Source organism: Fistularia commersonii, chromosome 23, assembly GCF_037954325.1.
Source record: "Fistularia commersonii isolate RoL2024-O1a breed Wild chromosome 23, RoL_Fcom_v1.0, whole genome shotgun sequence".
NCBI classification, from domain to species: Eukaryota; Metazoa; Chordata; class Actinopteri; order Syngnathiformes; family Fistulariidae; genus Fistularia; species Fistularia commersonii.
The window spans coordinates 7,410,933-7,632,279 of NC_141306.1; the positions used below are offsets into that span (position 1 = coordinate 7,410,933).

General features: G+C 44.7%; 12 protein-coding genes and 2 long non-coding RNA genes across 18 annotated transcripts; 7 read left to right on the plus strand and 7 right to left on the minus strand.

The window, feature by feature from the left end:
• The first annotated feature begins 21,047 nt into the window (after positions 1-21,047).
• Positions 21,048-24,943, plus strand: actb2 (actin, beta 2). The gene is made up of 6 exons (XM_086170554.1): positions 21,048-21,204; positions 22,485-22,614; positions 22,723-22,962; positions 23,320-23,758; positions 23,880-24,061; positions 24,146-24,943. Exons 2-6 carry the CDS (start codon positions 22,492-22,494, stop codon positions 24,287-24,289), a joined length of 1,128 nt encoding a protein of 375 aa, XP_086026680.1. The 5' UTR covers positions 21,048-21,204; positions 22,485-22,491; the 3' UTR covers positions 24,290-24,943.
• A 7,556-nt stretch (positions 24,944-32,499) lies between these two features.
• tnrc18 (trinucleotide repeat containing 18) lies at positions 32,500-81,657 on the plus strand. 2 transcript variants are annotated; one of them, XM_086170555.1, is made up of 30 exons: positions 32,500-32,820; positions 34,441-34,787; positions 47,052-47,192; positions 49,930-50,034; positions 50,650-52,485; positions 56,405-56,489; positions 56,640-56,854; positions 57,744-57,890; positions 58,000-58,184; positions 61,041-61,449; positions 61,542-62,492; positions 62,645-62,778; positions 62,860-62,993; positions 63,125-63,238; positions 63,364-63,544; positions 63,623-63,914; positions 64,284-64,493; positions 67,092-67,259; positions 68,065-68,513; positions 68,881-69,009; positions 69,541-69,682; positions 69,769-69,886; positions 70,847-70,922; positions 71,363-71,471; positions 71,722-71,838; positions 72,641-72,793; positions 75,293-77,103; positions 77,222-77,458; positions 78,031-78,105; positions 79,004-81,657. In XM_086170555.1, the coding sequence occupies exons 2-30, from the start codon at positions 34,580-34,582 to the stop codon at positions 79,208-79,210; spliced, it is 9,138 nt and encodes a 3,045-aa protein (XP_086026681.1). In that variant the 5' UTR covers positions 32,500-32,820; positions 34,441-34,579; the 3' UTR covers positions 79,211-81,657. The 2 variants fall into 2 exon arrangements, with proteins under 2 accessions (XP_086026681.1, XP_086026682.1); XM_086170556.1 differs by having other exon boundaries at positions 63,626-63,914.
• Positions 81,658-83,620: 1,963 nt separating this feature from the next.
• LOC147220883 (uncharacterized) lies at positions 83,621-85,975 on the plus strand. Its single transcript, XR_015107939.1, has 3 exons — positions 83,621-84,137; positions 84,222-84,313; positions 85,175-85,975. It is a non-coding gene; the product is annotated as an uncharacterized LOC147220883 (long non-coding RNA).
• Positions 85,976-87,783: 1,808 nt separating this feature from the next.
• On the minus strand, positions 87,784-103,379 carry slc29a4a (solute carrier family 29 member 4a). Of its 2 annotated transcripts, none has more exons than XM_086170558.1 (11): positions 103,295-103,379; positions 100,817-101,211; positions 97,568-97,699; positions 97,317-97,430; positions 96,807-96,935; positions 95,826-95,900; positions 95,477-95,745; positions 93,579-93,699; positions 93,106-93,293; positions 91,840-92,080; positions 87,784-91,593 (listed from the first exon to the last, which is right to left on the minus strand). In XM_086170558.1, exons 2-11 carry the CDS (start codon positions 101,049-101,051, stop codon positions 91,439-91,441), a joined length of 1,659 nt encoding a protein of 552 aa, XP_086026684.1. In that variant the 5' UTR covers positions 101,052-101,211; positions 103,295-103,379; the 3' UTR covers positions 87,784-91,438. The 2 variants fall into 2 exon arrangements, with proteins under 2 accessions (XP_086026684.1, XP_086026683.1); XM_086170557.1 differs by lacking the exon at positions 103,295-103,379 and adding an exon at positions 102,814-103,146.
• Positions 103,380-111,753: 8,374 nt separating this feature from the next.
• atp5mf (ATP synthase membrane subunit f) lies at positions 111,754-114,026 on the plus strand. The gene is made up of 4 exons (XM_086170564.1): positions 111,754-111,799; positions 113,117-113,224; positions 113,662-113,778; positions 113,886-114,026. Exons 1-4 carry the CDS (start codon positions 111,784-111,786, stop codon positions 113,912-113,914), a joined length of 270 nt encoding a protein of 89 aa, XP_086026690.1. The 5' UTR covers positions 111,754-111,783; the 3' UTR covers positions 113,915-114,026.
• Positions 113,454-118,121, minus strand: cpsf4 (cleavage and polyadenylation specific factor 4). Its single transcript, XM_086170562.1, has 8 exons — positions 117,702-118,121; positions 117,528-117,578; positions 116,318-116,470; positions 115,870-115,965; positions 115,623-115,716; positions 115,449-115,521; positions 115,081-115,245; positions 113,454-114,683 (listed from the first exon to the last, which is right to left on the minus strand). The coding sequence occupies exons 1-8, from the start codon at positions 117,802-117,804 to the stop codon at positions 114,615-114,617; spliced, it is 804 nt and encodes a 267-aa protein (XP_086026688.1). The 5' UTR covers positions 117,805-118,121; the 3' UTR covers positions 113,454-114,614.
• A 613-nt stretch (positions 118,122-118,734) lies between these two features.
• Positions 118,735-126,774, minus strand: shmt1 (serine hydroxymethyltransferase 1 (soluble)). 2 transcript variants are annotated; one of them, XM_086170559.1, is made up of 12 exons: positions 126,660-126,774; positions 124,513-124,638; positions 124,022-124,167; positions 123,448-123,563; positions 123,163-123,323; positions 122,052-122,133; positions 121,365-121,577; positions 121,147-121,260; positions 120,943-121,065; positions 120,618-120,734; positions 120,149-120,259; positions 118,735-119,856 (listed from the first exon to the last, which is right to left on the minus strand). In XM_086170559.1, the coding sequence occupies exons 2-12, from the start codon at positions 124,603-124,605 to the stop codon at positions 119,684-119,686; spliced, it is 1,449 nt and encodes a 482-aa protein (XP_086026685.1). In that variant the 5' UTR covers positions 124,606-124,638; positions 126,660-126,774; the 3' UTR covers positions 118,735-119,683. The 2 variants fall into 2 exon arrangements, with proteins under 2 accessions (XP_086026685.1, XP_086026686.1); XM_086170560.1 differs by lacking the exon at positions 126,660-126,774 and adding an exon at positions 126,212-126,596.
• Positions 126,775-127,382: 608 nt separating this feature from the next.
• Positions 127,383-131,080, minus strand: pdap1b (pdgfa associated protein 1b). Its single transcript, XM_086170563.1, has 6 exons — positions 130,942-131,080; positions 130,528-130,619; positions 129,786-129,860; positions 128,979-129,100; positions 128,318-128,469; positions 127,383-127,793 (listed from the first exon to the last, which is right to left on the minus strand). Exons 1-6 carry the CDS (start codon positions 130,952-130,954, stop codon positions 127,738-127,740), a joined length of 510 nt encoding a protein of 169 aa, XP_086026689.1. The 5' UTR covers positions 130,955-131,080; the 3' UTR covers positions 127,383-127,737.
• Positions 131,081-131,521: 441 nt separating this feature from the next.
• Positions 131,522-133,971, plus strand: bud31 (BUD31 spliceosome associated protein). The gene is made up of 4 exons (XM_086170566.1): positions 131,522-131,724; positions 132,487-132,609; positions 133,521-133,687; positions 133,823-133,971. Exons 1-4 carry the CDS (start codon positions 131,631-131,633, stop codon positions 133,871-133,873), a joined length of 435 nt encoding a protein of 144 aa, XP_086026692.1. The 5' UTR covers positions 131,522-131,630; the 3' UTR covers positions 133,874-133,971.
• Positions 133,972-135,668: 1,697 nt separating this feature from the next.
• smcr8a (Smith-Magenis syndrome chromosome region, candidate 8a) lies at positions 135,669-144,110 on the minus strand. Its single transcript, XM_086170565.1, has 3 exons — positions 143,196-144,110; positions 141,275-143,050; positions 135,669-139,840 (listed from the first exon to the last, which is right to left on the minus strand). Exons 1-3 carry the CDS (start codon positions 143,795-143,797, stop codon positions 139,381-139,383), a joined length of 2,838 nt encoding a protein of 945 aa, XP_086026691.1. The 5' UTR covers positions 143,798-144,110; the 3' UTR covers positions 135,669-139,380.
• Positions 144,111-144,927: 817 nt separating this feature from the next.
• On the plus strand, positions 144,928-160,155 carry top3a (DNA topoisomerase III alpha). The gene is made up of 19 exons (XM_086170567.1): positions 144,928-145,425; positions 145,756-145,815; positions 145,941-146,014; positions 146,282-146,357; positions 146,566-146,674; positions 146,838-146,981; positions 147,376-147,546; positions 147,625-147,725; positions 149,194-149,268; positions 150,332-150,414; positions 150,579-150,789; positions 151,132-151,317; positions 151,418-151,547; positions 152,123-152,236; positions 152,362-152,527; positions 152,670-152,816; positions 154,685-154,807; positions 157,476-158,143; positions 159,233-160,155. Exons 1-19 carry the CDS (start codon positions 145,198-145,200, stop codon positions 159,382-159,384), a joined length of 3,018 nt encoding a protein of 1,005 aa, XP_086026693.1. The 5' UTR covers positions 144,928-145,197; the 3' UTR covers positions 159,385-160,155.
• LOC147220892 (uncharacterized) lies at positions 146,832-169,998 on the minus strand. The gene is made up of 7 exons (XR_015107940.1): positions 169,797-169,998; positions 166,644-166,744; positions 151,388-151,525; positions 150,552-150,718; positions 149,052-149,133; positions 147,569-147,715; positions 146,832-146,971 (listed from the first exon to the last, which is right to left on the minus strand). It is a non-coding gene; the product is annotated as an uncharacterized LOC147220892 (long non-coding RNA).
• cbx7a (chromobox homolog 7a) lies at positions 168,839-174,186 on the plus strand. The gene is made up of 6 exons (XM_086170568.1): positions 168,839-169,162; positions 170,233-170,276; positions 170,388-170,453; positions 170,581-170,647; positions 171,888-172,194; positions 172,281-174,186. The coding sequence occupies exons 1-6, from the start codon at positions 168,842-168,844 to the stop codon at positions 172,811-172,813; spliced, it is 1,338 nt and encodes a 445-aa protein (XP_086026694.1). The 5' UTR covers positions 168,839-168,841; the 3' UTR covers positions 172,814-174,186.
• Positions 174,187-176,803: 2,617 nt separating this feature from the next.
• ep300b (EP300 lysine acetyltransferase b) lies at positions 176,804-219,793 on the minus strand. 2 transcript variants are annotated; one of them, XM_086170570.1, is made up of 30 exons: positions 217,370-219,793; positions 213,893-214,491; positions 212,054-212,230; positions 210,000-210,303; positions 206,429-206,542; positions 205,999-206,241; positions 205,397-205,502; positions 205,158-205,286; positions 203,973-204,090; positions 203,667-203,850; positions 203,326-203,403; positions 200,896-200,981; positions 200,595-200,747; positions 199,170-199,652; positions 197,109-197,363; positions 196,825-197,020; positions 194,722-194,840; positions 192,016-192,255; positions 191,068-191,156; positions 189,949-190,029; positions 188,112-188,168; positions 187,777-187,854; positions 187,425-187,492; positions 187,186-187,336; positions 185,351-185,611; positions 185,022-185,187; positions 184,568-184,735; positions 184,290-184,451; positions 182,311-182,592; positions 176,804-181,267 (listed from the first exon to the last, which is right to left on the minus strand). In XM_086170570.1, exons 1-30 carry the CDS (start codon positions 217,461-217,463, stop codon positions 178,142-178,144), a joined length of 8,367 nt encoding a protein of 2,788 aa, XP_086026696.1. In that variant the 5' UTR covers positions 217,464-219,793; the 3' UTR covers positions 176,804-178,141. The 2 variants fall into 2 exon arrangements, with proteins under 2 accessions (XP_086026696.1, XP_086026695.1); XM_086170569.1 differs by having other exon boundaries at positions 189,949-190,059.
• Positions 219,794-221,347: the final 1,554 nt, after the last annotated feature.

Genomic DNA, 221,347 nt, shown 5'->3' on the forward strand with positions numbered 1-221,347 from the left:
GTCGTCATTTGATCTTGGAACCAGGCTAGCATTCTGTGCCAAAAATCACATTAATTCAGGATTTATTGACTGTGTATGACGCAGCAGCAGCTATCAGCTTTTCCTCCAGAGAACCAGCTCCTCCCATCCTGCGGAGCCAACTGCAGCTCAAATTAACTAAGAGGACTCTGTTGAATAAATGTTTTTTTAAACAAGAGGTGTGTAAGTTGCAGTATCAACAGTATCGTAAAGCCAGTAAAAGCCCCAATGTTTCATTGCAATGAAGATCGAGTCAACAGACTTCAAACGTTTACTTCCTGATGTTAATGCTGAAGTGCTACCTAAACAGTCGTGACAGGTTAAGCCTCGTGCTGTGCCTTTCTGAAGTGGCCCAGACAAGGATACCTATGAGACCAATTGATGATAAACATTGGCTAAGTGTTTTCTATTTATTCACTATCTACACAGTTTAACCCTCGCAGACTGTAGAATTTGGCCTCGGATCAGTCGGGGTTTGGTTGCCAGTCTATCACAGGGCCACATACAAACAAATTGTATGAATCGACGGTTTGTTTTTTTTGTGAATTACTTGGGTTGTAATGTCATTGTGAACACACGATGAAATAGTGTGAAATAATGTCAACTGGTATCATCATAACACATTAAGCTATTTTTTTCCAAATCAGAAAAACCTCCAAACTGACGGAATGGCAAACTGATCCACATATTATTAACATAAACTGCATTAAATGTTTGTTTATTTTTGAGGAACAGGTCAGACAAGTAGTGAGGAGGTATATCAGCAACATTTTTGTGCTCACACAAACACCAACATCTGGAGAGGATGCCCTGTTGTAATGGGAGAGGAAGCAACACTATCTAAGGTGGGAAGGAGTCTGAAGGCTGTTGATAAAGGTTGGTAAATCTCCACCAGCAAGCTTTACAGACAATCACACTGGTCTGCTTGCTCTGATCTCAACACATGCAGGGGGCCCCAGCACAGCAGTGCAGCATCAGAAGACACAAAGACCACCAACCAGCATCCCTTTTTTGGCACACACCCCTGAACGCGAGCCAATCAGAGCCTGATGTTCACCACTGTATCACAGTGTCTGCCAATCACAAAGCATCTTTCCAAATGTGCTTGGACAATAAGGTAAGCTGCTGGTCGCGTTGTGTGATTAATTCAGTGGCGTTACAGTCCTCAGTCTTGCATTGAAAAGCGTGTGAGAGACAATGACATGGCAGCACCAAGTGTGTACCGTACCTCCTCCAGGAGGGAGGGATTTAGCCCAAAAGGCAGAGGAAAGAAGGGAGGGCAAATATGTGAATTGGTGGTAGAGAGAAAAGGTAAATGTCTCTCCTTTAACCTATAGTTTTTATAGGTCATGAGTAATGCAGGCCCTAAATGTAAATTATGTTGTAAATATGTGCTTACAGCGCTCTGTATGTGAAAGAACCCTACCCAGCAGTGGTCAGACAAAGAATCCACAGCAGCAAATACTGAATGCAGTTTTAATCCCCATGCAATTTGTTTGTTTTCTGTCTTTATCGGCATCTCAGGTGGCAATTTTATACCCAACAGTTTCTTTCTAACTCAGGTTCTCAAAAGATTTTTACTTGTGTCTGTTTTAGATTTGTATGGAAGTTGCTTTAAAAGTGAAAAGGCTATTTCATGTACTGTGTTTTGGGTCTTTTTGTGACCACGAATACGTAAATGGATATTGAGTTCCCCCATAAGATGGGATAGATTTGGTGATTTGCACACCAGTCTGTGCAGCGTGTCCTTGATCAGTATGTAAGGTCATCTGGGATTGAGTCAGATTGAAGTCAACAAGTTCAGGTCCCATCTGAGCTTTGGGTCAACGAAGCTGTTGATGCACAGATGATTATGACAGAATGTGAGATTTGTGTCCCTTTAATGCATTAACCTACATTTCCAGCAACCGGTCTGACCTGTAACAGCAGTGTGTGCACTTTGCTGATGAGAGCCAGACGCCATGACGTTCCAGTCTCTCTGGCGCTGCAGTCATGCTGTCAGTCATGTGGTCTTGGTTCAGGTAGACATAACAGCTCTGCAGCAACGTCTTGGTCGAAGAGATTTATCATGAAATTTGCTGCTCGCATGTAACTGTTATCATGTATTGTCTGGTGCAGAAAGGGATCTTGTGAACCCAGGGGTAACTTTTTAGAGCTCTTTCTCAAACCCTATGTCTCAAAAGAGACAGCATATAAATTGCCTTAATTCCATGGTATCTTAGCACATTAAATTATTCTACCTATTTTACAAAAAAGCCATACATTTCAAACATCTTGGAATCTCACCCTTACCTTTTTGAAAATGACAAACTGCTTGTGTAAAACCTTTGAAGCTTCACTTCATCGGACTGGCTGTTTATCAACCCAGCTTATTAATGAGATAAATATAAAATGCTTGCCCTCAATCCAACATCATTCACAATTGAAATGTGAAATTGATTGAAATTTTCTAGATGTTGACATGCAATATCACACAAAATTGCGGTTTAAATAATTTAATAAGTAGTTCTGTTTCTATAAACAAGGGACGGAAAAGTGGAACAGATTGACTGAAAAGTAGCACAAAGCCCGCCTTTAGCTGGTCATGTGATTGCTAGGACAGAGTGCGCTGTTGGGATGGTGTGACAGCTATATTCAGAATATGACTGCTCATTTCGAACAGAAACTACAATACTGGATCTTAGCTATACCTACTGACAAGTCCTCACTCGTTTACATACAATTTCCTGATCGATTTAATGATGATCGCTTGTGTTTCTCTTTGGTGAGCACTATGTTATTTAGCAGGGCTTTTATGCCAGGGCTGCAAACTCAGGATTGTCTGAATCGTGTTAAGTTTGTTGGTTTGGTCCCCGCAGAGACCTGCAGTCTTATGTGTGGAACAGACACAAAGTACAGCTTGAAAGGTCTCCATGCATATCTATCTTTTGTAGTTTGGCCTAAAAAGTCTCACTTGAGACTTGAAAAACTGATGAGGCAGCTCTTTTTTAATTCACTAATATCCCACTACTGTTGAGACTTGTGTCCAGCTTTCCTTTCTGCTTGACAGTGATAGCAGTGTCAGATTCTACAAAATCAACAGTAATCTTGGAAACCGTTGTTTGACTCTCTACAACATATATCAACAAAAGAACCCTCTTATTATTGTATTTAAACTGATACTGGTGCATTGCTGGTGGAGCATAAATATTTTTCGAAAAGAGTCGGATTAACGTAAGCTGTGGTATTTCTTTTCATTAGATTCAGTAACTGATCTAAGCAAATACGTATTTTTTTCTACTCTCATTTTGCAACTCTTTTATTTTGAGTAGACCGATCATTGTCTAAGTCACTGTCTTTATTGAGCACAAAGACAAAATGTTCCATGAAAGTGAACAGAATGTGACAAAGAAGATGCCAGAAAGCTTAACTAAAGTGGAAGAAAGTGAATGTGAGTTGGTGAATTCAGGTGTGTGTGTGTGTGTGTGTGTGTGTGTGTGTGTGTGTGTGTGCGTGTGTGTGTTTGTATTTGAGTGTTTGCAGCCAAAGCCCTGCCATAGGCCTCCTCTTAGCCAACAAAGAGCTGGAGGCTGAAGCAACTGGGTAACCCCTCTTACTCCCCCCTTTCATTTCCACTCCGTTGACAATGGCAGAGGGGGTCAGAGTTCAGAATGTGTCCATATGTGTGTGTGCTTTGGCAGCGCTTCCAGCTCCTCCAGCCGCTAACTGTCATGGCAACAGTGAAACAGCTGAGCCAAGATCAGCACATCGACTTCCTAGCTTTTCCCTCTGTTTTAAACATTATAGTGTGTGTGTGTGTGTGTGTGTGTGTGTGTGTGTGTGTGTGTGTGTGTGTGTGTGTGTGTGTGTGTCTTAATCCAAAGGACACATCTGTATCATTCCAGAAGTAAATCTTGATAGGATGCTGTATTTTTTACTCTTGAAAAGTAAGACTTGTGTGTGGGGCTCACAGCATCTTGGTTGGATTCTGACAGGGACCTTTACTTCGGATTATCGAGTTTTCTCCCATAGTTTATAAACATGCCGTAGGCAAATTGAGACCCTAAATAGCCCAGATGTGTGAATGAGTGAAGAATTAACGGTTGCGTGAATGGTTGTTTGACTCCGCGATCAACTGCCGACCAGTCCAGGACGTACCCAGCCTCTCGCCCAAAGATGGCTGGAACAGCCTCCTGAACCCCTGTAACCCCGAGTGAAGGACAAGCAAATGAGATCAAGAAGGGATGAGAAACTTGTATTGGAAAAAGCCCTATGCATGTCAGTCCCATTCACTTTGTTTCCAGCTCAGCCAGTCTCTGTTCAGCTAAACTAGGCTCATATTAAAATTAAACTGGCTTCCCATTCGTTATCTTTCCCCCGTGTGAGGTGTTAGCTGTTAAAGTAACCTAGACAGCTGCGGATGAATCTAACCATGCATATGAAGGGCATCAGTGCGTGTTTAACTCACCGCCAGGCCACCATGTTCACTGCTGCTATGGCCGGCTCTCTCAGCCAAGACTCAGGTGAGCAGTTGGCTGGTTGGCTAGTTGGGCTCAGAGGTGTTTTGGGACACTGAATCATAGATGAGCAGGGAGGGGAATGTGTTTGCCCCATCCTTACATGTCTTGAGCCTCGCCCACATAGTCTCCAGCGTGGCAGCGCAAAAACCAAATCAAGCTGGGAAGTATTTTTCTGACACCAAAGGAATTACAACAACAAGTGCGATCTCTCCTTTTCAGTCCAACGTACACTAAATATTTGTAATTTTTATTGTACTGCCTCGACCAGACAGAAAAATATACTGAAGTTACTTCCTATATACAGGAAGTTATCTGTAATCACAGCTGCTGTGTACAGATTACTTTTATTAACACAGTGGACTGCAGTAGCTTTACTGTTGGTGATCAAACAAAGTGATTATATTCAGACAGAAATTATTTGTTGCTTTCATAGTCATTTTCATTGCACTCTCTGACTTTCTTCTTTTAAGTAATGTCTTGTTTTTGAGAAATATATTATTTATTTTTTTACAAGTTGATAAAATAATCAATGCTGATAAAATCTCACCTGCAAATGAGTGTAAAATCACTGCATTATTCAAGAACTGGAAAAAAAACTCAGTTTCTTTCCTTCTTTTTTGCTCATTTTATTGATGAATACTCCTTACTAACATCATTAAGTTATTTAGTTATTATTAAGTATAAAAAGTGACTGTGGTACAAGTGACCCCAGTTTGTCCCAGTACGTACAGGTATACAGTATATGCAGTTGCCAGGCCTGTGGCTCAACTTTGCAAATGTGGTGTGAGTTCCAGCACCCTCCAGTGGCCATGCCTCACTCAACAGTCACTCATGCCTGCAGGGAGTTAAAAAAAAATGCAGATTTTGCTTCTTATGAGAAATTCCTCCTTGTGTTGAGCTTGAGACATTTGTGGCTTCTGAATAGAGCCTCTGGCTTTGTCCACCAGGAAACCTTATCACCGCCCCGCTAAAAATACTTCTTCCTTGACATCACATCACATCCTGTCCGCTATGAATGAACAATTTAAACCAGTGGCCACAATGTTGAGAACCTGTACTCCCTTTTCTTATTGTCTAACTTTTTTTCTGGGATAGCAAACACAAGTTTCTTCATTAATTACATAAACATAAATTATGAAGAATTGTATCACGTGTGCTACATTTATATGGAGGAAAAGTCACATGTGTTCTTGCAAGACCTTGAAAAAAGGGAGAAGAATAAAACCCTAATATGAGCTGATGAAAAGGCTTTAAAATGCTGGATGGAGCTGAGAGATTGAACATTTGGCAGCCACTTGTCCCCATCGTGAAGGTTCTGCTGCACTAGTCATAGCCTCGTCCATTATCTCCTCCACCTACGGAGACAGTTTAAGGCACTCCCAACACCTCAGACCACCTTAGTTAACTGGTATCATCCTTTAAATAACAGTAGGTGGATGTGCAAGTCTCATGCAGATCATGGACCTAAGAACTCCTCTGTGCCCCCTGGAGGACCAGCAGTGTCATCCAGGAGAGAAGGAGCTCCTGGATGTCACTCAGGTGACTGTCCTCCAGGTAACCCGATTAAAAAAAGATTATCAGATGCATGGCTTTATTAATAACTGGAAGGATGTGTCCCTCAATACTGACTGAAAAACACATTCAACATATGAAATAAGGCATGCTCATTAAAAATTACACAAGAGATCAATGTTTTATTGCTAATTAACATTTTGATATTCATAAAGTCTTTCACCTGTAAGAGATGCATCGTGACTATTGCAAACATTTAAAAGTTTGTGGACCTTGATATATAATGTGTCAATTGCATGGATTACATGTATTTCAGGATAAAATTAATCTGTCCTGTCTGTAAAGTAATACTAATTTGATCTAAATGGTAAGAAATACTTTTTAGCCTGATAAGGAATGATGTAATTTCCCACAATTTCCCACAAGTTAAAAAGTGAATGAAAATAAGGCATTTGAAAGTCTGCTCTTATTTGTCCTGAATTTAATGAAATGTAATCATAGAATAATCCGACTTTAAGAGAAAATATTAATCCCGCTCAAGTAGTACAAAAGACCTTTTGAGGGAAAAAATGAAATATTTTCAAATAATTCAAATAATAATTTAGCAGAATTTTTGGTAAATAGAAAGGCGGTGATAAATAAAATGTATTATTATTATTCTAAATGTATTATAATAAGGGGAGTCTGAAGGAGCTCCTGTGCCCCACCTACTGGCAGGAGCAGCGAAGTGTAACACTTGGAGGACACGCCTATTTTCTCATGGAGACAGACATACTTGCACCAGATAGACAGACAGTCACACACACACACACACACACACACACACACACACACACACACACACACACACACACACACACACACACACACACACACTCACTCACAAATTACGACTGCTCCAAGTCATCGTTGCTTCCTTTCCTGCTGTATTTTATGTGTCTCCTCCTTACTCCTTCCACCTCCTCCTCTGCGTCCTTTCCCTCCTTTTTTTATAATATACTGTCTTTAAACCCGTGCCAGTGCACGGCCTGTTACGCAGACCTGGGAGACGGTGCTACGCTGTCTCTTTATACCTTCACACACACACGTTGTAGATGTATGTTGGAATTGAAATTGTATGAATAATTGATAATTGATAACTAAAAATTGGAAGGAGAAAGTGCGTGGCAGCCACAGCCCATCTGCTGCTGCACACACGTCAGCAACACATCTGTTAGAAGCTCTGTAAGTGAAAAACGATGACAAATCCCTCACATATAAATATTGATCTTTAATCCCCTAAAAAATCTGCTGCTGAAGCTGAATATCCCTGACATAAATCTACTATGAGATATTTCAACATGGATTTGTTCCTTGAAAGTGCATGGCTCTCTTCACACCCTGTTAGGGTGTGTGTGCGTGCGTGCGTGCGTGCGTGCGTGCGTGCGTGTGTGTGTGCAGTGTAGAGAGCATCAGTTACTCAACACAAACATGTATTAGGGTTAATAATTATGGCCTCTGGAGTAAATTTAGACTTGGACGTTTTCTCTTATGTTAAAACTGAAAGTTTGAACAAAGGTTTTATATTATTAACCTTGTTGGATCTGTTTAGTTTTCATTTCTTTTCACATTTTTTACAAAATACCATGACACACATTTCTTCATTGGCTCCCTGTAACGTTAGGAATTGGCTGCAGTTCTGCGCCGGCCCTCCAGACACACAAGTGTATTTCAGAATTTGTTTGGCAGCTTAAGAGCTGTAACCTTCTGTCCTGAATATTGACTCTGCTGCCCCTCCCAGTCCAGGCTGAGGAGAAGATCTCTGGAAAAAAACAAAACAAAAAAAAACCTTCCCTGAGGAGATCAGGCAGCCCAGCTCCCCATCCTCTGTTAAATCCTGGTAAAAATGACTTAATAAAACATTATTAATGGGTTTATAATGGCTTCAGGGTTGGAACGCTCCTTATGAACCTCTTAAATTGTTTTTATTTGAAAGGACTCTTACTTATTACTATAATTTTTGATTTTCACTTGCTTTATTTCCTCTTTTTGTTTTACTACACCTGTATACTTTATAAAATGTACTGTTTTCCAAATTACTGTGATCAGTAACTTCTTATTTTGCCTCAAAATACATTGTAAAGTACTATGAAGAGTCAGTCACAAACAGCTTTACGGGCCCAGTCTGAAGAAACATCCAAGGATGTTTAATCTAGTTTCTCATGTGTCTCAAGCAGCAGTATAAATAGACAGACACCTAAAAACAGTGATAAAAGGCCGGACAATTTTGAAACATATAAAACCATAAGAGTCATAAAACATCGATCTGCTAAATGAATCATCAAGGAATAAAATTAAGGTCTTTTACAGTATCAGAACCCAGATACTGAAAGGCTTGACTGCACTATAAATAACCTCCACAATAAGAGCCTTCCGTCCTCAATTGTAAAAGACAGTATGTCAGATAAAAGCTAAATTAAAATGCAAAGAGGCGCCACTTAGTTGGAAACTAAGTGAATGGGACTGACGTGCATTTGGCTTTTGCCCTATACAAGTTTTACTTTCAATAATTTAACCAAACAGCATCCCAGCAGGATCTACTCCTGAAATTAAACAGATTTGTATATAGGATTAGAAGACAAAGATACACACACACACACACACACATACACACACTCTCTCTTACACACACTCACACACACACACACACACACATGCAATCCGTTTTCTATTGATAGCTGTGTGGGGACAGGAGCCCTTTTGCGTCGTTGCATTCGGACAAACACGAACACACACATAACCGTGCACGATGTCTCTCAGGGTGTCTCCTCTCCTTATGTCCTCAGATAACAGCCTGGTTATCAGCTTACAATCAGATGAGCCAAACTCCCTGCTCCCTCGCTCAATCCACTCTCTCCTTTTGTCCTCCACACTCCTCCTCCAACCTCTCCTCCCTCTATCGTTCTGTCGATGTCATAACGTCAGGACAGATGGAAAGAGACGTCTAGAGGAAGTAACAGTTGGTGCAGATGAGGAGGGAGAGGAGCTCCCAGGCGGGGTGATAATGGCTGTCAAAAACTATGATCAGAGTGCTAAAGAGTGAATCTGAATATTCTGACTCAATCGTACATTTTCACAATCCTTTCCTTACAGTTAATTTCCTGGGTCTTGCCTTTGGCTGCAAACGTTACCTGCCAAATATCAATATCTTACTGCATCACATCATCATATTTTCTAATATACACTCAAGTGAGCTGATTATATTAAAATTCCACACCGCGCACAAATTCATTACAAAAATAAAATGACATTTACCGCCCGTGCTGCTGAAAATCAGACCAGCACTGCCCTTGAAATGTTTGAGACATCAAAAAAATCCCGACAAATTTTATTTTCTCTGTAAATATCGGCACCTTGATCTTTGAATCTGAAATCAGAGCCGGACGTTCGTCACCCTGCACGTTGAGCTGGAAAATTTTACTGTTGCAGCAAGAGAAGAAGGACTTATTTGACCTTGACGTGTTTGAAATAAAAACTCCTCGTGTTGTCGAGCCTGAATAACAGAGTGTTTATTCACAGCTTGAAGGCTTAATGGCACAATGACAAAAAGACTCACAAGGATGAAGACAGAGCTGATGTGCTTATGACAGCTAAAACACTTCCTGTCCTCATGACTCACACTCACGCTGACGGCGCACCAGATAAGAGGAACGGTGGCACAGAGTGCCTCCGCCTGCCGGTGTTCACTACTACCGGTGTCCATACCTGCTGACATTTAACCTTATATGGTGCGCTGTCACAGAGAGGAAGTACCTCTCTGAGAGGGGAAAATATCAACCTTTACGGTTCCACATTCACAGTAGGAGGCGGCACTAAGCAGCATCAGCCCACAAACCGGCAGGGGCTTTTTCTTTTTCATTTCTGCTTTGTTCATGCATAAACATACTTAGAAGTATGTGAAAGCATTCTTTCCATTGCAATCAGATCATTTTATCACATAGGATGCAGTTTTTTTTTACACAAACATGAAACACAATATGAAGTCAATGTTAGTTTTCCTCCCAAATGTCTCTTTTTGCCTTTGGTATAGAAATTCAATGCAACGTACTAACTTCTAATGCTGCTGACCTCGAACGCTCTTTGAGACGGACGACAGCAGTTGAGAGTTGCGCTGCTTTTCTTCGACTTCTCAAAGACCAGCATGTCATTATGTTGCAGATCTGCCTTTGAACTGTGAAAGTTTCAATCTGGTGAACTTTGTATCTCAGTGACTAAAGCTCATTAGCTCAGGCAGCTTTGATACACACACACACACACACACACACACACACACACACACACACACACATATCTTCTGACTGATAAGGAAATTTGAACATCCTCATCTGCAGTTTCCAATGACAAAAAAAAAACTGAAAGAGAAGTGAAATCACTTGAGCTGTGAATCCCCTGTAATCAGACGCCTCCGAATACATACTCTCACTTGCACTCACACACACACACGCACACACACACACACTCATTTTTGTATTCTTAAAGGTTACATTGCTGATTTTTTTACAAACAGACAAAGAGATGGTGCTTGCAGATAGGAACATAAATGTGTGCAACGAAATGTGTATACACACATACACAATGACACACACTCAATTTCATAGTCCTTGGGGGTGAAGCTGATTTCCTTGAGACTCCATCCCATATGACCAGGACTGCATTCCTCAGATTGTTGTCATGTGACAATTTTAAAGAGCTCCTTATATGGATGTCAGAGTGTAAGAAGTGGGCGTGGCTTTGCTCACCCACATCTATCATATACTGTACATAAAAAACAAAAAAACTAAGATCATAGGAGCTCTCACACACACAAAAACACACACTTTCAGCACTTACACGTCAACGCTGCTTCATAGATACGACAAGACTGTCATACGAGCTGTTGCCGGATCCGGAAACTCTATCCTCTGCACCACGAATATCATCGAACGACTTGCACCCGATTTGTTATACCTCAATGTGGTCACGTAGATATTTGGTTCTGGTAGGAGATGGCAGGCCGAGGATCTGAAGGAATGAGCCAGATTGGAGCAGAGTGGGTCCAGATGTGAGGCTGACCTGATGGCTAAGTCTAGGTACCCACATTTACCATAAGTCAGTACTTTCATTCATGGGCCTTGTCACAAAGGAGGGAAGAAGCGGACAGTGGTGTCATTCCAACACATGTGGTTGACACATTTTGCCTTCCAAAGTTAACGTTTGGTTCATTAACACATCAGCGGGTTGGATACACACGGATCAGGACCTTGGATTCTGATCCAATCAAGATTCCCTAAATGACACACTTGCCATAATACTCTCAGATCTTTACCTTTGGTCAGGAGGGCACTTCAACTTTTTGAAATATATGTGTTTACACCAGCACATATTTTGCAACGCTTCGAATTTGTTTACTTCATAGGTGACAGTTGTGTCGAAAACGTGACCGTGACTCGCTCCTGTTCCAAAGGTTCTAGAAGTGCTTGATTGTAATCATAATCCATTTATTGTTTTAAACCCGATTTGAACTGGGCCTGTATCCATGGGAAATCAAAATGACAGGAGCAGTCCCTCGCTTTGGCTTTGCACAAGATCCCTTTATCAGTCAACCAATCAGTCAAATTTTTCAGGGACAGAATATGTTATACAAAGCCTTTGTAATGAAAGGAATTTTACAAAATGAAATATACGTAAAAGTTGTTCCTCCTGCCTCTGACACAGCCCATGCTATAGTTGTTTGTATTCCAGGATACTCCTTACAGGAACAGAAGAAATGCTATCAGATGTCTCATGGATTTTCATTGAGGATTTTCACTTTATAAACAAACAATAGTTGTAACCTTAAGAAAAAGATAAGATGTGATTAATGGAATAAATCAAGAAATGACAGACAATTAAATACTTAAAGAGACATGTTTTTTTTAAGGATTATATATATAAGTACAAACTGAATACAAATGCGGATGAAATACTGGTAAGAAAAGATTTATGATAAAATACTTTGTGTATTGAGTTGAATAAAATTTAGAGGATGTAGTTTGTCAGGTTGAACCACTGATAAATGATAAGGTACTGGGTGGATAATGTTTCAAGCTAAATTATAGGAATATAATGTTATGACTTTTAAATAAATAGACCTTCATGGAGGGAGGGGAACTTTGGTTCTCCCTTTATGTTGAACTCAAATAGCATGCTGATGGCTTTAGCTTCATATCGACCAAACAAATGGGCTCCTTTCTGGCACGTTCTTTTTTCAGTTCGGCACTTTTTTTTTGTCCATGGATCTGTCTCTCCCTGCATTTCACTCGGCGCCGGAGCTGAACTATGACAGTCTCCTCCCTCCGTGTCCATGTCTCACCCTGACACATGACATCACGCTCACATAACAACGTCCCTCCTGCACATTTCAACCTGGTGCCGGTGCCTTCAGAGCCGCGAGTGGACTTTGTCCAAACCTCAGCTGTTGAGTAAAGCTAGTGTGTTGCGTTAAGCTAAAACTCAGTGCCAGCGGTGATTAGGAGGCACCCCGCTGCACGCTTACAGCAGGTAAATCCTACAAGCAACAAACATCTCTCTACTTTTGTTCCCTAAGGAATTCTGACCCGTGTCACATTTGCAAGCCCGCTATTAACAATTGCAGAAACTTTGGACGTTCCTCTGAGAGTTTCTAAACACCAATTGGACTCACCGGAACCACATTCATGTTTTTCCACTAGAAAAACTCAATCAAAACATTATTTGTTCTCTAAATTCGACGACCTCTCACCCACTCAGGCACATACTTGCATGGGATCATTTCTATCAACAGTGCTCACCAAGCAGAAAGTCATTGAACCAATAGCAAGGCTGTATGATTGATAAGGTCCAAGGCCAACCCCCCCCCCAACTCACTAATGCACAACACTGTCACATTATAACATTGATTTTCCAGAACAACACAAACTACCTGACGGTTGCATATCACTTCCAGACCCAAAACAATAACGTCCTGATAATACTGCTCTTCTTTGGCCGGATATAGGGCAGGGTCATGTGATTGGATCCGGCACACACTTGTACCATTTCTTTCTTCCAGATTATTCTGGTCCGATCTTTTTTTTTTTTTTTTTCAGAAAGAAAATCTGGAATAGAGCAGTAGCTTGCATTCATTGAAAACCCCCGAATACAGGAAATCTCTTGTAAAATCATACTCATTTCATCTTGGGCTTATATATAAGAGGCTGTTCAGTGCAGTAGAAACAACTCTGAAACTATGAAACTCACTAGAATATAAATATGTATAGAACCAGAAAGACGTTACAAGCCTGCAAAGATTCATATCTTCACAACAATGGCAACAGATGCAGTCAAAAAACAAGTGTTGTGGAAAGCAGTCATACTGAGTATGTAACACATGAGATGCCCTTCGCAGAAACGTAACAATGAGACTAATAAAATAAAAGGATAAATTGATTTGAAAATCTTCCAAGAGAAATACAAGAGAGAAGAAAGAAGCCCAACCACCGCATGGTCAGACATTGTCTGTAGCCTTTTTTATACATTTGGATTTTGCCTTTATTTGTTGTTGTGTTTCTCTCCTGTGACGGTTTGTAGGGCCTTGTGTGCGCCAGGACCAGGAATGTAGAAAGACAATGCAGCCTCAAATATTCAGTAAGAAACTCTTATCAATGAAAATGTTACTTTGAATATTTCCGGAGCAGTGAAGTGAATTAAAGTGAATGTTTTGAATGTGCTTATCAGGAGAGTGTGACTCAGAAGAGGGTGATATGTGAGTCACGGTGATAGGAGAGGAGCACCATCATCAACCCGACAGAAAAGATGGAGAAGGATCGAAGGAAAGGTGTGGCAGTTTCTCAGAAACTCTACAGGCTGCGAATTCAGCTTAGAGCCTGCTCTCTGCTTCCTCTTTACCCCACTTCCTGCCTCAGCTGCTGGGCCCCTGCCCTTATATGGCAGGCACCGCCAGCCAATCAGCACGGAGCAGCCACTTCATTCAAACAGCAAGTGTGAGAGAAGAGAAGGGTGGGAACTGCAAATAGAAATGAATAGCGTTGCAAAACAATATGAGCTGCCACCGCATGCACAAATCTGCCTGCTTGCTTTAAACAAACAAGAGGTGTGACAATGCAACAAAGTGTGGCAACGCACACACAGACACACGAAAAGTGTAACGGAGGGGAGAGGGCAGGAAGTGACTGGAGAGGAGAGGAGCTGTTACATAAGGAACATCCACACACAGCTGATAGCCAAGACTAGAGGCCAAAGTGTATGGGTGTGTGTAGGTGGCTAAATTCTCTTGACGCGGTCATGCCACAGCTCGGGGAGAAGGAGGTGGAGGAGGAGGAGGAGGAGGATGTGTGTGTGTGTGTGTGTGTGTGTGACGGAAGAAATAAGGAAGATCAGGGAGAATGTGGTTAGGGCCAGTCAGAGACTCACAAATCCAAAACAAGCCAATGGAAAGGCAGAAATGTTGTAAAATGAGCCAATCTAGACAGAGGAGCCCTCCCACCTGACAGAGACAGATGGCGGAGGACAGATAAGCCTCTCTGGGTTCATCACCATGCAGGGGGTGAGCATGTGTGTCAGTGGGAGAGAGAATTACACACAGAGATAGTTAAGTCTGTCTTGGCCCAGCAGGGATTAAGGTTTCTCTGGATTCTGCACCAGACCAAACATATATGCTGTCCAAAAATGTCCTCAAGGAGGTGACAAAGCAGCCGCCCAGTATTCTGCCCACATTGATGAGCTGCAAAATACTACTGACAAAATGTGTCATACTCCTGACCAGATAATATTGTCTGTCCTCAAAATTGCATGGATTTAAAAAAAACGGTTTAGTTGTTTTTGTTCTGGTGCTCAACTTGCAGAGAGCATCCATTTCATAAGGACCTTGTTTTCTGGAAGCTTCACCAGCTGAATGATACATTGGACCGAACCCAGTCTGTGTACAGATGTCTGCGCTACAGTTGTATTGTATTTACAAAAATGTGTGTGTGTGTGTGTGTGTGTGTGTGTGTACATCCTATCTCCATTAATAGTTGATCTGCTGGAAGCTGCTCGGTCATCTGGTTTGCATGCCGCCTGAATCAAACGCCACAGCCTCTGCTTTTTTTGACCAGAGATACAGGACAAACTGCCTGGAGGAAGTGGGGAGGGAGTAGAAAAACAGAAAGAGGACACCAGGGCACAGAGGGCCTGCTGCAAGCGTACAAGGAACAGAAAAAAACATTTAGGGAAGCAACACAACCTTTACCGCTGAGTGTGGTTATTTCATTAGTTTTCCTTTTAAAGAGAGGGTTCCTTTGTCTGACTAAAATCTGAAAAACTGGGTTACATTTGTAACTCGTGATCACATTCACTCATAACAATCATATTTGGCCCAAATTCCCAAAGACAGGGAGATTTTCCTGTTCAGCCTCAGGCTTTTACTGATGATCAGCTGAGGATGTTTGGCAAAATGAACAGGCAGCAGCTCGAACCAACCACAAAGGGCCATGCCAGGAATTGCAGATGAAGTGCCAAGCCTGGAAGTCAATGAAAACATGAGCAGATCCAACTTCATAGTCTGTGCAACTTGTTGCTCTGCAGTGGCTGACCTCTTGTGGGCACAAACTCAGGCGTGGATTACGAAAGTATCACGGCCCCCCGGGAGCAAAATCACCGAAACCTCGTGGTCACGTGGCTTTCGTAAGAATTCCAATACAAGAAAACTGAGGCAGCATCAGTGAGCATTTACTATTCTTACGTTGTGCAACTGTGCACACAATTATATAAATGTTGGCTTAAAATATTTATTTTATTTGAATATAATATATATATATGATATTTTATATATTATATATAATATTTTAAATATTTATTTTATTTCATTTTTGTTAGACTAATAATTTTTCAAATTTAGTTTAAATTTATTAGTTTCACTTATTCATGGAGAAAGGTATATATATATTTTAAAAAGGGAATTAAATGACTATTTCTCTGAAAAAAAAGTTGAAATGATTAAGAAAATTCTTAATAAAAGACAGATAAAAATAGGATATAGCAAACAATCATACAACAGAGGGGGATTTGAAATAATTATGAAAAAACATTACTGATGATCAGAATCATGTGTTTACATGTCAGATCAGTTAAAATGAGTTGGAAAAGGCAGTGCAACTGGTGTTACTAAGGACATACACAGCAGATTTTGAGAGAAAGGGTCAATTTGGGTGGATAAAAAAAGAGCACCTCAGTTGAAGGAATTTTGCCTCCCTGGCAGAACTGAAGGCCACAAGCATCCGGTTGATTTCATCTAACACTATACACAACTCAGCAGAGTTATGAGAATTTTCATACTTACTACAGCCTGACGAATGGAAACAGATACCAGTAGGATGCTTGGAGGCATGTGACCTGAGTGTGTGTGTGTGTGTTTTGGGGGAGGACGAGGGCTGGAAGGGTTAAGGATCCATTTGGGCTGTATATGGGAATCTAATCCAATAGAGTATAAAGAGCCAGCTGGCAGGCACACACACACACACACACACACACACACACACAGCTGGTAACTGGCCTGTGCCGTGGAGTCAGACTGTCACCATAGTGACCCACAGATCAATGACGCTGCAGACGGCCAATCTATTGGCTTGATCATGCAAGGAGAAGAATGAAGAGGAGGATTTGGAGAGGAAGGGTGGGTGAAGCAGGAAAGAGTGAGGGAGGAATGGTGAATAGGGTTTCCCTGTGATCAGTCACAGATGGCAAATAATGGGTCAACCAGTTTCTCTTCGACGAGCTGCGAAGGCGAGACAAAGCGAGGCGAGGGAGGGAGTGTTCTCACTTGTAGAAAATTCCAAGTTGTCTTCATTTTCAAACGTCACCTACTTTTGAAAATAGTGACGCATGGCTCTCATTCCTGGATGAAGAGCGCGATTCTTCACGTCACCCTCCATACATTTCCTCATTTTTTTATATTTCATAACTTGTTGTTCGACTCGCCCTCGAGAAGAGCTTGATTTAAAAAAATAGATCAAGAATCAGTATTACACATATGCAGGTGTGTGTGTGTGTGTGTGTGTCAATAAAAGATGGACCTTCTTTCAAATAGGAGAAATGTTTTTTTTTTAAGTCATTTGCCAATGTGATCAAATTGCTTTATCTGAATCCAACATTCTGGGAAAGTGCATCTGACATTTTTAAATTCAAAATTAATCCGATCACTGTGAATCATCCCGGCTTGAAGTCTTTCCTCAATGTTCCCGAAAGGTTCGGTTCACGAAAGGGGTTGTTGTCTCACTGTCGGGATTGCAAGTGTTCAAATGTTTACCATTTGTACTCCATTCAGATCCCATCCTGTGCTTTTATCTCGCGTCTCACACCCAGCATTCACCACGTTTCCAGGCCCTAACTCTCAGCCTCACTCACAGCTAAATGCACTTGATGTGCTTTGTATTGAACTGTCTTCATCCCTCTTCAACTCGGGGCAGCAGATGTTTAGTGTGTGTGTGTGTGTGTGTGTGTGGGATATAGGTTTCACGTCCACCCCCTACAGCTAGGTTTAGCCATTAGCAACAGGCCTTTTATGGACCCTCTCCCCTCCCCCATGTAAGCAAACACCAATACAAACACTAAAATGTTGAAAGCCTCCAAAAGCCGGTGTAAGAGTAGGAATTTAGACAGGGTGAGCATGGCACGGTGTGACATGGTGCATTGCAAAACATTTTCAGAGATCAGAAAAACCTGTCCTGTGGGATGGGTGTAGTCTTATAGGGAGTGACAGCGCTGCAGAATAGACAACCCAAATAAGCGACCAAGTTACTCGGGCGGAAAAACTTGAACTGATGATGTCGCGCAAGTGGTAAGCATTTGATACTGCCTGGCACATGAGTATGAATACTTGTAAAGGTGTGTGTGTGTGTGTGTCTAGGGGAGAGGCTCTGAAATCTCACTTGAAAGCATTTATGGTTCTGCTTCTAAGACACAGATTTGTGAGCTCTTTCTGGTTCATGATTAGCAGCTCCAAATTAAAGTCCTTTGCCCTTTGACTCATGTAAATAAAAGGAAAAAGATACACGCAACATCGGTCACCATGTTACTGATTGACTCGCCGTGCTGATAATGACAGGATGATACACTTTTATACACAAACAATTTATACACAGTCACAACTTACTGAAGCAACTTACATCAGAGTAATAAGAGTAATAAAAAATCAGATCTGTTCAAATATTAGCAAGAAAAAAAGAGGTGACATAACCTGAAACATGGTTTCAGCAACTTCACTCCCCAATCTTTAGCTATATACTATGCAGATTCTGTGTTGAACCGTCAATCAGTTACTGAACTCCTGCCAAGAAGGCGAGTGAGTGTGTTTTCCACTTCAAAGTATTACCTTTAGGGCCTGGAAACAGAACAATTTGTTTGGTACAAATCAGAAAATTTGACAAGTTTGGGCCAGTGATTGGCAAGCAAGTTAGGCTCAGTTTATTTAGCACCTCCGTGCAGCAGCTCTGCCACTGCCAGGTATGATTTAAGGCCAAAAGAAACATTTTCACTCCTAACAATTGTTGAAATGTGTGACTTATGCCCGAGATCCTGTGAAGAAATGTTGCGTTAACTTTCTTTTTTTAGGAGAACTGGCCTCATGTCAGCTGCCAACGACGAGCACAAGGTCAACCTGCTCCAGTTGAAATGGTGTTTGGCAGGTGTTTGGCTAAAGGTTTGCATATCACTAATTATGGTGATTCTCAGCTGCAGTAACCCTGTCTATCCCTGACTCTCCCAGACATTCACTAACACCTTTCCACTTGTTGCTCCATTAAAATGTCACTAAATTTGACAAGTGGTCTGTTTAGATGTCCACTTTTCCCCCTGGCTCTCATTAAACACAGGAGACTGTGCTATGTCTGCATAAAATAATCCTAAAAATTACATTTATTGCTTCCGGTTACTGAGGACTGCAACAGCAGGTTATTGGAGCTCTTGTGCTGGCAGTAAACACACTCACACACGGTGTTATGACACACGAGAGGACACTTCCTTGGATAGTATTCCAAGCATTTGGCTCATAGAACTTCAACGAGGAGTGTTGACAACACGCCATTTAACCAGATACCTCTCACTTACTACCAGGAAGTCACACACACACACACATGCAAAGTCCCACTGTTATAGAGGGTTGGTGTCTCAATCTTTTAGCGGTAATCATAAAGTATTGTATAATTGAAACAACCCTGGATCACTAATCATTCATGTTCTGAACGCGCACAGCGCCCATGAGATTCAAAAGTGAAAGCTGCGAGGCAGATTAAATGTTTCACATCCAATCCCCATTTATGCCATTGCAACACAAGGCACAGGAGGAACTGCCGCTAAACTCGCTCCATCGCTCTTTTGAGGCGCAAGAAAATCCTGTCCGTTCACTGATGAGTAAATAGATTAAAATGAAATAGTCTAGGCGGGATAAATCAGTACTGAAACTGAGCCCTTGGCAATATAATCTAAGACCTGTAAATCAATAAGTGGGGCCTCAAGACCTTTACTCACCTTGAACACCTTGCCTTTGGTCCTAAACACCAAAAGCAGCCATGTTTATTGTACAGTTGGTCACATGACACAGGTTTCATTCTGTATGTACAAATTATTCTGTAATATTTATTCCTGATTTATTGTTTCGCCCTGCGGCGCAGGGAAACCCGAAGAATCGAAATGAGCTGCTTAACCAGAAACTTGAGCGCTACAGGGAAGTTACACAAGGTACTGTCATTTATGTACATATTGAAGGTTCGAGTTCGTCCGCGTGGCTCATGTCGTAAGTCGGAGGGGGCAGGTCACTAAAGGAGTCACGATAATAATGCCCATTTAAAGCCAATTCAGCACAGCTTGAAGAGGCAAGAGACAAGGAAGTGGATGCACTCACACACACACACACACACACACACACACACATGCACAAAAAAACAACAGTATTGCAGTGTAGCTGTTGCAGCGGAGTAAGGGGGAAGAGGAAGTGGTGAGGCAGGAAGAGATGTGTGAAGGGCCTTAGATATAACTTTAAATGGCTTTGACTCTGCCAAGCAATTCTGCGAGCCCATGTTCTGTAAAATGAATGGAACGTGGGGGAAATTCAGTAGAAGACACACGAGACGTCTTTACCGAGCTACTGACATCAAAATGCCAACCGAGTGGATTGTAAAACCGTACAAATATGAGTATTTATTGATGAGCAGAAACGACAACGTAAACCCTCGGGATTAGTACCCCATTGTGTGGATTCTAGTCGTTCTCTTTAGCCTTGTTTCCATAGGGTATGCTGTATCAAATAACACATCGGCCGCCGCAGCAACATATGAGCCTGACAGTGCAAATAAAATCACCTCTGGCTGTATATTAGTGGGAAGTCTAAGACCATGTGGTCAGAAAATACTTTAATGATGAATTACCGGCAACATGGTGAAGGGGTGGCCTACATAATTCCCTGGTTTGAGTGTGTGTGTGTGTGTGTGTGTGTGTTATGCATGTCATGTGTTTGACCCAGTGATGCAGTGTGTCTGTCTCCCACCGGGCCCACAGCTGAGTTTCAAAGAGGACAGCAACATCAGCATCACCTCTGCACTATTGTCGCGTCTGGAGTGTCAAACATTGCAGTGGGATCCGGAGAGGGGAGAATGTGCAGGAGAGCCTTTGGAAAAAAAAAAAAGAGAAAAAAAAAAAAAAAAGCAGGAGCAGGGGGCCTTTGCAGCCATGCTAGGGAGGAGTCCAACCCTGCTGCTGGCCCCTTTAATTATCATTTAAATACGTTCCCCGCTGAAAAGAACAGGTGCATGAAGAACATATCGCTCTTATAGAAGTTTTTACATCGTAAAAAATGAAACAGTGTATGACATACATTATAAAGAGAAGGGGTTTACAGAGCTCATGACATCAGTCCCTTTCCCCTTCTCCTAGCGCCCAGTGCGCCACTCTGTGCACGCGACGTGCCCGGTGGATGACGCCGGACCAATCAGCGAGCGCCTTTCCGAAAGTTTACCTTTTATGGCTCGAGCCGGGCAGCTGACGTGTTATAAAAGTCTTGCGCCCACAGCTAACGGATTCACTTTGAGCGCCGTCACACACGCAGCCTGTGCGGGATATCATTTGCCTGAAACCGGTTCCCTTAAAGCGAAAAACCCCCCACCCAAAGGTAAGACGACAAGTAATAGTTTTAATGTTTCGATTTTTTGAGTGGAATTTGACAAGGCGGCGTCGAATGTGTCTGCTTTTGTTTTTTCTTTTTTTAACCGAAAAAATCCTATATGACATGTAGGTTTTTAACGTTTAAGATGGCGGGCACCACGCGGTTCTTTGTCGTGGCGATTTACAAACCAAGATGTGTCAAACTTTGTCTCAGTAAAGCCAATTTCAAATAATGTCGCGTTTAATACACGATGTCGACGCCAGAGACCGCTGAACTTGAGGCACGGCAAAGGACAGGTGCTTTTGTACTTGAAACCGGTTTCTAGTTGCGCCCACGCCGTCTTTTAAATTGAAGCTCGTCATTTTCGTCCCCTTCCCACTTTCAGTCGATATTAATGCCGGTAAAGTCTTGACATGCCTTCTCAACGCCGGGGAGTCTTAAGACCTCTGCCGGTCTGGAACCCGGCTGGTCCCTTTGTGCGCCTGATGCGGCGGGGTGTGACCTACTTTAGCATACTAGCTTAGCTACAGCGGACTATCTGCTCTTTATTCACTGGCCGGGCGCGATATAATCCACGCAGCCTGCCCTTTCACCAGGGCGTGGCAAGTTTGAATTTATCATCGAAATAAAAAAATGAATAAAAGGCATAAAATGAAATGCCTTCAGACCGGTAACGTGTGCATTTGACCGCCTCGTATAACCGGAGTAACGGAATCTACATGTGGCGACTAACGGTTCTCTAAAGGCGTGGCTTTCAGGAAACGATCATCAGTCAAGGACAAAGTGAAGCGTTCAGGGACCTAAAGCCGACCTACGGCGCCTCCCAAACGCACAAATCTCCCCATTTGAAAAGTGTCGCATCATCGTTTTTAAAAGTTGCAAAAGAGCAGTCTTATATAACGCAAATCGGAGTGACGCAGTCATTAATAGGGGGCGATTCGCCGATCTGAATGGTGAGCAGTGAGGGGAACAATAAAGGGGCGAAATTGAGGAAGGAACTATGGTGAATTGGAGGGAGTGGTCGTTCGACACCGGCTCTTTATAAATCGGTGTGTTCTGGCAGTACGCCATGGCGCCGGTAGCTGCAAAGCTGCTCAAAACCGAACATGTCCTTATATGGTAATAACAGAATGCAGCGCCACTTCCTTTTGTCTGCGAGGTCGGAATTTGGCGCCACGGCTCCACCTAGCGGCTTATCTGTGGAACTGCAACTTAGCTCAAGGAAGCGTTGGGGCAGTTGCTATCAGGTGACATGACCGATTGTACTACTACTCCCTCTGTCGTAGTTCAGCCATGGAAGATGAAATTGCCGCACTGGTTGTTGACAACGGATCCGGAATGTGCAAAGCCGGATTCGCCGGAGACGACGCCCCTCGTGCTGTCTTCCCCTCCATCGTTGGTCGCCCCAGGCATCAGGTGAGCATCAACCCAAATGTTAACTCTTATGTTTGTGGCCGTCAAATCATTTTTAAAACATTTTTGAAAATGTTTTAACCGGGGAACTTTTTCTTCCCGTTCAATTAGGGAGTGATGGTGGGCATGGGCCAGAAAGACAGCTACGTCGGTGATGAAGCCCAGAGCAAGAGGGGTATCCTGACCCTGAAGTACCCCATTGAGCACGGTATTGTGACCAACTGGGATGACATGGAGAAGATCTGGCATCACACCTTCTACAATGAGCTGAGAGTTGCCCCTGAGGAGCACCCTGTCCTGCTCACAGAGGCCCCTCTGAATCCCAAAGCCAACAGGGAGAAGATGACCCAGGTATACACATGTCTACTTGCATTCTCAGGGTTCCCTGTGTACACTTTTCTCAATTTAGTCCCATTTTCTCACTTGCGCCTCCCTCTTCTTCCAGGCCTTCTCTCCTATAAGATGATCTTTCATCAACAGGTCTCTTGACTGTGTGCCTCTGCACTTGTGTTCATTTTGTGTAGCTGAGTAGATCAGCACATTTGAACACCTGACATTCACAAGTGTGAAGGAATGACTTTCTGCACATGTTTTACTAACCGGAATCTCAGGTTCACTGTAATGCATGGAGGGAGTGCAGTGGCAACCGAAGCTCAGGATATCCTCGCAATGATCACTTCCTAATGTGGCTTCCCATTTCTTTTTCAGATCATGTTTGAGACCTTCAACACCCCTGCCATGTACGTTGCCATCCAGGCCGTGCTGTCCCTGTATGCCTCTGGTCGTACCACCGGTATTGTCATGGACTCCGGTGATGGTGTGACCCACACAGTGCCCATCTATGAGGGCTACGCCCTGCCCCATGCCATCCTGCGTCTGGACTTGGCCGGTCGCGACCTCACAGACTACCTCATGAAGATCCTGACAGAGCGTGGCTACTCCTTCACCACCACAGCTGAGAGGGAAATCGTGCGTGACATCAAGGAGAAGCTTTGCTACGTCGCCCTGGACTTCGAGCAGGAGATGGGCACCGCTGCCTCTTCTTCCTCCCTCGAGAAGAGCTACGAGCTGCCTGACGGACAGGTCATCACCATCGGCAACGAGAGGTTCCGCTGCCCAGAAGCCCTTTTCCAGCCTTCTTTCCTTGGTACGTCTTTTACCAATTCCGCATCCTGTAGTGCACAAATGTCAGACTTGGATGCTGTACCCATGTCACCGATCCTCCACTTAATGGCAAGTTTAATTTTTTTTCCCTTCTTTGCCCTCAGGTATGGAATCCTGCGGAATCCATGAGACCACCTACAACAGCATCATGAAGTGTGACGTCGACATCCGTAAGGACCTGTACGCCAACACTGTGCTGTCTGGAGGTACCACCATGTACCCTGGTATCGCTGACAGGATGCAGAAGGAGATCACTGCCCTCGCCCCATCCACCATGAAGATCAAGGTGAGTTGACGTCCCGGAAATCAAGACTGACACACGCAGCTGTCACCTCAGTGTTGTGAACTGCATGTGGTCTTCTCTTTGCAGATCATTGCCCCACCTGAGCGTAAATACTCTGTCTGGATCGGAGGCTCCATCCTGGCCTCCCTGTCCACCTTCCAGCAGATGTGGATCAGCAAGCAGGAGTACGATGAATCCGGCCCCTCCATCGTCCACCGCAAATGCTTCTAAAGAGACTGTTCCTCCTCCCCTTCTCCAACCAAACGCCCAACAACTTCAGCTCTGTGCAAAACAACCACACCACACATTTCTCATACACACTCAGGCGCAGAGCCTTGATGACCAACTCATTGGCATGGCTTCAGTTATTTTTGGCGCTTGACTCAGGATTTTAAAAAAAAAAAACTGGAACAATGAAGGAGACCGTAATGTTTGGCAAGGTTTAGAGAGCACCCCAGGGTTCTGCAGTTGCATCTGGGGACTTCAATGTACATTCTTTTTCTTTGAGTCATTCCAAATGTTTGTTAACTGCATACAACACATGGTTCCAAATGTTAACTGCATTGTTCAGACACGTATTCGCCTCTGTGAAGGCTGCCCAGTGGTTGGCGCATACTTAAACATGGTTGTAGTATCGCTTGTATGTAAATTATGTCTGGGTTTTTTGTACTTTCAGCCTTAAAAATATCTTGGTCCTGTTAATTTTTTTTGTTTTTATTATGCAAAACCCAATTGTGACCTCTTCCCCCTGTTTGTGGTTTCATCCCCAGGGTGGTGGGGTAAGGGGTCTTGAAGTAATGGGGTAACATGGGGTGCCAGACTGGTGGGGCCAACCTGTACACTGACTAAACTATCCCAATAAAGTGCACATGTGTTCCAACATGATGGCTGTCTCCTGGTTTTCTTAATCCTTACTGAAACTGCTTTCACTTGAAGTCCTGCTGGAATGGCATTTTGTCCATAAGTCAAGGATGATAATGTGCTATTATGTTGAAAGATTCCAGAATTGGTTAATGTTTGTCTACCATGTTAAGATAAATCTCCTGTCCTATCAGGGAAGTAGTGCAGCTAAGAAGTTCATCTAGCGAGAAGGCCACCACGCAATGCCAGTCTATTCTAAATGGCACCAGTGAAGTAGTGCCTCTTAATGCATTGGCCGTTGATTTTAGTAACTAATTAAATGAACCTTATTATTGCAATGGGGGAGAAATCCGCATTCCATAAAAATTAAGCCACGTGTAAGGTTATGCAAGATCTTTGCATCCAAATTTTAATTGCTTAAAAATACCACTAGATCTCAGACACTGAAGTAAGAGTGTTGGCAGCTCAAAACCCTTTCAAATAGGCAAGTCTGAAGGTGGGATTTCATCTTTGACAGAAATGTCCTCTAATGAGGGCATTCTAGCTGTCTTGTGATTAAAAAGATAGATCAATGCTGATCCTTTGATTTCAAACCAAATGTGAAATCATTGCACTATAAAAGTATCAAGTTCAATACTTGAGCATAAGAACTTTTACCCACTGATCTATCCCTAGTTGTCATTATACACTGATTTCCTGACTAAAGCAGCCAAGTGAACCTGAAGGTGTTTTCTGCTGCCACAGCAGGTCTCCCATCTCCTCTGCTGCTGATGCCGTGTGGCATTCACCGCCTCCAGCTCCGTGGGCCGACCTCCACGCCCGCGGCCTCCAGCCTCACCTGACGTGCAGCCAGTGAAGTAGAAAAGTCAAGAAGGCAGCCGCCCCAGGAGGCCGGTCCCGCTGAGGGACGAAAGATCAGGTGAGTCATGGATGAAGTGATCCATCTTTCAGACTTCACTCCAGGCTCGATCTCACAGGATCCCCGCTTTGCACACCCGGACCACGACTTTAAGAATCTCCACACTGATGTCAAAGTTCTAAGTGGCTTTCATTTTAGGAAAGTATATTCTCATATTCAAACAAGGGGGGATGTCATAATTGATAAAATGATATTTACAGCATTAATGATAGAGATTTGGTTTGCATGGAAATGAACCTAAAGTAGACAAAGTACACATTTTACAGTAATAATGAGGAGCAAGTGGGTGTTTGCTCGTCCTTCAGTTCCCCGAGGACTGGATTCAATCCCGGGCAGTTGCACGATTTATCCGCTTGGTGGCAGTGAAACTTCATTTATCTCCTGCCTTAAAAAAAACCCGAGGCGTGACTGAGCCATCGCTCCCTGCGTGTCTTCGCGCTTAAGAAAAACCTCACGTTGAAACTTCGCAAAAAATCATCAGTCATCGTGTTTCAGTGAGTAAACATGTGTTTCCGCCATCGAATGAGGGGGGGATTTCTCTGTTTTCTAGATGTGGATCATGAGCGGGTCTGATGTAACCGCAGCAGGAAATGGTGGAGCTCTTCTTCACCGATGCGAGGAGCTGCAGAAAAGAAGGGGGGTCGGGGTGTGTGTGTGTGTGTGTGTGTGTGTGGGGGGGGGGGGGGTGATCTGCTGATGCAGGCGGAGTTCCAGTCCACATCTAAAGAGACATTTTTACTCTGCAGAACCACCAAAGAGGACAAGATGGACGGCGCCCCTCATGTTGTGTGCATCATATCCTGAGCGACACCACAAATCCAGTGATAGCCGAAGTCACACTGATTCCATTAGTCAGGCTGTCCCAGTTTCATGCAGCACTCCGGGCATGCGTGGAGTACCGACCCCCCCAAAAAACACACACACCACCACCACCACCACCACCATCCTACTGCTGAGACTGCTTACCTCTCATATCCATTTACTGCCATGCCAGCAAAACACACACTAACCGGGAAACTGCTTAGGTTGGGCGGTGCGGGTTTATTGGTATGTGTGTGTGTGATGTTTATAGATGTTCAGAAATGTGTTTTAGCATATTCACTACTCCTGAAAGGTGTATATGTGTGTGTATGCATTTTGTCTAAGTTGACTTACCTCCCACTCCAGCCATCTACTGCAGCCGCTCGCCGTGCTGAGGTCAGGAAGCGGCTGACACTTGCAGTACCCGCTTTGGACGAGAGGGGGCGCTGTTGCACAAGGCGACCGTCCAAGCAAATAAAGCAGGTGAAAGGCGAAGGGGGCGAGCGAAGCGGACAGATGGAGGCAGAGAATAATACATCATATTCACTGTTTGTGGAAGCCTCGGTGAAATGGACTCTCTGTTTGGGGAGGGGGGGGTGACGCCCCCCGCGGTTCTTCTTCTGACTGCTGACTGACAGCAGATGGGAAGCCTTATCTCCGTCGGCGGTGACGAATACTGGTCCGTGGGCTCGTCTCTAATTTGGCCGGCGTGTTGATTTCTCTCATTACGACGTAATCGAGATCACCTTCACGCTTGCGTTCGAGCCTGCCAACTACTAATATTTGCCGTCTGCAAAATATAATTAACGAATTAAATGCTCAGGATGGCCGCCGTTCGCTCCCGCATGAAAAATCACACGGAGGCATGAATTTTTCAGGTCGCCGGTCGGACTGATGGGGATAAGATGTCTTGCGCCTCCCCAGCACGTACACCGGGAGTGTCCGTGACCTCCGGGCCTTCGAGTTTACACATCACACTTGTGTATCGGACATGATTGACCAATGTGCGAAAACGGCTTTCTGGTGTGAAACTGCCCACGTTAGATCTGTTTCCAGCGGCGGTGGTGGAGCGGGAACGACTACCGGCCCTCCTTCGGCGTGCAGATACGGAGCAGCTCCGGTTCTGTCGGCGCCATTCTGGATCAGAGCATGTCTCGCCGCGGCAGTGCGGCCCTAAAACGAACACACGTTAGAGATACACCACGAAAAGTCTCTCACCGAAGGGTTATCTTCAGCGTGCTCTCCGATTTATTTTGTAAGTCATTAAGACCACGGCGTTCCAGGATGATAAAAAGGATTGTCTTTTCCTTTTGTTACCGCTGTTATTGAAATCTTTCAGATCAGCTGTTCATCAATCGAACACATTATCTGTTTGCCGCGTGTCGTCTGCATACACTCAGTACTAACCCGTAGTATTCTAAAGAATTCCAACTAGCCGGAACATGTCAAGGTTTAATAATAGAGCTCTTAGAATCCTCCCCCCGCTCACACAAGGAGCCACAGTGATATATATCGCCATGGATGGACGCATCTCACATCTCAAACGTGAACCAGACTGTTTGTCTGTTGATATATAAGCAGCCGCATCAATGGCAGCGGTAAGATGTGTTACTGATTCGTCAGCTGACAACTTCACTCATTTTATTGATTTATAAGCCTTCATGTGTTTAGCACTAATACATCCAGATTATCTTTTTTTTTTTTTAAGCGTCTTCATTACCGCAGTTCTCTGGGCTTTGCTAGTTGCCAAGCAACTAAAAAGCTTAACAAAAATCTGAGGGCAGCAAATCAAAGCGGCACATGGAGGATGATTTTTCTTTTTTAATGAGACACACACATACGCACAGACAGAAAAGGAAGAATGAGAGGGATGTAAACACACGAGCGGTTTTAAAATGGAGAAAGGCAGTGTCAGGGGTGCCAAGAGGTGTGAAGGCCCCGGAGGCTCTTTATTTTTTTTTTCCCGAGCTTCCAGTGACCCTGACACGTCACCGCTGCACATTTTCTCAGCGGCAGCAGTCTGCCTGCTCAGTGCTTTCTTCTTCACGATTTCGCTGAAGTCGAGCACAGTTTTCTTGAGAAAATACCCTGTGATTTCTCAGAGCTTGAACCGCAGAGCTCAGCCATGGGAACAACAGGCGCCTAAAATACCCGCCATGAAGACTGCAAGCTCGCTCATCCAGCCTGCGTGCATGGTGACCCCCCCCCCATGCATGCACACATGCACACACACACCTCGCAGCATGGTTTGCAGCAGTGTCAGATAGATATCACTTTGCTTGTGGCTTTTGCACCCATCCTTATCTTTGCAGCGTTTCTCCGCAAATTAGAATTAGCACTGTGATTTCATGGAAGCTGTATTTAAGTTGTGTTTTTTTTTTTTCTATTTTTTAATCTAAAATCTGCAACGGCACAAATGGTGTCATGTGGAAACAGTAGATCATGGGAGATGTGAGGAAAGAACACTTTGCTCTGTGGAGAACGTTTCATGCCGGTGACACGCTGGAAGTAGTAGGCAAACAAAACAGCGATTCTACCATCGTGGAATATTTGTGGCGACAGATGTCAAGCGTCTCTTTATGTACTCCTGTCATCTGATGGCCTTACAGCCAGTTGCATGCCTGTCGGGGTGGAGTGTGTGGCGGCTCTCTGTTTGTCCTCCAGCAGTGAGCTCTTACCCCCCCCCCCCCCCCCCCACACACACACACCGTCTACACGCTTCCAACCCCCAACACCTCCAGTAAAACCAGGCGAAGCACAATCTGATGATTGACAGATACCCCACGAGACCTGCATATATGTATGCGCCTGTGCGTGTTTGGGAATCACATGGATGGGGGGGGGCGTGTGTGGTGATGTCATTCATCCCCATCCTCTGCTGTGTTTATTGCATTCTGTTTGTGAGTGCATGCGTGCGTGTGTGTGTTCTGTTTTGTGTGTGTTTTTTTTTTTTTTTTTTTAACAGCGCTCATTCCAGTGCGTCGGGCCCTGCCATGCTACAATTAGCCTCCTTCAAGCTCGCGTCCGGATTTGTCCTGCTGCAATGCAGCAGCAGCAGTTGCCGGACTCACACTACAGCACTCCTGCAGAGCAATGGATGATGAATGGCTTAGCCCCGTGGGCATGCAGGCTATGCATGTGTGTGTGTGTGTGTGTGTGTGTGTGTGTGTGTGTGTGTGTGTGTGTGAAGGAGCAGTTTGGGGCGGGGTGTCCCGCTATCTGTAATTTATTGATGCATCTCATTGGCTCATTCATGGATGTTTGTAGATAATAAGTGTAACTGGGAACCAGCAGTTCTTTATGAGCGACGAGGCCTTACGGGAGGGGAAGTTCAAGGGTGTGAGTTTATACAAGCAAACGTCACGCTGAATTTATTTATATATTTATACATTTCTTTTTGAGGGAGCAATGACCGAATTCATAGAAGAGGCCTCCCTGTGCGCAGCCACGTGCGCGGGGATTAAAAACACAAAGTCAAGACCGTCACCAACATCGAATAAATCACCCGACGAGGCAGAACCGACTCAAAAACACGACGGTGACATTTGGATGTCGGACAGGACAGGAAACCCGGGTCGGGGGTCGGCGCAAAGCAACCAGAGGGTCAAAAAAAAAGGTGATCATGTGATCTCTGGCAGCGGATCAATGGCGACAGAGTGAATAAAACAAGCGCTGCGGTTATTCATATTGACTCAGCAGCGTTTGAGGCTGTAAATCATTATTATTTTAGTACTTTTCCACTGCAGCTCCCCAGACAGCACATGTTGGACCATCCTCCAAGAGCAGCCCTGTGTGTGTGTGTGTGTTTGAGAGAGATATTAATCTACCGAACTGTCCCATCTGCAGTGGGAGGACGCTGAACCTATAAATGAAGATGCATCTGGAGTTTCACATGTAATGAGTTCTAAAGCTTCACCCAGGGCTTTCCTCTGCATGGGAAGTCTCCCTTACGGTGAGAAGGATGGCCACAAACGTCCAGTGAGATTAACGTCAACCGCAAATAAACGCGCGTAAAAATCCAGAAGCGCATGCCAGGAAGGCGTGACCCTGCACGGAGACCATGCACGGCATTTGACGAGAAAGACAGCAGGGGGAAAACCTGCATCCGGAGTGAAAGGAGGGGACACCGACAGAGAGCCTAATCTGAATTCCCAACCGGAGAGAACAAAAGGCCGGTTCGGTCCCGGCGGACGGCCCGGTGAGGCCACCGGTGCACCCCTCCTCCTCCTCCTCCGGGGGTCCCGGTCGGTGGGATGTGGATCCGCAGACGATGTCCTGCAAAAAATAACAACGTGGGGTAAAGGAAAAAAAAATAAACGAGATGTGATCCGGTCTTTGCTTACTGACGGTGGAAGAAGATCCCTCTGCGCGTCTTCTCCGCGTTGAGCGGTCTGATCCTCCGCGGGAGAGTTTTTGCCCCGGACCGGAGGAGGCGCCTTGAAACCGACTCCGGGAGAAGGAGGGACTGGAGAAGTTGGATGGGAAGGAGAGGGAGGGGGGCATGGGCGGCTTGAAACCGCGGCAGATTTTTCACTCAACATTTTTTGCAGCTTTGTAACACAAGGAGGAGAAGAAGGGGAGGAGAGGAAGAGGAAAGTGGACGGCTGCTTTCACATGCCCCCCCACCCACCTCTGTAAATCATTCAGCGCAATATCTGTGAGCAAGTGTGTGTATGCATGTGTGTGTGTGTGTGTGCGTATTGGGCTTGGATCGTCGCGCGGAGCTGTTTCACCTTCGCGGTGTTTCCGTGGGATCGACCTATTCCGAACCGCGCCCCCTACTTTAAACACGTTAAATAAATTCACCAAAATAAAAGAAATGAACGGGAACCGGAGATCCCCCGCCGGTCCGAGTTACAGTCAATCGCAGCAAAAATTGCGATATTATAGTTGTATTTTTCCACCGCCTTGAACGCAACGTTAAACAGTCACACCACTTGAGATGTTATTTACCAGTAATAGAAACATTGATAAACATAATAGCGACATTAATGATAAACGCAATCATAATAATAAGAGGAATAATTTCCCAAGGTAAAAGAAAGTTGGCCGTGGTTTCTTTCCACCAGCTGGAGAGACGGTTCCCTTTATTTCTTAATGGGTTTGTTGGGGCCCCAAGCCAGGTAGTGTGTGTGTGTGTGGGTGTGTGTGTGTGTTGAGGGGTTATTTCAAATGCATTCCACGGTCCATTTGCATTCCGAAAGGCGGGCAGGGATTAAGCGAGGATAAGATATAGCAGGCATGAAGACATCAGCTCCGGGATGCTGTGATGGGGGTGGGGGAGCAATAAAACTCTGTAGTATCGATATTGACCATAAAGGATGCAGTATCTTGGGGGGGGGGGTCTTCCATTATCACTGAAGACAAAAGTTAGAAGCATGCACGATAACCGACTCAAGGGTCGTTCAGTCCTTTAAAAAGGTTCGGGGGTTGTAAAGTGTTTCTGAGCTGCATCTAATAATGACAAGCCCCGCCGTCCTTTGGCCTGTCATTGAGGAAACAACCATGTAGAGTCAAACACAGATGGGTCATCTCCCCGCTATCTGAAGTTTGAATCCCTCCCCACATCGAACCCCAGGTAGAATGAAAGTATTGTCCCCCCGCGGTGAATACCCACGGGCTGCGTGTAAACAACCTTTCAGCGGCGCAGTCCTTTCAATGGCTGTAATACCCCCGCACTTTCCGCGTCTTTATAACCAGCGTGGAAGTATCTGTAGTGGGGGGGTCGCCATCTCGCTTATCCACACACCCCTGATTTGTGATCGTGGGGAGCTGCGGGAAGACGAGGACCTTGAAACGACTGGACCTTCTTGCTCCATAATTGCTTTTATAGCGTTGGCGAGTGACCAGTTGTGTGTTGTTTTCTTTTTTTCTTTTTTCTTTTTTTTTTTTTTCAAAACGGTAAGGGACTTTGATTGATGCTCGTCGCAGCCAATCGGAGAAGTGATTACCGCGATGCAATTGGTCCATCCGGAGTTGGGCGGGGTCTTTGAAGAAGGGCGGGGCCTAAGAAACAATGCTGCGCTTCATTGCCGACGAGCCCACGGACGCGTCAAGGGCTCCGGCTTCCCTCCGCGATCTTCCACGGAAGGAGCCTGGAATGGACTACTCTTCTCCCAGCCGCTCGGATGGACTCTCACACTCCTTTTTAGCGTCTTTTCCTTAAAGTCCCCCCGATCAAGTAAGCGCTCGGCATGCATCCCCTCATTCCCCGTCTCCTGCTCGCGTCCAAGAGTTTGCGTGTTTTTGTTTTGTTTTTTTTTTTTAAAAAAGGGGGTTGTTTAATCGGGAGGTTCGGGTGAAAAGGGCGCGGGGAGCGGGGTGCTGGTCTCCCGCGGTGTTCCCGGTTCGCTGACGGTGTGAAAAACCTACTCCGAAGAGAGTTTTTGCGTCATTTTTTTTTTTTTTGCTAATGGAACCGCGAAGGGGGGAAAAAGTTTGAAACGTGGCCCTGAACGCAGCGTCTCTCCGCCGCCGAGCCGCGCAGATCGAAGCCCCGCACGGTTATTGTCCCCACCCCCCTCCGCCCCGGGGATCACCATATGGCGCCTTGGGAACTCTTTTATTTTTTTTTTGTTTTATTTATTTTTTGCGAGGTGTATTTTAATGGTAAAAGAGCTCCATTGTGATCCGCGAACAAGCCGTTCTTCAGATCCCGCCCGCCTGGATATCACGAGTCACCGCCGTGATGCGTTCGCTTGTAGCCTTTTGAAGGTTAACTCGACTTTTGCCTTGTTTTTCTTTTCTGTTTTTTTTTCTTCCACTCTTTTACGGTACGAGCATCTCACCCGCTACTACCGGGACTTCTTTTCTCGGGAGAAGTGTTTAAAAACAACTTTAGTTTGATCGTCCCGACCTTACATTTTTATTACAAATTTTCGCAACGGGGGAAGAGTGGATTGACGGCCGCCGCGTAAAGTAACTTTCATGCGGGTTTAAAACCGCAGGAACAGACGAAGACGAGGGTCTATCGAGGTTCTACTAAGATTCTCCGAATAATTAAAATCCCCCCTTTTAAGGAAAAATAATAATAACATAATAGCTAGGATCTCATTAATGCCACCAGCCGAAATACATTTGAATATAAAAACGCGAAACCAAACGGATCCAGTGGTGAGGAGACGACGCGTGTTAAAATGTGTTAATTTTATTTTATTGTATTTCAGCTTGGATGTTTTGCACCCGTGTCCGGTTGCAAAGCCACGGTGTATGCACAACTCCGCCGGCAAGCGGAGCACCGTAACCCGCCGCCCGGTCCCGGCTTCCGCGGTTGTTTTTAGCCCGGTTGAAATGAACATCTGACGCGGCTCCGAGGTTGACGCTGCGCCGCGTTACTGAACGGACTCCACCCGGGGCGTGCGGGGCTGACTTGCGGTTCGAGAGCGGGGTCGGATTGTCGTGAAACTAGCTAGAAAAACGCTGGTTTATTATTTTTTTCTCCGCGGGGAGAACCGGCAGCGCTCCCCGGGTCTCGTATGCCCGAGAAGCGGCCGACCGCTCGCTCTGCGGCGGCGGGCGGGGGTGGAGCCCCGCTCGACCGCTCCGGCGGTCCGCGCAAAAATATCGGCCATATAAGTTAAAACTCCGCGCGTCGGTTCCTCCCCGGTGGAAGTCTACGTTGTTACGGGCGGTTTTAAAAGAGTCGCGGTCGAGTCCCGGAATGGTTTTCCAAACTGCGTCATTGCGCTCCCGGGCCGCAGGTCCGCCCGGGGAAGACGAGCGATCCCGCCCGCAACAAACTCCGTCCTCCCGGTGTGTCCCGGCTTGGTTTATTAAGCGCCTCTTTTCTCGTGTGTTGTAGATGAACAGGATGGCCGGACCGGAGCCCGACCCGTCTGGAGCGCTAAAGACTCGATTATAGCCGGCGGCGGCTCTTTATTCGGAGTAGGATCCCTATCCGGACGGACGATTTCTTTTCACAACTTTCCCCGTCGTGGATAATGGATGGCAGAGATTTTGGACCTCCCCGATCCGTCCACGTACCACCGCCGTTGTTGGCGGGGATCGCCGTGGAGCCTCACCGCCTCGGAGCCGTGGCGGCGGCCGGGAGGATCCCTCCCTCGCCCGGCCACTTGGGCGCGACCCACCCGCCGCCTCTCCACTCCGGAAAATTCCTGCCATCGGCCATCAACCTCCATCCACACCACAGTGAGTGTTTGTTTGTTTTTTCCTTTTTTTTTTAAATGTCAGCTTGCTCGTCATTCGATCGCCGTGAAATCGACAACGCGGGTTTGAAGTCGAAAAAAAAAAGAACCGAGGCGGTCGCTGCCTCCCGATGCTCCGCCGCCGCCGCAGCCCTTGCAGGGTTCCCGGGGAGGAGTGGCAGCACCGGGGGGATGGAGACAGGATTCCAATGGTTGCATTGCAGTTCCAACCGGGCTGAATGTGTTTGCACTGCCAGTGTGTGTGTGTGTGTGTGTTTGCTGCACCCCTATCAAAAGGTTCTTAAAACGACCCCCCTCCCTTGCTTACATCACCACTTTACCTGCTCTGTGTGTGTGTGTGTGTGTGTGTGTGTGTGTGTGTGTGTGTGTGTGTGTGTGTGTGTGTGTGTGTGTGTGTGTGTGTGTGTGTGTGTGCGTGTGTGTGTGTGTTCGTTCGTTCGTTCTTGGATTACCCGATGGCAGTCAATGAATCTTCCGCGTTTTTCCTTTTCCTTGCAATTCAATGTCTCCTCACCTTCTGTTAGTAATCACACCTTTTTGAATTGAGAGAAAAAAAATATATGTATGTACATACATATGAGTGTGTGTGTGAAAATAACTGTTTGCACACTGGGTTGTTGTTGTCAGTGGAGCCTCAGAGCTCAGCCATGTAAGTGCTAAACTCATGTACTGTGAAGGAAAGGTAGCACTACTTTATTTTCCCCCCTTTTTGGGAAATGGAAAGTCTGACAAACACTCTCTAGTTACTCACATCCACTTGCAGTCTTGTAGCAGCAGACAGATACTATTACAGTTTCTCTGGTTTCTTTTCAGAGGTAAACCCCCGGAGATAATGTCCCAGCCGAGCAGTGTTCTCTGCCCTTATTGTTGAGCGTGGGTTCAATGCAGCACTTGTCATTCGGAGCGCGAGGCTCCACAAGCCTGGTGAAGAGAGGCGACGCTCACAGAGGAGGGTCTCAGATGAAGCGTTAATTTGTCACACCGACGGAGCCCACACACTCAAAACACAGCCAGGCACATGAGAAGCTGTCACAGATGAAATCGAGTCTCGCAGCAGGGGAGTGTGAGGGTGATTGATGGATGTTTGTTGTGCTGGCAAATAGAGTCTGTGCCGGGGCACGGTTTATTGCAGGTGATCTACCAGATTTTCCACATCGACAGGAAAAGGGTTTTCTGGTGAACCTGTGACGTCTGGATTTATGGAAAGCCGTGCAAATGCATCTAATTGACAAAATGTATTTACAGCTCCGCGTCTATTTTTTTCTCCCCGACCACTCCTCCTGTTGCTCTTAAATAAGCCGAACACTGCTTGTTGTGTGTGCGGCTGTGTGTGTGTTTGTGTGCGCACGGTGCATGAGGGGTGTGTTTAGAGTGGAATTGACCCAACCGCCGTCACAGCCCATACTGGCAGTTTAAATACTCCTTTCAAAACGGGACACGTTTTATTCTGCCCACGCACTGACCTTCTCACACTCTGACTCTCATCCATCCTCCGCACATTCACAGCCCACATCCCTCCGTGCGATCCAGGTCGTTTAGCTTTATTGTACTCCTTACTATCAAATCCCTGCGCGTTGCGTTAACCAAACCTGATTGAAATATTATTCCCGAGCCTGTAATAACATCGCCCGGCCCCCGCTACACCGAAATGACTGGATAATTGCAAATGTTCGCAATGTTCCCTTCCTAATTGTAATAAACAGTGTGAAACTAGTACTTGAGGACCTGGTGGGCAATCAGAGGTCGACCTGCTGCTGTGTTGTTTTTTTTTTTTTTTTTTGTTGTTGTTGTTGTTGTTTCATGGAATTCATGTCTTTTTTTTTTTTATTCCCCCTACTGTTGCTCTCAGCTGCGATGTTGACAGCAGGTTCCACTGTTTATCGCTAACAAGGAATGGAATCTTAATAATAAATGTTATTCAGAATGTCGCCCTTATTTTTGTCAGCTAGTTTCTGCAGATGTGCCTCCGCGGCGGTATAAAGAGTTGTTTCGTGGCACATTAAAGTTGATATTTGTGATCCTTGTAAACTCCGCGGCGGAGAAAAACGGGCCTCTCTCTCTCGCCGGAGTCGTTTTTTATCCGTCAACAATGCAAAATTGTGCTCCACAGCATATTTGCACATGTCTGTCCAAACAGGATATGGTCTTAGTCGCTGTTCATGGATGTAAAAATGGTTGTTAATCGTTCCCTGTGTGCTGGAGGTTTTAGCTGAGCCTCCATCACCAGATTGAGGCCATCTGTCCTCTCCTCTTCCTCTCGCATCCAAGAGCAGCAGATGTTGGACCTGCTGAAATATAAGTGCACTTAGGAGATGAGGCCACGCTAACTTTAATTTAATTTCCATAACTCTTAAAGATGAATTAGTGAATGGATCATCATAGCATGTAGGTTTGGCTACAATGGACCGAAAATAAAATGTCTGATCGTTCTCATGATACATTCAATTTTAGACTTAAATCAATTTAATTTCAGCAAACAATGGGTTATTAAATGTCGCTGCTCCTGGAATGACTTTCCAGCGGGGCTCGTCCTTGTCCTACGGGATCCTATCGGAGAATGTTTATCACAGAAGTTACAGGCTTCTTATTTGGTGAGGGGTGTGTGTGACATCTTGCGCTACTAGCATTGCCACACACTTCGCCCACTCCACTACCTCTTTTTTTTTTTTTTTTTCTTTCAAGGATGCTGGCATCAATTTAGCCTCCTTCGCACACACTTCGCTTCGCCTGGCACTTATATTTCGGACTCCTAACGTGTGCCGCATCTCTCCACGGCTCGATCAGACAGCGTGTGACATCTTTTTTCGCCCCTCCCCACCTCTGCTCTCCTTAACCGTCGAAGCAAATTCTCCTGCTGCTCCGTCCGCGGTACAATAAGTGTTTCTCAGGCTGTGCATGTCACAGGCTCTCAAACAGGATCTTCGTGTGACTGTCAAGAAGATAACAGGGTGTTGGTTGAGTTACTGTTAAATGAATTGTCCATTGTGGTAAATGTCGTGGGACGATCTTCTAAGTTTAGCATTCAGAGCGAATGTGTGTGCGGTCTAACAAGACAAAATGTAATTGAAGGTTGTGTCCTTCATCTATGAACAGGCTTTTGTTTTTTTTCTACCTCACATGCACGCACACACATTTTTCATGTTTGCAAAAAGAGTCGATGAAGATGTAAGAAGCCGAGGCAAACATAGGTGATGAAAACTGCTCAAGATAAATGGAAAAAGTGAACTAAAAAGGCAATAGGATTTTTTTTTTTCCCGTTCTTTTTTGGAGGACATGCGCTGAGGTTGTTGTTTATGTGGATGAGTGGATTGAAGTATGGGAATAGGAGCATGTGATTGTGCTTAGCGCTGTTTGGGCCAGGGTTTCCCTCCGGGACCTGCCACAGAAAGAGAGAGATTTATCCCAACCACAACACACTTATACACAGCAAGACAAGTGCGGTAGCCCTGCAATTGTTCACTTTCAGATTTACACACTCACACTCCAGGCGCAGGGGTCTAAGCAAGCAGACCATTCATGCAGCTTGCAGGGCAGGCCAGGGTTATTTTAGCCTTTACCAATTTATCTCCCACGGCGCTTGGATACTGCATGTTTATTTTAATATTAATATAGTGAGTATGTGTTTATATGTATCCAAGACACAGTCCCCTATGTGTTTGAGTGTGTGTATATGTAGGGAGACATGACTTGGACCTGCCCCCTCTCAGATTAATTGAATCCTTCAGGAGAGAAAACAGGCTCCTTAAGCGAAAGCACAAGGTTCTGCAGTGCTGCTACAATAAACCTGTCAGGGGCAGACAAATGACACACAAAAGCACATGACGCACACACAACTGTCAAACATGATAGGGCCCTGTGTGTGTGTGTTTGTGCGCGTGCGTGTGTGTGTGTGTATATGAGAGGGAGAGAAAGAAAGAAAGAGAGAGAGAAAATGAGCATGCTGTGGCATGTTGAAATACCCTAAGCATTAGCTAAGTTGTTCAGTTGTTCACTCTGCCAGAACCCTCCCTTTAACACAAACAACAGCCTTTAACACTTAAAGGTCACAAACTGCGTTCCGTCTGTTTGCCTGCGTGTCAAGTCTCTGCATGTCCCATTACACAAGTGTTTATCATGTTCCTATCAGGGCAATGAAATTGAATTCCTGATGTGGGCAGCTGATCTAACTGAGCTGGTTAGGGTCGAATATGAAAAAACATTCTGATTTAAAATGCGAGAGATACATTTCTATTTTCTGAGGTGACAGGTGAAGAGAAGGTTGAAAGTAAATACTGTTCAAACATTCAAAATCAGGACCACACACCCATTTGTGTGTGTGTGTGTGTTTGGGGCGTGCACGCTCATATGACCTATTACTAAAAAGACTGCATGTCTTTCACGGCAATATTATAGGGCTGTTTATGTAATTACCCCCCCCCCCCCCCCCAGAAAATCCCACACTGAAGTTACAACTAACATGTTGCAAAGCAGTTAAGATGATAAGTCAGTCATATCCGTGTCGTAATAACTCACGCAACCGCATCATGACAACAATATCAGTCAGATCATATTGGCAAGATGATCTTTTTTCCAAACAGCCGCTGCCATAACAGCCCTATTAGAAGCAGAACAGTTACTGGTATGTGTTTCTGGTATTTAGCCTCATAGCCTCCCTTCTGAAGGCTGGTAAAGCTACTGGTTTGGTGGTATGGCTCTTTTCAGCGGCAGTATCAGAATTCCTCTGACAGCCGTCCTAAAACTCCGGGCTGACACTACACTGACGCTGCCTCTGAAACTGCATTCTGTGCACCGCATACGCGATACACCACATACAAAAGTGTACTAGATCTATGCGCATTGCTAAATCAAAATGTGCAGTGTGTATGTCTTCAGACACCATGCGGTGACTCGCTTCTCAAAACAAGGGTCCCCCTGGTGACTGGCACTTCATCACTGTAGCGACCTGGGAAATTTTTCCATGTTCCTGCATGGAAAAAAATGTGAATGCATCAGAGAAACTATGAAAAATGAAGTTGGTCATATTATTGAGTGGTTGCTCCAGCATCACGACCGATGCTGTTTTCTTATTTCATCTCACATAATACTGATTACTCCCGAGAATGACCATTTTTAGCTGCCAAAGAAGGTGTTTGTTTGCCTCACAGCAGCAGTGAGCGTGCTCTCCGCTGCCAGGGGCAACCGTTGTATTTTTCGAACAGCAAGGAAGAAAGTAACATTAATCATATGGATCTGTCAGTGTCAGCATTAGGACATTAGTTCACGCTTTGAAAGTTCCACTAATCTAAAGAGCCAAAGGTAGAGTATTTAGTATTATGAGGAAGTAAGGAAGTCACAAGACACACATCTGGGGTTTAGTCCTATTTCATGATATTGGATGTAAGGGTTTGAAAACTATTAGTAAAGCACACACTGGAGAGATCAGTACAGAATCTCAACTGATACACAAAGAAATGTGGATATAGTGTGAAATTATGAAGGATAAAACAGTCCATCTGTGGAGTTTGGTCCACTCAGCTCTGTTTCCACACACTCAGCAGTTTGCATATATATAAATAAATGAAATTAGATTTATTTATTTTTTGTCCTGAGTCTGTTGAATGTTTTGCAGTGAAATTATTAGAATTAAAGTCTTACCTCTCTTTTTATTGCTGTAAGGCTTTTCAGAGAATGAAAGCTCTATAAAGCCAAAATGAAAGGCCTCTATCATAGATGCTGCTGTTTAACTACCTATTATCATAAATATCCAAACCTTATGATACAAAATATATGGTAGTATTTTTAAGATTGAATAGTTACAACACTATCAGTCATCGTATCAATCTCTTGCTAAACGTCAATCAGCACCACATATCACATTTATTTTATTATGGAGGATATTCTTATATCATACTGGCACTGACAAAATGTTATAAATTAATCTGCTCCTTGATTTTAACACTTATGAACATCTGTCTATGTCAATTTATTGGTATTTCTCTTCAGAGATTATTCTCTGATGTCATCAACTTGTCACATTTTCCATTCTATGTAATACTAAATAGGAAGTTCAAACTTTCCCCCCAAACGTCACTATGTCTCACAATCATATCGTGTGTGTGTGTGTGTGTGTGTGTGTGTGTGTGTGTGTGTGTGTGTGTGTGTGTGTGTGTGTGTGTGTGTGTGTGTGTGTGTGTGTGTGTGTGTGTGTGTGTGTGTGTGTGTGTGTGTGTGTGTGTGTGTGTGTGTGTGTGTGTGTGTGTGTGTGTGTGTGACCACACAATAACGCCCTGCATTCCACCTAGTGTGTGTGTGTGTGTTTCTTTTCTATCTGTTTATGCTTGTTGCACTGTGGAATCTCATGTAAAGATGGCAGGTGTTATTTTGACATGCAAGTGATGCGGGCATACTTGCAACTTTAACACACACAAGCACACGGTGTGTTTGCTTACAGCTGTCCCACGCACTTTGGCAAAAAATTTCAGTGGGAAAAAAAAAACATTAACTCTCTGCCCTCACTGTCGTTTGTTTAGGATGGTAATACATATTAAGTGTGTCATACCCCTGTGGTATTGTACACAAGAAACTAGAACATGCAACTCTAGGAACGAGAAGAGAATCCTGTTATGAATGAATGTCGATTTATAGATTTTTTTTCCCCTGCAAATGTGTGAATGTTTTGTTAAAAAAAAAAAGGCAATGCAACATTATTGCATAATCTCTTTAACCACTCTTCAGCACCTACCCGCAGCCTGAATGACTGCACTGTCAGATGCATATGCAAATCCTGCACATCCGTTTGTGTTCCCGTGCACACGCGTGTGCGTGTGTGAGAGAGGCCCGCTTACTACTTTACAGGCAGGATTAATAGTTGCCAGTGTCAGTGTGCCAGCTTGCTGTGGCAGAGATGGATAACACAGCAGAGTTTTACTGTTTGAATGCCTTTCTTGCAGCGAATAAAAACCAGAGATCAGTAGAGATTCCCCCCAGCTAACCCTGCCTTGAGTAGCACTGATGGATAACAGATGGGTTCACAGAGTGGTGTGTTTGTCTGTGTGTGTGCGTATGTGTGTGTGTGTGTGTGTGTGTGTGTGGTAGATGTTTATAGAAATAGTCTTTTTTTTTCATACCTATTTCAGTTTCACTTTTGGATTCTGTTGTTTCACAGTATCTCTTGTATTTTGGATCAAGAAATACCATCCCTGGATTTGATTTAACGGAATCTTGCGTGGGCTGATGTGGGCGTTGGTGTGTGTGTATGTGGGGGGAAGGGGGGCTTGCATCGGCATCTCCATCAGAGACGGTCCGCAGCGACCCTCCCCTCTGATCGCGCGGCTCATTTCATTTTAAGGGTTTTGAAAATGGAGGCATATAATATGTTGCGAGTCAGAGAGCGTGTTTCTTGGCAACTTGCTTATCCCAATATGGCACACTAGCTGTCTTGTGAAGTGGGAGCCGTGTGACTGGAGAGGGAGAGAAGGCTGGCACACTGAGGAGGGGAAAAAGTGAACGAGAGACAGAGGAAGGAAGGAAAGGGCTGAGAGAAACAGAGGGAGGTAATGAGAGTAATTCCAAAACATTTAAAGAAACATTTCCCTCCAAGCTACCATTTGGATGTTGTTTCTGGAACGAGGAGTACAAATGTTTTCCCTCGTACTAACCCTCCCTCTTTTCTCTCCTCCGCTGTTTAGGAAGGGGAAAAGGGAATTTGGGATTGTATTTTTCTTTTCCTCCCTCTCTTTTTGCTCTGCACAAGCCCATGGATGAAGGGGCTGTAGGCGGATTCAATGCTTAGACTGATTCACACACTCTTTGGGCATCTGTGCCGCTTCTTGTTGTTGGTGTGTGTGTTTGTGTGTTTGACAGACCCTGGTGTTTGGCCTGAAGGAACAGAATCTGCTGACGTCCTAACAGGACTTTAATAGTCTTGACAGGTGGTAGTTGAAGCGTGTGTGTGTGTCTATGTATGTATGTGTGTGTGTGTGTGTGTTCACAGGGAAGTTACATTTACATGTAGTCCTTCACACACAATAGGTAACAGCTAGAAAGAGGTTCATTTGTTTTTGAAATCCGGGTGTGTATCCTCAAACACAAGGCTGACACACTGGATTGACACATTTCAATATGAAACAATCCATTGTTTTTCTTTGAAAGTCATGAGTGTATCAAAAAAGCAAAACCTCTGATTTAAGTAGTCGAAATCTGCAATTTAAAAACAACACGTCTTTAGTGTGTTCAAATGGCAAAACTATAAAAAACAGATTGATTTATTTTTTTCTCCTCCAAAAGGAAGTGTTTTTTTCTCTCGCTCTTTTTCAAAATCAGTAAACATATTTTGCCCGGGATGAAAAAGCCTATTTGCGAATGAAAGTGTAAAGTGACCTCATGATGTGAAATAAAAAGGTCCAATCACCGAGGGGGCATTTAAAAATTTGACTGAAGTTTCCTTTAACCGCCTTTCAAAGAGATGACAGATTTCCTCAGAAACAGTACATTTGGATTGTCTTTCTAAAACTAGCTGTCATTCAGTTTTACTGTGCTCGTTGGTTCGCTCAGAACATCCCCCCTTTTTTTTCTTTTTCGACCTGACATCCAAGAGGTCTTTTCTGGTGTCTAGTAGCCCTGAGCTCAATGCTCCACATCTCCTTTTTGGACACGTCAGGGTGTCTCTCATTTATATCCAGCAGCAAGACGCAGGCAGTCAGTCAGTCACACTGATTATTTAGCACCTTTCAAAGCAACCCGACATGCGCTACAATAGCAATATAAAGTGCGGTGACGATAGAAAGCATCCTGCTCTGAAAGCTGAGCTCACAGAAGATAGGAAAGAGTTCAGACCGCAACTTGTCACTGTTGCACTGACTATCAATTGCACTCATGAGTTAACCTTAAAATATTATCATTTTCAAATAATCTAGCCAGATGTTGGTATAGTTTGGCATTTACAGTAATGCGACTTTTCAGTTAGTGAGTTTTGATTTGGCGACACATGTTGAAGTAGTTGAGATGAAGTCCTGCTGCGACCAGGGCCGACACACTTCCCATAAAAGCTGGACGGCGTCACATTGATCTCTGTAGTTCTTCAATTCCGTTTTGGCACCTTCATCGCACAGCAGCTGTCATGATGCAGAGTTCACCGCACTGTTTGTGAAATGCTTGAGAAACTTTCCTGAATATAATTGTATATGACAAACCCTGCAGTCAGCATGTCTGGATTTTTTTTTTTTTTTTTTTTTTTTTTTTTTGTGTTGTATGTGAAATCATCACTTCCTACTTCCTGTTTTGTTTTTGAAAATAGGCGACAGTGGTTTCAGTGCTCTCTATTGTCCGTGAGTATCTTCCTCTCTCATCGGAGGGCCGGGATCCATCGGGCGACCAGCTTTAGTGACGCCTATAGGACCGGAGGAGTATTCAGATCGCAGCCAAGAGCCGACAATGTCCCGCGGGTGATATTACTGTATCATGTTATTGCAAAGCCCTAGTTCACTTGCTGGTGTCCATGTTGATTAAAAAGTAATGCAGCTTCTGCAGTCACACGTTACAACTCATCCAATAAGGCTATACCACTGTGGGAAGTGATAAATTAATAATCACCCTGTTAATAATTGTTGATAATTTACTGACCTGCTCAGATTCTATAACTATGATTGTGTGGCACGTGCATGTGCCAGCAGAAATATCGCTTCGTCAGCCGTATTTGAAGCCCCTGTCTTTATTTTCCCCGTCCGTTGTTCTATGTTTATGACTTTTTTTCTTAATGACTGCTCAGACGCTCAGATCAGCTGTTCTGGAACTGATGACACGATGAGTCACACCGGAGGCCGGCTAACAGGGCTTTCTTTTCGGCTTGAAATAATCCTCACCCTTTACCTGCTGCTTTCAGTCACACAGGAAACGGTTTATTAAAGTTAATGACCAGCGTCTGGGTTCTTTGTATTCGTGGAGGGAGGGGAGGTCGGGGGGTCGGGGGGTCGTCGTGCTGCTTTCATCTCTGCGGTGATGAATAAGAGCCTCCTGACTCAAAACAATTTGAGTTGTGCTGAAAAATAGTTTGGCGTAACTGGGGAAGATGCTGCGTCAACTATTGGTATATGAAGAAGTTGATAGAATATAGTGCTGACATAACGCCTCTGTGGATGATTCCTGTTAGAGTAGATGATAAAGTCTAGTTAACACAGATGGTTTTGACTTGTTGGTTTAAAATGTCACTGTATTGTCCAAATGGATCGGGGGAGGAAGGGTCTGAAGTCTGTTAACAGACTGCAGAACACTAAAGGTTAATCACAGACTTTGTGTTTGCATGTGTGCATTTTGTGTGTTTAGAGTAGACACACACACACACACACACGGGGGCCGTGAGGGTGTAACGGAGTTGCACAGGCGCACACTTGCAAACACGGGGAGGCTTGAATAAATCTGTGTCTAATGGTGCTCCGTGTGGATGGATCCACCTACACAGTTTTTCAGAAGTGAGAATAAAAGAGCACTGCATTACTTTGTGTGTGTGTGTGTGTGTGTGTGTGTGTGTGTGTGTGTGTGTGTGTGTGTGTGTGTGTGTGTGTGTGTGTGTGTGTGTGTGTGTGTGTGTGTGTGTGTGTGTGTGTGTGTGTGTGTGTGTGTGTGTGTGTGTGTCTATATGCCTCTGTTAGTGATTAATTGGAAAGCAACATTTGCTATTGATTTACAGAGGGTCTGTGCGTGTGTGCGTGAGTGCACACCAGCCCCCTGACAGACTGCGGTTTTAATGTACTGATTTAGATGCAGGGGAAATTCGGCAAGCACAGCATGTCTCTCAGATTCCCACAGGACTAATACAGAAACACACACACACACACACTCGCTCAGTCCCTTCCCCCTCATCCATGAACAGCCTGCACCCTTTCCCCTACACACATGGATAGTTTTATCAGGGTAATGGCTGTGCACCGCGTTCAGTAATTGGTAGGCTGTGTGGGGGTTGGGTGTGTGTGTGTATGTAGTGGAGGAGTGGGGGGGGGGGTCACTTCAGCCAAACATGAAATCTTTTCCAGTTCCACAGATCTGTGATCGGAGGGAGCACCGGCGGCACAGAGCTGACTAATTGCAAGGTGGCAGGCAGGGTGGAGCCTAATGAACAGGAGTGAGATAAAAAGAATAAATCAATAAGGGTAATATGTTGAGTTAGGGAATGTGTTGGGGTGGGCTTGGTTTTGCTGTGTGTGTGTGTGTATGTGTGTGCGTGTGTGTCTTTGATACCACTGATCTGAATGGTGTGTATTTATACACACATGGCTGTGTCCCCAGTGGATGGGTTGTGTGAAGTTCCTCTCCACCCATGTATATTTAATGTGTGATCTGATGCGTTTCTTGAAATGTTTTTTGCAGGGGGGGGGAGCACAACAATATTGCCTACCATTTCACCCTCAGTCCAAAGAACTCTGTGTCACTGTCTCCCAAAACCAAACTTCAGTACTCACTCATGGTCTATATCAGATAGTTGACAGGCCGGAGAAGTCCACTATTTTTAAGGGGTGTTTGTGGGTATAACTATTGTTTTTTTGTCAGAGTTATTTCAGGGCCTCTGCGGCTGTCCGTTACGGATGAACGTTGGAGGGATTAGAGATTAAGATGTTCAGTTTCAGTTTCCTCTTACTCTTCATGGGGTGAAATGACTCTGCAGTCATTTATTTATCCACCTATTTATTTAACATGATGAAAGTCTACCTGGGAGGTTTCATCCTCCATTGTTTTTCAAGCGGCAAGGATTTTCACCTTATTACTAACCCTTTTTTGTCTTGTTTTTTTTTTTTGAATGTGCTTCAGGCCTAAATGGCAGCAGCATATGAACCTTATTGCACCCAGGGATGTCATACAGTCTGTTTATATTGATTGCGAAATGTGAGTCTAGTCTGCGGCTGTCGCTTAACAAAACCTGTGAACCCGACACAAACCACAGGACCCGCTTGTTATGCTAATTTCTGTCGTGCAAATCTCAAATTTGACGCTAAGTCCAGCTCCCAGCTTTTTTTTTTTTTTTTTCCTTCCACTTCCCCTCCCAGAGTGCTGCCAGTCTGTGGTGGTTCTCGCTGAAACGGAGTGCCCGCTGGCTCAGTAATAATGCGATTACGACAGTTAGCTTTAGTATAGAAACATCGGCGCCAATCGATTAAACGCACGCTAGCCAAACAGCAAAAGCGAAAGCACGGACGATATATTTTGATTGGCCCTGTCATTTACTAGTCGGGTCGTTGCGGTTATCCCGGTGACTGACGATCTTCCTTCTCTTTAACAGGCGATGCCTTCCCGGCAGGCTCCAGTCATTTCCTGTCAGGTTATCCTGGCCCCTCCCCCTTGACCTCTGACCACGCGTACAGATCCACCAATCCCAGCAGTCTGCAGATGGCTCCGCTCTGGGCGTCGCACGCTCACGAAGGTAGATGGTCTGCCTCCACATTTGTATCTTTCCTAATCCTCCCGCTCTCCGCGCACACTTTCATAAATCACAGGCACGAGTGACACCATATTTCCAAGACATTTCACACAGTCTGCTCTCGTCCAATGCCCACGAGGCCCGTTCTTCTTCTGTGTCTCATTTCTTATACCAATGGGATGCTGTTCCAATTCTGCCCCTCTGCTGGTAGCTGTGCTTCTGGCTCTGTCCTCAATTTGACATGCTTCCTCTTGTCTTTTGCCTACTTTCACCTGCCCCCCCACCCCCACCCCCCATTTTATTTATTTATCTATTTATCTATTTTTTGGTTTCCTGTGCAATACGCACTTTCTTTTTCTGTCCAGCTCCTCATGCCCCAGTTTGCAGCATCTCTCTTCCTGACCTACCTTGTGAAAATATATACACGCTGGCTTCTGTTGGAGATATTGGCCTCTCCTCTGTGTCCTGTCCTTCTAAAGCTCTTCAGCAAGTGATGGAGTGTCGCTATTTTGCATGTCTTTCTGTGCCCTCAGATTTCTCTCTCTTTCTCTCTCTCTCTCCTATCAATCATCCTCCAGATCTGTGCACAAGTGGATTGTGACGGCTTTTCCCCCAATAAGAAATGAAAAATGCCAATTCCTTTACAAGTCACTTTGGATTTAATATTCGCCATGCTAAGGAGCAGGGGGGGTGGACAGACTTTTTGTGATCCACTTAAGTTTAGCCTGAATTTATGCACAAGTATCTCTCAGTGAAAGTTAAACCCCGCGCTGACTAAAGAAGCCATAGACTTGACTTCCTCAGATATGAATAGAATCCTTCATGGTATAAGAGACGCTCCTAATACCTTGTGGCTGGATTTTATAGTCGCTAAACTTACGACTGGAAACCTTTTCCAGGCAGCGGCGAAGAGGCAAATTTTTTGGATAAAGGACACATTGAGACGCAGCTGTAACACATGCCTCCTGTCCTTTCACGCTATTCCACTTAAATTTCTGTCTTTCGTCGCCTTCCCCCCGTCCGCTGAGACCACCTGCCCCTTCCTAGCTTCTCTGTTTCTGACGTTTACTCCTGAGGGAACGTTAAATGTGCCTCGCACTTAAAGGAATCGGTGTTGGAATCAGTCGAGGGACAAGTGAGTGAAGTGATTTTTTTTTTTTTTTCACCCCCGCTGAAATTCATCAGCGCACGAGTTTTTAGATATACCATTGTGTATAAAACACAAAAGTTAATTAGAAAGAAGCCAATTGGTCAGATTGAGCACAGACTGACCAATCAGTCACGCTCTGTCCAATCCAGCACGGATCTCTCTAGTGTGTGCAGGAGGGTGATTTATGTTGCACGCACTGCAAAATAGGAGCACTATAAATAGGAGAAATCACAGCAGCATGCTCGCTTGCGCGTCTTCTGTGTCGATGACACATATAACGGAAACGGGCCCCGAAAATGCTGAGAACTTCAGCGGTCCCTGCACTGCTCGCCATTCCTACCTCATCTGCCTCCGTTCTTTTATCTATTAGATCTCTTCAAATATTTAAGACCAACAAATGGCCTGGGTTAGTCAGCTGTGTCTCAGAGACGGTACGCAGAGACGGACTCATTTTTATCATGAAGTTTATCTGTTCGTCTGCACAGACGGTGGGTGGGGCAGTTTGCGCTGCTCGTGGAGGTCTCCTTTCAGTCTTTCAGTGTGTTTGCGTGTTTGTGTGTGTGTGTGTGTGTGTGTGTGTGTGTGTGATGGTAAGAAGAGCGAGACAAATTGAGGCTGCATGGATCAATGGGCTGCCGCTTTATAATGAAGTAGGATTTGAACGGTTTTAGAATGTAAAACCAACAAGAGATAAGTCCATATGTGGGCGTCCACATCGCCGCGGCGTGCTACAGAGAGTATCTGCTAGGAACGTGAGAGGAGACGTCTCTTGCACAAATGAGCTCAGGGCTGCAGTTGCAATGTGTGGCAAAATCTAGAGATTATCGACTGAAGGTTTAAGAATCACAAGGGGCGTCCTTAAGTGGCGTTTTTCTTTTTTACCCCTGTTTTAAGCATTGCACCATGTGTGTAATTGCACTTATTTCCTATAGCTTTGCAAATGTAAACATTTAATACCAGCGCATGTGTTTGTTTACTTTAAGACAGCACAATATGTCCTTCTAGCAGACATTGCAATGTGTAAATGTGCAGCAGCCTCTGTGGACGTGCACACCCACTGCAGCCAGCTTTGCTGCCCTGTGCAAAATGAAATCTACGCCAGGTTGGACCGGTGTTTGGCCTGCTTCACTGAAGAGGCTCCAGTCTGAATTTTTGAAAGGTGTTTGTTTTGTTAGGAAGACCAAATGATGGAAATAATGGTTTCACTCACAGCTGTTTAGGAATCATGTTTTCTTCTGAAATTTCCACGATTGTTTTTTTGTTTTTTTGTTTTTCATACTGCATTATATATTTGAGTTCAGATCTATTTTCAATAACAAAATCAGCTCGACTATTTGCCTGAAGTATGAACTTGTAGGCAGCTCGGAAAATCACAGTGCGTTGTTTTATTGATCTTTTTATATCCTTTTTGCTTTGGGAGAAGTCAGACACTGCAATCCTCTTTTAGCTGGATTTAATGTGCTGAAGCTACATCCAGTAAAATCAAACATTTAATGTAGTTCAAATTGGAGCTGCCAGCAGGAGAGAGGACTCTATTATTATATATTTTTGATAAAGGACTATTATGTTTTGTGATTTATTTGCGTTCAGGGTTCCCTCCCTTGCCAGGCAGCCTGTACTCCAGCCCCTACCTGTCCCTGGGACACCTGGACGCATCCTCACTTTCCCAGCACCCGCTCTTCGACTCTCACAAAGGTCAGTCGAATAAGATTTGTGTGTAAAACTGTCATTTCACGGACCGGTTCCACCATGTTAATGATATAGAGCTGTCATATCAGGTGTAATGTATTAAATCGACATAAATTCAGTCACACTGCACCTACTGGTGAAAATATTTTTTTTAAAAATCTAAAAAAAAAAAATCACACACCGCCCACAATTCAAGAAGCCCGGGAGATGATTAACCGGCATTCTCTCGTCACACTTAATGATGTTTTTCAAATGGCCCCAGATTTATTTAGTTAATTATCAGAGCGTTGGTGGGGGATCAGATTGCAGGACAAAGCGGCGGAAGGAAAGCCGCGAACAAACAGGTCTCAAACCCGACTCGTATTTCCAGACGAAAAGATACTCGAGGATTTTACTGAGGTTATACTTGAGTGATTAAGGATTTGACCTTAATGTGCAGGCGTGGCTCGCCAACATGGCAGTCTGCCATGTTTGTACTGGTCAGATTGTTTTGATTGGTCAAGCTGTTAAAATTGGCAGTGAGTCTTTTAAACTCCTTATTGCTTCCTCTTGTGATGGGATGTATTTCTGACCTGCGGTGTGTCTCGGACTGAAGTGTGTTTTTCTCACTCTGTACTTCAGAGAGCTTCCACCTACCGGCCTCTATCGGTCAGTCGCCCCTCCACCCGCCGTCCACTCCCCTCACCACCCTGTCTGGCTCCACGCCGCCTCAAAGGACGCCTCGGGACGGGGGCAGAGACAGGCCCTACCGCGGGGAGAGGGAAAGGGAAAGGGAGAGGGAGCGCGAGCGGGAAAGGCAGAGAGAGGAGCACCGGCCGCACAGCGTGGTGGACCTGACGCAGGACGGCCGGAGCGACGACGACCGGCGGGTGAGGAGCCGGGAGCGAGACAAGGAAAGAGAGCGGGACGCGGAGAGGGAACATTGGCCTTTCCATCCTCACCACCAGCAGAAATCGCACTCCCAGCCTTCCGTGTCGGAGCCTCGGTCCAGACCGTCGCCGACGCGGCCCTTATTCTCTCCGGCTGGCGGCGGAGGCACGAGCAGACTCCTCGGACCGGAGACGGACAGAGGGGGCCGGGAGGAGGAGGGCGGATCTCGAAGCTATCATCACTCGAACACGAACTCAAACAACTCAAATTCACTGGCCGCCTCTCTCACAGAGCGACAGGGGAGGACAGAATCCACGGCCTCGGCCGCAGGGACGCTCAACATCTCCTACGTCCTTCCGCCGGGGCTTCAGCACTCTGCCCCTGGTCAGCCTCACCCCTCTGCACCCAGAGAGCCTATCAGAGAGCAGCGAGTCAGTGCACCTACATATGTGCCTTCTGTGGAGGTTTATGATGAGCGGGCTGGGCCCATCCAGATCGCCTCCCAGGCCCGTGACGTCAAACACAGGGAGCGGGAACGAGACAGGGAGCGGGAACGGGAACGAGACAGGGAACGGGAACGAGACAGGGAACGGGAGCGAGACAGGGAGCGGGAACGAGACAGGGAGCGGGAGATCGAAAGCTACAGGTTTCCCGAGAGAAGCTTGATGGATCACCCTCGGCTTTCTCAGTCTAGCGATTCAGGCAATCAAAGAGAAGAAGGTTCTATTATTTGTTCGAATGCTAAACGAGTCCAAGACTCGTCGTACTCCTCCGGCCAATCGAGGTTCAGTCCGGAGGCCAGAGACGTATCCAAACACTCTGTCAGACTCGCCTTGGAACGGGCTGGAGTGGAACCCAAATGGAACAATATTAGTCCATTGACAAACTATGCCACCAGTCACATGGCTGCCCTTGCTGCTCAACATGGACACACACTTTCCTCTCCCCACAGCCAGCCGACACACACCCACGTTTCCCATTCCCCTCACACAGCCCACCGGGCCAATAATAACCCGCACTCCCACAACCATTCCCCGCAAACGCACCCCTCCCAACACGGACACGGGCGTACAGGAGAGGAAGGAAGTCAGAGACGCTACCTGGAACCGTCGGCGCTCTACCGCCCCGGGGGCGCGCTGGTGGGCGGGTCCGGCGGAGGGGAGCGACCCTCAGACTCGGCGGAGGTGTCGGCCATGCAGAGCCTGATCAAATACAGCGGAAACTTCCCTTCCGAGAGCCCCGGGTCGTCCAGGCACTCGGCGGAGGCCCGGGGGCCTTTCGGGGGTCTGGGCAACATCGGGATGGAAGCGGAGAGGGAGAGGGAGAGGGAGAGAGAACGGGAGCGGGACAGGGAGAGGCTAATATTCGGCTCAGGCGTTCACGGCTCGTTGAGGGTGCCCCACCAGCTGAAGCGAGAGCAGGAGCGGCCGGACAGCGCTCGCTCCTTCGGCCGGGAGGGCGAAGGCGAGGTGCGTCACCCTCCGGTCGGCATAGCTGTGGCGGTGGCCCGGCAGAGAGACAGCGGCAACAAACCACCCGGCGGACCCTCGGACGCACAGAGACCCCTTCTGCAAACCACGATAAAAGGTAAGGCCTCCTCGTCCGAGGACGATCCCGGTTCTCCACCATCAGCGGTCTGAGTAGACTCGGCCGTCGCCGCACCGCCTCACTGACCACCGATCCCGAACCAAAAGATTTGCTGTGCGTGTGGGACCGTGAGAATCGGGTTTGTTCGGGCAGCCGCAGTTATGGTTAACCACTCTCGGGCTCATCGGGCCTCGCTCGGCGTCAGACGGTGTGGAAAGTCTCGCCCCGGACTTCAAACCGAGAGAGAAGTCCTGTATTACAAAAGTCTTGCTTTGCATTTGTTCACTCAAACAAACCCCTTATCAGGTCTCGGCTCTCTTGGCTGATGAATATTCAATGTTAGATTAACCGAAAGGCAAAGTCCCCAACAACGTTGCCTTGTTCCCGCCCCCCGATTGTATGAGAAGTTGCAACGCTGCCTTCCTTGTGTCACGGCCGCGCACATCCGTCTCTGTCGACACCGACCCCCTCTGATGTGGTGTGCCGTATGTGTCACCGTCGAGCCAAAAGCAGAAGTATAAACCCAACTACCAGGAACTATTTTCTCCCCGAACTGCACTCCGTACAGGCTGCATGACACTAATAATAACAGCGAGGTCTGCAGAACTGGGTCATGTTTTCTGGAAAGTCACATTGCTGCTTAGTTATAATGTCATTTCAAGATCCAGGTCTACGAATGGCTAAAATTCAACTCGCCGAAACCATTGAGTCGAACAAAAAACAACAAGGGCAAATGATTTATTTTCCTCTAACCTTGGCAAGTTAATATAATTGAGTTTCGTTTCAAATCGCCCCCCCCCCCTCAAGCTAAAAACTCACATGTTGCTTTAGCTTCCTCACAATCTCAGCTGCAGGGAAGTGAGTTAAACAAAACCACGAGCAAACTATTCCTCATTTCAGTTTCTATGAATAATGGATGATTAATTTCTTATTTTGGACCAAAGTCATATTTCCCTGTTTGACTTTGAGGTGTCAATGCATGTAATGTGATTGAAATGGTCTTCCTGGAGGGGCTCAGTTAACTAATTATGATGGAATATATTTTGCTGCAAGTCTCCTTTTGGCGATTCTGTTGGCTCTCTGTGCCGCATAGCGGTTCCTGCCATAGCACGCTCTATTCATACATGGCAAGGTCATTCTGCTACAGTGCCCCCCCAATGCCTCTGTCTTTTGCCTTGTTTCTGTTTCTCTCAATCTCCTTCCCCCCCCCTCCTCTCAGCTCGGAGCTCTTTCCGTCCGCCTCCAGCTCAGCCTCTCTGTCTCTCGCTCCTTTCACCCTGCAGAAAAATCTTTCTCCTTCTGTAATGGCCTTTGTGGGGGTACAGCCCCCCCCCCGCCCTCCACTCCCCACCCTTGTCCCACCTCAGGCCCCCTTCTTTTTCAATACCCCTTTCTTTAGCGTGTTTGCTCCCCTCCCCGCCCCGCCTCCACCCTCCCCGCATTAAACATGTCATTACAGAGCGCTGCTAAAGCTACAAACAAGCCTTGAATTACAATAAGACCACGGTCGTTGCTAAGTATAGATCGGCACGGACTGTGTTAATTTGTGTGGGTGTGAGAGCACTTAAGCAGTTGTGTTACCCAGAGAAGTACAGTTGAAGTCTCGTGAGTTTGTGTGTGTTAGTGTGGAAGCGGAACTCCCTGTTCGAGGCGTTTGGTTTCCCTCCGCGGGCCAAGCGATTTCCCCGAAGGCCCTTCCAAACACAAACTGCAGTCAAAACGGTAAAAATCAGGTCCCTGTTGCAGATCACGGTTGCCCCCCTCACCTACGCACCCCACAGCGGGCGGAGCTTCGACTCTCAGATGAGGCCCCGCAGTTGCCGAATCGGGTTTATTTTCGGCGTCCCTTGTACAAACCAAGTTTTTCTCCCGCGGTAGATGTTTTTATTTTGCTTCAATCACGTGACGCGCTCCGACACTCTCGCTCTGCAATAACGCGGACTTAGCGCCGGGGAGCTGGCCGGACTCCCTCTGACACAAGCTTCCCCGCACGCAGCCCATCTGGGTAAAGCTGAGATAATTTCAGGTTTTCAGTGCATGTGTGAAAAGGGCTTAATAGTCCTTTGCGCTGAGTAAACAAGCGAAGATTTACAAAGACAACACAAATAGAGGGATGGAGAATGGTAGGAAGGGGAAGGCTGAGGGATGGGCTTCGGATGAGCACAATGGACAGGCTGACAAGGATCGATAGGTTGATAGACAGGAAAAGGGGGATCTATAACAGGATGTATAGAGGTGGAAAGAGAAAGCTGGAAGGAAGGCTGGCAGAGGAGGGGAGGCAGCAGAGCTCTGCACTAATCACTGGCTTTCTGATGTGGAGTGGATAGCATGCGGGACAGGCTCCCCGTAACCTTGGTAACAGTCCTGGAAACCTTTCCTGCGGAGCATGTCAGAGATTGTTAAAGTCTCTTGTCCCTCTATGGGCTAAACACACACACACACATACACACAGACTTCTGGCATGCTGAATGGTTCAGCACACTTGTATAAAACCTTCCTCTCGATCTCTGCTGCTGCTTGGGGACCTTCAGTCAGCGTTGATGAGATGGAAGAGGGGAGGGTTTGTGGGGGGAAAAAGATCCTCCTGCTTTTTTTTTTTTTTTTTGGCTTTTTTTTCGCAGAGTGTGTGCATGTGTGTGCAAGCACCATTGCGAGTCTTTTGCTGTTGACCAACATAGCAGGTAGGATGGATTTAAAGCGCAGCATGCACGCGCTTGGAGAGCAGCGGTGTGTTCATACTTACACTGTGGCCACTGGAGTAGTAACTGATAAGAGCTTACACTCTGATCGAGTGTCTTTAGTGTGTGTGTGCGTGTGTGTGTGTGAGATGTGCAGCGGTGATGGCCTCGCATGGTATTTTTAGCTTCTCATTTTGACTGCCACTTCCCTGTTACACAGACACAGCGGTCTGCACTCATGGACCATATTGTAAGATGTGGCGCTGATACATGCGCTTGTACCTCGAAAGAGCCATGAAATTTTTTGCATCTCGTCGATTCCACAGCAAAAAAAAAAAAAAGATCTGGTTCTAATATATCTGACACATGAAAAGAATGTCATTCAAATCTGGCAGCCGGTGTGTGTCCTCCTCCGCCCTGCATATGGAAGTTCTTCCAACCTGAAATAAAGCTGCCAGTCACAAGTTGATTGACACGATTGTTTTAGCCTGAAACTTAGAAGTTGGAAAAACATTGCTATGTCAGTCAAACTAACCACAAGACAAACGAGCAACATAAGCTTAAAAAAATATGCATATAATTGGGATATTTGATCCCAGGCTCTCCCATCAGTATTTAAACAAGCTCAAGTTTGCATGGAAGTTACATTTATTCCATTTAAATCTTCTATTGTAAGCCCATTCAATAGAATCCCTTTTTGTATTTTTTCCAAAGACCGTGGAGAATAGTAAAATGTGATTTAAAATCTACAGAATTTTAGAAATTACACATACTATTGGTCTAATTGTAGCACTGAATTACTATGGAAAAAGAGATTTTTTTTTTTTTAAACATTTGGTATTTCCCTCTGGGTATGTTCATATACTTAGTACACAATATGCTTAGTTGGTATCCTCCATACTAAGTCCTGCAGTGGCTTTCTTTTCTTCATCTTGTACCTTTGACTGTCGGGGGGGTTAATTACATGGTTGGGAGTATTAGCTTGAGATGCAAATTCTGATCTGCACACTGGTGCTCCAGAAATGAAGTTGGACAGGTTCTCGGAGAGAACTGTGTCCCTGCACATATGTGAACTTTGTGAAGACAATATGTTCCTATATTTAGGGCCTACGAAGTGTTAAACTTTGCAAACCATGGCATTTTTTTACTCAATAAAAACCTCCTAATCTTTAATTATTTATTATCATTATATATGCAATTATTCTTGCCCTCCCATGTTTAATTTGATCCAATCGTTGTAGACGAGGAGCGAGGAGAGGAGCGTACTCGACACCACGACGACCGGTTGCTCACAGGCCGACTGGAGCGGGATGAGAAAGTGCTCAGGTTAACCCTTCTGTCAATTTTTTTTTTTTTTTTTTGCATTTTCAAAACAAACATGTCATTCCACCTCAGGTAGAGACAAACTTTCACTTTCTTGCTTCCAAAAGCTACGGTTGCAACCATTTCCGAACTGTTTTCTCTTCTTCCCAGCAGAGATACCAAGGAGCTGGCTGAGTTCACCCAGATCCACCCTCCTCCACTGTCCAGCAGCCTGACACCCAGCATGATGTCCACCAGCCTCATGACCCCCAACCTTATGGTGACTGGAGGGGCGGGGCGTTGGCATCCGGACCACTCTTCTCTGACCTCTCACCCCTGGATGTCCCGTCCCGGCGCCCCCCCAATCTGGCTCTCCAGCTCCCCGTACAGTATGTGGACACATGCCGGCCTATAGATAACGAACAGTCGGTTTCTTTCTTACACATTTGTTAGCTTTTATTAGACCGCAGTTCAGCAGCTTTTTGCTTGTCAGACAATATACAGTAAATGTATTAACTTACACTGCGTGGCTGAGTGCAGGAAAAGCAGAATAGATAATGAATGAATGAATGTATTAACTTACCCAGCCAAATTTCATTACTGTGAGATGAAGTTGGAAAAGCATCAGCCATTTCATAAGAACTCATTTCAAGTATTTCAAGTCAATCTTTGAAACGCACCAGCTTTTCCCTCAGGGATTTTTTTGTCTTGTTCTCTGTTGTAAAACTCCCGTCTCACTTCCCGCAACCGGCACGTCGGCGAAATCCTTTTCCCGTGGCTGTATCGGAGGACGGAGGCGTCGGTTATCCGCAGAGTGGTCGTTCACCAGACCCCCCCACCCCCCCCCCACCCCCCCCCACCCCCACCCGACCCCCAGGGGTCAGATGCCACAGACATTCCTGAACCTTGCAGGACATTCCAGTCTTGCTCTTTCTTCATTCTCTGTCCAGAAATAACAGCATCACGACTTGCATAGTTCTGTCAGCTCAGCATACTGTACACACATGAAAATCATGACACACACACACACACACACACTGCTCCCACAGGGCCAGCTCTGTCTAGACATGGAGGGAAAACAAAACAATGTCCTCTCAAAAGCAGTAAAGTTCAGTGTGTGCTCCCTGATGGAACTCTATTCTACCTCCACCACAGTATAAACAGTGCAAAAGAGTTAAAGTTAGTTTTAGTTGGGAAAATGTTTTCATCGGTGTGTTCCCCCCCCCCCGGAAACATTGTCTCACCGCTCATGTATTCCTATCCACCTCTCCCTCTCAGGCCTTGGCCCTTCCTCGCTCCACCAGACCCTCCCTCCGGGTTACCCTCCGACCCTGCCGGGCTCCTTACCCCCGCCGTACCAGTTTGCCAGAGACCCTCAGTCCGGACAGCTCATCGTCATCCCCGCCGAGCACCTGCCTCACTACGGTACAAAACCCTCTCTCTAAATTCAAAACAACCCGTTAATTTTACACCTCCCGTCAATACCTTTACGAACTTCACGGTGTCCTCTGTCCTGTCCTCCATCGCTCCACAGGAGGCGATGTCCTTGAGCGCACCGCCCCGGTGTGGTCCGGGGTGTACGGCGCCGGCAGCTCGTTGCAACACGCCGCCCAGCTCCAGCTGCTCTCGCAGCAGCAGATTTTGCGGCAGCAGGAGCTGCTCATGATCCAGCAGCACACGGCGCAGGTCCTGGAGCTGCAGAGGAGTGCGCAGCTTGTCGTATGTGGAATTTTTATCGCTTCCTAGATTAGCTCTACATGGGGGATGATCAGTAATACAAAGTTTTGAATTCTCTAGAGTTGTCCAGATTAAAAAAAATCCTCCAAAGATGGTGAAGCTATTTTAAACGTGTCTGTATTTTGCTTCGAGCTTAAGTATGGGTCATAATTCCTGGTATTCCTTGTTCTACTACTTGTCGTGGCTAAATAATTTGTGTTGTAAATCTTGTTGCTCGGCCCTGCAGGACCAGGGTTTCTGCCTGTCTCAGATGGTTTGTGCATGTAATCTCAGGGTCCGCAGAGCAGCAATTTATTTACTCTGGCAGAATATTATAGCTGACAATCCTCTCTTTTGTGCCAATGACAAGTTAGGAGTTGAGTCCCGAACCACCTTGAGTCGAGAGATATTCAGTAATCGCCATAGACTGCAATCCTCCCACTGCCCTTTAAGGCTGCCATCGTATTCATATTTTTTCATTCCTATTTGTGTATGACTGAATGGTATAACCTTGATGCACCAGTTACTTTCCGAAAAAGATGAGCCACTTCCTATTATGCGCACTACCTGTATTGGCGTAGCAAAACCACAGTGATTGCGAACTTCAGCATTTTATTTGGAAGGAGAATTTGCCCCAGGAGTCCTCGGCATCTTCTTCCGGAGCCAATTGGCCATCGCCTGCTGAAGGTAAGTTGCTCTTTCACTGAAGGTGTTTATAGACCGAATACAAAATGGAAATATAAATACTAACTTAATGTCTTAGAATTAGATGTTAGCTATCAGATGTAGAGTGACACGAGTCATGATCATTGAAAGGAATGGACTGAGTGGTCACACTTTCCGGAGTTTGATGTAGATTTGACAAATCTAACAGTCAAAACCAAAAAATATGCTTGTATGTTAATTATACAAGCGATACAGAGAATAGGGTTAGATGGAGAAAGTTGACTCGCTGTGGCGACCCCTGACGGGAAAAGCCAAAAAAGGAAGAAGAAGAAGAAGAAGAAGTTAATTGTACAAGCCATCTATGTGTAGCTGCGTCTCTTTATATATCTATATGTATGTATGTGTGTGTGTGTATTGGTGTCAGCTGTCAATTAACTGTAAAAAGACAGAAAATCATTAAATGTTATATTGAGGAATAACATACAGAACATATGCATAAGTGTACTATCAACAACATTTAATTCTTCTATCTCTTATTCTACAGTGAGGCCCTCTTACCCACCGCCAGCGGAGCCTCCCATCAGCAAGTCAAAGATGATTAAGCCGTCCTGCTCCACCTTACATTTCTCTCTCCATCCCGCACTGCCTCCCTGCAGCTGGACGTAGCTCCTGGCTGGCCGCAGAGCGCAGCACCGACCGCACGTCTTAGTTCGTCTGCAGCCGATCTGGACGTGCCATCGTCCATGACGTCACTGAGCATGGCGGTGAACATGTGTTGTCATGTTTGGTCAGGGCAGATCGTCTGACTGACTGCTTGTCCCTGCCGTGCAGATGCTGTAAATATAATTTATAGGATTATTGCAAGTTATTGTGAATGAGCACACAATGCATTCACACGGTGAATTAGATCTTTAGGAATATGACAATATGTAAATACTGGAGTATAATTTTGACTGCATATGTGGATATTTAAAATGTCATTGTAAGTATAACAAATACTAATGTACATTTTTAAAAATCCAAGTCCTTTTTAAAATGAAGGGCAAAGAAATACGTGATCAGCACAAAAAAATAAACTGTTCTGTGAAAGTTAGCATTTGCTTTACCGTTGTCTTCATTGCCTTTTACTCAAAATGACTGTGACGTTCACAATCTATCTAAGACTTTATTATAAAATTCTGTTCAAACGGACTGTTTGGTTAACTCAACTGTTACTGATTTTGAACTTAATACCGTTCTGTAAATTAAATTGATTTGGGGGTACTAGAGTTGTAGCATTTAAATCCACAATATGTTCCCCTGGATTGTCCATTAAATATACTAAATTATTAATACTCTGTGTTGGTTGGCTGCTGACACTCAAGTTTATTTGTTTAACAGTCACAACAACAAATGTGTATTGATATACAGTCATGGCCTAATGTGTATGTCTAAGAACGACTTCATATGAATTACAAATATTTGATGTGTTCTTGAGCAATATTTGAATCGTGGCAGGTTTTGACACAATGCATTTTGGGATACCAACATTTGCTAGTTGTTTTGAAATCCTAATGGAAATAGTTTGCATTTTTCATTTTATTGTTTACAAACTAAGACACTGGGCTTATTAGAATCTTCTGCAAATTTAGCAATTTTAGCAAAGTAAGTTGCACTCTATTTAATTCCCGAAGCAATATGTAACATTAAAACCATTTGATTGACGCTGCTCTATCAACAAACTTAGGTCTTGTAATCCATAAACCCCCCTTTATCCAAACAGTGCTATAGCTGTAGAGTAAATATTCAGCTTAAATAACAAGACTTATCACCCGTCAGTCACAGGGCCACGTTTATAGACACGCAGCCGTTCACTCGATTTAATGGACCTACTGTTTGTGTTTTGACTTTGGGAGGAAACTAGAGAACTTATGCAGAAGGAACTCAGTCAAAATAGAGCTTAGAACTTTCTTGATGTGCAAAAGGTGTGCTGACTATCACTGAAATACATCGCTGTGCGATGAAATTTATGTTTGTCTGTCATTTAGAGTTAGAATATAAATTTTCCATGACCGTTTAACTCTGAACTTTGACAAATGTTGACAAATGCAAATTTTTTTCCTCGTCTTCCCAGCTGCGTCTATTCAATTTAGTCAAATAAACCAACTCTGTTTGTGGTGATACCGCGCTAATTCTCTCTCTTCGCACTTCCAGGAGCATTTAAAGGCCAGCGAGCACAGGCCCGACATTGACGACAAAACAGACAAGCGGAACACGGATCCCAAACCCTGCCCGTCCTCCATGTCGTCCCCGTCTCCCTCGCCCATCCCGCACTCTCACAAACCGACCCCTCGCTCTCCCTCCTCCACCCCGTCCACGTCCTCCCTCACCCCGCTGCCTCGACTCCCCTCGCCTGTCGCCGCTCTCAAGCTGGAGGAGGGACGGCCGAGGGTGTTGTCGCACCCGCCCACGCCGCTGCCTCACCTGCCCTCCCCGTGCTCGGCCTCGCCGCCTCCGACCTCGCCGCGGCGGCCTAAACAAGAGGCCGCCGAGGATGCAGATATTGGAAGGAGGGAGCCGAGAGACGGACATAAAGCAGCGTCTTTTCCAAGCATTTACTCCGGTGAGTCTATATAGGAGGACCGGAAATAAAACATAAATGAATGACATTTCCAGTGCCTGTAACCATTTTTTTTTGTTTCATGATTTTCAAAGATCTTCCCCCAGGTTACCCTTATCAAGCCATCGCCGCTCCTTTTGGCTCTCCCTTCCCTCCATATTCCATCCCGCCCCCCACGACGGCGACCGCAGAGGTCGTCCCACCACGTCACCCCCGGTCCCCGGTGCCCGGCGCCCCTCTGTCCTCGTCCCATCTGCACGCACGGCTGCTGGAAACCGATCTCATGTCACAAAAGCTGGAGCGCGCAAAGACGGGGTCGTTCCTGAAGCAAGAACCCGACGTGGAGAAGGACGAACTGGACTCTCCGCCGGAACCTCTGGTTCCTCTTCGCCGGAGCTGCAGCCCCATCTGTGCCGCCGAGCGCAGGGAGGAAGACGAGGAAGCCTTGAAGCCTCCGGTGCTGCTCCGACACGTGCCCAGCCCTCTACCCCTGCAGGTGGAGAGGCTGGAGGATGTCCGACAAGAGGAGAGGGGAGAAGGGCAAATAAAGATCGAAACGCTGTCCTACTCGTGCAACAAGATTTATTCCCAACCGCATGACGGAGCGGAGCCGAAAGCAGAAGTATACAAAAGCCTGGAGCAGACGCGATACCGATCGTCCGTCCGTGCCGACCCAGAGAACCAGGAAGCCGCTCAGATGTTTGGGCCTCTGGAGCAAAGCGCCAGCGCCGCCTGCGAATCACTACAACCAGCCACTCCCAAGAACTCGCGCACTCCCACCCCGGAGGAAACCATCACCGAAACCCCCGCCGCCCCCAACCTCCCGCTCTCTCTGGTCGTGGCCCCCGAAGACCCCATGGGGGGGATGTTTGCTCTGCTGACAGCCGCCGAGATGGTCCAGTCGGTCCCTCTCAGCCCGCCCTCCGAAAGCCCCGCCACGCTGGCCGACCGGTGCAGCAGCCCTCTGGAGATTGTGGCGCTGGAAGGGATGGCCCTGCTCTGCCAAATGCCCCAGGAAGAGATGGAGAAGATCAGCGTGAAGAAGGGTAAGGAGTATTTTGGGGATTAAAGAGTAGTGGGAGGGGATTACAATGCGTTAAAACGTCAAATGGGGATAAATATTGGAAGAACGCGACAAAAAAACTGTCAAGGAACCAATTTTCTTATGTCATTCCTTCTGGTCCGTATTCCTCCCCAGTGGGTCTGGACTACCTCCTCGAAGCGAGCCAACAGATTCTTCCAGAGGCCATAGAAGAGCAGTCCCACATCAGGCTGCCCCGAAAGCTCGATCCCAACAAGAAGTACAGCTGGAGGCAGAGGAAGGAGGAGCCGGTGAGACAGCGTGCATCTGCAAGAGGAACTTGACGACCTCCGTCACGTCTCTCAACACTTTCTTCCTCCTCCTCCTTGCAGCTGTACAGTAAAATCTCTGTGGATGTGATGGACGCGGAGGAGGTGGAGTACCGGGTCAGCCTGGCGGAGCTGCAGAAGACCTACAAGGAAAAGCAGAGGGAGTTGAGCAAGCTGCAGCGACGGCGGGACAAGCGGTGAGAGTCATCGGCCAACACGCACACTGACACTGTCTACACTGACGCACTTCAATGCATGTCCCACATTATACACACACGCACACACACACACACACAGTCACATCTATAACTCTTTCTGATCCGGCCAGTGAGCGGCAGCAGCAGGAGGATGAGAGGCGGAGTCTGACCCGGCGAGGAAGAGGGAGACCCAGGAAGAGGAAGCAGCTGGTGACGTCTTCCAAAGGGGATAGCCGCCCCGGAAAGTGAGTGTGTGTTTCTGTGTGTGTGTGTGTGTGCACGTGTTTGTGTGTCTGTCTGCCTCGAACTCTCTCGAAACAACCGTTTTGTTTTTTTTTACTTGTCAAAGTGCAAATATTCCCTGTCTCAGGGCCGGCAGGACGTTGCAATACTCCGAGGACTCCGAGACAGGGGAAGGACAGCGGAAGAAATTCCGGGTGTCCAGAGAAGAAGAAGACATGGATGCAGGCAGCGGAGGGGTGAAGATGAAAAAGAAGAGAAAGACCAAGTGCTGGAATGATCAGGAGCCATCCACCAGCCACGCTCAGGAGGTGAGGGGTGAAACACGTCCGGACTTTCTCTCCAAATTGTCGGACCCGTTGGGTCTAAAGGAGGCTTCTTGTGTGCAGAAGATGAAACGAGGCCACGTGTGCGAGCAGGAGCAGCTGGCCTCCGATCTGGACCGGGCGCTGTCGCTCTCGCAGCTCAGCTCGCTCAGCGCATCCCGCAGCCAGTCCGCCATCTCCAGAGGGGACAACCCCCAGGGCGCGTCCATGAGCGGGCCGGGCCTGTCCGCTAAAAAAGGGAAACCGAAGACAGCGGCCAAGGCGTCGGCTTCGGAGATGGTCCTGAAGGTTAAAGGTCAAAAGAAGAGCGCTTTGTTCTCTTCAATGAGGTCAGAGCTCAGCAGCTGCTCCAACAGTGAGTACCTGGAAACGTCTAATATAACCGTCTCGTACGTCTTTTTCCCTCCGGGTCAGTCCGAACCGCGTCACATCTTCAACATCCCGAACGCAGACAGATTCTCAGAAAACGGTGCCCGATTCACCGCTTCCCGCTCGTAGCAAGGTTAATCCGGTTGCATGACGATGGTGACTTAAGAGGCCAAGGTGTAGGGTAGACCCCGAGCATGTGTGTGTTTGTGTGTGTGTGTACAGGTGAGGTTAAGCTCACATTTGCCATCGGTTTAAAAACAGGACATTGTTCAACCCTCAGTTTAAAGTCAGAGAGATCTTTACGGGCATCTTGGTTTGATATCATGAAACAATAACCAAACTCTCTCCGCACCAGACTCCGATTCAGAGGAGCACAATTCCGCCCGAGGGGGCTGGCCCCCTCTTTTAGGGATGCCTTCCCATAGTAACCTGACCAGGAAGAGGCGGTCTGCGGTCTCGCCGACATCCCTGCTGTCCAATCAGAAGTCTCAGAAGAAAGACAAGCACTTACCGCTGCTGCTGAAGGAGGGAGGCGTCACCTCCTCAGACGAATCATTTAACCAAGGTTACTGACCAAATATCGCAGCTCCTCGCCGTCCATCTTTGAGCTCCTGCGTCACAGCTTCTGTCTCTGCTTGCGTTTCGCTAAGGCAGCTACTCTCAGACTCTTTTTAGGACTTAGCTTCATAAAACCTACCTCTTTTGCTGCTGGTTTATGCAAAGTTGCCTTTTTGCTATTGTGATTTTTAAGAATTTACCTATTTCTATTGTGTTTTTTACATTTTATTTTGTTTTGGGTTTTCTTTTTTTTTTTTTTGCCTGGATTGCAAAGCGGTTTTGTAGTATTTTGTACATTGAAAGTGTGCTAATTGTGGAAACATTTTTTCATAAAAGCTGTATTGCGGTTTTGGTAACCCTAAAAGTTTTATTAAAGGTTTTGATTTGATTGGTACAGAAAGCGAAGAGCTGTGGTCCTTGTGTCTGCTTCATCTGTCCGTCTGTCGACCTGTCCGGCTTCCATCGCACCTCACACATCCTCTAGTGTTCTGTTTGTCAAATATCCCTTCGGTCTTCTTTGCCCTTCCCTCCCTCCCCGGCAAAGGCGGGGAAACTTTGTTCAGCCAGAGGTTTGCGGTGAGCGTGCAGAGCTGAGTGTGTAATACAGAAGTGGAATAAATACCAGCTCTTCCGACCCCGTCTGAAAAGATGCATTTTGGTCAGAACCCCGTTTCTGCACATTCAGAACTCTCGGTGATGTTGGGGATATTTGGACAATAGAGCGCCTCGTGTGTGTACTAAACCTTCAAATAACCCTTTTCCCCTTTACGTCACTCTCTCAGCACCTTGCTCTGTCTTCCACCTGTGACACCCCCGGCCCCCCCCCCGTCCTAGCCATGATGCTTTGAGTGTCTCTCTGCCTGTTCCATGTGCTTTGTGCTGCCGCTGCTGCTGCCGCCGCAACGTTACAGAAGTTTGACAAGGACTTGCGCAGCCTTGAGCCGACGCTCCCTCGCCGCGGCTAGTCTACGCTGTGTTGCTTGAGCTAGACTGTGCTAAGGCCGGGCCGCGCTCTCGCCGCTGTGCTGTCCCGCCCTGCCTGAGGCCACACCCCTGTCACCTCCTCTGTAAGTAGGAAGAGCCCCTCCCTCTATTTTTTCCTCATTGACCGCTAACATGGACCATGCTGAATTTGAATTACATTTTGCATAACCGTAACATTGACCTGTTTTTTTTTTTTTTTTTTTTAATTTCCAAAAACAAAAAATTGTATCTTTTCACCACTCACAAATTACATTTTTTTTTAAATTTTCTGTTATTTTTCTTTTTGTTTTTTACTGAGAGCCATGGTAACCTTCCCCCCCCCCCCCCCCGCCCCCTTTTAAAAAACAGTCTCCTTGTAGCTTGTGAAAGTTAAAAGGAGGACTTAAGTTGTTGGATGTAACCATGGTTACTCAAAAGTTTATGTGGAAATGATTCAAAGGGGCCTCACAGGGCTGTCCTCTCAGTGCCTGCCTGTCGCATCGTCTGTCTTCTGCTGTTAACACCCGTGGATTCACTGTGCCGTACACACCTGCACTGCCTCTTAAAACAACCACTGCTAGACTGTTCCTTTAGCCTGCTTACGTCGGCTAAACCTCTTTCCGCTTTCCAAAAACCTGCCTTTCTAGAAATCTCGGTTTCGTGATGTCGAACGCGTTTCATTTCCAGTGTCGCTGCGGCGATGCCACACGGATCGATCGTTGTGGTTAGAGCTGCTGCATGCCACCAAAAACACCTGCGCAACTTGCTTGCTGTCAGAAACATAACAAATATAACCACACACCGCTATGTGTCAGGCAAAAAAAAAAAAAAAAATCTGTGGTTCATTAAAGATTGTCCGGCTTTTCAGCTGTGAAAATTTGAGGCGCTAAAGGTTTTTGACACCTGCTGTCCCAGGGATTTTGAAAGAATACTTAATTTGGGCTCGTCTTGGTTACCCCCTGGTTAACCTGTACCGTGCATCCACCCTCAGTGTTAACTCTCTAACCTCTGTGGAGACACTTCTACTGTTCATCTAACCAGTAACACACAGCTAACCTGTTGTGTGCTTGTGTGTGCTTGTACGTGCGCGCCTGTTTGTGCACAGCCCCCCCCCCCCCCCCTGCCTTTCTCAATGTGCTCCCCTGGCCTGTCAAGAGTGGGGAAAAATGACTTGCAGTTCTTCACTTGTTTCTCGGCCATGTTTCCCACAGGAGCTTTTGATGATAGATTTGTGAGTCAGCGATCTTGTCAGCTGTTCATGTCTGTGCTTATTAGCAGGCTCGCTTGCATGTGTGCTGGCTGTAACACGCTTTTTTTTTCTTTTTTTTTTTTTTTCTGTCTTTCGTATTTGGATTATTCAGCATTTTTGGTTAGGAAGAGGGCCTCAGGGTTAGCAGCGTGTGCACTTGACTGATCTGCCTTTAGGTCGGCTTGTCTCTGAGGAGAAGTGTGAATTATTAATTCAGAGTCCAGGCCGGATTGTGTTTCGGCAGTTTCTCGCCTAAGAAGAGTCCCCTCGCTGTTCTTCCGAGCTCCATTGTTATGCTTTAACGTAGAAAGTGACGTGACCTCTGGTTTTGACCGCCTCCCTACCGTAGCCACGTGTGTGTGCCTGAGCAGAATGTTCTTTTCTCTGAAACAGAGACCAGTGATGACGAAGACAATGATGAGTCTTCCACGGAAGAGGGAGACTGCGAAGAGAGCGGGCTGGGTCTGCTGGCACGGTTCGCCGCGAGCGCGCTTCCTGTCAGCTCGGCACCTTTGAACCTCCTGCATGATGGCAAGCATCGCAGCAGGCAAAGCACTCTGGGTAAAAAAAAAAAAAAGAAAAAGACGCACTGGACGAATTGTAATTCTGAAGGAGCCGCAGGTGGTCATGCAAACAAACAGCCGGTTAGGACGGAGAGCGACACATACGCAAATGTAGCAGTAAATAACAGCGTTAAAACACAGCGTAGCCTGTGAGGGTGTGAAACTGCAGCAGAAATACAACAACCTGCAAAACTGAGATGAAAATGTTAATCACAATATCGATTAAATAAAACCTGCACAGCAGGTTTCCAAATGTATTCGACCGATCTGTATTTAACCTCGGGCTCTCTAGTCAACGTTTAAGTGGGAAAAAGGAAATATTACATTTTTTATTTTAAGCAGGTTTATTCATTTTCACAGAAAAATGAAATGAGAAACAACTTTGAGATGGAATCACTGACAAGTTCCCTCAATCTGTGGTCGTTCTTAGTTCAGCCCAGGGTTTCACTCCGCCCACTAGTGACCTGCTTCCCCAAATATCTAAAGAAAATACAAACAAGCAAATGTTCATCTGCCTGGACTCGTGTTGTGTGAAATTGTTATTGATTGATTGCTAAACACTCATTTATCACTGATCATCACACTCTTTGATTATGTATACCTTTCACATGAATTAATGGTTCCATTCAAGTTATTGATTTCAGTTAATCCACTAATTTCATTAATTGGTTTCATGCTCATGGCAACAGACGCTCATATCTGCAGTGTGTGTGTGTGTGTGTGTGTGTGTGTGTGTGTGTGTGTGTGTGTGTTAATAACAGATGAGTCTTGATGTCATGTGACCCTGTGATTTTCACCCCCAGGTTCATCTGAGTGTGAGTGGTCAGACTCCGGCTCGGACCTGCGGCTCAGAAAGTTCCCCTCTCTGCTGCACGGCAAACGCTCCGCTCCGGAGCTGCCCCTGTTGCCCCCGGCAACCCGTCGCATCGACCAGACAAGCCTCACCAAGCGGGAAGAAGCGCCGCCCGTCAAGTGCAAGCCGCAGCCCAAGCCCCGTCCTGCGCCGCGGTCACCCCGGCGATTCAGCTACGACCTTTCGACAGGTTTCAGCGAAGACGAGGGCTGGAACCGCCGACGCAGCGAGAGGATATTTCTCCACGACGCCACCACCTCTGCCAATCAGATGTCCGTGTCGACCGCCGCTTCCTCCGGTCAGAACCCGTCTTCTGGCTCCGCCCCCGCGCTCAGCCTGAAGCCGGCCTCCAGACCCAAACCTGCTCCTTCTGGCAGAGACGGGAAGGATGTGGTGAAAGTATGTATATTGTTCTTCACCATTAATCTCACCCTGTCAAACTCCTGTCACATTTTTTTAGTTCTGATATATGTGTGCTTGTGTGTGTGTGTTAAAACAAGTGAGCGAGTGATGTTGAAGTGTGTGTCAGACTGCCAGTGGGGATTCCCTGTACTTCAGTCATAGCAGCACTCACTGGCTGTGTGTATCACCATGTTGCTGACAAGAAAGGACAACCGCGGGCAGCCTGGCAGCATCCCAGCCTGTGTGTGTGTGTGTGTGTGTGTGTGTGTGTGTGTGTCTGTGTGTGCGTGCACACCCATGCATCTGACTCGTAGATCCTTACTCCCACGTAAGTTGTAACACTCTGTGTTGCATCCGCATTCAGAAAAAGAAGCCGAAAGACTCCCCCTTACCCGTGAGTCCGTCTGCTCTGTGCGGCCCGGCGTCCGAAGCGCCGCTCGGTCTCGGCTCGGCCGGCAAGAGTCAACCGAAGGGCAAGGCCAAGGCCAGGGAGGTGAGCGGGATGATGGGTGAATCCAAAAGTACATTTCAATGTAAACTAAATCATCCTGGCAAGGAAGAAACCAAAGTATTCCTAATTTTGAAAATAACACATAGTGACACACAGTCTATACGATGCAAAAACGCACGTGTGCGGCTCAAGACGACGAGGGGTGGCCGATGTTGTTTTGCCGCTGGGGTTTCTGCCATTCCTGCTAAAGAGTGTCATCGCAGTTCGGCTGCCGCAGGCTGCAACTCAAGATTGTGTCTTGTTTGGTTCAGTTGAACTCTTCCTGCTGGCTGGGAATCACTAGGAAAGCCGTGTTCGGCGATTCATTCTCAGCCTGTTTTTAAGTGCTGGCGCACACAAAAAGCCTCGGGTTTATTCCACAATTTAGCATTTGAAAAGTGTTTTTTTCTTTTTTGGTTTATGGTTTGTTTTTTTTTTTTTTTTTTTTTTTTTTACAAAATCTGATTTTGTTAACATGACGTTCCCCCAAATGTGATGTCAAAATAACCACCCTTGTTTGTGTATTGTCCGCAGCCGTCCCGGGGCGCGGTGAGCCGGCTGATGGAGAGCATGGCGGCAGACGAAGACTTCGAGCCGAACCAAGACAGCAGCTTCAGCGAAGACGAGCTCCTCCCGCCGCGCAGCAACAGCGTGTCTGAGAGGTCCTCCACCCCCGGTCAGTGCAAAACCATTGGCTACTGCTTAAATGACCCATTATAAAAGCGTTTTTTTTTTTTTAATTGGTAAATGTGTTGCTTCCAGCTCCTGTGCAGTGTGTGTTAGATAAAGACTCTTTGGTTGATGGGCTCCGAGTTTTGATCCCCATGGATGACCAGCTTCTGTACGCGGGACACGTAAACACCGTCCACTCACCTGATATGTGAGTATCCCCCCCCCCCCCCCCCCCCCCACTCGGGTAATCGAGGCTAAGTGGGCCCAACAGGGGAAGAATCAATACTATATTATTGGGAAGCCCCTTCTTATCCCTTTTTATACTGATATCAAGATGTTTACTCTTGGAATAAGTGATATAATCCAATCAACAATCATGAATATTAATGAGATTCAGATGAAAGTGAGAAATCTGTTTGCTCTCTAGCTCTGAGTTGGACAGCAAAATCCACACATCAAATCTCAAAGTCCACTATATGTTGACATTTAGCCCAATCCTAGCAGACAGAAAGGGAAGGGGCTTGAAGCTTCAAATGAAAGAGCTAACATCAGACCGAGATCTAGCCTCTCGGAGCTCCGAAACTGAAAGTCTCTAATCAGAATTGGGGAAATCCAAGGAGCATGTTAATGCAGCGGCAAGTAGTTCCGGGTGGATTCCAATGTACGCAGAGAGGAACGGCGGAGATTTATCTCCGATGTGTGTCAAATAACTGAATAGAACCAGAACAAACTGGCAAGCTTTTCTCTGTATCAGAGAGTGCTATGCTACCGCTGTACGTGCGGTCCTGAGAGAGCAAGAGCTGCTCCAAAAATAGAAAACCAATATGTGGCGGCCAAATTTAATTTGTGGCGTGCAGCCACGGATAAATGAATATATAGGAAATTGCAGAAAACTGAATTTCTGAAGATGGAGCTGGCAACTTTTCTACTTATTGTGTATTAAAAATAAACAAAATGTCCTATAATACAATAATGTTGTTTTTTTTTTTAATATCTGAAGGGATGTTATGTGCGTTTGCTATGCTAATTTGCTAACTATACTTGGAGAAGGAATCAGAATCTCGTGGAATGTTTGACAGTTTCTACACACACACACACACACACACACACACACACACACACACACACACAGGTCCTACTTAACTTCCCCCTGGAATTCCCCCTGCAGATACAGTGTAGTTGTGGAGGGCGAGCGAGGGAACAGACCACACATCTACTGCTTGGAGCAGCTGCTGCAGGAGGCAGTGAGTAAACAGCACCCACTCCCACACATCAGTCCAAATCCATTTCCTGGATTTCTGCCCGAGACGTCAGATCTGACCCGATTACTTCATATTGTAAAGAGTTTAGTGCACAAAACTCCACAGCTCCGACACGCCCTCCAGAAGTCCATGATATAAAGTTTCATGCATCTTTGTTGATGAATGTGGCTGAAAATCCACTTCAGACTTAGAAGGAGACGCTGTAATCCACTTGTTTTTATTTATTTTTGTATGCGTACGTGTGGTAAGAAAAAAAATGAATATAGTTTTTCAAGTTTAAATAAATAAATACTTGGCAAAAACACTCCAGTTGGTTCCTTTCACCCTGTCATCACCGTCATGGTCGACACATTTGCAGCTTCTTACTCGCCCTCCCATAAACAAACTCAGCATAAGTTGGTTTTTATTTAACCTACATCCAGATCATCGATGTGAAACCTCCGTCGGTGCGTTATCTCCCAGAGGGTACCCGCATTGCCGCCTACTGGAGCCAACAGTACCGCTGCCTTTACCCCGGAACTGTTGTAAACGGTACGGTCACAGCACACACACACACACACACACACACTTTAGAATTTCATTTCTCAGTTCAAGTTTGACAGCCTTGACAAATCGAGGTGAAAGGAAGCGACACTTTCTTTCACCTTGATCTGTAAAAAGCAAACAAATCATGTATTTCTATTGTTACAAATGATTTATTCTAACCAGACTCTTCCGAGTGGGTAAATATTTTCGAACACAGCCGCTGCCTGCTGACGTTGCTGACGTCTCTCCGAAACAGGAAGTTCAGACATCGATGAAAACGACGACCTCATCACGGTGGAGTTTGACGACGGAGATACGGGACGCATCCCGCTGTCCCACATCCGCTTGTTGCCGCCGGACTACAAGATCCACTGTGAGAACCCCTGCTCCCCTAACATGATGTAGTAATACATGTCATACTTTGATTAGACTTGCAGAAAACACAGTCGCCATATGACCGTCCTCCGAATACGCCCTCCTTCTCCCGCAGCGAGTATATCAACATTTAAATATTTTCTATTTTACAAGCAGAACAAAAAGATGGCGTCAGGTATCCGTCATACTTGTTTCAGCCAAGCATTGGAGCTCGTCCACAAACACAAATCATGCTTGAAGTCCCACTTCTTCTAATCCAAATTATCCAGTGATTAAACTGATTCTGGATCTAAAGTCTTCCAGGCAATGGAGAGATGTTCTCTGTACCCCTTTGAACAAGAGTTATGTTTATGAATTTGTGTGTGTGTGTGTGCGTGTGTGTATGTGTGTGTGTGTGTGTATGGGTGTGTATGGGTGCATGTTCTTTCTTTCCTGCATTTGTGTGTGAAGTGTTTGTCCCAGTAGAGAGTTTGCTTTACAGCAATGCCAGTTCATTTGCTCTTGATGTCAGTTGTGTGTGTGCATGTGTGTGTGTGTGTGTTGTTTTCTTGCAGAAAAACCTCAGGTTCCATGAATGTTCCCCTAAAGCGGAGAACAAATCCAGAACCTTGAATGAGGGAACAAACAGTTTGGAATCGTCCCAATCCAAAACACTTACGCTTTCTTTATTGGCCAAACATTCAATTATTTCCCGTCCAAGACTTTTCAAAAGCCAGAACTTTCTGCCTTCCTGAGGACAGAATAAGAGGCTCGTACGCTCAAAGCCGGACTCCCTGTCCGTGTCCTCTGCTTCCGTCCAGGCGCTGAGCCGTCCCCCGCGCTGCTGGTGGCCAGCTGCTCCAGGAGGAGGGTCCGCAAATGCAGCAAGGAAAGCAAAGAGGCAGGGCAGAAGCCGGCGGAAACCACCCCGAAGGTCAAAGGGAAGCCCGGCCGCAAACCCAAACCCAAAGCAGGTACGGTCCGACCGCAGCCTCTTTAGGAGGAGGCTAAATATTAAATCCCATCATGTCATCAGAGCGCCGGTTGCAGCGGCTCCGTGCTGGAATGATAGAACATCCTCGATTTCTGTGTTTATTACACGTGCCCACGGATAAATAACTTTCATATAATAGACGGCGCTCATCACGGCTCCCCAAAATTCCCATTAAAGATGGATGTCAGGGGAACCTGCAATCATTTTACGCCTCCAGGTCAAACCCAGTAGGTGGCGTTTAAGTGTGAAAATATGTCATGGGGCGCCATTGTGAGAGCGGAGAGAAACAAGATACCGAGTCATCTGTATCACATGGGGCTACTTCCTGGTGGCAGCAGGTGGTGCTCTGGGTCCAATATCGACCCCTTCCCGGCCTGTAAATACCGTGAATTCCAGAGTATAAGCTGCTCCGGATTGTTTTTGGCTATCGAGCATCAAGCCTCGTCACGTCGGACCAATTAAATTACCGTGAAATTCTGAGGCCGTTCAATTCCGACACCAATGAAGACAACTAATGGTTTTAGTGAGCAGGAGGAAGACTAAAATAGCGGTCAGCTAGCTGGTGCGGCTTATATTCAGGTGCGCTCTATAGTCCAGAAATGACAATCTATTGTTGAAACGTGTTGTATGGTGATCAAACTGTAATGCATTTTGATTACTGGCCTGGGCTACATTTCCTTTAGCCAGAAAGTGGCGCTGTGCTGTACAACATTGAGCAGCGGGTCTGTCCAAAACCGTTTCCTCCTCCGATATAACAGCACATCCTCATCATGATAAAACCTTTGTGACCAAATGTCCGTGTAGCCCACTGAACTCCGAATGTGTAAATCCCAGCCAGCCAGCAGGGTGTGCTGTAGCGGAGGGCAGAACATGGCGCTGGTTCCTGGTAAAATAAAAGCGAACCGGCCTCCTCTGGCCTCTGAAATTGGGAGGCAGAGGTTGTGGACGGAGGGTCATGTTTGTTCCAACAGCAGAGCACCTCTGGACTTTTGAATTTGGACGGTATTTCCTGCAATCCGATGGCTGGCGAAAACAAAAATGGCTATCCTGTCCTGAAAATAGATGCACACGGAAACTGTGAGACTTTGGGCGGCTCCTAAAACGTCTGATTTTCCTTTTGACAGTATAACAGTTATAAGTGTTGGTAATTAAAAGTAAATCAGTCATGGTGGTGGCGGTAGTAGTAGTAATAATAATAATAATTAACCCTTGCATGAAATCCTTTATGCATATAGATTTTCAGCTGTTCTGTTGGTTGTCCAAATCATTTTATTGTATTACATTTTTCTATTATTTTATTACATGGAGTTCATTTAGTGATATTTTTTGGTTGAAGAATTATATACATATACACTGCCTCATTTTCATCTGGTCCTTCCCATTTCTTGGTGCTCAGGCAGTAATTCTTTTCAAAACCATATTAATAGGATTACAACAAGCGGAAAATAACTATACTGCACTGTACTTTGGGAAAAAAAGTAGAATTGGAACTGGATTTTATGGTGTTTGACTTTATAGAAATAGTGTTCCTCACATGGTGTTTTACGGCGGGCGGAGCGGGGATGCCGGAGGGAAGGCTGTCACCACACGGGGCCTGGTTTTAAACTCAAGATAAAAATATGCAGATAACGGCACGCTACGTCATTATTATCTTTACCTCGGTATAAATTATTATTGTAATTTGTCAGTGAAGTCATTTTGGGCATGTTTTCTGTCACTGTTTACAGTAACCCCGCAGCATTAATTCAACAAGGTCGCTCTTCACCTCCTCTGTCTTGACATTTCCGACCAAAAGTGTAAAACTCTGCAGCCCCGCAGGAGAGGAAAATATGGTAAAATATGGGGGCCGTGTTTGAATATAAAGACTTGGTGCATAAACTGTCGCCGTCAATTTTGCCGTTTCAAATCTGCTGCCTTCAGCTTTTTTTTTTTTTCCCCCTCGAGTGATTTCACGGGGCCAGTAAAGGATCTCTGCTCACGCATGAAGCAAAATGTGCCCGCATGAGGTCATTTTGAAAGAGATGGATTCACAGCGTCGGCTTCAGCCGCTCCCCTGACTTATCCGTTCGCGTTTGGCGATATCTCTTCTTCCTGCGGATGGAAGAATCTGTATAAATGAGGGTTTGTCCTGAAACGTTGCACAAGCAGAAATACTATTGTCCTTGTCGTCTTTTGATTAACCGTTGCAGAATCAACAAAATTAGCTGGAGGTGCATAAAGACTCTTTGATGCCGCCTGAGTGTCACTTTTGATCGAGGCGAGATAAATTTGCCTCGGCGTCTTTTTTCATGTTTCCGTAGTAACCTGCGCGTTGAGAGTCTGATTCGCCGACGCCGGCCGTCTTTCTTCGGCTGAGCAGTTCTTAAAAATCCCGTGTTTTCAGATCCCGGATTGTTTCCCCGCTGATTTGTCTTTTAGGAAAATCACCAAATCTGTTTACGGTCGTCCACCTTCTCACGGTTCCTCTTCGTTTTTTCAGAATCCCCCATGAACCCGGACGGCCGGGAGAAATCGGAATCCCAGTCTCCGACGACCCCGGCCGCGGAGAGAGCCCAGGAGGCCGCCAAGCAGGGCCACGACGGCGCCTCTGTCCAGAAGGCGGCTCAGGAGAAGCCTCGACCCGCCTCGCAGGCGTCCATGGGAACCCAGGCCAAAGCGGGGCGCAAAAGGTCCGTTCCATCCCCCACCAGGAGCTCCCCCCTTCCCGCCCAGGTCCCGAGAAAGAGCGGTTCGGCCCAGCCTCCCGCCGCCAAACCGCGGCCCAAGCTCTCGCCTTCCCTCTACCCCTCCACCTACGGCAAGGTCCTGACGGTGGACCTGTACAGCGAGCCCAGCCTCAGCTTGTACAACAGCCAGCGCAGAGAGAGGGAGAACAGCGGCGGCAGCCCCACTGCCAACAGGCCCAAATCATCTGCCGCGCCCAAGCCGGGTTCTTCCTCAAAGCCCAGAACCTCCTCCGCGCCAAAAAGCAAACCCTCCTCCGAACATCACTCTCGGCCCGTCGGCTCCGGGCTCCTCCCCGCTCCCGTTTCCAGGCTGCCCGCGGGGAAGCCGGCTTCCTCGCTGACTCCCAGGCCCTCCTCGTCTTCGCTATCCTCCTCCTCCTCCTCCTCCTCTTCGGCGTCGGGATCTAAACTGAAACTCCCGTCGGACAAGCTGTCTTCCAGATCCGGATCCATCTCCGGGATCAAGCCGGGCTCCGGCCAGTGCTCGGCGGTGAGGAGGAAGTCGGTGCCCACGGAACCGCTGGTCAAGCTGGACCACGAGGGCGTGACCTCACCCAAGACCAAGAAGACCAAGGCGCTGATGTTACTGGAGGGTCGGGGCATCAGGCGAGAGCACCCCCTCCTCGGCGGTGCCGCCGCCGCCGCCGCCGCTCAGAAACTGCTGAAATCCAAACCCAGAGCTCATGATAAGGAAGCCCCGCTCCTGGAAAAAGACTCGGCCTACAAGGCACCGATGCTGGTGAAGGAAAAAGCGGAGGGTTGTGGCGGCTTCAGAGGACAGGAGAAAGACACGCAGGAGGACAAGGTTCAGAAAGAGCACAAAAAAGAGAGCGAGAAAAGGGAGGACAGGAAATTGAAGGAAGAATCTCCGAGTAGCAGCAGCTCGGAGTCGGAGGAGGAGGGGGAGAAGGGCAAAGGGAAGCAGAAGAAGAAATGCACCTCGAGCTGCTCGTCGTCCTCTTCGTCTTGCTCCGGCTCTTCGTCCTCGTCTTCGTCCTCGTCCTCGTCTTCTTCGTCCTCGTCCACCGACGACTCCTCCTGCAGCTCGGACGAAGAGAGGACCCCCACGCCTCCGCCCTGCCCCGTCTCTCCGGCTCCGGACAAACCGAAAGAAAAGATGAAGGAAGAAGAGGAGGACGAGGAAGAGGACGAGGAAGAGGAAGAGGATGAGGAGGAGGAAGAAGAAGAAGAGGAGGAAGAGGAGGAAGAGGAGACGCAGAAGGAGGTTGAGATCAAATTAGAGGAAGAAGACCCGTCCTCTCCCTCGCAGTCTCCTTCCCCCCCGAGCTCTCCGAACCCGTCTTCTCCGGTCAAAGCAGCCAAACCGGCCACGGGGAAGGGGTCCGGGCAGCGGGGTCGCCCCCCGAAGCCTAAGCCCAGCGGAGGAGGCGGCGGAGGAGGGGAGGGGAAAGTGGGGAGACCCAAACGGCGAGAGGGGGTGCACCTCCCCACCACCAAGGAGCTGGCTAAGCGCCAAAGGCTCCCCAGTGTGGAAAACAGGCCCAAAATCTCTGCGTTCCTTCCGGCGAGGCAGCTCTGGAAGTGGTTCGGAAAACCCACGCAGGTGAGGAGGAAGTAAAGCGCTTCCAGAAAACGTGTGTTTGCAGAACATTCTCCCAACCTGTGACCAACCTTGTTCTTTTTTTTTTTTTTTTTTTTTTTTTTTTTTCGGGACCCGACAGAGACGAGGCATGAAGGGCAAGGCCAAGAAGCTCTTCTACAAGGCCATCGTGCGCGGCCGGGAGATGATCCGCATCGGCGATTGCGCCGTCTTCCTGTCGGCCGGGAGGCCCAACCTGCCCTTCATCGGCCGCATCCAGAGCATGTGGGAGTCCTGGGGCAGCAACATGGTGGTCCGGGTCAACTGGTTCTACCATCCGGAAGAAACCAACCCGGGCAAGAAGCTCACCGACAAGAAGGTCATTTCAAAAAGAACTGTTTTTCCCACACGTCACGTGGTTTTCAGCGAGCGTTTGCGATGTGTGATGAGCACCCGAAATGATACTCGGAGGAAAAAAAAAATAGACACGGGTTTCTTTTTCCAGTAATCCCTGCCTGGTTACTCAAGATAATCCCGAGTGTTTTTATCAGTTCCGCGAGAAGCTGTTCTCTCCCCCCCACCGCCTCCGACTGTCTCGTCACCGGGCTGTGATTAATGGAAATAGATAAAGATGTTTTTTTTGGCGCTTTCAGCATAAAAAGACAAACACATCCAGTCTCCATTAGAAAGGCAGACATGCACACAGATGGTATCTAAAATGAAACAGTCGACATCAGAATGCTCTCGATGAATGGTATTTGCTGCGAGGGACAGTTTGTTTTTCTTAAGTTTTTGTTGTTTTTTTTTTTTGTGCAAAGAGTCCCCCCTTTTAAAATGTGTTTAAGTGGACCGGACAGCAAATAACACACACAGACATACACACCCAAGACCAAACACAGGTGTGCGTTCGGTTCAGGTTTTGAAATTCTTTCTTATTTTCCACCTCTGCAGAACTGGGACCAGATGTGCGGACAGTCGCTCCCAGCCGCTCTTCACTCGTCTATCCAGAGGAAAGACTTCATGGAGGTGAGAGAAATGTCTTCACTCGAGAGCGTCTCAGCTTATAATCGTTGCTGTTATTTAATGCATTGAAATAGACTTAATCTGATCATCCGGATTATCATCGAAAATAACAAGCGCATCAATTCATGTATCGCGACATGTTACTCGTAAGAGTAAAATAAATTGAATTTATAGTCCCCAACATGAAGTAAGAAACGTACTGAAAGTGAACAACATACTGGAAAATTCAGGTTTGATGTGTCCAGTTTAATTTGGTCATAAAATCTGATCAATTATTTTAAATAGAGATTTCTTCCCCGGGTGATTTGGCGACTCTCATAGTCCCAGGCGGGAACTGCATGCTGAAAGAAACCCACTGAATTTCCGGGCAATTTCATTTTTGACCACACTTTGTGTTTGTGCAGCTTCTGACTTTGTAAAATTGCGTAATTTTAGGGAGGTTTTATAGACGTTCTTTCCCTTGGGCTCCACAGTGTTGATACGCTAGTTTTCAGAATCCTGGCTCAGCAACTATTGTTGTTTTAACTTTAAAAAAAACAAACACACACAGCGACAGTATTTTGGCATTTCCATCACTCTTTGTGTAATCTGGGTCTGTGGCAGGCAAACAAATAAAAGTGGGTTCCTCTTCGCACTGAATTGATATATGGGAAAATGACATTTAATAATCAGTGTTGTTCATTTGCCAAGTTTGAAATTGACAAAAAATGACCCCGAATTCAATTTCAATATTTCATTTTGTGGTCTGCGGGGTTTAAGAACCTAAGGCGGGACCTTATCACAGTAAAAGCCCCCTATTTCCTTCGACTTGCTGATTATTGACACGTTCAGTGTCTCGTTGCAGTTCGATGTATGAAATGATTAGGAATCAGAGGATCCTCCCCCTCCTTGTGTGTTCCAGCGCGCCCTCTACCAGTCATCTCACAGCGACGAGAACGACGTGCAGACGGTCAGTCACAAGTGCCTGGTGGTCAGCGTGGAGGAGTACGAGCAGATGACGCACACGCGGCGCTACGCCGACAGCGAAGACCTCTACTACCTGGCCGGCACCTACGAGCCGACCACCGGCATGATCTTCAACACCGACGGCGTCCCGGTCATATGCTAGCGACTTCCTCACAGGCCGACGGACAAGACCGGCCGACCTTTGACCCCGATCGGCTCCCTGGGGGTCGTGAAAAGGGGGGCGGCTCTGACTCGGACGGAGGACCGACGCCTGCCGAGGCCGGAGCCGCTCCGGAACCGGAGTCAGGAAAGGGAGCGGGACTCCGTCAACACCTCGGGGCGACGCTCGCTGTCTTCGCGGGAAATATTCAGAAGACGCGCGAGCACTTCAATGTCCTTTTCCACGGAAAATATGATCACACTAACATGCACAGAGCTGTGTAAATACACACACACACACACACACACACAGGTAGTCCGCGCAGTTAGATAGAGGAAAGTACGAGTGTTTTCTTTTCATGTTTAGATTTATGTCAGAAATCTTTGGTTTTGTTTTTTCTAAAGAGGCAAACAGTCAAGAAGCTTTAAGGAACTGTGAACGGCGATGCAGGCGAGAGGCCCGGCGTCTCAGCGTGGACAGATTGGCATCGGTGGATGTGACGTTGTGATTATGATGTTGCCGTGGTGATGTTAACAGTCGTGTTTTCAGTCATGTAAAAATGTATCTACAGGACAGCAGGAGCGACAGACGCAAAGCGAGGGAGAGATGCACAAAGAGGGAGAAGGGTAGACTCTTTCCGTTCGCTGTCCGACAGAGAGCACTTATCGTTGAACCCTTAAACTCTACCTTCCCTTAACTTAACCCCCCCTGGTTCCCCTTGACAATCCGATCTCGGGCGCTATCGAAGTCTCCGAATCCCTCACACACTCAGGCTACAGAGAGAGGAAGGAATTGCGTACTCTTGAAAAGCCCCCTCCCTCCCCCACGTTTTCTCATTTTGGCCCCTTTTAAAGGAAAAATCCACCCAGGCGATACTCAAACACTAAGATTCATTGAAAGTGTTTTTGACGCATCTCGGATTCGTCGCGGTGTCTTTTGCACTGAGTTCGCGCCGTCATTTCTCGTGCCGTTCCTGTCGAGGCCGTCGAAAGGCGACGGTCGGTTCGCGTGAGGAGAAGGAAAGCGCTCTCGGCTTTTCAATTTGTAAAACCAGGGTGGATTCATCCTTTCCCGAGGCGTCATCAGGGTCGCGGACTCCGCAGCCGCTCTCCGGGCTGCTGGGTCCTCGGCCTCCCATCTATCCTGTGTCAGATCTATTTATTTTCCGTTCGCTTCTGCTGTGTTTTGGACGTCCATCTTTTTATTTTTATATACTTTATTCAAACACCCTCCAAGTTGTTTTATTTGACAAGAATGCACTTTGACCAGACTCGGCCATAGAACGACACTCTATGGCCGGGGGTCTGGGGGTCTGGGGGTCTTGTATTGTCTTCCTAATGTATTTACTACCACCACCACCCCCCAGCCTCCACACACACACACACACACACACACACACACACACACACACACAGATAATCAAACACACACACACACCCTGTGTCCCTGTAACGCCCGTTTTCTAATTTCAGCTCTCTTAAACGCTTGTGAATTTGATCTACGTGCCTAGTTTGACCATTTTTGGGTTGAAACTATTTGAATGTCGTGCTCAGGGTCGTGAGCGTCCGGGTGGCCTTACTCTCCCAGTCCATACCGTGATCATTTGCCAAATCTCTCAAATCCACCCTCCCAGCCACACCAACCCCGCCACTCCCACCCTTTTGGCGTCGGAGAGGAATCCGATGGGTGTCTGCTGACGTGAGACCCCTCCCCCGCTCTTTAAGTGGCGATTTATAGTTTATGCACCTCCGCTATATTGAGCGTGTATCGGTACTTGCGGTAAATACTATGTACTACACCCTCTGCCCCTCTGCAGAGATGGAGCATCGTGTTGTTGATATTCAATAGATTTAATATTTTCTACTCTCTCGATGTCTTGTTTTGGCCTAGATTCCATTATTCCCTCACTGAGACGGCTGGAGGCCCTCCCGGGATGACGGTGACCTATTATTTCCGTCGACCTCGTCGATGTAGTGTCGTTTACCACCATTGTATGAAACGCGGTCCCAATAGCGGCCAGGTAAAGTAAAGTCAGACTGGGTACGGGCCGCGTTCCCCGACGCCGTCCGATAACCTGACGGACGAAAGAGTCCGTTCGAATCCTCGTCCGACGCCAGAAAATCTTCGTTGTCGATATAAAACCTCCCAAAGCTGCTGCTGGAGTTTCACCTCCCCGACTGAGAATCGCTCCTCCACAGGCAAAATGTTGACCGTCGGCCAGAATGCGCCTGCCGCAGGATCTGAACGAACGTGCACGCATCAGCATTTTGTCTGTGTAAACGTGTTAAAGTGCCCATGATGAATGTTTGTTTACTCCCGCAGCTGCTAACGCACTTTTTTAGTGAACCTTTTTTGTAACTTGTGTTTGGGTTTTTTTTTTCGCCTTCAGGTGTGTACCCCCCCCCCCCCCCCACACACACACACACACACACACACCCACACACACACACACACACACACACTCCCATCCAAAGCCCTGCCCATTTTCAGCCTTAGGCCTATACACATGCACACACACAGACACAGGGTCAAACGCAAACTCTTACACATTCTTTACACACACACGCATCTGCCCCCCCCCCCCCCCAAACACACACACATACACACACATTTTGTCTTCATTTTCATTCAGTGTGTTATAAGAGACTTAATTTCTATCATCGTTTGTGTTTTATTCTGGCTCTCTTCTTTGAAACGTTTGATTTTTTGCTGTGATTTTTTTTTTTTTAATATCTCTGTATGTTTTGCATGTTATCATCTTTTACCCCCTCCCCCAAAAAAATCCCCCTCCCCCCCTTTTGCTTCCCCTCTCTGAACAATCGACCGCGCCTTTCGAGCATTTCTGCTGACGGGCACCGGGAGCTAGCTGCTAGAAAGAGAGGAAGAGATAGAATGGAAGAGAGAGAGAGAGAGAGAGAAAGAGAGAGAGAGAGGTAGACCGGAGGCTGGTTCTTCGTCTGCTGTTCCTTCAGTATCGTAATTGTCCTGTCATAGAGGAAAAAAAAGAAGAGATGATTTTAGAAATAAAATAGAAAAATCATCTTAAGATTTGTAAATGATCCTTCACTGTCGAGGGGAGAAAAAAAGCTATCAGAATATACTTTGTACACATGTCTAATCTTGTAAAAACAGATGCAAAAGAATACATTTTAGAGAGAAATCTGAAACCGGATATATTCTGTCACCCTATACTGTATGTGTAAGGAACTGTTTTTTTTTTTTTTTTTTGCTTTTTTTTTTTTTTTTTTTTTTTTTTTTTACAGACAGCAACCACGTTTACCAGTGTTTCTTTTAAAATTGTTTTAGTAACTCAATATTTTATAGTCAACCAATAAACAGATGGAACTGTAGCGCTGGCTCGCGTCGCTCTTTTAAACTCGGCAGGCTTGTTTTCGGTCGGGTGGAGTTGGACGGAGTAAATATTCATCTGATTCAGCTTTTCTGCAGCCTCTCCTCCGTCAGCAGAGGCAGCACACACACACACACACACACACACACACACACACATCTGAATCAGCTCCTGTTATGTTTTTTTTTTGTCTTCTATCCTCCTTGACGTTTCCGCCTGCTGCCCCTTTAATCATTGCTGGACTCCATCAGGCCTCCATTTTAGCAGCCCAGTAATGAAGCTGCTGGTTGTGATAAAATGGTGGAAAAGTTCTACTTCCTCTACTGTGCTGCTGCAGACCGCAGGAGACACATTTTCCACCACTGACCGCTTCGTGGCTGCCCTCAGATCACTGGCAAAGGTGTGAGTTTTGTGTGTCTTTTGATTCCAGTGTTTCTGTGTGTGATTAAATATTTGCTGACATGAACGTGTGCTTGTGTGTGTGTGTGTGTGTGTGTGTTCCAGCAGTCAGTTGTTTGGCCTCCTCGCCAAAAGACAGGGATCAGCATACCATCAGAACCTGCTGGAAGGCACACACACATACACACACTCAAGCACTCGCTCTCTAATACACACACACACACACACACACACACACAAATATACACAAACATACACACAGTTCAGCAGCTCTGAAAGGTATACAGAAACACTACACTATCTCTGTAACTCTCTCCCACATCAGCGGCTCCTTGCGCCCTTTAGTGGGTGTGTCAGCATGAAGGATGCTGATTGGCTGACATCACACCAGCAAGAGCGTTCCATTGGTTGAGGCTTCAGTGCGCCTTAAAACCGTGGAGCCAAGGGAGAAGAGGTGGGGGCGTGTGTGTGTGTGTGTGTGTGTGTGTGTGTGTGTGTGTGTGTGTGTGTGTGTGTGTGTGTGTGTGTGTGTGTGTGTGTGTGTGTGTGTGTCTTACAGCAGTGTTTTAACTGATCATCACTGAAATTCCTCCATGTTTTCCATCTTTCCGCAGCTCTTACAGGCTGCAGTGTGTAAGTGTTGCAAATGTGGTTTCCCCGGGAGACGGGTATTTGAGTAGCGGAGTGTGCACACACACACACACGCACACACACAGCTAGAAACATTTTGAAAGGCTTGTTCCTCCCACTGGAGTCCATCAGGGTTGTCTCAATCCATCACACCAGTTGTTTTTCCTCTGGTCACATGACGTCAGGATGTTCTCTCCAGAACCATCACAGGTGGTTCTTGAGGTTGAAAAAACACAACTAACCTATTCAGATTAACTGAAACCAAAGTGTTTTCCTTTTTGTAAGAGATAATAACACCCATATATCCCCCAAACTTAAAGGTTGTAATTTATTCTAATGGACTGTCCTGTATTTTTCCCCATATTCAGTGCCTTATTAAATCCAGTGGAATAGGAAATGTGATGATTTCAGTTTAAACCATTCAGGATGTAGACATTCAGAGCTGAGTATTTCCTTTTGAATTTTCCATCTTTACTGCGAGGTCGCCGCCACCAGCCAGCTGACAGAAGTAGGTCACCCGAGCAGGGAGACACCACCCATCAGAACGGAGAGGTGAGTAGAACTCTGTCCGCTGGCTCTCACGCTTCCCGTCTCTGGAGAAAACCACTTAAGCTGCACGGACTGTTCCTTTGGCAGGAGTGTAAGCCTCTTTTGGCCCTGAGGTGGGAAACCGCTGCAGCGTGGATCAGGCTGGGTGGAGTTCAAAAGGCTAACAGGCTAAGAAAAAGGTACCGTGAATCTTCTGCTTCAGAGTGTGTCACTGATAAGTTCATGTTTGTGTAGGTACATTTCTATATCTTTGATGTGTGTGCACATACACAGTATATACTATATACTGTGTCATACTACTACTATATAGTATGATTTGTCCTTGAATGTGTCTGATCCAGTCTTTTGATCTTTTCCATTCTTTATTAAATGACAACTGAGCCATACAAATATTAATACATGAGTATGTGTGTGTGTGTGTGTATGTGTGTGTGTGTGTGTGCACAATAGAGTGAGCAAGGGAGAGAGAGTGATGCATAACATTAATTATTCATGTTGGCAGAGAAATGAATGAAACATCACAGTCTTTGCGTTGTGCCACAGACACGCTCATTTTGTCGCTCTCTGTGTTTCTCACACACACACACACACATACACACACACACACACATACACACACCTGTCTCTCTCACTTCAGAGCTGACTGACTTCTTCACTACAGGAACTGTTATGATTTACCTTCCTGAGACTTGACTTGTACTCCAAAATAAGGGTACATTATTGTATCCTAACAGCTTGAGGGGTTACTTGAGACACACACACACACACACACACACACACACACACACACACACACACACACACACACACACACACACAGTCCCAGCTGCTGTTATGTGTGTTTATATGAATGACAGACCAAGCTGCCTGATCCCGTTCACCCAGAGCCTCTCTCGCGCCCCCACCCTGGTTTCGTAGATGAAGACGGAGTAAGATGGCGAATGAGCCGGCTCTCTCTTGTGATCGCAGAATAACGGATGGAGCCAGCCAGGTGTTTCGGTGATTAAATTAGTGACACATTTTCTTCTCTTGACTCACAGGCTCTCTCTCATTGGATGTTCCGGTGGTGCAGAACGTCTGCAAATGTGGACTTGCACCCCCCACCCTTTGCTCATACTGCAAGTAAACGTTTACCAAGGCCGCATTTAAGACAGGACTGACATGCACACACACACACACGTGCACGTACAATCCCTTCTCTGCAGAGACTTGGTTATTGCCACAAGTGACTATGACCACTAGATCTGGCCGCACACTGGAAATACCATGAAATTATGAATCAAAAACTGAAAATGGCGGGTCGAACTGACTGTTTCTCTTAGTTTCAAACGACCTTGAGGGAAGGATAAAGAGGCGACCTGGACTTTCTCGGGCAGGAGTGTGATCACTGCAGGTGGCCGAGGGGGTCTGTGCTGCAGACCACCTGCAGGGAAGCAATCGCTGAGGGCTCAATTGAGCGATTTGAGGACAGAAACCAACAAAGATAAGAATCTTTGTGATGCAAAATAAAAAGTCTACATCAATGGTATTTTTTGAGATTTTCAAAACAAACCAAAGCCAGTTGAAATGTAATAAAAAAAAAAAAAAACTATAATGGTTTCCTTCTGCTATTGTTGCTGTAATTTGTCATACAAGTTTAACTCTTTCGTTGTTAACTTATTAAAGCTGCCACTCAACGAGTCCAGTGACGTCAGACTAAATCTGCAGGAAGTCTTGTCCTGCGTCATGCTGCCACCTGCAGGACACTTCCGGTCCTCACCAGCCCGCAGCTTTGACGTCATCTCTCATTTGCTGCCCCCATCCGAATTTTTTTTTTATGTGACCTGAAGGAAAACCTCGACTTCTACTACTGATGTTAATACAGGGTGAATCCATCCACAAGAATCTGATATTATGGGATGGACCCGCTGTAAAACACACAAGATCCCGTGCAGCTCGATGTCTCGATGTGCGATTAAATTCTTTTCGTAACCTTTTATCCTAACCATTTTTTTTGCTCAGGTCAGAGGAGAGGAGACACCTCGACAGGGATTCTTCATTTTTATTACTATCACATAATGTCACATCTCACGATCCTTGTTTCAAATGTGTTGAATGCACAAAAATTAGAATATGTTTGTTTGTGTTCAAAAAAAAAAAAAAAAAACGTAAAAAGGTCAAACACTTGGATTGAAAGGGCTAGTGTTTTCAGATGGTCTCCATCTGACCCCAAAACCTAAAGCGGTGACTTTTCCACCACCACCACTTTCTCCTTTCAGAGAAGCTTAAACTGACTCTTACTCTTCTTCAGCTGTTTCTCCTCTTCCTCTTCCTCTCCAGTGACTAGTGACAGGTTGCTCCATCTCACACCAGAGAGTCTCTTTCCCTGCAGCCATGTCCAAAATTAGCAGGCGTGCACGATGACACCCGTGCCTGTCTGCACAAAGATGAATGCACACACACACACACACACCAGAGCCCTGCTGTAAATGGTCTGACTCTGTCAGCTTTGGATATTTGTTTCTCCTGAATAATGAAACTGTCCAGCGATGAAAGAAAGAAAAAAAAATTCTGTTTCCAGCCAATGTTTCCACAGGCGTTTCAAAGGAGAGCTGGCAAGACGGATTTGGATCTTTTTCCTCTTTGGCTGATTGTTGAAGAACATCAATGACACAAGTTGAGTCCTCTAACTATTCCATTAGCATCTTTGGCCGTCCATTTAGGCAGAGCATTTTCTGGCTGAGACTGCAGCCTGAGCCATCATTGAACATATTTTATTAACGGTTGAGTGTATTTTAATGTGTTGGAATAAAATCTAAGACAAATTGAAAGAAATGAACAAATATGAGTTAAGTGAGTGGCCGCTTAGCGTGAGCTGCAGTGCAGTGATGCATAAAGCCATTTCTTGGCGTTTGATTCCACCCCATAATTGTCCAATTGGATGAAAAGTGTACTTTTCTGTATAAAAGAGTCAAAGTAAATATTCAAAATGGAAAGAACGGGACTTGTCTCTTAATATTAACAGCAGACGTTTTCAATCCACACTTTTACCGAACCGTTCAAAACCCCTTAGACTCTCCGAGACCCTCATCTGAGTTTTGGTTTGACTGTTTATGTAACTGTGCTCTTCCAGAAGCCGTGGGATGACTTTGGAAGCTGTGAGAGCGGGAATGTTGTTTCATAACCTTCGTCCTCCCGGAGGCCGACTCTGGGAAGACGCTGTCGTCTCTTCCTTGGCCGCGCGACGTCTCCATCGCACCTGAAGCTAAGGTGGGTGGATTTAGTCTCACGCTCGGATTTGAAATAACAAAACCAGGGAATAAATGAATCATTTTGGACCGTCCAACTTTAGCATTAGCCAAACTTTACTTTGCCTCCAGTTCCTCGGATGTTTTTAATATACAGGTGATGCTGATGAAGATTATCCCAGATATTTCAATGTAGTGACCGTTGTCATGGTGCAGGAGAGGACAAACAGGACACATTCCGCGCAATGTTTTTTGACAAATTCTGGAAGAAAAGCCCGGCATCTTTTCAGAACGCACCACCCGTGTAGGTTTGTCCGTTTCTCCCGTTGAACGACCAACGGGGTGAAGAAACAGACGACGGCGGAGTGTGACAGTGGGACATCAGCGGTTTAACAGAAAGACACAAACTTCTTTTATCTCCGTTTTATAAGCGGTGATCTCTTTATTTACATTCTTACAGACTGAAAAGCAACTCTTAGCCTTCCTGCTTGGCCTTTAGCTTTGAACAGCTGGAACCTCAAATCTCTTCTCTTTGTCAGTTTACAAAGAACCAGCCCCCCCGCCCATCTTTGATTTATAACATGAGAGTAAGTAATACAACAGTGATGTATTGTAAACAAACCAGCATTTAATGGATTACAACCCTGGAAATGGATGAATATGTGACATTAATGAACAGGGTTGAAGTTGGTCCAAAATATAACTTCGCTCAAAGTGTCGGTCGGTCGCATAAAGCTGCACGTCTGTTTCCATGACGACTCTCCTCCTCATAAAATACACTGACATTGTGTAAACAAAATAGCTTTGAAAGGGGATGAATATTTGGTATTTACCATGAAGCACTGATGTTGGTGCAAGGAAAATACTGTTATTATAGACTATGCTCAACACCGTTTTGGATTTTTATTTTCCACCTGAGAAACCCGACATCTCTTTTAAAGAACGTGCAAAGAATAATTCCACTGCTTTTTCTCCTTTTGGTGAGGAGGAAAAAAACGAAGGAAGAGAAAACAACTTGTTTGAAATCCTGCCTAAAACCCATCACCTGAGTTTTTGGTTGTGTCTCATAAACCTAGACATTTGGCCCCATCCAGCACTTTACTGAGTAAAAAAAATCAAATAAAACTAAATAATACAAACCTATATCTTAATCCTGGGACTTTACCACAGGTTCATCTCCATGCACTTTATCACCTGATTTCTTCTCACTTTCAACAGTTACTACTTTGATTGATCTTTTACAAGGATATTAATAATGTCAATATCGTTTTTTTTTTTGTCTGAGCCACTTAACCATACAATTCAATGTTTTATATGGAAATTATCCCTGTCACATCATAATCTGACCCTCTCTACATGTTATTACACACAAAGATTTGCTTAGTTTTGGATTAATCAAAAATGCAAATGAGGCAAAGCAGTCTTTTCTGGTCTTTTAATATCACGTCTGACTAAAAATAACTAAAAAAAAACCAAACCCTTCAAAGTAGCATCATAGCGCCGTTAGCAGGGCGGAACACGCAGCGCACACACAGTGATGAGATGAGCGAGCTACGGCTATCACAACGCACGGGATCCTTTCTGCTTTCTGCAGCTCCGTCACCCCCCCCCCCCAAAAAAAAAAACATCTCCCCAATCCGACAGGAGGCCAGGAGGCTGGGTGCTACATGGCGCTGCGTCTGTCTGTCCGTCAGACAGGAATAAATATTTTGTAAACAAAGTACACAGGCGGCCTCTGAGTACAGCTAGAAAAGAGAATAGAACTTCATTGAGGATTTAGCTTGAATGAAAAACAAAAACATCTTCCTGCTGCTTTTAGGGTCTCATTAATGATATTTACAACTCGCAGCTGGTCACAATACAATCACTTTTTCCCAGTGATCAGAATCACAGACTTTTTGGCACGAGGACTTCTCCTTTTCTCACATCCCACATGGAAAGATTTTTTTTTTTCAGTAAACATTATTTTCGGACTCGTCACCAGCGTCTGCGTACCCGAAAAACTTGTGACAACAAGCTGTTCTCTTTGGCGGCATCAGAGCCTGATCAAGAAACCTGCAATGGAACTGATTCTAATGCCGTGAGAAAAAAACACCATGACTTTATTACATTAATTCATCGTATACTGATTTTTTCCGATCCTTCGCCCAGTGCCTTTCTCAGTTGTCATCCGGCAAGAGGTGGGACTTAGATAATGGGATCCGGTCATTCACCCTCTCATTCACACCTACAATATAGAGTCTTCAATATTGTTTTTGGAGGAAGACAGAGAACCTGGAGACTCCACACAGACCTCCCAACCTCAGGACCTTGTTGAGCGCTATCCAATACACCACCTTGTTGCCATCGGCGTTAAACTAGAGGTTTAGTACATGGTGAACAGTGTGTTTTTAAGAAGCTGAAGCTCTGAAGCCAGTGCAGGTCCAGCCTTTAGATACAGTAAATAAAAATCAGCGTTGTGTTATTTATTGGTGGTACAGGAGGTGCAGGTCAGTGAGCCTGAGAGTTCTCAACCGGCATTGTTAGATCCTCTGAAACACTGTGGCTGAAACTCCACTGATGCTGCACAAATTCATTTTTCTCTTGAGGATATTAAACCCTAAACGCAACGTTATTTTACACCCCATGAATGTATTCGGGCTTTTTTTATGCATGAAGTCGTGATCAAACGTGAACACATAAAGTATGATTTTTTTTTTTCCCAAATCTGAGCCCGAGAGCTTCCCCTGAGACAGAGCTTGAGATAAAACACAGCCCGACGCCCCAAAACATTAATAGTAATAAGCTTTCAATAATTCAGTCATTTAGCTTCTGGAATGTGACTATTTTCAACTGTTTCTGGTCCTTTATGACAGTATGCTCCACGGCGTTAGATCGTGGGACTGACGGATGGGAAAAATTAAGACATTTAAAGACACCAAGTTGTACTTTGGGAAGCAAGACTAGATAAAAAAACAACATTCTGTCATTTAGTGGACTAAAGTGAGCGATTAAAAAAAAAGTATAATAAAAAGATTAATCTGTGATGCGCAGAATACTTTGTAGGAGCAATGGATGCTCAGTTTCTGGTTACCAGATTAATATTTGACCCGAGATATGAACATTAAGGCTACACTCAATACAAGAATGATGTATTTCCTGAGGCATTTTTTAATTTCCCCTCGCTGGGAAAACAGAACCCTGACATAACCATGTTTTTCTATGTCATTAATCTGTAATTAGCTTTCTGTAAACTAAACGCATCGGGCTTAATTGTCGAGTGTTTCCTGGATCAAATGGCATTCTAAGTCTCGAGATCCCGAAGGCTTCCAGGAACAAATGGAAAGCGGGCAAAGCCGGGGAAAGCATTATTTCAGGGTCCGTCTGAGGGGGAAGGCCGGGACTCAGACACCTCCAGTGGGACAGACAGTTGTGATTTCCTCTTTTGAAAGCACGGAGGACATTTTCTGGATTCAGGTATGAAGACACGTATAAACACCTGGGTAACACTACTACTTTGTTTTCATCCTTTTTCTCTATTCTTCACTTCTTTCGGGAAAAAAGATTCCCGTCCCGGATCCGTCTGATGGTAACGGAGCTCTTTTCGGGTCACCCCGAACTTCCCGAAAATCATCATTTAAAGTTTCCAATTGGACGGGAAGCCATCAGCTCCCTGCAGCGGAGGCGAAAAAAAAAAAAAAAAAAAAAAGAAGTTTGACATTACACTGTACAAATGTCAGCCGGTCTGTTTGCGCAGGCATGCTGACGATAAACGCACGGCCAAACACTCAAAAGGACAACAGGCGGCCACGCTGACAGTCGCACAGCTGCTGCTCCTCACCCCCCGGGTGCGGTCGGGTTGGGGGGTCATCGCAGCGACCCAGATGTTCCAAAGGTCAGTGTTTAGACGGAGAGGCGGCTCAGACACCTGCTAATATTCACTATTTCACACAATTTCCTGCCTTTTTTTTTTTTTTTTCCCTAACAGGCTGAATCAAACTGCAGAATGTCAGAGGATGACATAGACCTTCAAGAAAGTCTGTAAGTGTGTGTGTTTGTGTGTGTGTGTGTGTTTGTGTTTTACATCCTATTAGACATTCAGTACCACGAAGTGTTGTCATACATGTGGAGCTTGAGGGCAGACAGAGGTATTCTTGGTACTTGCGGCCCCGGCGCGGTGAAGCTGTAGGCTGCGTACGCCACCACGGAGCCCAGCATCAATCCCGTCATGTAGGACACGGTCATGGTGTTCCCTGGACACACGGAGACAAAGACATGTCTCACAACCATCTGAACACGAGGAATCTGAATATATTGAGGTTTTCCGGTCGTTCTCGTTCTTAAACTAGACGCCGTTTTTTTAAACCTGTGAAACACAAAACTCGATCGGCACGAAGGAAATCCCTTAAAATCGACAGCTTTGCGTTAAAAATATAATCTTAGATTTAGCAAGAAATGACATGCTGGAGAAACACCAGCCATCATGAATGAGCCCCCACCTGCCAGCTCCCTCTGTTCGGGCGGCACCTTGCCGGCCGCCTGTATCATCGGCACCGACCCGAAGTACCCGTTGGTCACGCCCATGAGGAGCGAGAAGAGACAGGGCCATGCCGGGTGGGACAGGGTCGGAGAGCTGGCCGGGTACACGCACATGACGAAGAGGGGGATGAAGACGACTCTCAGGCAGGAGAAGAAGAGCAGGCGGCCTCCGGACCAGTCGTACGGCAGCGCCGCCAAGATCTGCGAACACAGGAGGGTCATTTGGACCGGGTCAGAATGGATCCTGAATACCAGCATACCGTTTACCCAAACTATACAGGATATATATCTATAATCTGTGTGTGTGTGTGTGTGTGTGTGTGTGTGTGTGTGTGTGTGTGTGTGTGCGCACTTATATTTTGCGATCCTGCTGTGCTTCAGCTCTCTTTACTTCCCTTTGTTGGTTGTCATCACCAGTCAATCACTTCCTATTGAACCTGTCCAATCAGCTCTGACCTCCTATTGAACCTGTCCAATCAGCTCTGACTTCCTATTGAACCTGTCCAATCAGCTCTGAGCCCTTGCGCCGATCGTGCCTCAGCCTGTCTACTTCTAAACATCATATTCTTCGTCAGATATTCTTTTTCTTTCTTTTAGCTATAAATTTTTTTTCAGATTTTTGCTCCGTAGTTGTGCTTTTGGGCACGTCACATGGTCAGTATCCTGTCTGCCAAGCGTATTTTATCACCGATGAGTAAAGATTTCAAGATAAACCAAAGACAAAACAAGTACACAATTAACTATATGGTGGCGAAAATAACCACTGAATCACACCTGGTGTGTTTGTGTCTGCTTTTATTTTGAAATAATTCATCTCTTTGCTTGTTGTTCTAACAGAAATTGAATTTCGCTCAATCCAAACAAAGGAGAAATGATTTTCAGTTAAAAGCTTCTTGGGTTGAGATCTGTTTCGTGGCTCAGTTTTGCTCCGAGAGAACAAAGACTAAAATTAGCCGAATGACAACGAGAGAGACTAATTTGTAAAAAAATACGTTGTAGCTCTATTTTGGTCTCCTGGTAGAAATACCTCGCGCCGCACAGCAGATAATATGCACCCTCTCGTTGTTGTAAGCGTGAGTCACGACCGTCAACCCGCTGGCTGGAAAAGGTAAAACAATAATTTTACGGGGAGCGCTCTTTTAAATTGGCGGCGCCCTTTCGTAACAAGTAAACATATAACACAATGAATTGAACCCGTCCTCCCGGCGAGCGGTTCGGAAACTAACCTTGCCGACAAAGTCCGACATGTTGAAGGTGGCCATGATGAGGATGGGCAGCCACTCGCCCAGAGTGGGGTTTCGTATCTCCGACTCCAGGCCGGGGAACAAGCAGAGCGTGATGCTGTACGTGACCGCGATGGAAAGCATGTAGGCCCAGATCACCCGGGAAACCATGTACCGGTGCAGAATCATGTCTGTCGCACAGGAAACACACAGCGGGGCGATTAGGAAACTTTTTTTTTTTTTTTTAACGCGGAACAATAAGACTGTCCTGCATCGGCGTTCCAAGACTTACAGATCTGAGGGTGAAAGACTGAAAGAAATATTTTGCTGAGGAATTATGTGAATTATAGTGACTGACATTGAAGTCTAATTTTACATGATGTACTAATTTACTACTGGCATTATTTGAACATTCTTGGTTTTATTTTACTAAACCAAATGACAGTTTTGCTTTGTAACTCTACAGCGCCCCTTACCACGAAAACAGGGCCAGCTCCTCCTTATTTTGGCTTTTGGGGCATCAAATCGCACGTACGTTCCGCCCACAAAGTCCTCGGCGGTGTCATCGGCAGAGGACGGACCGGCGCCGCCGTTTCCCTGGAAGATGGACAGAAGTGTAGAAAAGTGAAAACAAAAGACAAAGATGGCAAACCGATAAAGAAGACCAGCTCTCTTTCACTGGTGAGTGCACACACACATACTTTGACCGTCTTTTTTTAACTTTAGTTTCTAATCGTTTCTGACAACATAAATCTTTAAGGTGGTTTAGAACATCCCAGTGAACTAATATCACATCTCAATATTGTATCGTATAAATCTGAATCTCAATTTAAATCCCTGAATTTCAGTTATAATGGTCTCTGAAAAAATATGCATTATCTACATTATATTCCGTCGGTTCATTTTGATTATTCCCTTGCCTGATTATTAATAATATAGAAGTTTTGAAGGGTTTCTGTCTGATGATAAAAGGCTAATTCGTGATTTGAACGCTAGATGGAGCCAGAAGAGAGCAGAGGCACAACTGATCCTCTGGAGACGCGGCTTCCTGGTCGATGACGTCTTCATTCTGCAACCTTAGGTTTGACGTTATTATGTTACACTGCAATTTGGACTGAAGACACACACAAACACACATTCACACACACACACACACACACACACACACCATTGAAAGCACTGGATATTCCTTCACCCCTATCAACCAGTACTTTTTTTTCCCCCCGTCAGACGTGAAATACATTTTATATCTTTAATTTGTTCCTTCTTATTTAATCTTTAGTTGAAGTTGTTTTTGTTTTTTGCGTTGAAACTGACCAACGTATGTAAATATGACTTATCCGGTGACTTAGAACTGAATAGGATCTTTAACAATTGAGCCGTATAAACACTCCTAGTCTAATTTATGATTCTTACCAAAAACACACTTTCCATAATATGCACATCACACTGGCAGTCACAGTACAGCTACACACACACACACACACACACACACAAAACCTTACAACCATTAGTTGATTAAGGGGCCTCCTGAGCCAGAAGGCACCACTCTTCTTGATTAACCCATAATACTGAGCACCGCCTTGGTTTCCCCGGGCAACCAGAACAAAGAGCTCCCTGAATCAGCCTGTAGATGCAGCGACGCTCATAAGGTTCACACACACACGATCCCCTCCACAACCACCACACATTTTTTTAATGTAACCCTACTATCCCATATGTACCCATACTATCATAAACCACGAGTAGTGTATTCCTCTCACACTTCTCTGATGGAAAAGGAACCAAAGATGAAGAATCTGAGCTCCTCATCCTCAGGGCCTAAGGTGGAGCTTCACAGTGGATGCAGACTCACCTGCCCCGTCACTTTTGAGTCTCCTCCCTCCTCCCCAGCTTTTCAATCTTCTTTTTCTCTTGTTCACGGGAGCCGTAAAACCTTCCCGGAACTCCATCTGTCTCCATCTCCCTTTAAACATCACCCGCCGATGTCCTTCCCCTTCAACTAACCCCTTGATCTGTTTCCCTCCATGTCCGTCTCTCTGAGCGGCTGCCAAAAAATCGCCTCGGTAAATGATTCGATGAGACGTCCAACGCGCCGCATGCTGAATTCAGAAAAGGAACGCGTTTGCATGACACTGCAGTTTAGAGACATGACTTTTCCTGCCCGTCCGCTGTTGCAACATCGATTTACAGCCAAATTCAAAGCCTCGTCGCTAGGAGCGGTTCCCATGATGGGATGCGGGAGGAAAGTTAGAGGGGTGGATGGTGCGGACGAGCACCAGCCAATCAAATGAGGGGGAGAGTGTACTATGTGGTGTATAGTAATTATGGAGAAACCGCACTGTAACTTTCCAACAGTTGCGAGCAGACTTACAAATTTCACCTCCTCCGCGGTGACGTTGTGGTGAACCTGGTATCCGGTCCCGTCGTCACGGGGGTCATGGCCTTTGCCGAGACCGCCGCCCTTGGCGTGGCTTGTGTAGTAGCGGACGAAGCGGGAGCGTCGGACCAGCAGGTGGAGGAGGAAGCAGAGCATCTCCATGCTGATGGAGATGAGGAAGAAGATGAGCGTGTTCCTCCTCTCGTCTCGGATCAGCAGTTTGGTGAAGATGCGAGACAGGGAAATAATGACCCCCGCCGTGCCTGGTGGCAGGACAAAGCGGCGCCGTGTAAAGACCGAGGGGCGGCGAGGAAAAGGTGTGCGACCATGTCGATTCACTTACTCTCGCCCGTCATCACTCCCTGTGTGTATCTTTTCGGCAGCATCCCCATGTAACCATAGAAACTAGACTGCTGCACTGGGGAGGGATGAAAATATGATTGACAATACAAACAAAGGCCAGAACATCAAGCGGATTATTTTAGATGCCTTGTGGATCTCCACTCTGTCCCCGGGCTGGAGATCTTCACTAATTAAAAGCGGCTGGAGGCTGAAAGGCTTCAGGTTCCCAATGGTAACAATAAGAGTGAGGCAGTGACTGACAGTCTCTGATGAAGCTTCTGATAACACACCGAGATGGAGGACCTTCCAATAAGCTCTGTGTGTGTGTGTGTGTGTGTGTGTGTGTGTGTGTGTGTGTGTGTGTTCATGGTGGGAGTTAAAAATTTTTCATGTTCTGAACCCGAGTTGATGAAAAATAGCCTGCAGTCATCTTAGACAGGACAAGACACACTAGGGTGTATGAGTATTATTTACCTTTTTTTTTGCAGGCGGGGAGCTATATTTTATAATACTATAACTGACCTTCTATCACTGACAGTACTTATCGACGCACAGAGGAGATGAAGACTAAATGTAGCTTCTTTGAAAACATCCATATATCCAAGTTAAATGTTTAAAAGGTTTGGGGCGGAGGGAAATGCTGCCCCGTGTTTCAGGACCCTGACGTTTTATGACTTTTATATATAAATCCACCATTTATTAAGTCAAGGTCATGTAGTAAAATGTAATGTAACATTGGTTAGATCTGAAATGATACACCTGATCAACAGCTACCGTGCAACCTTGTTAGCAGCGCGACCGGTCGGTATAAATACATTTTGTTTGTATTCTACTTTACAAACCTAGCCGTCTGTATAGTGCCTCCGGCAGGACATGTCAGTTGCGGTGGCGTGCTGACACACACAAGGACATTCTGCGATTCATTTGAATGGTGAATAATTTCACTATAAGACCCCAAAGACCAAGAAATTAGTAGTAATACCTGTGCATCCAAAGGCCACCACTCCCACAGACACCAGGTTGATGATGTAAGCTTGTCTGGTGGTAAACTTTGCGAGCCAAACGTCAAACACGCTGACGAAGACGAGCGGCCCCAGAGCTAAGATGTAACCTGCGGGGCAGACGGGCGTGCAGGGGGGGCAGGGGGTTACACATTGTGGCTCCCGTTGGACGTAGGCTGTTCAAAACTGGATTTACTAACCGCACAAATAAGTTTTACATGCAGCGCAAATGTAAGAAACATTTTTCCTGAGGGGACATACATTTTTAATGAAGATTTCTATTTTCACTTCTTTACTGAGTGTATTTAAGCACAAGAACCCTGTCCTTTGGTAATTTAGTCTTTTACTTAGCACCGCAGAGATATCTTGCTAAGGTAGCACCTGATGCCAAACAAAGCGTAAATGAGTTTGGTTGATTGAGAAGCTTTGATTCAAATCAAGAAGTCGTTTTGGGTGGAAATTGGCAAAATGTTGGTTGTTGTCTGACTTACCCACAGTGATTCTGGTGTGCATGCTGAGCCTCTCCACCAGCACATTGTTGAGGATGACGGCCAACAGCGCCACCAGGATGTACGTGAGGCTCATATCAAACACTATGGATGTGCCTGACACACACACACACACACACACGCAGAGCAGCGGTCACACCTGGGAACTCAGAGTGCGGTGTGTGTGTGTGTGCGCGTGTGTGCTTGCAGATGTGTCTGTAGTAGCAGATTGGCAGGTTTATACATATTCATACCTTTAAACTTGTGGTGAAGGTAGTCAACATCTGTGATAAAGCTGTTGTAGGGAAGCAGGAAACCCACTCCAGCCAATAGCATCGCAAAATAGATGCCATGGTAACGGTCATCTGGGATTGGCTCCTCAAAGTCTGAGAGAGATGGTGGAGACAGGCGAGTCAAGAGTTAGAGGATTAAGCGGGAAATCTGAAGAAAACGGGAGAAACTTCAAAAACGTGTGAACTTAGTCTGAAACTGATCAGGATGAGAGAAGCTACAGTAGAAAGTTCTTGAGATTTTGCACTAGAGCATAAGTAGAATGTCATTTATTTCTGTGAGCTCCAACCTCTTTGATGCTACAGCTGAAGTAGTGCTTGAACTGAGGAGATGTTTTGAATTTCTGTCTTCATCACTATTATTATTTTGGCTTCTGACAAAAAAGATCAATTTTTATAAATTCCTCTCTTTGTGACATTGAAGGAAAAATGAAATGGTGAATCGGTTTCTATTTCTGTGAAAGCACAGTGGGTTTTTTTAAAGTGTGTTTTTGTCGTACATTCTCGTCAACCGATTTGGTATTTCGGCCCTTCTCCGCTGCATGTGTTTGAATTTAACCTGGTAACCGTGGCAACAATCATGTGACAGGAGACCTGAGGAGCAGAGTTCGCTGCATAATAAGAGCTGAAATGAGTTCTTATTGTGGGAAGGTGTCAAATAACAGTGTGGAATTTGAAGAATAGAATACGCGCGCACAATAAAATCTGCAGACGCTGCTTCCAGAAAACAGTGTCGTATCACAACTGTAACACACGAGCTGCAAGAAACACACCTACCGATCATTCAATTACACTTTGTATCACACACTTTGAGTGACACTACCCCAGTGTTTAGCTTCCTCAGCATCACAAAGGTGTGATTTGAGATGTGTGATGCAGTCGAGTTATCGTGTACGTCTAGTTTTGTGATAAATAATGATATATTACACATTTGCACCGGGAATATCTCGGTTTTTGGAGGTTTTACACAATAACTACTATTAAAGCACAGGCAGGGTTTAAGCTTCTAGTCTCATCTTCGTCCCAAAACAATGAAGCTCTTCTTCATATTCCATGAGGATCTTTTCTCATTTAGAGAAAAGACACAGCAGCCCATCAAACACAGAAGCATCACGTAGCGGCGAGCGGCTCTGGAAGACTGACAAAAGGTGTGTGGAGGCTGTCGGCTGGACGGAACTGACAGCTCAGGGCCAAGGAGAGATGTTTTGAATGGTTTGGGGGTGCAGGGCGCGGGGGGGGGGGCCGGGGCGAGCACTGTCTGCTTGTTGTTTGCTTCAGTGCTGATCTGATTTATGTGGTCTTTGTGCAACCTGAGTAAACACACAGCGGCTTTGTGTTGTACGTATACTTTCCCCCCCTTGTAATTCACTGCCGACGCCTAAGCAAAGAGACGAGGTGTTTTCTTCTGTTCTCTAAACAAACGCTCTAAAACAGAAAGATTATTAATAATAATGATGATAAAAGAAATCTCCTGAAGTGCAAGTCAAACTGTCATCCCATTTTTCACCTGGGGAGATTTTTGTGTTTCTGTTTGTCAGAGGAGTGTTAAAACAGTCTGAGCATCAGACTTATGCTGTGTAAGTGTGTGTGTGTGTGTGTGTGTGTGTGTGTGTGAGTGTGTGTGTGTGTGTGTGTGTGTGTGTGTGTGTGTGTGTGTGTGTGTGTGTGTGTGAGTGTGTGTGTGTGTGTTCCCCCACGGTTGACTGACATTTGGGGGCGAACGTTGCTAGGAAACACGATGTCGACCCTTGCTAAACCCTCCTCCCCGTAACAATCCGTGACAATTTTGTTCAACTTACTAAAGCTATTAGTTAAAACAGTATCCATGTTGAATCTAGGAAACTGTGTTCACAGCTCAAAAAACTTGTGTTTTTCATGTGTTGCCTTGTAGATCGAACATTCCCAAAATATCATCATGCGTCTATGTTACGTTCAAGAGCGATACGATCATTTTGAGCTCCTCTTTGGCACAAATGGTGCAAAACAAGTGTCTCACAAGCCGTTAGTTATACTACGGTGCCCAAAACCTCACGGTCGTCCCACCGTCACCTCAGACTAGTTTGTGAGAGAGCGGGAAGAGGCGCTCAACTATCACGGGATGGCGCGAGTCAACAGCCTGGCAGACACCGGTTCTGCCGATCTCACTTTTGATTTCCATCTGCAGATCCATCTGACCCTCCGCAATTCAGTTTTATTTGCGATGAGCTCTCCAAAAAAACCAAGCCAATCCCGATCGGTCGTGCCAGCGGGTCTGCTCCGAGCAGATAGAGGCAGAGATGCAAACAAGCCCCGGAGCCGGTCAGAAATGAGTGTTACGAGCCAGTTCTGTTGCGGAGAGAAAAATAACAGAGCCTTTTAATAATGTCTCTATTTAAACAGATGACAGGCAAACCAGCCTGTGAGTGTCTACTGTAAAAAAAAAAAAAAAATCATACTCTGCTGGCCTTAATATATTAAATACAGAGTTGCTCCAGCTGTTTACAGAGGGTTTCCCCCCGATGAGCATCTGTTGTGGCTGAAACAAATCTGTTTAATTTATATTCCTTTCTAGTTCAAAAGCACCGATATTAGACACCTTGCCCTGTGCTAGGCCATCAACGGCCAGCGCAGTGAGCGCCAGGAGACAGAACATAGATCCGTCCCGCAGTACGAAGGGAAAACAAACCAGGCCAGAAATGATCTGGAATTGATAACTGGGTTAGGAGCTCAGTCTGGACATATAGGATGTAAAGCATAACCGAGAACTGAACATTAACCCCAAGTGACCCCAAAAATAATCGGATGAACCTGCATTTTTACAAGAATGAATTCAATAATATGATTTTAAGGCTCTCTGGCAATGATTTGATGAGAAGAGGGAAAAATGTTAAAAATGAAACTTTCCGACACATTTAAAAAACATTTTCATGCCAAAAAACCTTAGTTTGTTAAAATTCTGCATTGGTTGGATCTTGAATCTTGAATAAGCTGCTGTACAAAATCAAAAATTTCATTTTACGCTTCTCTTCTATTATACTTTGCAAGCCTAATATCTCATTTGTGGGCATCTTAAAATTAGAATACAATAATAAAATAGAAATAGGAAATGCTAACATAAGTAGCCAAGTCATGATGTGATTCTCATCACCACATGTATTTGTGATGTTCTCTATCTGTTGTACACAAACACACACACACACACACACACACACACACACACACACACTCTCTTACCAGGTTCAGACAGAGCCAGCACTCCTCTCTCTGGGACATCTTTGTTGATGTCCTCCTCCTCCAGCTGGTACGAGTCAAAACTGTAGCTCTGCACCATGCTGCTCTCCCTCCCCTTCCTCCAGCCTTCTCTTCCCCCATCTCTCCATCCAGCTCTTCCTCCATCCCCCCACACATCCCTCTCGGTGGGCGTCTGGACTGGCGTGGGCCTGCGGCGATCCGCATCCGCCAACTCCATTTTTGCAGTTGAGGAACAGGCTAAAACTCGAAAACACTTGTCTTGACTGTTGGAGCTACACGATCTTGTGATCTCGCATTTTCAGCGCAACCTCGGAGAGACTCCCTCGCTCGGCAGCATCGGAGGAGGAGAGGCAGGGGGTCTTCAGGTGAGGGAGGATCTGTGGGGGGGGAACAGCAAGAAACTGAGTCCAAAGGTGAAAAGAGCATGGAGTGTTTGACATGAAAAATAAGGAGTCAAAAACATGAGTGATTGAATAAAAGAACTCAAGGATAAACCAGCCATAGAAGTGTGTGTGTGTGTGTGTGTGTGTGTGTGTGTGTGTGTGTGTGTGTGTGTCTGTGTGTGTGTGTGTGTGTCTGTACTTGAAGGAACAGTATAAACAACATCTGACTTTGCACTGAAGGATGAAATCCAAATATTTAGACACGAATAGGATTTGTAAATGGGAAGCCTTAATGTCACTCTTTCAATATTAAATGATAAATATTTGCTTTATATTTTGGGAATTTCTATATTCTTATGGCAGAAAGATTTTCTTGCAGTTTGCTCACTGTGCAATAGTCCAGCTGGCTAACATGCGAAAAAATGATGAGAGGTGGATAATCTGCTTGAAATGTGATTTTTTTTTTTAATGCAATTCTCCAGGGTTGACATGCTTTGAAAACAAGGATGGACGAAGCTATAATAGAGATCAGTATTTTGCCTGCAGCACAGCTGTGAGAAATGAAAATGTAACCAAGGCCTGCAGTTACTGAATATATTCAGTTATTAAATATATGTATCACAATATCACCTTCTAAAAGTGCACAGAATCAATCTTGAACTGCATGTAGAAGAAGCATTCATTCCCATCACTTGTCAGGAGACTTTGGGGGACACGGTTGTCCTCTGAGGTACATTAGTCTGAATGGTTATAGACATTGTTCTGTATGCAAACACACACACACACACACACGCACACCTGCTGATGTATTGTACCCCTGTGCAGTTACACAAACCCCGCAGGGCAGTTCATGTGAGTTGCACAATCCAGCTCAGTCATGATGTCGTGTCAGCGCTCCCTTGTCGCTCACATCACCTGCACTCTCACATCCAGGGAAACACGGCAGGAAGGCGGTTTCTGGGGTCTGATCTGAATTTAAATCTACTTTACTGGAAAAATAAGGATTCAGATGTAATCCATTTGTCAATCTTCTATCTGGAACTGAGACATGTGACCGTCTCTGAGTTCATTCATGTGATGAGACGCTTTCATAATTACACTATTTTTGTATAATTTACCTTTACATGAATTGAAGAGTCACATGAATTGCAAAAATATCCTCCATGGGATTAGATGTGATACACAACTCAATCAATAATCAATAAAATTTCTAGAAAAATGTGAAACTCATCGATGGCTGCAGCTCTGGCAGCCTAAAGCCTGTGGGTGGAAGTTAACTGATACATTTACTGGTTGTTGGTGAAACAGTTTCTGGGGTTAAATGCAACATAATTACAGTGGTATGACTAAATGTAAACATGCAAACACACACACACACACACACACACACATCAGAGGGAACACAGTGGAAAATTATTTTCTGCACGGTTTCCTCACATACATTCACTTGCCTCGTACAAAAATGTTCAAAATGCGCGTCTGAATCATAAGGTTAGAATCCCAGCACAAAAAAAGGACAATTTGTTATTCAAGGATTTCAGATGATGATTATTATTATTTTTTTAAATAGATTTCGGTGGAGACAGTCGGGCTCACACGGAGGTAGAAGGTTGTCATCCGGTTCCTCCGGGATCCAGTGGGAGGCAGACACACGGGCTTCGTCTCCGGGACGTGAACCCACGACACGCACGACGCCGGTGGTTGTTTTACATCCGATAATGAGCGAAATCCACGGCCATGTCTTTCCTCCCCCTGCGGCGGGGTGTCCTACCGCAGCCACCCGATGCGGGGCGCTCGCCTCCTCCCCGCCGTCAGCCGGTGACCACGACTGAACCTCACCGTCCGATCTCGCCCCGCGGATGCTGTTGGTATCTACGGGGATGCACGGCTCGGAGAATAAACCCCCAAATAACCCGCAAATCACGCACTTCCCTCGCAACGGTCACGCAAACTGACCAAAAAGCCTGAGAGAGAGAGAGAGAAGCGGGTCCAGGGGACCGCGCGGAGTCCGCGCCGGTTTCCGGTCCTTCCGCAGCCTCCAAACGCGCAAACACGGAAAAGCCAACAGGTCACTTGCCTCCGACTCCCGGGTCCTTCCGTCTTTCCGTCGTCGGCGGGCGGAGGGGGAAGTAAAGGGGAAGCAAAAGGGGGAAGCAAAGGGGAAGCCCCGGCGCCGTCCTTCAAGCGCACCATTCAGCTGCGCAAAGAGGAGAGGGAGAGACGGGAGACGGGGAGAGCAAGTGTGTGTGTGTGTGTGTGTGTGTGTGTGTGAGTGGGGGGGTTTGCCTGCTCAGCTTTTGCAAATCAGTCCCATCGACTGCGTTTAGAGAAAGCCTCATTATCAGAGTTGAATTCATCAAATGTCTCCTCTGAGCAAGGCAGCTTTCATCATCATCATCATCATCCGGCCAGAATCCAGACAGAGTGAAAAAGAAATATGACAGATTTGTTTTGAAAAGTCCCTCAGAATTCTGCTCTCTTTTGTGAAACAGTCCAATGAAAAGTTGACATCAATCTAATCTGGACAGAGATGGTTTTGCCTTTTTTTAAGGAAAATATACAGCGCTGGATGTCTCAGATAGGATTTGTGAGCTATCAGATCATAACAACAAATTGTGTAGACGGAGAGAACGCCGCCGTCTCATCCCGTCTGTCCCCAGAGCCATCGAAGGAACGCCCCGCCGAACTGACCCCTGACCCCTGACCCGAGGAGCGACGTCCATGTGCACGGTTGTTTTGGGTCGGATGAGCTGCTGCGGCCGCATGGTAAGAAAAGTATTTTTGATAATCGTGATCTTCCAAGCGTCCTCACATTTGGAAGTACGACACACACATGCTGTTGTCCGAGCTGGCGGAGCTTTAGCAGCGGTTTCCTGTCTGACCTCCTTGCTGTCTCTTAATGGAAATCACAAAGAGCCACAAACTTCAGGCGGCTTGTCATGTTTTTGTGTTTGTGCATTGTGTTGTGCGTTGCTTGAACGTGAGCTCACACATGCACGCTAACCGCCGTGACTCCAATGTGTTCAGATTATCTCCACATCATCCTCTCTGACCGGGCGCACGTTTCAAAAGAGCACATTAACACGTGGAAGAACATGCACACACACACACACACACACACGAACAAGCACAATCGCACAGACGCACACATACATAAAAGCTGCAAACACTGGCTGGCATTCCTGGAGAGATCTTGCAGCAAATCTTCCGTTGCATTTGTCTGTAATCCATTGTGGGGAGGAATTCCATGAAAACACGGCACAGCAGCATCCCAGTTTGCCTCGTCTTCTGCTGACAAACAGGTGTGTGTGCTGCCTGTGTGGTGTGTAATCCAGCCCTTCACCGCAAACTGTTTTTAAACTGTTTTATTTGTCTTTTTTTTTTAACCCTCATATTATGTTAAGGGTCAATTTGACCCATTGGGTCAATGGGTGAAATGGGTCAAATTGACCCTTAGCATAATATGAGGGTTAAAGGATCGGTAGATATGAACTATCTTGATTGATTGACTTGTTGATCATTCTTGGAAAATGTATAAAAACCTGTGTTTTGTGTTTTAAAATGGCTCAACAGAATACAGCCTGTGAGGTGTCAACAGATTTGAACAGTAAATATAGCTTATATCCAGGTGTTGAATTTAAGATGTCCTGAAACTGACGGACATCTGAAGCTTAGACGCAAATTAAAACAGCAGATAATTTCGCTGTATTTGAAAGATCTCTGCCACAGTCTGCCCTCTCTGGGGTTTAAATCCAATATAACTGTTTTTAAAGTGAAGTGAGCCGGAGTGGTTTAGATGGATGAGCAGCAGGACAGTAAAGCGATGCTGCTGCTCCATCGGGCCCCCAGATTTTGTTCGTTCAGCCTCAAGAATTGGATTTATAAACTCAGAATGAAATTTTGGTACAATGAAAAATAAATCTGTGCTCTAAGAAAACTGAAAAAAGGAGTGAATCCGGTGAGAGAGTTTTAATGGACCGGGTGTGACACGTTCACTGGAACGGCACCAGAAATAAATATCTCGTTTCTTTGTGATTTGTCTCCTGTCTCAGTAAACAAACCGGGCAACTGGATATTGTGGAGGTTGTGTTTTAGTTCATTATATTTAGACAGTTGCCCTGCTTTAATGATTATATTTGTCATACGTTTTTTATTTCCCTTTTGAAATGGATCGAGATCCATTCTTGTGATGTGAACCCCGGCCGGTTTGTTACAACAGCCTGGGGTCTGACGGATAAAAATTTCCATTTCATATCACGTCTATTCCGCCGAGACGTTTGACAGCCTGTATACCCCCGAAAAAATGGTTGTGTGTGTGGTTGTGTGTCCCATCCCTGCATTTTCAGCTGCGTTATACACACTGCGCATTCACACACTCCCAAACAAATCCCTGCTCACGAAAAGGCGCTGTGTAACCAAAGCTCATTGGCTCAGGCTGATGGAGTTCAATATCAACATCTTCATCTCTACGCTCTTGTTTATTGAAGGTTGCTATGTAACCACCAGCTCCATCACCACTTCAATTACACCGCGCTGCTTCTGTGCTTGTGTGCACATGCCGTCATCCTTCCAGTGCGCTGTTGTGTATTGCGGGGCTTTGTCCCTGGCTGCGGGATCTCGCAGCTGAGTTTTCGGATCGACCTGCTGCAGAGGCGCCGTCCTTGTGAACGCAGTTCGGCAGTCAGGAACACAAGAGGCTTCATACACGCGTTGGTTTCCGCAACACCACTCTGAGCACGCAGTGTGCAAATGTACTTGCAATAATAACCCTCTATATTTGGTTGCTGGCTAATCTTGAAATGCATGCTTTGAATATCATTAGCTTTGCAGGACAAATTGATTGAATGTCAGCAAAAAGACAGACTCATTACAGACACATTGTCTGCGTTTAATTCCATCTGAGTCCAGCCGGTAATGACGGAGCCGCTCCGGCCCCGCAGGCCGGGGGCTCCCCGTCCTGAGACGCTGCTGAACCCCGCTCAATCATTTTCAGGACTGACTGGGAATTAAACCTTTACTAGTAAATGGCAGGGAAAATTGAACACAGATCAAATGTTTAAAGACAAAGATAATTATGTAATTATTTTGGGGACTACATGACAATGGATTTTTCTCTCTCTTCGGAATTCTAATTTTTTTTTAATAAAATATTGTTATTATGGTAATTGTTGGGTAAAAAAAAATCTGAGATATAGATAATTTGTATAATATTTTTTTTTTCTTTCTTTTTTGGATTTTTTGTTTCATCCTGTGTCAGCAAATCACTTTGCATCTTTAAAACATGGGGATAATACAATGAGAGAATTAACTAGAAATGACATTAAATATATTGTGACACTTAAAATACAAGTCTTACTAGACCTTGCAGGACACAGTTAGCAGCAGCGGTCAGCAGTTAGATCTGTCTGTTTTCTACAAGGTCTAGTAAGACTTGTTTTTTTATGTATCACAATATATTTAATGTCATTTCCCGTTCATGCTCTCATTTTATTATTCCCATGTTTTAAAGATCTAACTGCTTACCGGTAATACCAATGGTAATTATCACCACAATTTTTTTTCATTTATTTTGATTTGTTTCATTGTAATGTACCTTGGGCAGGTTTGAAATAAAAATGAATCTCTGTAGGTGGAGATATTTATGGTTCGCTCGGATGTGTTTCTTTAAATAAACATGTTCAGGGTCCTGGTTGTTTGGCTCGGAGTGGAGGATCCGGTTTAGTGCATTAGTCGCACCTTCGGTGATTCATCGACTCCAAAGGCTGAAAATCACAGACGACTGCTTTGAATGGGAGGGCAGAACAATGACGAGATGTAGAAAAACAGCAACACCCAGGACTTTATCTACTGCCTCGTGCAGTTCTGTTTGAGTAGCAATGTCATGGCAAAAATGTCCATGGCAAAAACAAAAATGACGTTTGTTGCTTTGCAACATGAAGCGATCGCACGATCACAGATGAAGAAGAGCGCAGAGTAACAAACATCTATCCAGGATTCACACATCAACACACCGGCCCTGTTTAGAAATTCATCTCACCCTCCTCTATGGTTTGACAGTCGCTGACTTCATATTTATTCCTACCTCCTCTGTGAAACAAGAGTTTCTCAGAGTTTCTTCTTTCCACTGCTAAATTCAAAATGAAGTATTTTGAACTTTTCCCCCTCTTTAATATGCAACCAAATGAGCCCCCGGGACGAAAAACAGGCCAATCAAGCAAAACTGAGACACCGGCCAACACCCCTCGCTCCCCGCCAGCTCACACACTGTGAAATTACGGTTTATTTCACGGCATAATCGCCCAGATTTGCATTGTTTGAAACCCTTCACCTGTGTAGTAATGGAAGAATGAGATGGAAATACACAACATTATATGCTGTGCTATTTCATAAGATCCATTCGCCGTGGTGCAGCGTCCACAAGACATCCCCAGGGTCGGCTGTAAATGTATTTATGGTGTAAAAGAGCTGTTATTACCGCCTTTGCATTTTTAATAAACCACTCGGCCCAGCACATTTCTGCACGGTGAGGTGAACTTTCAAATCTGGCAAGTAAAGTGTAACTTCGATTAGTCGGTCAACCATTAGGGCCCATCACACTTAGCCGCCAGACTGAAAGTGGATGGGAACATTTGATTTAGTGGCTGAGGCTATTACAGCTATTAGGAAAGAAATGGCCCCCATGGGACATTTTTCCTCAGGGCGCCCAGTGTCTCTTTCCCTGTTGCTCTTGCTTGTCTTGCAAACACTAAAACGTCCTCTGGGAAACTCATGAGGTTCCTCCGGGATCCATCATGAGATCCTTGTATCCTCCGGTATTACGGTAACAGGCAGCCGTGCAGTCCGAGGAGGCGGAATATGAGAATCCTGTAGAACGCGGAGCATCTCCAAATGAACGGCACGAACATGCAGGGCGTGACGGGTGAATGGATGGCGATGGTGGCTGTTTAAAGGTCATCTGTGCACAACAGTAGGCTACAATCTCCTTTATCCTCCATCTCATCGTTCTCTATCCTCTCGGTTCGTCCTCATCCGCTCTCCGTCTTCACCTCTTTTCATGCCCTTCCATCTTTCATCCCTATCTTCTCTCTCCCCGTACGTCTATTCTCCCCCTCCCTCCTCGCCATCCCTATCCCTCCCCATCAGCTTCAAAGAGCCGTCTCCATGACAGACCTCCAGGGCACCTGCCTCTTGAACTGGAATAAAATCATCCATCGAAGCGCCGTTTCTTTGTCTGTGTGTGTGTGTGTGTGTGTGCGTTTTCGCCAAAGTGCACTGTGGCTTGAGGCAGCAGTGCAAACAAACAAACCTGATAAAGAAGTGAGTGACCCCAGAGCGCAGGTTCAGCCCGGCTGTCAGTTTACAAAATAAATGAGATTACGTTTACAGTGTGGCTGGTAACCTTTAAAGCGCAAATTCAGTTTATGTCGGAGGATGTTGTCGTTTTCTTTCTTCATCTCTGCACGTGAAGTTCTCCGTGCGTTCCAGTGTGACGGTGTGTGTCAGAGCTCCGTGACGGCGGGACCCAAAGTGTGTGATGCTGAGATATGTTGTATGGGGGCTACAAAAACATTTTTAAAAGCAGATTGTAAATGAGATTTGAAATGACTGAAGATCAGGTGGTTTTGCTGGACCACCGCTGCATGTAGGACATCTGACCATGAACAAGGAGCAAAATTTTTTGTTTTTCTGGAGGTGATTCCTTTCCAGTTGTTTATAGATGAATCTATGTGCTTAAAATCTTTATATTTTTCAAGCCAGTTTTCTCTGTTTTCAGCTGTCTGTCTGTTCTACGGGGTTAGAGAAAACAGAGAAGTCTGCACACATCCTTGGGATCTACTGACTTTACGGCAAAAGACCAGACAAGGCTCCGCTCAGCTGTTTAAGTAGGAGGTGATGTTGAACAGGGGAAGAGGGGCTAAAGTGCAGATGAGCAACCAGGTGATGCCGTAGAAACAGAGTGAAGGACGAGGAGTGAATGGGAATCGGGAACGGTCAGGTAAAGAATGAGCAGAGAAATCAAATAAAAAGTGCAACCTCCAGAAAAACAAAAGAAATCAGAGTCTTAGACAGAGAGAGAAGAGATGATGCTGGTGTGATGTCGAGAAGACATGCAGGCTAGTCGGGAAACACACACACTAACACACACATCACATCAAGACACAGGAGGGAGACAAAACAATTAAAAAACGTACAGCGGGTTAATTGGTTACCTCTGGCCCTGCAGAGTCCCTAACTACATTATAGGCAGATTTCATAATGAATTTGTGTTTTTTTTTTTCATTGTGTCCTGCTCCTACTTCCTCTCATTTGTACTACACTTTGATGGAAGGTGCATTATACATATATATATATATATATATATATATATATATATATATATAGCATTATATATTTATATATATATTTTTGCATTATATATATATATATATATATATATATATAATTTTCAATATTATCATTACACTGATACCAGCTTGTATTCTTTGCTTCCTACCTAAAGGACACAAACTGAAGTTCTGAGGTTGCAGGCAATTGGTCCCTTTTATAAAAATAAAGCCAGTGGCAGTGATCACCTGACTGTCGCTGACTTTCCCTCATCACCTTTTCATTTCCTGTTCATGCCAACTGCTTTCAGGAACTTTTGTATTGTTTAAACGGCTGATATGTATCTCTTGCACATGAAGCGAGTGAACCAATTGATAATGGATGGAAATAGTCAAATCTGCAGGCCTCAAATTTATATTCTGACAAAAATTAGGTGACATGAATGCTGCTTGTTTCAATATTTAATCACTTTTAGTAATATCATTATCCATGTGTGGTGTTGGGTCTCTCACTAGGTAACTTTTTCCAGAATTTGTCCTTATTGACATTGAAATGTGCACATACACACTGTGCATCAAACAAAGCTCCTCATTTATAGTTAAAGCTGAAAATATCCCAGAAGTGAGATGAGCTGGTTTATCAAATTTTTTTCAATTGATAACCTGCTAAAGATACCATTCGCCTTCCTTTTGTTTTTATTTTTGATTAAATCTGGTCTTTTTGTTTGATCGTTATTCAAGAAATCCTGTGGAAATAATTCCCCAGTACAGTAACTGCAATCGGTGGTTCAACTGTACCTATTTCCAGGTAATAAACGATAAAATACCCATGGGAAAAACTTGGGCAGGTGCAAAAACTGGGCATGAGTTAATAGAGAGATGGGAAGCCAAGTGATAAAGTTGAAAAAAACTAGCAAGATAAAGTACATGTCCTCAGTAATCGAGTGGGTGTTGGACATTTACAAGACCCTTCAATCTACTGGAAGTCTCTGGAGAAAAGAAACCACTTTGATAAAGGAAAGAGGCTGTAACTCAGCCTTGAAAACTCCTACCTCTGTAATTATGGGAGTGTGAATCGCATGTGTGTGTGTGTGTGTGTGTGTGTGTGTGTGTGTGTGTGTGTGTGTGGTGTATACGTGTGCGTTGGATGGCGAAAAATGATGCTTGACAAAGTGAAGAAACATCACAATAAGAAGGGAAGAGAGAAAACCACTTAGTCGCTGAATACTTTCATCCTGAAGTCAAACAGAGGCTGATGGAAAGGTTAACCAGACTAAGCTACTTCCTGGAGAAAATCTCAGATAACCTCAAGAAAAAGACCACATGTAAAACCTTCAGGTCAGTCTTCAAAGTACACAAGATTTTTGTCATTGATAAGGAAAGACTTATAAAATGCTTGTTACAATGAACTTGTTTTTGCAAACGAGGGTACGTGGATGGTAATGAATGAATGAATGAATGTGGTAACGCGGAACGTCACCTACGTCAGCTTTCAGTCGGGTGTAAAGATGAATTGTCTCTCCTGCATCAGTAACACGGAGCCGATACATGAATTAATGCACCTGAGGTGTTTCAAACATCTGAGGGTTTTATGATCCCGATGGAGAATTCTCAGGCCTAGTCACAGCTTTTGAGGCCGCTTTTTATATTTGTCACTATACATGACTTATTTTATTGGCTTCATCTGTTGTACAAATGCACATTAGGTCATTATTTTTGATTTAATTTAAATGATCAGTTTAAGGAAAACAGACATGGTGTACCATGCAAAAAGACACCAGGACAAACTTTATACCAGAGCTATACTGATAAAAAGAAGACATTAAGTCCTGTATTTGTCATTTTTAAATTAGATATTTTTTTAAGGTTATAGCCTTTGGGTAGGAAGTAGTGAAGGGTGAAGTAGTTGTGCATATTTTATACACATCTATATTTTATTTTATCTTGTATCGCTGCTTCTGGACGTCTGCCAGGCCTGGGGAATGGAATGAAAAAGAATCCTTGAAGATAATTGGACATTAAAAAAAATACTTTAGACACACTTCTGATCCTACACATGCATAAACCTAATAAATAATATTACATATTCATTGATTTTTCCTCTTATTATTAAACGTTATCATGGCAAAACTTCTCTGGCGCCATCTAGTGGCCGAATTGAAAATAAATGTATCTCCCATAATGCATCTGTTCGTGCTCCCATCATTCCTAGGGGGAGGCTCTCCTGTCGACACCGGACAAGATGGCAGACAGACCAGGTATCTGCATCGTGTCCTCTGCTAAAATATGTCATTTTCCGTGCAGTTAGTCATCGTTATGAATAACATTGCATTTATGTTGTATATTATTTGCGTGATTTCCAGGCGGTCAGGCCGTGAATGAGCGTCTTGCGGGGCGCGGGTTCGATTGAAAGCCGCGGTGAACCCCTCAGAGTCCCGTCAAGGACTGCGTGTCATTGCCACTTGTTTTATCCAAAATTATCTTTTGACTCCATTGATATCAAACTGTAATACTTTGATGCGAGAAACATTCAACTCTAAGAGCAATGTGGGTGAAATTATCCGAATAATAGGGCTGGTTAGCCTACGTCCCAATGTTTTTTTTATGCTAGCTAGCAGCAAACGTAGCGGCGAGCTGCTATGAATTGATTCTGTTCAATTTGAGAGTAAATGAGAGTCGACATTAGCTTAATGCAAAGTTTGTAAGTTTTGTAAATGCTTGTATTGAATTAAGGTACGTTATCTTGTTTCCTGTGAGCAAGGGGTAGGTTTTCAAAACCTTTAACAGTTTTAAAGTCAAAGTGAGTTGTGGCTTTACATGTGTTTTCTATGCATCGGTATTAACCTTATTTCTGTATACATATCACAGTTGCAGATATCATAATTAACGGTTCCTTACACACAAACCTTGTATTGCATGACTATGGGATTAATTATTTGAGAAGTTGAGCTCCTTGATGTATCCTGTATTGCATAAATATGGAATTATATGTTTGACAAGTTGAGCTCCTCAACACAGTTCAATGCTAATTGTAGTCCAGGAGAAACATCAATCTGTTAAAGAATTAGATGCTTAGATTTCTGTCTTTACTCATATTCATGATTATATGCTGTTCAGTTGACTTAAAAGAGTTCCAGCTGATTCAATGAAACAGCCTTTAGTTCAGACAACTTGCTTAATTATGGGAAAGTTTGTGTGACACAGGTACTCATCTAAAAATTATTCACATGTCACTGAAGAAATGGCTGGTGTCAAACATTTTAGTTTTTAAAAATGAGCATACAGCAAACTGACCCATCATGGTTATTTTTAGCCTTAACTGTTTCTAGCATTCCATCAGTCAACCTATGAGCTTCAGTCAGTCCAGTGTTGCATTACCTTGTATTACAATGACTGAAGTGCTACATTCTTTGTGTTTGATGGTTGTAAATGAAGAGTACATGTTTGTGGTGTTGAAGTTAACCGATTGACAATCACCATACTTAAGTCCCCATTAGACCTGAAAATAATGCGAAGGCCTGCATAGGTCAGAACACGGCAGCAGACTGCAACTGACATTTCTTCTGTCTGAACAGTCGCCCTTGCTGAGAAGAGGCTGATGGATGTGAAGCTGGGCGAGCTGGGAAGCTGGCTTGGATCTCGAGACTTCACCCCCAATGGCATCATTTCCTCCGTCCGCCGGGGTGAGGAAACCTCCCAGATCAAAAACTTAACTCATTCTGTGACCCGGGGACAGCTTTCAGTCTTAATCTTTTCTGATTCAAGAGCCTGTCAAAAATAGATTTTGCTGTTCAGACTGATTTGTGGGTTATTTTAACCAATATGATTATTTCTCCATGATAATCATTTCATCTCAGTACCAGGCTTCATGGCCCTCATCGCTTTAGGAAGAACTGAGACTCAGACTGTAAATCATTATCAGAAATGTTGTAAAATATTTAATGGCTGCATCATTCATTATGTGAGAGATAATGACCAACAGACATTTGAGAGTATTATGACACTTGGGAGGTTACGAATAGGACAAACTTGGCCATTTTCTTAGTCTTTTTCATCAGGGTGAAAATCATTCAAACGTGGCTGTTCTGTTTTGAGAATTGTCTTTGGTTTGCTCTTCCAGGCCACGACAGATATTACAACAAGTACATCAATGTGAAGAAGGGAGGAATAGGAGGTGTTGCGATGCTGCTGTTTGGCTATGTGGCCCTCAGCTACCTGTGGGAGTACGACCACATCAGTAAGAAATCCTGTCTTCTCCTCCCCCGTTGTGTGATGCATGTCTCTTCAGCAGTTTTCATTCATCAGTGTGCCTCAACCAAAAATCCTGTTCATCTTCTCCATCAGAACATGACCGTTGGAGGAAGTACCATTAAAGATCCTCAGCAGCCATCAGACCCCCCCGGACACCAAGCGCACTGTTCCCCATGCTATCTCTATTCTCAGCTGTGTGCAGATATGTGATCAATAAACGATACAAAATTAATGTACATTTGGAACAAGACCATTTACTTTTTACATGGTTACATTATGGCCAGAATAAACTCACTCCTGAGATCATCTCTGAACTGGACAAAACTCATTTCCACCCACATTTTCAAATTTGTGGCCAAGATAGTTCATCTGGAAACAGTTTACAAGGATTACAAAAAATTACAAACAGGTAGTTGAAACTCTACAGCTGTCTAGTGCAGCTCTGTGGGTGCAGCTGCTGTCTACTAGTTTAAGCACAAACTTTAAATTTTTATTTTTACTGGCATCTGTTAGTACTCAAATTTTCATCAGCAGTACAGATGTAGTCACATGACCTGAGGTAACAGGAATATGATGGAACACAGCTTTGACTGCCCAACGGTGAAAAAAATATTGGATCACTCAAGACGACGAACCCTCCTGTCAATGAAACAGATGCTGACAACAGCACTTTGTCACTCGTGTAGCTGATTGTGCGTGGATTCGGCTGCAAATCACACGCACGTTTCAAGTCTTAAGTCCAGCTGTGGCTTCTGGAGCAACGTCTCTCCGCCGTCTGTGTGCAGCGACCTCCAGCTCGAGTCCAGACCCCGACGCTGACGGCTACTGCCCGATCAGGAAGGCGAGGTGGCCCTTGTTGCATTTGTTGGCATAGTGGCCCTTTTCCCCGCACTGAGGACCAGAAAATGGAGAACCGGGGTCAATTTTGTCTCAACGCATGGGGACAAATCAGTCATCAAGGTTTAAACACCAAGATTAGGACATCTACAGGAAACAGGATTTGTTTGTAAAGCTCAGCGGCTGTTGAATCCTCAGAGAAAGCTAAAGGTGACTGAACAAAATTCCCACACTAACATTTCACATTGAACAGAAATCTCACATAATTGGAGACCAGAATCCACATTCATATTGAACTGGTGTAATTACTAAAGGTTTTACATAATTAAACTGGTCTAAATAACCCGGCATTTGGTAAACACAGTAAATAGGAAGGTCATACTTCATGAATTTTGATCTTCATATACTTTGCGTAGCCGACGCTGAAGGACACAATCCTATGAGAGCTCACCTTGTAGCAGGTGACCTGATCCAGAGGTCGAATCCCCCTGTTGGAAACCATGTTGTTTTGCAGAGAAGAAACAGCCGCTGAGTTGTTGTTCTGCTGTCGCTGGCCTGGAGTGGAGTTGGTCAGCTGGATTAAGGAGAGCGAGGAGCGGCCAAGGGTGGGCACAGGCTGCAACGGGAGGGAGCGAACAAAGAATGAAGCGAAGAAATTACAACTGGGACTGGGTGGTGATCTGCACAATCAATAGTTGAAGCTATTCTTCATATTCAGTATCAAGAGTCCTAAAGATTTACTTCCGCTTCCTGCTTGTCACCTTGAGACTGCACTTCATTAGCCACGCTGTGACTGAGTGAGAGTGTACGCCCACTTACCTTTGACTGGTTCTGGGCCTGCTGTGGGAGTGGAGGTTGTTCAGAGGCTCCCATAGGCAACTCAAAACGAGGGCTGCGGAGAACAAAAAGCTGATATTACATCTGCTTCACAGGTTTACTCGCGATCACTCAATCTGGTATGATGTAGCGCTTGAACCAAAGTTAACAACATACTGCATGAATTTGCAAGATTTCCCCTCTGGACAGAAGCCCACCAGGTAGTTCACGCAAATCACCCTACGTGTGTGTCTGTGTCTGCAGTCAGGCCCTGAGACGGGGAGAAGCACAGAAAGTCAAAGAGAGGAAGGAGAATAATTGCAATGGATGCAAGCGGCCGGTGATGGTCAGACCAGTCACTACAGTGTGTGTGTGTGTGTTGATGTAAAGGCTATAAACCGCAGCATCACTTAGCAGAGCCTACCGTGTTTGCAGAACCCCCTGTCGTACCAGGGACAGTCTTTGATCTTAGACTCAGGATCGATGTGCAGAAATGGACATTCCTTGTTGCTACACTCCCCTGCAAGAGACAACACACTCAGCAATGCATAGCAGAGAAACGGTTCAGACTTCTAATTATATTGCAATCCATCGCAATCGTTAAATAAAAACACTTCCTGTTTCACATGTCAAAGTGGCTCAACAAGTCTTGAACCTGTAAAGTGAACCATGTCGTTTTTTTTACCCCACTTAAATTGGCTCAGCGGCAGTGCTGTTTTTAAAATGCATGGATTTGGTCTCACCACCCACGGGAGGTGATGATAATGTTATTGAAGAACCCAACATCCACTGCTTTCAGCCCTCTTACTGATCTAACAGCAGGGAAACTGCCCCGTTCTCTTTAGGTCACAGTCAGTGTAAAGTTCACACACCAAACTTGGAGTAGAAGTAGCACTCGGGCATCTTCGTCATGTCGTACTCGTGGAGGAACTCGCACTGGTCTCCTTTCTTACAAAGCCCTCTCAGCCAGTGTTTGCACACCACGGTCTTCTCTCCGCTGATGTGGCGGAAAGGACACATCCCACCTGCCAGCGGGCAAAGGGCAACACAAACTCCATCAGTTGGTGCTGATTCATTAGGTATTACAAAGGGACAGGTGTTTTCTAATTTTCAACATTTGACTTCTTCAAGTCAACCTATGAATTCTATACATATTTAGAAATCTATAAAAATCTACATCATAGTTCACAGTTCTTTACAGTTGGATAAAATCAGTATTGTATAGCTTAAATGCATCACATTGGTAACATCTCTACATTTGTCATGTTAGGAACAGGAGCCAGATTTGTGATCAAGTGTCTGTAAAAGTAGAAATATTGCTTTGCATCATGACGAAAACCCAATGAATAGGGAAGTATAATTTTCCACATACAGTTAATTATGAGAGGGAAAGAGAGAGCGAGAGGGTCTATGTGTTTGTACATCACTCACAGCAATTGATATGAAGTTACTTATTATTCAGTAATCATTCAATATTTTGCAAAAAAATGGATTTGAGCAAATTGAGACAATCAACCCGACAACCAAATAGGACTTGAGCAGAAGATAAAATAAAGTGGTGATTAAAACTGTTTGTGCTCATCTTAACTTTACTTTGGAAAATATAAAGTTTTATGTGCAAATCCACTAGAAGTAGGTTGGAATGCAGAGTTCGATTGTCAAATCCCAAACTGCAAAGGTTTAATGAGCAGGACTCACCCAGCAAATGGTTTAACTGAGAGTTGGATTTGCAATAAATGTATTCTATATGATATATTACATAAATGTAAAAGCATTTTGAAGTGAATTATGTTTTTAGTGCAACTGACTGCAAGCTATCTACTGTAGCACACTGTTTACCTTTGTGATGACCTGACAATAGCCTTCACATTAACTTAGTCACAAATTAAAAACCGCCATAACTTTTTTTGTGAGTGAATTTTCCTCAAAGCAGACGGAGAAGCTTCAGATTCGTTTTCTTAAACCAAGTGAAGTACTTGATAAGCCTGCTCTGGATGTGAAAACCCCAGAGTGTGTGCAACAGTGCAACAGTGTGCAGGCGGTGGAGTTGGGTTGGTGGCCAGTGACAGGCTGCAGACTTACCTTTCAGACAAGCTGCCCTCATGAAGAACTCACACACAGCTGAGCCGGACTCTGTGGGTATAACATCGACACGCTGTTACACCCTGTGCGGGGCAGTCACACCCACGGACGCCAAAATCCACGGTTTGGACAGCGAGCTTAGCATCTCTTAGCTGCTCGCCGCCGAGCACTTACTGTCCATCCCCGGGAAAGGCAGAGGTTGAGCCCCCAGCTGCTGCTCCACAGCGAGCTCCAGGTCGAATTTGATGTGATCCACGTTGGCGAGGATCTCCTGCATGGCTGCGGTTCGGTCGCCGAGCTCCTCGACGAGAAGAAAGTACCAGAGTCGGTCGGCTAGCTCGGGGCTGAGCTAACTAGTTTGTCCACCAGCTAACGCCGTTAGCCAGGCTAATCAACGACCTCCGGCTACAAACACGAAGATCGTGTTTCGAAACCACATGGAGCTGCTGCGATTTGTTTTAGAGAACAGGATCCATGGCCGTGGTTATTTACAAAGTTTCTAGTTTATGAACGACTAACTGTATGGAGTGGAGGATGGGGCGTACGGGACCGCACGCTCGACCGAGAACTCCATTAAATGACGTACCAGACCTGAGCTAACGATCCCAGAGTCATCGAACTGGAAGGCGCTAAAACTGCTTTCCGGTCCTTCTTTGAGTCCCAGTATGAAAGCGAGGCGGTGAGAAGTGCAAGTTACATTTGATCATTTGCATGCTAATTTATCATTTACAATAAAACCTCACAATTAAACAGCATGCATGAATCGTTTTTTGGCAATTGAAATAAACGAGTATGCTGTCATTGATGAAAGCCAATAAGAGTATTGGCAGTTAGTAACGGGCTTCTTATTTTCTGTTTGTGTCTGTAATCGATGATTCAGAGCAGTGGCAGGGAGTGCGGACAGTTGGGTCTTGAGTTACAGGCTCACACGCATCATCAACTTTCCATCCTTGAGCACGTTCCCTATTTGTTTTCATTGCATATGGTCAGTACCTCCTTCTCGCCAACAATTCCGAAATTTGGGATAATGCAGTTTGCTTTCTTTGCATTCCTGCCTTGACATGCCTGTGCACTCTTGCAAAAAGCCTTTACTTCTTCCTCTTCCAGTTGTACTTGATGTGCGCCATGCTTCACATTAGACTTCTCATTCTTAGTAGTACACAGGCCTTATAAAACTTAAAAGCTGAAAAAAACAAGGACTCAGATGTTTTCTGACCACTAAATAAACTGTATTTCATGAGGTCAGTTCATTTCCAACATTTAGTCTTGTCACAACACAAACTCTGGGGCAAAAATCATCACATTATCAAAATCACATACTTGGAAGAATGTATTTATAACAAAGGATCGTCTTTTCTGGAAATGTTAACTACATTCAAGGTTTGGGGTGAATGGAACACAAAAAAATACATTCATAATTTAATTACAATGTTTCCCCTTATGTTTTCTAAACATAAAAAGTAAAGGATTAAGGATTAAAAAGGACATTTTATGAGTTAGATTTTCTTAAAATTTCAGAATAATGACCCTGTAATGCTCCAGTTTCACGAAGACTGTAAGGTTATTAAAGTAATTGATTTCGATTGGTTCAATATCTGTGGTGTCGCTATGACCTCACTGTATACTCCTTTACTTCTGTGTCAGTAATGGCTGCGGCAGTCTGAATGGTAACATCACAATATCAGCTTTCACTGGAGTTTTTCAGTGATTTGACAACTGCTCAGCTTACATATGTTCCTTTATAGTATCAATGACAAAAAGAGAAAGGGAATAAAATAATCATTAGGTACACTTTCCCATACGAAAATCAAATATTTTGAATTAAATAAAATTGGAAAAATTGCCCAGGTATGTGAATGAAAATGTAAATGGTTGTTTATCTCAAAATGTGGTCCTGTGATCAACTGGCAACCGACCCAGGGTGAACCACAGCTCTGGACTGCTCAGATAGACTCAAGGAACCCTCGATGCAGGATAAGCAGTAGATAATAACTGAATAAATGACTTAAATACAAAAGAAACTGAGGATTTGATGATTAAAGCTTAAACACAAAATCCAGAACTACAGTAGATGGTTTGAATTGAAGGGAGCAAAGTTTGACACAAATTCACACACTACCCATTGTGTAGTATTTGCGGTAATTATCAGTAGTCCTCTACAACTCAGGGAGGCCAGGCATTGGGAAACGGCCGGCGAACGCCTCCACGTCTGCCCTGATCTCAGCCACCTGCTGCTGGAACTTCTCTTCCCGGCGAAGAGCCTGGATGAACTCCCTCAGTGGGGCCTTGGAATCCAGACTTCTCTGCACCTCCAGGGTCAGCTCAATGCCTGCGGGGCAGAAAGGCGAGGGTGGTCAGCCTGAACTTTTTGTTCCTGAGAAACACTTATGTTCAGCGGTGGTGTTCAGGTTTCATATCCAGGATTTCCTTTGGACTGGAGGTTTTTTTTTACTTGGATCCAAAAAAGATCATAGACGTAAAGAAGACCCCAAAACATGACCCAGAGCAAAATTCCAATTTTGGGTCTGACCAACGGGACATGCCGATGAGATGAAATCTTATGACTCAGTGGGCTCGTGGGCCTGTCGGGGCTACCAATCTATCTTAGTTTCTCAAGATACCTCTGTGGATGAACTCGGCCACTTTCTTGAAGTCGTCCTCCTCAAAGCCTCTGGACGTCAAAGCCGGAGAACCGAATCTCAGACCACTGGGCCGCAAAGCACTCTTGTCCCCTTTATGACGAGATGGATGAAACAAGAAAATTCATGACGCTAGGAAAGGTGAGCACTCTCATGCGGATCAGAAACAATGGCTGCGTTCATTGACACAAGCTATAAACCCAACAGAAATTGTGATCCTGCAGAATTGATTATACATATGATTTAAAAAACACATCTAAATAAAATCAATTTTGAGTCGGTGAATAATTCAATTTTACTCTTTTACTCAACAGTCCCAACAATTTCTGTTAAGGGATTGTAATTTATTGACAATAATGAAATTACAAGGACGTTATGGATCCACACAAATATGAACGGATCATCGCTACTTCATTGTAAAACTCGCCTGCACAGAAACACAAACACATACCTGGACAGGTGTTCTTATTGCAAGCGATAGCACAGGCTTCCAGAACTTTCTCAGCCCGTCCTCCGTCAGTTTTTTTGTTGCGCAGGTCCAGCAGAATCAGATGGTTGTCAGAACCACCTGGGCCACACACACAAACGCACGCACGCGCGCGCGCAACACTGGTATTTAATTTGTCGTCTTTGGCATTAAAAGGGCAGCTAAGAAGGAAAATGATGAATATATATTTCAAATTTTTTCCAACATATTTTATAATAAGCTAACTTTCATCAAACAATAATAATTATATATTGGTATTCCATTCTGAGTGTGGCACGTTTGTGCTCACCGGTGACGATCTTGTAGCCGTGGTCAATGAGTGCGCTGGACAAAGCCCTGCAGTTCATTAGGACCTGCATCTGGTAGGCTCGGAACTCTGGTTTCATGGCTTGTTTGAGAGCGACAGCAACACCTGAGGACACAGCGGCCATGAGAGACGTGCATCTCTCCATACTGAAACTGAGAGGAGGACATCCAGCGAAGTGGTCTTTACCTGCAATGGCGTGGTTGTGCGGCCCGCCCTGCAGCCCTGGAAACACAGCCTGATTGATGAGAGACTCGAGATTGTACAGAGTCTCCTTTCCCTTGGCATCCATGCTCCGTAACCCTGCAGGGCAGGGGTGGGGACAAAAACAAGTAATAGGTTGAGAAAGTTTGACAAAAATTGGATGATGTAACAAGCATTGATGACAAAACAAACACTTATTTTACCTTTTCTGTAAAAGATCAGTCCAGCTCGACAACCACGCAGCGTCTTGTGTGTCGTTGAGGAAACTATGTCACAGTACCCAAAGGGCGAAGGCACCACCCCGGCAGCCACAAGTCCACTAATGTGAGCCATATCTGCCATCAGATAGGCGTTATTCTCGTCCGCAATCTGCCTCATACGGGCGTAGTCAATGTTGCGTGAATAGCAGCTCGTTCCTGCGGGAAGAAAAAGTCAAGTCATGAACGTGCTTGATTGACCGCTCCCTGTGGCACACTGACTTTATTTATCACTGGGAGAAAGTCAGGTTTTTCTATCTGGATCAAAAACAAATTGTTTTCTATTCATAAATTGATTAAATCAATGATTTTTAATACCATAGTCATCACATACATGGACATGAATATGGCCAAGAGACTACTGGTGCAACCCACTCCTTGAGTCTTTATGCCTTGAGCTAACTCGCAACTGTCCGGAGACAAACACATCTTAAATTATATTGAATCTCATAAACATTGGACTGAAAAAAGTGTGTTATCAGTGTTTAGTTGACATGATAAGGCTGCTTAGTCAGATTAACATCTCAACTGGAGCCTCTAATGTGGAGGGGGTAGGTGTCAAAAACCAAAAAGCACTGTGTTATGTGTCGGTGTGTTAGTGGGTCTGCGAATGTTTTGGTGTATGTGCTAGACCTGCAATGATGAGCTTGGGGTGGAAGAGCTGTGCATTTTCTTGCAGTCGATCATAGTCGATGTAGCCAGTTTCTGTATTCACCTAAAACCAGAAGATCATGTGATAAATTATATTGAAAAATGTATCCTATAATAACAATTGCTAAACTGGAGAGTCTAGAGCACAGAAAGCAGTGCTGCGGAATCTGGCAAGACTGACGCAGCTGACAAGCCAATCACCAGGATGACATGAGGAGTCACTGATATCACCGTGCCACCCCCATGTTTTGAGAGTTATTTGGGAGATCATCTGCAACCAGTTTTTCTTTTTTACAAATTACACACATGAAAGACTTCACAGGAGGGCGCTCACAATGAAAACAGGAGGTCTTCTCCATCTAGATCCTTTGATTGTGTAAGATAATGAATCATGGTAATCAGCTATGACGAATTTCTGCTGTGTCTGCAAGCATCAAATTGTTACTCATGAAATACTTCTGCATACAACCACAGACAAGGTCTATGGAGTCAATAAGCCTGTTGAGTTATTCTTAATTATTGATTAATATTCGATAATTATTATTGAGAAGCTGAGCAGAAGGTAAGGGCACTTTTCAGAAAAAAAATTGTAGGGCAATAATGGTGAAGTGGTGCCTGTGGCTGCATCACCTGGCTCCTGAGTTTCAAGAGTATTCAAGCCTGTCGCTAAATCGCAGGTACAGACACTTCACAGTGATTAATTGTTTTCAATCCCCGGTGGATAATTTTTTTGAGAAATTAAGTGGAATCTATCCCAGTGGTTGAAATAACTGCTCTGATGCAGTAACATTTAGATGCACTCTTAATAAAATAGCTTACGAAATTCAAGTGAATGGTTGGAGTGCACATCCCTAGAACTAGAACATTTTTGACAAGAACATTATCCTGTGCTGTCATTACTACCTCCAAAAGAGGGGTATGATTCTTGTTAACTTGTTATAGTCATTCTGAATAACGACTGAACAGCTCAGATCCCTTTTTTTGTGAAATACCAACCTAACTAGATGGATGGAAGGATGGACACACACACACAAACACACACACACAATAACCTGAAGCATGCTGAGAGAACAAGCATGTGATTGTTTGGCACCTTATAAGGCATGGACTCAAAGAAGATGGACGTTGCTGAGATTTTCTTCTTCTCAGTCATGAAGCCGTGAGTCAGGTGACCTCCGTCAGGAAGGTCCAGTCCCATGATTCTGCCATGGGGTTCTACAATGGCAGTGTAGATGGCAAAATTTGCTGGAGAACCTTTAATTGTGGGGTTAAAAAAGAGGAATGAGAGAAAAAAAAGAACGCTTATAAAAAGATCACATAATAAAAGTATAAAAGTTCTTGGTTAAATATGAAATATTTAATCAGTTGTAAACAGTACCTGAGTATGGCTGCACATTGACCCCCCATTTCTCTGGATCAAGTCCATAGGCCTCCAGCGCCCTCTTCTGACAGAGCCTTTCCAGTTCGTCAACATGCTCCGTGCCTCCATAGTACCTGGGCACAGGCAGGTTCAGATTATTACAGCTGTACTTTCGTTCTCATGATTGTGATATTGTTCTTACAGCCACCTGCATTACCTCACAGTAATGATACAAATTGGAAATTCTGTTTCTTTCAAACCTCATGAAAGTGGAATATATGTGAGTGGTTAAATATGTACATGTCAGCAGCTTGCTATCTGCAGTTTGGGAAGACATGCTGGTTCAGTACAAATCAAAAAATAAAAAACAATACCATGCAGCTAATACCACAAATTGGTGACAGAATAATTATTTTGTTAAGAGAAGAAATCAAAAAATATAAGTTGTCTTTCACAATCTCCTTCGGGATTAATAAAGTTGTTCTCATCTCATCTCAATTACATAGCCCTAGTGATTATTGCCTCACTGAGTACTGCATGGGAGGGTGAGGTTAACCACTGTAATTTCCGTATAAACTTCCCATGTTTGTACCTCTGGCCAGGGTATCCTTCAGAATACTTGTTGTTCATGCAGGAACCCAGTGCTTCTAGAACGGCTCTGCTGGCAAAGTTTTCGGATGCAATCAATTCCAGGCCGTAGGTCTGCCTGTGCTTCTCTTTCTTTATGATGGAGAACACCTGGAACAGGAACACAGACCAGCTGATTTTATTTCAGGGCATATTCATTTCCCACATAAGTTCCATACTTAAACACAAAAGTATTTAATCAGTTCAATTTAAACAAAGATATGATGTGTGGTGTTCAGTCACTCTGAGCTGGAATGGAAAAACCAGAGAACTGGATGTATCGATTGAGGCTTTTGGTTATTGAACTTATCCTACAAACTAACATCTGTATACTTCTTAGATAAAAACCACCAGTATGATTGCTTTAATTGTAAGTTATTCTTAAATGTGTTTTTGATAAGAGTACTAATCTATTCTATATAGAGGTGATGCCTTAACATGACAGTGAACACAAACCTCAGAGTCGTTGCTGGCCAGAGGCTCCAGCATCATCTTGTTGTGAGAGTCCCATGTCTCTTTGTTTAGACTGTGACCGTTTGTGATAGACATTGTTGTTTACCTCTGTTCCACACAGATCTAGACCTTAAAAGAAAATATAATGATTATAGTTTTGTTACACAAACTTGACAACATGGAAGAAGAGGAGACCTCATCTGCCACTGTTCATCCAAGATCTTGAAGTAGAGGGTGAGCAGTTTTGAATACATGGGCGTCCACATCAGTGAGGACCTCACCTGGTCACTCAACATCAGGCAGATGCTTAGGAAGAGACTCAACAGTGGCTATACGTTCTGAGGAAGTTTTGCATGTCGCCTAAGATCCTAAGCAACTTCTACAGCTATATTGTTGGGAACATCAACATATGACACAGCAGCATCACTGCTCCAGACCACAAACACCTGTAACAAGGGGTAAAGACTGCAGAGAAGCTCACCAGAACCCCACTGCCTTTTTTGCAGAGCAACTACCACTGCAGAGTCCACAGAGGACCTGCCTCCATCCCAAAGAACCACACCCACCCTCTGCAAGAACTATTCACACCCAAACCCTCTGGCCAGAGGTACAGGATGGTTTGACTGAAGAACTCATTCAACCTCACTGCCATTAGACTCCTAAACAAATGACAGGAGTCAATAACCATGTTCTACCTCAAGACAAATACATATTCCCCACTGTTCACTGTTCTGCACTTTACTTTCAGCACAGCCAGTGCTGTACTTGACTGTTCATTTAACTAAACTGTTTATTTAACTCCATTCAACCTGCACTTTGTGAGTTTACACACTCAAGCTGCACCCAACTTTTAAGATGTCAATTTGCCCTTTTTCTTTTAACTTGTATATCCTATTGATACTGTTCATATTTCTCTTTATTGTTTACACATATTTGCACTGTGTGGATCTTGTTGCAATACTATGCCCATTATTTATTGTTTACTTCTTGTCTACCTATCAGGCTTCACTCTTGACAGCAAAATAAGAATTTCCTTTTACAGGGAAACATGTTTTGAGACTGAGCGTATGACAATTAACAGCCTGAATCCTGAATCTTGACAAGAGCGGCAAAGAGAGAAAACATTGTAAAAATAACAAAAACAAACCTGTATGTTATGTCTGTTGCATTAAGGTGATAAAAGTCTGTTAGAAGAAGCCGGAAGAAGAATGAATGGTGGCTTATACCGCACAAATCCATTGTTCAAAGGCTCAAAACAAACAAATTTAAGTGCTGGAAAAGCTTTGCCATCAGAAACAGATGTTACAAAATGTCGGATAGTAGCCTCTCCAGTTGACCTTTGGACCCTGACCGAGATTTGTCCAGTGAGCTCTTATATTGTGAAACCTGTGCATAACACCTTGATTTTGATTGTCTGATGTGATACACTAACATAATATGATGAGAAGAAGATTTTCCTTATCTGAAGGCCCTGTCTGAATGAAAACAGCACTGTCATAAAATAAGATTATCGTTTATGGGTCTGTCTTGTGTGCAAATACCATGACCATCAGCACTAACACTGACTCAAACGGGTCCTTATCTCTGACTGTTTCGACTGGAGAACAATTTCTAACAAAGACGGGCATTTTGACTTGAACACACAATAAAATACAATAAAAAGGAAACGATAAAAATTCTAGTTACTTAGTGACCCACTCACCGAGGTAGTGAAGTAGCAGTTATACGAGTATAGCGACATATGATGACTGTTGCGTCTTGTTTTTCAGAGAGGCCAGTGAACAGAAGCGCTGGACACGTCGCTTTTATCACATGTCCTGATTTGCTCCTGCCGACTGACACAGGAGGAAGCCGACAGGCGGATCAGAAATTTAAGGAGAGACGGCCTTCGTCAGCCGGACAGTGAAAACATGCCCCGGCGGGGAGCCGTCTACAACCTGGCCATCCCGAGATTTTTATAGATGGCAGTGAACGCCACGCGGGAGGTCTTTAGAACACTGACACACCAACAGCTAAGCGCACGTGCATCATTTCAAAGCTGTGTCTCAACGCTACTTCCGGCAAACAACAATAATAGTGATAACGATAATTATGTTGATGACTTAACCCATTGTGCGGCTTTTCCCTGAGTCAAGTAATTGTAGACTCACCAGCGGGAGAGGAGCGAGACGCCGCGGCTGTCAGGAGTGAAGGCGAGGAATTCTCCAACAGACGGTGCACGAGGCTGCGCCAAAAAAGGAGCTTCTCGTTGGTGGAGGACAAAGTCCGCCAAACTTTCCGCCAATCAGCGAGTCGCTTGCTCCTCTTTGACGAAAATAGAACGAGCGCGTGAACGCGGTGGCGCGCGGCGAGTCGGCCTTTGTTTCTCGAAGGAAAGGGTCGCGATAAATGTTGAAAACTGTGAGCACTCGCTGGAAAACGAGCAGTTTAAGCAGATAGTAGGCCTCATATTGTTTTTTTTTTTTTATAAACAACACTCTCCATTATCGTCCTAAGATCTGGGGACCTACCTGCGTCTTCTCACCTCCAGAGGTTTTACTTGGATCCGTTATACAGATTCCCGGATGTCCTGGCAGGGTATCACCACTAGTAGGTGATATAACGTCTACACATGCTAAGAATTTAACTTGAACTCAAGTAGAGTGAAAAAGATGAGATGTGGGAAACTCAAAATGTGATTTACTGACGTGTAAAGAAGTGCTTCTTGTATAAACTGCATGTTTAGACTGAACTTCAGTGTTTTTTTTTCTGTCCTTCCCCCCCAATATCCTGTGCTACCCCATATCTTTCAAATCACAGCTTTTTAGGGACTGGTGTGTCATCGGTCTCTATATACCTTTTGCTATTTCATAAGAAATAACAAACAGCACAAAAACATTTAACTTCTTTTTATAATAGCTCTCTGAAATATTTGCATGATTGGGTTATTAACAAAGCAATATCCAAATGAAACAAAGCTCACGCTAAGATGAGAATGAGAAACATGATATTCACATCATGTACAAGCTCATGGGTTAATTCTCACCTGCGGCTGTGCTTCAAGGAGGGGCACAGAGGGTTCCCCAGCTTATTTTTCCTCCACATTAATTAATGATACAATAATGTAATATAGCTCTTTCTTTAAAAAATAGTCATATACATATATATGTGTGTGTTGTGTGTGTGTGTGTATATATATATGTATTGCAGCAGTCCATAAATATGTTCAACTATTTCTGATACTCTGCATCATTTCAGCGAGAGGGAGTTCATTCCTTTGGCTGCTGCTGCTGCTGCTTCTTTTGCTGTGAAGGAGGAAATAAAGAATAAAGAAAGACACTTAGAAGTTGATTTCATTCTTTCCCCATTAGATCTATCAAATTCTGAGGCCTATTGCATATCAATCCAAATTTGCATTCACCATATTTTTATAATCACAATAAAAGCTTACTATGTCTTAATTATTAAATGGCTGTGACAAAACCAGGAACATGATTATAAGAGTACAGCGTGCTTTTAATACATTTTCTGGGGACAATTTCACCAATAAAGGAGAATAATTTGAAGAAATCCATAACAAACAAGAATAACAACACAGAAACAGGCCCTGTTATTTTCTTAATTGGAATAGAATGGAAACTGGCGAAATTCTGGTGACATATCATGTGATGTGTACTTTCACTAAGTACCAATCATCAATCGTGTACGACAAAAAGAATGAATAGGAGATTGAAACATTTAGATAAATATCAAAATGTTTTCTTGGAGATTGAGGAGCTACACTTACTGCTAATGTAGATGAACATTACACCACATATTATCAGCTTACCTTTTTTCTCCTCTTCTTTTTTTCTTGCTGCATCCTCCCTCTGTTTCCTGATGATGGCAAGGCGGGCGAGATCAGCTTTGGCCTGGTCTGTCTTTCCTGCCAAGTGCATCTTCATGTAGCGCTCCTTCGCTTTCTGCTTCTCAATCTCTTCTCTGTCCACAGGTGTGTGTGGTTATGGTTGTAAGGTTGTGTGTGTGTGTGTGTGTGTGTGTGTGTATGTGTGTGTGTGTGTGTAAGGAGGTAGAGGGACGCAAAGACAGACATTAATGTCCAAACTGGATGTTCTTCAGTCGATGACATAATGTACTTCATTGGAAATGTTGGAAAACTTTTAAAACAAGATAACAGTAATAATGAATACTTTTAATAATAACATTACAAAGCCTTTCATAATAAAAAAACAAGCTAATTTGATAGGGATCAGAGTCTCCTGCACAAGTTCAACCCTGCTAAACTGTGGAGGTGACTCCAACCTACATAGAAACATCTTAGGCACTTAATGGACTTGGTCTGGCCCTTTATGTAAAGTAAAAACACGCTCTTTTCTCCAAAAGAACGTGACAGAAAATAAGTGCCATGACACAGAGGCCAAATTGCACCCCATTACACAATCCAGTGAAAGACAACTGGCAAATGCCTAAACAAATACACACACACACACCTTTCTCTCCTTGACAACTGCTTTGGCTCATCCAGGTCAATCTGGCCCACCTTCTTGGTTTTCTGAACCACTCTGTTGGGGTTCTCAATTTCGATCAATCCCTCCACACCCACTCTCTTCCTCTGTAAAAACATCACAACATATTTTAGGTAGAATTGTATAGTCTTGACCACTCAACGATATTAATGACAAACTGTGTGTTTATTACACCCCTTCAACGTCCACTACAGTCACTCCTCAGTTAACGACGTACTCAAGAGTTACGATGGGTGTTCTGACTTTGACCAATATTAATTTAATGAAAATATCTCAAAGTTGCGACGATAACATATATGTGCAGAGTACAGTGGCAGCGCAGAGTGTAAGTGTACCCAAATGTAGCTGTGTACAATAAGTTGGGCTTAGGCAACTGGCAGTGCTGAGATACACCCAGCATCTTCTCACCCTTAGTCACTAAGTCTAATTTATTCACCATTACCGTAGTGTACTTTAATTGGTTACCTCCAATCTTTCAACAATAGTTTCGATACTTTTATCCCCTGAAGATGTCGTAAAAAAGAAAGGCAACTTGTATTGTCCATGGATCTTTTACCAAGAGGTAAAAGAGAGTGATTGATTTAGAAAAGAAGCTTAAGATCATCAAGCAACATAAGGAAGGTAGTAAAGTAAAAAAACGATCACTAGCAGCATGGGTAGGCTGGCCTATTGTAAGGCTATACGGTATACTACATATATATGACTGTTTGTGTTGACAAAGGAAATCCTTCGTTTAACGACATGGTCGTTGAAACTGGGGCCTGGATTTACCTGGGCACCTTCATCATCGCTGTCATCAGATCCTGATGCTCTTGGTTTCGCCTCTGATGCATCCTCGTCCTCCTCCTGAAACAGACAATGAACAGCAAAGCTTTTAGGATACATATTTCACCAGTTAAAACTACAGTGCCACACATGACATTAATATACCAAGTACGAGGAACATTTGTGGGCGCAGCTTTTTTTGGAACACCACAGGAGTCACTCACACTAAGTCTTTAAAAACTAGAGTGTCTGCTTAGGGTTCTGACTGATTCATGCAAGGAATATCTTCATCAGAGGACATAATGAACTGTTATGAAGACCCCTTACAGAAAATGACCACAATAAGTGTGAGTATTTTTTTTAGGAAAAATAATTACCTGGGAAGCTTTCCTTTTGTATCAATTTACAAAAAAAAAATTACAGTATGATGTTGGCCTCACTTAATTTTGTGTGTCCTGCATTGTGACTATTGCAATGTTGGTGCTTGAATACTCTGTTGTACGACACTTTAGGCAAGATAACAAAAATATAAACCTTAATTCAGATCTCGGTCCAGACTACCAGCCAAAATCCTATGAAAGATAGACAAAGTTTTATGATCATTTAAGTGAAGGAAATGGATTGTTCATTATCTCTTTGACAGAACAGCTAGACAACTCCTTTAGAGTGGCAACCCTTACTGACAACCTTCCCCTGTCAACCCTCCCTGCAACCAGCTTAAACAGCCTTTGGTTTATAAAACACCAACCTTCTTCATTTCTGTTTCTGCCTTCATCTGGGCATCTATCTCCTCCGGACTTGTGTAGGTCCGCATTCGACCCTTGTGGCCACCTTTCCTACCTGTGAAAGCCATGAGGATAAATGACACCAAACACAGATTTCTATGACGTATTCGTTCTAACAATATATCATGAGCACTGGGGGGTAAAAGAGCAATAAAATAGCAGATGCCAAAGGAACAGAATTGGGTTGGTACAGCTAGAATTACAGGCTTTGTCTTTCCAACCAAAACCCCAGACATGTTTATTAGACAGCCGACTGTTTATAGAAGCATGAGTCGTTCCCTTCAGTGGGATGGCCACCGTAATGCTAACATAAATCAACCAAACATGAACTCAGCATTGATTTAATTTTCACTGGCAAGCCGTCAGTTGGTTCTTACCTCCTTTGGGCATTTTTTAAAAAAAGAAGTATCGATGAAAAGAAAAATCCCTAACGTCTAAAAATAGTCAGAAATCATGGATTTGGGTTCTGCCAAGGCGAGTGACAGCTGTGCTACAGTCACAGTAGCGCGGATGAGCGTATCAAAATACAGTGCTCGGAGAAAGTGGCGTCCAAAGATCTGCCTGTTGATAAATTCCCATTTGACAAAATATTACAAGCTGGTTTTGATTAAAATGTCCTACAATATACTTAGAAACGGTCAAAAAATGACTTATCTAATCTCTGAAATAACCTACGCTATATATGAATTGAGGATGACATTTTTTTTATTTGAAGGCAAGCCTGCTAGGTTTGCTAAAGTGATGCAACTTGCCAGAAACGAAAGTAAGACATTGACATAAATTTCATCAATACGACCAGCGATTTATGGGGCTTCACAAATAAAAGAAAAGGCATAGCCGTTTTGTTGGTCTTTTGGTAGTTTTTTGTTTTTTTTTACTTCATTTCAACTTCTTTAAACCAGAAGTGGTTTGTTTACGTAGATACAATGACGTTTCTCGCCATAGCAGGCTCAGTAAATGGACCCCGAGCGACGTCATCTTTAACGGCCGGTGGCGACGGATTCACCGGATCGGAACACAATACGGCCCGGGAGTATTTGTACTCCTTTATATTAAATACGGGACAATGCCAAAGGTGAAGAGGAGTCGGAAGCCACCTCCTGATGGTTGGGAGCTTATCGAGCCCACGCTAGACGAGCTGGATCAGAAAATGAGAGAAGGTAAGGCGGTAGAGCATGATGCTACAATCCTAGCTTTTAGCAATGTGCTATCCTGGTCTCAGCCGTCTCGGTTTTTGGGCGAATCTCCCAAAGTTTGGATGAATTCCTGAAGAAAGGGATGGGTTAAAGGTTATTAATGCACAAGATACGCCAGACATCCCACGCAGGACATCAGGACAAGTAAAAAACCATCAAATCTACAGATCAAATAGAAATCGGCATTGTAGCGTAGAAAATGCCATGGTCAACAGCGAGCCAAACACTTTACCTTTACAGATTTTTCCTGAAATTAAAACAAAATAAGATTAATATTAAATTTCTAAAATTTACTGGTCCTGAAACATATTGTGAAGAACAGCAAAAGGACCCATTAACTTGAATCACTTATTAAAAGGTGAGATTAGGATCTTGAGTGACAGAACAGGTTGGGTTTTTTTGTTGTTGTTGTTGTTGTTGAGAGGCAAGCGTTTGTTTTCTTTGAAAAAAACAGAAATTTGAAAAAGACTTTTTTTTCCATTTTGAAAATCTACTAATAGTTTGTTTTTATAGAGCAATGTATGTGTAAATCAGTCACTTCTTTTGGTATTGGGAAAACCAATAACAAATCACAACACATGTGGCTGTACATGTTTACATAAAACAGGAGTTTAGTACACTTGTGCTCATTTTGAGCTTGTAATTTGCAGTTGTGACAAAACTGTTTTTTGGAATTAATTCTGCTGTTGCAAAACCAAATTCACTGCTGTTGCTCTTCGTTCCCAGCTGAAACAGAACCTCATGAAGGGAAGAGAAAGGTGGAGTCTCTCTGGCCAATCTTCAGGCTGCATCACCAGCGGAGTCGATATATCTATGACCTGTTCTACAAAAGAAAGGCCATCAGTAGAGGTTTGCAGCCGGACCTCTCCTCCAGTCCATCCTATTGCCAAATATCATCTCCTGAAATATCGTCTTGATTGAAATTTAAGTTGAAGCTTGATAATGCTTGATTTTTCTCACTGCAAAAGGCTTTTCCTTTCTATCATTTCTGTTTTTTACGGGTTACTCGTGATCTCACGCGCTCACACACACACACACTCATACACTTGCATGAAATATGTTAATATTTTCACTATCTTCAAGATTGTCATACGTATCTTTATATCTGCCCGGGAAAAAAATATTTCAGATGATCTACAGGTTTTTGTCCATGGTGTGATACGATCAACTCAAAGTATATCTTCCTTTATTTCAGATGTAGTTTTGTGAAAAGTTGTAAACAGTATCTAGGCCTTACAATGAGTTGTGATGGTGCTCTTCAGTTGTTTAGGATTTCCAGCTAAAGACGAAACAAAGTTGGGAATATACATTGCAAATTGCTAATTAAATTTATAACTGCTTTTTGTAAGGTAATAAAATGCCCAACACTTTACTTAAAGATCTGAAAGAAAAGTAAATGCATAATGTGCTGAATTTAAGAAAGTGCAGCCTGAATCCATGAAAAGACATGCACCTTGACCGCAAAAGATGTGCTTGTGTGTGTGTGCCTGTGTTTTATCCAGTTCACCTTGACTGTGAATTTCATTAATAGTTGTAAATGGCTCAAAAGGGTGAACTATTTAACCAAACAGTTTAAGTAAAGTTAAATTGGAGGCTGCACATTGAACTAAAATTAAACTGAGGTCAGAATATGAGTGGTTGCTATTTAGCACTGATGTCAGCTAAAATGTGCAACACAACTAAATATTTGACACACGTGAACTCTTAGTCTTTGCAATAGTGTTTTAAGTGTGTGTGTGTGTTTATGTGTGTGATTGCAGAGCTCTATGAGTACTGCATAAAGGAAGGCTATGCAGACAAGAACCTGATTGCAAAGTGGAAGAAACAGGGCTATGAGAACTTATGCTGCCTGCGTTGCATCCAAACACGAGACACCAACTTTGGAACCAACTGCATCTGTAGGGTCCCCAAGAGCAAGCTGGAAGTCGTAAGTCTGACAGAGTTTAATGATTTTTCTCTAAAAACATTTGGGAGTGCCTGATCTTTGACTACTTGTAAGAGCTTTGGGTAAAATGTGTGTTCTGACGCTACCTGAACCTTGTTTATTCACGTCTCCCTGCAGGGAAGGATTATTGAATGCACCCACTGTGGATGTAGAGGATGCTCAGGCTGAGTCTTCGGATATGCAGCCTCCCTCTGAACACTCACATCTGTATTTCAGTCAGCATTCTCCACGGGGGCCAGTGTGTGTAGTAACAGTACAAGGGGGGATACATCAAGAGGGGCCAAGCTCTTGTAATTACATTTACTGATTTTGTTTTACTTTTTTCAATGCTTGAATGAAAACCTAATTTGTTATAGTCCAGTGAGGATGTCAAGGTTCCTGAAGCTGACTTGTCATTTAGGCTGAAGACATTTTTAACCCTCTAGATTTATTTCATGTATGTTTGAGGGGTGGAAAGATTTGTGTTGTCATTACTTCCGAAATGTTTTTTGTTATGATTTTAAATAAAACTGTCCTGACATACTTTGTTTCATTTAATTTTTGTCTTTGTATATGGTGTCTTTTTTTTCTTTTTTTTTAATCCCAATGTTTTATCTAGCTTAGCAATGTCTAATGACCTTAAAGCTTTTTTCCCCTCCCAAAGTCAGACAAAACCAAGTTTTAAAGTTATAGGCTTAAAATAAAGGGAGAAGGCTACATTTTTGGGCAGGCAAACAGATCAAGCATTTCTTTTAGACACAAATGTTGTGATAAGTATATATCTAATATTTTGTAGACCCTAATGTGGAGAAGGACCTGAGAAAAAAAGGGTGTCTTGAGAGGCAAAATAGAAAAAAAAAAAAAAAATCAAGTACAACAGAAAAACAGCTTGCTTTGAAAATATACTGCCACAACTTATTAAAAGGGGAAGCAGTTATTGATGATCTACATATTTTATGTAACAATGCCAAGAGGGAGGAGGAATGGCCACCACTATGGACAAGATCCTTTATCATACCAAAAAGGTTAACTGAAGAAATGCAACTACAACAGAACTACTACCTTCACAGGTCACCTTATCAAGGTCCTTCTGCAAAAGCTGCAAACATCTAGCGGTGTGAGCTGGCTTCACAGAAGAAAGTACAGCAGAGCAAATATTTGAATCTCAGCAGGAAACTACTGAGATCGTGAGAGGGAAGTACATCAAAACTCTGACTTAAAAGAAGTGTTAGCTTTAGTATCAAGGAGTGCTAGGTCACTTGTGGCGTTTCCTTTGGTTCAGATTATTGAAGCACGTTACAGTAAAAATAGCAGTGGAGTGCAGACTAAGAATGACTGTTAGTAAATCAAGTACATTATCACGGTCTTTAAATATTTTCCTTGAACAGCTCATGTCAAATGCACTTGAGCTTTATAGATACAATCACAATAAAAAAACTGTCCAATTTAAGGATTTGCAAATGACATTGAGCTTATCGCTGGCCGAAGTGATAAATTTGCTGAGGTTACTAAACCACTTGACACCGCAGTGCAGAGTTTTGGAATGGAGCTCAGTGCGGACAAAAAACACATTAATGATTACGTCAGCCAATACTAACACGATGGAGACATACCAAACTGAAATAACACTTGGCAGCACTTTACTTGAGCAAGTTGCCAAAATCAAATATCTTGGATCAACCCTAAATGAGGCTGTGACATCTGATGATGAAATTAAAACACAACTCACAAAACTGAATAAGCTGTAGCCCAGAAGAGGCCTGCAACAAAATCACAACTGCTAGAATAATTAATTATTGTTTTTTCTAAGTGGTTAAAATCATACAGGAATATGATGTCCAGGTTCCAGTCAGCCATCAGGAGCTGCTAACCTCCTCTCTGCCTGTTCTCTTATTTCCCCTGCAAAGTTGGAGGATTTAATATTCATGACACAGCAAAACTGACACGTCTGTCATCGCTGAATCAAGTCACTGGAACACACAGGTCTGTAGAAGCACTTTGTGTTTAATGATGATGTATCACCAGTTTGTTTCCTAGCGAGAAAGTCATCTGAATGGACTAAGCAACAATGGAAAAAAATCCAAGAGATTCAAATAATTTAATGAAATAAATGGAAATCAACATTCAATAAAATCATCAAAAAAACATTCAGACTGTGCTCGGTCACTGGCACATCCTCCGACTCCATCTCCTTTATCACATACAAAGGTGCAAAAACAGATGTGATAGGACAACATAAGGACACTGTTAAAACTGTAAGCACTGTTTATGGCTTCTTCAGATTACATTCACCTTTTTGCATCAGACATAATGATAATAATTTTTAAAAAAGTCACATCTGAGAATAAACAACGTGGAAGATATAAAATAATAAGATGCCACATAGCTGAGAAATGCCAGAATGGGTTTGAACTAAGGATGCCATTAAACTGATTTGTTGCATTTAAAATGTTAAAAGCTCAAGCTTAAAAACAAAACAAAATGTCTAAAACATCCTCTTTTGACACCAGGAAGATAAAAAGCCACTGACAAACTTCATTTGAACTTTCACGGCCGACCTCTGGAAACACCAGATCAAGAGGAAACGATTACTATGGCATTACAATGGGAAAGGTTTATTGTTCTCTACGTTATAACGAGAATATTTTACACATTAGAACTCCCTATCTGTTGCAACAATATCTTTCCTTTAATATAGCAATGTTTAAACACTTCAGTTTATTTCACAACGTTTTTCATGTCATGACGAGATGATCAATGAAAATATGACGATAAAAACGATCGGTTGCAATTGATTTTAAAAAGCTTCCGTTTTTTTGCGGGTTTGCCGTTATATTTGAATCTGATTCATTGGTGACCTTCAACTGACCTTTCACAGCCAAACTGTAAGGACATACGAGGAAGAAAACCTGATCAATGTCACATTATACTGTGAAACTCTAATGATTATACAGAGATGATCTGAAATCACAGTTATAGACAACATGTTTTTCTTGTGAAAGCGGGAAGTAATTATGTCGGAGACTTTTTCAACAAAATTCCAGCTCATTTTCATTGGAAAAAAATATGTTCTTCGACTTTATGATGAGATGTTTACGCAATTGATACGGCAAAATGGTCACGTTATGTCAAGGAACCTGGTTCGATACTGATAGACGACACACGAAAGCTATTATGTTCTAGAAACATATGATCATATTACACCATGTCAGGTGTTCTGTCTCACTGTAATCTGATAAATAGATTTCAAACCAATGTTTACGCCATAACGTGACACTGATCTTGCCTTCCTCTGAGCTGCTATGGTCTGACTCTTACACACACGTGGTTGCCATCTTGGAAACAGAATTATGGCATAGGGCGGATCCCGACCAAATTCAGAGCAGTGTTCTCCAATAAGATTTCCAAAACTTGGGTGTTGTTTCCATTATGATCATGATCCAAATTTTCTCTTAAAAACAAAATAAACCATCGTGGTTGTTCGCGGAGCAGATCCGACGAGGACCCTTCACCTCCTCAGCCGTATTACATAAGATTTTGTTGTTTTTTTTTTTTTTGGATGGCACAGCAAGTATTTTCAAATAGGAATATTATCAGCACAATAATTCAACCTGGCACAAGACAGTCTCATGCTGACGCCACGACACCCTCACACAATTTTAAGACACACAGTGAAATTCAATACATTTACATCAAATAACTTCCCAATTTTCCAGGTTGAAGAAGTCGGCAGTGTGCGCCACCACTTTCGTTACTCTCAGTATACATGCAGTATCACGTGGACTCGACTGGGTTCACGTCACGCAACAAATACACTTGCTCATGCATCACAACCCGAAAATTGCCTTGAGGAATGTTTACTCCATGCGCTCGAAACTCAAATCTGCTCAAGTTTAAATAAAATCCACCGTCGCGCATCACCGAGGCAACAAGCCACGTATCCGCCTGTGTCGCCGTGGGGATGGGCGATGGGAAAAGTTCATTTATATAAAATCGAAGACGGCAGAGTAGAATTTTAGTTTCGTTTGGTTTCAACCATGGTGCCCATGTAGTTTGGAAAAGTGGGGGGAGATATCAATGTCATTAAACGAGGAGGAAGGGGCCTTTATGGTGCTAATAATGTTTCACGGGGAGACGGACAGACTGTCCACACATGCACGCTGGATACAGCAACCATGCAGAGCATGTGATGGTGACGTCACTTAAAAAAAAAACAACAAAATAACACAGTGTTCAGAGCTGTTGATGTCGGGCCACCAACCAAACTGTCATGGATGACTAATTTCTGGATTAAAAATAAAGATTTATACAAATACACACACGCAACGGGTGAAAAAGGGGCAGTTGACCACATGTCTTGAGAAATATTTAAAAACCAAGAAATCCTGTAGTCTGCAGGGCAGAGACATACTGATTGGAGTTCCATGTGGCTGCAATGCAGTTTACCAGAGGGTCAGGTTGTAAAATTAAAAAAAAAAAAAAAAAAAGGAAATTGAAATTCAAGATTGAACGAGAGGCATTTCGGGCACGAATCGGGTGGGATCCCGCTGCAGCCTCCACCCAGAGATCCTGCCGAACCTGCTCTCCGACTAATGATGAGAAGGAAGCAGTCATTAATCAAACAATGGCACGATAATAAAAAAAAACTAACTGGAAGATGGATCGCACTGGTCTGAGTCACTTAAAAACCATCGGGCGAGATAGAAGCAGAGATGGATGGTGTTGGATCCGGCACTACGTATCCATGTGTATCATATTTAGTGTGCGATGTCAAATTCGGCAATTAAGATAAAATAATAAAACGGCAAAACAATCCATAGCTTGGAGTGGAGATGGAGGGAAAGAATCTGTACCTACAACCAGCTGCGCAAGCGCAAGCAACCTTAAGATAGACTGCCCCAAGCCCTTTGGGACGCTGAAGACACTGCGTATATTTCAAGTGTGTTTCACTTTTTCAGCAACACAAGACGAACAGACAGGCGTCAGGCACTTGTCTGGTGCTGAGGACGGGGGAGGAGACAGCGAGACTGCGGGAGCGACCAGGAAAAAGGACAGGAACCGCGTGCTATGACTGTTTTGGTCGAGATACATCAACCCGCCTGGGGATACCGGAGTCACCCATGAAGACAGTGTTTGGCAATACCACATTCAAAACAACACGGAGTGGAAGGGTAGCACAGGGGGTAAATACTGGCATCCATCTACTCCTGATCCACACACTCCTGTCTGTGAACGAGTAACAGCTCTGACAGCAAATGGTGGCCAACCACCTTTTTAAACAATGTTTCTACACTCATTTCCACCGCCAACGCTCTGCACAACGCATGGGGAGGGACTGACCTACAGAAGCAAGCAAGCACAGGTAACAAGATTTCCAAGGAGAGCGATAACACAGGAGTGGCTCAACAGGTGAAGGTGACCTGGGTCTTCTGTTGATTTGTACCGAATATGCTGATTAGACCTTCCACTGATGATCGCCGCCATGTCCCCTCCTCCCACAGAGGAAGGATTCGGAGCAGAGGAATCACAGTGAGGCAGAAGAAACGATCCACTGTGGAGTTTGCCGGAAACCCAAAACGGCATCGGGCTTTGATAAGATCAGCTTTGGCTCAGTGAAACCAAAGGGTCCGGTGATTATTCCTGCTAAAACGCGTGCATGTGTTTATGTGTGTTTGGATCCTCTTCTCGATGAGAGGTCAGATTTTGTATAAAACGCTGGTGCTGTAGTTAAAACTAAAGGACGGCGCTGTCGTGCCGCCCCTGCTGGGGGGTTCCAGGTACTGCCGAGTGATCAGCTGGCTGAGGTAGAGCAGTATGTGGCTGTCGTCCTCGCCCAGCCCCAGCTGCTCCTGGAGGAAGCAGGAGCGTCGGCCCTCCACGCCCACCTGCCCCTCTGCAGAGTTGACCGGCAGGTGGAGGTGGTGTGTGAAAGTAAATAGGAAGGCCCTCGCCACCAGGCGGCAGAGCGTGCTCTGCAGGTGAAGGAAGTAGGTGGAGCCGCGGCGGATGTAGGTGCGATGGTCGGCTATGTTGCTGAGCAGCTCACCGCGATACGGTGGACAGCGCAGGGTCTTCTGGTCCGTGTCCAGGATGGAGATGTATCGGCTGTAGCGGGACAGCGAGTAAAGGATGCTGGAGCCCACAGGGGACGCCACTCTGGAAAGCAAAATAGAAGACAAATGTGGACTTGGAAAGAGAATCGTCTATTTTTTCTGGCTGCGCCACGGCTACCTCCTTACAGCAGACGTTCCTCACTCACTCACTCACTCTCACTCTCACACACACACTCTCACACACTCTCACACACACACACACACACACACACACACACACACACACACACACACACACACACACACACACACACACACACACACACACACACACACACACACACACACACACACACACACACACACACACACACACACACACACGGTCTATGACGACCAAGGCACCAATTACATTTTTGAACTAAACAGCTTTGTAAGTACTATCGCTTTGTAAAATGTTCCCACTCATTTGATTTCTTTTCCTGAACTCCAAAGGGAAAAATATGAATGGAAGCCACTGAAGCACAGAAGCTCCAGTCTGTGTCGGAGCTGAGTTCAAACAATGGCCCTTTTGTTAACATCCACCAATTAAAAAAACAACAAAAAACAGTTAAGGGTTTAATAGGCCGGCATGGTGAGGATTATGTCGAGTTGACTGTTTTAACCATCTGGACCGTGTGACTGCAATATTCAAAAGAATGTTATTGTCTGAATGTCTCCATGGTTACATTTCCCTCTCTAATCAAAAGTGGGCGCTCATCTCTAAATGCACAGAGGTCATTATTGGGGGGGGCAATTATTGAAAGGTCGCCTTCCAGCTAATTTGACACACAAACTGACCTGGCGCTCTTCAGAGCATCCAGGGCGGAGGGCCGGCGTCCTGTCATGGAGTATCATGGACACAAATGAGTGTGAAGCCCTGACTCCATGCTATTCTTCTTCTCTCCGTGAACAGGTCATGTGACCTGCCACCCCACCCGCTCTCTCTGCACCCCAACATGCCCGCATTATGTTTTTACAGAATTGTTAAGACTCTGAATTGTTTTTGGACAAACTGGACAATGTATTGCGAGCTGAATCTCCAAGGCTGCCCATTCACACACACACACACACACACACACACACACACACACACACACACACACACACACACGCACACAGCGCCTCTACACAATAGTAGATGTGCAACATGACACCAGCATGACCATAACATTTCTCTTTAAGAAGGGAAAAATACAATCTTTTCTTGACACCTACTTGATTTGATGGAAATAAAATATAAAAGGTGAAAAGACTTTCAAGGACCTTTGCGGAGCTTGAATAGTTGCCTGCGTGAGTCATTTTAAACTGACGGAATAAACTCCGATGCGCGCAGTTAAGCAAAACCCTCATTGTGAGAGAATTTACTTAAATTGAATTAAAAGCAGCTTTTAATTTAAACCAAAATTCACATTTGTCGTTCGCTTCTCGTAAAACAACCGCTTCATTTAAGCCTTGAGGTTTGGCCGGGCAGTTAGAGACTGAAAATTGCAGCTACCTTTGCAATCCGATCAGCTTCCACCTCTGCAGGTCGGTGAGGGTGAAGGGGCAGGACAGCCAGGCTTGAACTCTCTCTCCACACTTCCCGGCCGCGGGCACGAAGAGGGCCAAGGCACCGACCAGCCGGCGGACCCGCCTCTCGTCCTCCCCGAGGACCACGAGGGTCCTGCCGCTCAGCAGACACCAGAGAGCCTGCATGGCGAAGGGATACTGTCGCACAAACCTCAGGGCGCCTTGCGCCGCCTTCCTCCGCTGGCGCAGTGTCACGGTCCCTCCGTAGCCGAGCGGCGAGGAGGCCCGGTCGGACCCCGTCGACGCACTCATGGTGTAGTCTGACCCGTCCTCCACTGAGGCACGAGAAACCCCGTCTGCCAGAGAACCCACAGGCAGCGCCAGGCCCGCCTCGTGGCTTTCTGAGCCGGGTGAACCCACGGCGTAGTCACCCTGGAGCGGGAGCAGGGCCTGGGGCTCCTGGTTGACCACCCAGATTTGAGAAGGCTGCGGGCGGGGGCTCTGGCTGAGGTTAGGCATCGCGTCCCGGGGGGAGGAATCGTAAAGGAAACCCTCTTGCGCCATGCAACACGGCGTGTCCACCGGGACCAGCGAGTCCGAGTCCGTCCCCGCGGCCTCCTCCGTGACTCCCTCGCGCTCCGCCACTGCGCAGGCCTGCAGCTCGGACGTCAAGTCAAGTAAAGAGATTTGGTCTCCGCCCTCGTCCTCCCCGGCACTGATCTCAATCCCCTCACTGCTGCTCTCCCTTTCCAGGTCGGCGGTGGTTTCCATGTCAGGGGTCAAATTCGCGTCAGGATCCAGAGCATCTGGGTTCTCGCTCCCCAGACTCTGCCGCCACTCAGCTTTTCCCAGCTCGCTCTTGTCGCTGCAGAAGCTCCCTTTGGTTTCCTCTGAACTCTCCTGGGTCTCCAGAGTCTGGTCCGAGGGAGAGGATTCCAGGTAGCTCTCCCCGAGCCCGAGCTCGCCCTCCTGCAGGTGGTTGCTCCCAGAGGCTGGGTCCAGAGCACCTCGAGGCTCCAGAGCATCTAGCTCTAGAGGATCACATCTGAGTACAATGGGAGGCGGATTTAAGAGCTTATGGTTGTCTACGGCATGGTTCACGGCGCAGAAAGGTCTGAGCGTTCCCGCTTCCTCCTCCTCATCGTCATGAGAGCCTTCTTCAAAGAGGAAGTTGGTGACTCTCTGATTCCTGCGGAGAGCCCTGTCCAGGTGACGGGTGTGCAGGTAACACAGGTCGCCGCGGAAACTCCTCTCGGCCTCCTTCAGGAGCTCCACCGTGGCGTCGTAGTAGGTCTCGTCGCACAGCTCCTGGAGGGTCTTCAGGCGCTTGTCGAAACACTTTGCGGACCGAGCCTTGATCAGCTGGGGGGTGTAGGACGATCTGCGCCTCGCGCTCTCGGCTTCGTCATCGACCCCTTCCTCCCGCCCGTCTCCGTCTTCCTTCCGACCCGGTCCGCCCTCACTCTTCTCCCCTCTCTCGACGTAGGTGAAAGGGTTTGCCAACTTGGCGTATTTAGCCAGCAGCTCCTCATACTCACTCAGACACTCAGTCATACACTTTGGGCACGTGACAGCATGAGGATCACGACGAGGGAGCTGAGGGTAAGAGCTGATCTGCCTCAGAAGGTCTCTGTGCTCGTAGATGCTCTTTTCCACGTTAGCGAGCTCGTTGGCCTTTTCCACGGCGTGAGCGGAGTACATGCACTGAGGCCCGGCCTCCAGTTGGAGGCCCTCCACCTTCCGCAGGACAGAGTGTGTGTACCTATGGGGGGTAAATAGGGTTATTAATGGAAACGTATTAAAAGCAGATCGCAGAAAGTGAGATATGGGCGGGGAGACATTTAACAGTTGGTACTAGAGGCGGAACAATAACAGTAAGTGCCAGAACTAGCATGGATGGCACTCACTCCAGGTCCCGAAGCTTCCTCTGTAGCTCCCTGGCGAAGGCTTTCCTGTTGCCGGCCTTCAGACACTCGGAGGCCTGCGAGAAGCGAAGGGAGAGCTCCTGAAACTGCAACATGATCTTCCTCTCGTCCGCAGAGATGTAGGCCATGCAGAAGGGTCGCACGTAGCCCCTGGCCTCCAGGTCGTACAGCGTGAGGTGATGGACGTAGGCGAACGCCCCCTCCTTCGAATCGCCGAGCACCACCCGGGAGTCCTCCACGAAGCTGAGCCGCGGGTAGCCGCTGCCGGGCAGGTGGCCCACAAAGGAGGCCTGGTAGTCCACGGACATAATGCGCAGGGAGAAGTAATTGAGGTCGAAGGTGCCGCAGACTTTGGGGTCATCCGGGATGGTGAGCAAAGGCTGGGGGCCCACCTGCTCCGAGAACTCCGAGATGAGGATGAAGTCCTTGGTGAACTTGGCGTAAGAGGTCTTGGCCCACGGGTTGGAGTCAGCCAGAGGGTGGAGGGGAACCGAGAACTCCTCCGGGACAGCCCAGGGGTCGGGATTCGACTGGCCGTAGTCATCCTCTTTAGTGAAAGCCACCACGTCAGGGGAGCCTATCATAGTGGTGTTATTGAGCAAGGCATGGGAGACACAACACGGTGCAGCTCGGCGAGCAAATCCGAGGGCAGCCTCAAAACAGGACGCTCATTTCTGCTCTCACACCATCCCGGCTACGCTCCTGCAGGTCCCGGACGCACCGGCGGAGTCAAAGAGCTCCGCGGATGGATTTCCGCGATCCAACCGACGACACAGCACGCCGTTCACTGAGCCCGGGAGCGCACCGGACCGTCCCCGGCGTGCGCACCGAGAAACCGTACATCCTCCCGGGGATCCTCCGGTCTCCTGCCTTTGTGTGTCCCCTCCTCGATCGGTGTGCGCCGTGGGTACTGACGCGGCAGGGGCAGGAGCAGGAGCAGAAGAAGCTACATATGATGTTCACAGCTTGAGACGGCCGCCATGTTTACCCAGCTGGGTTATTCTTATCAGGTGACCTGCTCCCCCCGCCCCCCTGCGAGGAAGAGTCCCGCCCCGACACTGAGAGTCAGACTCTTTTCATTTTCATCATTTCACTGTACCAACAACATATCTCTGAATGTCAAAAAAACATTTTCTAACTGATAAAAAAAAAAAAAAAACATGTTTAAAAATAAACCGATAAAAAGCAATTTTCTCAGTCGAATAGTTAAAATTACACACGTTTTGTGAGCGAGTTAATAGTGACTAATTCATGTGGATGGTAGAATTTCTGCTGAGGCAAAAGGGCACCAAAAATTGGTAAACAACAGCTGGATGGACTGATCGAATAGTTGGAAATATCCCGTCAAGTCAGCGTTGGTGTCTTTCAAACACCAGAGAAAAAGCGGACGGTGGCGAGCAAGTCACAATCATTTGCTAAAAAAAAAAAAAAATTCAGCTGTTACATGTTATTTAGCTATGAACAGTTAAACGCGTACGGGGGGGAATAAGAATTCTGATTTGGGGTGGATACCGAACTGCGATTCGATGTAAATATAACTTGAGCCTAATAGTATTAATTCTATTGTAACTTTCATTTAAATATGTGATAGACAATAAGTATCACATACTTAATATAAAGATAAACACACCCTTTTTTAAACTAACATTTGAAAGACCTTTCAGTGGCAACATCCTTTACGACAGTTTACGACCTTAGAGACGACATACGGTAAATGACGGCACCGTTTGGCAGGCGGGCGCCGAGTTTGTAAACAAGATTGCGCAGTTGCTCTCTTTAAAATTGTTCTATTCTTTCGATAGTGTAATCGTTCTCTTCGGGTTTAAGCTGACGTGAAAATTTTAAGCGTTAACATATCACTCCCAGAGTTATAAAACAGTTCGCTAACACTGAGCTAGCATATTTAGCTGACATGCTAGCCGACCGGACCGACAGCAGCGGGTCTGACGGGAGAAATCACCGCTTCACTTGAGGGCGTTCAGGCATGCAAGTATTGACACTCCTCGGTAAACTCTGTTTTTCAACGGGATTATCGCGACCGAGGGCACTTTGGTGTTTTAGCGCGGCGTTCAGTGACCGGGTTCCGAAGCCGCTGCAACCGGAAGACATGATTCGAAGCCGGGGTCAGATCAAGCGGGTCCTCTGCGTGGCCGAGAAGAACGATGCAGCAAAGGGCATCGCGGAGATCATGTCCGGCGGAAGATCCAGGAGGGTCAGTCTCATCTACAATACATCTCACACTCCTGGTTACTTCTTAAATAGAAGTAACTTCTTAAATAGAAGTAACCAGGAGCCCAAGAAGTACACATGCAAATAAACCAAGAGCGTATGTGTGTTTTAGAATAAAATAGACCATCCTTTATTGCTACTACTGTGTGATTATGCATGTACTTCCACCAACAGAACAATGTATGTTTCACGTCAAGATGTATCCACGATATACTGATTTTACCAGCAGAATGTCTCTGTGTAATTCTTTGTTTTACGGTTAGATTTTTCTGCTCTGTTTTACCCACTTATTGATGCTTTTTTTCTATTACAGAGAGAAGGCCTGTCAAAGTTTAACAAAATTTACGAGTTTGAATATCACCTCTTTGGTCAGGTATGCGGCCTGATTAGAACACCCCAATAATAATTCATGAACACATGAGTCTGTTTTTCTTCATAATTCTATTTTTTACCTGATTTCTGATTCTCCGTTTTTATCTCTACAACTTCTCACCCCAGAATGTGAACGTATCCATGACATCAGTATCAGGCCATTTACTGGGTCTGGAATTTAAGGCTCCGTTTCAGAAGTGGTAAGTTTAAGGGGGGAAAAGTCTGTAATTATCCACCTTACACACATCTTTTTGTGCACTTTTTAGCAGGACTGGATATCGCAAAAATAGCAAATTGTGATTCTTTTTAGGCACTTACTCTTTCATATTCTGCATTTACCAGGGCAGTAAAAGAGACTTAACTCAAAATGTCAATGTAAGGCTTCTGCTCTGATGTGTATTTTGAAATATTCAACCATACAGAATTTCAACAGCTGTTTGTTTGTTTTTTATTTCTCCCACCCAAAGGCACAGTTGCAATCCAGTGCTATTATTTGACGCTGAAGTAGAAAAGTACTGTCCTGATAACATGATGCAAATCAAGGTACAGGCATTAACTGTTCTTACAGGAATTACCATTTTTTTTGTCATGCAAACTCAAACTCCGTCACAACGATCTGGAATTTAATTGATAACTCAACTTTTTGTAAAATTGTAATCAATTTTTCAATCATGCTTTTGGACTGTGAGAACTACAAATACATTTTCTTGCCACCTTAATGTTCTCCCCTCTTGCTTTTCTCTCCCGGTAGCGAACTCTGGAGAAAGAGATACGTCAGTGTCAGGCCCTGATCATCTGGACTGACTGCGACCGAGAGGGAGAGAACATCGGCTTTGAAATCATAGAAGTTTGCAGAGCAGGTATGATTTTTGAACATATCCAGAGGAGCCTATGCATATTTCCTCTTCAAACTTGTAAAGTCATTTAAATCTATTTAGTTTTACGTTAAGGCTTGGTTTTTGTTTTCTCCAGAAAGTCCATGATCATATGCCCGTTTGTGGTTGCATGTGTGTGCGTTTTCAGTGAAGTCAAATTTGCAAATCTTCCGGGCCAAGTTTTCTGAGATCACCCCAAATTCCATCCGGAGAGCTTGTGAGACCCTCAGTGAGCCAGATTCCAACGTCAGCGATGCCGTCGACGTTCGCCAGGAGCTGGACCTGCGGATCGGTGAGTCGGAGTTCACTTGTCAAAAGGAAATGTATTGTTGATGCCGGGCCCCGTGAACAAACCTGGATACTTTCAGATTCAGAATCTGAAAGGTGAATTTACATGTCCGCAGAATGTCAGCATAGTAACTGATTCTGTCCACCTAACCTACTCCAAAGCTCTGCCTACTGGCCAACAGTTTTCCAGGGGTACATCCCTTGAATGAAGTGACAACTGAATGAAATCGACTAGGAAATGTGAACGTTTTTGTACTTCAGTCCCGATTGTGTTTGAGGACCATTGTCTTCAAACTTTAGGCTGTACTAGGATTATTTCCCGACTGTATTTGATCACTTGAGTATCTTTTGTGTCCCTGAAATAGCTTTTCTGATTGTGCTGTTCTGTTGGACTGCAGGCGCCTCATTTACTCGATTCCAAACCCTCCGTCTGCAGAAGATCTTTCCCGAATCTTTGGCTAATCAGCTAATCTCGTACGGCAGCTGTCAGTTTCCAACTCTTGGGTTCGTGGTGGAACGCTTCAAGGCGATCCAGGCCTTCATACCGGAGACTTTCTACAAGATCAAAGGTGCAAGCCCGTGCAAACTCACACTCGTGCATGCTCTGGATTTCGGTTGTAACCACGTGCACGCCGTCCTTGTCCCAGTGCTGCATGAAGTGGAGGAAGACAATGTGGAGTTCAGCTGGAAACGGAACCGCCTCTTCAACCACACGGCTTGCCTTGTCCTTTACCAGATCTGCATGGAGGTATGTGGACATTACATATGAGTCACACGTGAATTCTATAGCTGTAGTAACTGCAAGTTGTTCAGTTGTGGTCTGTCTAAGGTCACATGAGATGTCAGTGCAAGGAACAAAAAAAATATCTGGGTCAAAATAAATATTCATATATTTATATGCACCTTTCGGAGAAAAAGCAAAATACACGGTTGTCGATGTCGGAACACTAAACGTATACACTATTTTCAGTGGTCTGTACCAACTTACAGAAGGCCATACTTTCAGTAAAGTATGTAGAATATTAAAAGTTTATCAAAGTATATGTCTGCATCTGCACTGCAATTTAGAGGAAAGATACAAGATCCTGCAAAGACAAAGGTATCGTCTGCGATGATCCCTATTTTTTAATGTATTGTTATAATCTCTGAAATGGTTCTGCCCTGCGTCAGCCTTTGACGGCCAGCAGGTAATTCAAACCATTCCAGGAGTTTCTTACTAAATCAAAGTCAGAGCACTAGAATTCTAGTCTGAAACAGACAATAGAATCTCAAGGTCTGTAGGAAGTCATTCTAGACCTGAGGAAAATAGGTAAGATGGATTATTTTGAAGAGCAAAGTCATTTTTAAAAAGAAACAAAAAGAAAACACGAGACAATGAAAATGACTAAAACTTAAAGAACAGTTACCGATCTGTCTTGATTGAATGGGTGTGAAACTGAGAGAATATATAGATTAAATATAAAGGTTACTGCTCATATGAACTACTTTTCATATACTCACATCTGGTACTATACTGTACCATACTACACTATGTTATTAGTTTATGGGGTGACTGATTAAATCCTTGTATCTGCCTTTATCTCAGTATTTTCTCTGAGGCTGCAAGGGATCAGCATGTATGACTCGATATAAGGATGGAATTATCCACTGTTTAAGCCCGGATTTAATTGAAAATCCTGGTAGCGTCTTTCAGCGTTCGAGGCTTGATAATGATTCTCTGAAATGTTAGTCATCAAGAGCACCTCCCAGGATTACTTCTCATGCTTGAGTGAAATTTCCTGCAAGGAACCTACTCAAGTGGAAGTGCAACTAATAATAAATCTCTAAAGTACAAGTTGCTTTTTACTTATAAACCTGACAAAGCTAGATGCTCCCAGGTGAATGGAGTGCAGATGCTCCTCCCCAGCATTGACCCAGGCTGGGGGAGAGCACTTACAATGAATGAGTGAAGGAGTATGAGGGCTCCTAAACAGCGGTAACAGAAGATGAAGTTCTACATCATAGCTACTCACTCGCTTTACTTCTACTACAGTTGATATTGCCATGTAGGTCGTGTGTGTGTGCGCGTGCATACTTGTGCTTTGCCTGCGTGCACATGTACACTCGTCCCGCTGCGGCTTACACGTCGGGACCCGACAGCTGCCTATTTGAATAAACTGGGCCAAAAAGACAACAAGATGAACATGATGATACACCTTCGTTCTTTTTTTTTGCAGGATCCCATGGCAACAGTCACCTCAGTAACCAGCAAGCCCAAGAGCAAGTGGAGACCATTGCCTTTGGACACTGTGGTAAGAATATAAACAAAGAAAAAATTAAAAAAGGAAGAACATAAAGTCCAGGCACAGTGTTCTAGGAGGGAGCTCTTTCTGGTGAGATCATACTAAATTATATGAAAGGGAGCAGCAGCTAACTCTGTCCCCCTCAACTCTCAGTTAAAACATTTGAGATATATTAGCCTTTTAAAACCTTCAGTCAAGAATCTGAAGTCAAGCATTCACACTTATTCAAGGTTTGCGCTTGGTTTCTCTCACAATCCTTTTCTCCTGCTGTTTGCAGGACTCTTGTGCACTGATTGAGTGTTTAAAAAAATCTTGTTCCTAACTCTGAAGTCATCCTCTCTGTTTGGCTTTGTGATCTGAATTGAAACCGAGGTCACAGAGCCTGACCAAACCAAGGTTGTAGCTGCGCCTGGTCTGGTGATACACGTTGTCACTAACACACACAAACACTGACTGTTACCAAGCAACACTTTTCACATCTCGAAACTCTTACTGCAAGATATGGATACCGCAGAGCAAAGGAAGAGGAAAAAGGGTTTTAACTGACTGAATTCACAAACCATATAGAGCTGAATGCAGGGGTCACTGCTACAATCTTCTATGTTATTTAAATCCCTAAGTTTTGGTTATAACACTTTATCAATCAGGAAAGCGCATTGATGCCATTTGGTAAGAGGTGGGGTTTAACCTGGACTATTCAGCTGTCAATCATCTAGAGGCATCCCATTACGGACAATCTTCAATGAACCAAACTGTTTTTGGATCGTGTTTTTACATGTATACAAATATGTGTAAAAATAAGATGTACACAAATAGCACAGTTCTTCATAATAGCAGAACGGTAATTCAAACTACTTCCATTTTGCCCTGTTGAGAGCATCTTTCCAAACAAGACCAAATAGAAAGTAGCAACAGTTTTAATTACTATGTTTATCAAATCATACTTAATTCCTCTCTGTTCAGGATGTCATTAAGTCTTTGTTTCAATTTGGACACAACTTTATACCCAGGTTTTCACTTTGATCAGAGCTAAACACATTCCTCTATTTTTTCTTCTTTTTGCGCTCCACAGGAACTGGAGAAATTAGCCTCACGCAAGCTGAGAATCAGTGCCAAGGAGACCATGAAAATAGCAGAAAAACTCTACACCAAAGGGTGAGTGGGTTGTTTCGTTTGGAGATTTGATTTATAACTTGTCCGCTTGGATCGTCGTGATAGATTGTGAAATTGTATCAAAACAGTTTTCAACAAATTCTTTTTCCAATTCTTAGAGCGCCTGCGGTGTTACTCGCCTTTTTACGTCTTTGGTCTGCACTTAGGTTCATCAGCTACCCTCGCACAGAGACCAACATCTTTCCCACCACCCTGGCTCTTGGTCCGCTGGTGGAACAGCAGGCCCAAAGTCCCCTTTGGGGGACGTTCGCCGAGCGAGTGCTCAGCCAGCCCGGGGGTCCCAGCCCTCGGCAGGGAAAGAAATCTGATGAAGCCCATCCTCCCATACACCCCACAAAATACACGGACTCATTGCAGGTAGTATTTTGTCAGCTACTCAAGTATTTAGACCTGACCATTGGTACATTAATAATTTGATTGACGCGTTCAAATCGAGAATACACCACTGATATATATTGGGTACGGGATGCAGTTGACTCGGGCTGTTTCTGCTTGGTGTGTCTGCATACTTCAAAGCATCAGTTGCCTTTCTTGGCCTAAAAAGCTTCCCAGATAATCTATAATCACCCAGAAATCACAAACTCTGCATGATCTTTTTGGTAATATGAATGTGACACACAGAAATTATAGCATTGTCATCTTTTTCAATTTCCATTTTTTTTTTTTTTTTGATCTGGTTTTTGTGGTATCTGCATCCAGGGCAATGAGGAGCGATTGTATGAATTCATCGTCCGGCACTTTTTGGCCTGCGTGTCCCAGGATGCTGTGGGGCAAGAGACAGTGGTAGACATCGTCATTGCCCAGGAGCAGTTCTCGGCATCGGGACTCATGATCATCGCAAGGAACTATCTGGACGTTTACCCCTACGACAAGTGGAACACTAAGGTGACACCTGACACCCTACTAAAAGTTTCTCTTAAAAAAAGTGGAAAAGTAATGAAAGGAAAAAACTTACAGGATACTGACTCGCTTTTTCGTGCGGTAGCTGATTCCAGTGTACGAACAAGGCTCCCAGTTTCAGCCGTCTGCCATAGAGATGTTGGACGGCCAGACGAGTCCTCCACAGCTGCTCACCGAAGCCGACCTCATATCGCTGATGGAAAAACACGGCATTGGTAAGGCACTGTAGAGTGGTGGAGTTACAACAGGCTTATTGGTCGGAGCTGCGGTAACTTCAGAGACCGTTGCCAAGTACTCTATGTGGAGCCAATGAAAACACAGGAAGATTTTCTCAGGCCATCGGTCATAGAACATTCAGTTACTTATACATTATTTTAACACCTGTATTTATCTAGGCAGTGTAACAGAAACAGTCATCTAAAAACCATTAAATAAATGCACTGCAAATCAACGTTACAAACCATTAAGCAAAAAAAACAAGCAATTTCATTTTCATTCTGTTTTTTTTCATATGGGGGGTCTTTATGGTGCCACAGAAAACAACGGTAGTATTTCACAAATTAGCACCTCCTTACACACCTGGCGCTGCTGCAAATGGAGTAAGGACAAAGATACGTTGCTGCGGTTGCGATAGAACCCCACAATACAACCCCCCTAAGTTAGGAAAACATTGCAGGACCTACCAGAATAAATATCAAATCATGTTCAGGCCTTCTTATTTACAAAATTGAATTTGCAATGCAAAGTTGATTTACAATCATCCGATGACTGTTTGAATTGTGTTTAACAGGCACAGACGCAACCCATGCGGAGCACATCGAGACCATAAAGAGTCGCATGTACGTTGGTTTAACAGCTGACCAGAGGTTTCTCCCCGGAGAGCTCGGCATGGGGCTGGTAGAAGGTATGTGCACACACGCACCCACACACAGAATACATACGCACGCTCTACCACCGCTCTGCTACTTTTGTTCTACTGTCACCATACGTCCTGATTGTACGTACAGTGATGTGTGCGCGTTCGATTAGGTTACAACGCCATGGGGTACGAGATGTCCAAACCAAATCTGCGTGCCGAGCTGGAGGCAGATCTCAAGCTGGTGTCGGAAGGACGGAAGGATAAGTGGAGCGTGTTGCAGCACCACATCCAGAAATACAAGGCCGTGTTCATCGAGTCCGTCAAGAAAGCGAAGAAGTCAGTTGGACTTTTGTATATTTTTCTGACACAACCTCTACGCAAATGTGGACTGATTCGCGCTGTGTGTAATCTCCACCTGTTCATCATCCATGTAAAAACATGGTTTTCTGTGCCCTGGATATCTCCTCTGTGAACTCAGGCTAGATGAAGCCCTGTCTCCATATCTGGGCACGGCTCAGGAGATCACTGAAATCCAGCAGCAGGACATGGAGATGCCGCTGCCGGTCAGAAAGTGTCCGAGCTGTGGACGGGACATGGTGCTGAAGAAGAAAAGGGAGGGAAACAGGTGAGCGTCGGCCAATCATAGGAATTCACAGCCAGTGAATGCGTCACAATGGTCTGACTTATTGTCAAAATCAAAAGGTAAAGTACTGGAAATGTTTCCAATGAAGAAAACATTCCTCAGCAGGTAAGAAGAAGTAAATAAGAAAGCTCTCCTAGTGAAATACCTGGCTATGAATTATTCAAGTATGAGTTATTTTTGATTATGTCAAACAGGCATGCATTTCATCATGTAGCTGTCGCCTTTTTGCTTATTTGATTACTTTTTCAAAAAGCTCAATGTTAAAAGCACACAGCGAAAGTATTTATTGATAACAAGAGACAAAGACTTAATCTGACTTTCAGCGTGTTTTGCGTCTGTGAGCCCTACATATTAGCACTAACGGTGGTATAAAGGAGGTTCTGAAGGCTGAACCCACGCTCTGAAGCTTTGCCGCACGCCGGGATTCCCAGCACCTCTTTGACAAGAGTTTAGAAATCAAGAACGAGAGCGTGTGTGGAGGACAGTCCACCCTGAAAACATTGGATTCACTGGGAGGGAACACTCAAATACACACTCCCTCAGAATAATTAATTATATTGGTCTCCTTAGCTTAATATTTATTTAATCAATTGTGTAATAATTGTCATCCTGAAGCTCCAGCTTAAACAGTGAACTCGTCGTGCGTCTTAAAAAAACTGTTGACGGTGATATGAATTCACCATCAGAAGTGTTTAGGAATACTTTGTGGCCATATTGGTCATATTGATAACATTTGGGTTTCCTGTCAACATAAACAACGACTGCATAGGGCAGAGAACGCAGTGTACTAGCAACACTAAAACTTTGATCGAGCACACATTGCTTTGACATCCATAACAATCCCATCAGTGTCCGCTACCAGGAGCCTGGTTTGCGTTCACACATCCAGACGTTCTTCTGGACAGCAGCAACGTGGAGCCGTGCCATGCAGCTGCTATACTAACAAGCTTGGCTCGCTGAGTTACTGTTCATCGTTTTCACACCCTTTAGTTTAGACGCGGAGTCCGAGCCAGAGTGCGATTCTTAGGCTGGATTAACAAATGTCAGACCTGCTTTCTCCCATGAAAAACATGTGACGTGAGCCAGAAGAAGAGATCAGATCTCAGTGGGACAACTGACCCACATTAACAGCGGCAGTAAATTCTTAAGAGTCAAGGCAAAGCATCTACAGATAATCTGTGTGTGAGATACTTTTCCTCTCTGTAGCATCACAATGGATTTGAAACGGTTATGTAGAATTTTCGCTTCCAATTCAGCGTGTTCAGCAAACACATTGTAAGAACCACGTAGGAGTTACAGCGGTTTTTAACACCACAATTTTCAGAGGCTCTGTGATAATCACGCAGCGAAGTGGCGAGTTCAGGTGCACTGAAAGGCTCGGAACTAGATTCGAAATTCTTCCCAGGGTGAAGATAAAGCCTTTCATTACATCCAACCCAGGATATTGGTTGAGGTCCCCAACCACAAAAACACCTACAGTGTAAACAAGGGGAGTTCACGGCATCGGCTGGAGTGAGTCCCGCCTGACGTTGCGCAGAAGGTGGGGTTCACCCCGTAATGAGCGGACCACACTGTGACACAGAGGAACCATTCACTCTCATATTTACACCTAAAGTCCGCCCTTGAAAAGCAACTGAGTGGCTTCTTTTACAAAGTGTACACACTTGAGATGCCTACTGGTGATTCACTCGCCGCAATCCATCCTCCTCTGACCATCAGAGAAGCTAGCCTCCAGATTAGCAGTAAAAAGTTCCAAGATCCCTCAACAAAAATGACGTTTGGCTTGACTGTTTGTTTTTTTGGACACAGACTATTTGCTGTTGACCCGCTGTGTTTGCGTCACCCTCCAGTAAGTTCCTGTCCTGCGTGGGCTACCCAGCCTGCAAGACGGCCGTATGGTTTCCTGACACGGCCCTGGAGGTCAGCAGAGACGACAGCATTTGCCCCACCTGCCAGCCGCATCCTGTTCACATGTGAGTATTATTTCCTCCGTTATGACACAATTCTCACTTCATCCACACGGATATATTTCGAAAAATTCAGATGAATGATTTTCTTGGCTGAAGCGTCAAAAGCTTTTTTAGCCACAGACAAACAAAAGTCTCGCACGCGGCCTCCACAAAATGGAGCGGCAGCCACATGCACGCTGACACTAGATGTGAATGGAGAAGACGCCCTTTACAAATGGACAGCTTTGAAATTGCTAAACAAGTTGTGGGCGACCAACCATGGAAACTCTGAGAACTTTCAGAGTGAGCATCCTGAGCTGAGAGCAGAGACGAACGATGCTGCGTTCACTGACATCAGTCAAGTCACAAATGCTGCTTTTGCAGATAGATAACGAAAGTTTGCTCTTGTTGCTGTCATAGGTAATATTTCTTCCGTTGAATGAATGAATTTGTGTCTTTTTTTTCAACGGAACTGTTGTACTCGAGAGTGGAATACACTGACAGTCACTTTTAAGCTCACTGGTTGTTGTAGCTCTTGAGCTGGATGATGAAGAGAAATCTCACGGAAGAAGTTACCAAGTTGTTTACGCAGATCAAAATCAGAAGCAGCCTATATTTGATCGTCTTTTTTTTAATTAAAAAGGTTAAAGGCAATTGATTTCCAAAGTGTAAAATGAATCCAAAAGAGTCCAATTTGACAACATGTACAGCGTACGAGGCTGCAGATCTATTCTCTGAATTTGTTTTGTTTTTTACAACCCTGAACAAAGCCCTTCAGCAGTGATGTCGTCACATGAGATCCCCACAGGGTGTAAGTGTGATACGAATATTTAATCACTGCTCGTGCGAGCTGCTATTCGGTCCTGATGTGCATTAATATTTTGTAAAAGACAAATCGCTGATGTGATCAGAATAAAGCATGTGTCCAGTGACGACTGAAGCCTTCACTGTTAAGGGAGATCATTTGTTTAGCAGCAATTTGAGCGGTTTGATTTAAGTCAGGGATCATTGACAGCAATGTGAAATTCAAATGATATAAACAGCTGACCATCAGTTTCTCCAGTTAAGTTATTTTAAGAGCGCAGTCTAATTGATATCCAGGTTGCCATATCAACCAGATGAAAAAAGTTAGATTTTTTTTTAGTGGTGGGGGTTATAAAAATCTTGCTACTTTTTCCAGAGTGATGCACTCGAAGATCTTTCGGTGCTCCGGACATTGTTCCCTCCCAGCAAACATTTCAATTCAAGTATTATTTGTTATGATAAATTCAAGAAAGTTAACGTTCGTGTGGGCAGGCTTTAACCCCTTGAGCAGCTGCCTCAGTGCCGTCCAAATATAGGCCACACATGCAAGAAGCAAGCCAAAGAGCTCCACACCAGCATTCGTTACCAGGGCAACCACTCTGATACAGAGCTCAAGGCTAAACTCAGCACTTACTGTAAAACAACATGTTGTTTTTTTTTTTTTTAATCACATTTCACATAGAGGTTTGATTATGTTTGATGACTTTAGATGCTTTCAGCAGGAGCAAAGCACATTGCTTACTTCCCCAACTTTTGTTTTTATAATAATCTGCAGGATTCGTGTACTCAAAGTTATTGTTGCAAAAAATTGCTGATTAATTGATAACAAACAAGTGTCAAGTCACTGAAATCTTAGTTGTTGTTTTTTTTTCCCCCAATCTCGAGGTACATGACTTTGTTTTTCCAAGCAACAGTTATCAGCTGTCAAAGTACAGTGTGGAGCAGATCGTGTTAGGACGATATTTTGACGTGCGGTTGATTTTTTTTTTTTTTTTTTTTTTTTTATGACGAGTCCGCAGCACCATAAGCTGCGATGATGCCAGCAAACTGTCACATCTGCTGTGCAGATCAGGATGACACTGCCGAGCGCCGAGCGTCGGGCGTGCTGTTGGCTCAGTGTTTGCACACTTTGTCATCCATGCTGTCACTTTTGCCTCCAGTGAACTGAAACCGCGGTGGGTGGATCGTGGCAACCCCCCGCCCCCGAGTCCCCCCTCTAGTTTAAAGAAGTGTTGTTTTGATTGTGTTGAGCTTCGGTGTGCAAAGTGAAATACACCGATCAGCTTGAATCCAGCGACCACCGGCTGGTGAACTGGATAGCGGTGATCTGGTCATAACAGTGTGTGCGTATAGTGTCAGATTGTGAGTGATTTTGCCAAGGGCCTGAACTGTGATTGCTGGTTCAGAAGATCCCAAGAACTGTTCTTCTTGGGTGTTCAGGATCTGCAGGTTGCAGTGCCTCCCAAAAAAGCAGCGTGCCACGGAGCGGGGGAGGGGGAGGGGGGTCTCATCAGTGCGAGTCGTGAGTGAAGTGAGTGAAGGCCGGCCCTTTGGGGTCGGAGCCATCTGAAGAGCCACAGCAGCTCAGGCGTCACAGGAGGGTCACTGCGGTTCTAGTAGACACGTGTCAGAACACACTAGACATCACGGTTTGTCTCCATGCCGACCTCAGTCCATGGGTGAAGGCACCTGCGCGAGGAAGGTGCCCTGGAGCAAATCCCAGCTGTCATTGGGCAAGTGGCAGGGATTGACATGGGTGGATCTCCTGTCAGTCACAGGGCCGCGCATGGAGACGTCTCACCGCTGCTTTTGCATGGATCCAGGACAACTACCCGTTCCCAGCTGTTTATTGGATTGAAATGGAATTTGTCTCCTGTTTGACCCTCAGGTTGAAGTTCAAGTTCCGCAGGGGCAGCCTCCCTCCCACCATGCCTTTGGAATTCGTGGGCTGCATCGGGGGCTGTGACGAGACGCTCCGGGAGGTGCTGGATCTGAAATATCTGCAAGCGGGTAGAGGGGGAGGGCGAGCGCCAGACACCCGCCCGCAGGGTCCACGGCCTCCTCGGCCCGAGCCGCCGAGGGTCCCAAGATCTAATCCGTGGCCTTACACTTCGCCTTCCTCTCAGACCCCCCAGCTTCTGCCTCCAGCGGGGAGCGGGGATGTCAGCTCAAATGAAACAATCGTGTGTAACTGTGGTCAGAACGCGGTCCTTCTGACCGTGCGGAAAGACGGACCGAACCAAGGCCGCCGCTTCTACAAGTGTAACTCCGGGACATGCGGCTTCTTCCTCTGGGCCGATCCATCCGCAGAAGCCCAACCCGGCTTTGGCCCCGCAGCCCCTCCTCCCAGGCCCTCCGTGGGCTTCGGGAACACACGTGGGGGGGTCGCAGGGGGACACGCGGTCCAAACCCGGTGTAACTGTAACGAGGGGGTGGTGGTGCGCACGGTGCAAAAGGACGGGCCAAACAAGGGCCGGACTTTCCACACCTGCGGGAAACCCAGGGACCAGCAGTGCGGCTTTTTCCAGTGGGCCGATGAGAACACCCCACCGCAAGGCAAGAATCACACACACACACTTTTCACCCACTCCCACTCCCCTGTTGTCCTGCGTACTAACAACGGACACAGAGACAGTTGCTCCGTAGTTCCTAAGATACTAATGTCAATCATTCTAGTATGCGTATGTGGTGGAATACACCGTGGGGGTTTTCTAGAGAAAAACACGTTGCAATTAAATCCTTCCAGAATAGAATGGCTTCCCTGGTGTTGTAAACAAGGGATCAGTAGCAGAGGTGTTTAAGTGATAATTTGGCTACAGAGCTGTATAATTTAGCAGATAAACATCATAATAGTGTTACTAAGATCTTTTTTTAAAAAAAAAACTCTTTCAGTGCTTTTCTCACAGACCTGGAGACTCAGTTTGAAATAAGATCAGATGACTATCCGTCCCGTCACTGGGAAAATTCACTGTTGTTTCCCGTGACTTTTTCTGCTGCACTTCCTGTTGTCAGCTGAAATTGTCGCAAATAATGACACCCCCCCCCCTCCCGTTAGCTGACGTAAAGGAAGACTATAACGTGTGTGTTAGACTTCATGAATAGACATCTGCAGGGCTGATTATTCAGAGGAGATAATGACCAAGCCAAGTGGTTTGTTTTCCGCCCGTCTTCTGTCCTGGAGGAGCAGCTGAGCAGGAGATTCTCCTCCATTATCCCCCTTTTCCCCGACACCCGCTCATCTACCTGCACTGTAGTAGAGTATCACAGATACACAAAGTCTAGTATGTAGCCAATAATCATAAAAGCTAAATAGTGATAATAATAATAATAATAACAGGCTCAGTAGTCCGTGCACGAGTTACTGAACTTTTTTTTCTTTTCATTAATCTAAGCTGGTTTTGTTACCGAATATTTACAGAGGCGCAACAGCATCTAGGAAACGCAGCGGGTCGTAAATTATATCAGTGCTCCTGTGTGTGTTCAAGTGGAATGACACAAGTCACATTTAACGATTACGAAAAGTCGTCCTGACTCACAAAACCCCCGATTTGGCCCTCGAGGCATCTTCAGTCTGACAGCGCCGAGAAAAAACTCTTGACCTTTAACCACCTCGCATTGATCTAACGTCCCCCCCACCCCCACCAGGTGGCTTCAACAGCAACAGGAGCGGAGACAACGGTTGGAGGAGGACGATGACAAATGCCGATGCGAGCAGACCCCCGCCTGCCAAGAGACCGCGCACCTGCGGTATCTGCCAGCAGCCGGGACACACACGAGTCACCTGCCCCCAGCGGTGACGGCGGGCAACCTGGGATTACTGCACTGACAAATCCTCCTAGTTTTGATTTGAAAACTTGTGATCTTGCACCAGATCGTTCCTTCAACTTGTTCCACCTTATGTCTTCAAGTAAACTTTTCCATTTTTTTTTCACTTGAATTAACTTGTTGTATTCCCCACCGAGGCCGCCTTCGAGTGAACATGTTCCATTCCTTTCGAGCGAATACATTTTCCCCAAAATGTCAAACTAGCACGTCAAGATTCAGTCCCGACGGTGGTTCGCAGCTTCCAATGCGGGTTTGAGGCTGCCGGTAAAGGGTGTCGTATGGAAAAGCGACCGCGGAAGCAGCGTGTCGCAGGACGCCGAGCTGCTTTTCCAATTCATCCGATGCTGGAGAGCTGAAGGAGAGTTTACTCAGCTGCTCTCGGATCAACTGAATCCCCTTTCTCTGGGTTTTCTCTGTACTTGCGAACCTGCCAGTCCGGCTGAGAACAGCCCGAGGAGTGAGACTGGCATGAGCAGTGTTGTCTTTATTTGAAGATGCCGGGTTTTAAAAACAAGCCATATTTACCCAAAGTTTGGTTATGAATGCGTAGTAGTCACATCAGCACCTTAACTGTCACTGAGCGCTGTTATTTCGCCTCTGCTAACTTTCCGATAACAGAATGTGTTTTTATATTCCCGCTGTTATGAGCAAGTGGAAAAGGAAAAAAAACACTATTTGGTTTTTCTCAGTGAGAAGAAACATCAGGACTATTTTATTAGAGTATCAATAAACTTAATTATATCTTAACTTTGTGCTGTCGGGCAACACCTTTTCATTGATGCTATGATGTCTTATTTGCATAACAGTAAGCCTGAGCCTGTATTTTATATTTTTAACAAACATCTAGAAGGAGATTTCTACCAAATACACATCTTTGAAGAAAAAAAACAGTGACAGGAAGCCAATATCAAACTGAACACACTGCACGTCCTTCCTTTGGATTCTGCCGAAAACTGCAACAACAGAACGCATCACACAGTGAAGTGATCGATCATCACTCCGTGTCAGGACAGATTATCATTATATTTATCATCATCGTCACATAAGATAATTTTAATATGACAACAGGGGCTGATCCAGAATGAGTTTGTAAGATAAAGTTAATCTGACAGTTTTAGATTATGTCATCTGGAGATTAAACAGCAACGGGCTACGAGGCTAACAAGAGGCTCTTCGTCTTTTAACAGCCATGTTGAGAGTTTCGCTAAGAACAGATCAGACTCTTGTTAAAAACAACCTGTGTGGTCAGAGAGGTTCAACCGGTCGCCCCCCTCCTGTGAGAGTCCTTCCAGGCCTTGGAGTTCTGCCACACAAGTTAAGTCGCCTGAATGGCTTCTTCCAGAAACTTCCTCGGGCCGGATCAGTTCTTCTGTGGAACTGGACGGCAGCGGGAATCACCCTTGCTGCCGGCATTTTCTTCAGTATAGGATTATATTTTCCCCCCGCTGTGATTGGTCGGTCGGCCCCCGCCGCCTCTCCCTCTGCAGCTAAAGCTCGCTTTGCAGCCACGAGAGCAGCGAATTCAGCTGGGCTCAAGTTGTTAGTTTTGATTTTATCTTTGACTGTTGGGGGTTTTCCCACTTTTCCCCTTGGGTCGACTCGTTTCAATTTTTGTTTCACCCTGAGTCACTGGTATTTGAAGATAAAATAACTGGGAAGAACAGAAACTCAAAATAAGTGAGTACCTTGTTGAACTTAAGAGCCTTTCTACCAACTCCATGTTGTTACAAGTTTCTACATGGTGTTTATCACTCCTTAACAACCAAATTGGAGCAAAAAGATCAATCATCAATCTGGTCATCAGAAATATTCCCCTAATCCAGAGTTTGTTCACTGAATTCTCCTCATCACAGAACAAGCTGTTATCAAAGCAAAACCACAACTGGAACACAACCGTACTGATCTTAACTGCACCTGTGTGTTCCCTGCAATCTGAGAACACCGAAGTGATGTCAGTTTATTGCACACACATGCACGTACACACAGCGTCGACTTGCATGAGTCACCCTTTTCACCAAGTTGACTTAAATCAACACTTGTGAAGGATATGGTAACTAAGGAACAACGGGCGAGGAACTCGAAGCCAAAGGTGATTGAAAATATAGTACGACAATCTGTATGTATACTTCATAGTGACTGCAATTATTTATGTAGATTTAATTCATGGACATATTTACAACTCTGCTGCTGACAGTCACTGCGTCTGGGACAAACCCGAACCACCACTTTGCTCTGAGCTCCACAGTGAGGCCACACCTTCACCTCACCAAGGCGGTAACGGAGGTCAAATCCTCATCTAACGGGACGGATGCGTATGTCACTTCTAGCCTGAATAATCCGAAGGAACCATCTAGTTGCCACCAGCGACCGAGCTTAACACCCATCTTCGCCCAGGCGGAGGCGTGGTTGGTTTTCTGTATCCGTTTGATTAAAACCGTTTGAAATGTTGTTCCATGTCATTCGATGCGTCTCATTCGCTTGAAGTGTGAAGCTACAATTCTGTCTTTGCTCCTGATCCCCATGTTGTGCATCTCAGCACCAGGGATTTCTTAATCTAGTCGATCCAGTCGATCCGCAGCAATCAGTCACAGATTACACCCATGGAGAAGGTCAAATACTTAATGTAGTGCTTAGGAGGATCTTTAAATCAGCAAAAAGTTTTTTTTTTTATGTTTAACCCTTGTGTAATGTTCATATTGTTGTTACTCAGCCAGCGTTTGTGGGTCTGATGGACCCGTTGCATTTTGTGGCTTCTGATGCCTCACAATCAAATACTTTTAAGTTAAAATACTGAAGAGATGTTTACCTTATCCCAATTACAAACAGTATAAACAATATATACGGTTAATATTTGCCCTTTACCTGTGCGAGGTCATATTTATAACTTATTTAAATATGTATTCTGATATATGGTCTTCACAGAAAATGAGCCAAAGGCAGTGAGTCTCAGTTTGAAAAATTAAATAATTTTATCATTTTTCTTTTAATAAAAAGTGAAAGCGGGTCCCACAGACCCGAACAGCACACAAGGGTTAAGCAAGAGTCCTGCAAGAGATGTACATAATCTTGAAGGTTTACCTTCTTAATCATTTTGCACTAATGAAATGAGAAAGATCAACACTCATACACACACACACACACACACACACCATCTCTGAAACCACAGGCAAAAAAATTAGAGCGGAAGTCAGCAAGTATTCATAACACCCTGAAAGCTCTTGTGACGAATATCCAGAAAGCAGTCGAGTGTGCAGGGTTGTGGATTATGTCCCGAAATAATCGAAGTCCAAAAGTCTTCTTTGAAACAACAGGCTCAGTCACTGTTGACCGTGATCTTGATGCTGCAGACAAATATCAAACACCCTGTTGTCTCCAAATCCACACTCTGCCACAATTCCCTTCCATCCCACAACATCCACACTCCCAGGGGGGAGGAGGGGTAACCTCAGATGCAATTTTGCCGTTGCATCATTAGAACTCATAAGTGTCGTCCCACCCAAATTTTAAAAAGCTGATTATCACATCAGTCTGACTCATGAAGCAATTCGGGTGTCTTTTCTTTATAAACACACTTTAATTCAGCTGCTATTGGAGACAAAAAAAAAAAAAAACTATCTGAACAATTAGACACTAATTTCATTTTTCTCCAAAGGGCTCTAAATTACCATTTTCATCTCATTCTGGTAAAAATAGCCTTTTAAAACCTTTCAAAACAGATTTAGAGCTCATCACAACACAAAGATACTCCACAAAAAGGGCGACTTACTGGCTTCAGACCAAGCAGGACAACTCCTTGTATAATAAGAGGAAGAGTTTGGTATTTTTTTTCTCTTTGGCCCTTCTGCTTCAGGTGGTTCTGAGGGGTCTATTCTTGAGCCACAACTCTCAAGTGCCATTTGCACTGAAGTGGGTGTGTGTGTGTGTGTGTGTGTGTGTGGGGCTTTCTGCATGGAGTCTCCATGTTCTCCCTATGTCTGTATGTGTTTCCTCCGGGTTGTCCGGTTTCCTCCCACAATCCAAAATTATGCAGAAGCTGCACCGGAGACCTTAAATTGTGCAGATGTGTAAAAGAAGAGTGAATGGTTGTATTTCTCTATTTGTGGCCCCGCGATCAGCTGGTCCAGGGCGAACCCCGCTTCTCTCCGAATGACAGCTGAGGTCACTTCCTGCTCCCCTGCAACCCTGACTGCAGGATTAGCGATATAGCTAAGGGATGTATGAAGGGATGGAATTTGTTGAGTTAAGGATATTTTGTATTTGAAATTGTGGAATTAAAAACAGCAAATATTGGTTTATTTACTGTTTGGAACTGGTTCTGAACATTTTTCTCCAAGTAGAAAAAAATGTGAATATACAATATTATTTAATCCTTTTGTATTGGATATTCATAATCTGTTTTTTATCCGATGATTATTCTTATTTCATGGATGGTTGGTTCTTATTTTCCCCCTTGCAAGGCTCATAATATTTTCGTAACTGAATAAAAGTTTTGAGATTGTTTCATAATAGTGTTAAGAAGAATGTGATTCAAATAGTTCCATATTTTTACTACACATAAATGCTCTGTTCATTGTTCTCACAGCACACACCAACACACACTGATTAAATTAACACACACAACAGTAACATGTGTGACACAGTGCAAGAGACGGTTTTACGCAGCCAAGTAGCTCTGAATAAACTCACTCACCCTCCAAAATATTGGGTAAGACTTTGTGAAATGAGAAAATGTAACAATAACAAAAAATGACACATCTATTTCCATTTCATTGTTATTTTCTGCCTCTCTTGTAAGCACGCAGCCAAATCTTGAGTGTGTGAAGAATTGGTGGTACCAGTTTCATTCATAGATTTTTTGGGGGGAAAAATGGTGCTGTAGTTTTTGTCAAGATTTTAAGTGGATGACAAATAAGGGAAGACAGGAAGCTGCAGAGACTGGCATTCTTTCACCCTGGATAACGGGTCACACGGATGAAATTATACATTTTTGAATGTTTCTAAATGCATCAAAAAGGCACCGATTGCTGCACTTTAACTCGGCTACATAATACAGTCGCTCAGCGACCGGCCAACCACCACCTGTCTGCAAGTATTAACCTAAAGTCCTTTGATGGCATGTGATGAATATCTGGCTTTCTTGACTTTAAATATTTTTTTCTTACAATATATCATCGTCTGTGGGGAAACTTTAACGAATGAAGGTCCGAGATGAAAGAACCCCGTGTCTGTGATTGACGGCCCATGGCCAGGTATATTTCTGTCAAGTCCTATCGTGGAAAATCAGAGTAGGAACAAATCTTGCACTTAGATGTTTATTGCCAGCTGCCTGACTTTTCCAAGGAATGATGACTAAGCCCTGAAATACGTCATTTGTTTTCAATTAAACTGGACAATTCCATCTTAACCTGTGCAACTGACAGAACAACCTAGATTCCTCATATTTCCTTATAAACAAATATACTTGACTAAAAGTTGCAACAGAATCCAGCAAAATAGTTGGAATTGGTTTTTTTTCTATAAAAAGCACATACATAAGGTACGTTTGTCTGATTTAACAAGCAAAAGTCATTTGTACAAAAAAAAATAAACATTCCACTGACTATTGCATAATGTTATTCCGGATTATACGATAAATGGACACTGTGACACTGTCTCAGTTAAACTGCTGCTCGTGGGAATTCATGTAATCCAAACATTCAACGGCGTGACGTGGATTCGGCGGACAAGAGGTTACGGATATTTCCACTGAAAACGCAGCACGAAATAGAAACGACCCCCCCCCCCCCCCCGCCCACGTCACCAGTCGTGGACTGATGTTTACGACACGTTGCGTGGAAAACGTGTGGCTGATGTGCGCAAAGCCTCCCCACGACGAGTGTGTGTTTTTTTTTTCCTCCCCTCCTGCAGCCATGGCTGCAGGATCGGAGGAGTACAGATGTTCCCAGATGTGCGACCTTTCCCGGTTCACGGGGGGGGGATGAGCGTGCACGCATAGAAGGGGAAGCGGCCAAGCGATCAGAAATGCGTGGATTCCCGGTATGAAAGCAGAGTTGATGGTTCTAGGTGAAATTCCAGGGAAGCAGTTCTGGTTTTACTGGCACGTTTGGTGACTCATCGTGTGAGTCAGAACACGTGGGCGCTGCGATCCGTCCTGTAGAGCTGTTTTTTTTTTTTTTTCTCCTCTTTCACATTTATTTATTTATCTTTCACCTCCCAACTCCGCTCCGGTAGTATCCGGGCAGATAACAAGTCATGTGACTTTCGTGCCTCTTTTCTGAATTGCAGCAATAAAACCCCCACCCACCCACCCCCCTCCGAACCCCCCCCCCCTCCACCTTACGGGAATTTGGGCTTTGCCACGCTGCAAATACAGGAATCCGTCCGTGCAGCAGGAGACTGAGGCCAGAACCAGCAGCCCGGACTGAAACCTGACTTCATCCACAGAAGTGGAACATCACAATGCACCACAGTTGAACACAACATCAGGAGCCTGAAGTATTTTGTGTATACATATATATACACACACAAAATACAATACTAAAATATGTCCCTGTATACATTCCACATGCCTGCATTTAAAACACCCTCCCACCCCTTGACCATCACTATAATACCAGTGCAAATGCAAATAAAGGTTGGCCTGCTGAATGTGAACATCATTTGACCCCATTCATTCAGTCATTTGTTATCCATCCCGCTTATCCTGCAGCCTGGCTCGCGGGTCTGCTGACCGCGGCTGTCATCGGGCGATAGGCGGGGTTCAGCGTGGACCGGTGGCCGGTTACTCAAAGGGCGGCACGTAGAGACATGCAACCAAACGCTCTTTTGCACATCTGGTCAATTTAGGGTCGCCCATTAACCTTGTCCTGGCTGTTTTTGGACTTTAGGGGGAAAGTAAGAAGGGGGGGGGGGGGGGGGTGTAAACTCTGCACAGGAAGGCCTCTTGCCGGAATCCAACCAGGGATCTCGCTTGATGTGAGGCGGAAAGTACTATCCACTGCGCCACCGTGTCGCCCTTGACCTGATTTATTTTTTTTCACTATATTTGTAGGCTGTACCTGTGTGTGCATTTTCAAAAAGCAGGTTTACCATGTCACAATTCATGGACCGTGATTCTCCCGCATCCCGAAAACAAGAATCGGAATGACAGTGGTTAGGATGTGGTTTGACGAGACTCCGGGTAACAGCGTTCTGAAAGAAGTCATAGGTGTGTGTCCTCGGATCAGGTTACCTTTCTGTCCATGGAGCGAGCCGCTGCAGAGGTGTACGGACGGCCGCCTCGGAAATCCACGGCAGCAGAGTCACAGATCGTGCACAGCGGTAGCCGTGTTGCTAAAGGAAGAAAAAAGAATTTACAGTTAATATAGAGTTGGTTAAAAGTCAACTCCCCTTCATGTAGACTAAAACAGAAGAAAGTTGTCTTTTTAATGTAGGGTGGGGGTGTGAAATGGAAAGTGACACGCTGAGAAACAAAATATATTACTGTTAGAAAATGCAAGAAAATAACAGAAAATTAGGTCTCGGGTTTAATTATATTTGTACTTGAATTAAATCTGAAGTTGTGTTTGGAGGAGGAGCTTCCAGGGAGATAAACAATCAATTAACACAAGAAAAAGAGCTCAATCAGTGACTGGAAAAGGAGTTCATTTGTAATATTGTGAAGGAGAAGTTCACCCCAAAATTAGAATCAAACATTTTGTTCAGCTACAGCCTAATATTAGATGGTATAAAAATCTGTTTTAATAATCTGGGCGTGAACTGTCCCTTTAAGGCGGTGGTTCATTTTACAAAGTCACAAATAAGACACATGACTTCATCGCCTCTGCCAGAGTCATCTTCATTGTGAACAAGGAGTCGGGGGGGTGATCTCCTCTGATTCTCATCCAGAAGGTGAATTCAAAACTATCATACGTCAGGTTTAACGACCGTCGGGATAAAATAGCTCACAAAACAGCTCTAATAGACTCTCTGACCCCGTAGTTCAAAGGTCAGATGGGCAGCGAGGGCAAATCGCCCGCACTTATCAGCGCATCAACTCTTCTTGCTGTCTCATCATCATCCAGCTTTTTCAGTGGTCGCCGTAGAAACAGTTGCCATGACATCCATTGCCCGTAAGTGATGCAAGAGTTCCAGGTGCAGAGAGACCATGGACTGACAATTGTGTATGTGTGTGTGTGTGTGTATGTGTATGTGTGTGTGTATGTGTCAGAAATAAAAGGGTTGCCAACCATCAACTGAGATGGACTCAAATAGATCAGGTGTTTGGATAAAAGGGGGTTAAAGAATTAAAATATTATCTCCAAGATCTTTATCAATATCATCAGCCTCATGTCCAGCTCTGCAAAGGTGCTTGAAGGCCCACTCATATACAAACACACACACACACACACACATATTTGCACATGGATGGACTCACAGTCTGTTTCAGCTGTTCGGTTTGTCACTACAGAGCTTCAAGTGACTGATCTTTGAATTGTGACCCCCAGTGACCTTTACGGACACCTTCACCAAACATTTGTTGATTCCGAAAATTATGCCACCCTGTGTTTCCCCTCGCAATTACCCTTGAAACTTTTCTGCCGGGAAGTAGGAAAAAAAAACAAAAAAACAAAACAAAACAATACTTCATCTCTTGCTGCAAACATTCTGGATATTCTAATGTAAATAGTCCCGGGTTGCTTTTCTCAGCTCTGATTACTCAGGTAATTTGGTGATGTTATCACCTGCAAACATCTCAATGAGTCCAGATAAAATCACGCAGGAAACATAAACCCGAATCATGTCAGAAGCGTTGCAACATCGGTCGCAAACATCTAAGATTTCCGTCTACATTTTTCAAGGTGATGAGTAATGCTGAGTAATGGGGTGAGAAAAGTTACTTAAAAAATAAAAATAATAACCCCCTGCCTGGACATTCGCTGTTGACGCCGAAGGCCGTTTTTTTTTACTCTTTCGGGTGGCGTTTTTCTCGTCGACCCGGTAAACATTCAGCAGTCCAGCCTGGTCTGGGTCATCTGGATTTCGGTTTAAAACGAGGCGCGGCGGTTATAAGCAGTGACAGGATTAGTAAATTTAACTTTTTTTTTTTTTTTGCAAACTTCTCACTGGATGATTTGCAGCATAATAAGACACAACGATGCGGTATTAAAGCCATCATAAGACACAGAGATTTTTTTTTTTTTTTTTTTCCAATTCCAAAACAGTTTTTGCATCCTCTCTGTAACCTCCATCATGAGTTTCCTCCTCTAACTTCAGCATGACCTTGTCCCCCCCCCCCTCCCCTCCCTTCCCACTCCTCGGCTCCTCTCTCTGCACTCTGCTCTAATTTGCGTGCGCGTTCCCGCAGGCGCGGGCGCGCTTTGGGGGCTCGGCCCTACGCAATGGAAATGGGGGCGCGTCCGACTTAAAGCTGCGCGCCGTCCGGTGTTGATGTGTCGCAGATTTGAAAAAGTGAGGCAGGCGGGCGGCCGGAGTTCCGCTGCGTGGGAACCGAGGAGGCACCGGGAGGGGAAAACAAGTGCGGGAGCGGCGGCGGGAACGGGAGCGAGCACCGGCGTGGACGCTTTTTTTTTTTTTTCTTCCCCTTCCTTCGCCGTCCTTAACTCCGCTTTTTTTTTTTTTTCCGGCTCTTCGAGCATCTGGAGCGGAGCGGCCGGGAGGCGGTTCCGCGTCCGCGGGGAGATGGAGCTGTCATCGATCGGGGACCAAGTGTTCGCCGTGGAGTCCATAACGAAGAAGCGAGTGAGGAAGGTGAGCGCTTTTCGAACTTACATAACTTATTTTTTTTTTCCACGCGAACGGCGCGGCGGAGCTCCGTGTCACCGAAGCACAACAAAAACTAGGCTACGTAGTTTCTTACGCAAAGCCGCGAGTAATCGCTTGTCACGCAGGTGGTGGTTGCGGGGGGGGGGGGGGAGGCGTGGAAGGGGAGGGGGGGGTGTTCACGCTGCGCCAAACTTCCACAATTCCACAATCGCGACCCGTGCCGCTGCGGCACGATGGTGTTGTGGAGAAGCCCACGCAGCCGGAGTAGCGTGGAGTGGAGTGGAGTGGAGTGGCGTGGGGGCGGGGGGGGGGGGGTTCGCTCGGAGATACGCAGTTGCTTTAGCAGCGGCTGTGCGTGTCCGGCCCGAAACTGCTGCGTAATGTCATCGACTTGCGTGATGGTGTCACGCGATGTTTGTAGCGTGCGTGGAGGAGCACGCCGTGTTTTTTTGTTTTTTTTTTCATTGTATTTATTTATTTGTTTTTAAAGCTTTTAGACACTTCACCGCGCGGAAACCCACCGGAAAGTGCGTTACTACGGCCGCCGCGGTAGTAACGCCGTAGTAGTGCGGGAATAAGCGTCCGCTCGCTCCCGCACGACGCGCGGCGTTGCACTTGCCGTGTTATTGTTCAGCGCTCCGGAGCTCGGACTTTGCGCAATCCCACGTTGTTGACATGTTTTTCCCCGCGGCCCCGCCTTTCGGCCCCGCAGCTCCGGAAGGAGCCCGGCGGCCATGTGCGGTAGCGTCACCGCGAGGAGCCGCCGCGGAGGGCCACCCGGCCCCGGCTGTCATTGACGTCATTCTCTAGAAAAACACCGTCTGACGGAGGGGATGGAGCTGGGGGGGGGTCACGGACACCCCTCCATCCCCACGCCATCCCCTTCCTCCCTCCCTCCCTACACACTTTAAAGTGACAGGCATCCTTTTATATCCCCCCCTTACGCACTACTCGCTCTCTTAAACACACACACACACACACACACACACACAACTAGCTGCTCAACTTTGTGCTGCATCCCCTCTAACGCCCTCCCCCTTCCTGTGTCCCTTCAGGGAAACGTGGAGTATCTACTAAAATGGCAGGGATGGCCCCCCAAGTGAGTAAGACTTGACTCATCAGGCTGCTGACCACATCCTCTCAACACAAAACACCAGTTAGATACTCACACCGGGTGTGTGTGTGTGTGTGTGTGTGTGCGCGCGGGCAGGTACAGTACTTGGGAACCAGAGGACAACATTCTGGACCCTCGCTTGGTCCTGGCTTATGAGGAGAAGTGAGTAACTCCACAGTTCTTCCTATTTGCTTTCTTTTTTTCCCCCTTTTTTTTTTGTTTGTCTTGTGTCAGGCTGCTCACCCTGAGTTTCTTCTCTCTCTCTGTCCCGTCGTCTCTGTTCTCACAGTCAGGAGAAGATCCGAGCTCTGGCGTACCGCCGAAAAGGTCTCAGACCCAGGAGGCTTGTCCTGCGGGTAGAACCTTGTTCTTCTTCTTTTACTGTCACTCGGCCGGTGATTGTATCACTCCTGGAATCCGGGAACACGTACCAAATCAATAATATGATGTCAGCATCGTCCAAAAGACATTAACCGTGACATCATCAGAGCTACTTACCGGTCCTCGACGCGCTGGAGACGAGAAAACACACCCCGCGACTGTGACCGCACATCCTCGGACGTGTCCCTGCTTAATATGCAGAAGCTAGAAACAAAAATCGGAATTCTCATGGAGATATTTTCAATAGCGGTTTCAGCGGGGTCAGAGGTCACACCGCTAGTGTGTTGTTGCTGCGAAATTGAAACCGAGACCTTGTCGCTCAACTAAAAAGTCTAATTTCACAGAATCTTCTCGTCTAACCCGTTCGTTTCCGGCAACTTCTGTGTCCTTCGCTTTTGGTGCTAAACGCAAACAAATTCGCTTCTTATTATTGTAATTGTTTTTCAGAGTGTTGTCAAATATTTGTCATCCGATCAGCAAGTTTGATTATGAAATGTGGGATGTTATTAATGCGCAGGGTCTCAGGGATCCGGAGCATGATAAAAATTAATATTATGAAAAGGTCAAATTGTACTCGAAGCATTGCGGTAACGCTGAGCGTCAAAAGCAGTCGGATGATACCGAACTGAAAGTGAATCCAAGAGTAAGAATGCTAATCGAGTCACTTGTTGGTCGGGAAACTTATAAAAAAAATGTAATTTTATGTCCCACACATGAATTCAGTTTAGGAAAAAGGCAGGGCAGAGTGATGTGTTCTCGGTGGTCAACTTAAGAGTATTTCTATATTAGATATTTGCCGCTAATTTCTTCGATAGAGCAAAAACCGCCTAGTCATGAATCTCACTCTTCCAACTCTTTGCGGCCCGTCCTGCTTCCTCGCTGACTCTAAATCTTTTCAACAGCTCTCCGACACTTCACAAAATCACACCCTACAACAGCCCGGGAGTTTTTATCACACGTTTATCAAATGGGGTTGGAGACTATCTTTAGATGACTATATTTAGATTACTACACATTTGATGTGCGATGAGGTTGTTTCGCGAGCCGCGTCGGGCTTTTTAATCCGAGGATGAAACCTCTCTCTCGTGTCCGTCGTGGATTACTGGATTAGATTACAATTAGGTTTGCGTTTCTTGACTGCGCGTGATTAACGCAGAAGTTGCGGCGCTAATGATCCACCTGTTCACCCGCCCCGCCTCCCTCTCCCTCCCCCAGAACATCTTCGCCATGGACCTCCGCAGCGCACACAAAGTCCCAGACAAGCCCCCGCCCCGTCTGCGTCTGTCCCTCACCCGCTCTATGAGCACTGATGTGGATCAGGGCGAGCGCGGGGGCATGTACTGCCACCCGGATAGGAGGAGGAGCAGGCAGCGGGGGGTCAAACAGGGGCCCTCCGCCAAACCCGTCCGTCCACGCAGGAAGAAGGAAGAGCCGATGGAGGAGGACTGGGGGGGCACCAGCGAAGAAGAGAAGCACGAGTCTGAACCCGCCGCCACGGAGAGACGCGAAGACAGCCTGTACGGTGGGTTTGTCCGGAGCCGCTACCGAACGGCGTACGGGACCCTAAACCACGTGACTAAACGGTTGTTTCCGCTCCTTCCCCTGAAGGTCAGTCAGAATGCAGCTCCCCGCCCTTGCTGGAGCGACAGGACCTGGAGACGGAGGGGGAGGGAGAGGAGGAAGAGGAGGAGGAGGAGAAAGTTGAGGCCAACCTGGTGGGCTCGTGGACGGGCGGTCGGGAGGGAGAGATGTCTGATAAAACCCACAATCAAACATTTGCGTGCGAGCAATCAAAGGACAGTGCCTCTGAGGTGACGGCGGGGGACGGGGTCACGGCCGGGGACGGGTCTCCCGGAGACGGAGGCGAGGAGGTAGCAGAGTCAGGATGGGACCCGGGAGAGGGCGTCGACGTGGGCGGCGGCGAGGAGGCGGGCGACCCCGCCCGCCGCGCTGCGGAAGCGGGCGGAGAGGAACCCGTGGGCGACAATCACAGCATCTCGGTGACGAGTGCTGGCAGAAAGACACCCCCTCCTGCAGCGGAGCATGCGGGGAAGGTGATTGTGACAGAGGTGACCATCAACACGCTGACGGTGACGTTCAAGGAGGCGGCAATGGCGGAAGGTTTCTTTAAGGGCTACTGAGTGAAGCGACGCAGGTGAATTAACCATAATTAGACTCGCCACTGATTTGGAGCCTGTATATAGTCGTGTCTGTGAGATGTTTACACTTCCTGCTGAATCTGACGAAGACATTTATTGCCTTTGAATTGAAAGTTAGTGGTGATTTTAATATTGTGGCTCATTTCATAGGAGTGCTAGAAAGCCCGACCCCTCCCTCCCCCCCCCCCCCAGCAGACACACTAGCTCCCAGCGGTAGAAGCTGACCAATCATCAGATTAGAGTTGCCTCATTTTTAATCGGCCAGATTAAAAGTCCCGGTCTGAAATAATGTTTCCAAGAATCGAAGGTAATGTTAAACATTCTCTGTGCTGTCATAAGTTGAAAACTCACTTTGTCTTTTAAGTTTTTTAGAATGTCTTTGGTAATTAAAAAAAAAAAAAAAAAATCGAGATTCGTTATCTACTTTGATAATCATCCAGTTCATCGTATTTATTTTTCCACACAAAGAATGAAATTCATTGCAAATTTTGACCCTTTTTCTTTTAACTGAAGCAGGCATTTTCCCTCAAACTCCTCGATTCAGTCCCGATCTCTACCTGCCCCGAGAATCAAACCCCGTCGGCCGATTTCGGCCCGACGGCAGGATTCCTTCCCGGGGTCAAAGGGTTGACCGATGCACACCTTTCGAGTGAAACACTACTACTTCCATGCAGCTACTCTTCTCGCTCGTCCTCAGTGCTTTCCAGCAAGACGTTGGTCTTGCGCTCCGATCACTTCCTCGGGGCCTGTTTCTTACGTACGATGTTTTGTAAAACCTCCTTTTTTTCCAGTATTCACACGGTGCAAACTGCAAACTGCATGCCCTGCCCGCCTGTGCTGCTCACGCACAAGACTCTGTCTCTGCGCTTCGCCCGAAAGGTTTATTTCTGTCACAAAAGAAATAAAAAAAAAAAAAAAAAAAAAAAAAAAGAAGAGACTCAAGTGAGATCCTTTTCAAGGAGGAGCGGACGCTAAAATAAAGTACTGGTGTGTTTGCTGTCTTTTTTTTTTTTTCCTTTTATTTTTCAAGTATAAAATGCTGCCTGGTTCTATTTTTGTATGACCAATTAATAGTCCACTCTTTTCAGTAGCCTTTTGTGCGTTTTCAAAAGAAGAGCTTGGAGTTTACACCGCCGACGTTCCGCCGTGTAGCTGATGTAAACGTGCGTTAGGTTAGACGCTAGTGAGCAACTGTTATTTATTGCATGTCACGTGTATAAGCTGAACTAACTTATGTCACTTAAGTGTCTGGATCAGTCTTTCTCGGACGACCGCGTGTTGTCAAACGTCCTCTCTTTGAGAAAAAAAGTCGATTTTTATTTTGACTGCATTTCCAATAAATATGTACTAAAAGAGCTGCGTGTTTCATCTGTGTGACGACGGCAGGAGAAAACTCCAGGATGCAGGTTTGACACTGAGTGATGAGACAAGACAGTATATATGTGTGTGTGCGTGTGTGTGTGTGTGTGTGTGTGTGTGTGCGTGTGTGTGTGTGTGTGTGTGTGTGTGAACAGTTTTAGGAATAGATGTATTGATGACTGAGATAACACATTTTTACTACAATTACCTGAGAATATTTTTGGTCATGATGAAAATTGAAAAAAAAAAGGGAATGAGGCTCAAATTTCATCCAGACTCTGGCTGAGTCAGGTGTTTTGCCTGTTTCTGCTGTAGTTACTCTTGATGTTGCTGATAATTCACCTTTAACCTGGTCCCACCAGTTATATAGTCTCCATAATGTAACTGACTGTATTGTCTTTTTTTGTTTGTTTAAATTTTACAGAATATAATATTTACCTTTGCATTATACACGCAAAGTAATAGAGTGCAATCTTGAAAAAAAAACATGTTCAATATTATATTTAGGATGGAACGTATTGAAAATGCATGGTATTAATCATAAAAAAATAACATTTCACTTGAACATAAATGCACTGGGCATATATATTATGCTCATTGACATCTCAATGCTCCAATAATTTTTTTCTAAAAACAAACAAAACAGAGTTTGGAGATAAAAATATATATGTTCAGGCATGAACTTATTGTCAGATATCTATTCTGATTAGTGTGAATTTTAAAATGGTAAATTTGTTTCCTGTGCTGCTTTGAAACATCCCTCATCCAGTCATAATTCAGTCATAATTCAGTTAAAGTGAGGTTTTTGTAACGACTTTTTAAAAACACAATACAAAACCGTAATTGGTAACCCCCTTGCCTCCACGAGAGGGCGCAACGGTTTAAAAAAAAGAAGAAAAAAAAAAGAGAGCGAGAGAAAGAGAGAGAGACGTCACCGTAAGTGACGCAAATGAGTGCAAGACAATTTTCTCCTTAAGAAAGGAATTTGATTCGGTCAGAATGTCAACAGAGGAAGAGACGCCCACCACGAAAACTCGCGAGAAAGGACGGGAGTTCATCTCGTCGATTTAAAGTGCTCACGATTGGTCAACCTTGATATTAGCTTATTTGCTATAACCTTAAGCTAGTTTAAGATGAAATTCCCTTTGGATAAAATGTTCAAGTTTGTGATAAACACAGACAGACTGATTAATAACCCTACCAGGCTGATACACAGTAATTAAGTTTGATCTCCGAATCAATGTCAACACATTTGGCAGAACTGATTAAACTGAACATTTTAAAGTTAGACACAAATCAACGCTTTGTGCTCCGTTTCTCCTTTAAGGGGAAAAAGATCCTGCTAACACTTCTACGTCCACGTTTGGTGTTAGAAAAGATACATTATCCGCTAAATATACCAATTTTTAACAATATAGGAGGAGGAGGTTGAGGAAAGTAGGACAGGGAAGAGGAAGAGGGGTCACGATAAGGAAAAGCTGAAGCTGAGATTTCACCTACTTTTTTTTCCAGCCAGTGTTTTTCTTCTTTCCTTGCATCTTTTCGTGGAATCTGTTGGCCCCAAAACAGGAGAATTGAACATGTGTAAATGAGCTCAAAGGGATCAAAATAAAGGAACAAAAAGGAGCATTACAGTAAGAAATTACACTTAAAATTAATAAGATTATTTATCGTCTGTTGTAGTTGATCTGTAAAAGATGCTGAACCTCGGAAAGAGAAAATGTCTTGTACAATGCCAAATACACACACACACACACACACACGCACACACACACACACACACACATTTTCAATGATAAAAGCTGCATGTTCTAAGAATTACTTCGTGAACTTAGAGGAATTCTCCACAATGAAGTTCATTAGTCACTTCAAGAGTAGATCAACAGAAAAGAGTAGCTTGGAATTTTCTCTTTAATCACTAAGACTGCAGGACAAACAGAAATGTAATTATTACTAAATCTGGTTGTTTTTGCCTGACTGGGAAGTTGTCAAATATATAACTGAGATTTTCTAAATGTAAATCATTTACCTTTTTATGTTCAGACCTGCTTTATATAAACACTGAAGAATCTGTAAATCAATTGAATGGGACAAGAATTTTTTTCCAACACCTGTTGATTTCCAGGTGGTCTTGAGCAACTTTTCAATTACTTTCCTTTTTTGTTTTGAAAATCACATTTTAAACAACAGTGGCAATTTTGGTGATTGCTTTTTTTTTAAGGTTGTCAATGCTGTTAAATAAAAAACCTGTGTATACTATCACAGAAAAAACAGCCTTGTGTAATCTACAGGTGTGAAACAGCTCATTAAACAAAATTTGTGTAATAAGTTAAATATTTGTGCAAATCATCTTTTGTTGAATTTCAAATCTATTTGACCTTTTCAACATGGAACTCTCGGTGGAAAAGGGAAAAATGGAAGGTGTATTGGAGACGTATTTCTGTGCTCAACTAAAGACAAAGCGGCTCTAATAAATTGTGGGTTTTTTGAAACTAGTCGCGCATCAATCATCAAATTCGACCCACGTAAATTTCATACTTTCACTCTACAAATCGGACGTTTCAGCGGCATCAGTCTGTCCTTTGTAAGAACCAGCCACATTCGGGACATCTCTGTATTGGTCATTTCCATTTTATTATAAAAACAGTATTTAAGTCCACAGTTTGTGTTTTCCTTTGTACAGTAAAAAATATTAAATTAAACTCCCAAAGTTCTTAGCGGAAAGTTAAAGAGGATGGACTTTGGGGCAGGGGTTAGGGTGTTGGCGGGGGAGCAGTGGGAGACCAGCTCCCCCGCCGAGAGGATGAGGAGGCAAAAGTCCACGGGAAGCAGCAAAGGGGACGAGGCAGAAAGAAACAGACCGTCTCCGTTCTCCTCATTTCTGTGCAACACAGTTCATTTGGATCAGTATCTCCTGTTTACTCCAAACAGTAGAATCCTAAAAACACTAAAGGAGCCAAACCCCATGCATGTTTCAAATCCCAGCCAAAGTACTCGAAAGGTTACAGGCACACAGGTATGCAGCCCCCCTCCCCAAGCCTCCAACGCTCTGTATCTAAGTGTCTTTAGAGGAGGCAGTGCGTGCACATTCGGAGGAGAGGGCGTACACAATGGCTGATGGCGGGCCCGGGATGTCTCACTGCGTCCGTTCGACATGTCAGACCCACGGCAAGACCCTCGACTGCAACTAAACACTGACACTGACTCCCAGCTGGACAGAGCCGACTACAGACATTGAGAGTGAAACTAAACATCCACCGCTCCGCCCTTAACAGTCAATAACAAAAATATATTTCTATACGAACTGTAGAAGTCTCCGGGTATGAAGCACCCTCATCCCAACCCCCGCCCTCCACTTGAATAAAATAAATAAAACAAACCCAAACATTAAAAAGAAAAGAAGATATGCATCTTGTTTGGATTCACGCCATTAATAATCCATCACGCTCAGCAAAACAAAGATTGAATAATGGGCAATAAAACTATTTAGAAAATGTTCTTTGCATTATTTCAATTCATCTTTACTTCTTGACCACTTTTAAAATCTTGGAAATATTGTCCGATAAAAGAAAAAAAAAAAAGAAAAAAGAGGAGTACCCCTATTAACCCACCCATAACCCTTAAAATATTACCTTTCTTGTATTGTGGCGGAGGAGGGGGCCGCTAGACAAACCGTCCCCCCTTTGTCCACAATTGGGAAAAAAAATATATATATTAAACAGCAATAACTTACAATTCATTTATTCTAATTTATTTAACATCTTGATTTATTGTTCATCTCCCATAGGAAGTTAAGTTCAATGCATCTTTATTGAAAACATTTTAAATAACATTTAATAATAGTATAAAATAGAAAGGCTAAGTAATAAGGATAACACTGTCCTGAATGAGTGCAGTTTGTGCGAAGAACCAGAGCTCATCCAGCTCCGCTTGACACGTTAAGTAGAAATCTTACATGATATCTAAAGGGTTGTGATTAAGGTTCTGGCTCAGTGGGTCCTGACTGCCACCGCCCGGCCCGTGGAGACCCGCCATTCCACTCAGCTGAGACAGCATGGCGTTCTGGTCTGACCCAAACTGATCCATAGAGTTCTGTTGCTGCTGGGAGGCTGGTTGTTGCTGCGGGGGCACCACCATGCCCGGGTGGTGCTGGCTCAGGTGGCCCGGGTGCGGGGAGCCCGTTTGCATCTGGGGGGATATGTGATGAGGCGAAGGCTGGGGCTGCATGCGCGGGGATGGACTGGAGTGTGGGGGCTGGGACTGGGGTCTCGGTGAGGGTTGGGGGGAGCGCACCTGGTTGGCCAGTGAGGTGGACATCACCTGGCCCTGGAGTTGGGGGTGTGGGGACTGGGCCATCTGCTGAGTCTGCTGAGGGCTCATGGGGTTACTGTGCTGAGCTGGTGATCCGCCGGGGCCGAGGTGAGGCTGCTGCTGTTGCAGCAGTCTCTGATGGAGGGCCTGCTGGAGAAGGGCCTGAGAGGATGCAGGGGGTGCATTTTGACTGGTCTGGGGGCCCTGAGGCCCTACTCCACCCCCTGAACCAGGCCCCGTGTCGCCGCCTGGCATGCCACCCATGGCATTCTGCTGCATCTGAAGGTGGTGCTGGTGCTGGAGCCTCTGCTGCAATGCAGCTGTGGCCTGCTGCTGGGCTACAGACCCCGGGTAGCCCTGCCCCTGTTGGCCCGGAGGACCGCCGTGCTGCTGCGGACTAGGAGGCGGGCCCTGTCCCACGGAGGGAGGCTGCATCCCTGGCTGTCCCATGTAGCCTTGGCCCTGCGGTGGCTGTGGCTGCTGGAACTGACCATGATTCACTGCCATTTGCTGCTGCTGTTGCTGTTGCTGCTGTTGCTGTTGCAGATGGCGCCTCATGAACAGCTCTCTAAACTGGGGACTTTTAAGATTTGCAATCTGGGGCCCCTGGCCCTGCATTCCTCGCCCCACCCCTTGTTGCTGCTGCTGCTGCTGCTGTTGCTGTTGAAGAGCTGCCACTTGCTGCTGCTGCAACCCACTGAGCATTGGCCTTTGCTGCTGCTGCTGCTGTTGCTGCTGCTGCTGAAGCTGGGCCATGGTGGTCATGTTGACATTCAAACCCCCCTGAGCCCCCATGTGCATTGCGGGTTGGCCGGCGCCTGCAGGATTCATGTTCACCTGGGGGCCTCCTCCTGCCATCGCATTAACCCCAGGGCCCCCTGTAGGTCCAGGACCTCTGGGAACGCCCCCTGGTCCACCAGGGCTCCCCTGCCCCCCTTTGTATTTGGAGGCCCTCTGCTTGATAAAAGCAGCCATGAGTTGTGGGTTGGACCGTAGGATGTTGAGGACTTGCTGCTGCTGGAGCGGCGAGCTCGGCGAGCGAAGAGTTCGTAACAGATCCTGGAGAGCTGCCTGGGGTATGCTCCCAGCGGCACCAGCTGCCGGTACACCAGCCGCTCCAGGTACAGCTCCGCCCGGGACCCCACCACCTGGAACCTGTTGCTGCTGTTGTGCTATATTCATCAAAGCAGTGTGGCCCTGAGCTTGCTGCTGCTGCTGTTGCTGCTGCTGCTGCTGCTGAGCTGCCATCATGTTGGGATGGCCCATTTGGTTCATCATGACTTGCCTCTGCTGAGGGGGCATCCCCTGGCCCGCCCACTGCTGCGCCTGCTGCGGGTTCTGGAGGGGAGCGACCATCCTCTGCTGCTGGAGCTGCACCTGAGGGGGAAGCTGGCCCTGAGGCAGGTTACCCTGCGGAGGCTGTTGCTGCAAGGGCCCACCAGGCCCCACCATCATCCCGGGTCCGACACCTTGTTGCGGATCCATGTGGGCCCTGGCAGCCTGCACTGCTGCCTGGGTCTGCTGTGGCATGCCCTGAGGTGCGACAATTGCCACAGTCCTTGAGTGGCCGAGTCCCATCTGAGGTCCTTGGACCTGTTGGTGGTGGGGGTGAGGAGGCATCAAACCTGCATTGGCCTGGGCTGCTTGTCTCTGCAGTGCCATTTTTCTCTGAGCGTCAGCCTCCTGCTGGATCTTCATTGCGATTTCGACGGCTGCTGGTGGGGGTCCGGAGGGCGGCTGTTGTTGCTGCTGTGGCATTGTGGGTTGGCCTTGGGGCTGGTTGGTGGGCTGTTGGACCCCAACTCCGCCAGGCATCACAGCGCCACTTGCCTGCTGCTGGGGATTGGCATTGGGGCCAAGGACCTGTTTCCCTTGTGACTGCTGAATCCCAGAGGGACCGTGAGGTCTGCTGCCGTACGGAGGCAGACTGTTGGGGTGTTGCTGGAGCTGCTGATGGTTGGATCCTACCACGCTTTGCTGTTGCTGCTGGATCTGAGGAAGCATCTGTTGCTGATGCTGGGGGGAACTCATGATGCCTCCCGCCCCGCCGCCACCACCGACCGGCATCTGCTGAAACTGCTGATGTAGGAGGTGCTGAGGAGGCATGTTGCTTTGTGTGGGCATCCCAGTCGGCTGCGGCTGCTGGGGGACCATTCCTTGGACCGGAGGCAGGTTCTGAGTCTGAGTCGGGGTCTGTGGAGTGGGAGGTTGAGTTCCGACGGATGTGGGTGTACTGGGTGCAGTCGTGCAGTTGTTCCCCGGCGATGGAAGACCCACAACAGGTCCTCCTGGTGGCCCTCCAGCAGGCTGCCCCCCCCTCTGCATGCTTGCCATTCTCCTCCGCAACATCTGCGCTTGCTGAAGCCGATGCTGTAACTGCTGCTGCCGTAGCTTCTGCTTGATATTCAGGCAGAACGGGACGGGACATTTGTTCTCCTGACAGTGCTTGGCATGATAGCAGCACAGAGCGATAAGCTGCTTGCAGATGGGACAACCACCATTTGTCTTGCGCTTGCAGCCTTTTGTGTGCTGAACAACGCGCTTCATCTTCTGACATGAGGGCAGGGAGCAGTTGGCGTTGCGGCACTGGCAGGCGTGAACCAGGGACTGGATACAGCGCTGGATGCTGAGACGACGAGAATCTCCAGGACTCTGGGTCGCGGCCGCAGACTGGTTGTTGCTGTCATCATCCAGCCCAAGCCCCAGTTTGTCCATTTTGTGCTCGTGACCTTTCGTGTTATAGCAGGTGATGCACAAGTCATAGTCCTGAAAGGGGGAACGGAACAACAGGAAACCGGTGAAAACTAGTTCTCATCAGCTGGACTTTCCATTCTCATTTCCGATCACTGGTCACCTTGTGATACAGCCTGCAGCAGATTCGCAGTAACGTGTTCCAAGCGACACATAACCTGAGTTTTGTTTGTTTTAGGAGAAACATTCCTCTCAGCTGTATACTTTTTTTCCCCTGATTACAGTTTTGAGACATGATTTACTTTTATTTACTTCTTTTTCTGCTTGTTACAGTCAAAATCTCTATTGGATCTCTCAGGGATCACTCTGGCTACAAGATGACAGCGGATTTGCGTAACAGAGAAATAAAAGCAAGGACTGACTATCCAGGCCTTGTAGTTTGAAGTCATTGGACATTGAGATATAGCTTTTTAATTGACTATTAAATATTTTGGGGTTCAGATATTTTTAGAATTTGAAGGCCTGGTGATGTCAGAGACATTTAATAACTTGAAAGAAAGTTAACCTCAAATTTGTCACACTTTTGGCAATTAGACTTTCAAAGTTTTTCAATTGTGTCTTTTAGTGAAAAGCTCTTTACTTCCCGCCCTCTTGATCCAAAGAACCTATACATTATTGTTTCATTTGGTCATGTAGTATTACATTTGTCACTATTCGCATATTGATACGTGTATCAGCTTAGCTAGTAAAAATCACAACTGGAAGCTGATTGCGTCTAGAAACTGATAGTAGTGACGAGGTTACCTTGTGTTGAATGGTATTTAATTTGCTCGTCAGTGCTAGAGAGAAGAAGCTGAGATAAGGCAGTTGTCTCTGTGTCAGAGAGGTTGTTCATCTTTCCATTGAATAAAAAAGTTCTGCCAGCACTGTTGCTCGCTCTAAAAGCTGCACCTAAGAACTGGCTTTTTGGTGTCTTTACTAATGCCTGACTGTGTGCAATCCCATGGTTGTGTGTTTCCAGTTTAGCATTCGTTTATCATTTAATGAAAACGGTGTCGACTTTGCGTGACTTCCCCGCTTGGACAAAAGTCAAGATTTCAGAGGGTCTTGATTCTCACCTCACAGACTGTGCAGTGGAAGCGGGTCTCCACATGGTGTTTACACTCATTGCAGGTGTAGACAAAGCGGTCTTGGCTCTGGTTGTGGAGTTCCACCAACATACACATGGAGCTCCACTTGGACCTCCGGAGAGAGCTGAACTCCAGGTGCTTGTCCCTCGCCAGCGTCAGGAAGGCGTCGCGGCCGTCCATCAGGTCACAGGCCATCAGTGGGTCCAGGTCAGTGATGGGGGGCAGTGAGTTGGCGGTGGGTCCAGCGATGAGCCGGATGACAAAGAAGACCTAGCAACCAGAGTGGACAAGATCAGCTGGAGGTGGCACTGCATTATGGCCAAAAGTATCAGCACAACTGTGATCAATATTCACATCACCATTCATTCTAACAAGAATTCATTGATTTTGAGGGCGAAAAAAAAAAAATAAAATGTGACCAATAACATTTTGATGAAGTCTTTTGTTTTCTTCACTTTTGATTCATGATAATAAATAGGATATTCTTGACACGGGGTCTATAACGAATATAAAGAATACAATAAAAGAACAGAAACATATTGAGGTAAAAGACACTACAAGAGACAATCAAATCAATAGATTGGATTCACTCTCAATTGCAGATGAAATCTTTCTGATAATTAGATATCTAAGTTTAGTGTAACAGTAGTTCCCTATTGTACAAAATGAGCTAAGGTCATTATTTTTCCCTGTTATAAAATTGTTTCTGTGTCCATTAGGTTGTGTTTTGTGGCTCTACTTTCTTCCACGTCTTCTAAATCATTTAGCGAGTAGGAGTGCCTGCTATAAACCCCTCAAATTTCTATGAAACATCTTTTTCTGTTCTTTTATCCAAGAAAGTATTCTTACATTAGCTTAACTTGTCTCTTGTTTGTGTTGTGGAATAAGCCTGCCATACTTCCAACCTCACATCTTAACCCTTCCCCCATCAATTTTTATCACATGTATTTAATATTGTTGTCTTTGGATTCATTTAAAACAGAGGAAACTGCTTTCTCTTCCCTGTTGGACCAGTTTAAAATCAGTTCCTAAAACATCCACATAAAATTCACATCACTATAGGAATGCTTAGGCGGATAGTCAACATGACATTTCTATAGTTGAATCAAGGTTGAATATGAATATGCATATCATAGGGATAAAATGCGAGAGATTCTAAATGTGTTTGGAAAGCTGGGATCTGACGATTTCAATTCAGAATGTTCAACTATTTTCCATTTTTACTTTGCCTCTTCGTTCTTACAAAAGCGATGGAGCCATTCAGTCTCACAAGCTCCTCATCTAAAAACATGACGTGCCACAGCCCTTAAGAACTTGGGAATGAGATTTAGTATCCAAATTACACCAGAATCGCTTCACAAAACCATTATCTTGTCTTAGCAGTGCAAAAGCAAGGCGCCTCCACCGAGATGTGTGCGCGGGCAAGGGTTAAACAAAGAACTAGCTGCATTCAGAAAGCAAGACTTTTTTTTCTGTTGAGCAGTTGTTCATAGACAGTGTTACTACCTCAATAATATGCAAGAACATTTTTGACAAGTATTATGCAGTTATTTAGTAAGTATTGATATATACTGATTTTAAGGATATTTGTTTTTATTTTTTGGCTATATTATTTTGATGACTTTTTTTATTGTCCTTCCTACATGCTGCTGAATCAGTGCTATTTCCCCGCAGTGGCTCGAATAAAGAATCATCTCATAGGTTGTGGGTTTTTCCAAATGGCCCTTTCCACCTCCTCTGCTTCATTGCCGGTGAAGGATATCATTATTAGACTTCGGTAAGCACAGATGAGACGAACTCCTCTGGCAGCACTATTGAGCCCCAAAAGTACTTAAGCAATTCCAAACAGCAGCGAACGAGAATAACGTCATTCACAGAGTTGATGTCCTGTAGGCAAATAAATACTAATGACATTGTTTAAGTACAGCTGAACCATAAAACATGGTACGAGGATAAGCCGTACGTACTTCTTTGTGTTTCTCCATGGTGGCGTAGAGTTTCTGCGACAGGTCATTGGACACGTTAGGGATCCCCGGCTTCTTCTTATTGGCTCGGCTCAGACTACTCTTGTTCTTGCTCGTCTTTTTGTTGTTCTTCTTTTTGGCATTCTTACTGTCTCCTTTCGAGGCCTGGAAGCAATTTTAATGTCAGTTTTTATACAATAGATTGTCATGAACAACATCTTTTTTTTTTTTCGCTGGGAAAGCAAGTGGGGGTTCAAAGGGAACATGCAGAACGTATGTACATCTGTGCTCTCGTTGGAGGTGCTGTTCTCCTCCCTCTTCCTCTCCTCCTCCTCCTGCTCCAGCTCTTTTATACTCTCCTCCAACACATTGGGCCAGAAGTCGCCCTCAAAGTATGGCAGCTCCTTGGCACTGGTCAGGCGGTCCTCTGTTGCTTGTTTGAAGATGTCCTGAGAGGAAATGCAGGGGGTGAGGGGGTTACTTTAATAGAGGTAGTTTTGGGAATGTTAAAAGACTTCGTTTGAATTATAAGCAGGAGATATGCCTGAGGCTACAAAGCGAACAGTGAACTGATATTGAATGAACAAAAAAAACAGTCGGTTACAAAAGTGAAATGTTGGGATTTTATTGTGAGCCGAGGGTCATTTTATGTTGCGGAGTATTCAAATGTGAAGGGGAAAAACTGCTGCTGAGATTAACGATGAATATGTTATTACGAAACAAAACAAGCCTGACCTTGTAATCGTGGACAATGCGTTCGGCAACAGCCTTGTCCAGCATCTTCTTGTACCACTCCTGCAGGCGTTTTGGCTTGGGGATCTTCTGGTCCGCTGGGTGACAGTGGAAGATGTAATCGTCCCCTTCGCTGGGCGGGCAGGCCCAGATGTGACCCGTCGTAAACCTGAGACAGAGGATGCAAACAAATGTAAATTCCTGAAAAGAGGGCTCATATACGGTGCAGCTTTCACCTTTTCACAACACAAATCTGCCAATTGATTGAAGTGGATGGTATCACCATGCCTGATTTTGACAACTTCTAAGGAGGTATAAGGGCTTTGTCTTACCCCATTCTCTTTACATACTCCAGGTAGCTGATCAGGATCTCGTGATAGACAGCAGTTCTGAGGTGTCGGGGTTTAAAGAAGTGCACGCTGTCCAGGTAAGAGATGTACACTCGTCTCTGATTGGGAGGCGGGCAGTCTGAGCCATACTCTTGAACATGCATGCCAAAAAAACACACATCTGCTCCGTCGATGTCCTCAAATGCAAACAAGGCTTTCATCCTATACGGGAAAGACTCAGACATCTCTCCGCTGTCGACAAACCTGCAAAAGGGAAAAATGGGGGGGAACAGCTGTGAAACAGATTGTACTTTGCACTTCCTATAGATTCAAGCAAAGTTTCAATATGGCTTTTTGTTTTCATTTGCCAATCATCATCACTAAGCTACGGTGTGGTTTACGCTACATGTTGCCGCCTCTCAAGTATCAACCAGTACCAAGTTCTGGGGTACTTATAATAATTTGTTTAATTACCACATGTATAAAAGCCATAAAGTCGCTATACATACTTGATCAGAGAAATTGAAGAGAAATTAATCTTGCGCTATGAATTTCTCACCCTTCAGAATAACTGCATTTATGTACTTCTTACTGTATACTCCTCATTTCAAAACATATTTTTCCCTGGTCTAGAACTACCACCCAGCTGTTGCTTAGCAACAGAGATCTTGTGCCAATGATTTAGTTATTGGGGAGAGATAGGCACCCCCCAAGAACACTGGTCTGAGAGGAGCTGCGCGTCTCCAGATCGCACCTTTTCACTTTGAATGGAATAAACTCACCTGGTGGCATCTTACTTGTTTTCAGTTAAGACACTACTTCGCTGCTTATTACAAATATAATCTAAAAATTCAGAGACCATGGACCGCAATTTTCCTGAAAAACAATTCTCAGTTCTCCTTCTACCTTTGGATTATTAAGTTTAGTTGTTTTCATATAGAACAGCCTCAAACTTTACAGGAGAGGCTGATAGTCTGGCAGCCAGGACCCAAAACTTCCTTTCCATCTGAAGGCTCAGAAGCGCTTGCATCCTGGATCACATGGCTCCAAGAAAGTGTGCAAACAGATGAGGGTCCTATCCTGCAGCGGCAGACTGACCCTGCTATCCTGCTCCAGCTTCCTTGGGGACGGAGGTGAGTTTACGTAGAACGGGGACATTCACGGCGACAAAACGAGGCGATCAAGACTGTTAAAACAAATCACAGCCTCAATGGGACCCGACTGATGATTCAAGGGATTCAGTCTGAGCTCTGCAACCTGGCTTTTTCGGTCTTTCATATCGAGTCTTTTGATAAAGCAACATCAGATGATGACCTTTAACAGAAATAAAATAATTGTAAAATCAATCTGTTTGGTTTAAAAAAAAAAAAAAAAAAATCTGTGTCCCAGCTGGCAGTCCAAGTTGGCAGTCGTTAAAGTCACACCTGGTGTCTGAGGTATATTGCCGGTTCTGCTTTCCTTCCAAACAGTTTATCAGATATTTTACAAGCTACTGACGGTAGCGATAGAGGCGTCTCAAAGCCTACATCACCTCCAGTGATAGCGCTCCTAATCTTGGTATGATGATGTGAAATGTCGGCCACAAATATGTCCGTGCATCACATACAAAGCCCGGCCTCTCCTACTTTTCTATACAGTACCTACAAAGAGGGCCTGGAGTATCCACAAAGCTTGGATTACATATAAGCTGCGTGCGAATCGTTTCAAAAACTTGAAATAATCTACCAATTTTGACAGCGACATCATATATACCGGTTTTAAGATACATCTTGTGATGCAGTTTCTTGGACACATCGTCAGCGACAGTCTAAAATCTAAAATTGAACTTGAGCTCCTACCTGGACTTCATGCCTGGCTTAACCTCAACCACCTTATCTGACACATGGACCACGCGGATGGTGACCTCGCCAGATTCAGGGTGGCTCTGCCGCTTGAGGTAGTCATTCACTCGCGTCTCCAAAAAATTCCCCAGTTTTGTCTGTGGGAGCCCTGCAAAACATCAATTTTGCAATTTTCATACTACTGTATACTGTACACTAATCACTAAGAAAAAAAAATCTCAACCAATTTTACTTACTTTTGGCTGCGTATTTGTTCTCTTTGCGCGTCTTATTGGCTTTTTTCAGGCAGTTGTCACATACAAAGCTATCAGAGGGAAGACATAAATAATTCATTTGTAGATTATCTTTCAGTCTCTCACAACCACACGAAACAGCGGGATGAAGCGGTTGCAAATCAGCACAAAGGCTATGTCATTGATGTTGGTTTAAGTGTGAGCATGTGTGTTCTCTTGGCCGGTCCTGCTATGTGGATATTTATGTTTGCTGCTAGTGTGTCAATGTGAACTTGGTTAACAAAAACAAATTTTGTTGGCTGGCGTATAGAAAAAGTCAACAGAATATTTCAGATGGATCCCGACTTAAGCTCACCCTGATGGCCATATGGTTTCATTATGCAGGACGCAGATCTGGTGCATTTTACGACCGCAGTCATTACATTCTACAAGCCTGGAAGAGACAGAGAAAGAGAGAGAGCAAAAGAGAGAGAGAAAAGCCAAAGACAGATACAAAACTCAAAATTAATAAGGCAACGCGTCGTGTAAATATGTGGCTCATCCATCTACAGGAGCAATAAAATCCCTAAACAACACACAAAGAACATTGATATGAGGCCTATGGCGCATGAAAAATGTCATCGGACGACTGACCGAGCTACAATACATGACTGCTGAATAAAAACAGTAAAGGGTAAAGAATGGACATACAACTCAGGGTCAAGCGTGTCATTCTTCTTTCGCTGGAACTGGTCTTTGTTAATGGACCTGTGAGAAAGACCAACAAAAACACTGTGTGAATGAAGAAATGTGACAACACAGGGTTTTCATTGTTATTCCTGCTTTTCAGAATTATCAATTATCCGACCCCGAAAGACAAGTCTGTCCCGCCAGAGAAGTGAGCTTTACACACCTAATGCTGAGTCGCACTGAAAACATTAAGGATTTAAAATGACGCACGTCTCTCATTTCAAACAACCTGAAACCATCATAGTTGTAGGTGGTTGTGTACTTCAATCAGACGTTGTCCTTCCTATCTGTCAGTTTTTTTTTCCGACTCTTTGAAGGACTCAGCAGGGAACAATGGGTACTACATGGTTCAAAGCTGGGTTTTGATAGACTTGAAATTATAGACGGCAATATCTGAGTTAAAAGTTGTGTTTTTTTCAGGTTTCATTTAAAGGTTTGTTCTAAAAGACAGAGCTGCTGTCTGATGACATTTTTATTGCTTGTGTAAAATTGCCGAAGCTCAGGGGCTGACACGGCTGTGGTTTTCATATATAAACATTACTCAGCAAATTTTTCTATTTTTCTACTCAAACGTAATGATGAAGAAATGAGATGAAAGAGAAAGACACCAGGCAAGCACTGGAAAAATGTTAATTTAAAACTATACTAGATACACATTGAAACAAAAAGGTTAATCTATCCTATTAAACAGTTTAACAAAAAATCGACAATTTAAGATTTAAATCTGGGACTAGGAATAAAGGTATGTAAAAAAATAAAGCGAGAGCAGAATTTGTTTTATGTAAGTAGAAAAAAAGGCAAGTGTCCAATTAAGGTCTCCCTCTATATAAAAGATTAACAACTACTATAAAACAAGAACCCCTGCTGATTCTTTTGTAAAAAATAAAGTAGAACTTGAAGTGCAGCTGGTGGTTTTACTTCACAGCTGCTTTTGATCAATGTTTTTTGGACTTTTCAAACATGAAGGAGCATAGTAAATAAACAGCTTCAGTGGGAAATATGCCAAAATCAAGGAAACCTGTCTATTAAACATAGACAGCGGTTTGTGCGGTCCACTAGCCCTCACTGGAGCAACCGCTGACTCAGGATCAGATGTTTTTCATACATGCGGTTGAACTTTTCATCCTTCTGTTGAACACGTTTCTTGTTACACTGGCACATTTTGACATTAACAAAATGTTTCAAACATTTACTGTCAACTTTTGCGATCTGAAGTTTTGGCAGTTTAACGGATACACATGCTGAATTTGTAGCGCACAAGTACTGGTTCAGTGAAAGCAAGTGACAGATCATCGAAAATAATTATTTTGGCTGAAGGTTTTTTGACACACAGATTCAGACAGTATTCAGGCTGTTCCATGTGCTGCAACAGGGAAAATTTATTCTGCAGGTGAGTTTTGAGCCTCAGTTACACACGCTTAAAGGGATTAAATGCGCATTTTAACTTATGTTTACGTTTCGGTTATGGTGAACACAGGAGTGTGTGGCAAAGTGAACCCTCTTTCCAGGGTGGAGACACCCGAATCAGTATATTGATGCCGTGACCTTCCCTTTTCATATTCATATGTTTTCCCAAATGTTTGTTCTGCGCGCCATAAAGAATTGACATATCGGCGAATCTTTCACATTTACAGGTACAACAGGTTGCAGCTTAGTCAGCAGGGTCATCACATGTTTGAAGGTGCTAAAACCAATATCGCACATTAAGATTAAAAGCAAAGCTGACCTCACAAAATTGGACGAGGACAGAAACCCGACAGGAAAAGCACAGCAAGAGGAACTCAAAGACAGTACTCACGTCTGAGGTTGGGAGGGGTCGTCCCCCAGGGACACACTCTCACCCTGGATTTCGTTGAAACACTTCTCACAGAAGTGGTACCTGTCAGCAAGAAGCCCATATTTTGGTGAACTACACCGTTGGCCATCAGCACAGCCAATCACAGAGAGGGTACGAAGAAGCAGCCGCCAATCAGGGCAGGGCAGGACAGGCCAGTGGGTGGACACACAGGAGGAGGCAGAGGGCAAGGTAGGTCGTCGCCAGGAGGCAGCAGCCAATCGTGATGCAGGGTTTTTGTATGGGCGGGTGTTTTGATTTTGAGCACAAATTTCAGAGTGGATGATTGGTCACACCAAAGCAGGCCAATGCAGACATCACAAGCGTTAAAAAAGGAGGGAGAGAAGGGAAGGGGGAGAGATGGGAGGGGAGGTCAAAATGAATATTTAAAAAGCGTGAAATAAATCGTTACAGGTTTTGACGAGGACAATGGGTTGGGGGGGGGGGGGGGGTAGAGGGACAGACAGAATGTGAACAACAACCAACAGAGGACAGAGAGCCAAGGCGAAGCAAAGATTAGCGTCAGACGTCCAGTGGTAAACAATAACATTACAGCAACATGAGAGGTCACTAGGAGCTGTGAAAGAGGATGTGGTTGAGGAATCAAGCCTCGTAACATGAAAGGGTGGATGAAGAAGAAATATGGTAAGCAACAAAGACCCATCATCCTTTTCAGTTCATTAATAAAGTGGGAGCCTCTACATGGGTTAAAGCCAGACACCCCTTTCTAGTCGTGCAGGTGATTTACCATTAACTAAGGTGTGAGCCTATGCTGCAACAAATTAAAAATTACTGCTGTAGACCGGAGCCCACTTTATGAATGAAAATGTATTGTAACCTAAAAAAGATGACCTAAGAAAATGGAGATGGCTTCCTGGTAACAATTTGAAGCAAAACTAGAATTCATCTGTGATTATACTAATGGTTATAGAAAAAAAAATCATCAATATAAGCAAATAAAACCAACAATACATCCAAAGCTATTGTCACTCACGAAACATTCAGAGTAGAATTTAAATAATACTTTTTATGTTATTTCATATTCAAGTATGCATGTTTTCTGATGTGTTAAACAGCCCTTACCTGTTCTGATAGCTAAAATAAGCTGCGTCACGTTGGATGGTGCACAGCTGTTTTCCATAACAGCACAAAGTTTGGGGAGAAAACTCAAACTGGAACGACAAAAGAGACGACATCGTTGGGGGATCAGTCATCTTAGCCTCAACCTGACCTTCTCTTCAGTCTCATCTCTTCTGACTGAAATTAACAGGACACATAAACAAGACACCTGCGGTGCCTGATCACTTTCACTACAAATCAACCTGAGCTGCTAAACTTCCAACAGAAGTAGAGTATGAATTGGCCAGGTTAAATTTTTTTACCACGTCCAAATTGTCTTTCCTCATCGGTATCTGTATGTCACTCTCCTCTTGGTAAATGTTAAAACAATACACAGATATATGTGGAAAATGAGCAATTAGTAAATGGTGGTGGGGGGGGTTATTACAGCATTAACTCAATATATGTCCATGTTGGTATACCTAAGATGGTTGATACACATACTATTTGGGTATAAATAGTATTGGTATTGAAAATGTATCTCAGTCCCTACTGGGCCAGTATGGAGTCAATACAGCAGGCAGCAAAGGGAAGCCAGGAGCAAGATAGCCAAAGTATCGAATGCTGACTGGCTTTCACGCACAGTCATTTGTAGCCTGGAGATCACCTTGCCCTGTGTTTGTGTATGAAACGAACAGAAAATAATGTTTGCCCAGCCAAAATGTCATTATACTCCTGCACACAGAGAGTGTCAAAATCAATTTCAGGTTTATGCAAACTTGTGCCATTTATGAGTAGTAATTCATTTGATCCATTGTTTTTCTTCTGCCCATTAACTTCTTTCTACTGTGCGCCTTCCTCTCTGTCGACAAAACGTGTCCAAGTGACAGCGGTCATCATTTCTATTTGTACAAGCCGCAAACTTTTTTGGCTGAGTTTTGCACCCGTGTCATCGAGATATTCAGGCCTTACCTTCCTGCCACAGCAGTATCCCAGGCCCTGCATGACAGGATCGATCTCTGTCTCAAACACTTCGGCCAACTTGGAGCAGTACTTGTAGACACGAGACGTCTTGCGGTTGTACAGCCAGGCATTGTTGAACATCAGCCAGATATCTTCTACGTACTGCCACGGCTCTTGGTACTGCCCTGTGTCCAGCTTCCGCTTGATGGTCGACAGGTCCATTGGGTTCTTAACGATGTCAAAGTAGTCCTGGATTGGACGCATCCAGATTGAAAGGACGGGTCGAGGTTATTGTTCAGGAGTTGAGTTGACAGAAACAGCAGCGAGATGGTTGAAGAATGCGGCCATCCATTGGACAGAGACGAGAGAGATGAGGGAGAAGAGCACCGCCATCATCATCATTGGCGTTCACCAGGTAGGACCAGAGTAGGGAGAGAAGAGGGTGCAGGGGGATAATGTTGTTGAGCACTGCAGAGAAGAGGGTTCGTGTGCAAACAGAGAGACATGACAACTTCTGCCCTCCAGCTCTCCGCTTTGCACCCTATGTTAATAGTCTAGTCCCTGTCTCTGCGGCAACAGGGACAGGCCAACTGCCAGACGTCTGCCAGGTCCTCTGTTGCTAGTAGAGACAAAGAACGACTACCTTTAGCGTCTTGAGAGATAACAGTTTCCAAATGAAGCCCATCTTTGCAATAATGAGATCCCCATTTATCTTTTTTTTTTCTTCTCAAAAGCACTTGCACCGGTTGACAGCTGATAGAATGGTCATCTTTAAGGCCAGGAAAGTGACCGTGGTGCAAAACCAAGAACAGAGCAGTGGCATTGGAATAAGGCAGACAGGCAGGTTTATAGTTGGTAGTGTCGTGGTGGGCAGCATTAACAATGCCAGCAGCATGAGCAGCAACGTGGTGGCAGAGTCAAAGCCAGCAGAGTATAGGGGAGGTCAGTGTCGGAGAGCTGCAGGTTCTATTCCTGACATCCTCTGCGACATCCGCCTCCCTCGACACACATCAGGTGAGAAAGAAGCGGCGATGAGGGCAGGTAATGCAGAGGCTTGGGATGGGGGGGGGGGGGTGTCCCAAATTTGAGGTGTGAGTTTCAAGAAGCAGAGGCATGAAAATATTTCAAAAATGCCAAGCTTGCAGCTCATATTTTGGCTGTTAGATCACTGTGGCAAGTAAGGTTAAGAACTGATTTTATGACTAAGGTGATTATTGAACAACTCCTAACTTGCTCCATTCTCACCCTGCTTATTCAGATTTTCCCTTGTTGTTACAACGAATTTCCCCTATGGGGATCAATAAATTACTATCTTATCTTATATCATCTTAAAGATGCTTCCAATAGTCTTAATCTTTCCTAACTTTGTTCTCCATGACACAGCTTGAAGTAACCATCTTAATCTGCATGGCTCTTCCTTGTTTACTCCAATCGTAGATAATCTGCAGTGCATGTGTGAAAAGGGATGTCAGTAGTTAGGTACACTAGAGACCAGAACAACTTTAAATAAGCTAGTAGCTAGAAACAGTTCTAACACAAGTAAGTTTAGTTCCATTTCTTGTGCGGATCTACAGGAACATTGAATTTCATAAAAAACTGTGAGGAAAGGTGACATGAGAACATTTTTGTTACTTCCTATGTATCATACATCATTCTTTAGAGCAGGTGCTGGATTGAGGTAAAGGTTTTTAAGGTAGATAAGAGCCAAATTTTCGAAAGAAAAAAAATCTTTTACTCCATCTTAAAACTATAATTTTCTGTGATCCACTGACACAGACAAACAAAACAATACCCGTTGCCAATTCTACCCACAACCTGGAACACAAGAGGTAATTTGGGAGAGGGAGCTGCTGGATATTTGTCTTCCAACATCACTTTACTGTGGAGCAGTGAGTCAGAAGCCTGGGACTTGCTCATCACAGTTCAAAAAATTTGTAATTATTCAATTTCATAGCCCAAAAGTAATGTTACTGTCCCACCTCTTCACACTGCCCACCTGAACACCAACATACTAGTACTACTGGTTAGGAACTGAACTAGAGAGCTAGCAGTGGAGCACAGGAATGACAACTAAATAAATCATAATTTAAAGTAAATCCTAAAAAACACAGATTTAAAAGAAAAACCAAAGAAATCAATGTGATAAATTAAAGCAACTGACTCATGAACTGCTTAGAGTGAAAATGTTTTCATGTGGAATGTGTACAGGTGCTGGTAACTGTCGGTATACTATGAAAAACACAGCAATATCAATTATTGAGCCTTGATCAATATTTTGGTCGCGTAATATCATAAGTAATTACAAATTAAGTGATAAATTAGTAACAGCAGGCTGAGAAATTAATAATGGACATAGTGTTGATGAGGTTTTGTTAAAGTCAGTGTATTCATGTTCATCTAGTGGTTCAAAAAAGGTGTATATTTGGAAAGAGTCATTGCTTTGATTTACAAAAGAGGAGAGAGCGACACATGCACAAAACCACAGACTTCTGACATGCAATGGGAGAAAATCATATTTGGCCAAATTAGAAGCGGATGAAAAACATTTTTTTTTTAAATATGGCAACTCAGGGAAATGAGATGAAAAAAAATATATAAATAATAGGATGGAAAAACAAAGGAAAAAAAAATCTACATTTTGAGAGAAGTTGAAGCAAAATGGCAGCCAGTGCAGTCCCTTACCAGGTTAGTTTTGTTACTAGTTCGAATACGTACGGGTATTCCCAGTAACTGGGGGTCCACCGGCTGACGGAAAGGAAGAGACTCAGGGTCCTGCCTGTACAAAGCCTCCAGGGTGGGCATCAGAGCCTGCCGCAGCTCCTCCGGCTTGAATACTGACAGGAGGGAGTCAGACAAGCAAATGTCATTCTTACAAGAAATTTCCCCATTGAGGAACATTTTTTGAAGACAGATGGGATGCTGAGAATTATTTATTCTTCATGATAGGCAACAGTTCGTATGATGGGTTGCATTTACTTGACGTGTCATTTTAACTACATTTCTAATTTGTATTGTGCTACTTCATGGTTCCTTTCTTGAGGAGCTTTGAGGAGACTGGCGGTCTGCTGTATCTTACTCATTAGGCAGCCGCATTCCTTCATGACTGCCAATCCCGAATAACGGACGACATGCAGCTACAATTCAGACAAGCCGAATCTTCCCTGACATGCCGCTTCTTGACAGTCTCAAAGAAAATAGTGGTTTTAAATACGCTCCCCCAAAACTATATTGACAAAATCCAGCAAACATTATTCCTGGGTTAAAATCAGAGTATCAGAATGACAAAGAGCAGTATGCATTTATCGTAGACTTCTGCTTTCTTTGATGATCTAGAGAGGCAAATAGATAACCAATGGCATTGAAAGGCGCATAATGCAAAAATACTTCACACATTTATATCATTCTTATGGTATGTGCAAATAGTCTCAAATAAATGGTGTCTACGTGAACAGGACTATATTTCACAGTTATTGTTTAAATTGCTGTACCTTCATGATTTTTCTGCAGCAAATTGCTTCCACTGAAATGAAATGTAATGGTTTCACCAACCCTGAGAGATCCCAGGACATTTGAGGGGCCCCCTGCTTTCTTGGCACTTCTATTTTTATTTCTTAAAGCGCTAAAGAGTCCTGCAGGTGTGCAAAAATGACACCATCAAAAATGTAGAGAAAATGCAACTGGGGAGCTTTTCTCATATTCACTCTATGTAGACATGACAGGTAGTGTTTCGCAAAGGCATTGAAATGAAGAAGTCTGGATTTACCTTATTGCCGCTGGGCTTGACCAGATTATGAGATGAATGTTTTCATTGATTAATTTCACTGTAATCTATTAAAGCAGCTAAAGTGATCACAGATCACTCCCAGGACACCAAGCAACAGATAACTACTTTAGGTGGCTGATCAATTATTCTGTCCGTAGTGTCCTCCGAGAACAGGAACAACATGTATCTAAGCCTGGAGTATTAGGAGGGTAGGAGCTGAAATATACTCCATGCATTAGCAAAGAACAAGACTGTAGTTACTATACGGTTTCCAATTGCATTTAATTACAAATTTTTTTTTTTTTTGCATATGGCTATGCGTTCATTTATCCCTCTTGGAAAGGAAAATCAAGAAAAAAAAATCACAACATTACAAACAAATATTTCAGAATTTAAGACGACAACTTAGAGCGACCCAATCAAAACTGCATTGTAAAACTCCAGGAGGATAACAGGAGAAGGTAGGTATTAACTCTATTCTTCTGGCCATCTTCTTATTTGCACTAGAATTTTTTTTAACCATTTAATGCCAAATCTGGTAGTTTTCTTACCCTTTACCAAAGTGACATAGCCATCTTTGCCTGTGTAATTTAATAATTGGTCGTCTTTGGAACATTCCTGGTTCAATTCCCGGCTCCTCCTAGCGTGTCAAAGTGTTGTTGAGCAAGACACTGAACCCCTAACTGCTCCCCTGGCGCTGGTGGAGGGCAGCCGACTGCCCACCCATGATGGGTTCATTGCAGAGAACGAATTTCCCCACGGGGGGGTTCATAAAGGATAAATGATTATAAATTATTATATGACAGACTCGTGTCTCCCTTTTAATGAACACAGACTGGCAGGACTCAAAATAGTGCAGTTCAATGTGATATAACAGAAGTACAACATATTCAGTATTTACTTTGACATACTGCTTTCTGTGTAAAAGTGTAGGAAGGAAAAAGGGGAACAGATTCTCCTTGACTCAGAAGCACTCATATTGCAAGATCAGTTAGTGTATACAAAATAAAGATAAATAAATACATTTGCTGTAAAGTGGAGACATTCAGACTTACTCTTCTTGTTACTCTGGGTGCTGGCTGGGGAGCTGTTGGTGGCAGTTGACCCCGACCTCACCTCTTCCTCTTTGGGCTCTTTCTTCACCTCTGGCTTCTTGTCTTCATCTGCGGTAACTGATGACGACACCGAGGACGATGACGTATCCATGGGCTCAATTTTGCATGACTCTCCTGAGGACTTTTCTTTCTTAATCTGAGAGGAGAATCACTGTCAGTGTAATGCCGTGTGTGATTACTGCTTAAAACGATCATGCTCATTAAGTCGCTGTCAACTGTCATACCTCTGGTTTTTCCTCTGCTTTTATGTCAGGTTGACCTTTGCCCACCTTCCCCAGAGCCTTGCCCTCTCCTTGGTTCTCAGCGCCTTCTTCCTCCTCTTCATCCTCCTCCTGCTTCTTGACCTCTGTTTTGAGGTCCTCCTGGCTGGCAGCAGGACCCTCCAACGCGGCGAGCTGAGAGCTGGGAGTGGCGTTGCTGCTGACAGATGCTGGAGAGGACATCTGACCGTCTGCTGTCAGAGAAGGCTTTGGAGACAGCTAAAGCAAAAGAATACCATGGTTGAGGATTCAAAGTTTGACATTTTTTAAAAGGCAAATGTAATCACTTGTCAGCTTCATAGACTTCAACCAATGACATATAACACTTTCAAGCCAATCCAATGTGAAAACAAGGCACTCCTTCCTTTTTGCAACCAAAGCCTGACTTCACCTAAGTAAACCAAGCAAAAGTCACAATCCTCAAAGTGTACAACATTTTTGGGGCTCACAGTTTTGCATCACAATGTGTAAGAATGTATGGTTGACACGTATGGCAGGCAATATCTTTACATTTATTATTTATTGCAAAATTTATCGCTATACTGAAGTCAAAACTGACTGTTTAGATGAAGTCGGAACATACATTGACACATATCTGTGTAAGAGTTATCCCTCGATGTTTGACTTTCACATTGATTGTTAAGATATGGGGCAGCTGATTATAAGCGTTTCCCTCTTCATTCACAAATATGTGTGTCCACAAGTTAAACTATCAATGTAAGAGTAGCAGGGTTTCCTTTCTAGCAACCTCTCATATTCCTAAGGTATTGTGACTAGGGTTGGGACTCTAGGATTTGCTGTTAATTAATTCTCAGTAATCATATTTTCATCACATTTCAATACTTGACACAACAAATAAGAAATGTAAGTTTGGTTGATGAATTATCAATATACATGTGTTTAAATGTCAAAATAAGGTGTATTTTCCCCACCAGTCTACTACAAGGGGTGAGTGCAGAAAACACAGATTTCAGAATATTGGAAATTCCTGCCAAAGTATTAATTGATTTCAACTTTTTCAAACACCATCTATGAAAAACCAAAGAATCCCATTTCAGTCAAAAAGTCCCCTAAAATATCCCTGGCCAAAAATAAACAGACCCATAGAGAAACAGGTCCGGTGATCTTCAGTCAAAGCCACATCTGAGGCTCTCTTCATCATAACCTATTTTACTTCCCTTTCATTGTCATACAGCTGCTGGATTTTTATTTATTTATTTTTAATTGTCTTTCTTGAATGCCTTTCACAATGCGCATCAGCTGAAACAATCTCCAGGGACTCTAGTGACCCCTTATCTTCTACCAGGGAGAAGAACAGTGGTCTACAGTCCACAGCAATCCATTTCATCAGTGGGGTTGTCAATTTGTCCGACAAGGACTTTGACCTTTTTGATTCTGACTTTGACCCCCAACCTGTGATTGAGAGTTGACAGGCGACAGCATTTGCTCACATAGGTATCGTGTTACCTTTCGTGGGACATTTAACCTTACCAACCCCAACATGTTTTGTATTAGGGTGGTAATGGAGGGTGGAGGTGCTCCTCCCCACATAAAGTGCAAAGTACAGTGTTTTTGTTTATGCTTCCACCTGGGAGTTTCTTTCATTAGAAATTTCCCATTGACCAGCGTAGCCTCATCTGCCTTGTACAACATGCTAATCAGGCTGTGCATTTGTATTACCTGTATGCCTGGAACTCGTGCACTAGGAAATGCAAATGCAAATAAAATGCTTTTTTTTTTTCAATAATTAATTCATCAAGATTAATGTGTTACAAATCACAGCATTTACCATACAGTTATTCGAAAAAATCTTCCTGGTCTAGCTTATAATGCCACAGAATGAAGGACTTCACACCAAGAGTTGAAGATTGGGTGCAGAGAGAATTAGAAGCTGTGTTCTCAGTTAGTTCTGATGCTTATGTTGTTATTTTGGAGATGAAATTTGAAGAGCAGTGTACAATACAAGTGATTACTGTACCAAGACAATTGCAGTCTGTACTGGACGTAAATGAGTGAAGTACTCACGGGGGTCGGTGGGAGCTGCAATGGCACATGCGCATTCTGGGAAGGCACCGAAGGCGCCTGGCCTGCTTGAGGTTCTAAGGACGTAGCACCCCCAAGAGTTTGCTGTGGAAGTGGAATGGGCTTCTCAGAGCCCACCGTCTGCCCTGATGGCTGCTGCAAAGTTTGCGGCTGCTGTGAAGAAGGCAGCTGGGGTGTGCTGGGCGTCTGTGGCTGTGGGGTTTGGGAGCGAGGTAACGTGGGGGGTGTTTGATGGGGCTGAGGCGTCAAGCTGCGAGCTGGTGAAGGTGAGTTTGTTCGAATAGGTGGACAATGAGGAAACGCATTGGGCTGGCCGGAGGTGGAAGATGGAGGCAGGTTCGATAAGGACCCTGCTCCGTTACCAGGGACCATGGAGGGGCCAGAGGATCCGGGGCCTGGAGTGGAGGAGGCAGATTGGGCCGAAGGGCTGTTGGCTGGGAGAGAGGGAGGTGTTGACATCTGGTTCTGTGAGAAAAAGACAGGGCACAGAAGTTAGGAGCAAATGACTGATAAAGGCTCTTTTATAAGAACGTATAATTCTATTGAGAACTTGGGAAAAATCATTTGGGAAACATACTTGATAATGGGCAAACGAGATACAACAGCATGATTTTAACAGTGGTATTCCTATCAAATAGTGAATTATTATGGGTAACAGGAAAAAACAAGACGATATAACAGATTTAATTTTAAAAGCCATGGTCAAAGACAGTTTTAAATATGGAAAATTCAAAACTCTTCCAAGATTATATATCCAATCTTGATGGAAATTTGAATATATCGCAGATGTTTTTTGAGATCGTGTATATAATGTTTTGAAATAGCTTAACAGTGGACCTGTTACAAAATAAATTATACACAGTACTTTTTTACCGTCTGAGCCTCTAGCTCCAATCTGAATAAAACTATTCAGAAATATTGAATGGATTCTGGTGAAAAAAAATTTATTCAAAAGTTGTCTGTATTTCAAAAAGTGTAAACTTCATCAAGTCAAGAAATGCTACATTTCTTTGCAATAATTACCAATACCATGTAAAGGCTCTCTACAAAATTTAGCACAGCTACCAATATATGAGGAGCATTTCATTATATTGGAAAACCTGTATTTTGCTGTACAAAATGCACTATATAAAACATCAAAATTTCAATGGGACACGTTAAATATTTGTTTGAGGAAAAAAATATGTGTTGCATAAGTTGACTCAGGGGAAACATGGGATAGTTTAATTCTCTGTACGGCACAGGTCCATCAAGACTGTCTGCATATGCAAGTTCTGATACAGAATAGAAGAGAGTGTGCCTTTATAACATTTTTCAATTAAATTTCAGATGCATACACTTGAAAAAAGGCTTAACAGATGAATGCATTTGCTTGAAAGTATGACCTCACAGTCACGTTATTCTCACCTGTGGCACAGCATTCGGCGCTCCTGGCTGATTCATACCAACAGGACCAGAACCAAGTCCAGAACTGGATCCAGGAAACTGGCCTGAGGGGATGTACTGGTTCTGTAACTGTGCAGCATTGGGCTGACCCATCCTGGGTGCTGCCATATTCATCTAAAATCATTCAATGAGGGTCAAGTGTCAAAAAGTGTTGCATTTCCACCACTTTTTATGCAAAGATAAAAAAATAAAAAAATTAAATCATTCAGATGATTTGGACGGAGAGGATTGTTACAGTGGTGTTTTGTATGGTAATAGCTACCTGGTTCATTGGAGCATTGAGAGGAAGTGGCGGTGTGGACCTTTGACCAAGAGACTGCATCCCCATCTGACCAAACTGGTTCAAACCTGGACGTAGCAAGGGTTTGGAAGATGTCAGAAAAATAAAAAAAGACAGACATTTCTATTTACTCCTCACAAACCACAAAAATACAGTTTACTGACTTCTTCTAATAGAAAATTCATATAATAAGTACAACAAGCTAGGCCTTATCCTGATGTTTGATGTGTTAGTCCCGCCAACTGCCATCAGTAAATGAGGCTGCTGATCAGCCAACAAGTTCAAAGAGAACAGAATTTGAGAAAAATTGTGGATATAAGTAAATCTTATTGAAGACTGTAAATTAACATGTGCCAAACACTACTGACTGACAACCCCAAACTCAAGAGTACACAAAAAACGTCTGGTTGGCAGAGGCAGGCTTACAACACAGAATGAAGTGTATTTATGATCCAAAGCTTAATTACTCCCGATGAAAGTTACAGAAATTATCAAGCAAAAGATTTGTCCCTCCCACAGTGTGAGTGCGTACTTTAAAACCAATGTCCAAGGAGTCTTGGTCTTATATGCTTTTTCCTTAAAGGGTAATGCATCTGTTATCCAACAGGAGTGTTTTTGTTGGTGCCACCTTGGTTAGTATTCAAAAACACCTAAATGGCATTGTTGTACTTTCAATGAGAGAAACTGTCCCTGGTGTATGTACAGACAACTCCAATGTGATCTGATATACATTTATTGGGATTGACTAATGTTTATTAGAAAGAATGATGTGTCCCTGAAGCTCACCTCCTTCTGTGAATTTACTTCAGTGAGGGTGCCAGAGGGGGCATAATAATAAGCAAACACGTTTGCTTTGAATTATACAAATATTATGAATATACAAGGTACTATTGTGTTGTTACTGCCCTCGGGAGTTCACAGTGGCTCGAGGTACCAGTATTCTCAAACATTCTCTCGACCAGGATAAATATGTATCCCTAATCAGCCGTTATAATCTTCTAGGGTCTCTGGAAGGGTTTGTCAATAGCTGTCCGACCTCATGGACAGGAGTCTGGAACTGAAAGGACACAAGCAGGCCTCCTATTTGTTCAACCATTGGTGCAGCTACACTATGCTTTGCGCAACCTGACACCGTTTTGTGCCATGCTGAAGCTCGAGGTGGCCATGAATTTGTCCTAGCTGATCAGTGAACGCCGTGAGGGGAGACAAGAAAAGAATCCATTCTGTGTGTTTGCCAAAGTTTCTGGACTCAAAGCCAAAAGATACAGAAGACTGGTCACTTTTGGTGACTAAAAAGCTCCAAGCAGCGGGCCTGAGTGTAAACCAGTGGGGTAAGAAATAATTTAATATGAGAGTCCCAAAGAGAGTGTGAAGCTATTATACACCAATCAACGGGAAGATTTCAAGAAACTTTGGATTAGAAATAAGCTTCCCTCTTTGCCACTGAAATTTGTCCCAATCCTTCTAGGCCTTGACACCGCTGGACCTCTGGAACTGAGCTGTGGTATCTGAACCCAGACTTCAGCTTCACACCCGTTCAGTCCTCTGAGTGACCTGGTGGGGGCTCTGCGGATCAGACTTGTCCCACAGATGATGGACTAGGTGGAAATGAAGGGAGAATTTGGGGGCTGAGCTCATACCTCAAACCTGAAACTGTTCCTCAAACCCTTTTTACTCCCTCTCTTCAGTGTGTCAGAGTATCGTCCTGCTGAAAGAGCCTGCTGCATTTATGGAACGGTTTTAAAAATCAGATGTACCTGACCTGAAAGAATATTAACATGGCTAGTTTTGGACAGAATAACATCCATATGACTGGCAGAACCCTAGGTTTCTTTGAAGATGTTTTTTTTTCCAAAGTATCACACTACCTCCATAGGTTTCTTCACATAATACATGCTGGTGTGATTTCTTCCCACCATAAGCAAAGAAAAAGGGATTCATCAGACCAGGCAAATCTAACAAGAACTTTGCATACTCTAATGAACCACACAACCCAATAATAAGTGCAATAATGAGCCTTGGTAGAGCACAATCCTGTCACCTCTTCCCAAGCTTGCCTTTTTTCAACCACTTTTGGCAGACCAGTAACATGTCCCCTGAGCTGCAGTTTCTGAGATCCTCAGACCCAGACATCAAACCATCACAATTCGGCCCTCATTTTAGTGGCTTGCATCCACCTGACTATTGGTCTTGCTTTGAAACACATCAACTTGAGGGACAAGATTTTGAAATGTTGCAAAGTGTATCCCTACATTGGCCGTTACCATTGTAACCATTTAACCAATGCAATCAATTATCAATGATGTGCATCTTTCAAAATAACATGTTGTCGTCATCATCCATTATACCTTTTTATTTATATGCAGAAATAGATGTGTGGCACAGAAACCCCCAGCAATGAAAGTCACTTACCTGCAGGATTCTGCATCCGATTGACCATCTGATTTGGTCCAGTTGGTCGGACAATGGACGGATCAGTATGAGGACCATCTGAAAGAATGACAAGAGTTTCCATGTTAAAGAAGATGGTTCAAGGCTCTTAGATATTATCTCCTCAGATACTGTTTTCAAACACTTCAACACTGGGCATATTTCCATAACCTATTTCATTTTAAAATTTTAAACATTGGAGTGGATTTGAAGATTTAAGTGTTAAACACCATTTCTAATTATTGCACAGTTGTAATGTGTCTCTGTGTATAGTGACGATTTCGAGTCATGTATGACGGGGTAAAAATAACATATTTACTTACTTGGCAGTTGCCCTGGGGCCATGGGTGGCTGTCCCATGCCAGGAGGCCCCTGAGGAAGTCCTGAGGATGCCATACCAGGTTGTCCAGGAATCATGCCTTGCTTCTGGAGGCGCGTCCTCCTCTTTTCTTCCAGCTCCTTTTGAATCTTGTAGATCTTCTCGGCCAAGAGGTGGTAGTACTCAGCCTTGAGAAGAGCACAAGAAAGTAGCAATGTTACAGGAAACAGTCTTGTAGTGCATAATTCGGATGGTCATTTTCCTCATCTTTTAACTGAGCACTCAGGGTCAGCCAGCATAAGTTTCTTACCCGACTGTTGGCAGACTCGTACATGTCGCCCTCTACTTTTCGAGCATAAGCCACTAGATTTTCCATACGTCGATCCTTCAGTGCAGCTGGATCGGGAGTGGGAAAGATTGCCTGCACGCTGCTCAAACAAACAAAGAGACACACAGAAATTCTAAGACATTGCAACTGAACACACATTTTTGGAAAAAGTTGAAAATAATCAGATATTGTGATTAGACAATTTAAATAATTACAACCATAGCTGTGAACCGGACTGTTCTGAATTGTGTGGGGAGCTCTGATACATATTGTTATAAAAATTAACCAAGGGACTAAACCTGTTTAAGAAGTGATTGTTCTATGGACCTAGTGGGACAGGGATACCAAAAATATAATTATCTGACTACCCAACAGCATTTTCCAAAAAAATAAAAAAAATAAAAAAATAAACAATAGCAGCCAGAATTTTCTCATAAAAGCTGTTGGTGAAAATGCACAGAACCTGTCATGGTTGGCACAGCAGACTTCCATTGAGTTCTCTTCAAAAGCTCACATACTTCTGTCATACCATTTGTAAAAGCATCCCTTTAAATACAATTTGCAAATAACTGCTAAGCCATACATTACAAGATGAAGTTGAAAGAATTCAATAAAAATACATTTCAGTCCATCTGTGTTTTTAAGGAAAGACCTCTAACAGTGGCTGTTTAATGGGAAATGAACAGGAAAGAAAAAGCTGGCTTAGTCACTGGGATGTTAGAATCAAAACAACAGCAACACAGAGGCTCTTGCCAACCTAAAGAAGATTTCAACTCCTCAAGGCTTAGAGAACACAGGCTAGATATCCGATAAATTAACCTCTCAAATTGACTCTGAGTCAGTAAGTTCAGTGAACTAAATTTTCCTGCCGTTCTGAATGACTGCATCAGCTGGTGTTTGGCATTGAAAAATCAAACAGAGGAATTGTTTCAGAGAAATCTGCAATATTTCTACCTTTCTTCTCCAAAACCTCCCTGAATGGAATTTCTGCTGTTAATAAAATACATGAATTTGCAACACTTGTCCTGTTTATTTTAAAAGTGGGAGACAGGTCAAAATACAGAAGGATTTGGGGCAGTATCAAAAAAATGTGTGACAGGTGCAGGCCTGGCTGGGTTATCTTTTCTTTCCGAGAGCCAGGGTAGTTCAAAGGCTTGGCAAACTCACAGCTTGTGCACAAGGTGGTTGCGGAGATCTTGTGTGATATCTTCATGCCAAGACTTCCTCATGGCTGCAGCAGAGGGGGGCGTGGCAGAAGGCATGGAACCCATGTTCCCCACACCATCATTCATCAAACTGGGCAGAGGATTCAAATTAAACACTATTTGGCTTCAACCTGCTGAGAGAAAGTAACCCCACCTCCACCCGCAATAGGTGAAAAGCTCTGAACGACGAGTCGGTCTTACCTCTGTGCGTTCATGCTGTTGTGCAACATGCTGTCTGGTAGGAGGTTGGCCTGCTGGTTGGGGGGCTGAACCCCGACTCCACCATTCACTCCCATTGAGTTTCCACCTAAAAAGACAAGTTTCATGGGTGTTGCGTTCAATGATCGTGGGATCACATTCGAAATATCTTGTGCTGGAAAAAGATGCATCTTCCAAGGATGAGACAGTCCAAAACCCTGCGTCAGGGACAGGAGGCCAGTAGGGAAAACAATCCTGAGATGTTCTCCTTACTCAGCTCAATGTGGGCTGCACAGCACAAGATCCAGTGGCCATGTATAGAATACCTCTTTTGTCTATTTGATACTCACCATCTCCCTACCTCCCTACAATAAAATAACCATGTGGAAGAGCAGGAATAAAAATAAAATTGTTTCAACATATACATTTTTCTAGCATCAAACTTCTTCTCTGGGGAGGCTAAAGATTAATCTGTGAGTTTTAGAAGAGTGCCTGTGATGTACAACGTACAGTTCTTTGCAAAATATGAATATTGAATATGTGAATATTGTGAAATGTGAATATTGAACAGATAATGGCAATACAACAAAAATAAACAGACTAACCCATGGCATTCAGAGTCCTCATACTTGGCTGCCCCTGCAGTCCCTGGTTTGGCATATTGGCCTGTGGTGGCTGCTGTGGCATCTGGTTGCCCTGGTAAGTAAGGCCAAGGGCCGCGTAAGCCCTCTCTATGGAGCTGGGGTCAATCTGGTTGGGAGGATTCAGGTTTGGAGAACTGGACTGTCCACCCGGCACCCCCGAACCTAAAGAATTCACCAAACCCACCCCAGCACTGCTGACGAGAGCTGCAAGAATGTGAGAAGATGCAAGAAGAAAAGGGGACATAATGTCTGGTGAGAGAAAGAACGGGAGGCATTAAGCCTACCATTATGAACATAAATGTTACTAACATACCACTAGTAAGTGTATTTTTCCCAGACAAAACATATGAACAGCTTAGCATTACAATACAAAAGAGTGAGAAATACTCACACTGCTGGTTTCTCTTGTCACCAGCATTTTTCAGTGGCAGGCAAACAGGACAGTCATGTCGTGTGCAGTTCTTCCAATGAGAGATAATCTGTCTGGATGAGGCACAATGCGCCACTGGGAGAGAAAAGTTTAGGGAAAAGGATGAGAAATGAATCGGTAAAGAGAGAGAAACAGGGAGAACAATGAAGTAAATGAAAACAGTGACAGAAAGACGGAGTGAAAAGGAGAAGCGAGGCCAAAGACTAGGAATGTTACTGCATGAGTCATTCAGCATAATGAGTCAATGACAAGATGAAGACCATGTTTACATAAAGGAGGAAAGAGTATTAACACAATAGCAAGAAAGATCACAAAATCCTATTCTGATACACAAAATAATGAACATCCAAGGGGCAAATGGACATACATCTCCCCGTTGCAGATTTGGAAAGGTCCATCTCTTGCAGGGTTCTAGAGTAGGGTAGTCGTCTCTAAAAGACCGTGAATTTGTCTCCCTTGTTTAAAGGGAAGCACGAATGGTGAAAGAAACTATGAGTTCTCTGGATCATTTGAGATAGGGATTAATGGTCTTTCATGATTGCTGTCACTTCGGCCATCAATGTACACATGGCATCATGAGACAAAGAGGTGTGCTGCTGGAGAAGCACTGCATCTAGCATTCTTCTGGCCATCCCAATCAGCCATTCCCATGAACAAGCCATGCATAAGGCCTTTGGAAGATTGAAGTCCCAAAAACATCCTTGCTGGTTTAGGTACCTCCCTATGGTGGTTTCTGACCAGTCTCTACTCTTCTAGGCTCTTCGCAGGCTCCTATGACATTGTGGCAGAAATGTGTTCTCCATTGTTTGGGTGGTCCTCTTATCATAAAGTATCCATGTAGGACGCTCATGTAGCCGGACGTATCCATTGAGTTGATGACTTCAATGTGCATTGCTCTGGAGCTCACACTGCTGGGGTTTACTGGCCACCACTCACACCCTTTTGGATGTCTGATGGTTATGAACTCTCTTATGAGCTGTGATAATGACTTAATTTCCTTGGGATAGTTCATCTGGAAGCTCATACTTAAAGAATCAAAGTCTGAGAACCTTTGAAAAACCATGCTGACAGTTTCCTCTTGGTGTTGAATCTTAACATTTGCACCTGGGTCAACCCAGTCAAAAGACCGGGGTGTTGTTTTTGTTCAGGGGCTTGGACAGAAAGGTATGTCTTGTGAAGCATAAGGCATTGGCTGTCTTGATGCGTGGTCATCTGAGCTATCTTCTGTATGTATATAGTGCCACTGCTCAGATCTTGTGGTTTAGAGGAACGGTAGACTTCATTATGAATGTAAAAGTAGAAATAGATTTGTTGTCCATGTTACCAATGACCATTTTACGGTTTGTGTAGAACATGATAGAATCTATTAGTAGTAAAGTACATCATTAAGAGAAACACCTAAGTGTTGGACTATCGAATCAAACACTGCCCAATCTTGGCAAAGTGTATTGCCTTGTAAGTCTAGGTAAGTATTTTCACACTCCACACACTCCTACTGTTGCAGAGTCCTTTGCAAGAGGAGTAGTCAAACTCCAATGCTGAAAGCAGTTCCTCTTTTCTTTGACAAAGTTCTTCCCATCATCCAAACTTTTTGTTTTGAGGGTTTTCATCATTTCATCAGGAGGTGTGATTTGCGAAGAATAGGAAAGATTTTGTTCAGGTCATTGTTGCCATGCTCAAGACTGTTTGTGCTTGGATTAGTTGTGGAAACATATGTTTTCTGAACCATGACAGTAGCCTTTGTACTCTTCAGGGAAGCCTTTTCAGACTTTTCAGTAGGACTGCTAATAGTTGAAAAGGTGAAGCTTGGTTCATTCCTCTTCCTTACCTCAAAGCACAAGAACTTGGTAAAGAACTCAAACATTGGGAGCAGTCCTCCATTTTCATCCTTGAACTATGCACCAGTAAGACATCCATTTGTCTTGAAGTCTGTAGGGCACTACAATAGTATTGGCTCAATGCCTCGGGGAGTATCAAAGTAGGAATGGGCTTAAAGATATCCATCCTCCATAGTACCCTGCAGTTCCATTAACAAATCAGAAAACTCTTAAACTTTATATTATCTTTTGCTGACACTTATAGGAAGCTGTCAAGTCCGTTTAAGAGGGATATTTCAATGACTTCAGGTGCTGCATAACATTCCCTAAGATGTTCCCAGTCTGTCCAGAGGGCTAAGCCTGGATTTGTTTTGTACACTGACCTTAAATGATAAAATGGTTGCTGGACACTTTTCTGAGCCATTTAGCGAGTAAGTCCAATCACTCATTAGCAATGAGGCCAAACCCTCAATTTGCATTGTAGAATAAAGATTTCTAAGCACATTAGTATTGAGGTCCATCATCAAATTGATACAAACTTTAGCTTACCAAGTCACATAAAGCCAGGCACTGGGCTAACTGTCCCCTTGAAGGTTCCTCATTATTAGCTACAGACACATACTGGGGATAATGGGGCTGTGCTAAGCTAATCGGTTGAGTTGGAAATATCTTTGAATCGCCCTCACTCCCCATACGCAGGAATTTCCATTTATCTAAGAAAAGGTAAACACTATCAAAATTATTTCCACCTGACATAGGGGTATTAGTACGGTTAACATGTCGCATCCCTTTAGGAGAAACATGTTGTCGGGTGGAAAAAAAAAGCTTGTTTTGGGCTCGACTGAAAAACAGCATCTGGAAAGAGCTGTTATGGTTAGGGATCAGCCTTTGTGACTGCTTCTGCTGCGCTAGCTTAATGACCTTTATCATCTTGAGGGTTAAACTGAGAATAAACATACTCACTTGTCTGTTCCATTTTATCTCCCTCTGATGGACCTGTTCTGTCCAATAAAATCCACTTTTCTTTTGCCTCTGCTGATTCCCACACAGCTACTTCTGCTTCAGCGGCTGCTGTTTCTCCCTGGCTGGCTAATGTTTCCAACTCAGCATCTTTCTCTGCTCTCTCTATATATTAAAATAATAATGTTACATTAACAATAATGTTACCTACATTTCTGACTCTGCATGGAGATTGATACAATCTAATTGAACATTTTCTTTTATTTTACAAAAAGAAGGAATATGGCTGCTCTGTTGAATGTATGAACGGACATAACTCCATTCTCAGATTTACATCTAGTTACAACATGACCTGATGATCAGTGAAATGTTTGTGAATCTTTGCATGCTAACAAGGTAATCACTAAGGTATTTGAGGAGTGATTTCATGTTGTTTATGTTAAATATGTTGCAGTAGTATTTGAACACTGTGTTTAAATGGCAACCAGACACAATAGGGACTTTGAAAGCGGGTGACTGAACTGAATCAAGCTAACTAATACAATGTATGGGGAAAGCTGAAAATGAAGCCCCCAAGACAGTGAGGGAAGGACAAGATTCATTTTTCAATTTAACTGATATGGAAGAATTTCATGTATGCCCACCAACGGCACAGATAACTGTAACTTAAAAGAGGGGAACTTTAAACACTGTCTAGTAATTATACAAATGGCACACCATAAAACTAGCAATCAGCGTAATTCAAAAAGTCTCACCCTGGCAGGATTTGCCAGCCTGGCAATGAGTCATGTGGTTGAGCACATTCTTCATGGTGCGGCAGTGAGGCAGGTTGCACTGCCGCACCTCTCCGTTGGCCTGCTCTCTCCTCTGGCACTTGTGCGCGTGGAGCAGGAGCACCAGCTGCTGTTGAATCAGCTTACGCTTCTCAGGGTCTGCCGTAGGAGGCGCTGCGCCGGGACCGGCCCCGACCGCACTCAGCCCAACCTGAACCCCTCCCACTGTCGGGGCTCCTCCGCTGACTGATACGCTGCCCATTCCTGCAGGCTGCTGTGGAGGCGCCTTATTACAAAGAACAGAGAAGAGACAACAACAGAAATGGGTTTCCATGATTCTGACAACACTATAAAGAAGGGGAAGATCCCTAAAACTCACTAGGGCAGGGGTGGTATTACAGGACTGAGGAGTCCATACCTCAGCAAGCTCTGTGACCATCACAGCTAATGCTCACTGAGTGAAGACATGATATAATTTATGTATCTTTATCAGTTTATGATTGGATCTAAAAAGAAATTTAAGAGCTGTATTTCATGGGCTCGGTATGTTGGCATAAATACTGCATTTATGTTTGCGGTTTTTGTTGTTGCAAGGATTGCCATTAAATAATCTAAAACTCAATACAGGGTTTTTATAGGGTTCAAAAACTCAAGATTACTATGCAAGTTGTTTAAGAAACATTACTCTCAAATCTGGTTCAATAGACTCTGGTTAAAAAGACTGGATATGATGAAAAAAAAAAACATTTTGAAAATGTTATGGCAGAGCAAGACTCTAGTGTCACTCATGATGTGAATGGACTGGGTGATAACAGAAGTCTGCTGGGGATTTTTTTTTTAAGTTTATATAGGTTTGGGGACTTCCTGAGAAGCTGTTACATCTTTAAAACCATGAGTGTAATTTCAGCAGGACACGGTTTTTGTCTTGCTACCCAGAACTGCAGAGTAACTTTTTCCATGGTTAAAACTGGTGCTCCTTGCTGGGAATTTTCAGAACAAGCGCTCAAAGTTTTGGCATATTACATAAATCAACACACATTCAGTATATTTTCATCTGAGCTCAATTACTCAATAATTATTTTTGTTAAGATTTACATTATCAGTAGATGTAGAACAAAAAAATAACGTCCGAATTGTTGTTCGGGTTTAAGCTACCTAGTTGTGTACCGTAATTAACATTATCAAAACCAAAATCAGCTGCAGTTTGCAGATAAACCCACAAATCCATCTATAATTACAGTGCAGTGATGATAACTAACATTTTATTTGGAAGTCTCATTCAAATCAGTTGACAGGTTGGCATGTGTTCTACTATTGATTTAGCTGAATGGAAAACAGATCATGGAAAGAAAATGTAAATTACCACTACAAAGTGTTGATTTTGTACAGATTTAATAGAGCTATAGCTTAATTCTTAGCAGTTTGTGAGTTCTGCTTATGTGTACGTTATCAGTCACATTGATAGGTCTTCATTTGGAGAAGGATTTGTAAATTTGCTCTGAGTCAAATCAAACCGCTATCATTCTTCATATTGACAAAGTTTGTCAAAAACACATTACACACATGTGAGATACATTGAAAGTCATGGTGTGATGTTAGCCATCACATCTGCTGGCCCCCGTTGCTCTTTCAAGTCTTCGAGCAGATCAACACGTCAGTCTGAGAATTGCTTTGTTTCTTTGGTCGTCAAAAGTTTAAGACATCTTTTGAAGATGGGCTTTATGTGTCCTTGCAATTGCAGTGACTTTCAGAGCACAAGTGTACCACTGATACACTTCCGTGCATCTCATGTGAAAAATCGAGTAAGTTGTGGTGTTTGTGATAGAATCTTGTTACAGATTTCAAGTAACGGTGTCATATTAAGACAGTGAAATTATCAAAAAATGGGACTACATGGTTGAAGTCTTGAGCCCAAATATTGATACTATGTCAATATGTGATTTATTTATTGTTTTCTTTACAGCGACACAATTTTTTTTAATATCAACAGTATCACATGACTTAATGTGATTAAAAGAGAAATCAAGAAACCCTACCATGCCAGGTATGTTTTGACATGGTGGCACCTTCTTGTCCAAGTTGAACTGGCTGCTCATATTGTTGGGAAGACCCGCCTTATTCTGTAGTTGTGGATTCAACCCTGCCCCAGGCACTGCCTGGCCACCCGGCTGGCCGTACGAGCCATAGGGGCCAGTACTAGCCATCATGTTCATCTGTGAGGGGGGGGCACACAAGACATGATGAGAAGAAAATTATTAATGATCTTTCATTATTGATGGCAACATAATTTTGTAAACTGGAAGGATTATAGTAAAACGATTGGGCTGGAGGGAAAACATTCAAATATCTTAGTGACAACCTCCCTTGTTAACATGCAAAGATTAATGAACATTTATGCAGGTGATATGCAACATAAAAAGTTAAGTATGCCTGTTTCAAGATCAGTGGACACAATAGTGTTTCCCTTATCATTAAGTGACATTGTAAATAGATGTAAATCTACAAATGGAATTATGTCCATTCATACATTCAACAGAGCAGCCATATTGTTGTTTTTAAAGTTTAGAGGAACATGGAGTTGGCATCTACCTCCATCCAAGGATTGGAAATTCAGGGGACATTATTGTTTATGTAACATAAGTATTTTAACAAACAGAATGTCCGTGATATTTACTGCCCTGGTCACTCTGACTTTAACAGATCGATTTATCACTTTTGCTATGAGAAAATATATATAGGCTGCAGTGTCACTCAGGATAAATCAATGATCTGAAATTACTATCCGATCAAAGTGAAGGCTGCTGTAAATATTTTGATTGTGAATTTGTTTTTATCAAAGATTGGCGAAGAACTAGTGAAGCAACAATTAACCTACATGAAAAACACCTTTAACACCTCCGTACACAACCTATGTCACTGGTGCACACGCAGAAGATGATGCTGCTGTGACAGTCATGACAAACAAAAAACTTTTTTTTCGGGGGGGGCACTTAGGACTTCTTGGTCCTCGTTTTAATGCTTGTGTGCATTTTGTTGTTTTTTTGTTTTAACAATTGAATGTTCGAGACACTGAAGTTTAATTCATCGTACTGCTCAGTTACATCAGCCAAATCAGCATGCTCACTTAACCCATCCACCTGCCACCACCCAAAGTCATTATTTTGTCAGATGTATAAACCTACACTGACAACTCACTCCGCTACATTGCCCAGTGCCTTTCAAAATTTTGTGGAACAACACCAGCTTTCCATCTGTTGGATTTCTTTGTTGCGCCTTTGTTACATTTATGCATGATTGTTTTCGTAATGACTGTGATTAGAGAGGCTGCAGTAATTAAATGTTTCCACTGTGAACTAGCATTTGGAATACAGTTTCTTATCTATTCACGTATGCTGCACTCAAATGTCTCACTTGTATTGTAGAAATAATTGCGATTAATATTTCTCCTGGAGTGAGTTTGCTGAATTGAATGAACTCCAATGCAATACATTTCAATGGGGTCACGTCTAAAATCCGACTGCAACCCATCTGATGCCATTCATAATTTTTACCCGACTTGTTTCACTACAGATCAACCTTATTTCCGGTTTCCGATACAGACAGGACTAATGTACTGAGTCCTACGCTACAAGACTCTTTGACTTGTGCTTTGACTGATATGGATCATGATATGATCAGGCTGCCCTCCTTGCAGGGCTGTTGATCTGGTGCTGTGACTCGGTCAGGCCATAAAACAGATATAAGGTCTGTGGTTTGTATTCCCAAGCTGTTAGCAAAGACTTTTAAACAGGTTTAATGCTTAGCTGGAGTATGATGGCCCCATCTTAAATGCTGTGAAAAAAGAGGCTCATGTGTGCTGCGTCAAGTGTGCTTACCTTGTTCAGACCTCCCGGCTGCTGTGGTCTTATCCCTGCTTGACCCCCCGGACCCATTTGTTGTTGGCCTCCCTGCTGCTGTAGTGTTTCAGCCAAAAGATTACTATTGTTGCCCATTCCCGCAGTGCCAGGGTATCCCATTCTTGGCGAGCCGTTCATCACTTGTCCCCCCATCAGGCCTGACTGCTGCTGTCCAGTGTTGCCCTTCTGGGTACCCATCATGGCAGACGTGCGATTCAGCGGTGCCACCCCACCGACCATCCCAACCTGCTGCATTATTCCAGCTTGCTGCGGCGGGCCTTGAGGGGGCATTCCTTGAGGTCCACCGGGGGAGAAATTAACACCCCCCACCATCCCCATTGAAGCCACAGGTCCTGTGCTGTTGGAAGTAGGGCCGCCCTGCTGCAATGGTGCCCCAGCACGCAAAAGCTCAGACAACTGTTTGTGTTTGGCAGCTGCATCTTGGCCTCCACCTACACCAATTCCTCCAAGAGTGGTATGGAGTGTGTTGACATCGCCCCCATTGATCAGGCCCAGGTCTGAAGAATTGATGAGCTCATCTGGGAGGTCATGTTCCAGGTCAAAGAGTGAACCAAAATCTAGAAATGAAGCACAAGAAGAGACCTGATCAACCAGGAACATAAGAATTCAGCTTGTGCCGTAAATTATTTTCTTACTATAATTATATAATGTATACCTAATTTTACAACTTTAGAAAAACTAACACTTGTTTAGAAACCATCAGCTAGTTACCTGGCGCTAACAGCTAGACATCCTGTGCATTAGTAACATTCTCTCACGGCACAGACTTCCCTTTAGAGCACATGTGTCAAACTCAAGGCCCGCGGGCCAAATGTGTCCGGCAATGTCATTTTCAATGTGGCCCGCGAGAACGTCTTTAAAGGTCTGATTGTGTTAAAATAAATAAGTAAAACACGTATATTGACCATAAACGACATTTCCCACAATTCATGTTGTGACGGCATCCCGCCATTAGATTGCAGTGTATCCACATCAATGCAGTATTCGAGCGGATATTAAAATGTCCAGGAAGAGAAAAGCTGATGCAGATGGAAGGTTGTTTTAAGAAAGATGGGAATACCAATGTATCATTTTGGATTTGAATGAGTAATACATTAAGTTATTTAACATTAAGAAGTAGTTACATTTGTTTCACATAACATTCGATTACATTTACAGTGTTACTGTTATATGTGACCCTTTGAGGGCAGCCATAATACTGATGTGGCCCTCAGTGAAAATGAGTTTGACACCCCTGGTTTAGAGCATCAGTTGTGGTTTGACGGGATGCCAAACATGGAGAGGGACCGAGTTGAGTCAAGGTGAAAAACCACAGAGGTGTAAACACTAGAGGACTTAGGTCAAGTGTGTGCATTGGATCTACAATTATTTAATGGGAACTGGTGACACAGACAAATAACAGGACGTTACTTATATCCACTACGACATGAAGCAAATGAAAGGCTTCATTATTTGACAAGATGCAGGCATATCTTCATGAGTACACAATAGTGATCCCTGAACAGCAACAACTACAAACAATGAACAGCCACATGAAACCGCATCTGTATGCATGATTTTAAAATGTCCCTTTGAGCACAATCCACATTCTTTGAAAAACATTTCTTTGAGCAGTAGCCTCAGGATCAAATACGTTCCGAGTTCAAGTATGCTCGATATCGAGATTTCGAGCAGGAATGAAATGAAAAAGACATCACTCGGTGTACGACACTGAATGAAGTCGGAGAGTTGTGAGCAATTAACGGAAAATAACATTTCCGTAAACTTCTCCCAACAGTCTTTATTGAATATTAATGGGGCACTTGATTTCATTATAACAGTAATAATGCAGAGTGTGATTTGTGGCCCTGGGTTTTCAATATTTTAATATTGCAAATCCATCTAGGATGCATGGCCAATATAGGACGACGGTACAATGATACATCTAAATTGTACTTATAATATAGGACTTGGAAAGGGTGTCCTGTCCATGCTCCGAACCGAAAGCTCTCAATGCAAAATTTCACTGTGCCTGCACAATAACAATCCTGATTCTTAAAGTCATGCGATCGGATGTCAGCGACACTTGACGTAAACATCAAATGAGCTGTGTGTGTATGTATGGGCACAAGATCTGATCTCTGTGGTTGGATGTTCAATTGCAACGTCGCAGTGTGTGGTGCGGGCCTGCATTATTCTGACTATTTTTTTCCCCTACTCTCAGGAAGTTATTGTCAGACAAATCTGACATTTTGGCTACTTGCCCTAAAATGGTCACATAGTAAACAACCTCTTCCTTCTCACACTAACAATCCCTGTGGTGGAGGCAACTGCAAAGACAGGGATTTTACAGCCTCTGCCTGCTCGATATGAGCGAAACGAGGTCGTCTTGGATGTGGGTTTTTGGACAAAATAGAGGGGGGGGGGTCGAGTGTTCCTGCAAAGTGTTCAAGTCCTGTGGCAAAGTGAGCTGCAGCTGCATTGTGACTGAGCAGTGAGACAATGGAGGGTGAACGGGGCTGATGTCGTCGGTAGAACAAGTGGGGGGGTCGGGGGTGGCAATAGGGTGGGGGGACACAAAAGCCAAAACAAAGAAGTGAAAGGGGACTTTCTGAGGCTATGAAGCATTTATTTACAACACTGGGGAGAAATTAAACGGGGCTACCTCGCTTTGACAAAAGGCCCCGTGTAACTTTAATGAAGTGCTGAACAATAGCTAGTTACTGTGCGACACTTCAACTCAAGATGTGGGTGTTTCTACGAGTAACAGCACGGCAAACACATACAGAACCCACAACTTTACACGTGTTGTCCTAAACGCGAACCCTGTCGTCAGCAAGGGGGGGAGGACGGTACCCCGGGGACGGGCTCGGTGTTTTCGCCCGGTGCACTACAACGTTACCGAGTCGAGAAGAGCCGGCTCCGGTTGGGTCGTGCGCCTAGCTAGTTAGCTAACCTGCTCGTTTATCGTTACGCTCCACGGACTCTCCCCGGGGTTCGTACCGGGAGTCGGCTAAAGGGACGCCCGTGTGGGGTCGGACGTCCGACCCGCGTTCGGCGTCACCCGGGCGGGTCAACTAGACTTTTCAAAAGGAAGCGAGTTCAACTTTGAAGCGAACCGGGGGGTGACTCGACTCTTCCATTGTTTGGGAGGTGGACCTGATCGTCCCCGGCTAGTTAGCCTGTCCATGCTAACGCTTCAAAACAACAGCCCCGCAAAGTTGCTCGCAGACCGCAAAGTCCCGCGTTCACGTTGGCCGACTAACCCGGTTCCACTGGGGATGGGGGGGGCGGCAAAACCCGCGGGTCTGCGGGAGTTAGTCGCGGGGCAACTCGAGTGTCACGCAAAGTCATTTCACTTGTGCAACTGTGGACATTTTTCGAAGAGTGAACGGTAACACAGGCAGACAAAGTTACATTTATTGTTGGGAAGAGAATGCATGCAGGTTTATTTACCGTTCCCGTCACTTGCAGACACCGAGAGAGGTGGAGAGGACAGTTTGGGCCTCTTGGCTGAAGGCGGGCCGGACTCCAGGACATTATCGGCCATATTTTTGGCGAATTTTAAAAAAACGCCGTAGATCCACGGAGGATGGGCGTATTTCCCCTATTTGCGTCTCCTAAGCCCTGCGAGAAATCCGTCTGATCGCTCCCCCGCCGCTTGGGGGACGGTAGGGGAGAAGACAGCAATGTTGAAACTCTTTTTTTCCCCTCCTCCTCCTCCTCCTCCTCAGAAGTCTCCCTCTCCGGTTTATACCTCTGCAGATATCAATCCCCCTCCCCTGTCGCAGATTCCGTTTCTTCACTGATTTGAATATGAGGAGGTGGGAAGGTGGAGTCGGCGAAAAACGAAAGCGTCCGGCCGACTGACAACCTCATGTAGCCTCTTCAGCGACGCAAGAAACGTCCCAAGATCCGTCCTCCTTGGTGCGCCCGGCTGGATCCGCCATGATCGGCGGAGAAAGCCTAGATCAGCTCCGGAGGGGCCCGGCGAGGAGTCGGGCAGGGCACGGAGGCGGCAGTCGTATTGTGATCCGCCAATGCAACTCGCCTGGTTTTCCTGTTTTTTAACTTTCGCAGCTCGTCCTCTCATGCAGCTGTTGGGAAATCCTCAGTTGCCTCTCAGCGTTCCTCACTCTCTCCCTCTGTCTCGACCAAACGTATCACGGTGCCAGATTCCCCGATCCTCCAAAAGAAAAAAGCAATCAACCGGTGCGCGTACACGCAACAGTAGTGGCTTCGGGACAGAAGTGTTACGCGGCTTGCACCGGGCAGAACAACACACATGGAGCAGCGACGTCTGTACTGCTGAATAATACTCGTACCCGCAGTTAAATCTGATTTTTTTTCCAACAAAAAAAGGTGCGATCGCACCGTGCACGACTTTCCTTGTGCATGTGCAGCCCGTGCCGTGCACTCAACGTCCGGATCCTGCAAGGCACTGGGTCAGAGAGAGACGGCGAGCTCCTATTGCACATTTGCTTGTTCTAAGTCATTTGCGCGATTTATGCCTATTGCGGCGCGGAGGGAGGCAGAAGGGGGTGGAGGTTAGGGCTACGCGGAAAATCCCGGTTTAGAAGCAAAAAAAAAAGAGAGAAAATAAAATGAACCCGTCTCCAGCGGTCGGTTCCGACGTTGTGTTTCTGTCGACTTCCGGAAGGCAATCGAAGTGTTAATTGCCAATCAGCGTGCGGTCCGATCGATCCAATGACTTTTAATCTGCACAGTACAATCCGCGGGGCGTTTAATTTTATTTTCATTCAATTTTCGTGAGGTTATTTCTCGCTTTTAAAACAGTTCAAACCTCAGATTTTTTTTTCTTTTTTTTGGATAGTAAAAATAAGAACGTTTCAGCCACTCGTCGCTTTCAGCGGGACCCGGCTCTCCATGCGAAGACAAAAAAAAAAAAAGACAAACCTCAACAAAGCGAATGTGATTTTTTAAAAAATGGGGGGTTGGGGGTTGACGGCGGCTCCTGGAGAAATTGCCCGGCTATTTCGGGACCGGATCGCTTCCGATCGGCGCGGATAAGGTGAACACCCCCCGCGGAATATTTGGGGCTGACAGAAATCCTCTCATTGACTCTTTGTGATGGAGAAAGCCCCCCTTCGTGTTGATTCTGGCAATTTGTCTCTCTTCTTCCTCCTCCTCACAGCCGTCTCTCTTTCCACCTCTCCCTCCTGCCCGGCAATTTACTTATATAATTGTCTCTGCGGACTCTTTCCTTCCTCGGCGACGGACTCATAATTCTCGGGCATGTTTGTGTGTGTTTTTCCTCCTCCTCTCGCAGTTCTCGTCCCCCCCGCGGTCGGACGCTCGGCTCTCTTCCGCCTCTGCCCTCCGCCTCGGCGAAACACCCCCTTCCTCGGATTGTGTCGGAGTATTTCCTTCTCCTGCGTTCATCTGTCACCCGCTCGCTTTTCCCTCCACGGGCGTCTTTCCTCCTCCGGGTGATGCTAGCTCCTCTCCCGGCGACTCCCGGCAGGATCCCCCCTCCCGGCGCCGACCCCCACCGCCTTTTTTTTTCCTCGTCTTTTTTTTTTTTTTTTTTTATTCTCCCCGGTAACTCTCGAGGCGGCTGTCGGTGGGTCGCTCGCCGGAGTCCGCTCCTTCCCCCGGTTATCTCCTCCCGTTTCTGACGGTCCGTCCGCACAAACAAAATGGCGGCTTGTTGTTTCCACTCCTCCAATACTGGGGGAGGGTTGGAGGTACAGAAACATTAGGCGTGGGGAGGAGGTGGTGTGGGTGTGGGAGTGGGTGTGGGGTCTTCGTAAGTGTTCGGGACTGTCCGGAATCGCGTTCCGTGGGATCTCACGGCGGGCGACCGACGTCCACCCCGGAGGGGACAGCGGAGCACCGGCCGCCGTCCGGGCTACGCGACGTCCCGTTGGAAAGCAGTGGACCGGAACTATCTCAGCTTCTGAACTAATAACAAAAAAAATTAAAAAAAAAAAAATTAAAAAAAAAACGCCTGGAGTCAAATAGACGTCATGGTTTGTTGCAAAAAAACCACCACAGTTGATTTTAAAAATAAATTGAATTATCCTAAGCGTTTATCATTTAATGCCATTTCTGTAGGCGGTGAAACGGTGAAGGCGCGACAAGCATGTTGGGACTGGGGCGCCATATTAAGAGGATCAGCCAGGGCTGCTCAGATTGAAAAAAATGTTTTTTCCATTGTTTAGTTTCTCGCCACACGATACCGCAGCCTGCTATAGCTGACTGACTTTTCCAATTTTCCAGAAAAAAATACAATAAAATGAATAAAAGCTGCTTTTCAATGCCTAAACCAACAAATGTCCTCCCAAGATGGCGCCACCAGTTTACACCACATGCTGCTAAGAAAATATTTCATTCTTTGGTTCAATTTTTCACACTTGTTTTACATACTTTTAATGGAGCTGAATTAGTGAAGGGCCTGTTCAAACTTTAAAGTTAGTATCTATATATTTTTTTTGTTATCCCAATTATGTTATAGTGACAAAAGATTGCACATCCCCAAATAAGAAAAAGATTGGAATGGAAATGGAAAATGCAAATTGGAAAAGCAACCACAACGGCGGTGACATACTTTCCTTTGACAACAATTTACACTGACACCTTATCATCTGCATGATGGCCCAAAAAAGTTTTGCACAGGGCATTTAAAGGCTTGAAACATCATGAAATAGTCAAAAGGGCCGGGTTTTTGAAGATAAAATTAGAAGATAAAATCAAGGGATGATCAGGTTTGCTGTCTAACATACAAAGAAATTATTGAAATATTTTCTTTTACATACAAAGTTCTCGAAGGGAGAAAGGAAAGGATTAGGATGCTTTGCTATTCAGAAAATAATTTTGAAAATTCAATTAATATGAAGGATATTGTTTGTAAAGGGCAAGGATCACAACCATTAAAGGTGAATAGCAATGATTTTTGAGAAAATACTGCACCACCAACCACAGCATTCATTAGCTGATCCCTGTCTTCATGATGTCAAATGAACCACGAAAGACTTACCATTCTAATTCCAGGTGTTGCTAAGTTGACTCAGGATTTGCTGTGGGATCACCTGTGGAAACATGAAACATTCAAAGAAAGAAATATATTTCTTTTTGCGAGAAATGGTTGCTTGGTTGATGAAAACGAGCCATAGACTGTTTCCACCCAAAAGTCAGACACCATGGTGTGTGATTAAGTCAGTCTATGAAACTTACAGTTCTGGGACACTAAAAGGAAAATCCAATGTTTTCCATCCATCCATCCATCCATCCATCCATCTTCCCCCACTTATCCAGAGTGGGTCCAAGGCCAGCGGCCGGAGCAGTGAGGCCCAGACTGCCCTCTTCCCTGCCACATGGTCCAGCTCTTATGGGGGAACCCCAAGGCGTTCCCAGGCCAGCCTGGAGACATAGTCTCTCCGGCGTGTCCTGGGTCTTCCCCGTGGTCACCTC

What these genes read in the sequence shown, in the direction of transcription:
- actb2 (XM_086170554.1), top strand. Translation starts at nt 22,492, where the DNA reads ATGGAAGATGAAATTGCCGCACTGGTTGTTGACAACGGATCCGGAATG. An exon ending in TTGGTCGCCCCAGGCATCAG is followed by an intron (nt 22,615 to 22,722) that starts GTGAGCATCAAC and finishes CCGTTCAATTAG; the next exon opens with GGAGTGATGGTGGGCATGGG. An exon ending in ACAGGGAGAAGATGACCCAG is followed by an intron (nt 22,963 to 23,319) that starts GTATACACATGT and finishes TTTCTTTTTCAG; the next exon opens with ATCATGTTTGAGACCTTCAA.
- tnrc18 (XM_086170555.1), top strand. Translation starts at nt 34,580, where the DNA reads ATGGATGGCAGAGATTTTGGACCTCCCCGATCCGTCCACGTACCACCG. An exon ending in GCTCTCCAGCTCCCCGTACA is followed by an intron (nt 56,855 to 57,743) that starts GTATGTGGACAC and finishes TCTCCCTCTCAG; the next exon opens with GCCTTGGCCCTTCCTCGCTC. An exon ending in ACGGGAAGGATGTGGTGAAA is followed by an intron (nt 68,514 to 68,880) that starts GTATGTATATTG and finishes ATCCGCATTCAG; the next exon opens with AAAAAGAAGCCGAAAGACTC.
- slc29a4a (XM_086170558.1), bottom strand. Translation starts at nt 101,051, where the DNA reads ATGGAGTTGGCGGATGCGGATCGCCGCAGGCCCACGCCAGTCCAGACG. An exon ending in GGTGGCCTTTGGATGCACAG is followed by an intron (nt 95,901 to 96,806) that starts GTATTACTACTA and finishes ATCCCTCCCCAG; the next exon opens with TGCAGCAGTCTAGTTTCTAT. An exon ending in TGTCGGACTTTGTCGGCAAG is followed by an intron (nt 92,081 to 93,105) that starts GTTAGTTTCCGA and finishes CTGTGTTCGCAG; the next exon opens with ATCTTGGCGGCGCTGCCGTA.
- atp5mf (XM_086170564.1), top strand. An exon ending in CATTTCCTCCGTCCGCCGGG is followed by an intron (nt 113,225 to 113,661) that starts GTGAGGAAACCT and finishes TTGCTCTTCCAG; the next exon opens with GCCACGACAGATATTACAAC. An exon ending in GTGGGAGTACGACCACATCA is followed by an intron (nt 113,779 to 113,885) that starts GTAAGAAATCCT and finishes CTTCTCCATCAG; the next exon opens with AACATGACCGTTGGAGGAAG.
- cpsf4 (XM_086170562.1), bottom strand. Translation starts at nt 117,804, where the DNA reads ATGCAGGAGATCCTCGCCAACGTGGATCACATCAAATTCGACCTGGAG. An exon ending in AAATCTTGCAAATTCATGCA is followed by an intron (nt 115,522 to 115,622) that starts GTATGTTGTTAA and finishes TGTTCTCCGCAG; the next exon opens with CCCTCGTTTTGAGTTGCCTA. An exon ending in ATCAGGTCACCTGCTACAAG is followed by an intron (nt 114,684 to 115,080) that starts GTGAGCTCTCAT and finishes TCTGGTCCTCAG; the next exon opens with TGCGGGGAAAAGGGCCACTA.
- shmt1 (XM_086170559.1), bottom strand. Translation starts at nt 124,605, where the DNA reads ATGTCTATCACAAACGGTCACAGTCTAAACAAAGAGACATGGGACTCT. An exon ending in GAAGGATACCCTGGCCAGAG is followed by an intron (nt 123,564 to 124,021) that starts GTACAAACATGG and finishes GCCTGTGCCCAG; the next exon opens with GTACTATGGAGGCACGGAGC. An exon ending in GGCCGAGTTCATCCACAGAG is followed by an intron (nt 119,857 to 120,148) that starts GTATCTTGAGAA and finishes TCTGCCCCGCAG; the next exon opens with GCATTGAGCTGACCCTGGAG.
- pdap1b (XM_086170563.1), bottom strand. An exon ending in GCGATGATGAAGGTGCCCAG is followed by an intron (nt 129,101 to 129,785) that starts GTAAATCCAGGC and finishes ATGTTTTTACAG; the next exon opens with AGGAAGAGAGTGGGTGTGGA. An exon ending in AAAAGAAGAGGAGAAAAAAG is followed by an intron (nt 127,794 to 128,317) that starts GTAAGCTGATAA and finishes CCTCCTTCACAG; the next exon opens with CAAAAGAAGCAGCAGCAGCA.
- bud31 (XM_086170566.1), top strand. Translation starts at nt 131,631, where the DNA reads ATGCCAAAGGTGAAGAGGAGTCGGAAGCCACCTCCTGATGGTTGGGAG. An exon ending in AAGAAAGGCCATCAGTAGAG is followed by an intron (nt 132,610 to 133,520) that starts GTTTGCAGCCGG and finishes GTGTGATTGCAG; the next exon opens with AGCTCTATGAGTACTGCATA. An exon ending in CCAAGAGCAAGCTGGAAGTC is followed by an intron (nt 133,688 to 133,822) that starts GTAAGTCTGACA and finishes GTCTCCCTGCAG; the next exon opens with GGAAGGATTATTGAATGCAC.
- smcr8a (XM_086170565.1), bottom strand. Translation starts at nt 143,797, where the DNA reads ATGATAGGCTCCCCTGACGTGGTGGCTTTCACTAAAGAGGATGACTAC. An exon ending in AGGAAGCTTCGGGACCTGGA is followed by an intron (nt 143,051 to 143,195) that starts GTGAGTGCCATC and finishes TACCCCCCATAG; the next exon opens with GTACACACACTCTGTCCTGC. An exon ending in AAGCTGATCGGATTGCAAAG is followed by an intron (nt 139,841 to 141,274) that starts GTAGCTGCAATT and finishes TTTGCTTTCCAG; the next exon opens with AGTGGCGTCCCCTGTGGGCT.
- top3a (XM_086170567.1), top strand. Translation starts at nt 145,198, where the DNA reads ATGCAAGTATTGACACTCCTCGGTAAACTCTGTTTTTCAACGGGATTA. An exon ending in GGAGCTGGACCTGCGGATCG is followed by an intron (nt 146,982 to 147,375) that starts GTGAGTCGGAGT and finishes GTTGGACTGCAG; the next exon opens with GCGCCTCATTTACTCGATTC. An exon ending in GACTTTCTACAAGATCAAAG is followed by an intron (nt 147,547 to 147,624) that starts GTGCAAGCCCGT and finishes TCCTTGTCCCAG; the next exon opens with TGCTGCATGAAGTGGAGGAA.
- cbx7a (XM_086170568.1), top strand. Translation starts at nt 168,842, where the DNA reads ATGTGTCGCAGATTTGAAAAAGTGAGGCAGGCGGGCGGCCGGAGTTCC. An exon ending in TGGCAGGGATGGCCCCCCAA is followed by an intron (nt 170,277 to 170,387) that starts GTGAGTAAGACT and finishes GCGCGCGGGCAG; the next exon opens with GTACAGTACTTGGGAACCAG. An exon ending in CCAGGAGGCTTGTCCTGCGG is followed by an intron (nt 170,648 to 171,887) that starts GTAGAACCTTGT and finishes TCCCTCCCCCAG; the next exon opens with AACATCTTCGCCATGGACCT.
- ep300b (XM_086170569.1), bottom strand. Translation starts at nt 217,463, where the DNA reads ATGGCCGATAATGTCCTGGAGTCCGGCCCGCCTTCAGCCAAGAGGCCC. An exon ending in AACAGCATGAACGCACAGAG is followed by an intron (nt 205,287 to 205,396) that starts GTAAGACCGACT and finishes TCCTCTGCCCAG; the next exon opens with TTTGATGAATGATGGTGTGG. An exon ending in GAACAAATACGCAGCCAAAA is followed by an intron (nt 187,337 to 187,424) that starts GTAAGTAAAATT and finishes GATGTTTTGCAG; the next exon opens with GGCTCCCACAGACAAAACTG.